Here is a 288,358-nt window from a genome sequence, read left to right as displayed (position 1 = left end):
CCTTGCTTAGAAGCAAAATCAAATAATCCATTGATGTTCAAATATACACACAGTTTCTATTGACGATAGAAACAAAAGATCACTTTAGAAGTTTTGGGCAAAAGCTGAAAAAAATCAATACAGCACACACTAAAAGGGAGGAAAACTGGCTAAACTAGACAATCTCAGAATTACAAGAATGATAATTAATGAAGTAAATTTGTACCAAGACTGCACAGGGATTGTCCCCATGCCATTACACATTTCTGTTATGCATTGAGTGGTGACACACTGGCACAGGTTGCCCACGGAAGCTGTAGATGCCCCATCCCTGGAAGTGTTTAAGGTCAGGTTGGCTGGGGCTTTGAGCGAACTGATCTATTGAAAGATGTCCCTCCCCATAGCAGTGGGACTGGAAGTAGGTGATGTTTAAAGGCTCATTCCAACCGAAACCATTCTATGATTCTGTCAATAGGAAAAAATAAATCAACTCCTCATGAAGTTATTATGTGCTACAAAAACTGAAGGGCTGGTTAACAGAAGGAAGACAGAGTGGTGATACTGAGCAAACATGATTGTACTGTTAGATGAACCTGGATGGAAAAGATGCCTTTTATCATGACTGAATACAAATGCTATATTTAGAGTCAGAGGCTGTAAGACATTCTTACAGGCCAGGGCACAATTCTCTAGAAAACTGACTTGGAAAAGCACTAGCAAGAAATAGTAGATATTCAGTTGGCCATGATGATGCAGTGATTAGAAAGGCTAAATGGGGCTGAATGTCTGTGTTGGATATTGATTGCCTTGTGGTCTTCCTGTCTTGGGATCCAGAAGCCAAGCAAGTGTCAACAAATTTGGGCAGGAATAGTTGACTGTAGCACAAGCCTGAAGGATTGGTAAAGATGCCTTGGAAAAACAGTCACAAGAGAAAACATCTGTGTGGCTTATGAAAATAATGGAAGGTGACTGAGTTGTTTGATTACTGTCTAACAGAAGTCTGACGCAGTGACACTGGAGAAGCTCAGTTTGGTGGACAAAGGTATAGAAGTCCAACCACAGGGAGCTGAGGTCAGATTACTTCAGAAGAGAAGCTGAGTGTGATCTTTCTACCAGTGATGGAAATTGGCAACTGGAAGAGTTTACAAAAAATGATGCTCTATTTTTCATTGATTTTTGTCATTAAAGTGTTTAAACCAAGACTAAGTTATTTTTTCAAGAAGATAGTCTTGTTGGAACAGAACTCTGGGAAGGCTCACATCCCACCTTTTGGGAAGGTGTTGAATTAGAGTACTAGGATCATGAAGTTCTGGCCATATCAGCTACAAATTTCGAGTCTGGATTGTAATCAAACACATCTTTGTATGTCCCTGGCTTGGAAACACCTTGGTATTATTCCCTCAAACGTTCTACGTAAAGAAATGTCTAAGAAGGAAAATTAGTTGCAAGTAAGCAGATATTAACTATTTTTGTTGTGGTTAATCTGAATTCCAAATCCATTCTCACTGGTTTCCCTGGGGTTTGAGAGATGGCAAGTGACCTTGCTCCATTGAGTCAGTTGCTCAGATCTAAACTGGGAGTGCAAAATTAGTGATCAGCCTGTGCTGTGCTGAGTGTCTTGTTGCAGTTTGTGCCATATGTGCATTCCATTTCAAGGGGGCCTGCAAGAACAATTTTGAGGACATCTGTTAGCAGTGCAGTCCCACAGGAATGCTCCCAAGTCGCTTGTGACACGGCCCATTTTAATTGTGAAAATCGTCTGCTTTGTCTGCAAGATAGGAGATTTTCTTCAGAATTTGTCGGGGTTGACTCTGCTGAATCCAACTGCACCAGCTTTGGCACACCATCCACAACTCAGCCTTTAGAAGGAAATAGTCCATCTTTACTAGTCAAGAGGTCCAATTTGCATTTCATTCATTCATTTTCCATTTGTGCTACCAGGTGTTCTAACGCCTGGTGATATCTGTAGTCTCCCACACTGAATATTTTTTAAAACAGGAAGTACCTGAAAGTCATCATTAAAAGGGCTTATCCACCTTTCACAAAACCCTTCTCAGCTTTACAAACCAAGTATTTTATAGCCCAGTTTTTAGAAAAGGGTCTTGAAAGGCTCGTGGAAAATTTCAGCTTCCTCATAGTTTGGAGACATTTTGAAATCAGACTATCTCAGATATCAGTCAAAATATTTCATGATTTAAAAAGAGATAATTACTTCTCCCCACAAACTTTGCCTCAAAGTAACTTTGCTATTGACAGCTCTTTAGTGCCCTCTCATGATGATTTGTGTTTGACAGTATAAGCAAGAATATGAGCTTTTGGTTTACTCAGTGGTGATATTTGACGTGCAACCTTTTGCAATTCTGCACTGTAGGTGACCCTTTGTAATGAGATAAACACATTTCAAAACTGTAGTCCTACCGTTCACCTACACCCCTGTTACAGGAACAGCACGCAATGCTCTTGTACAATACTGCTATTGGAAATGAGGACTAAAAAGAAAGCGGAGTACGGTCCTGTCATGTTAAATTTTCTCAAAAACAGATTAAAGGAGATGCTCTCTTCTAATTCTCTGTACGTAGTATTATTTCCACTGCCCAAAACTGTCTAGCTTTTTGCAGTAGGCTTAGAAAAGTAGGAGTGATACCCTAAGCGTATGGATGCTGATAACAATACTTCTGACTTCAGTGAGTTTAGGATTTTGCCAATGACTCAGTCTTAAAAAAGAAGAAGAAAGGTACTTCGCAAATTGTAAACGAAGAGTGGGGAATGAATGGGGAAGGACTACAACAGGAATTGACCTGGCTTTACTCAATTTAAACATGTATACTCCTAAGACTTGTAGATATGCTAGTGTGTGTGTGTTTGCGCATTAGGTAAATAAAAGAATATCTCTTCCTGAACCTACTTAATTTATACATTTGTGAGAAGTCAGCTGGTGAGTGTTGGTTAGCAGAGCTCACTGAAGATATTCAGGGAAAATAAAACTATCTTACAAATATTGAGCTCCTTTTCTGGCTAGTCTCAGTGCTGGTGCTGACGAGGTGCTAAGAATGCTCCCCATGCATTCATTTAAAAAACTTATCAGAAGCATTTTATAACCAACAATCCCCTCTTTTCCTCATCTTCATTCCTCCACTCTTCTGATATTGTATCAACCTATTGAGCTAAAATGGGTTCCCAGCACAAGGCCACCCATTGACCAAAAAACTGTTTGAACATTTCAAGCGCTGTTACTGCTCTACTAAGAATTTAGTAATTCTATTGATCACTGCTACATCTTTCACAAAGTTTTTATTAGCTCCCGTGCTGATACTATAGACAGCAGCTGACATGCCTGAGGAACAGGATGCCATCCAGAGCGACCTGAACAAGCTCAAGAAGTGGACCTGTGTGAACCTCATGAAGTTCAACAAGGCCACGTGCAAGGTCCTGCACATGGCTTCAGGTAATCCCAAGCACAAATACAGACTGGGAAGCAAATGGATTGACAGCATGTCTGAGGAGAAGAACTTGGGGGTACTGGTGAATGAGAAGATCAACATGAGCTGGCAATACGCACTTGCAGCCCAGCAGACTAACTGTACTCTGGGCTGCATCCCCAGCAGCGTGGCCAGCAGGTCGAGGGAGGGGATTCTGCCCCTCTGCTCTGCTCTGGTGAGACCCCACTGGGAGTCCTGTGTCCAGCTCTGGAGCCCTCAGCACAGGAGAGACATGGACCTGTTGGAGCAGGTCCAGAAGAGGTCACAAAAACGATCCAAGGGCTGGAATCTCTCTGCTGTGAGGAAAGGCTGAGGGAGTTGGGGTTGTTCAGCCTGGAGAAGGTAAGAACAAGGTTAATGGTTTTAAACGAAAAGAGGGTAGATTTAGACTGGATATAAGGAAAATTTTTTTCTGATGAGGGTGGTGAAACCCTGGCACACATTGCCCACAGAGGTGGTCGATGCCCCATCCCTGGAAACATTCAAGATCAGGTTGGACGGGACTCTGAGCAACCTGATCGAGTTGAAGATGTCCCTGCTCACTGCAGGGGGGTTGGACTAGCTGATCATTGGAAGTCCATTCAAACCCAAAGTATTCTATAATTCCATGATGCATCTGAATATACTGTTCATCAGTAAAGTTGTATTTTAGGCACGAAACCGGTCTTTTGGCATAAAGAACTTGGGCGGTTCCAGCATTAATATTTTTTGCAAAGAGAATACAAATTGACCTGTGAAACCTCACAAATAAGGAACTTCTTGGAAACTGGCTACTTTTGCACAAAGATATAATCTTCTCTTATGGTTGCTTCCTGGTTGGACCAGGAAGCTGAGATCACCTTCTCAGGAAAAGTTTCCAGAGCAGTTTAGCTGCTGAAGTAATGCATCTATAACCATGGTAAAAGTAGTCATCTCTTTCACTACTGGCACTTCTCTGTTGTTTTTGAGGTTTCCAGTATCTCTGGATGAGGAGCAGATAACACAGAGGGAATAATAAAGTATGGCTGAATAGCAGGAGACTGTAAGTACTGGCAAATTTAGCTGCTAACAGAAGCAGTACCTGAAAACCAATTACTGCGGCTGTTTCTGTACTATAAGCAAGATACTTTCTGGAAAAAGGCCTTTAAACACATAATGTGGTGTAGAGGAAAGTGTCTGGAAACAGGAAATAAGAAGTCTGCAAAATCCTTATCAAAAATTGAACTTGATACACAACTCAAGATGACTTGATGGGAAAATAAGAAATCTTGAATAAGAAGATACACATGTTGGATTATTCCAGTCCTTTTAACTTGTGACTTCTTTTCCTAAGCAACAGCTTCATTTACACTTGGTTCTCAAGATCTTCAAGAGAGAAGAAATACAAAAATCTTTAGATGAAGGACCACTGTGCTGAGCTGCTGCTGGGGAATCATGCAATGCCTAGCAAGATACAGCGGGCTTCAGAAATTGTAATGCTAGCTATGCTGCATAGTAGTTCAGAAGTGGTAAGAGCTGAATCACAGCTTGATCCTCCCATCCCGCTGGGTTGCAATCCTTTATGGAGTAATTGCACATATGCCGACGGGATTGCAAGAAAGGTGAATGTGGCATGGAGATATTAACAGAGCAGTGGTTCTGAGAAAGGGCTGCAAGATGGATTTATTTCTAGAAAAGTGGCAAAACTAATTTAAACCAGCTTCAAAACAAGCAAAAACAAGGATTCAAAAACTGCTGTGCTGGCATCTTGTCTCTGCAACACGCAGGTCACACAAACCTGCACGCAGCTGCTTAGCAGCACTATTTTGTGTGGAGCGTTTGAGAACCCTGCTAAGGCAGGAGACAGAGCACACCCCAGCTGCTGGAGCTTCCTCATGGCCTTCAGCACTTCCAACACATCTCACGGTTCTGTTAATTCTTTAATTTCTTAATAAAAATATTGAGCATCAGTCCTGGTAAGGAAATTTGGTTCTATAGGATATGGTAGGGCAAAGGTTCATGTTCATTCTTTGTACTGTTGCAACTTGTCCTTTATTTTGTTTTCTCTTTGCCAATTTCTAGTCCGTGACAATATTCAGTCTCGTATATTAGGGTGTTTGTTTCCCAGATTGCCTCCTGTGGAGGACTTTGTCCTATGCCTCTTGAAAGTCCAAGAAAGTCACATCCACTCTTCTGGCAATGTATTAAAAAAACTCTAGTAGATTAGAGAGACAATTTTCCTTCAGTGAATCCAGACCGAGTCGTCCCCATTCTGTCATGTTCATCCAACTGAACTTCTGGCTTTGATTAGTTTCAACCAATGCAGCTGGCACTGGAGAAGGGTTCGCCGGTCCCCCATCCTAGGATCAGCTCTTTCTGAAATACAGATATGACATAATGAGAGGCAGTGTATTTTTGTTAGCAGCTCAGCTTCTTTTTTCTCAAATTCCTCCAGTTCTCTTGGGATGTATACCTCTCATTCCTAGCAGCTTGTGGTTCTTTAGCTTGTTCAACACCTCATGTTTTAACATCTCACTGTCTACGATTCTAGCCTGAAAAAATACATCTGGGGCCAATATTTCCCAGCATTCTCTGTGGTGCAGACTGATATTAATAAATCCTTTAGCTCTGCTGTAAAGGTCTTTATGCTCCTAAATACTTGGTTGTCACCTTGGCGCTCTAGGGAGTCTCTCGGAGGCTTCCTGTTTCTGATGTGGTGAACCTTGACGTCGTTGGCTATCTGCTCCTCTGAAAGCACCGGTCCACATTGTATGTGCCTTTGTATACCTGCCTCTGCAGGACTACATTTGCATTTTCTGAACTTTGTCATTGAGGCACACTGCTCTCCTCGTTCACAGCATGCGGCTGAAATAGATACTCCTAAATTGCACAGTGCGCATGCAAAATTTTGAGTCCTTAAAAGGCTGGCCATGGCCAGGTTCTGCTCTAAGAGGAATAAAGAAATAATTCAGATCCCCAGTCACAGCTTCTTTTGAGTGCTTAGCTACCACAAAATGAAACGTCAGTCTCTCAGTGGTCACTTGCCAAGATGCCCGATTTGAGGAAGTACTTTTTCTGGAGAAGATATTTCCTTCGAGTCGATAACACTGAGCCAACAATTCCTTCCAGAACTGATCTCAAATAAGTGATGCCTTCTTCCACAGGCTTATATCAGTTATAGCTGACAGTGAAGCACACCCAAAGGAAACAGAACGCCAGTGGACTGAGCAAGCTTGACAGCATGACTAAGCTCTGGAGGAGAGCTGGAGCCCCTTACAGCCTGTTATTTCTCTAGAATGAGAAGGGGTATTTTCCCACCAAAAGCTCAGGATATTTACTTTGCTAAATGAAAGTAGATGCAAACCATCCTTGCCAACTTGCAAATGATTTGCTCCCTTCTTTATGGGTGCACTTTTCCCTGCCTGAACCAGCTAACACTGATTTCAGCAGGTGTTATGCAAAATGGAGAGGATGTAAGGTGTGGGTGTTTGTTCAGAAGAGCCGGTGTTTATCCCTGTAAGATGCTGAAGGCTTTATGCAGAGTAGCTAGCCTGGCCTCCCTCAGTGGGTGAAACAATAGATGTCTTCTGCTCCTTGGTCTGTCTCTTAGATAGGAATTTATCTACCTCTGCCGTATGTATGTCTTTGGAGCAGCTCTGCATGGTGTGGCTCTCCCTGAGCTATCACAACTTCAGAAGAAGCTCAGACCCATGAACCACGCACTCAGGAGAGATTAGATAACTTTTAATGACACTATTTACAAGGCCAAAATTGTGCAGACTTGGAAACAGAAGACCATGGACAACTCTTTTCTGAGAGGTACAGAGGCATCCATTTGCCAACCTGATGCACTCTCTCGAGAGGTGTGTTGCTTACCAGGGGCTCGTATCAGGGACATCACCAAGAGACTATCAAGCCTTGTACAGTCCACTATTATCCACTGCTGTTGTTTCCCATGGGCACCAGTGACAGGGCCAGAAGCAGTCTGAGGAGTAGAAGGACGACAGAGTCAAAGATATTGTCCTGACTCAGCATTCCTTTTCTAATTATTAAGATTATTTGTGTTTGTACTATTGGACCAACATGTCACTAAGCTTAACCCTTCCTCCAGGATGTTGCTAACCACTGGACAGGAACTGCTAATGAAGAGCTGCATCCTTGCTCAGACAGGGCAGGAACACATCAAGGGGGATGGTAACTTTAGGCTGATGTCAAAAGTTTTCTATGTTCATACACTGTCTGTGCTGGGCGGATGGGCACTGGGTCGGCGTTGGCTGAGGCATTAGACTGCCCCTACACCAAGGCAGCGGCTGCCATATCATTGCTTCAAAAATGCATCAAGAAGAGTGTGGCCAGCAGGACAAGGGAGGTTCTCCTTCCCCTCTACACTGCCCTGGTGAGGCCTCATCTGGAGTACTGTGTCCAGTTCTGGGCTCCCCAGTTCAAGAAGGATGAAGAGCTACTGGAGAGAGTCCAGCGGAGGGCTACAAGGATGGTGAGGGGACTGGAGCATCTCCCCTACGAGGAGAGGTTGAGGGAACTGGGCTTGTTCAGCCTGAAGAAGAGAAGGCTGCGAGGGGACCTTATAAATGCCTACAAATATCTGAAGGGTGGGTGTCAGGAGGATGGGGCCAAGCTCTTTTCAGCAGTGCCCAGTGACAGGACAAGGGGCAATGGGCACAAACTGAGGCACAGGAAGTTCCGTCTGAACATGAGGAGGAACTTCTTCCCTCTGAGGGTGACGGAGCACTGGAACAGGCTGCCCAGGGAGGTTGTGGAGTCTCCTTCTCTGGAGATATTCAAGACCCGCCTGGACAAGGTCCTGTGCAGCCTGCTGTAGGTGACCCTGCTTCGGCGGGGGGGTTGGACTAGATGACCCACAGAGGTCCCTTCCAACCCCTACTATTCTGTGATTCTGTGATTCTGTGATTCTGTGATTCTGTGAAATCCTCCTCAGGGGAAAAAATTCAACAGATCCTGGCATTTTCCACCCAAGGGTTTTCCCACAGTCTAGTTATCTGCAGTACTGAGATCCCACAGACCGGCCCCTAGCACCAAGGACCACACACTTCTCCATAACCTTTGTATTTTTCTCAGGAAAAAGCCTACTCTTGGATTACACTTTTCAGTCACTTTCTGCCCCCAACCAATCTGCAGGAGCCAGGGGCTGTGACATGGCTGCAATTGTCATGCTGGCCATGAAGAGCGTAGACCTACTGGGTCAGCCCCGTGTCAGGCTTATATTGCTCCACTTCATTTTCTGTGCCTTCAAATTGCTCGTCTTCACACTTGTCACTTGAGATTGCAGGTAGGAACGTGCACAAATGTTTTTATAAGCAAACACAGATCAGATTGAAATGTAATTGTTCAACCACTATGACTTGCCTCTATTTTTCAGTGTCTGTAAGATGTGATTTGTGACACTCGATTTAGATATAACCTTTTGCGTTGATTTAGCATGTCAGCCTTGTATTGATCCCACATTTAGGTGTTGTCATTTGCAGACAGTGCAGACTGTAAGCTTCTCTGCCTATTTGAGGGTTGACATCCAAAGCCTTGGTACATGCCATCGTCCTTCCCTGGTCATGCTCTTGTAATTGTTTTCCTAGCTTATATCCTGTCTCAAAATGTGATTGACCGAAAATGAATTTAGTTGATTTTCTGTATTTCCAGATTTTCTTTTCCTGTGTCTTAAATGCCTTTACCAATCTCATCCCTCCAGCTTCCATTGGCTTGTGAGAAGACCTGGAGGATCAGAAAATCAGCAGAATCACATCTTCCATCAGTCTCCTTGGGCTTGTCCAAGCAGTTCTGCATGAAGGCAAAATTTTTTGTTTCAGATGATAACAAAAGCAACAACTAGTAGGTAAGGTTTGTTGTCGTCTTGTACCATACACCACCCTTGGAAATAATCTGGGCACACCATCACTGCTCAGTCACAGTGCAGATGGGTTTTGAGCCCTTTGTATCAGACTGGAGCACTGTAGAGATACATGCTGTGAAGAGGGCACCTTCCTGTATATAATTCATGGCATCAGAATGAAATGAAATGAAATGAAATGAAATGAAATGAAATGAAATGAAACAGCATGTTGCTAATGCCATTTGGCATTATACTGGATTTAAGTAATCTTTCTGGGGAAAAGAACACATTTTTTACTTTATTTTAAAAGAACCAAGAAAGCTAGCTAATTCTTCACATTTTGAGGCACCTTTCTGCTTCACTGTTCTATTCAAATTGAGCTTTAAAATCTCATTATTTCTCTAGCTGCTCTGCCTATTAAACTTTCCCTTTGCCAGTCATGGTTTTGTGCAGCACAGTGGAGCTTACAAAATGTGATTTAATTACATTTCAGAAGAAGACCCTGATTGCAACCACAGAGCTGCTACCCTCACATAGCCCCCCCAGTCAACTCCCAGTCTGGGAATATCAGGTTTTACATCTGCAATGTAGCTCCATGTAGGAAAGGTGAAGCTGAAGCCCCTCTCTCCTGAATGTAACATTGTAGAGTCCCCTCAGTTGCTGCAATAATGCTAAAGTTGTATTTTGATGTAATTAGCAGCTCGATCCTCAGAACTGACCTTCAAAGATACACAAGGTTCCACCTCCATTGCCCAGATAATAAGTTGAAGAATAATAACACAAAATAAACATTTACTAATCATTTCTTTCTTTACTCACCAAACTACCTGACCTGGTGCTAATCCAAGGGGTGAGAGGGCACAACATTGTCTTCCACCTGACAAACGTAAGTAGCTTTACAGCAAGGGATAGCAAATTGATTACAACAGAGTTGCCAGCAGAGATAAGCTGAGATACGATCACTATCAGACTCTTCTTTCTAAAGCAGTTTGACAGTGTCAACACTTAAAAATGCTGTGGCCGGCCACTCTGGACCCTTGGGAAGAAGGCCACCCTGAAAACATAACTTTAATTTTAGTGGCAAGTGATATCCCAGAGAGCTGTCTTCTTCTGGGACGAGGAGGAGGGAGATGATGCTACTGAACATAGACCTTAGGGCAGCTGGGGACAAAGCCAAGCACACAGCAACCCTTGTGGGTAATGCAGCCCCTGTCCCATCCTCTGGTGCCAGCTGGCTGCCAAGGACCTGTTGTGCCGCTAGCTCCTGAGGACCAAGGCCCAGTGGGATGGGGGACAACTATGCCAGTGTCATTTCACCTCTCCCACTCAGGAGGCAGAAACACGATGGCACTGCAGGAGTCCAAACGCATCAGCCTTGTAATTTTAATGGAGATGTCTTCCTTATCTCGACGCGCATACCTTTTGTAACGAAAGAGCTATTGATGCAAGTGGAAAATGAAGAGCTGGCTCCTGGCACAAGACCTTTTACGCTCCTTCTATCATCCTTGGACCTAGCTCAGTTTCGCTCCACTCCTAAGTCTATGAAAAAGTGTACTTGCAAATGCGGCTGTGATTCAGATATCAGACATTTAACTGCGTTTTCTTGCTCCTGTGACAGAAAGCTCATATCTTTTCCAAAAGAAACAGTCTCCTGTTCTCCTTCCAGTGTCTACTGCTGAGTGCTTTGCTATTCAGAGTATAACAGCATTTATTCCTGTGCCCTGTCCGCACCCTCTCCTTGGAGTGGCGCCTGCCTAGCAGTGATATTTAGCAGGTGATTTATTTTTGCAGCTTCCAGTCTCAGCCTCCCACAGTCCTGCCCAGGTAGAACTGGCCAGCATTCGGGGAATTTCATTTTTTTTCTTGGGGAAAGAAAAGATTTGTAACACAAATGAAGTGTTATTTAGGTTGTCTTTTTTTTAATTTGTGGAAAAATAGATTTATTCAGCCACAAAATTTGTCTATTGACACATTAAGCATCTAGTAAATAGGACATTGCAGTAATTTTTTTGATAAAAGTATCCACAGAAACAGTTCAAAGCTGTTGCAAAGCTTGGTATGCTTCATATCTTCCCAAAAGGAAGACAAACATGAAATTTCAGTCTTGTCTCTGAAATATTAATTATTCTGGCAGCTCTGCCCTCCTGACAGCGTGTCTCCTGTGTTCCTGCTCAGTCCTGCTTTCTCTGCGGACAATCCAAAGAGCTTGCCTCCTTCTCCTATTGAGAGGGATCACAGTTGCCTTGTGTTTAATCCAGCAACTAATTACTTAAAAAATGGAGCTGTATAAGCACAGTCAATGGCAGCACGAGGTAGTTATGTGTCTAAGTAATCAGCTAAACAGCAAAGCCCACGCCCTTTCCACTCCTCATCGTCTCCTTAGCAGGGATTGTATCAGGAGCTTGTAGATATCATATGTCAAGACATTCACAATATGCCAGGATTTTACCCCTCAGTTCATTTTCCAATAGCTTCAGCCTGATCTAAACATTCGCAGCTTGTCTGAAAGTCTAATTGAGTGCTCACAGCCAGGATACGACTGGCCTTCACCCCCTGTCTTTTCCTAACTCCGGGATGCGCAAACCCCCTTCACCTGTGTGCCACCAGCACCATGGCCCTACAGCCAAAGCCATCCTGGGCTGAAAAGCCGTAGTTTTGCATGACTTTTTGTGAGAATAATAAGAGCTGGTGAGACCATGGTGGTTCCTGAGCCTGCTCTGCCCAGCCTCCCTGCCTGCCTTGTCCACAGCTGGGAGGAGGACTGCGATACCCCTGCCAGCCCCTTTGCGCTGTCGGTGGTGGCGTGAGCAGGCACTGCAGGACCCTTCCCACCTCCATCACCCTTGGGCCAAACTCAGAGCTGGTTGTGACAGGGAGCTTCAGTCTGGTTGCAGAATCAGTGCCCCTTCCACATCCATTCTGCCTTGCAGAGGACCTCCTGCTTTGCCAATTCTCTCTCAGCACCCGCAGGTGCATTTCAAAAATATGAGGTGCATTGCTTTCAGCTGTTGTCTCCTGTGGTTAGCATGCAAGCAAGGGCTGGATCAGGTGCTGTGCATCAGGGAGCAACAAAGCAACCCTGCAGCTCCAGCCTGGGCAGGCTCCATGCTTGTACTGAGCACACCAGGGCTCAGCAGCGCACAAGGGGCAGGCAGTAAAATCTACCTGACCTCGTAGAAAGACCCTTTGGTGCTTGTGGATGGGCAAACAACGTGCCAGAGAGTCTCTCCCAGGGCAAAACAAAGCCAGATCTGAAAGAAGCTCCCCTTGTTTTTACACTTGACCTTCAGCGTTGTCTGAAGATACACTTTGGGTTTTCTTATGTGTACACTGCAGATATATTTAAAGATTTTGCATGCTCCAGGGTTGCCCTGGATGAAGAGCATGGGGGTAGCGCTGTGTGCCTGGGCACAAAGTCAAGGGAGCAGCTCTGCAGAGTCCTGACAAAGCTTCTTTGTTCCAGCTACACATTTCTGTCTTGGGGTAATTGCTCTGCTCACAGACCATATTACAGTCTTTGAACACTGAGAAATTCTGCCCCTGGAGGTACAGAAAGGTTGAAAACCAGTGCTTGTGAAATGGAGGATTGGAGTAGGCAACCTCTCCTTGCGTGGCCCCAGCGCAGAGCCCAAAGGACATCATCTTCCTCACCCCTGGGAGCTGCAGCATCTGGCGAACATGCTCACCTGGGAGACAACACCATGGGCTGCACTGCTCCCCAGGGCTGAAATTAGTAAATCTATATTTTCCCCACGGTCATGACCCTTCTTAGGTAGTTTCAAGCAAAGAAGTGTTTGTGCAAGAGTGCAGACCTGTGCCTTAGCGTAGACATATTCTTAGACATGAATAGCATGGTACTTGAGTTACAGGTAGTTCTGACCATAGTTAAGAGGGAAACAGCAAGGTGCTGCTGACATTCAAGATGGGATTTATGTTCTGGGTTTTTGTGCACATCTCATACTACAAATGCTCAGGCACTGAGTGACAGTCTTTCTGCTTAATAGCAGAGGACAATCCCACTTAATAAATTACACACATACGCATGTACACAAATATGGTGATTCAGAAGGGCTAATTCCTCCAGACTAAGAAAATAATAAGCAAATTATAAGCAAACAGGAGGAAAGAAAAAGACAGAAAGCTAATGGAAATCAATGATTTTTTAAGCCAAAATAATCACAGTCCCAAAATCAATAAAGAAGATAACATTGGCTAAAATCCCTTCCAGACTCTGTGGCAAAGTGAAGGCTCCAATTAGAAATAAAAAAATGCCATATGACAAAAAGGGAGAGTGGAAGCAGAACAGAGCTGATAAAAAATGCAAAGTTCCAAAGTCTAGAAAATTTGTAACATATGACAAAAGTATCAGGGAAAACAAGGACTTTTAAAAAATATGTCAAGAATAAGGATCTTCTACTGGACCAGAGGATGGAGATCCCATGACGCAGAAGTAGACAATGACAGGAAGGTGATTCCTCCAGGCCCTCTTCCCCCACAGTGTCTGGGGGAGCTGAAAGGGAAGATGTGCCAGATTACCTCCACTCCCATCATGCTGCAACCCTGCTTAGGAGGTTTTCCATCCTCTGGCCCTGCTGCACACATGAAACGTGCAGACTTCCTTTGCTTTGGTCCCCGCTGAACTCTTCCTGCTGCTCTTCACCTTGGCCAGTAGAGAACAACAGATTTCCCCACAGAGAGGCACGCTCGATGCCCCAGAAGGATGGGAGTTTGCCATTTACATCCGCTACAAGAGACTTGTTCTCCTTTGAACACAGACAAGCGAAGGTCTTGATTCACTGTGTTTTTACAGCGTGGCATTTTCTGTGGTAGTCTGCCAAGCCCTTTGTCTACCAACCGCATCAACACAGGCAGGGGACAATAGCTGCAAGACATAAGCAGCATCGAGACATCCATCTGCATGGCTGCCTTTACAGTGTATATCCCACTCGTCCTCTCATGAAATGCTTTTGAGCACTGTCACGGGGTCTAGGCCTGCCAAAACATGGCTGGCTATTAAAGTTATTTATTTGAAATGCGGCTTTTTCTTCCTTTTTGCTCCCCATGTCATAGCATTGCACCAAACATGCCTAAATCAGCTTCTTTTCTCCATTATACGCTCCTAGTTTGACAGTGGGGTGAAGGACTCTGTTGTTCTCCCTGCATTAGTCCCATATCAACTGTTTGTGTGAAGAAACAGGGCACAGCAGGGCTATGGGCAGTTGTGCATTTACAATTCAGGCAGGTGTTTCCAAAACCTTCAGCTCCTGCAGGAGGTACTGCCCACTAAGAAGTTCTCAGCAGCTCTTCCCCAAGGTTTTGCAGACACTCGGTGACAGGCCCATGCCTGTAAAAATCACCTCCCCGAGTGAAGGATAAGGGCAGCCACAGGGGATTTCTTAGTTACAGGTTTGGTGCATGAATTATCACGGTAGCGACATTCCTTGAAGGCCTTCAGCGGTGAGCCAAAGTCAGCAGCCAGGTCTCCAGCACTCATTTGTGGCCAACGCATCTCCCTCTTCCCCAGAGGTGAGTCCCACAACAGCACCAGTCCCGGTGGCCTCGCACCTCCTCCCGCCCAGCAGGTTTCTGGTGCCTGGCCCCGTGCGGGTGGTTTGGTGGGACCTGGCCGGGTGCGACACAGGCACCCCGACAGACCCTGCACCACCATCCTTCGTGCTAACCCGCCAACCCCCACAAACATGGCCTTAAAGCCTGTTGTTGGTCGTGCTGGGAGTTTGATTTAACTTTGTAGTGACACGCGTTCCTCCCTGCACCACATCAAAGGACTCCTCGGTGAAAAGTCAAGCTTGGCTGTATTTTATTTTTTTCCTCTCTCCTGAAAGAGAGAGAAAGGGTATCAGAGACAGATTTCCACACCAGATGCATTGCTTCTCTGCTCTGTGTAACAGGCTGTTGGATATTGGATCAGCTCCTGATAACACATGAATAGATTTCCCATCCCACACCTGAAAGGTTCTTGGCATGACAGTTGAGTACACACCAACTCCTCGGGTGCTGTGAGTGCAGCTATAATATAAACCACCTGTGGCCCAGTTTGGAAAAATGTCCACCTATGTTGTCCAGGAGTGACTGCGACTGGAAATACCTTTAAATGACTGAAGTAATCCATCTTATTCATAGGCTGCAGCAACCTGTTCTTCCAGAAAGGGCTATACTTAGTGGGCACCATATTATCCTGTGAACAGGATTTATCACAATGGATATAAAACCAGTGAAGCTGTGCTTGAAACACCTTCCGCCAAGGCATGCCTCTGCCTAAAAGTACAGAAAATGCCGGAGGTGTTGGGCAGCACATTAGAAAGGTGCGAGGAAGGCAAAGCAAAGTAGGCTGAATCCAAGATGCTGTTAATTGCTTGTAAATCCCAGAGAAGGCACCTTTTCAGTCTCTTTCCATATGTGACAGGGAAAGCTGGAGCTACAAGCAGAGCTCTGTGTGCTCTTCAGTTTCTCCCCTGCATTTTCGAAAGCAGGAACTCCTCCATTTGTCCTTCTGTATCAGAAGGTGCCCAGATCCATCACCTCTGCCTCCTCTGGTCTGCTACACACCACGCAACTGAAACAAAGCTGTTGGCCAAAGCTCCTCAGAGAGGTAAAGCTATCCAGCTCTTTGTGTGTTAAAATGAAAGGGCCTGCTCATTGCTACTGAAGATCATATGATCCTTTTGATACCAGCTAAGCAGGTCTGGGCTCAGCCTACAATGCTTGACAGGAGAGCTCTCTCATGTGCAGGACCACAGGTGATCTGCCAGCGTTCCTTTTAAGTCAGCCAAAAGACTTCCAGTGATGTCAAGACTTGATTCAACTCTCTGCAAGTACCCTGTTGAATAAAAGGTTTCTCATATGGTCTGAAAAACCTGAAAAAGGTCCCTGTAGTGAAAGGTCAAGTAACATTATGAAACCTTGAAAGGACATAGTGAGTGCTGCTTTTTTTTCCTGCTGGCAGAAGTCATGTAAAGAGGGATATTTGCATCCCACATTCACAGGGCTGCTTCCACATTTGCTGAAGAGAAATTGGTGTGGGTTATTCCATCCTTAGCCCCAAAGCAGGAAACAGATATGCAGAGACAGAGATGGGAACTTAAACTACCTTTGCTGTATGTGTGTGTAACCACAGCCTCTGGGTTTACCTGTAGGAGACACTTCAGCAAAACCTGATCCAAAGAGGCTGCCATCAGCCAAGCTGACGAGGACTTTGTACAGCGTGTTTGAGCAGGCAGGCAAAAAATTATTGCAAGTTTTGAGCCCAGACTCTCTCCTCCACTCTCCCTCAGAGTTTGAATAGACAGTATTTCCTGCTAATTAATAGTATCTGTATAAATGAGTGAAGTCAGCATGATAAATGAAGTATTTCTCGAAGGAGAGAAGAATTAGTCAACAGCAAAGAAGTGATTTTTAATATAATCATCTTTAATTTACAGATCCTACATCCACCCTACAGAACGAGGCTTAAACACCGTGGACTCTAACGTGTAAAGCTGCACCACCACTGCTCGCCACTGACTGCTGGCAAAATTCAGTGCAGCATTTTCCAAGGAAGGAGACATGCCTGACCCCACTACCAACTCCCCCTTTGACCTGTGCCTAGGTCAGAAGAAAGACCAAAACTGAAAACAGACTTTGTTTTTGCCCTTTGTGTAGCTTAGGTCAGGGCTTGATGCTTTTTGGTAGTTCTGTAGTCATTTGTAAGAACAGCCCAGTGCACGTTTTACACTGGGAGTATGAAGTAAGTTAGGGTAGCTGTGGTTAAAGGTCTTCCTTACTGCTCCGATTCTCGGCTTAAAAGCACAGCAGAAAAGCAGGTAAAAAAGACTGGAGGTTTCCAGGACCTGAACTGCGCTTGGTGGAGGGACCATCCACTTTGCAGCCTTTGCTGGGATTGCTGTGCAAGGCAGCGGGAAGCACAGTGCCTTTCTCTGGATTACGAAGGGTCAGTTACAGACGAGAGGGCTTCTAACTTGTTAATCACCATCCGCTCAACTACCCCGCTGCAGGACCAGGTCTGTGCTAGCTCTCCTTACTTCTCACATGTTAGGCTCATGGCAGCAGGCCCTGCCCTTGTGTGCATTAATTTGCCAAGCCAAAAGCAGCTCCTGGAGCTAGGCACCATCCAGCTTTCCATCTGCTGGTCCCTGACCAGTTCACTAAAAAGGTCAGTACCTTTGTACGGAAGGGCAGCGGAGTCCCACAGGCTAGTAACTGACTTGTAACTGAGGTGTAAATGAAACTGGGGTATTCAAGCCTCATCCACTGCTCTTCACGTTATTCATCTTCACTCACACTGGTGCAAACCAGCAGACCTTGCAGCATTGGCAAGGCAAGGCAAATTGGCATCACAGCATCTCTTTCTAACCAAAACCATTGGAAACAAGATTTACTGCAGCTTTATTTGTTTGACCTATCATAGACTTAAAAATAACGAATTCTATTTGCCACAAAAGGAGTGTAGAGGACAAAGATTTTTCATTTACATGAACCTTTGGAGAGCAAATAAAGAAACCAGTTTCCTTCCAGCTTTTCAGCTACAAAAAAATCCCAAACCCAAAATGCGAGATAACAAGGGCTGACAACCAAATGGGAGGAATTACAGCAGTCCACAGTGCAAGCAGAACAAGAGGCAGTGACCACCTCATTGATACAGAAACAACAGACCAGGCTTGGGCTTGCACCCAAACTTGCACAGTTCCCACGCCACAGGGACAGGGGCTTGTGTTCTGCCACATTTTAGGTATTTAGAGAGGCTCCTGGGCAATGGCTGCTGCACGAATCCCATGCTCCCGCTAGGCAGCCTGCATGCACCAAAACAAAAGCATTTTCAGAGTGATTTGGCCTCATCAGTTTTCCCACCTGGTTCCATTTCTGACGATTTTGTGGCTTTCTCTACTCCTTTCTCTATTCCTTTTTTGGTACCTATGCTTATTTTTTTAAAGAGTCGGTTGTCTGGTGCATTGTTCTGAACTGTAGCCTCCTAGATGTCACATTCTCTTTTTCTAAATCTCCTGTCACTGCTTACTGCTCCTGTTTAAGCCTAATGCTGTGAGCTGCACAGTAATTACATCAGAAATGTGCTGGTTCCTTGAACACGTGTAGAAATCATGTCGTTCTGTGTGTGCCACTCACATAGTAATTAAAATTTTGCAGTTTTCCTCCAGCCAGATGATGCTACTCAGTTCTTTCTTGGACAAAACATCTTTTTATTCGTTGTTTTTGTAAGTGCCCCTTGCATATTAGGATCATTTTTGAACAACTGGATGAGAAGAGAAAATTGCCAAGCACCACAAAGAGAGGAAAAGGCAGACAGAAAAGTTGCAGAGATTACTACAGCTCTGGAAGGTTTCCAGAGCAAAGCTGGGAGTTTGATCACTCACAGAAGAGGTGACGAAGGTCAGCAGTGGAGAGGAAGGTTGTTTTTCCCGTAGGGCTGCCTTCCTGTGTTGACTTTCATATGCACACATGGGGTGCCTCTCCGCAACGCAGCAGCGTGCCAGCACTCTGCCGTGCTGCTCTGCCTGCCTGCCCGCAGGGCAGACCCTGGGGCTGCGACTCTGGTTCTGCACGCACTGAAGAGCTCTACGGCTGGCCGTAATATGGGTTAAGGCACCTCAGAGCCATGGGTGGCAGGAGGTGACAGTCCCTGGCCTCTGTTGTCTGCTGTTGCATTGTAGCCATCTGTAGCACCGCAAAGCGGCCTGGTCTCCCCAGGCAGCCCCCAGCGGGGTTGTTTGGAGTGGGAGAGAGGTGCCTGGGGGACCATGCTGCCGGTGGTGGAAAGCCTCTTGGCTTGCAAGCAAACCATGGGCCCTATACCGGTTGTAAACCATGATGCTGAAATCCTGCCCAGAACAAGCAGATTTCAGTAACAGAGGGAAACTGCAAAGCATCCTCAGAGAGAAACAACCTGGCCAGATGACAACCACAGATATGCCCTGTATCAAAAAATAAGTCAGAGTGATCTTGACTTTCTCTCTTGATTCAAATTGTTTCTAACGGACTGTTAACAAAGAAATTATTTAAGAGGCTCTGAGCCAATCACCACTGACTGACGTCCAGCATCATGGCTGAGGTCGTCATGAGGATGAAAGGCAAAGAGCACACCTTGCCCTGGTCCTTGCTTTAGGGCCTGAGCAGGGATGGGGTGAGATGACAGCATCTGCCCACTGGCCCACAAACCTCCTCAGGCTGCTTCCCGAGCCTCCTGTACCTCAGTGGATTGCCCTCTGACTGCCCTGCCCTGCCTTCCCTGGCTGCATGCAGGCTTCTCCTCCCCAGCTGTGTGTAGTGCCGTGGGAGGGGAAGAGAAGCAGAGAGTTAGTGTCTTCTGGGTTGGTGGCCGGTCTGAATTTCTCCACCCTGGGTGCTGGATACTGTCAACCAAGGCAGGAGGGAGACAGAGAAATAAGGGGAAACCTATTGCAGGGGAGAGGGATTGGAGCAGGAATGGTAATGGGGACCTTTGTATGGTGTCCACAGGCTTGACAGGCACCTTGGAGATGGCCACCCTGGAAGCCACCTCAAAGATTTTGTTAACCCTCCACCTCATTATACTCCAAGACATGTTCTAGTGGGAGCTAATAAATAGAGGGAAGCTACAGGAAGGACAGAAGCTGCAAAAATGAGTGCTGGGAAGGGAAGAGTGTTTTGTAGCATTTTGGGGAGGGAAAAAGAGTGCAGCAAAAAAAGGAACGGGAGGAACGAACCAGAGGGAGAAGCAAATTGGGAGAGATAGAGCAGCCACAGCAAAACTCTCTGCAATTGAGTGATGGTTCCTGCTTACCCTGCAATATCCCAAGGACCAGACCCACAAGGACTGGGGGCCAGTGCCTGGGAGTCCAGCAGCCAAGAGAGACACTGGAAATCCTGAGGATTTGCACCTTCTCCTAGTGACGTGCCAGGTGGTGCCAGTGCCAGAAACCTGGCATAACTCCTGAGAGGGAAATAATGACTGATGTCCCTGGGCAAAGGGAGAAGCAGTAACTATAAGTCATGTAGAGCAAATTCACCTTATCATCAGTTGTCATGGGAGAGTCCCCAGGCACTGCTGGAGCAAACATAGCTCTAGAGAGACAGCCTGTGTCAAAAAGCCCAGCGACAGCAAAAAAATGAGCTGAGAGGGACATGCTTGTGATGTGGTGGGCAGAAGATTGAAGGCTTTACTTATTTGAGGTGACTAGCTCGGCTGGTGGCTCTGCAGGCTGAGTGGAAATGCACTACAAAAGGCACAACCATGTCTAACCGGGACGAGTGTTTGACAAGTTTGTAGCACAAGGACACTAGTAACAGGCTGGCTCCTAATTTAATTTGTTCACTGGTGATGGGTACCTAGGTTTCCCCTGTATTTACTCGGGTTTGCATGCTTTCATAAGGAGATTTACAAGCTGTGAACATCTACAGTTTTGAATTACTTTTACAGCTACAGGAGGCTTTTGAGATTAGTGTTACCTGCAACTTGGAAGATTAAGGATTTTCTGCTCAGAAACCTTCCTGGGTACTAAGAAGGGAGGTGTGCAGTAGGGTGAAAGAGGTGCTCCTTTCCTGGACTGTCCTTCTCATTCCCACACATAGAAGTCTCAATCTTCAACAGTCCTGCTGACTTTGGAGGAGATTTTATGCTACCTGTGAAGCTGAGGGATCCCCAAAGCTTACTGAAGCCCAGATGTCTCCAAAGACTTTGTACCTCATGCTCTCTTAGTGATCTGAGGACAGCCCCATTTCAACTTAAGTCCACTCATCTGTCCCTGGAGTGAGTGACGTTGATTTTTCTCCAGACAGTATAACCACAAGAGTGGATGGCATCCATTGGGAAATATCCACAGGCCTACTGTGGAATGGGGAGATGGTGGCTAAGTTTGCCTTGGCCCAGAGCAGTAACGTTGGCCCATTTCTGGGTATATCCTCAGGAGTGGAGAGGCGGCCCCCGAGGCTGCTATCTTTTCTTTTTGTCATGGCTTTTAGTCTGCTGACATGAGTTAGCACTGAGACTTTGTGCTGGGAAAATTGATAACAATATTCTCTCTTCTCCTGAGCTGCTGCTGGAATTGTTTGGTGCTTGAAAGAAGTTCTTTCATTATTGTTTCCTATTGTTTGACGGCACTGGTTTGATAAGGTGTATTGAAGTCAGCGAAGTAAACCAATTCATAGCAACTAATGATGAGGCCTGCTATTGTTCTGGGATGATTTGCACTGTGATAATTTCCAAGGCATTTGGATGCAATGTTTAATTAATTTTGGTGAGTGATTTAAACTCCAGTCAACTGCTGCTAACCTGAGATAGGGCTATTTGTATAATTTCAGTATAATCATCTTCTCCCCTGCATTAATTAACACATGACAGCATTACACTGACAGCTTCTTAGCACTTTTTTAACATTTCTTCCAAATCTCTCTCCCCCACTTCCCTCTGGACAATATGTCAAAAAAAAAGTACTCTTTCTGAAAGCCCTTCATTTTTTACCATTGCATTTTGCTCTGTATGCAATGATACAGGCTCATCCAAGGCCAGTTGGTCCCTACCTTGCTAAAAGATTAATGAAGCAGCAATGAGGTCTCACCAGACTACAAATTCATCGTGAGATCCAGAAGCCACAAATACTGCTAATAATAACAGGACTTGGGAGATATGAAGAGCCTAGGGCAAGGCATCCATTTGGATGGGAAGTAACTGCACAGCACAATTAGGCAATTTACTTTTTTGAGCAGTATTCAAGTGGTCTGTGCTCTGCTGCTATAAGTATACTATGTGTGTGTTTCATAGTCTATCAAGAGTTAATACAGCTGTAATTGTTGGAAAATATCTTTCAGCCTGTGGGTTTGTTTCTCATAATTTTTGTTTCTGCCTCAGTATTTCAGGAATAACTTTCTCATGAATTATCAGAAGCATTACTGCACTTCCCAAACATCTCTGCAGCGGTTCATCTGAATTCTTATAGATATTTTCTCAACAATTTATAACAAAGACTTCTGTCTCCTGCATGACACTTCTGTTTCCTGCATGACACAGAGACCCACCTTCACCTCAGCAAGGAATGACAGTGAATCTTCTTGACCTCACATTACCCACCTCATGGCATGGGTCAGATACATCGCACCAAACCTTAGACACCCATGTTACATACTTACCCTGTCTATGTTCCCTCTGTAGTCATTGGAGCCTCCACATGGGTAGTTATTTCACCTGACTTGTCTCCTGCTAGTTTAGATGCTTGTTACCAGAAGTTACTCTAGGGAGAACCTGGTCCAAAACATCCACAGGTTTTACTACTTGGTCTTTTAGTTTGCTCTCCCCCACCTAATCATGAAGTCACTGCTGCAGCTTATACAAACAGCTCTCCAGAGATCACCTGGCTCATCCCCTGCTACAAAAACAGAAGCTGTCCTTAAATCATAACTCTGACACTATAAAAATCTCTGCAGTTTGATTTCAGAGACGTAGATGCAGGCTTTGGAAGAGACTGTTCACAATTTGCTGCTCAAAAATAACTCACAATCAGCTGATGTGGCTTTGAAACACAGCCCCGACTGCATGCTCGCGTCTGAAATGAACGTCAGCCTCCCAAGCCTGGGTTGTGCAGCCGTTGTTGCTCCAACACCCCTTCACCTCGCAGTCCTTTGGCTGGCACACAATCTTCTGAGTCACTGGCACTTGTGCTTCTTGCCCTTGCACAGTGATTATCATTTTTCAAATCATCAGTAGTCCTTCCTCTCCTGCTGCCTCTATGTCTTAAAATAGCCAGTAGGGCTTTGCACCCTGCAGAGAGGATGACTTTGCTCTTCAACTATCTCCATGGCATGCAGGTAAAGAGATACAGTAACGAGTGTCTAAATAGGAGTTCTCACAATAACCTTTTCAGCTTACTGTATTTTTTTTAGGGTTATTGTGGTGTTGAGGTAAGTGTGGTCCTCTCCGATACATATCGACTCACTCGGTTAAGAACAGCCATGGTGCTCTGGCCTTACCACCTCCTGTTCAATGGCCTGGACTGATGCCTTCATTGAGCTCAGCTCCCGAGTTGCCAGGTACTCAGAGTTTCTGTAAAAATTAAGTACCAGCTGAAACTAGCCATTTAGCCTTGCTTAAACTTGCACAGAAGAACACTGACAAGGAGAGTTAAATGATTTTATTCATTAGAAAATTTTACAGAGTAAAAACAAGAGTTACTTGTACCTGGAAGTATTGAGCATAAGTTGCACAAAGCAAAAAGGTTTGACTAGCTATTCCCCAAGCGTTACTCCATAGAACAGTATACATTCTGTATACATTCTGTATACTCTAACTCACCAGTATTTTTGAATGCAACATACTGTAGCATTTTGCCCCTTCTGATGTGGTTCCTAAAATGCTAATAGCTTTTAGACAAGCTGCAGGTCCCTTTGCATGGCATCTCACTCGTGAATGAAGTTCTCACCACATCATGCTCCTGCAGCCCAGCAAAAGTATTCGGAGCGCTTAAAAGTTAATCATCAAAAATATTTTCACAGGCCTTTACAAATAACATTAATTAAAATACCCTCAGTGTGTTGTGTAAAGAAATGGCATATACCAGAGATCCACCCTTGTAAAGTCATTGTGGGGGAAAAAAACATAGACATGCGTAAAGAATGTTTCTGATTGATAGAGGAAAAAATAACTAAGTAGATGAGTATCTGGGAAGTACAGCCTTGTTATTAAAACACGGGACTGGGAGATGGATGTCCACATTGTGTTTCCAGCCTGCCATAGATTTCCCATATGACTGCAGACAAATTGCTGCAGCATATTGTGAAAACTGGCCTCCGACTTTTGGAAGGCAGTTTCTGAAGACTGACACTTTCCGAAGACTGACACTTCCCCTTGGCTCCAGAGCTACCAATGCTGCCTTTAATCTTGAAAACCTGAGCCCAAGGCTATATTAGCTTTGCCTGTACCGCTCTGAAAGATCAATCTCCAGAGCGGGCTTCGGCACAGCGTGCCCAGCCTTCTGCCCACCGCATTCCACATGGCCGAGTCCAGGCTGCCTGCTGACAGCCTGCCCGGGCAGCTCTGCCGGGAGGGTTTAGACGTACTCCTGCTCTGTCTGGCTGGACCTGTCAAAACAGATCTGTTGGTTTCACTCCATGCTTAACTAGCCTGATCCACCTGACACTGCTGAGTGCCAAGGCTCAGAGCTCCGGCACAGTATCTCCCCAGCTCACACACGTGCAATAGCAAGGGGTCCAACATGGCTAGTTAGTAGGGAAAGGCCTGAACAGTGGTAATCCTAAACCGAGGTAATTCTGCTATAGGCTTTGATCACATCAAGTGGTTAAAAATTAAATAAATAGTCATTGGTATCATAAACTGGACATTCAAATTCAAAGTGGGTTTCCAACCTTGGTCTGTGTCTCAGTTCCCTCACTGATACAAGGGGGTTGGTCTCACTCATAAGCTCGCAGGCTGTGACAAAAAGCACTGATATTTGTGGAGTACCCAAACATCAAAGAGTTCCAGAGACATGCCCAGGAGAAAGTGAGTAATTCTGTATTCAGAGTAGGGTTTAAAGATGGGCAATAAATAAGACACAGGACACTTCCAATGACCAATAAGGACAGAAGACATTATTGACTAGCTGCTCACTAATTGAGCATCATCCTTTCTGAGTACTAAATGAGGCAGGGGACTAGAGGAAACAATGTGTGCAACTCTAGTCTGTCTTCAAATGCATACGCTTAGAGAGGCCTGAATTAATGTTGCACGAACAATATTAGTGCTGAAATTTCCTGGATGTTGAATGCTAAATTTCAAACTATTTTTCCAACACACTTTGGTAGACAGCAGTTTCTCTCTTCTAGTCTCGTACTATGCAGCATTATTTGGACCAAGGGAAATGGAAATAGAACAGTAGTAGCAAATGTTTCCTTCTATTCTCAAACAGCAATTCTCCTTCACTTTACACTGCCGGGAGACACAGCATCAGATACATGAGAATGGGACCCTTGGCATCAACACCGGGAAGGGAAGAGCTGGGGTCTCCCAGAATCACAGTTTGTAATTTGGGTCAGGACTTGACTGTGCTTTTGTTTTCCTAGTTACACAATAACAATTTCAGAACCAATTTCTCAAGGGATTTTCAAGGCCTCACTAATGGTTGGTGGCACCATTCATTAAGAACCTGGGAAGAACAGCTTTGCAGTTTGCAGCTGAAAACCTGATTTTCTAGTCCTCACTTAATCACAGTTACCACTGATTGACTGGCCGCATTACCCCCAGCGTACGCAGACCCGCACACACTTGCCAGAATATGAAAGGGCAGAACAAGTCATAGCGAAGGGATCTGGTTTTGCTATAAGTAGGAAAATCCCCATTACACAACACTTTTACATGCTGCCATTGACCACAGTCAAGGAAAAAAATTAATGCGCTCATGTCAGATATAAATATATTATATATTTCAGCTCAAAAATACCCTCCAGGAAGAGCAGGAGAGAAAAGAAATGAGAAGGCAACAACCTAAGAAAGGAGGAGATCATTTACAAGAGATGGGCAGTTCATACATCTGTAAGAATGAATAGACCCCGTCAGACGGCCCCCGTGACACAGCACAATAGTCTATTGTCTTGGTGCCTATAAATCAGCCTCTCGCAGCCTCTGCCTTGAGAGCCAGATGTTCATTATTAAACACTGTCCTGTGCTCCCTCTTGCGTTTCCTCACCAGCCCTGTTCCGCGCTGCGCGCAGGAGATCGCTGCCGGTCCCACCTGGATAAAGCCTTGGTGGTGACTGATCCTGGAAGGGCACTTCAGGAGCCACCTACCTGACAGTGGTTATTTCAGCCCCACACTGCATTCAATTCTGATTCCCACTGATGCCCATCGTGGTGCACCAAGCCTAAGCAGCGCTCGCACGTGCTGCCAGGACAGAGCATTTGCCTTGACAGACAAGTCTGCACAGTGAGAACACCCAGGTTCTTGCCTCAATTAATAGGATCGCCTCCTCCTAGATTGCAGTGAGATCATCTTGGCTTGCAGGTTTCTCTTTAATGTGTTGGGAACCTAACAAAGCTGACAGGGGAATCTCCAGCTGAGAGTGCCACACTCTGATGAGCACAGGAAGGTTATGATTTTCTTTACAAGAAGGCTTATGATTTTAAATCACTTTCCTGCTTGAGTGGTGTGCAGCATTGTAAAGATGTAAATGGTTTGACATGCTACCAAAAGTGCAGAATGATTTAAAGCCAGCAAGAACTTTTTTCCCCAAGTGTAGGCTGTGCTCCCCACTACCCACCTGCAATACAGCTGCAGCATAGAAGGCGGGTGAAGGTAGGTTTATCTACACCTGGGCTCAGCAGGCAGAGTTTGTCTGCTGAAGAAGACGTAGCGTGTTTGTATGTTTGTGAAGCTGGGCTGTCGATCATGGCCAGCTTTTAAAGCTTCCCTTCCCCTAAAGAGTGTTAAGTACCACGATCTTTCTCATTTCAAGGTGCCAAGGTTAAAAATGCCCCTAAAAATCCTTCACTTAACCAGAGTAACCTGGGATGTAAAAATGGTAGAGCAAAGCAGTTTTAAGCACATATGCTATTTGTTTACTTTCAGTCTTTTACTCAGCTTGGGCAATGAGCAGAGAACAATTTGTTTCTCTTGGCTCCAAGTCAGCCATTTCCTCTGCTGGCAGAGGGAGATGATGTTTGCATTACAAGACACAAGGTAAAACCTTGGCTAGAAGAGCCAGGGCTGGTAACCCAGAGGAGGGCAATAACTTTCTAAATAAGTATCTATCCCCAAAACTGGCTACCTGCCCTTAGAGAGAGTGAATTTTTTACCAATGGCTTCCATAGGAGAGATCCAGAGGGTGACATGATAGTACAAGTAACTCCTCAAAAGGTCCTGCAGTCATATATGTACACAGGCACTACCTTCAACTGTTCCTGATAGATGGCTTTTGCTCAAAAAATCCAGTGCTGGGGAGGTGACAGCCTCCCTGAGCAACCTGCTGTGGTGGTCCTCTAGCTGCCTGTTGGAAAGCCAGCTTAGGTTGTCAGACCTGCATTATCCTGTCCCCAGAGACTGGCTTTTCCTCCTCCCACGTGCAGCTCTCCCTCACATGGTTGAAGTTTGCTCACCAGGTTGCTGGACTTACAGGTTTCTTGTTCAGTGATCTATCTCTTGCATAGAAATAAATTACTCTTCTCCTCCAACCATTTGCTGTTTCCTTCTGCCCTGTACAGGGCAGCAGGGCTGGGTTCAGGTGGGATCGCTTGGGTGGGAGAAATCGTGTCTGTGCTCCCAGACACCCTCGAGCACATTGCAGTCCCGACAGGCTCTTATTCAATGGTGCTTTACAAAAAGATGCACAGAGGAAAAATTAAAGCCCCATGGGAAGTGGCATGAGCTGGTGGCAGGCATATGTCTCTCCCTGCTGAGTCCCCATCAAAAATAAAAGCCAAAAATCCTCACGCAGGCAGTTGTTGGCTGAAGGTGAACATTAATAGAATGAAGTCTGGCCACGCAGAGCGTCTGTAGCAGCATGTGAAAAAATGTGATTTACCAAGCAAGAGAAATAGAAAACAAATTTCATAGTGCAGATAAGGAGAGACTGAAACAAAAAGCTGTCTGGGTGCAGAGATCAGAAGCTTTGAAGATTTGATATCATTAAAGGAAGATGGTGCATTTGGGAGTAGCTGTCTCATTTAAGTGATTAATAATGAAGAAAGTATTGGTTATAATATATTGGAGGGACTACATCTATCCTTTTAATGATAACAAGACAGATGATTTTCCCAAAATTCATGCCACTTTTGGCTGTAACTGAGGAGGAACTGGGGATTGCTCCAGAGCATATGGACCAAGTGTGCGCTCCGATGCACATCCTCTTGCAAACGTGCCACAGGCTATGATTAAGTGTCAAAAAGCATTTGCGAACAGAAAAATGATATGTGTCTGACGTGGCTGTGTCCTACTGCTTCTGCTTTGAAAAAGGATTTGCAAAGTAATTCTGACACTGTGCAGCTTACCTGCATGGTTTCTAATGCTTCTCACTGCCTGAACGCAACACTCCACTTACATTTCCATATTTTTGGAGATCTTGTTTATTCAAAGGCAAACATATGGGTCTGGAGGGGGGGGTGTTCTTCCTTGCATTCAATGGCATTTTCCATGGTACAACATAACACCTTGAAAGCACCCACACAGAGACATTCCAGGCACTCCACAAAGAAAGGCCTCTATACCTAGAACAAACTGAAAAGCAACTTTCCCCAATCTAGGCCCCGCTCTTCTGCTGAGTGTACAGTCCTGGAAGTGAGAAGGAAGCAGAGCCACCACTGTAGGGCTGAGAAAGAAAACAGAGGATAAATGACAAATCAACCAAATGAAAGGAGAGAGGGAAAAAATTCTTCTAGGGGCAGCTCCCCAGAGCAAACACCAGCTCTGAACTAAACCCCTCGCTCCTCCCGGAGCCCAAAGCGGAGCAGCACAGCAGCCAGGCTACCACTCCTCTCTCCAGGGCACTGCCAGGCTGGCTTTAGACACCTCAAGCCCTCTCAGCACTTCCATTTTCCTTGGAGAGGCTGATCCTCCAGCTGCCCTAGTGCGGTGCTCAGAGCTCGCCTCCGTATTGTACAGCCTACACCTATCTCTAATTCTGCTTCTGATGCTGCTCTACATATTTCCACAGTCCGCTCTGACAGCCAGACCTCTCCAATTCCTACACCTGGCAGCATATTTCCATCCCTTCCCACCAAAGTTCATGAACTGCACTACACACATCTCAGTCTTTTGGCATTTCCTAGAGACCTCGGTCCCTTCAGCCCTGTTTTTGTTGGCACTCGCTTCTGTGTTTCTTGCCTGCTGCTGGGCGGAGGCACATGCTGCAGGCTTAGGAGCTGCAAAGCCCTGAGAAAGGAAGGACTGTCCGTGTCCCCAGCTGAGCTGCCGAATGCCCTGGGCTCGAGGTGGCAATGCCAGAAGGAAGAGGGGAGTTGGCTGCCCAGCCTGATGGGGTTTGCCGCAGCAAGGAGAATCCCTCCCTGATGGCATACCCAGCCCCATGCTCTTCCTTAGGGTTTGCCACAGCATCTGGGCTGGGACCGCTGACGGGTTTCAGCCCTGCTGTGTGAGGTTTTGCAGGAGGTGGAGGGGCTGGGGGAGGAGAGGCCAGTCCCGGCTGGGACAGGACGGGGTGAGTAGTTGGGATGGGCCCACCTGCCCCAGCAGTGCCAGGCATGGCACTGGGGAAATGTGCCTGAGTAGCTTGGTATTAACTGGAGAGGTGGATCTCCTGAGCGATGTGCCAACAGCCTCATGGCAGAGCCTGTAGACTCTCCTTGGCAGCATCGCAGGGAAAAAAGCAGAAGCTAAAGGTGAACCTGTCAGGAGCCAGGAAACACTGGTGTGTTTGTATCCAGGTAGCAAATGGTCAAAAAAAAGTCTCTGAGGAAAGCATTTGTTCCCTGCTTTCCTGTCTTTCACTTCCCCACCGACTGCCTCTGCCTCCTTCCTCTGCCTCCTTCCTCAGGGCTGAGAAGCCCGTTGGACTCTGTTCAGGGATATGAATGCTTCCCACTCTGAAAAGTGACTTTATTATCAATTATCACACAATTATTTTTAGACTTGTTCTTATCAGAGACAAACCCAGAGTCACCTCCCAGCACTGGGCAGAGCAGTCCCCTCCACTTCTTGAGGGCAGTGCCTCTCCAGGCAGTGGCAGGTCTCAGCATTGCTGTTTCAGAGCTGCCACCCTGGGACTCCGTGCGTGGCTGCGCGAAGCCTGTGAGACACAGCAAGAGAGGAATGGGACCAAGATTTGGGTGATGGGTGATTTGAGTTCCCTCCTGGCTCTGCCACTGACACAGTCCATGATCTGCTTGTATTACTTTGCCATTCCAGCTTTTCCAGTTGCCTTTTTATTCAGTAAATTTTTGGGGTTGAACATTGTCTCTGGCTGCGTCTGTACAACCAGCGGCACACTAGGACCTTGTTAGAGAGTCAGGACTCATGCTGCATGTTTACCCTTACAATAGCGTAGAAAAATTGGATCTCCGGAGATGGGTGCATGCAAACATGAGCTATATATGTGCAAATAAACACACACAGCAACCACAGGAATGAAGATGGAAGGGAAACACTCGTAAGTAGCTGAGCGTGGGTTTCTGGAAGTTCCCTCGCAGGCAGTGAAAAGCTGTTGGGAGTTCCCCATCAGGCAGCCTGGAGGTTTTCTTTCTTTGAAACTCCTTGCAGGATGCTACAAGAGGAGCTGCTTTGCTGGAATGAGGCATGCCAGAGCTATTTCACTTGAAAATGCCCGTTGTAAAATTAAGATCCCCGTTTTGCAAAGTTATTCACAACCAAGTGGTAAGGAACTTTTCGAGTGTCCTTGCAAATGTACTTCTGCCTTCCAGCTCTCTTCATAATCTTGGTGTCACATTGGCTGCAGACAAGAGGCAAATGCAGAACCTCAAAGCTCAGGCAAGGAATCTGGAGGCAGCCCTGGGTGTTTTGTAATGATACCTCTTTGCTGAATTAAATATGGAAACAGTATACACAATCTACGCTATAACCCGTGTGCACTGGTTGGCTGTTAGAGCACCAACACGAGCTGTCTGTGCTTGCGGCTTGAGACCATTCGAGAAGAGGAGTGTGCAAAGGAAGCACAGATCCAAGGGCAGAGTCTTGGGGCCCAGGGCCTCTGGGCAGAGCTCCAGGTACTGGCACAGAGCGGTTACCTGGGACAAATCAGGCTCTGCCATCTGCCACAGAGAGCTGCAGAGCTGAGCTGGAGGACGAGAGAGGAAGAGACCAGAAGGACTTTCTTCTCAGGCCCTGGGGACCTCACAGAAACCGTCTGAAGCTCATTTTGTTTGTGGGATGTCTGAAAAGGAGACAGAGTCTTTCAGGGTCACAGGAGGAACAGGAGAAGGCGTTGGAACAAGCCTGTTGGAGTTACACTCCTGAGAAACAGCTCAACGAGGGTATGATGTCTGCATTAGGGTCAGTGGCCCCTAGGAAAAGTACCACAGCACGCACTTGTGTCAGAACAAACATTTCAGGGCAGCCACAGATTCAGAGTTGGGCTCTCATGCAAAGATGTACTTTGCTCCTGCTCTACCACCCATCCTTTTCAGGGGAAACTCAGTTTCTACGGACATATTGATCCTTTTTTTACTGAAAGGTTAGAACAGTTCCCGAGCACAGTAAGCTCTGCCAGCAAGCTGACTTGTCTGCCACCCTAGGTATGTCTGCGTGAAGGCTTCTGTTATTGAAATGGAAAAGAAAAGCCCTACCAATTCTGTGATAGTGCCAGACATTTCTGGGGTTGTTCTGTTCTGATATGGGCATGGCAGCCTTGCTCTGAGTGAGGTTACAACCAGGTGTTGGGTTGGTACAATTGCTGTGCAAGCAGAGGCTCTGTGTGAGCGGCTGCATCGGGTGCAGGAACTGCATCACTTCTGCTAAACTAGGTTGTCCCTGATTGCCAGCCTGGGCCCAAACACCTCTCCTTGTGTGCTTTGTCCTCTATTAGGATAAAAGTGTCTGAGAGCTATGCCCATATGTTTCCCTGCCATATGGGATTAGCTACACCGGTATAAAACAACTTTATACCAGGCTAATTTCCTCCATTCCGCCTTTGAAAGTAGTTAAAGCAATAGACTTCTATGCATAGGCAAGACTTGACATTCTTTTCATGCTTGGAAGGTTTTATTCACAGCTATAAAGGACAGTAATTTTATCTTTTTTTTTCCTTTGTTTAATGAAAGTATGAGTCCCAGAGAAGAATCTCAGTGGCTTCAGAACTGTGTCGTGCATGGGGACCTGAGAAACAGAAGCATTTCATGTTATGGATCAGCTAGGAATTACATGAGAGGAATCTTTTTTTCATTAAAATCGGTTTGTCTTGTCCCCACAGCTCCCAGTGGCTGGCAGTTGATTGTGCATGGCATTTTTTTTATTCATGAACTAATACCAGAAACTGCCTCTGAGCAATATCTAACGTTGGGCACAGCCTCAAGGCACATCACAGTGTTCTTCCACCCACTCCAGTTTTCCCAGCGTAGCCATCACTCCCGCACCCAGCACTGCAACAGACACAGATCTGGTTGGAATAAACCTAGCTGAGGGCTAGACCCTCTGCTGCTGGGAGTGAAGTTGGCCAACTGCAGGTGGTGGGGTCATGGTATTTTTTTGCCACTGACAGTCATTATGCTCATCAGTTTGGATCAATTCCCTCCCCCTTCCTTTTGCTTTTTTGAGAATCTGCATCATCCGCACTGGCTGGTTTGCTCTGAAACCTTGTCACTGTGAAAGCATGAGGCGAGAAACAGCCTTTTTAATTGACTGGAATTCAACTACATTTCTAATTTTTTGTGATGAGAAAAATGAGTTCTCCTCTGGTGACATTTCAGAGAGCTGGGCTGTGTGAAACCAGAGCAGACCAGAAGAGCAGGTCTGAATATGTTTGGAATAAATAGCTGACACCATGAGGGAGATTTTGAATGGGGAGGACCAGAAGGAGCATTGCTGGAGCTGCCAGAGCAGGCGAGCACAGCAGAGAAGACATGGGCCCTCTGAGGTGGAGGGTGGAGTTGAAATCACTACATGATGACAAATAGGAGCAGCCCACAGCGGAAAGGGAAAACCAGAGGGAGCAGCAAGAAGAAAACGTCCGGTGGACTTGGCTACGGAAGGAGCAGCCACTGAGTCAGTGGCTCTGGGAAAGGCCAGTGGGACAGGCAGGGCATCTCTGTCCCACAGCCTACCCTGGGACTGGTGGTGAAGCCTGGAAAATCTCAGTGCTCTTGAGTCATCAAAGTCAATTCACTGCTCGTCCTCCCCAGTGAAGGGCTGCTGCGTTGCAGCAGCTCACAAAGAGGGCCTAGCTGTGGTAGCTCTTTCTCCTTCTCCCTCCCACACCCGCTTTGCCACCCTGTCTCCAACAAAACAGCATTTTGGCAGGTCCGTTTGTTCTGTTGTGAGGAGTGTGGATGAGCAGCTCATTGCCTGTCCCACTCACGTTCCCAGCAGCAATTTGGCGCAGTCTACATGGGGATGAGCATGGAGCCCTACGTGAGGGAGCCAGCCCAGCCACAGCCCAGGGGAAGGTCACACTTCGATGCTGAGGACACCTCTGAAGCCACAACACCTATTTCTACATCTTTGTCTGAGTGAAGGCAGCCTGGGAGGGGGAGTGGAGAATGTGCAGGCTGAAAGCAGCCCAGGTATTTTGAATCTGTTCTGCCATTTTCAAAGGGACCTTCCCTGCTGATTACCTCCGAATTTGGTGAGAGATCACATGGTGGACCCAGGATGCTGTGACCTGTTGAATGTATTTACAAGCTTTCGCCCTGTGAATGATGATATTTGTTTCCCCAAACAAACTAGCATTTAGTGATAAAAACCAGAAGATCAGCTATTTCAGAAACTGTTAGAACTCACTCTGTGTTTATGTGTGAAGTCAATGGAGCTGTTTATACTCAGGCCAGATTTGAACTGACTACCAAGTCTAAATTGGACAGTATAGCTAGAAATCTTGACAGCTCCTTAAGGAAATATAACCACACAATAGTACTATGAAATCACAGAAGTCCATTCAAATGGGATGACCACTGAAAAGCAGCAACTGGAACAATAAAGCACTAACTAAGAAAATGTGCCATCACAGTCTCCCACAGAGCTAGCTAGAAAAACCTTATAAAAGTCTGCTAATGTATCAGATGAAAGGAGACACAGAAGAAAGTTCAGACTACAGTGGACATACTAAATATAGAGGGAAGAAAAGATGAGATGTTCCTAGACCAAGCTAGGTAGCTAAGCAACTAACCTACAAAGTGTCAAGCACAATTCCCCTCAAATTCCTCCAAGAACTGAAATGAACTGCTATAGCCGATATAAACCCTGAGTCACTGAGCAAAATCTCTGATAAAAAGAAGAGGCAGAAAGAGAAAATGGCCACTAGAAAATCTTTTGTATAAGTACATCAAAACCATAGTATATAATGAATCAGGGAAGAAGAAAAATCCAGGATACATTCATGGAAAGAAATAATGGAGATGAACTCTCAAATGACTTGTGCAAAAGCCCAGGTGAATAAATTTTCAAATCATACAGCCATGCTCCAGAAAACACATGGAAAGGACTGTAAAAGCCCTTTTAGAAAACCAGATCAATCCATTACCTCAGAAGATTACTAAAAAGAGTCTGTTTATTTTGTTGTAGAAAGAGAGAAAAAGTTGTGAGAGATAATTGCAATTTTTCTTCATTTCTTCAGACTCTGAGGTATCTTCTTCAAAGACAGGCTCTAGCACATTTTATAGCATATGCTTCCCCTCCGGAGCTCCTCTTCCTCGAAGCACTGCCTGCAGTTCACTGTTTCTCTGCATGCCATGGTACACACAGATGTGTGAATCCACAGCCTGCCTGTTCGCCCCAAGAAGTGGGGAGAGCAGGACACGAGAGGAAGGCTGAGTTATCATCTTTCAAGGCTGAAATCTGGCAGTCTCAGCTAGAGCACTGACAGCATCTCCTGTGCTGACTAAATGTGACACTGGCTGCAATTTTTTTTTTTTTAAAGATGCTACTATAAGCAGGTTTAAGCTATTACTTGCCATGCTATTGCACAGCCCTGCAGGAAGTCTTTGCAGGCAAGGCAAGCTCATTTAAGGTGATGTGTGCATGTACGTTGTGCTACAGAGCGAGAGGAAAATCCTTGCGCCAACTTGCAGCAAGTAAAGCATTACATTCTTTGAAACTGGCAAAAGTTCAGTTACAGCCAAACAGGTATACAAAATGTGGCATTTTACCCAAAAGAACAGACCCAGTGAAGATGAATCTTCAAAAGCAACGTACAAAGCTCTGCATTTTCTCATATATGTGATGACAACTTTGTCTTTATTGAACATTTTACGAAAATGCCAAATTCCAGATGTATGAACGCTTCAGCCAAACCACAAAAGCACAAAGGAGGTCAAAGATATTTTGTTAGCTACATCAAATATTCTACGCATAAGCCCCTGAATTTAATATTTCACAAATAGTTAGCAATCTATTTTACAAAGATCTGTAAAACACCTTCACTTCTGTCCTGCTGCCAGAAGTGAATTTGTTAGCAAATTGCATCCATTAACTCTAGTTAATGTAAATAAGGACATATATATGCCTGAAGCCAGGAAAATAATAGGATCAGATTTATAGCTGCTGCCAACTGGTGTAGCTCTGATGGCTTTGCTTCAGCTCTGCTGCTGACATTCAGCTCACAGAATGAGACACCTACATTTAGGCATCTACAGGTGTGCATCAAAGCTTCTATTTCACTCCGTGGAGATGTAATCAGCACTGACGGACAGCTGAACAGTGCTTTGAACTCCACTCACCGTACAGAGTAGAGCTCCACTAATGTACCCCTGGATGCCCAGATCAAGTTATCTAACTTCACAGACAAATCTCCCCCCAGCTGAGGGTCTGATCCTCAGTGTGAGAAACATAAAAACAATCCCACTGGGACAGATGTGTACCCACTGCCCTCTCACCAGCATAGCCAGTGCCTCACCTTCAAAAGAAAAGTGCATAACTCCTATACGTACGAGAAGGTGTTTGTCCCTCTCTCTGGACCAGGAGCTTCCATCTTCCATCGTGTTCTCTTTTTCCAGATATTCATCTCAATTACTTAAACAGCCTCTCCTGTCAAGTGTTATAATCATCTGACTTTTTGGAATTATTTTTAACTCTTCTTTGCAGAGTTAACTGCATGCTGAGTGCCTGGGAAGATGCTTTTTCTAATGATTCTGTGAGCAAGGCAAATCAGACCTTTAGCTGGAGCCAGTAAAGTATTAAATAAAAACTCCCAGTTAATCTGACCTGTTACTTAAGACATGTTCAGTGATTACAATCATCTGCTGGGTTTATCAGTACCAAACTGCTGGCAGAGTGACTTTCTGCCTCTTCCTTGAAACCAGAAGAGAGATCTTTTCTGCTTCCAAGGATCTGCAGCACTTGCTAGAGGCTTATACTAGTCCCAGTTTCAGTTTTCTCATTTATTTATGTTCTTGCCCTCAGCTGGTCTGATGCTCGTTGAAGGTACCTGTCAGATTCATCCCTTTCTCTTATAGATTATTCCACTCATATAAGATATTTGAAGATGAGCCGTTTTCTCTAAATGAGTGGGGTTTTGTGCCACTGGTGTTTTTTTTCTTTTGATGGCACAGTAACAGCTTTGCTCCTAGGTGCCTGGTCTGTTCAGACTCCCTGCATGAGCAGTGGCAGTAGTGAGCAGGATTACTGCTACTTCTTCTCACTATCAAAGCTGCTTTTCCAACTGTAATGGGCCTGAACTTGGGTAAGCAATGGAGGGGACAGGTAAACAAAGATAGTTACTGGTGGGATGTCTGCTCTTTCAATTAAAGTCACCGTTCCTTCAAACTTCTGGGTCAGCAAGAGCAAAGAAGGCGAAGAACCTGTGTAAAGCAGCTTGGACTATCTGTAATCTCAGACCATAGAGTAGCTCTGCAGCAAAATATATGGGAACAGATTCTGGAAAAGAAAGACATAAGATCACCAAGCATTTCCATTTCTACCCTTATGATTGTAAACAGAAATAGGGTACAGGTATCCAAATACCTACTGTATCCTCAGGTACAGCTGCTGCTCAAACCCACATCATCTAAGGAGGTATCCAGATACTTGCTCAGGCTGTACAATTGCTGGAGAAAAAGATTCTTAGGAGCCTCTCATGTGAAATAACTGTCAGACTGGTGGCACTATTAAGAAGAAATTATTTGCATTGTAGCTAAGATTTGTGAAAATGCAGAAACAGGATCGAAGACCAAAATATTTTATTCAAGCAGAAAACAATCCCAATATTAGGATGCAGTGGTTCATTTTGGAGTACATATAATTGGAGGAGGAAAAAAATGGAAGGAACCAGTAAACCAGTAGTGCTAGTAAACAAGGAAATCCCTGAATAAATCTTTTGGGGAACGGGGCCTTAAACTGATAAAAGTTTGACTGAAAACATAGTATCTCATTTCCACTGAAGTATTCTGCATTTAAGACTTTTGGCTCATCCAAAGTCCACTGAAGCCAGCAAAAACACTTCCATCTTTTTCCGTGTGTTTTAGGTCAGGAACTTTCTGAGGAAGACGTGTAACAAATCTAGCACATTGAAAGCAACAGACACATTTCTGGCTTTGCAGAAAATCTGGCTAGCAAGGGAAAAGAGGCAGAAGAGTCGACAATTTTTGTGATTTTTTAGCAACAATAGCTGACTGTTTCTTTTTTATACTTAATAATACCGGCCCCTTATTCCCTTCCCATGCCACTGTTTGTAGTACTCATTTGCTGTCTCTTGTCTCACTTTCTGACTGTGAGCTCCTTTGGAGCAAGGACCGTCTTTTCATTCTGTTTTTGTATGTCCCCTGATGCCTGTGGCCTGAGGTTTCCCAGCCAAAATGCTACTGCAACATAAATAACCAATCAATAAATAACGACAATATCCCTTGTAAACACAGCAAGCAAAAGTGCTAGGCTTTGCACGGATTTTAGCTGGGTTGAACACTCCTCTTCTGAGCCCTTTTGGGCTGCACAGTGCCAAAGGACTCCACGACTTTGTCCCAGCCCTTGCTAAAATGCTGGTGGGAAGTGCTGAGCCTGCCTGTCTCCTCTTAGTGACAAGGCTATCGCCAAAGGCACTCAGCAGGCCTCAGAAGATACTCGGTCCCTTGCAGGATTTGGCCCTGATGCATTGTAACTGTCTCATGATCAAGAAGGATAAATCTTTTACCAAGTGGTGGATGCTGGTTTGTCCCTCTAGTGAGATGAAAGAAATTATACATACCATGCCACGAAGCAGCTCATTTTGAGAGGGCTTATTCTGAGAGATTGTATTTCTCCTGACTGCTTTGCACAGATTTTGTGGACAGTGAAAACAACTGTCTTTCTGGCATAACCTGGAGATAATTCATCAAAAAGTAGCAAGTTTTCCATCACTGGCTCCCTGTCCTCTTTCTGCACGCATGCTGCCATTCTAGTTGAGTATTCTGGCACCTCGCCCTGGAGCATCCAGCAAACCTCTTCCCAGGAGCTGTCCGCACGCGCCCTGCTCCTCGCTCTCATCCGACCGTTGCCTGGACAACATGTTACAGTTGTCTGCACAGGCATCAACACCCGCACATACAGACAAATGAGACTGTGCCACGGAGATCACCTTCCACGGCTGTGGCAGCAAAGGCCACCGACTGCTAATTAAAAATAGACCAGAGCAGAGAGGAGCCAGCAGGCTTCAAGCCTCTTCAGAAATGTATGAAGCAAAGACTTTGGATGACATCAGGAGGTGCTGACTAAGTGATCTAGTCCGCAAGACTGACTAATGTGACAACCACAGTCTGGAGACGAGACTGACCGTTAGGACTAATTAAGCCGAGTCGCTGCAAAATGGCCATGAGATTAAAAATTCACTGTGAGATTGGCAACTGAAGCCCGGCAGGTCTTTGTGGAAGGGATGCCACTGCGAAGGGATGAAATCGGGGGTGTGTTGAAGGCAAAATCCCCTTGGCAAGGGCGACCGGCGGGTGAACGCGCAGCCCGGCGCTGCCGGGTCCCAGCGCGCAGCCGAGGCGCGGCCCGGCCCTGGAGGAACCGGGTTCGAGTCCCGCGGCCGCCGGCGGCGCGGCGCCACCAGGTGGCGGTGCTGCGGGGCGGCGCCGCTCTGTCGTGAGCTGTCCCGAGCCGCGACTCAGCGGGCGGTCCCGCGGAAGGTGGCGGGCCGCCCCGCCGCCAAAGGGACCCTGCCAAGCCGCGCTGATCCCTACACCCGAGGCTCGGGGCCACTGTGAGCCACCGGCAGGTGTTCCCAGCCCGGAGCTGCCACAGCCCCGTTTAAACTTCCAAACACCACGGCGACGGCAGATGCTTACGTCCTCGACTGGGTTTTGATTCTTTTCTTTGCTTAGAGAACAAAAATCAACGAGTCAGGTTCATTTTTCATTCTAGCTCACCTCATTTTCGGATCCTCAACACCGCAACGCAGCAGCAGGGTGTTTGCTTGCAAACAGGTATTTCTCATTTTGCTGTTAATGGCGGAAAATCATTAGTGGTTTTGCAATCTCCTTGAAACGGAGGTGACGCTGCCCTTCTAGAGGCGAGCAGCAGTGCTGAGACACTGAGAATGGTCTCCCTTATCAAAGGGGCAACGAGCAGAGGGAAGCTGTGTGCAGTGATGGCAGGCTGACAGCGCCAAGTGGGTAAAACGCAGCGTGTCAGAAGAGTAGGTAGCTTAAAATGGATATTGATGCATAAACTACAAGGCATCCTTGAACTTCAGAGCTACAGGAGGCAATAGAAAGAGCAAAATCCCCCTTGGAAAATGCTTGGATTTAATTTTGTCTGTATTGGTATTGCACTTGTGCTGGGATCTGCAGAGACTGCGATACTGTCTCTGGGGCAGGCAGGGAATGGGAACCCTCATGGCCGGGGAGAAGGGATGCTCACGGGAGCAAGCGCTGCACTTGCTGTTGCTCCATATATGGCATATTTCTTTCATAACTACAGCTAAGGTACCCAGAGCTCCAACCACACACACACAAAAATCAATCATCTCAGTGACTTTGTGGATTTAGACTCTGAGGTCTTTGTGCTTTGGTTTTCTAACTGCAAAAAGAGAGAAAAACAACACGCCTTGCCCACTGGAAGCAGGAAAATGCTGACAGATAACACAGGGACAGGGGCCATACAGACACCTGCAAAGAACAGTCCACAGAATAGGTTTATCACCAGGGAGACGACTTGTCTGTCACCAGTCAGATAAGTAAAAGTGGTCTCACTCTGACAAAATCAACCCTGCGCAGAGAGCAAGGGCTAACAGACAGGCAGCTCTTTAGTTTTCTTGGATGGCACCAAAATCTCACGTTTTCCTTACTGAAAAGACCAAAATTCAATCTCTAAAAGCTGCTTGTCACCTACTACCAGACATGTCCCCCACAGCACTCTCAGCAACGAAAATGGCAATACCCCAGCACAATGATGGAAATGCAACCAAAGCCATGTCCCTGTAGTCAGAGCCGCTCTTTGTCTCAGGATAGTAGCAGCCACACCATCTCTCACCACCAACTCTCCGTTGTTTCTGCAAAACAACCAGAGAATATTTTGGACAAACTGTTGGGAATAACCATGGAAACAATCTGTCATATTTGCAACTCAGGAGCAAACTTCCTATGTAAAAGCCATGCAGGGTCAAAGGGTACCAACCTCTGCCACACAATGGGCACAGCAAGCCTTATCAAGTGTGAAACACTGGAAACAAATTTTTCTCCCTTGCCAGGGTGTCATAACCTTGCTGAAGCTCACTGATAGAATCATAGAACGGTTGGAGTTGGAAGGGACCTTTAAAGGCCACCTGTCCAACCCCCCTGCAGTGAGCAGGGACATCTTCAACTAGATCAGGTCCCTCAGAGCCCCATCCAACCTGGCCTTGAATGTTTCCAGGGATGGGTATTGACCGCCTCTCTAGGAAACCTGTGCCAGTGTTTCACCACCGTCATCATAAAAATTTTTTTCCTTATATCCAGCCTAAATCTACCCTCTTTTAGTTTAAAACCATTACCCCTTGTCCTATTGCAACAGGCGCTGCTAAAAAGCCTGTCCTCATCTTTCTTACAAGCCCTGTCTAAGTACTGAAAGGCCACAATAAGGTCTCCCCAGAGCCTTCTCTTCTCCAGGCTGAACAGCCCCAGCTCTCCCAGCCTTTCCTCACAGCAGAGGTGCTCCAGCCCTTGGATCATTGCTGTGGCCTCCTCTGGCCCCGCTCCAACAGGTCCAGGTCTGTGTTGTGCTGAGGGCTCCATAGCTGGACACAGGACTCCCGGTGGGGTCTCACCAGAGCAGAGCAGAGGGGCAGAATCCCCTCTCTCGACCTGCTGACCACGATACTGGGGATGGAGCCCAAGAGACGGTTGTCCTTCTGGGATGCAAGCACACATTGCAGGCTCATGTCCAGCTTTTAATCCACCAGTACCGCCAGGTCCTTCTCAGCAGGGCTGCTCTCAATCCCTTCATCTCCCAGCCTGTATTGATATCAGGGGTTGCCCTGGCTTGGGTGCAGGACCTTGCACTTGGCCTTGTTGAACCTCATGAGGTTCACACAGGCCCACCACTCTAGCTTGTCCAGGTCCCTCTGGATGGCATCCCATCCTGGTGTGTCAACTGCACCACTCAGCTTGGTGTCTTCTGCAGGCGTGCTGGTGGTGCACTTGATCCCACTGTTGATGTCATTGCTGAAGATATTAATCAGCACTGGTCCCAGTACAGACCCCTGAGGGACGCCACTTGTCCCTGAACTCTGTATGGACATTGAGTTGTTGACCACTGCCCTCTGGATGCAACCATCCAACCAATTCAGTGGTCAGGCATTGGAACAGGCCGCCCAGGGAGGTGGTTGAATCACCATCCCTGGAGGCCTTTAAAAAACTTATAGATATGGCACTTCAGGATACAGAATCATAGAATCATAGAATCATAGAAAGTTTTGGGTTGGAAGGGACCCCTAGAGGTCATCTAGTCCAACCCCCCCGCAGTGAGTAGGGACACCACTAACTAGATCAGGTTGCTCAGAGCCCTGTCCAACCTGGTCTTGAATGTTTCCAGGGATGGGGCCTCCACTGCCTCTCTGGGCAACCCATTTCATGATGTAGTAGGCATGGTGCTGTTTGGCGAATGGTTGGACTTCATGATCTTAGAGGTCTTTTCCAACCTATGATTCCATGATTCCATGAATTCCTTATCCCCTGAACAGTCCATCCATCAAATCCGCATCTCCCCAATTTAGACAGCAGGATTTTGTGGGTGACCATGTCAAAGGCCTTACAGAAGTGCAGATAGATGACATCTGTATCTGTTCTCACCATCATAGAAGGCCATTAGGTTGGTCAGGCAGGACTTGACTCATTCCTACGTCTTAGCAAGCTTAAATTTTGCACTGAAAAGCAACAGAGTGGCTTTGTGAAGGGAAAGGCCCTCAGCGTCGACTGAGAATATTCAACATTTACCCACACATGCAGCAGAGCAGGAGAGTCAGGAAGATCACCTCAGCTACATCCCACACATGGGAACGGAAAGTGTCAGTGGCTGCATGGGTATAAGCAGGGAGCCGAGTACGAGCAATTGGCAGCACATTGCAGGGTTACACAAGTCGAGTTGTTTAAGGAAATAAAAAAGCGGGATGTGCTAAAAGCCAGCCATTGTCTGCTCCTGGAGAGTCGCCCACTCTGCAGGCACTTACTGCTTGTCTCCGCTTTTAGGCTGAATTTAATATTTACACAGTCCTGGAGATGGCCCTATCCGGATTTGTGTGACACGTACTATAAATATAAAACCTTCCTTCTCTAGAGGCACCTGGTTGGATTTCTGTTTACTTGCCAAAACATCATCCCCTGCCTGATCTAAAAGAACTTGGCCTATCAATGCAGCCCGACATTCTTTGGAGCACCATCAGAGATTGTGAGACCTACATTAGCTGAGCAGCCAGCAAGCTTCCAGTCCTCCTAAATATTTTCTAAGCACTCAGCTCCCTGAGGGAAGAGAGTTAAGAAGAAACTGGCATGCGGTAAAACTACTTGTATTTGTGCTGCCACTATCAGAGAAATGGCTCTGGGCTTTTTTTGGAAAGCTGCAGGTCTCCACTAGCATTTTGACAATTGTGCCTTTTTGTTTGTAGCTGACAGTGCCTGAAATGATGAAAAATCAATTCATCTGGTCACCAGCTGGGTGCTGAAGAGAGTTAGCATCTTTGTACATCACTATTTTACCCTTGCCTCATGGAGGTCCCTGCCTTTGGGATTTGAAATCCCTGCCTGGTCCCTCCCTTCTTTTCCACAATGTATGGTAGCACTCTGCCCATCCCCATTGCAATGAAGATGAGCTTTTCTAGCATCCTCTCATCTGGTGTAGTAGGCTGGGAATTTGCAGAAGACTCCTAAATTGAACATACATCACCAGTAAAACTGCCTGGCTTTGCAGCAGATGTCCAGGTGGGGTTCCAGAGAGACTGTAGTGAAGATCCCATGGGGAGGGGAAGATGACCAGAAGGGCAAATGCGTGCAGGGCAAGTAGCCCCCAGATCTGGGATGGGGAATAGGTTGGTTTGCTCCTTTTTCCTGCCTTCTCTTTTGATTTGTGCTCACCACAACCTCTGCCAAGGAAGCTGAAGCACTACTGGAGATGCTGCAGTTCAGTGTCCTGTCCAGCACAGGGCACCTCTGGGTGAAAGGTAGAAACTGTGGTGACTCTTACACTGGATCTGCAGTTATGCAATTTTCCTATGTTTATTGGAGCAGTTGAAGCTAACTAACACCGTGGTGCAAACCCAGTCCATATGGTCCAAACAATTCCATTACCACAGCAGCCAGCTGCCCTCCCAGGGGTTCTCCTGACAGCTTTGGCAGTGCCATTGTAGGACATAAAGCCATAGGACTCATCTTGTCTCCAAGTGTTTCAGTCTCTCACTGGGGAAGGAATCATGGAATCATAGGTTGGAAAAGACCTCTTCGATCATCGAGTCCAACCATCCACCCAACACCACCATTCCTACCAAACCATATCCTGAAGTGTCACATCTACATATTTTTTAAACACCTCCAGGGATGAGGACTCAACCACATCCCTGGGCAGCCTGTTCCAATGCCTGACCACTCTTTCAGTAAAGAAATTTTTCCTAATATCCTATCTAAACCTCCCCTGACGCAACTTGAGGCCGTTGCTAGTTACCTGGGAGAAGAAATGGTCTTAGTGTAGTAGTTATGAGCAGAAAGCCCAGCTCCAGAGAAGTGCAGGTGCTCTTTAGACAAATCACCAGTATGGAGAAAAAATGTGGATTTGAATGCTGGTATCGTTGGGAATACTTGATGCAGATATTCGAGCCGGCAGACAGAAGTAAAACAAACACAGGCTGAATGCTTGTGAGGCTGTCTTGAAAAAGACTACTACAACTCCACATGGCATTATATCAGGGTATGTCTGCTCTGAGGTTAGTAGCACAAAGGCATGATACCAATAGCATCAATTCGGTCTAGGAATGCCTATGGAAAGTATTCGGACAAGAAAATCACAGAGGAAAAAAACTGAGTCGTGTTATTATGGCAGGATGATAAAATGCAGAATACCTAAAAAATAGGATTTTAAACGTCTGACATTTTCGGCCAAGCTTCCTAATGTCTGTACTGGTATAAGACAGGGAAACCTGCTGAGGCAGAAGTGAGTATCTCCTTCTGTACAGTTTTAACACAGAGAAGGCATAGATTTTTCCCAGGCTGTGCAAAAGTACTGCCCAAGTTCTGTGGTTAACAATCATTACAGGCTTGTATCACACAAGAAAATCATAGTATCATAGAATAGCTTGTCTTGGAGGGGACCTTTAAAGGTCATCTAGTCCAGCCCCCCACAATGAGCAGGGACATCTTCAACTTGACCAGGTTGCTCAGAGCCCCGTCCAACCTGACCTTGAATGTTTCCAGTGATGGGGCATTGACCACCTCTGTGGGCAACCTGTGCCAGGGTTTCACCACTCTCACTGCAAAAAATTTCTTACTTATGTCTAGTCTAAATCTACTTTCTTTTAGTTTAAAACCATTGTTCCTCATCCTATCGCAACAGGCCTTGCTAAAAAGCCTGTCCCCATCTTTCTTATAAGCCCCTTTAAAGGCTGCACTAAGGTCTCCAAAATGCGGAGGCCTCGTCAGGTACCTTGTCTTAGCATAGGCTTTTCCCAGGGGAATTTTTCTGAAAACACTTGGGATTGATTCTCTGATGCCCAGAGGAACAAATGCTGACCCTTCTCCTATGGGATGCAAAAGCTGTGCTTAGAACTGGGGCTATTAAGTTGAGTGCTGGGGCTCGGCTTTAGGAAGGCAAACAGGGAAAGCAAGCTCCTGCAAATATGCAGCTGTTCACCTCCCTGTACAAGGGCATGACTGGACAAAGCTGTCTGACCACTCTATTAGGCTCTGAATTATTAAACTCCATTTTGGTTTTATTTATTCAGCCTGAATCCATATTTTTAAACACTCTTATATATGCACTCTGTCTCTAACCTCATACTGAAGTATCATTGCTGCCACATCACGAGGCCGCAGCCTCCCTCCAAGCCCCAGGTCAGCTGCAGCAAGGGATTATTGGACAGGTAGTCTTCTGGAGCTTGGCCAGCCCCAGGGGTAGTCTAGATCCATGCACGCAAGGGAGAAACCATCAAGGGCAGCAGTGTGGCTATGAGGAGCTCCGGCTGCAGGGAACTACACTGTGAGCCTGTCCATGGACCTCTCTCCATCAGTCTGGCCATATACTCTTTTAATGAGATGACTACACCTGGGAATTCCCAATCTGCTGTCACAAAACATGAAAACCCCAAGTATCTCCATCACTTCTGAAAAAGAGTGAGGTTAAGAGAGTTACCAAGGTCATCTGGAAGCCTGGGCAGTAACACAAGCTTCCAGACTCTTATTCTCCTGCAAAATGACCGAATTCTTGTCTCTCAATGGGAGATTTAGGTTTAACACTCATTACAAGAAGGCAGAACCACAAACAGCCCTAAACTTTGTTCACTGACTGATAAAAAAAACGAAAAAAAAGAAATACTATGAGCAAAGCTTTTTCATGAAGCTTGTGTAACTTGTTTTGCAAAATTGTTTACTACGTTTCCATGCATGATCAAGATTTACACTGGCACAATTTGTCTACGTTAATCTTTAACTAACCTACACAGCACATGGGCTGATCAGACAGGCAGCTCTGGGAGGGAAGAGGACAGAAAATACAGCCATAAGGAAGGAAAAATGTGTAGGAGTTCAGTTTACAAACCAGTGAAACCAACCCATGGGCTATAAATCAAGATGAATTTAATGTGTCTTACTTCAAGAAGGCCTCAAGCATTGAAAAAATGAAGTCTGACTTAACTAATGGAGCTGATTTAAGCATAATGAAAGAGAAATTTAGTGTTGGTGTGACAGCAGAGCATCGCCAGGAGCGGCCTTTGTTAGATCTGTTTTATTGCAGACATGCTGCTTTGATGCTTGGCATCACTGAGTGAGGGATGTTCACAGTAGGAAGCTGATCCCAAATCATCTTACATTTCTGGAGCTGTCTGAAGCTGGATACTTGGAGCCACCTCTGAAGCAAAGCAGCTGCTTTTTGTTGTTACTTTGGATAACAGGAAGAAGAGAGAAGCTTCATGCTGCACTGAGCCCCATGCATGGGCATACCAGCTTGGCATCCATGGCAATTTTCAGCCACCAGCAGAAAGTGCTACCTAATGTTGCGGAGGCATGAGAGCTCAGAGAGGTTCTGGTGACCCTGCCTTGAGTGATCTGTGCCTCCAGCTACACAACAGCTTGGTGCTGTTAGCTGAAACAGAAGCACAAAGCTGAGATGTCTCAAATGCGTGGGCCAGTTGCAACTGAACTGATGATTCTGGTACCTCATTTATTTTGTAGCTGCCTGTCAGTGCCCTGATAAAGCTCTTGCTGCCACACATACACCAGACTTTTTTGCTGGACCTGTGTATTTGGCCTCAGACCTGAGCAAAGCCAAAGCGTTTAGCACTCCATTGTGTTCCTACCTGAACTCTCCACAGTGAATGTGTATCCTCTGTCTCTCTTACCTTGGGCCCTGAGACTACAACCACCTTGCCCAGCTCCCACAAGTGCTTACAAGCTCCCCTGTTGGCATTCTGGTTAAGATTTTACGCTTTCAAGGCAGATGACATGCAAAACCCTGTAATGCTCAGAGTGCTCAAAGATCACTGATTATTGTAGGAAGAATAAGGAACCAAAGGGGCAGACCTAAACATCCTTCCTTGCAGTGCTTCCCGGACAGACTGAATTACTCCTTGGGCTGGGGTTGGGTGGTTCCAGGTCTTCACTCTTCCAGCACCTCCACCGCTCCTTTGTCAGCAAACCCACTAGCAGACCCGTGAGCCAGCAAGAACTCAGGACCAGGCGATACACTGCTTAGTTACCAACCCGACTGCGCTGACTACGTTGCTTTCTCTGGCCTCTTTGCTGACCAAAGACTACTGCCATACAAACAGAAAATTGCCAAGATTCAGTGACTATCAAATCCTGGCACTATGTCATGCCCTCTGGACATTATTTTGTCCCAAAAATAGATTTAAAGAGACAAAAGATTAAGATCAGCCCTATATTCAAGAGAGAGCTTGTAATTCAAGCAAGATCCATGTATAGCAAGTCCTTGATATCAAACAGAATTTGTAAGTCATACAGATTTCACAGATCACTACCAAGCAGTTTTATTCATGTACCACAGCTGTCAATGATGATTTGCAGTTGCTGCTAAACAGCACACATAGTGCAGGAGAAGTTCCAGAATTGTGGGGCAGGAGGTTGCGAAGCCAACTCTCTGGGTCTTTTGCCCTGGCTTGGACAGTATGTACAGTGCTGAGGAGAACCTGGGGTAAATGGACTTTGTTTTTCATCTCTTCTTGCCCTTACTCAGACACTTATCTCTGAACATGACCTCCTTATCTTTGCAGAGGAGTAGCATGCTTTGCCTCTTACAGGGACTCCTGCCTGCTTCTATGCTTTTACCCCACCCTAGCTGGTGACACAGACTCCTAATAACCAGGAGCTTGCTCCAGGCTTGCTTAGCCATATCTCTGCTGCCTCATACATATTGGGAAGTATTCCACAGCCTGTTCAGGTCCTGTTCCCAAACTCTTCATAAATCCACCCTCCATCTAGAATCCCGAGGCACGATTCAGACCTAAAGCCTGGGGTCACATTCTCCTAAACATGCTCTCAGTGCTCCTTTAGACCCCAGAGTGAACATTTCCAGGAGCTTGGACAAAATGTTGCTACAAGGTATTGTCATATCAGGAACCACAGGATTCCAAGCATTCTGGAAAACCCAGACCTTTTTTTGGATCTTCCTGATCCAAAGCTGTTTTTACAATCTGCGCTTCTCTGGCTGCAGTATCATTCAAGATGATATATTTCAAGCAAGTATCTGCTTTCCATTCCAGAATTCAAAAGGGAATGCTAGTGACTCTGAACTCAGACTCTAAAATGCTGTGAGCTGGGATATTTTTCAGAGCCCTCATATCTTTACAAGTGAGGGTCGTTTTAAGGCTCTCCTGAACATAAAGATTTGGCAGGCATATATGGAAGTGGTCACTGCTTTTAGGTCATCATATGTGAAATAGCAGGGTGAAGTTGATTGAAACAAATACATATACAGCATTTGTATGCTGCAGATTTTTTCTAAATGTCTGCTTTTATATTACGTTATTATTAAGTAACTCTGCCAATTTTATCTAACTGTGATCCCTTATGTCACTAAGGCAAACTGATTTTAGGAATATATTGAATACATGAAGGAAGAGGAAAAGGTTTTATATAATGTTGTTTGTTTCTTTTTTTCTTTCTTAGTTCTGGGAAATTTCTCCCATCAAAAATACAGCGATATTCTGTCTGCCTTCCCGACTGAAATTATGAGGTGTTTAAGAACTGTTTATTCACTGAAGTTTTAATTTTTGAATAAAGAGTTTTTTAAAATGACATGCTTTTATGTGTAACTTTTTCCTCACTTGTAGATCTGGTGTTGAGATCTTGAAAGGACTTTGAATTAATAGGCTCAGCTTCTTATATAGTGAAAGCTAGAATAGAAGAAAATAAACACATGTGAAGATGTTTAGTATCTGATATTCTGAATTCTCTAAAGCTCTGAGTTTTCGAAACTCCCAGTGAATTCATCAGAAATCAAAAGTGCAAAAAATCAGATCATGAATGGCTAGGGATGAGTTTGTGGCTAATAAATACATTTGTTGGTGGCTGATGATTAATTTAATGATGTTGTTTGAGTGTATTCATGAAGATCTGAAAAACTTACTTGAAGGGATGTGTTTCACTATGCTATCTGTCACTATGATTCTGTTACTATATTCCTAGCTTGTCTTTGCCCTGTAAGGACTACAGACAAGTAAATATGGTAAAGGTGTTCCAGCTGGATTTTGAAGGCCTACAAAGGACCGACTTCATGCTGAAGACAGAAAGCTGGGACTGTGACAGCTTTTCAGTTCTGCTGCCAACCACCTTTGACGAATCTCCTCACATCACTACCGGTGCTTCCACCACTGTCCATGTTTTAGGAGGAAAAACAGCAAGCAGCTCTGAAACCCAGCAGAACTTAGGGAAAGGTTTCAGACTGAGTCCCAGTTTCACCAGGGTGCTTAACAGCAGCCTTGGGAAAAGCCTCCGAATCCAGGTGAGTGCCACAAAAGTTAAGATACATCCCTGGCACTGGCACACTGGCTGGTTTAGGAGTCATAGTAAATCCCAGGCTCAGCACTCAGCTCTTCCCTGATCTTGTAGATCTGACTCATCCTACACATCTCTGACCTGGAGCTGGAAGTCACAGTGCGCTTCACATTTCGTCCCTCACTTCTCTGAACCAGACAGCACCTCTGTGATGGCATAGCTGCTCTGCCCTGTCGCTCTGGGATGCTGCAAGTTTTATACTCAGAGAACTGCTTACTGGTGGGGATGACAAGGGCCATGTTGGTACTCGGATAAATAGCGAGAATCAGCGATTGATCAGCTTAATCTGCCTCTGAGAAGTTCCTTTGTCCAAATGGCACGGAAGGGTGGAAGGGGTCACATTTACTGCTTCTCAGGGAAGCAATGCTGCCTTTCCTTCTCAGGCTGCCACCTCTTCCCCTCTCACATGCATGGGGACAGTCACTCATTCTGGTGACAGTGCAGAGGTGGGACAACCCACTTCACCCTTGTGAGCTGTACTAGTCCTGCAGGCAGCTGGCTGCACAGGAAAGCTGCCTGACTGGACACCAACTTGCTCCAAGTAGTTTCACAGCTCCTGTGATCCATTGCGCTTCTCCTGGGGGGCTGAGATGCTGGTCTGAGGAGCCATGCAGAGAGTGGTAAAGAATCAATTTGGATGATAATGAACCACTGAGCATATCTGACACTGTTAGTTAGCGAGCGGTTGGAGCCCTGAGGTAGTACAATTCTACTTGTCTCCCTTAACATCAGCAGATCTGACATGAGCAGGGAGCAAAGCCACTGAATAAGAAAATGCAACACTGACAGCCCTTTTTTCAGGGTAAAACTGCCCTTTATCTCACCCAAACAAAAGCGTGTGTAATGTTCTTCACAGTCCCAGGACAAGCATAATAGTTGCTGGCAGCAGATCTACTTTCATCATTATCAAGGGCCTTGTGATTATGTGTGTTACTGGTTCCTGTTGAGATCGTTGCAGTGAAAACCATTTGTGGAAAATTAAAATTAATAAAAGCTTAAAAACACGGTATCATGTTTCACTGTTGTCTATTAAGCAGTGAAATTAAACTACCTATGTAGGGGAGAAAGCTAAGAGCTCTTGTAAACACGAACATTTATTTGCATGGAGTGTTTACATCTAACAAAAGTGTTTTATCTTTTGTCATTGGCCCTCTTTGGGTCCAGGAGAGCTCAGTCATCATTTAAGCATGGAACAAGGTACAAAAGCATCTAGCAAAGAAACACATGCTGGATTGAAACGTGTCCACGTGAGAAAAGCTTTCCTGCAGAGTGTACTGATCCTTTGGCAGGCTTTGGCAGAGATTAGAAAAGTACCAACTGAATTAAAAAAAAAAAATCATAGAGGTGTCATTAGACGTGGATCATCTGGACCAACTTTTCTGACTTTGGCCTTAACTGATCAAAAGCAATGTGAGTTTGTGTGGATAAAAATGAAATGAAGGACCAGCCTGGATCAGAGCAGGTCTTCTCCAGGAGAAGATCTAGCAGACACATCCTGTTACCATGAACAGAAGGTGCAATGCCACCGAAATTCATGTCAGTGATAAAAATCCACAAGGGTGCAGTGAAATCAAGAAGATCTTTCCATTTACTTGTTGCTCCAGATCAGTCAGCAAATGGCCTATAAGATGATGGGAAATTTTAGGAGGGACTTTCTCATTTCCAGTTTCAAAGGGATCAAACTACAGGAGGCCACGAAGTGACAGAGACATTATTTTTATTTCTTCTTATTTTTATATCACTGATGTCCCAGAGGATGATGCCACTTACATGTAATTTTTCCTTAAGCCCTTGCACTGGTGGTTGTAACAGTGTTAGAAGGTCCTCACCATGTTAAGCACACACCTGAGGCAAACTCATTTGGGAGGAGGCCTTTGTCACAGTGCCCCAACACACAGTTTCATCACTCCATTTTCTCTGGCCTCCCTGGCTTGGCTCATTGGGTTACTCAGGACCGCAGAGCCTGATCAGTAAGGGCAAAGTGGCTGAGGTGGCACCTGGTAAGACTAGAGGGATGCTGACCGGCTGGGGGAAGCCTCCAGAGGAGGCACTTGGGATGATTTTGAGCTCAGCCTTTTGTTGACATAGTTTGCCAACTGAGGGCACAGTTCAGCAGCCCAGATGATGCCAGCAGGACACCTGAGCCCCTGCTCTGCGTGGCGGATGTGCAATGGTGCGGTTACATACCACAGGGCTATCCAGTCTACGCCTAGCCTCTCCAGGAAGGGTTTAGCTGCTGTCTTCTTCAGTAACATTTGTCTACTTTGGTTATGCATCACAAGGTTTGCAAAGCTCATCATTCCTTCTTTTGTTCTACACCTTCTATTCCTCTCCCCACACCCTGACACTGGGGAGATTTTCTGTTTTATCTGCATTGTTGGGAAGTTAGCATTTTTGATATGTGGTGACTGACACATATGTTTATTTAGACATGTGCGGAGAAAAGATGTCATGGGCATAACTGTAGTGCAATACAAGGCCTGCTACATGAAAGGAGCTGTTTTCTAGTAAATCCAGTCCCTATTTGTCCCTATAGTTCACAGGCATTCTGCAGGGAAGTCTCAAGACAGAAGTTATCAGTACATAAAAGGCTTCTCTACAGATTTCATTGCAGTTAGGCAAGCATGGGTAAATAAGTATTTTACTGTAACATAAAACCCAGTTATTATCTAGGAGAGATACCTCCAGCAGGAAACAGCAGAAAATATGAAGAATGGTGCAACATCTGCTTTAGTCTACCAGAAGAACTGCCAGCAGCTGGCCAAAACGGAGAAAAATCAAGAAGAAAAGCAAAAAAAAACCATGGCTAAGAAGTCAGGTTAAAGACAGATGACTCTACAGAACTACAAGTCACAAGAAGGCAGCACAAATATGTACCATTAACATCCACTTTCTCGAGCAGGCAGGATGGCGCAGGACTCCACAACCGCAAGAGCTGCTGTTAATCCCTGCAGGTCCTGCAGAGCACCACACGTGATAGGATGGCTATTAATCCAAACCGCTTCCAGGTAAAACAGAGCAGGCACTTGGAAATGGGAATGTGACTTCCATTCAGCTGGAAAGTGGGGCACAAAGGAATTACAGGGGTTCCCAAAACTGCTCTGGAAGATGAGTTGTCTTCCGATGAGCCGTGAAGCTGTATTTATGAACCTTACCTTAGTGAAGAACATCAGGTGCTATTCCCCAGTGAATGATGATGGCTATTTTAATGCAGAGAGAAAATTTTGTTTCCTGACAATTGCTAGAGAGAGAATGTTTTTTTGGCCTTTCTCTCTTATGCAAGAACTTCACTTCAACTCTAATTTTTCCTTGAATATATTTTGTGAGGCTGCAGGCTGACCCAAAAGCCCTCAGCAAGCAGAAGAAAAATGTTCCTGCCAACAGCTCTGTGATAGCCTGCGGCAGCTCAGCAGTGCGCTGAGCAGCCAGAGCATCCGAGTGCCAGTTTGGGAGCCCATTGCTGCTCATCTCCACTGTCTAATTGGCAGAGAACTCCCTAATAGCTACAAGTCAACAACAGCAAGAGCTCAACACAGAAATCAAACAGGGGGCAAATTAAGTGGCTGTACATGGCAGGTACACGCTTCTAGCAAGAGAGCCAAAGGCAATGCACCGCTCAGCAAGGGAACTATAAAGCAAGTTCCTAACGCATGCGCATAACCTCCAGCATGCAAATGTATTGAGCTCAGTGAAAATACTGATGAGCAGGAAGTTTGTTCAGCAAGTATTAACTCACAGCATGGAAAGGGAGTTTTACACAGTTAGGTTAGGAAATGCAAAGCCTTCTTGTGTAAAGAATTTACTAGACACACCTAGACCTGTGAGGCCAGGCATAGCTCCTCACTACTCAAAAGAGGAAAGCAGGGTTCCAGCTCTGCTGTATGCCCATTTGCAGGGACTAGAAGGTTTCTAGCTAACCTTGTCTAAACCTTGAGAAACACCTCTCAGTGAAGTGCACCAGCTACATTCAAGGTTTATTTCTTTTGATCCACGTAACCCATCTAAATGGCCTTCTCCCTAGGCCCTCACACATTCCCTCTGCTGCATCATCTTGTCTCCCACTCCTCTGCAGACCCACAGTGGAGCAGCCAAAACAGGAGATCACAGTGATTTCAAAGCAGTAGTGCCAGCCTGCCCTATAAATAATGCATAGAGATCTTTTGTAGTGGTCAATTTTGCTTCTGAATCGTCAACAGTGTTATCTTTCCCATTCCTGCCTTCTGTTGCAGCCTTCCTGTAACTTGAAGCTTGTTTTTCTACGGGTTCAGCGACCCACCGAATGGCTTCTAGTGCTCACTGACTTCACAGATAACCAGATCTCCTTTTCCAGGGAACAGGCAGCTGTGGAGCTGGTGCTCAAAGACAGCAGTAGAGAAGAGGCCTTGAATTACAACAGTGCTGGAGTGCTCAGTGAGACAGGACATTAAATACAGTTTTTGTAAGTAAATAGAACTGCACCCAAGAAACGCCTGACCTTGACCATCCATTTTTCCACTTCAGGGAGGAAAAAACCCAAAGGCTTCAAATACTGGCAAGTCAGAAGTAGAAACTCGAAGATCAAATCAGACATTTTCCTATAAGCCAAAATCTAATTACCTCTGATTGCTGACTTAGAGATAGCATACTATACCAGTACAGTGGGGTGTGAATAATTGGCTGAGATATGTGTTCGTGCAGTACTCTTCCTTAAAACAAACACACAAGTGTAAGATTTGTAAATTTAAGAGCTATTAACCCATTAGTATGTTTGCTTTGCTCACTGAGACAGAAAGCCTGCTGAAAGTGTCATTCCAGCTAGAAAAAAATGATTACTTCAGGAGTTCAAATGTGGGGATGAATATTGCACTTCCATGTCTGAAAGGTCCCCAGAGTGAAAGAAATAAACAGCTCATCATAAAGTCTGAATTGTGGCTCAGTGCGTTTATAATTGTATCAAGCATGCTAATGGCCCTGAAGCAGAGACTAAGTGCATGAGAAAGTACCCATGCCTTTTGCAGAAAAACATAAACAGATACTAAAAGCAAACGAGATAATAGATTTAAACATAATGCCCTGCAAATCTCCACCAGCTGAGTGATATTTGTATAAAGATGCTTGCCAGATCCAAAAGCACCCGGAGGAGTACTTACTGTTACCTTCTTCTGTCCACCAGTTTGGTCTTGCTGGCTCTCTGAGGCTGAACACAGAGGCTGTCCAAGACACTTGGCTTCTCAGAAGTCCTCGGAGGTCATTGTTGACCACTGTTCTTTCCACCCCGTGTTCAATCTTGAGAGACTGAGCCTGATTGTTGACCGCCCTTGCCTCAGAGGAACTGAGATGCCAAGATCTGAATTGAGCCCTGCAGTTGTGCCTAATGCATCCATAAGGCCCCACATTTTTCGATGCCACTGTCATAAAAGTAGTTCAATTCTCAGACAGCAACAGATGGAGCAATTCTCAAATGATGTGCATTTTCTGCATTGGTAATAACCAGCAGGGAAGTACTCTAACAAACCAACTTTTCTGACTAATTGAGCATTGTATTTCCCCATAATGAGATGTACTATCACATAAGATACAGTCCCTCCCCACCATCGACAGGGACAGCTCCCCTTCCTAGAACTGTGGAAGGTGGTCCCTACTCTGTCTCAGGGTGTTGCAAACCAATGGCTTGGGGTAGAGATGCTCCGGTTTGCTGAGCTCTTCCTTTTCCTATCTTCTGCTTCTGTAGGGACAGTGTTGGCCATGGAGGGGCCTGGATGGAGAATCCAGAGTAGCATTGGCTGGCTGCTGTACACTGGTGGCAGCCCCATGGTTCTTGGGAGTGGCCCTCAGCATCCCCAACCTCCCTGTGCTGGAAGCACTGTCAGCGTGGGGACAGTGTGCTGTTGGTCTCTTTGTCAATTCTTGTCCACCTTCCTGCCCCTGGGTTTGTATGTGCCCCAGGGTGGCACTGTCCCCTGTGCAGTGGCTATCCTGCTTCAGCTGAGCCTCTACGATACCACGGTTACTTATACAATTGATGTGGTTAATAAATCATGCCTGTTTAACGTTATAAAGGACTGGACTTCCCTAGCCTCATTGCTGCTGTTCTGTTCCCCAGCAACAGCACACGCTCTTAGTAGTTTCTAGAACTTTCCCTACCTCTCAGTATTTTGTCCCACAAACACTGGGTTCTCCCAGTCTATCCCAGGAATAGACTGGCACCTGGGTCACTTGGATGTAATTGCTTCACATCGCAGCACACTCCTCCACTGAAACTTCTATCCCCCCTCCACCACATTGGATCATTAACGAGTCCGTTACTTAGATCATTATTATTTATGAAGAAACTCAGTGGAACACTGTCAGCTTGAAAAATCGTGTTGCTAGATGAAAACATAAATTGTTGCTAAAGCTGAAAACATGGACCAAGTTTTCTTTTTCAAGTTTTTGATGCACCTGCCAGTAAGCTGAGCAGACCTGTGCCACTTCCTTGCTGCACTTAAATTTGGACTGTCCAGCTCAGTCCTGACCACCACTGTTAGTCTTCTTAGGAAGAAATGGCCAAAACTAATAAAACCTAATTATTAGAACTGTGGAAAAAAAACTATTTCAGATAAGCTTCCCTTTCTAATGACATAATCTTTCATTATCCCATGTAGCTGTGCCTTCCTCAGGCATTATCTGGCAGTGACTCTTTCAGTCACAAAAGAATAAAGCTCCAAAGCACTGTGGCTGAAAGTGTGCCAAGCTTTATTGACAAGGAAGCACCAAGGCTCTGGAGGACTGCGAAGCAGAAGCCTACGGAGAGAGACATACATTATGTATAAGAACATATTCGAAAAAATACCCAAAGGGAAAAACTAGCTAGCCTTGAACAACTGTGACAGAGACTTCCACCCTCAGTGCTTATATTTCTGTTGAAATTTGGCGCGGAGAACTGATCAAGAAGCTGAAATCCATGAAAGACAACAATTCATGGGTTTCACACGGCGATGAGCCTCTGTAAATCAGTTGGATGGGAAAACAGAAAGACAGGTGAAAGATTTGGCTGCTTATTTTCTGTGAGAAATTAGTAGGAACTGAGTTTTCAAACTCCCTAAGAGAGAGGCAAATTCTAGCTTTATTGTCGTAAAGACTCATAGGGAAATGTGGAACTGCACAAAGTTAACAGATGCATGGAAATAAAATAGTTGTCAGAAAATGTGAAATTTCTGCCTGATTGTCTACACATATGTGGTAGGCAAAGAGCCAGCAGGTACTGGAAAGACTTAGAGGTCCAAATGTACTTAAGACATTGACAAAACAAATCATTGCCATACACCTATGGAGCTTACTCCCTTATAATTATCTTAAAAGCAAGATGAAGACATTGACTCACAGTACGGTTTAATCCATCCCAGAAGACCACTCCCCAAACAGAGCCCAAAATGGCAATAGCCTAGTCATGCTTTTTCAGGCAATAAAAAAAATAAATGGCTTAAATTCTAACAAAGCTACAAATGTCAGCATTTTAACTTGCAATAATATAAAAAGCACTTGTTTTCCAAGAAAATGCATCAGCTTAACACAGCTTAAATCCCCCTGTGATGTGATTGGACCCTTTTTTCCTCATCCACAACCTTTTCAGTGCCGTAGAAGTGGACCCTTTCAAGGAGTTCCTAAGGAATGTTCCTTCCATCTATGAAATCTGCAGGCTGAGACAGCTGTTGTCTCTTTCAGCTCCTCACCGTGACTTTCCCAGCCTCAGTTCCCAGCACCTCATGACGAGTTTGGCAGGGGTCAGCCTGAAGCCCTGCTTCTTCACACTGCCTCAGACAGTCCTGACGGATAAATCTAGGCTGCTGAGTGCAGTAGCATCTGCTTACCTCTTCACTTCTTAAATTTCATCTTTAAATGCTTCACCCTCAACTTTCTCCAAGTTAGAGATCCAACCCTGCTTTTCTAAATATTTTTTGAAAGAATTGTCCCTGTGGAAAGGGCTGGAACCTTTCTGTTTCCTTCATACTTTCCTAGCCAAAGCATTACCTTTTCCAGCAGGGCCTGGAGGACAGCTGCAGGGGCCCATCAACACAAATCCCTCTGACCTGCAAGTGGCAATTCCTAGAAGAGTCCGGCTGGGGTTCCCAGCTCACCGCACAGCAAGGCTGAGCTACCCTTTATGTTCTTCTGGATCTTGTCCTGTGGGACACCCCATGAAAGAGGACCTACTGGAGCTGTTCTCTGGCTTTAGCTGGCCTAACCCTGCAGCCCAGTGACAGTGTAAAATGAAGTGTCCCATGACACTGCCTTTAAGTGGGAAAAAGCTGCTGGAAGCCACATTCAAATCTCCTTCCCTCTTCTTGTTAGTGCTCATATTGTAAAGTCTCAAACAATTGTTCTTGAAATGCTGTTTGAAAAAATGGCATTTGGATAGTTCGCACGTTACATTTCCATCTGGAGTGGATCTTTTTTTCAGCAGTTCCAAACACACGGATATGTAATGGAAAAAACTGTCATGGCTTGAATAATGGCACCACCGAGCAGAGAGCAAAACTCACTAAGCGATGAATCCTAGAGAGTACTGAGCCCTCAGGTTCCAATTTTACAAAGCTGTTCAGCATGGATGTATGTTGTTTTAAGCAAGCTGCTATTGTAGCACCTTGTAAGATTTATTGTTCATACTCCAAAGGCACATATCGACTCCTGGGATGTGCAGAACGGTTCTTACAGAAAGCATATCTGGAGTATTAGATCTGGAACATTGTATCTTGGCTCACTGTTCCATCCAGTTCATCTATCCAATCTCTCTACATTTGTCCATCAGTACTCCATGCACAGCTATTCTGTCTTGCTTTTCAACCAAAATGTCTTAAAGCATCTCAAAATTGAACTGAATCTAAGACCACACCTAGCTCCACAATCACCCTGTCAGGAAACATTTGAGAAGCCATCTGTGTGTGCACACCCAGTATCTGCCTTTACTTTATGAGGCACAACAGAAGGCAATTCAGCAAGCTGCGTCCAAGTCTACGTCAAAATGTAATGAATGACGTGATGTGGAAGCAACCTCTGCCTGATTCACCAGACTGAGTTCATCAGTAGCTGAACTCTGAGAAAGTCAATGGATTTCTCTGACTACAGGCTGCAGCAGTCTTTGCAGTAGCATAGGACTCTTCATGCTCTATCTACAACAACCAATTGGATTTGGCAATGCAAATAATTTGGCAGATTCGGTGACTGACGGTGAGATTGTAACATGGTGGTTCCCGTATAATTTAATCACAGCCATACTACTGAGATAATATAGTAGCAAATTGCATTTTAGCTCTGCTCCTCCCTTGCATAGAAACAACACACCAGAATTACGTCAGAATCATCCCACATTCTGCAATATGGCTGTCTGAAGATGAAGGGAAGGCTTTGAGCAATGACTGTCATACACTACAAGGCTGGGGTTTTACCAAAGGCTGCTGGAAACCAGCTCAGGCCAGGGGAACACCCTTCCTAAGGGGCCAAACACAAGTGCCTCAGGCAAAAAGCAATTGATGGTCTCCATTCCCACCGAATGTGAAGCCTGCATACACTTTCCACCCACTAACACTCTGGTGTTGGCTCACAGAGCCAACAGAGGCAGGCAGAGTTGTAGGTTTCTTTCTGTATTTAAAGGTACCTACAACTGCCTGCCCTTCTGCTCGGGCTTTGCATTCACTTTGTGAAGGAAGGGCCCAAGGGTGGTTCTAGTTGCCAGGCACAGCCTGCTGAAAGCTTGGGGAGTTCACATGTCCAGGCAAATAGCTGCTGACAAACATCTGCCACTGTGCCCCCCTGCTCTCAGGTGTCCCTCACGGGTCACTGCTTCAGAGTGAGCATTTTCACGCCCATTTTCAGAAGAAATGGAGGCTCTCACCAGTGCCAGCAACCTCATTCTCTGGAGCAGAAGGCCAGGTCCTCAGTGTGGTGATAGGAGGGCTGTCCTCTGCCCTGGCACTCTGCCCGCCAGTGGCTATTTTGTCCACCCCTCTCGCAGATGCCATGCTAAGGGTGTACAAAATGGCGCCTGGTCTAGAGCACACAAAACGGTGCTGTAAGTTCTGGATATCCAAATACAGCACCTTGGAAGGCTGGTTCTCCTCACTGGCTATCCCTTTTCATCTTGTGCTTTAGGAAATTTCTGGGGCACGCCACATCTCGAGCATGTTTATGTGTATCAAAGAGGTGCAGAATGCAGTTGGTATCAAACACAAAACTGAGATTTTGGTTTCTGAGTTTTTCTTGACTTATTCATGTATACCTTGACATGCTTCTGTGTGCTACAGTGGCCACGGCACCTCTTGCAGCGTACAGCTTCCTGCTTTCCTTGCTCAGTGCTCAGCCAAGCCATGCTATTCAGCCTGGAGGACTCCTCCCCGGTGAGGATGACAAATGTCCATGCCATTGGGTTCACGGTGATGGCTGCTCCTCCTCCCAGGCTTTGCATGCACGACTGTTCTCCACAGAGCCAGTCTGTCACCAAGGCATATGTGGCTGGATGCCTCCTCCAGGTTGGCAGTGACTGGGGGGAGTATATGGGCATCCCAACAGCCAACTGTTTGCCAGAAAACCTCTCGCTTGCTAATTCCAGGCTATGAATTAGATGATAAAGTGCCTGGCCTGATGTACATGATGTACCTGGTGGCCTTCCATCAACAAACTGCAGGTCTAAATGGCAACTAATCTTGAGGAGACAATATAAAAAACTTGCTCGCGTGCCACGTACAATGAAAATTTTAAGTAGACATACCACAAATCAGACCTCATGTCAAATGGAACGCAGCTAAATGCATTTTTCCCGAGTTCACCGTGTTTGTCTTCCCAGCATTTAGCTACTAGTTTGGTTTTTTTCTCGAGTGTCGCCTGTTTCTACTTGTTCTTAGAGCTGGCCAAGGTCCAGTACCCATTAAAACAACTCAGGGCCTTCATTTACTTCCAGGTCCAGATCCTCTCAACAAATGTTTAAATGAGACTAATTCAAACTCCGTCACAATAAAATTGTTTGGTTTTGTTATACAACTGTACGTATGGGAAACAACTAATTATTTGCAATGAATGAGGAAGGTTTTAAATTTCACAACTACTTTTTATTTTTAACGATAATGAAGCATACAGGAGTCCCTACACTTCATTCTTCTGAATTAATTAACAAATTCAAAATCACCATTATTCAATGCCTTATTGGGCATGGAGTACTTGTTCTGTTGCAGGCAATATACAGCAGTCTATTTAGATACAGAAGGTCAGGCTATGATGGGTCTTGTAAGTCTCTGAACATAAATTCATACCCTTCTCCTTAGTCCTCCTTTGTGAACGTTCTTAGAACAACCTTGGTGTTTCCTTGCTGTTGCCCATCTTGCTCTTGAAACTAACTCGTGGTTGTTCAGAGAAAGGAAATACAACAAGCACAGTTCAGGAAGATGCATAGAAATGAGGACCAGAATTTGAAGTAAATTTTTTCTTTAGCTTCCAAGTAGGAAAATCAGTGATTTTTGTAAAATGAGTTCAAAGTATAAGACTCACCTCTTTATTTCCTGTATAAATTATCCAGATATTAGCTAAACAGGTAATAGTTAGACACTAGTTATTTGTATCTTTGACGCTAGAAGTCATCCAGAGCTATCATGCCTACAGTTTTCACCTTAAAACAATCGTAACTCAAGGATGTTGGTATTTTCATATTTGACATATTTGCTTTTGATACATCCACAAGTGAGACACAATGGACTGCATTCTGCTTATGAAAATAGTATTCCTCCATTGTCAAATCTGGAGGCCAGAGATGGGAAAGGAAACATGGCCTGTACCTCAACACAGCTGAGGGGCAAAGCTGTATCACAGCTCAAGAATTCTCGATTTCCAAATTCTTCTTCAGGCTCATACTATGCTTAACTGCTACCAATAAGCTTTATGTGCTTTACAGTCTGCTATACATTCAACTCCCACGTACACCTGAGTAGTGAGTTAAAGGCATGTTTTCTTAAGCAATTAAAAAGAAAAGGAATTAAATATCAGAGAAGATAGACTTGTTATAATATCATTATTGTGTTTCTGCAAAAAACAAGCATAGAGCCATAGTTTTACCTCACCATTTTCATTTATTTATATGAAATAAAATCTGACATAAAGAGAATCTATCCTCTTGAGAAGTGTCTTTCTGTCCCCATCTATACTGTACAGACCACTAAAAGCATGTTGGTGTATCAACAGTTAGAAAACAGACATATTCAGTAATTGGTGCTGCAGACACCATCTATCTTTAGTACCTTAATGCTTTTAAGACGATGAAATACCTTCTGCACCACTACAAAAAGGCTAGCCTTCTGTTTGTTATTTCACAAGGCCAGTACTTCAGCTATGGATAACATTAACCCTGAAGCCAGCTCATGATCAGCTTGAGAAACACAATTTATAGGATCAAATTTCTGTAGCCCTCAGTTCCCTGTTCTGTATTTCTAAGGATAGGGCACAGGGGCTTTGCTCTCCCCAGGGAGAACATTTTACAATACAGTAAGCGGACTGTAGGAAATCCAAAAGGCGGTTATTGTACACACACACAGAGTAAACAAAGCACTCTGTTTGTGCTAAACAGGCCTGAGTCACCTCCTGTGATTTCCAGTGAGTTCATGAAGAATCCCATGTGGGCGTATAAGGGTACAATTTGGGCCACAGTGTTGAGAAAAGAGCTCTGATAATGATCTCAGCATGAACAGAAACCTATGGAGTTCAAAGAATGCATTCAAACAAGCCAGGCTGAACAAAAGATCCATCATTTACTGGAGACTTTTCTGCAAAGAGTTGCTGTATGGAAAACATAATGATGGATGTAGTGAACTGAAGCTTTAATAATGGACATTAATGAACATCATCAATGTTAAGTCTTTTTTTTCTCTGCTAGGGACAAGGCTGTGTTTACACACAGACAGCAATTGTACACTTGGGGATCCTCACTGTTAAAAGCTCCATCGTGGACTGCTGCTTTGTGTTTCAGCTGGTCCTTTTGGTTTTGCTTTTCCTCTCCATCATCTTTGAGCTCAACGGCCAACCGGAAGTACGTGTTTCAGGGATCCAGCTGTCTCCCCTTTGCCACCCAGCTCAGGGGTGGAGCAGGTGAGACAGGTTTGAAGCAAGTGGGCTCTGGTAAAGTTTACCGTGTGCTTCAGTCTCCCCAGGAATGAGGAGAATGATGAAGTGGTTTTCATCGTTCAAGCCTCCTTGTGTTTTTCATTCCTCCCCTAAGGAGTTCAGGGAAGGAAGTTAATATCATGAACTTCTTTTCTAGCCATATACATAGAGAACGTAACATAAGGACATAAGCTTGTCCACACTGGGTTAGACCAAAAGCCCTCTAGTGTGAGATCCTTCTCCAGCAGTCAGTGAATTATCATGAGCATGTGGGGGGAAAAAGATTTTCCTTCCTTTCCCCATGTGGAGATGCAGAGATGCTGACTGCATGTTCTGAACAGACCTCCAAGGCCTGTTCAAGGCACAGCCAGAATTAGAAATTGGAAAATCACGGTGTCTTTTCAGAACTTTAGCAGACAGACCCATCCTGCTTCATCCATTGCTGTCAGAAATTATTTATTTAAAATGTTTACTGGAGCAAAAAGGAGGCTAAATTTTTTATACATATGTATATTATACATACAGAAATATATTTGCAATTGACATTAGTTTTCCACTTCTATTTAACTTTTGCCTCCAAGAACACTCTTTAAGTGAGTGCTGCCTTTCTCCTTTGCTAGTAAAAGCACCTGCAAATTAATTTCCCCTTAAATTTCAAATTGGCAAGTACCGGTTTGCAAAAGATGCGCCCAGCTCTTCCATGTTTATTTTGGGAACAAACACACCGCAAAGCCTCTCAGACTTTCTGTGTTCCACACAACTCCAGCTGAGCATGGGTTATTCACAGCCACCTCTTCAATCTGCATTTCATTGCACAGCTCACTAAAGCAGGCTCTGGAAAGCTTGGAAAATCCACATGCCATGCTTGATGACAGTGGGGAAAATAATGCCTCCTTCCACATCCGTGTGCACAACATCTCTGTGCTCCCCATTCCAAATCTTGTCTCTGCTGCCGCTGTGCTGGCTTTGTCTGCAGCACTGCCCTCGTTCAAAACGATTGCAGCCTCCTCTTACCGTGCACAGCACATAAATCTTGAGGAGGGTGCAGCTCTGTTTCCCGGTCAGGAGAGTTGATTTGCCAGGAACTCAGCCAGGCTGCAGAAGGCAGGTATCTCTTTTTCCCTTCATGTTTGATCCCCTTTTCTTTCACTCCATGGGTCCTGGCCAGGGAAGGACTAAGTAGAACGTTGATTTAGGCAAGGGGGTCTTCTCTCCTGTCTGCCAAGAGAGGCAGAGGCAAACTTTCTGCCTTGAGCCAGCTCCAAAGAAAAAACATCCTTTGTGCTTCTCTGCCTCGGGAAAGGCACAACAACCTCTGAGCCTTTCTTCGTTTAAATTACCTTTGAACTACACTGGAATTCCTGTTAGCCTCCTTCAGCACAGCAAGTGCTTTCTCTCAGCGGGGTGAGATCTGTCTTCTGGCAGCAAACAAACAGCCAGTACCAGTCCCCTCCACAAGCCCCACTGCCGCGGGAGGAGGTCTTGTCTCTGGGTATCAGCCTGGGGCAGGTGGAGGAGAGGGCATAGAAACCTCATGGCTACTCTTAAGAGAACTACCTACACACTTTATAACTATTGCTTAGAAAATCAGGAATGTATATGGGATGTTCAGATCACCCAGGAGTTACCTACAGACTAGTTCTGGGTACAAAGATATAACTGGTTTCTAAATATGAAATTTCCATCTGGAGAGGGTATTCCAGGGGCTTTTGGAGCATTCCACACAAAAATATAGGCAAGCAACACCAGCCCATACACTAGCTAGATTCAGCAAGCAATAATACTACTTAGCTTTGATGTTACCTAACAAGAATCTTCATTACAAGCAAGATAAATTGCGTTCCCATTTTTCAGAATGAAATCCAGAGACTTGTATTCAGTGAGTTGTCCTGAGACTCTGCCCAAAATTACTAATTTAGAATGCACATCGAATTACACCCAAAGAAGGCATTAACCCAGGCATGAGGAGCTCTGGCGATGTGGAGATCATTACCAGGATTTATTCATCACCTTGCCTACCCAGAGACAGCACCACACTAACATGATTACACCATTGCTCTGACAGGAGGACTTGGCTGCGCTTTTTTGCAGCCTACTGCTTGCATTCTACCTCGTGTACAAATGCCATATGCCCAGGGCTACCTGCAGCAGCACTGCACCAAAAGGAAAGAAGACAGCTTGGTTTCAAAAGGTCATGAGCACTGCCTTGGCCCCGCAGCAAAACATTGCTGGAAGTGTTGTGTGGGAAAACAGACTTTCTGCTTCAAGGCCTCCTGCAATTAAATCCTTTTGCAAAATATACAGTTTCTTCTAGGAAGTGGAGACTCAAGTGCATTCTGTATTTAAATTAACTTCAAGAGCAATAATAAAGTATTTAGGTATATTATTTTCTTCATGCCATCATAGCAATTATAAGCAGCTTTAACACAATCACTGAGTACAGAGTGTGGGGCCCTTAAAAAAGCTCACAAAAATCACTACTGTACTTTTAATTTCAAATCAGAGTGAGTTTGAATTTATACTTCAGCAAATAAGAATATATTCATAAATTTAACCCAAATACAATGTTTCTTTATTTCCGTATTCAAAATAGCATTTTTTTTCTCTGTGGATTTTCCACTTAATTAAAGACCAGATATTTATTAATGCATAAGCACTGTCGTTTTTCAAAGCAGTAACAAAGCACACCAAATACTATAATGCATCTTAACTTTTTATTACATTGTATTATAGACAAAGAGGACTACACACAGAATAATCACTGGCATCGCAATCGTAAAGTTGCAGTGTCACTCTGATCCCTTTGGGAGTCAGAGAACATCCACTTGTCATTCATTCCACCTTTTTGTCGTAACAAGCTGCGTACATCAAAACCCAACCCTGAGCAACCATTTTTCTATAACAGAAACACAGCCAAAAAACCAGTGCTTGCTAACAGAACTTTGCAAGGTACTTTAAGGTACCAGCAGAATAAGCATACACAATAGCAATACAGAACCATCGACATGCTGCCCCCGAAAAGGTGAGCTGTGCTGGAAAATTCACAGGTTCAGTGCTGGAACTCCACCTCCTGCAAACAGACAACTCAAAATCTGTGCATTACTCTGGCTCAAATCTAAGTGGGAGTAAAGTAACCTGAAGTTTGTATTTTGTAAAGGAGTTGTGTTCAACCTATTGTTTTACCTCTAAAATAAAATACGGTCTATGATAAGAACCTCTGTTTCTTCCCCTCAGTCAGTTACTGGTGCTACAGTGCTGCTGCTAGAAGCAATGTGTTGCTGTGTCATGCTGCTTCTTTTTTATACAAGCTGGGTCCTGACAACCTATAAAGGGTTTTTCTAGAATACTACAAAGGACGAAGCAAATATCCTCCTTGAAATTCAGGCTGAGAACCACATGCCTTGCAAACAAACGTGGCAGAGTATATGGTAATACACTCGTTTGTATTATTGAGTATGACTGCACACGAAATAATAAGTTGCCAGTTCCCTATTCCCCTGTGCTACTGTGGTAGATAAAATGGGAGAGAAGCGGTTTGGAAACAAACCGACAGCTACCATCATCAGTTACTGAGCACCCTGACAGCACAATATCAGCCTCTTCTGGGAAGACAGGCATATCAATAAAAATTGGTAAAATGACTTTGAAAACCACTGCTGTTGATACTGTTCCCATACTTTTTCTTGTATAAACATTTCTAGCCTGTACATAGATGCTCTAGCTGATATACAAATCTCTGTTAATTATACTTTGGGGATGATATTTTAAGCCCTATGAAAAAATCTATGATTATCTACAAGAACTTTCCACTGGGGCCATTTCTACTCTCTCCCCCCCAAAACAAAGGAAAAAGGAAAACAATGAGAAAGAATTTGCTATTCTTTTTCAAAGAGTAACAAGGCGCAATCTTGTCTATTTAATACTACTGCACTGCCTAAATTGTTTTGTTCTCTCGTCTCACTCTGACTGCAGCAGGAATATTCATAGTGCCAGCACCGTAAAAGTCCATGTAAAGTCCATGTAAGAGCTATGGACCATTTTGGTAGAGCTCAAATTTCTCAAAATACAGTTTGCAGGAGACTCCTGGGCACAGAGGCGTTTTGTAGGTGCTCTGCCAAAACTCTCTGTAGAGGCCAGTTTGAGTGATTCAATCCAGCATGTGATTTGCTTAATGAAAGACACTTCTCCAGAAGATTTTGGCAGACACAATCAGTTCAATTGCCAGGCAGCATTCATGTGATTACAAATGTTACTGATCACATTAGATACTTAATAAATCTCTCCAAAAAGATCACAGCTACTGTGTGGCTCTGAAGAAATTAAAATTGTGATGCAGATTACTGTGTTTGCTGTGCGCTGGACTATTGATACAATTGGGAACAAATACCTTCTTTGGACTGCCAAGCAGTCAGTGACAACTATCAATTTCTATATAAAGCCATGACTGCTTGTTTGCAAATGTTTAGCTATGCATCATTGCAAGCTAGTTTCCTTTTCATGTTAGGGACACATTTTGCCATAAATATAGAACAGAATTTGACTCCACTGACTCTCACAGATCCATGGCAACTCACATGTGCTGAGGGGTTGGTCTGAGAGTCCCAGGACAATTTTTGGCTTGAAATACCAGAAAAGTGAGATGCTATCCTTACCTAAAACGCATGAGTGAGACTTTGGCATGGTTTCTTCTGTTGATACTTCAGCAGATGCAATATCACATTCAGTAATGATAAAACCCATCAAAGCAAAAATGATCTAACTGAGCTGTACCTGTTTGGATAAAAATTGTTTTCCTTGTTGTGTGGCACAACTTGCATGCTGTATCTTCTTTTAATTTATTGAACAGCATTTTAAAAATGAATAAATGTCCATTGGCCAAATCCCAGTGCTCATTTCAGTGTATTGCACGAAAGCAATCACACAGGCCTCTCTTTTCCGCTCTCAGGAGGAGGGTTTCTGTCTGCAAAGAAACGTGAAATCAAAGAACTGAATATATCATTTTAGAAGAGTACATAATTGATCAGACCTAATCCCTCTGCTCAGCTGTAGTCAAGGTGCTTGGCTGAATGAAAAATCATAGTTATTAGTGCTGGTTTTCATCCAGAAAAAGTGATGAAATAAGTAAATTCAGAACCAAGATGCACGGAGAGTACGTCTATAGCTTAAATGTTTTCATTTTCACAGTTAACTTCTAGGGAGTAGGCTGTCAAAATTATTAACGTGTCCTTTATAAATGCTGAGAAAAATTCCACTTTCAACTGCACTGCTCTTAATTCCTTCCCAGTGATTGATGGCTTCCTGTTGACGATGTCTTCAGTACTGTATAATTTAATTGCGGCAGATAACATGTGCTGAGGAGCCAGTTGTGCTCTCAGTTACACTGCTGTTTCTCTAGAATAACCCCCAAGTTCAATCCAGCTGTCAGTCTAATCTTGTTGTCTGAAACTCATAATCTCTCAGGGCAGATCTAGACTTGAGTTTGTGGCTCCTATTTTAACCTGAGTTAATTTACTGACAGCTGCTTTATTATCAACTCCATTTGGAGCCATGCCCCCAGAACTCCATCAAAAGCTTAAACATCATTCTCTATACACATCATTTAAAATTACTTGCTCTTGTTTTTGGAGTGTCTTAGTGGAAAAACATTTCCAAGGTTTTTTTCTCTGTATCCTGGGGGAAAAAATATCTAACTTCATATCCTCAAAGATATTTATGTATCATTTATTTCATTGTGATCAAATAACTTAAACCATTTGTGGGTTCTGGTCTCACTCTTTGAGGAACAAAGGCTGAAATCTCAAATGGCACTATCATTTCAAAAGCTGAGTCTCTTGCAAGCCTCAAAATAAAATTGTCAGTGCAAGCAACTCACATTAGCAAGTCCAATTGTGACTGAAGAGAAACTGAGCATATCATGTGGTTTTCACCCTGTGGTCTGTGGTCCCTTAAGCAGTTTGCAGACTGACTTTGAAGAGTTTCTTGAGGGGGGAAAAAGTTACCAGGCTTAAATTCACAATGAATGGGTTTCCCATCTGCACTGGAAAAAAACATTACAGGTTGAAAACCACTTCTTAACAAATTATCTAAAAGCTCTGTGAAACAACAAGGTCTTCAGGATGCTGGTGTTCCTCTGATGTGATGCCTCCTGACAAATTAGAAACAGCAAAGTGCTAATTAACAAAGACACAGAGTTTCCAAAGGAGTAGCTGGGCACTTCTACCTGGGGACCTGCTCCACCAAGTTCTGCCTTGCTTGGCCAGCAGTGCCTCTGTCCCCCAGCAGCTCCCATGCTCTGCTACTCACTTCTTGTTCTCAGACTGCAAGCTTTTGAGGGGAGAAGCTGTTTCAGAACTGCTTTTCCCTCCTCTCCGCAGCCCTCTATCCTTTTGAAGTCAAACTTTTGACATGCACCTTTGCATTAAAGAGGGCTTGTTCACTTTCCTTGTCTGCTTTCACTTATCGGCTTAGTGCAATGGCAGCCACTATTAAACACTGCTCCTCGCTTGTACAATGCAGTCCTGGATGAGTGAATGCTCTCATTGTTGGGAGCCCAGTAGAAATCACAGAAATCATCTTAACATCAAACAGGCTTATTGGATTTCACCGTAATGCCAACAAGCTGTCACTGTTACCACAGACCCTGCCTAGGCGTCACTCATGACTATTTAGAGGCAGGAAGAGCAGCTCCAAGAGCACTCAGTTGTAAGCAGAAAGACGATGAAAGAGAAGCATCAATTACAAAACTTAATTGTGGCCCTGTTGGCATTGGCTTAGGAAGTCCCTGCTAGGAACAGTCCTGCATGGGGCTCGCCCTTGTAGCAACAACTTTCAAGACTCAGGAGCTGTTGAATGACATTATTTGTGTGTAAAACTTGAGAAATTACAGTTGGTCAGCATGAGCCAAGCACCAGCATCTAAGTAAGGATATGGAGGCTGTACCTTTCAGAGAACAGAAGGCCACAGTGTGCCATTTGTAGCGCCATGGCCACTGGATTTCACTTTAGTATCCCTGCATCATTCAATAATTTGTATTTAACTAAAGCATCTCTTCCAGAAAGGCCTTTTGAGACTCATTCCAAAGGCCAGAAAATATGGACAGTAATATCCAGTAATGGACAGTAAGTACCCTTTCTTTACTAGCAGTATTAAACTCTCTCAGTTGTCAAAGGGTGGGTGATGTTCCAGATAGCTGGTTATGTTTGTTTTGGTGATGCCTTGTTCCTGTGCTCCTTTCTCCTCTGTCCCTTGTAATACTGAGAGCTGCCTGAATCAGTGCCTTGGCATGTCAGGCCTGCCCAGGTCCTCACAGAAGCAGAAGCCTATCTTGCGGCGCTCTGGGACCAGCTTCTCCCTTTATACTCTGCCTCACTCACCTCTTACGAGGCAGCATTGCTCTCTGATGGGTTGTATTCTCACGCTACCCTCCAAACAGAATAGCCAACACAGCTATGTCTGAATATCTCTGTAAGTGGGATTAAGGAATTGTGCTGCCTTTATTGCCTTCAAAAAAGTCTTCCCAGTGCAGCTTAGGCAGAAATTTAGCACCTGATTTAACTTCCCATCTAAAGCCTGGTGACACAGCCACGATTGCCCACGGTCTTGCCGTGTTGTGCGCAGGCACAAAACATTTCAGCTGAAGCTCATTCAAACAGGTGAAACCCCAGGATGCACCGAACAGCCCTGCATGGCTGCTGGAGGTAAAGCCTCTCTATCTACAGTCTAACACGTAACAGTTCTTTAGTGTTACGCTAGCACATGGGAAACTTTTGCGATGCAACCCGCACTGCACTCTGAATTCTGCCCTAATCAGTTTGCTATCGATAGCTCAAGAAAGCTAAGGTCACTCCAATCTTATCGTGTGGGGCCCTACATGATTGCCCTAGGTCACAAGAAACCGAAGCAAAGCAACATAATTGCCCTTCTGTGTTACAGTTTCAGACACTTAATTGATTTACCTCTCTTTGGTTGACCCTGCTGTGAATAACCCTTTGAGCAGAGCCTGACTCGGAGGAACGAGGAGCCTTGCTCACCCACCGACAGAGACGGCACTGGCCAAAGGCACTGCGCGAGCACCCAGAGGAACCGGGAGATGGGGCTGCAAACTGGTTTCACTCACAACAAGCTGCTTTATTGTCGTGTTGCCAGTGTTAATGGAGCAGTTAGAGAAGGTGAGGTAGGACAAGACGTACATTGGGAGGGCTTTATTTGAGGTGAGAGACCTCCTGGCTCCTGCAAACTTCAGCCAGCATGGGAACCACCGTGGTAAGTCCTACCCCAGCCAGTGTTTGTACATATTTATGGACTCACCTATGTATGCATTGCTAAAACCAGGGCATTTATCGCACTTTCGGTTTTTCGTTCATCGGGACCTCTGCAGCACAAGACCAGCATGTGAAGCTGCAAAATGCCACGTGTGCTGTGATAACTACCTGAGCAAATGTGTTTCCCCCTTTTTCACAGAGCATCAATCCATGAGCAAGGAATATATGTGCTCTCTTCTCCTCTGACAGCTGTGCCTGCCACTTTCTTGCTCTCTCACTCACTTTCTGCTCCTGCTCACTGAACTGTCAGTTCACAGCTCGGAAGCAATGCTGTGAGATAAAGGGTAAATAATCTTTCTTGTTCTTCCCTCCTTCATACATCTTCTTTCCTTCTCTATTTGACACAGGGACTGTCTGGGGTAATTCCTTCGCCTGTTATGCAAGGCTGACTACATGATCCTTAATGAACTTCTCCAGCCTGCGAAAAACACTCTGTGCCTTGTACAATCCTGTTTGCTGAAATGGAAGTGAGTCAGCAGAGATGTCACCTCAGCTGCGCACAGACAGGCAGACCCGGCCGCTTGGAGATGAAGGCTAAGTAAAAGCATTTATACAGAAACACATACCCGCGTGTCTAGATTATACGCTGTCTTCTTTAAATCCTGCAACGCCCTCTGCATGAACTCAAACGCATGGCAGTCAACACAGGGACGACCTGGAAAAAGGTGCAGAAGACATCAGTGTCATAGCATGAAACCTGGAGTGTGGCAGTACAGAGAGGGGCTGCTCAGAGACCCTGCAATACCAGGAGAAACCCCGCTTTATCAGGCACCTGCGTCTGCACGTGTACGAAGTTCGGGTTGCCGGTGGCCAGGGCTGTATCTGTCCTTGGGCAAACGCGTGAGGACCAGCAAAACCACAGGAGCATTTTGCTGCGTGTGCTTTTCTGAACATAGCCCAGGCTTGATTCTGCCCGGTGCTGTGTGCCTTCAGCCCCCAGCCTCTCCCCTTACAACAGAAATCCTCAGCCCTCCTCAGACATGGGTTAATTCTCAACCGATGCACTGAAAATAGCAGTTTGCAGTGGCTCAGAAATCAGACAGGCAGGTCTGTTTTTACAGGAGCTCTTACAGAGCAGCTTGGCAAGGGACAGTGCCAGATCTGTATTTGCTTCCTCTCACCTGCTGCCGTATTTTCTCTCTGCCAGGAGAGCAAAGCATCCCACCGGCTCTGCAGCTGGTGCCAGCGTGTGTGCACAGAGGGGCAGGGCAGGGAAAAGGCAGAGAAGAGGAGGAGGAAGGGACCTGACAACAACTAAAATGGCTCACTTCTGGACCTGGGCATGTCCGCTCTGTCAGGATTATTCACCCAGCACTGATCTCAGGCCCTTTCATTCAGCCACAGAGTTACTGATGTGTGGGTTCTCGGAACAAGAAATAGCAGATGCTGGAGGAGATGCAGAGGGAATGGGGAGAGAGGACATTTTACACTGATCACAGAGCACCCACGCTGGAGGGGGGTTGTGTGCTGAAATCCGTGTCCACAGGCAGCCACTTGTCCTGCTCTGACAAAGCAAAGAGGATGCAAAGCTGCTGCTGAGATAGCTGGGGAGCTGCCAGGAGCCAGAGAGCCACCGTGCACCACTGCAGCACCCCGCGCCTGGCACCCTGCTGCCAGCACGCACTTCTGAGTGGGGTCTGATGGAAGGGAGCAGCCAGAGTGCTGCTCAGTCCCCAGCAAGCCACGGCTGTGTGGGGTCATTCACTGGTATCTATGGCAGCCAAACGCTTCCATGCGGACAGGGAGGTACTAGTGGAACACCATAACCATGCCAAATGGTTATTTCACTTCTGCCATCCTGCCAGCTTCTGCAGGAAAACGGCACTGAGGACATCTGCCTGTACAGCTCTGTGTGTCCTGGATCAGCACAGGCAAAGCTCCTCAGACAGCACAGCTCTTCAGAGTCACAGTACAGACACAGCCAGTTTCACCACATCATGGGATATTCACTCTCTAATACGGTTTCCTGGGCTGTCCTCCTCGGTGGAGGGGCCCTCTCCAGGCACAGCTGTCTCTTGGCCAGCTGAGCACCCCTGCCTGCTGGGAGCTGGCACCCCTGCAAGTGCTGGCAGCAGGAGAGCTCATGCGATTCCTCCAAGCAGCTACATCCCAGGATGGGAGGCATCAATTTGACTTCCAGCAGTGCAGAGAGGACTCACTGAAGCAGCACCACTGGCAGACGAGAGGACAGTGGTACCTGGGAGGAGGTGACAAGCAGCTGGGGAGGCGCTGGCTATAAGCTCTGCTCAGCACTTTGGGCACTGAACCAGGGCAGTGCTGATCTCTCCATCAAGTATCTTGCACTAGCACAGAGCAACGTAAATGCAGTTCCCCAGATAAAACAAGGGTGACATCCCACTACTTGGAGAGCCTATAGCTACAGTCAGAGTTTTACCAGCAGAGCTGCCCAAGTCCTGACTCTAGCCAGGCTTTTACTGTATTACACTAGCCAGACTCTCACAGTAGCCAATAGCAGATACTTACGGAAGATATAAGAATAAGCCTCTAGCAGTGTTCTTCTAGCCTGCCAAGAGGTTGGAGGATATCCTGAGGCTGGCTAGTGTTTCTACATCTGCTAAGCCCTCCAAGAATTTTTCTTACATTAATTTGCCCTGTTGCTTCCTGAATCCATGTAAACTTTTGTCATCTACAGCATCCTGTGGCAACGAGTTCCACAGCTCTGCTGTTCACTGTGTGAACAGAACACCATTCTTGCTTGCTCTGAAGTTAACATCTGCTGGTATCATTTCCTGCCTCTAATTTTTGCACTGGAAGAGACACTTTTTAAATATTCACCCTCTTTGTCCCACTTATGACACTGCTGCTCTCCATCGTTCCCTGCCTTGGTGTCTCCTTTCCAGACCAAAGAGCTGGGTGGGTAAACTGGCCTATCTAGCTGGGCTTAACCTCTCTTCCTGCTCACAGTATTTTCAGTAGGATGTCCATGGACATTTCCCCAAAGTAATGACGTCTAAGGGTCTGATTTAACAAAGGTTTTAAACAAATCTAGATATGTGCTGTTGCCAATAGCAGAAAGCCCACCCTGCTTTCTGTCCTTGGCTACGTGTTCCCACACCTTCTGTCACTCACAGCAGGAGTGACCATGCAGTTGCTTGGTCAGCTGGATCGCTGATTTTTTTTCTCCAGATCAGATCCTGAATGCCCAAGTTCTGCGGCCAGAACAAGAAATAGGGCAAGGACAGGAGGCTAGGTTATGGGGAGGAGAAGGGCAGAGGCAGCACAGGCTTATCTCAGCTTAAAGCAATCGTGAAACCAAACCTTAAGTCATATCACAGCAAAGTACAGCAGAGTGCTATTAATTCCTTGCTGACAGCTGGGAACAGACTATCATTCATAGGGAGACTTAACAGGTTTGTGGATTAACATAATGAGAATTATCAAGAGTCAGCTATAATTCTTTAAATGGGTCCTGTCAGCATGAAGACTGTATGTTTCTTTGTGTATTTGGGGAGAAGTGGGGGAGGAGAGCTTCAAATACGCTTCGTGGCTTCTTCTTGGTGAAAAACTGGAACTGAAAGCACTGTGGAAGTCTAATTTACTTTCCCTTGCAAGAACATGGCATTTACTGTTTGCATTTCATGCACCTTGGCTAATGAAAACAGACTGACCAGCTTCTGTTCTTCAAATCCCACATTTCAGCTTTCACAGTGGGTGATCTGGGCTATAAATGCAATGGGAGGTTGGAGAAACTGCTCAATTATTTTTAGTGGATTGCACTGAACTTTGAAGAAAATAATCTGCAAACATTAGTAACACCACTTCACACTTGAACAGTCTTTTGCACACACGAAGTGCTGTGTATAAAGTGTAAGGGCATGATTAATCGCTGTTAATTAGCAGTGATTAAAAGCTGGGCCTGTCTCTCTGACTTGCAGAAAGTATGCCAAGTGGAGGGCAGATGATGATACCCCAAGCCAGATACCGGTGCCACACACAGGGCAGGACCTCTCTGCAATGCTACGAACTCTGACTGGCTCTCACGTCGTGTGACCCCTGCACCTCCCACCGTCAGGACAGCCCTGCTGCCCCTCTCCTGCTCGTGGTACTGCAGGAGGGACACGTTTCTTCCACCAAGTGGGAGAGAGAGGCTGGAGTGCTGTGTGGTCTGTGCGGGATTGTTCCTGCTAAAGGCACGTTCCCAGTCCCACGTTGCACACCTGGGAACAGAGAAAAGCATCAAGCACCACACTGGTCTGCCCTGCAGAAGAACACTTGGTGTGGTCAATGTACATCAGGTATCCCTGTCAAGAACGTGTACTGGAGTCCCCTTTTTCTCCCTGGGTCATCCAGGACCACACAGCCACCGTTCTACCTGAGCTGACAGTACAGACTTCAGCTCCAGTAGCAGGGGAGGTGTGCCCATGTCCTGCAGTAGCACTGCCCCCCAAAATGGGTCAGTGCCCAGGAGGATCAACTCCTTGACGAGAAAGCCAGTGGAGCTGACATCAAGCAGGAAAAGATCCGGGAATGTCTGTACTAGATCACATCAAAGGCTGCCTGGCCCAGTGTTCTGTCTCCCATGAGCTACGTCTTGTGTGGTACATTAAATGTGTCCAGGAGCACTCCCAAGCTTTGAGAGCAGCTGACATGGGACAGCTCATCTCTGGAACAGTAACTTCTGTCTTCCAGACAGGCAAATGGCTTCCTGTCATGGACAAAAGTGTGCCAGGGACCATCCTAGCAGGTTAGTTGTACAGTCATGTCTCCGTGCCAGGGGATGTCCATGGGCACAGGTTATAGGTGTGGCTAGCAATGGATGCCCATGACAGAGCACCAGAAAAGGGCAAGTATGCAGGCATGTGTCCCCGAAGACCCTCCCAGGCCTCAGGAATATGCTGAGGCAGCTCCTGAGCCAGAAGAACTGCTACTGTATCTAACAGCCCTTTCTAAGAATATTTTCCTTGATTTCACCCAATCCGTTCTGCAATCCCACACAAACTTTTAGCATCCACGGTGTTCTAAGGGAGGAATTCCATGGGTTAACTATCAGAGAGAGCCCTGATGGGCAAAGGAAAGTACCTGGATCACCTGGCAGCTACGCATCACTCTCTCAACAAGTGGCTGATTAGAAGCATCCCGAGTTCCTTGTTGCTTTAAAACTGTCATTGCAGCAGCACAAAGCAATTTGCAATACATGATCAGCTGAGAGTCTTCCTCCCAGCCTGGCCTCAGACATAAATACCATTATGCACTCGTAGCAGCGCCGCCAGCCACCATTACTCGGGGCTGAGCAGCCTGTCTCTGCAGAAACACTGGCCACAGAAACACTCTGACCTGCCCTTCTTTCCTCACTCTCACATGCAGGAGTAAGACAAGACAAGGAATCTTTCTCAAGGGCTCTTCAGGGGACTCAGTAGCCTGGTCACAGGACATCAAAACCATGAGATAACTGCCTGAGACTGGGGTCCGAGACCCTGGCCAAGAGTTCTGTTCTACAGATAAAATGGGAGTTTCTGCTACAGAAGCAGGACAAGGAATCACATATGCTTTTCCCAAAGAAGTGTTGACTTGCCTCTGCTAACACAGACACACTAAGGGCACATGCAATTTATTTTTTGAGCATGATTTTCTCGTTGACACAAAATGGACAACTTGTCACAAAACTTATTAAAGTTAATTAATGCATGCCTAGAAAACAGGCATGCAAAATATAGATGAAGTCTGTTTCAGAACAGACCAAAACCTATAGCACTAACAAAAAAAGAAGAGAATGGAAAAAGAAAGGAATTCAGCATTAAGTCCTGTAGAGACAAATAACATAGATGTATTTAAAAACTAGTAATGGAATTGCAGGAGAGTAAAATGTAGTGACTGAATCAGGTCTTGCGTTCCATATTTTGGTAGTCATGTAAAAAGACAGCTGTGATACAATGTAAGTGTGACTAAGATCCAGACATCGGTTTGTATGCAATTGCCCTCCTTTTTTTTTCTCTCCCAGAGGATATTTTAAGTTTGTAACGAGTGGCTACCTCCCACTTGCTGCCACCGAAACCCCCAGAGGACATTGACTCCATCCCCTAGTATCTTTGAACTATCATGTCCTTTTGGGGCTAGACATTTGCTGAAAATGACAGAGGAAGCTAATATAGAGCTGTGATCCAAATTCAAAGGTTCCCAGCTCCGCGGTGTGCTCAAGCCACTCTGGCACATTTATTTATTAGGTTTGCAGAATAGCAGCAGGATTTCAGAAATCTGTATATGTTTTACACATACATTCTTTGGGTCAACTTCCCCTGTGTCAATCTATAGTAGTTACAAGCCAGTTGAACTTGACCTGTTGTTCCAATCAAATACTAAAATAAGCAAACTGTAACACCCTAACAGAAATAAACACAAATTTTCTTCTAAAAATATCCAGACTAGCCAGGACATCATATATATTGTGGCAAATCTAGAAACGAAACTCTCAAGAAGCAGACCTAAAAGACCTACAACCGAAGAGCTTTAAAACAAGCTCCAATGAAAACTATAGCATGTAGTTAGTATCTTTTCCTAAATAGCTACTAACCCTTTGCTTACTTGCTGGTTTTATAAGTGCTGAAATGCATTACAAATTCATCGTTCCTCCCTCGCTAATCAGGCAATGCAATGTTCCCTTGGAGCTGAAGATCTGTGCGACTGCTGTGGGTTAGGTGGAGGAACCAAGGCGGGACGCGGTGCAGCAGGGCAGGTACCTACTTTCTGCAGGAATGACGCTCCCAGTGTCCTGGCCAGCCCCCACGAGCCTCATGCTTAGCAGGCCAACCACCGAGACCAACAGGATCGCCGCACGCAGCACGCTCCAGACAGACGGCAACGCCATTACTCTCATCAATAATTCAAGCTTTCTTTCCTGCCTGAAACGAGGAGAAATAGTCAAAATCAGCAGTTTGCTCCCAGCACACTCCCTGCAAAGGAGGGGACGAATGTGACAAGCACAGACCCACACGTACACGCAAACCCACACGCACACATCACCGCAGTGACAGGCCACGGGCTTGCAATGCACCCCAAGGACCAGTTTGCCAAGTACCTGATCTTTCTCGTCGCCCGTGTGCCAGACCCGTGGAGCAGCTCTAGCAAGCAGGAGAGGCTCCAGCAGCCACTCTGAGCATGCGTTCCCCTTGCATTCCCCCTTCCCTGATTAGGGTCATTGCCATGGAGATTTGCTATAGCAACACTGAAAAATTGGAGCTGCCAAGTGAAGACGAAGATTTAAAGGGACCACAGTGTGGTGGATGGTTGCTGCTGTACTCTGCCTTCGCTCCTCGAAGGCCATGTCCTCTTCTTGGAGAACACCAGCTGCTGCCACTCACATGAGAGGGTCTTAGGCAATTTTTGTGTTTGTTGCTTTTATTCCCAAAGGGACTGTGTTGAAATATGCAGCTCTCATCCCTTGCTTTAGCTGCAAATCACTTCAAGTGAGATTTTGTCCTGGGAGGTTTCAAATGAGATGAAAAGTCAGAAGTTTACACAGAAAAATAAAGATCCAGGGCCTGTTGATGGCACCCTGGGCTCTGGGGCAGACTCCATCACGGGCTTCGTTTAACTGATCTGAAGATGAAGCCTTGCGGACAACAGCAACGTTGGCACATGAGCCAGCGAGGAATATGCATCCTGCACAGCATTGCAGTAGGTAATCATGGTAACGGCCCAGCCAAAACCTACGGACTGCAGAAGTTTAAGGATGCTCACTTCAGGCTCAAGTCTTGATCTGGGATTTTGCTAATAGGCTGTGTCCTGACAAAGCTTAAGCATGAGCCCTCCTGGGTAGGGGATCTCCATAAGGACCTGGCTGAAATCAAGCACTCAGAAAGTGGAGGTGACACCTTTTTGAAAAGAGAGGGAGAGGCTCTCAACATCTGTTTGCCCCACAGTGTGGTTAAAGACCTATCTTACGACCTATCTGTTCAATGCATGGCCTTGTTCTTCTCTCAGGGGAGAATGCTCCACCTCCTCTCACCGGGGAACAGGCTCCAGCCCTCTTGGTCTGCACAGAACAGCTAACTTGCCAGGCTGTGGGGGGATCAGCCTTCCCAGGCTGAGACACAATTTATCCCTGGCTTTCTTCAGCCCTAGGGACTGTCACCAGCAACGTACTCTGCTTCTGTTTTACCTGTCCCTGTGGCTTCCTCAGAACTAGCTCTCACATCCCTCATTTCAATGTTTATGCTTTTGGACCAAGTTAGTTTAAAAGCCAGCACAAAGGAATCCGGGCTCTTGACCATTTTCTGGCAAAGTGGAATTGCCCCGTGCATGCAAGAGAGGACTTTGCAGGGGGGCAGCCCAGAGCCGTGGGCACAATTCCTACAAGAATGACACACTGAGCAAACTTTTAGCCCAAAGTGCAACTGAAACTCAGCTTCCCTTGCGTGGAAGGTCCAAATGAAGGTCTTGGTCAATGGCGTCTTCATAAGGTGAGTCAAGGCACACACTTGCATCAAAATGGCTCCACTGACTTTATGAGAAGCCAAGACTCCTAATCCAAGCTCTGAAGTCTGATGTTCTAACATTTTTTCAAGGTATCAATATAGTATTTTCTAAAATTGTAACTATTTTGTAAAATATTTTTCATAATTGCTTGGTCTTTTCAGTAGGTCTTTTCTAAACAGTACAACCCACAATGTAAGGAAAGGAATTTGATGTCTCAGGGAGGAAGGGCAACCACAGAAGTAAGTGAGGTGTTACCTATCTTAAACAACTGCAGAAAGTATAGAAGGGAATCAGAGCAGAGAACTTGGGAAAATATGGTAAAGAGAAGATGAACGTCCTGAAATATGTCATTCCTAGGATGCCAAGACTCCAAGGATGCCTACACATGGTTTGGTGATATCTTTTTATTAGGGTCTATATACCCTAGCAGTTGTACATGCGTCCAATAAAGCTTCTCTGTGAGAGGATGGGTTGGCTTTGTCTTGGTTTCTAACTGCTCAGCCACCCACTATCCAGACCCAACACTGTGATAGCACCACAGGAGTCCTTGCTGAACTGGACTGCTGCCATCCAGACAGTACAACACCATTGAACCTGCTCCCGCTTGTGACAGTGGGGGGGATCTGCTGTAGTGCCCTCTCTATGCGCTGTTTATTGTGGTGGAAGTTGTTATTTCTGGGTTACAACACACTACTAAGCTTAAAATAATACCCTTTTTTAATTTGCTTGGTGCCAACATAAAGCAATCAGACATTGCACTTGCAGAGTCAGGCCAGTTTTTGTGTCGCATGTCGCGGTCTTTAAGAAGCATGAAAAAAGCTCCCAACTCCTCTTGCTAACAGAACCCTGTGGTCCAAGATGCAGTTCTCAATTCACAGGGAACAGGAACCAGTCTGCATGGAAAAGTTCCAGAAATCTGTGTTGTTCTATCACTTCCAGCAAAGCTGAAGAAGACAGAAGCATGACAGCACTTGCATGACTGGCTTTGTTGTTACATTCACTATTGCCTGTCACTATGACTAAGGGATACAAGTACTAAATTTACTTTGAAGGATTAGAAAATTTCAGGAGATTCATAGGGTCCATTTGCTGTCTGAAGAAAGCCATAGCGAACCCCAGAGGGCTATCAGAAATATTTATACTTAATTTTCTTTTTCTACAGAGAATCCATTTTCTAATTATCTTTTGCTAACAAAAGAAGAGTTTCCTCCAAAATAACCAGAAACATTCAGGCATTTATTGGGAAGATGATTAGTGAGGATAGACATCTGGTAGCTCACTCAGAAAATCTCTTCTTGATGCCTGAATGTTACAGGTATTGAAAGATAACATCTTTGCAGTGGAGGAAGAAAATGTATCTACTTAGTTAAAATCACTAACACTACAGGCCTGAGTTAAATATGTGTGCATAAAAGGAAGGTGCAGGCGAAGCTTCTAATTTTAGAACTCCATTAGTATTTATAGTCATGGGTACACATGGCAAAGATAGGGGTGGTTAATCCCAGTCTAATATGAAGTGTTAAACCATTGCCTGCTAACATGGCCATAAGCCCTTTGCTGAGCTCAAACAGAAGAAAGCACAGAGACAGAAGAATCTGCGTCTGGTTACTGTTACTGGAATGACAGAGTGGCAAGAGAATACAGGCACAACCCCAGAAAGGCCAAGCAGCAAAAGCAGATGCACATAGTGAGAAACATGAAGAATAGCAAGAATGTATTCTTTAAACACAAAGGGAGTAAGGAAGACAAAAAACAAGTGAAGAGTTTGTTCTCTGTTCAGAGGAAGGGGAAAGTTAATAAAGTTGATGCCTAGAAAGTGATACAGAGCTTAGCATCTGTTTTATCTGCCAACTAAAATAAGGTGAACTAGTGAGCAGGAAGCTAACACAACTAATACCAGTGAACGTGTTTTAGGTGAGAACATCTAGCAGAAATTTGCTTTGGTTACACATGCTTGTCGGTTCGTGCCAGGTCAGTTTTCTGGGTTTCAATCTGCCTAGAGCTGTCTTTTTACTCAGGGCTATCACTAGACCTACCTTGGGATACTTAAAGAACAAACTACAGCAATCACCATCAGCAATTATTGCTGATTGCTCAGGGAAGATGTGAGTTATACCACCCATGGAAAAGGGTAAATGCAGTGACTACCATGAAAAGGGGGAAGAGAAACTGGAAAATGACACGCAAACCAGTTTACAGTCAATCCCTGAGAATGCTTTAGAAGCAATAATCCCATCAAGAGTTTGTAAGCATTCCAAAAACAAGAAGTGGAGTTGCAAATAAGAGGTATTTGTCAAAAGTCAAGTCAAACCAGTTTAGTTTCCTTCTGCAACATGGCAACAGGCCTTGCCAAATTTGGGAAAGCCAAATTTAACCAACTTCAGGAAGATCTCTGATGTTGTGCCACACAGCATTGTCAGAAGAACACTAAGGAAACTGCTCTGAGGCCAGCAAAACTGGCTGGGTCACTGCTTGAAAGGTAGCAATGGGTCACTGTCACCATGGAAAGACGTATCACATGGGGTCTGCGGAGACTCACTTTGGTCAAGGGTTATTCAGCATTTCATTAGTCAGCTGGATAATGAATAAGCAAAGTGGTTATTTAAGATGTAACATCAGTCTGGGAGGTTATAAGCAATGCTGGGGGGGAGGACTAGAATTCTAAATCACACAGACAAGTTGAAAAAAAGGGTCTAAAAACAGAATAAAATTTTATAATAAGAATAAGGTGCTACACTTCATCAGGAATAATCAACAGCTCATATTTAGAATGGGGAACAGCAGGTTAAGTGGCACTTCTGTGGTGGAGCTAGGGAGTCACAAGCTGAAATCAGTCTACAATATTGTGTCATTGCCAAAAAAATGCAATTATATTAGGATATTAAAAAAAAAAGTGCCAGAGCTTAGGCTGCCTTCAGCAGAAGGTCTGAGCTGTAGCAGTGCATCTGGTTTGGTCACTGCAGTACTAGGAACTAACAGAGACACCAACAGCAGCAGAAATAGCCAGAGATGTAAATGGTCTCAAGGAGGCACCACCAAAACACCTGGAAAACTTTTTCATAGTAGGGATGGCACTGGGACGGATTGCCTGTGAAAGACAGGGGGATATTTAAGTCTGTAAGTATAAATCGGACATCATTTGGGAATGGCATTGGGATAGTTGGCCCTGAATAAAGACAAGGGACGGACCGGGTGGTTTCTTACGGATACCTTTCCCTTCCTGCTTTTCATGATTTTCTCATTACAAGAATCATTGTCATCAGGCTGTCACTTCCCAGCTCACTGTGTTGTAATTCCAGCATAAACACAGACACCCCTAGGAGAAATGCATTGCCCCTGTGCAGCATCTGAAATTCAGACTAGTTCTCTTTCCTCAGTTATCAGGGCAAAGGCAATATTCTTCTGGTCTAAGCAAGTATGATGGCTAGAGGACACTCCCATGTTGGGATGGGTCACTGATGAATTCAGAGACATACGGCTGCAGGGCAGCTGCCAGGGCTCACAGCTTCTTAATCCTCCTTTAAATAATTATTTCCCAGTCTTGCAAATTAATTGAGAGGTGAGAAGCTGGTGCACTGTAGATGTTTCAGCCCATAAACAGAAGAAATTTTATTGTCTTTTTTTCTGACAGCCATTCAGGCCCTGAGAAGGACAGAAGATTGAAGCACTCTACACTTATCTTGACCCTCATGCCATGAGATAACAATGCACCTTTGCCTGATGGCTCAGTATCTTCTTTAAGCACTAAGTCAGAGGTTTAGTGGGGAAAAAAGGCGCTCTCATGAAATGACAAATTTGTTCTTGGCATCATTGCTTGGCAAGTTCCTCATCTTAGAGCTTCCTGGAAAACCCTTCAAGAATCCAACCACAAGCTGAACCTTGGTCAGACTATGAGGCTTTGAGACACTGCAGCTGTCCCAATAAAGTCCACCTGACACTGAAAACAGTGATATGGCTGCAGGTGGGGAGTATGATAGAAACTCAGCACCAAGATATCCTCTAATGCAGGAACTAGTCAACTCCAAGAGGCCTCTTTCACCACAGTGTAAGATGTGGGAAAGCATCCAGACTTAACCAGTTCTCCAAAAATCAACTGAAGCCAAGCGTGACAAGCACCTCTAAACACCTTTTAAAGCCCAGAATGCTTTCTGCTACACAGGAGGGGCTGCTGTCCAGCTATTGCGAAATGAAGGTCAGTTCCGGCTTTTGGTTCCAAGAAAAAGTAAGAACCACTGGCAAAGCACCAGTTTTCCTACTTTATATTTTAGGTTTGCATTGGACTGCTGGAAATCCAGCAACTGACCACTGTGCTGGTCATGGGGTAAACTTACAGACTAGGCAATGGTTGTGTACTGTTTGTGTACACTCAGTCTGAACACCACCGACAGTGAAGCTGATTTGCCTTGCTACTGCCAAGGAAGATATGAGCACATCATTTTTTATTTGCTAGAGAATTCTGTGTAAAAATCCCTTCCGAATTCATGAGTTCTGAGAGCACCTAATACTCAGGAAGAACATCAGCTTGTTTTTTTTCTTTTCAAGTTCTGGGGTTTGGGCACGTCTTTCTGTGGCTACCAAAACCAGAGTGACAAGAGGCACAGGGAGTTCTCCTCTGCACAGCCTGTGTTTGCATACAGAAGGGGAGGTGGGGAGATCTCATGTTATTTTAGAGATGCAATTGACTTCTAGGACCTGCTTCAACCTTCCGTGGGTAAAATAGAGTTTGATTTTACATGGTATGTAAAACAAACTATACTTTAAATGTGCAATATACCAGCTGTCAAAAGGCATTTAAATGTTGTTCAGTTCCCACTTCAATGCAAGACTGAGTTGTGCATTAGTTATATTCAGTGCTGTTGGCTGAAACCAGATACTTTTCACAAGTTGGATGCTTTATTACAGTAGATATAGTCCAGGACAAATGCAAGAGCTGTTCAGGCAAGAAATCACGTGCATCAAATTTACTGCATGGCTGAAGTTCTGCCGTTTAACTGGGGAAGAGAAATCACCCACAACGCCCAGAGCTTTGAAAGCCAACTTCTAGCACTAAAGACAGCCTCCAATGAAAGCTTTGACTATAAGCATTCACAAATGCTGGTAACTTTGATTTTGGTCCCAAAGCTTCTGCCTCTCCCCAGCCCCTATATTAAACCGAAAGGTTTCCAAGTGAAACCACGGTCACCTTTTTAGGTTGTGACTGAGAGTTGAAAAGATATAACCTCATTAAACCTGGCATCACTGGGAACTTGCAAGTTTGTTGGTATTTATGCAAAGGAAAATGCAAAGTTTCATCAAGCTCAGTGCAGAAGCCACACAAAATGACAGATTTTGTCAATATTGTTTGCCTAAAGGAACATTGGTTGCTCAAATGTTAGTTCAGATTTGACATTAAAATATACTTTATGTTAGCAGATCTACCCATTAGTTTGGACTATACTCAATTCTGTTCTACAGACAAGCTCCTACACGTTCTGTTTGGCAGAAAAGCTCCTTAGATAAATATCCTTATGTACATCAAAATGTCATGCAATAAACATTCTTTGCACTTAAATAGAAGCTGTGTTTTGTCTCTACTTTCTCTAACAATTAACACAAGAGCCTAACCACTGTAATGCAACAACTGACACTTCACAGAGCAAAAATAATCCCAGTGATGTGATTCCTTCATTTGTCTGTCAGTGGTACCTACTGGCTTTTATATCCCAAATATTTTATGGAGTTTATGTGTAGTTTAGAAATAAAATATAGGTATAGGGTAAAAATAAAGTTCTAATCTCAAAAAAAAAGAAACACGCATCGATGCTTAGAAAACATCTAACTATTATATGTAGCTCAATTATATATGCCATTCTGTTTGCCTGAGCAGGAACATTTAAGCGCAACTGTTAATGCACACAAAGAGAATACTCAGATCCCCCCACCCCATAACAAGAACTTGAACACCAACCTCCCTTGAACCCTGCATCCTGCTTACCCTATGGAATGGTCTAACTCTCATCACCAGTCAGCAGTCTTTCCAGTTGCTTTGGACTCTCAGAGTGAAGCTATATAAAGAATAACGAGAGAGTTGCCAGTCCTGTTCCATTTTCAGTCTCTACTGACAAAGAGAACAAGCTATAGTTTTGTCACTTAAATGACCAGAAAAGTGCAGTGTCACTTACTTGGATTTAAACAGCAAAAGGTGCTCAAGATTAATGAAGACGAGCTGATGCATTAGTGGGTTTTCAGCAAGTGCAGAAACCAAATGATGACAGCCTTGACTATCAGGAAAGAACAGCGTAGGCAGACCAACATAAGAAATAGAATACATGCAGATATTTGCATTTCCTTTCTCATGGCACCCATGCCTGGAACTCTTTTTCTTATGTTTTAGGCCACTTTTTAAAATTCAGGAGCTTAGATGCCTTGAAAATACCATCTCTGTCAGCCCTCATCTCTACAAAGTTACAGTCGGAACAGCAAGCTGGAGCTAGAAGGCCAAGGAATATCTACACGGCGATTAAACTGCAAACTTCTGCATATTAACAAATACTGTGCTTGAAACTGCAAACTTCTGCATAATAACAAATACCGTGCTTGAAACTAGAGCAACTGGCCGGCATATTTTACACTGTGATTTTTATTTAACAAGTTCACGACACCTGAAGGCGTGATGGACACCTTCCAGTGCTATTGACATGACAACTTCTTTGCCCAAGACAGTTTTCAGTGCAGTCACAAAGGAAGAGACAACCACATAAGGTAGTACAGGGAATAAATCAGGACAAGGTGTACAGTAAGAAGGATGCATGCATGTTCTGATGGTCCTATCAAATACATACGAAACAGCAGTCTGGATTTAACAGGGACCTTTGCATTTTGAGGAGAAAGAATGCACTTCTTATAGAAGGCACAGCAGCAGCTTTAAGTATGATGGGAAGCGAAAGCCTGTTTGTACTAACGTTTTCCATTTTTCGTGTTAAAAACATCAGGCTTTCAGAGGGCAGAGAAAATACTGCATGTGTAGGTGAAGAGGGACGAGGCAAAACAGTGCCAGAGCCATCAGAGACATAGGACCATAAGTTTGAAAGAGATTTCCCAGCTCAGCAGCATGGCCACAGCAACACACCACTGCTTTCAGCCATTTTGCACATGCACAAGTGTTTGCTATTCACAAGTACATTGTTGCAAGATTTTTTTATGGCACAGGAGAGGTGATCTGCACATCCCACGGTCAGCACAAAGGGCAGCTAGGACAGCGGCTTGAGCAAAAAGCCAAGACAGAAACAGAGGAAAGGCCATAGGGCAAGGAGTGAAAGCTAGACAGGACTGGGCTTGTACACTGTGTAGAAGACGCTAATATCAGAGTAATTATATAGCTTCTTCTAGCTACGCCAATGTTTTGCAGTACTATTTCTTTCCATTCAAAAAGGAGCCTTTGCTCCTCCCTTTGGAGTGGTCTCTGCAGTGTACTGGGCTGCAGAAGCAGGGCCACCAGCCTACTTAATGGTGCCCTGTCCTCGGGCAATGGGGAAACCCAGAACTTCAAGACTTTCTAAAAGTGTTTGTTTCTAAGGGATAAAAAGGAGTGGCTCTCTGGAGCACACGGAGGTGTGCTTTACAGCTTTGGGAAGAGGCTCATTTCCACACACAAGAAAAACCACACCAGATCACACCAGAAGTCCTTCTGAGGCCAGTATCTCACCCTTGGCACTGACCATTAAGTAATGCATAGGGAAAAATATAAAACCAGGTCAACTACAATGTCTTCCTACAACACAGTTACCCTGCAACAACCTGTGGTTCAGGGACCTCCTGAATCAAAGTTGGTGTTTTCATATTTAGCAGTTTGCAATAGGATTTTCAGGCATGAGTCTGGACAGCTGCTTTTTAAACCCACGTAAATTTGTCGCACCGGCAACATTGCGCAACGAGGACTTTGCAACTGAAACATGCAGTAGGCCAAGATTATCATCCTCCTATTTGCTCTGACCCTGCCTCCAGCTGGTTTCATTCAGTGCACCACACTTCTCGTTTGGGAAGGAACAGCAAACAGTCATTCTCTGGTCACTCGTGGTTTCATAAACTTCCACCATCTCTTTCTTCCATCCTTTCTTGTCTAGACTGCAGACTCCTAGTCTGTACATTCCTTTGGATTATCCTAGCTGCTTTTGTCAGCAGTTTATCTGGTTTTGCTGTATACTTTTGCTCTGTAAAAATGGCCTTGACTCTTGTCACCGTGTCATATTAAACCTGAATTTACATATTCAAATCCTTCAAAAGTTTCTGTTCTCTTGCCCAGAACAGATATTCTGGTTGCTGGGTGCAATTCCTAGACCTCCCTGCCAATGCTTTTTTAGAACTGGTGGCATATTCGCTGTCTTCTGCTCTCCTGCTATTTTGGTGGTTTTGAACAAGAGGTAATACAGAACAGTCATTCAACTAAAACAAAACATGTAAGGTGAGCTTTAAAGGAGCACATAGCAATTTCCACTATGAAATTCCTCATTCTAATGGATCTTCTGCAGACTGAAAGAAATCTTTAATTTTTCAGATTCTCAGGAAGCCAATGAGAAAGTTATTCCCCTCTCTCCACCTACCTTGCTCCTAGCTGCTTTCTCTTGGGGCAACAGCTACTATGCCCTGTGTCTCACTACCCCAGTTCTGGTGATGGGAATCAGAAGGTAGTGGTGTAGCAGAATGACTGAAGGAAAATATTTCCACATAGTCAGATTTTCTTTTGCTCAACCTGGTGCCTGTGCAGACAACAAGGGAAAAATTCATCAAGATCTACAGGTGTTTCCAGTTGTGCCAGAACATGTGCAAAACCAGCAGCTGACCACAGCTGGGTTCCTGTCCACATGTGTAACAAGTTAGTGATTTTACACAATCCTGGTGGACAGTCCACAAATTAACTCAGCTTTGGGAGCAGAGTTTTCACCACCTGAACTGTTCTGAGACTTCCTCCAAGTTCTGCAGTGGGAATGCTGGCTTCCCAGGTGAGAAGAGCCCGTCCTCACAACGTCTTCACTGGACAGGGAATGAGATATCAGTGTTGCTCTGCAACATGTGCACTCACTCCACGGTAAATTGGAGTGCCACCCATTGCTCCCGCAGTGCTGCCAGTAGGATCTAAAGGGATGGCTGACCTGAGAAGCATCAGCCCCACCACCCACACTTGCAGTGACTACATGCAGAATCATTAGGACAGGGGGCCAGGGGTTCACTGAGATATCCCTGAGCCTAGAGAGAGGGCAATGCCAGACTAGCAGGGGGAACGGAGGTTACCTGTACAGGAGAGCCAAGGCAGGTCCAGAGAAAAGTTAGAACAAGATTGGGAAGACCCAGCTGCAGCAAAGGCCAAGAAGCTTTGAGAAGCCATTCTGCTACAGCCAGGATCAGCTGGAAGCCCTTCAAAGGAGGCCTGGCTTCAAGCAGTCCAGAAAATGCTGTGCCATGTATGAGTGAAAGACCTGTGGTCCCATGCAGGGTGAACAGACTTCATGAAAAACACACAGCACAGGCGCTGCTTAAGGGAATTTGAAAAAATAACAGCAGAATCCCCTCTTCAATTCACACAGAGCTTCTCTGCTGGCCTGTGTCCATGGCCCCATGCAGAAGGGCATGCTGCACTTCTCAGTGTGCAGGAATTGGTTTTCCAAGCCCTGGACAGGTTTGGCAAACCACTGAGGCAGTCTGTTGTGTTCCTCTACTCCCACAGCTGTTTGTTACCATATCTACAGCTGCACTGGCAGGGCAGTAGTTGTGTTTCACCTCTCATCCACTTCCAGCAAAGTCCCACCAGTTTAATTAGAGAAGTAAGGCCACAGGCAGGCACCTCCTTCCAAATTTAGCTGAAGAGGTATTGGCCTTCAGATGTCCACCTCTCATCCACTCCCCAAGTCAGGTTATCAACCCACAGCCCCACTGTTGGAGTGGTTTGAGACTGCTCTAAACCACATCAAACAAACTCAGAGCATCTGCTCAAACTGCTCAGCCTAATTCAGACTTGTGGGTGGACACGTATCTTAGAATAAAGTGGTAGAGTTGAGGACAAAAATCACCTCAGCTTGCAGGTGCACAAGTCTTTCTTCATGCCTGAAACAAAAAGAGCAGCTTTCAAAGGCAACTACAAGGAAAGACCAAAATGTTAAGCGTTCAATCCATCACAGAATGGACCAACTACGTGTGACCTAAGTGTTTCACCTTAAACATAATAAGGAACACTCCCACGAAGAAACTTCTTGGCACTGCACAGAGCTGGTAACTTTCCTTCAGTGTGATGCTGGGCAGTTGCTGGTGGTTGCATTTGGTGCAGCCAGAATGGGCAAGGCTGCCTAGTCATGCCCTACTCTCCTTTTTTCACTCTACCCATTTGACCTGCTAAGATAAATCTACCTAGAGATACAGTGGGCTAAGAGTGGAGTGTCCAGGGAAGGAGGGGAAGAAACTAAAGGTTTTAATTAAAGAAGCAGTACTCGTGCAGGATACCAGAAAACTCAGCATTAAGATATAAACTGTTTTGGTCCAAGTACAGCACACCTATACCTCCTCATGACACACACCTCATTACAGCTGACAAAACTACAACATGCCTGAATGTGGCCACAGTGCAGACAGTAAACAGAAAGGACTTCCATCATCTTTAATACACAGTCAAAGCCTACAGAGACCACAATTCCCTGTCTCAATATAACTGGGCAAGTTGCCACACAGATATGCTCATATTAGAGACAAAAAACAGCTGCAAGTGTCTCTAGACCACTGCTGGCCATATTTATCTTGTGGGTTACACTTGGCCAACTCTGATTTAAAAATCAAAGCAGGTAAATTTTTCCCCCACTTTGATACCAAGTAACAGATGTACGGAACTGAGCCCTTACTGGCAACCCAGTGATATGACAAGAGGGTACTATTAAAAAACAAACAAACAAACAAAAAATAGAACAGACATATACATAAGGTACAACCCCCCAATTTTCTCAGTACATTGGGGCATACATGCTTGCAACATGAACTCCGTAAAGCTGTATTTTATACAGCTGCCTTTTAAAAACTGCTGAACAGGTGACACTCCTTAGCAGGCCTCCAGGATTCAGTTCAGCAGATTTGCAGTTACACAGTCGCATAGATTTCTCTTTTCCACCTGAAGAAGCAGAGTTTCTGTCTATAAGAGGGGGGAACAAAAGCAACATCAAAAAACAAGCATCAGCACTATAAAATTAATTAGCTCCCAAAGAAAAGTGCATTTTACTTTTGTTCTAAGATTTGGAATTGGTTGTATAAGATGAGGCTCAAGGTAATAATCAGAGTTTTTCCTTACTGCTCTGAAAAATAATTTAGCTTTTGTGTGATTAACTGGCATGCCAACATGGCAATACTTCCTATGACATGGAGAAATTCACTGCAGTACACATTCATGTTTTTCACGTTAGTACATTCAGTATACTTCTGGGTGCTGTATTTTTGTTATTTGTCTTTCTTACAATCTTACTTCAACTGCACAAACTGGAGCATAAGCTCTCAAGTTCATGGGAGGCTTAAAAAAAACCCCAAAACCTGTCAGAAATTTTCTTTTTACTTAAAAACATACTCAAAAAATTAAATTTAGAGTACTACAGCCTGGACTCAACTTTGAAAGTTATACAGAGAAAGTGAGGCATAATTTAATGACAGAATATCTCAAGTTGGAAGGGACCCATAAGGATCATCAAATCCAACTCCCTGCTCCTCGCAGACCTACCTAAAACTAAACCATATGACTAAAAGCATCATCCAGATGCTCCTTGAACTCTGACAGGCTCTGACCACTTCCCAGGGAAGCCTGTTCCAGTGACCGAACACCCTCTCAGTGAAGAAATTTACTTCTGTTTTAACTTCTCCTGCTTCACTGTTGTTACCGTTAATACACTGTTGGAGCCCAAAGTAGATGATAGGTTCTGAGCTGGCATACAGCCATCACAGTTCAAATGTGTGATGAGATTGCTGGCTTCTTTAGGGTCGCAAAGTGGTGAAAGCAGAGGTCCCCCAGTTGAACTGGGGTTCATCAATATCAGATCATTGCTGCCCACAGGGATTTTCTGGAGCAGCAAGAGCAGATTGGGAACTTCTCAGAGCTGGAGCTGGGTATGATCAGAAAGGCCTGCATCCTCTCAACCTACCTCATGCAAGAAGTGACTGAGGACCAGGGAAGTGACAGCAGGCCTCCATAACTCCATAAGAGAAATTTGGGAATCCTTCCTCTCTAGCACACACACTCTTTGGTTTTCCTGGCTGTTTGGAGCACTTGTGGCTTCAGTAGAAGCATGACAGAGCACAGAGCTGTTTGACATAAACATCATATCTTCATGTCATTTTGTCTGTCCTGAGCTCAAGCTGTATCTGAGAATCAGTCTGATCCAAAAGAGGACTTCCTCCTTGTTATCATGGGACACTCTAGCTGTGGGAAGTCCACTCACCAAATGAATCCCCACTGGCATAACCAGCTAGACAAAAAAAGGGCATTATGAAGACTACCGGCTCTAAATGCCAGTGAAATCCCTCCTTAATCTGCCTGTTTTGTGATTTTCTTATTAGGTGGAATTGCCATGTGATTAAAGACTGTGTTTTAAAAGCTGGTGATCCACTGACCCACATCAGCTGAAGGCACTTAGAGCAGAACTGGGCTGAAGCATCCTGCTTACCACCTGCCTTCTTAGTACAGGAAAACCTATCTGTTGGTCAGGTTTTTATCCCAGATGATAAATCACCAGACACAGCCCTGTGGTTCTATAACAAATCACGCATCGCTTTTGATTGTTTCAGCTACCCTGCAAAACTGGAAAGATCTGATCAGACTTAGATAATCACCTTAAAGACACTCAATCATCGCCTTCTAACCATCTCCTTGACATCATCTGCAATGGTTTGAATAAGGGAGGTTGACAGCATGCCAACAGCTTCGGAGCTAAGCCTCAAGGCTGCTTACCATCTAATATATCTTTAATAACATTTTCAAGCCTTTGTTTTCACTTTCATGGGCACATCTAATTCAATGTGCTTTGAAAATTCCAAATAACTACTGACAGTTTAGAAAGGAATAAAGAACAAAATGAATGGCACTAACTACAGCTTTGATGACTGTTTTGTGAGCATGATCACAAAACCATTTGCACAGAGATTTGTTATTATCCCCTGGTGGGTTAAAGCACATTTCAATAAAAAAATCAAACCACCAAAAAAACCAGACAGGGCAGGGTCCAGATTCTGAACCTACAAAAAAGCTCATAAATTCCAGCTAAAAATGCAGTTCCTGAGCTCTTTAAAGTTGTAAAGCAATGTCCACTGGTTAACTCTGAAAAAATGTGTTGGAATTTTGAAAATAAGTGTCTATAGTGCAGACTTACAGTGAACTGTATAGCCCATGGACTGCATTTGTCTTACAGGATTTGTTTTACGGCTTGCTCCCTGCTGGCCTCTGTCTTGAGCAGCTTTTAGATGCACTAGAGAGCTGGCAGTGAACTGGCTGAACGGTTTTGATGGCAGCAGCTCCCTCCTGGCAGTACAAGAACCCTCTCCCTAGTTCATGATCAGAGCTGCACCTGCCATATACTGGGCTTTGGCTGAGCGGTGAATCACAGATATCCCCAGAAAAGATTGCCCAGAGCTGGTTACGGCTGTTAAAAAAACTAATCCAGCCTGCAGCCTGCTCCAAGGGCCCAGAAGCAACAAAAGGATGGCAAACAGTATGCAGGGGGGCAAACAGATCTGGTATGTGTGGGGTTAGTAGCCAGCTTTTCGGAGGTGGTCTGTGACCCTTCTCTTACAGCATGAGTAAAATGCAGCCAGCCTGTCAATCAGTAAGTGATCATCACATCACTGTAGGTTACAAGCATGTCTAGTCTTGTAAAAGGAAGGAGTTATAGACTATGCCCCCCACAAAAGATTATTTGACCTACCTAAAGTCAGTTTGCTTTGTAAGACACCATGCAGATCAACACAGGGCCAAATTAAGTGTGAAAACTCCTGAGTGGTGCAATAAAACTGTATGGTTTCCCCAGCACAAAACTGCAGGGCTAGATTTGCAGGAGGAATTAAATGGGAATTTCCTCTCTAAGCTTTTGGGAATCCCTCCCCCTCCAACACAGTTAGGAGCTGCTTAGTCATCATCTAAAAATCTTGCCTGCAAATGAAAGAGAGTTTTTCAAGGAAATTAGTGTCTCCAGTGGGAATATTCACAAAGGAAATTGTATTTTCAGGGACAGAAACATTTGCCCCACTAAGCAGCAAAACAGATTAAAATAGTCAAATATAAAATATACATGTGACTGAAAGGAATCATCTTAAAACTCCCAGTTTGCATCAAATTGGGCCACAGCTGAAAAATAAAACTAAGAATTGAAACACTGTAGAAGGCAGTTCCACCAAGTCCTCAGCTATTAAATATTTCCATGTCTTCTGAAGATGTAGGCAGAGTTCCTAGCTTAATGACTGGAATAGGCCTCTCCTGGTCCAGAGGCACTGAAGGATCCCAATATGGGTTAAACTATTTAGATTTTAAAGTGATACAGAAACAATAGCTTTGTTTGGGGGAGAATATATCATGAGGCCACATTTTCAGGCTTGCCGTCAAATCTACAGCTGTCAAAGTCAATAACAGGACATTCCTCTCAACCATATCTTTTTTTGTATCCTCACTTCTCCTTGGCTGTCTTTTAATTTTATTTTTTAAAAAGTATTAAAAAACAGTTGCTACCTTTGGAGCTCTTATTGCTACTCCTGCTTTGGATATCTGTATTAAGCTTCTCTGTTGGTCTGCAAGCTGTAGGTGTCATAAAGGTCACTGCCATAGCCAGACAGCCCGAGAAGATTTTACTAGTCGAGATATTTTTGAATCAAGATTCAGAAATTCTGATGAAAAGTTCAAAGGTTTGTAAAAAAAGGAAAAGGTGTGCTAGAACCAGTTTGCTGTATGCTCTGAACATCTTGTTTGGGCTGTATACAGGGCTCGGCACATGTATTCATTAACAAGATTTCATCATGAAGGAGCCTAAAATACATTTGACCTGTAATTATCGAACAGACTTTGTTTAACTGTAAATGTGCTACATACCAATCTGGTTCTGCTGGAATGTTTGTTTGCTTTTATGTAGTATGTCACAATTCAAGGGATCTTCATTCCTGCACCTGCATTTTAACCTAAACATCATGGACCCTGGTCAGAGTTACCTCAAACTGTTCTTCAAAGACGCCCTGTTTGCAGGCTTTGAACTGTGAACAGCCTTAACCACAGATTAGAATAGCAAAAAAGTCTGAGTGTTTTCTGTTGAAAAATCTGTGCAAGAGTGTAGCTATAGCACTTCAGCTAAAGAGTACACAGGAGGTGGGGAAAAAGCCACCCTCCTGAGACACTGCTATCTGAGAGCAGCTGGGATACAGCTAGTCACAGACTGCAGGTTGCAGTAGCAAGAGACAGATTCAACTCCCCTCACAGAAGGAAGACACCAACCTCGGCAAATTCTTCACAGTGACTCCAAGCCAAACAAGCTTCCTTCCTGAGACTGTTCTACTTTGTGGCATTTTTCATCACTATGGAATCAGAAGCATGTAAAAAGTATCTACAAGATGGTGTTTCCTCCCTTAGCCTCTCCCCAGGGGTAAGAGCATGGGCAGGTGAGCATTTTATTTTAGCAGGCTTTTTGTACGAGCTAGCTCTCTCCTTTTGTGCAACAAATATAAATGATGCTTTCACCTTACTTCCCCTAACATCAAAACAAAGATGTGCGCTCAGCATTTGGAATGAGAACAGTAGCAAGAGATGAACAGAGGGTTGAGGACTGTCAGTTCGCGCTTTCCTAAGCTTCCTAGCTTCCCTGATACCCCAAGGCAGAAGAATTCCATAGATCATTGCATAGAAAGGTGAAATGCAATTAACCAGCTTTACTTCTGCAGATAGGACAGTACAGTTGACTATTTTGCGCAAAATCCACCCACTTTATCTACCTTTACAGCATTTTCTTCCATATTAAAAAAAAAAAAAAGGAAATTGAATGTTTCCTTACCCGTGTGTCTAGATTATATGCTGTCTTCTTTAGATCCTGCAGAGCCCTCTGCATGAACTCAAATGCATGGCAATCAACACAGGGACGACCTAGGAGAGTATTTAGTAGAGAATCATGACTATATGGCATGAAGTATTAAGAAGGGATAAACAGTGATTATAAGTATGAGGAAGAGCTACAGAAAAGAGTCCACAGAGTGAGCGTTAATGTACGTACTCTTGAACAATCCAGGTTAGTGTAAATGGTCCTTTATGATGGTCCACCCAGTCTCTCAATGACAAAAGAATTATTTCAACTAATTTGCATTAAAAATTTTCAAACTCATCTTCAGATTTTTCAGACATTTCAGAAATTACCTCTGAGACCATGAACCTGTTCCCGGGAGAATATTGTCTCTAAATCTCACAAACTTCAGGTCTAAAGAGAAAGCTAATAGAATAAAATTGACTGCATTATCACAAAGACAGATCACTTCGCCTCTAACTTTTAATATGATACAGCTTTGACCAAAGCTAGTGAAGTAAGCAGCAGATAAACAATGCCCTATCATTCGTGGGCACTGCTGATAAGCAGAACTGCTGCATTCTGGACTAACTGCAGTGTCTAAGATAGTATTCCCATATCTAGGTATCCAGACTGAAGGTCCCAAGGCTTGCTTTGCCTTGATCATCATGTAACACAAAGCTGTGCCCTAACAGATAGCAGTGCTGACACAGAACAAATATAGGCGTGATGAAATGTCTTCGAGTCATCAAGCTCTACATATGCTCTTTTTTGATTCTCAGTGCCTGTGCCTCTGACAACTTCATAGGAAATATTGCGCAAGTGAGAAATTCTGAGCGCAGGTTTAGTTTGCTCTTTGAGGTCTGGTAAGGAAGAAAGGATGAAACCTAGAGTGATGTTGGAAAACCTGGCTGTGTCTGTCAGCCTATTTTGCAACCACTTGATATTTGACTGATGACTACAGGTCTCGGGTAAGCTGGAGTATGAGCTTCCAGCTCACGATCTGTGTGCTAACCAGCAGACAGAAACCCTGTCTGCTGGAGAAGTCTGCCAAATTCTTTAAATGGCTAGTAAAAAAACCCAAAAGAGATAAAAAAATAAACATTGGCCAGTATTACAGACCTCCTCTTTTATTACTGTACCACCACCCAACCTTTGTGTTATTATATATGCACCAGACGTAAGGAGAGGACAGCGTTTTCCACATCAACAACTCAATGCAAGGTCCTGCCATTATGTTTATGATGTAAATTAAACCCATCACAGATCAGCAAAGGAGAATTAGGTGGTTGAAGGCTGCAAGACTGTCGAGTGTGCTTTCTTGACACCTTCATTGTGATTTTTCTAAAATAAAAACAACTGACTTTAATATAGTAGACATTACCAGGAATGAAAGATGTAATGAACATTCAATGTCAGCTAAAAAAAGCTAGTCTCGTCTGTGTCTCTGAAAAGCAAAGAGGGCGATTCCTGGTATAGAAAGGGCTAAGACAATGAAAGGGCTGTTCAAAAGAAAAGGTACAGAACAGTGACAGATTTCAGGTACAAGCGAGACAGCAACAGGCAGGAGATCAGGGTAAAGAGAGTGGTGAGCCTTGGACGCAGGAGAAAAACAGCATTGGTATGCTATAAAGTTGTGATTTTAAAACATCATAAGCAAGACATCCAGAATAGGACAAGCTTCAGTGATATGAAGTCCTGCAACATTAAAACTACAGTACAAGCTGCATGAGAGGACTGTAGGGTGGTACTTACTTTCAGCTGGTATGGCTGTTCCCGCTTCCTGATCAGATCTAACCGGCTCTGCGAGAAGCAGTGCAATCACAAAAAATAAAGGAACTGTAAGGATCACTCTTCTCAGCAGGCAGGGTGCCAGCATCTTGGGAATGGGTGCTTCTCTGTTTATCAAGAGATAAAACAGGTTAGTGAGGAACATCACAGATACAAGGGGTTTGCTATGAAGAATTTAATGTTGCTGATGGCTAAAGCATTAGCAGTCTTCCTCTGAAAGAAAAAAAATGTATCATAAGATCTAGAACATGGACAGAAGTTCTCTGTACTTCTCCCGCAGTGCACGTAAAACCCAACTGGGAGAGAACATCCCTAGACATGAAGATCAGAAGTCCCTACACAGTTCTTGGTTTCATTTGCAAGCCAGGATGCCAGCAACTTTGCCTGCTCTGTGATTCCAATCTTTCTTTTTTCTAGACATTCCCAGACCAGCACATGAATCTGGACAGACGTTTCACTGTTAGGCTTCAAGATCCAAACAGCAGGGATTATGGAGCTGGCTGAAACAGACCTGAACCTGGAAAAGGAGTTTTTACCCACTCTCTTGCTTTACTGATGCACTGTCTTTTCACAAGTATAGTAACTAAAGCTAACCATTATTGTTAACTATGCACCACACTGATCATAAACTCCTTTATGAAAGTAGCTGAAAGAAAACACTCTTGTTAAACCTCCACAAATTCATAGGTAGAATTTCTAACAGTAAATGCATCAAAACTCTTTGACCTTCTGTTTCCCCTCCCAATCTGGGTTTCAGACCTTTATTTGCAGCCATCCATTTGTTCCTGAACATCACAGCCAGGCCACACCATGCCTTGAAGATAGGTACAGTCTGGTCCAGCAACACTTCCCCTTCACACAGAGGCAAAATTTTTGACAAGCACACAGGTTTCAAATGAAGAATTTTCTTGATCCAGCAGGTAAACTGTTCAGATCAAGAGGCAATATGGGAAACTTGGAATGGCTCACACTGCAACTGTCTATTACAGGTTTCAGTTCAAGCTTCAAGGATTCTGACAAACTGCTAGGGTGGTCCTTAGTTCAGCCAAGTTTACCTTCCATTCCTGTACATTCAAATGGAGGAAAGAAAGAATCAGATAAGGTTAAGTTGTAGAAACACATGAAAATTCTCTTTAGCTGAACCGAGGAAATCAGGATAACATTCTGTTTCTTCCTGATTTTTAAGTCGGTACAAAAGCAAAAGATGTTGCGTAAGAACATCAAATCTGCATGTGCTGAGTGCAAGAGCACAGCACTCCCCAAACCAGCTTGTATTTCACATTTGAAAGGGCAATAGAGGGAGGCAGGAAAGGAAGAGTTTTTCCCCATGTTGTCACAACCACAGGATGGAACAAGCTTGGTACATGCAATCCACTGTTTCAGACACAGGTAATGTGAAGCCGCAAATTCTTCATGAACACTTGCAGCACGTGCAAACCAGCAATTCATCCAGGAAAGGAGCAGCATTACACACATCCCCTTCCCGTGCACCTCAAACTAAACATCAGAGTAGGGGATGGTTCAGAAGCAAGAGACACACATGTACATAGTCTCAGGCATATTTGGGCCCACATCAAAAAATAGATCTGGTAATGCAATTCCTATAACCTCAGAACTGGGCTTCCCATCCCTTCCACTGTTTAGAAGTCATCTGATGTGATCTTTTTTCTTACTTCTGCAATCCTTAAAATAAAGGGATTAAAATAATAAGAAGTGGCTTGGGTTATTTGTTTTAATTAATGGTGATCTGCAATCAAAGCAAGTACAATCAAAGACACCAGGCTTTGAAACAGGATGCAGCAGAGTGCCTCCAAGTAACAGTAAATTAGGATAATACCAGCCCCCTTTGAAAGTATGTAAAGCAGAAACCTCCTGGTCAGTAGGAGCAGAGGATATTCGCATAGCTGACTATGAGTGCTGGAAAGGTTCAACAACACAAAGCAGATATGCTGTTAAACTTTTTCAGGGTACCTTACATATCACCCACCCCAGCACCAGTTCAGCTTCGTATGTGAGCCCTGTTGCAAAATAATTTCTCCCCAAGTGCAGCCATCACCTTAGGCCACATCTAACTACTTACTGCCTCTTAGTTATTCCGTGGGAATTTGCTATCTGCGAGGAATAATCATGACAAGCTTCAAGGGTGGTCTCTCTCTGCAGCGCAACTGGGAATGGAGACAGATCTGTGCATGGACTTCTGTGAAAGAGAAAATTCACCCCCTCTAACAAAGGAAAAAAAATCAGTACCTGATCTCCCTCTCGTCTTTGTGACGGTCTCTTTGAAATGGCCGCTGCAAACTGCTAACAGAACAAGTGCAGCATTTCTGAGCATGTGCACTGTCTCTTTTTAACCTTCTCTGAAAGAGGTTATTACTATGGGGAGATTTCTGCCATGGCAACAATGCAGTGCACTGCAGCACAGCGCAGATTTAAAGAGGAACAGGCTGTGTCTCCCAGGTCTGAGGAAGGATGTTTCTGCTTTGACATGTGAGTTCCAGCAGTAACTTACCTGCTCCAGGTAAGGGTTTTAAAGCCAAGCCATTTGATTCCTCTCTCTTGAAGTCCGCTGAATGGTTTTCCCGAAGTCTGCTCAGCTGGATGTGGTGCCTGATGCAAGCAACTTGCTTCCCTAGTGCCTGAAAATAACCATGACAAATTACACCTGCTTTATGGCAAACCAGGAGAAACCATGGGATCACACTCAGAAACAGCAGGACACGTCACAGGTGAGACTTTGGTGAAGGCCAGGATCTGTTCAGTGCATGGTCTGCGAACAGGGGGTCACAACCACCCAAGCCTGCTTTCCTGGGCATTCCTGTGATTCCAGACTCAGGGCTGCCAGGAACAGCTGCAGGAGTGCAGGCCCTTAAACTCTGAGCGGGAACCTGAGTCCAAACTCTGAGCACACTTCACCCCCGTGTTCCAGCTTGCACCCCTGCTCCCGTTTCAACTCCCCATGAGCTACTCTCCAGAACAACGCTGACGGCACTCGTGCTGAATGCAATGCAACAATGGAGCACAGATGATAAAAGTGCTTTCGTCCAAGCAAAGCTAAGTTCAGGGGTCGCATCTTCCCCCCAAAAGACATCTCCCATCACAAATTAGAAAGTAGCAGTTCTTGTTCCAGAGAGAATGAGCACAGCCAAGGGCAGGTGCAGTAGTGGGAAGCACGCACCGATCTTCAAAGGGACCGTGCTCCGTGTTTGCTTTTAGCCGGTTCAGTAGGGACTCCAACGCTTTCATGGTGAAAGTCAGGGGCACTCGGTGTCCAGGAAGGTCAGGCACACAACCTTTTTTTTCCCATGAGTAGAAACTCCTTCTCAGAATTCTGACTAAATTGCTAGCTAATATTTTTTTTCTGAACGTGCTTTATAACGTGTCTCTCCTGTATGGCCCTAGGGGAATGGTTTGCTCCCACTAATTCAACATTTTAAGTAAGATGCTAAAATTTCAGGTTGATCAGTGTGTGACTACGATGCTATATGAAGTTACAGCACCCACAGCAGAGTCAAGAGTGGATTAATTATAGTACTGCCATCCTTATACATCATAAAACAGAAAGAAGGGGAAAATAATTTTTAGAGACCGTTCATTTGGGCAAACAAGATTTAGCATTGTTCTTGCAGAGATAACCATACAGGATTTTGTCTGATTAATTATCTGCCTATACACAAATCACAAATGCAGAACTTTATTCATGATCATTCTCAGTCATCTATTACCACACCTTGGCCTCTCTTCCTGACAAATAACATAGATATTCACATTTATACACACACATATCTATAGATCTATATATTTATCTGTACATATCTACACCTTTTCTTAACCTGCACTCTTGATCATTCCCAGTAAATCTCACCCTGTTCTCCTGAATCCCATCCTTCCTTTATCACAACAGTAACACCAAGCAGCCAGCCCCAGTAGCTTGGGTGTTACCACTGATTCCTTGTTTCAGACCCACACAATGGGCTTCTGACTCCTTTAAATACACTTTTAATAAATCTGTTTCTGCTGTTCTCAGCTGCCAAATTCCTTGCTCTAAGCAGCTCATAACAGACACTGTGACCTCCCTTCTTTAGCCTTGTCCTAAATCTACTTGTCCTGCAAAGAACAACTTCCTTGTTAGTGGTTTAATCACATTTCCTCTTTATTCACTTCTCCCCTCTCTGTGCTGTGTTAAGCATCAGCTTTTCTCTTCACTGAAGCTAATATTTTCTCAGCTGGAAAATATCAGTTTACCAAGCAGGAGATTTTTGACAGAGACCCCAGTTTAGGACATTTTTGTTTGAAAAATGTTTTGAAAAAGATTATTTTGACAGTTTTCAAATTGATAATTTCTGGCTTTCTGCTTCAAAATTATTTCCTTTTTAAACCTATGCTTAACAGAGAAGAAAATACACTTCATGCTCAGTTCATGGAATTGCAGAGTGGGAGCACCTCTTACACTAAGGGTATTGGGGCACATCCCCACCAGAACATTACAACCCCAATAAAATCTTTCCCTCTTTTATTTCCCTCACACACAAAGCACGGGTGGCACAGATGCTAGACCAATGGCACCCCAAAACTGGAATTACAGAGCAGAACTGGGACTATACAGCACCTACACAACAGCCCTCAGTGGCAATTTCACTGGTGTGCCCAAAGTTGCAGTGGTGGTCATACAGCACCTTGGGCTGGGCGTGAAAAGTGACATCTAAGTGAAATCTGGAACGTCCTGACACCCCAGTTGCCCTGGGGGATCATTCCTGAGGTAAGCAGAGAGAATTTATAGTTTGTTTCTGTAATGAAGTTGAACACAATGGATTTTTTTTCAAGGTCCCCACCAGCTAAAAAGCATCAAAGCACTGTCTCTGAGATTTCAATTTTTCATCTTGATAGCACATGCTTTGATACTATAAATATTTCTGTAGGATTGGGAGAAAAGCTCAAGCCTTTACCTCTAAGCCCCTTCACCGCTTGGTCTCTCCTTCGCTCTTAAATCTAATACTCTGTCACAGAAGAAAACTTCCTTCCTTCACTGAAGATAACAGATTCTGTCACTTCTTCTCCAGACACTTTTATGCTTTCTCACAGCCTGCCCTGTAAATCACGGCAAAAATCTCCCCACAAGGTACCATCTTGTCTTCCATCAAATCCTCTTTCAAGCTTTACCTCTGCCACGCATCCCACAAAGCACTGCTGCCTGGCAGAGCCTGCGGAGGAAGCCGGCTGTGACTGCTGATGGGATGCAAATGTGCTCGTTATACCAATATCTCGCTGCCTCACACCTCTCGCTGATTCCCCCCCCTTGTCATCCCGCCGCAATCCCAGGCTGCGATCGCTCGAGGGCAGGGACTGTGTTTGCACTTGCTGGCGCCCGCACCACCAGGCTGGAGTGTTGATTGAGGACTTCAGGCAGATGTGATGAATAATAATGTCAAACTACCCAAAGCTGATCTCATTGTCCCGCACTCTGATGTATGAGCTATTCACAGAGCAAGCCTTTCCTACTCTTTTCCTTCCAATGTAAAGCTCTTGGGAAGTGTCAGACTGACCAGATTAAGCAATGAAGCCTTCCTTTGTTCCCTGGACAGGCCTCGCATATCTTGGTAGCAGCAAATAATTGAAAAGGTTCCTCCTTCTGTTTTTCCCACCTGTAATTTTAGGAATAATTTCCTTGTCCGTAACTCTGATTCCTGCAATCCCTATCTGTCAGAGCATGGCTCATCTGAAATCATTCTAGGTTCCAAAAGTCTGGAGTTTCAGTGCAACACTAAGGCTGGGCTCATGTCCAAGTCTGAATTCTCCACACAGCACTCCGGGAGGCCTGCACTGTCAGAACTACTTACTGCTCCTTGGATGAGATGCTAAACTGAGGTCAAATCTTCCAGCATCTCTCTGGGAGTTGCGAAGCATTTAAAAATCCCATGGCAATATTCAGGAAGGGTTAGCGTCAGCTGAGCTATCCTTGGCTTGCACTGTCCCTATCCACCCTCCCACACACACATCTTTGGGGTGATCAGCTGCGTTCCAAGCTGTGCTTGAGCTATTTCTAGTACATATAGTTGCAACTTTAACTAGTTTGCGAAGTCCACAGGGATGTCTTGAGTACTTTGCAGCAACTATACAAATACGCATGAATGGGTTTTGAACTGAAGGGGAACAAACTGCTATCCTTCCAAGCTTCCCATTCTAGGCCCAGACTACAGAGTCCAGGGGCCACTTCTACCATGGGTGGCCTATAAAGGGAAAGAGGAGATCTCTTAGCTGAGCAGCAGTGCACCATTAGCCAGTTTCCTTGCAAAGGCTGCCTTGAAAAACAGCAACTGAGAAAACTAAAGGACATGAGATTGCTAAAATTGGAAGCTTATCAATTACCTTTTTTTCCCCAATAGATGTTTATTACCCGAAGTCTGCATAAGGACTCTCCAATGTCAGAATCCAGAAGACCCACAGGCAGAGGGCTCCAGATCGACTCCCTGCTCTAGGAATCAACTCCTTCACAGCTAGTCACCTGAGATTGATCCAGGGTGAGTTTTACGACACCAATACTTTGACCTCTCTGATAATTAATAATTCTGACATTAAGATCACTATGATTTAATGGCCTAAAAATGGATGTACCTTCACACATTTATGTCTGAAAACAGCATCTTTAACCAGAGTTCATGTTTACAAGATATGTGCAAGCTGACAGATATAGCTTCTCATTTTTACAATTTTTTTTCTCCTTTCTACAATCACAGTGCTACAAATTTCAAGCTGGTTAGTACAATATTATCCTGATTTTACACTAACTGTGACTGCACAGTTTCCAGCTAAGACCTTACTCATATCTGCCTTCAAAATGTCTTGTGAATGAATTCCTCATTTGTCATCCAGGGATGCTTTTAGACAGTGGCCAGTGAAAAATAAGCAATTAATATTCCTTAAGCATCAGTATAGTGGTCACAGTCTTGGCTGAGATGCTGGAGGACAGACCAGAACGACACCTGCTAAAAGCACGGCTAGTTCTAGCATAAGCGACTGAGTCAGGAATCAGTGACCAGAGCTGGGACAGGCTCCCATTCCCAGGAGGTCTAGAACTAGATCTAGGCAGGGATCAAGTTCTAACACAGACTCTTAAACAGATTACGATCCCCGAATCCTCAGGATCACCTGGTTAACTTTCTAGCAGGGAGACACAGCAATCACCAGAGCAGAATGCGTTATTTGTTCGTCAGAGAACTTTTTCTAACTGTTGGCAAAAAAAGTGTAGCACTACAATCCTCAAACCAACAGATTGGGTTCTTCTTCTGAAGGAAAAAGCGTGAAGAATCCTGCATCAGTCTTCTCTTTTACTAAGTTACAGATAGTAGTAGCAACTAGCGTCAACCTCTGTTAGCAGCCCCAGTGCCAACCGTGCTGTCCAAATGCACTGCAGGGCGCTTCCTACACTGCCGGCGACGGCCTTCCTGAGCTCTGACATCCAGTCTCGGTTTCTAAGCAATGTATTCTTTCATTCCTAGCATCCTGGGAAATACCTTTGCTTTCTTCTGCACCTGTCCTCCTGGTGATGTCATTTTCTTTCACTGCACACTGTTGTAAACCACATGAACGTACGCAGAAAGACAGCATCCAGGCTCTAGCTAGCACAAGATCCCCACCCAGTTTTAGGCAGAAAAATGCATGGCAGCTCTGCTTTAAGACTGTTCGTTTTCTGTCCAACACTGGTCAGAATAGTCAAGGCAGTTATGTATCTCATGCCCCAGCAATATCAAACTCATCTTATGAGACACAATTGCAGTTTTGCAGCTCTGAGACTATGCAGAATGCACTTCAAGAGAGCTGCGAACAAATCAGTCTTGCTGAGGGCATTTGCCTGCACAAGTAGCTTCAGAAGAAATATGGTGAATCCAGAGTCTGACCAGAATTAGAAAATGCTGCTAAATCTTCCTCTCAATACAAGCCTTTCAATAACCAGCAACCTCACAGCAGGCTGAACGCTGAAACACTCCACTGAAATGCTTCTTTTTCTCCTCGACTCTTTCTAATCTTCACATCTACCCACTTAAAAAGCAATAAAAATTCCTACCATGGGCAAAAAAAGCATATTCTAAGGGGATGAGGAGGTAGAAGGGAAACAAGTAGGCCATGATGATCGGTGTATTAAAAAATTCTAAAACAGACAAATATATATTGTTTTAAGGTCAGGCTGGATCGGGCTTTGAGCAACCTGATCTAGGGAGAGATGTTTCTGCCCATGGCAGAGGAGCTGGACTAGATGATCTTTAAAGCTCCCTTCTAACCTAAACCATCCTACGGTTCTATGATTAGTAGATGGTAGAAAATCTTAGAAAGCTGAAAAGCCAGGAAAAGGAATGTTTTCCTCTTATGGACAAAAAATAATAAGCTGCCCATCCATACAAAGAAAACACTTTGTACTCCCATCCCTCTCCATGGAAGGGCAGAGATTCATCTATAACTCATTTACTGATACGAGGAGGAGATAATGATAAATATAATTTTGTCAAGTAGGTTGAAGGACATGTGGGCAGCAGCCCTACACACAGGTCGGATTGAAGGGAGATTTCCTTTTGTGGAGAAAAAAGCAAACACGGTCACGCAGGACGCAGACAAAAGTGGGGAGCTGAAGTTAACATAGCCACATGGCTAAAGCAGTAAGAAATAAGAAAGTAGGTTGGGTAGCGGAGAGAAAAAGAAGGGCTAGTTTAGCTGGAAAAGTGGAGGAAAGATCTATTTCCTTAAACCTTTCCACTCCTTAGATGAGACTGGTATAATTGTGATGTACAAGAATGCTTTACTTTTGGAGGTGAACAACAAATAATTATTTTCTAGGCCCTCTCAAAAATGTCAACGGTGATACACAGCACTCTGAGGAAGAAACAGATATCCTGACTCTGAAGGTTTAGAACTGATCCATGAATTACAAAGTGTTGCTCAAGGGATGTAGACATCGGGGTGACACATCATAAGGAATGGGATGCCATCATGCAACTCTATTGTATGGGGTACTCTCCAGATATGTCCCATTACCACAATGTCTGTGGATTACTGTTTTTAGAAATGTAAACCTCAGTAAATAAAGAAAAACAAGATTTTCACTGTTCTGCTGGAACCCAGAAGTGTCAGAAAGCTGTAAGCATGTCTGTCTGATTGGTGAATCTGCCTGCAGAAACAGCTGAACACTTCTTCCAAAACTCAGCACTGCATGAGTAGGAGTTGGAGAGGTGCTTATACAATTTTAATAGCTTGAAACAGTGCTTATGTTTAAAAGCAGGAGCAGGTTATTTACAGTGCAGCCAAATTTTCCAGGCGAGGAGGAAGAGAAAACACAGAAGATATTTTACTGGGTGCTTAGAAATGTGCACAGGGAGCTGAGAGAAAAGGCAAGAGGTGTCCGTCAACTAAGCTCTTCCATTTTTTGCTTTACCTATGCTCCTTTCATATATTCCTCATCTCTTATACAACTTCTGCTGTAATTATGCATTCTGTCTCTCTCTCTTTGTTCTTCGTTCCCTCATTTGGCGTCCTTTTTTCTCCCAGCCCCTGATACTCTCCTACAATCCGATGCTCAGCTGCCATGTGTAACGTCGACCCTTGGTTTGGGCCCTCAGCTGTCTGAGTGCAGTTTAGCGACCCTCCAAAAAACCAGTTGTTTGTGCACTCTCCACTGCCTTATCCCTCTGCCAAGATGCTACTGGTTTCTAGAAAGATGGCTGGAGCAAACTCATTGGCATCTCATCCCCTTCTAGCTGATAATCTGGCATACTCTGCCGGAACGGACGATAGAGTGCTTTGTCCAGGGCAATGTGGAGTGTCACTGAACGACTACATGCTTGTGCCATCTGCCAGAATTAGTGTCAGCTCAGCTGGCTTTCTGCTCCGAACACGGCTAGCTCCAAGCAGCGCAGACTGTAAACAAAGATGTGGGTGAATGTAAAACAGAATCCTGTTTTAAAAAGTCATGTAAGCACCCTGAGAACTTCAAACATGCATGGAAGTCTCTCAAAACACTGCAGAGATAGTCAGTGGCATAGGTGCCTCAAGATCAGTCAATAAATCAATATGGGTACTGGGACTGTGCCGTGTATATCAGCTATCTGGGGACAGTAAGACGCAAACATACCTTTTTTTAAAAAGGAATGTTCTAGACAGGGGAAGGCTGGGAGAAAAATCTGCACAATCCATCCCCCCAAAACCAACAGCTGGCTCCAAGTCCAACCTGCTGCCATTAGCGGGAGGCCCTAAGGTGCTGAAAAGGCCCTCATGAGAGGTTCTCCACCTTTGCCACACTGAGGCCCATTTTGCCTTTTCTAGGACTTCCTCCTTACTTTTAGGGGTATGAGAAACACAAGGCAGTAACCACCTGGTTGTTCCTCTTCATTCCTTCTGGATGAGGAGTTTGCAACAGGGAGGACTGCCCTGTCCCCAGGAATGTGGACAGCCCACAGCATCATCCCACATTATTCTAGATCCTATGTTTGAATCTCTGATAATGCACAAACTACTTCTCATCTCCACATCACAAGAAGGGAAGAAGAGAATAAGGCAGAGCTCTCAGTTGCATAAATGCTTTTTTCTTGCCAAGGAATCTTCTCTGGGCAAACATCCTGCATTTTTATCCCAGAGAGCAGCATCACCTCCTCACAAAGAGGGTATCTTTAACTTAGTTTCTCACTACATTCTGGAAATTGCATCAGGAAGGAGAAAACAGAGATTATGTGAGGGTTAAAAGATCCAGTTTTCCAAAGCATAAATTCCTGCAATGTCTATGCTAGTGGTGCACTTGTGATATGCTAATTTTGCTAATGTGAGCAGCCACCTCTCAGGAGTTACTGTCTAATCTAATGAGACCCTGAATTACTATGGGACAATGGGGTCACATATAGGTGATATGGTTGTCATATCAGGAGACTTTTAATAAGCAATTCAAAATAAATATTTTTCAAGATTTTAAAAAAAATACATACTAGTGGATTTATGTCAGCTTTACAATACAGCTGAGGCAAAGACAGGTTTTCAAGTAACATGGTGATGAAGTATCCTTTCGATAAAGAGGCACCAGGGGTCTCTACAGTATTTGAAAAAGCATGCACTGTATATGGCAAATAAACGTGGCTACAGTGTACTGGGTTGTTAAAGCTGAATTACAACTGTTATTGTGATCCTCACTTAACCTCTCCAATTGCTAATTTTTTCACACACTGTCCCAGAACAGAAGTTAATTTAGGGAAAGCACTTTAAACAGAATTGATGCACTGGGGTGAGAACAAAACAAGCCTACCATTCCTCATTGGTTCCAGTGGGCTTTTTGAGGCTGAAACACTCCCACTTGGTTCAGCTGTTTTTGTATTTAAACTTGAATGGTTTTGAGTCAAAACCAAAGAACATCTGTTCGGCAATTTTAAAGCTAGACATATTTAACATTTTTCCCTTGATGTGCACGATTTGATTCACTGCCCTGTTGTACTGATGTTACTGGAGGGGCTTTGTGCATGATTTAGAAGGCAGCTCAGCAGTGCAGGACACCCAAGTGGCAAGCAGGCAGAGAGCATGCTGTTGGGCTGGTGCAGGGCCAGGAGCCACAGCTTCTTCAGAGAGGCATTTGTGAGCGGCAGTAGCTGTCAGCTCCTGGTCCAAATGCAGTTCTGAGCTCAGCAAAAGCTGCTGCATTCCAGTGAGGCAAAGCACCTCCCACTAGCCAAGCAGCTGCAGGACCTTTTTTCCTTGAGAGGCAGGATTGCCAGATTCCAGCCAGGTTTCTGCAGGAATACGTACCCTCTTTCTGAGGAGAGAAAAATGAAGCACTTCCAGACCAGCAGTGTAGCCCTCATTATCCTGAACCTCAGGAGTGCCTCTCCTCATTATTATCTCTTAGACCTGCAAAGCTGCTTTTCTGCTCCAGGTTTGCTGGGGGAAAAAAAAAAAAAAAAAAAAAAGCACATATGCATATTCTGAGATTAAAAAGCTCTGAAAGAGAGGAAAATATTTGCTGGTTTACTATCAATTATTTTATTAGCTGGACTGTTTCTACTTAGTCAACTATTTTATTTATTGAAGAAAGTGTCAGATGTGCTTTTTTTAAAGGCTGTAATTAAACACAGTCAGGAGTCATTAGATTATTCAAAAAGCCTGCTGCTTCTCAGTAACTAATAGCAACTACCAAAACAAGGGGGGGGGGGGTGTTTAGGGACTAGGCCTAGCTCTGAGCGCAAATGCCTCTTGGAGAGCAAAGGCACATACTATACTTAGAGATTCCATCTTTACACTATAGAATGATGTACTTGGCAATTAGTTCCTTCCAAGCTGGATTTGAGAATTGCCTCTTTCCAAACACCAAAATTAACCAAGATTTAAACTGTCAACTTTTGCACAAAACTGGGCTTTGAAGATGATTATGCCATGAGTCACCTTCTGCCTTGAGATCAGCCATTTAAATCTGGTGCAGGTTGAGCTTTTTAGCTAGCACTTTTTATCCAGGTGGAAAAGAGACTGGATATTGTGGTGTGGGATGTTTCTGAATCAGTGAATTCTGGCTTTTCTATCTTCTAACCAGTGTTCAGTTGCAAATGTCATGGGAGAAAAAGAGGAGGGTATAAAGGCAGTAGAAATGGTAACTCTCCAGAATAAAGAAAATATCCCTTCTTAATATCCCATCTTTGTCTGAGACAGATAAATGTTAAAAAATACCTTTGTTGCACCAGCAAAATAAAGCCAGAAGAAAATGTCTGGGCACTGTTCATGTCTCACCACATTGTGTTGGCATTTCCATTTGACATGCAGGCTTGTCAGTTTTGAGCGTTGCTGTGAACTACAGATGCTTTTAGAATAAGTGATAGAGGAACATAGATTCCCATTCAAAATAGAACCTGTGCTGAATGTCTATTCCAGGTCTAAAAAGGTCTGAGATTTACTAGTCATACAGACAATTTTCCAGCTGCACTAACACTGAGGGAGGGAGAGAACATACTGAGGTGCTCTCTGTCTTTTATTTTTCAAGCTGGTTTTGAAATCTCCAAACATAAATATTTCCTCTGTTTCTAGAGACCAGCTGTTCAGTAAGAGGTGGGAAATGGAGGGAGCAAGAGACAAGCAGCTTTGAAATCTGCTCATATTGGCATGGCTGAATTGTATTAACTCATCCCTTGGCTGACAGCATGCAAAATATTAGACAATTCACAGAGGATTTTCCCACCTGTGCATTTGTTAGTACATAGAAGAAAATTATTTGTAGTCCCTTTTCGCTGTCTCTCCGATGCTAGACATTAAACCAAGTGTGACTGGCGAGGGGCATCCTTCATTCTGCGCATCAGAACTGCAGTGGCTGGGACTCGCCATGTGTGCCACTTTTTGTTGGTTATCATCTCCTTCAGGAGCCGACACCAATATTGCAGAAAGATGACTGAACTGAGGACAGATTAAATAGAAAGGCAAGCTGCAGGCACTGCCGGGCTAGGAGCAGCCACTCACACAATAAAAAGCAACAGAAATATCGCACAGCAAACCACCCACCCGGTGCTGTGCTGCTGAGGAGCATGTTGAGACAACCACCACATCAAAATACTCCAGCCTCCCTCATCTCTACTTTTTACAACAGACCCAGACTAAAGCCTGGAAATCCTCCTCCATGTGTGCTTTTACATGGCTTCACTGCTATGTATATTTTAGTACGTTGCATTCATGTGCTGGGCTAACATCACGTAAAATTTTTATATAAGCATTGTTGTTCCTCTTCTACTCTTATGAGGGAGAGTGTGATATTTGGAGAGGTTTTTCAGTTAAGTGTATGATGCTTCTGTGTGACAGACAGCAGGCCAAAAACTTGCTCTTCCCTTTGGAGGGATGAGTAATAATTTAAGATGATCCTTAATATCTAGAAGAGATGTGTTTTCAGTCTGTGAGCTACTTCCCAAAAATCCATCTACGCTGGCAGTTATGACTGAGAGGAAGGATCATATGCTCTCAGCCACCGAAGCAACCTTCCCTGCATCTGCATCTCACTTGTCAGCACCAGCTTCCACACTGTTCTCCTTACTTCTTCACCCGGCCCTGTCTATGGATTGTCTTTCTCCATCAAGTCTGACCGCTGGTTATGGACAGCAAAGACAGGAGGCACAGTGCCATGGGGGATTGCTGCTCACCACTACCCACACTCGCAAGCTGCAGCACCCAGATGAACGAAGCATATCTATATAACTTCAGAAAAGCTTCTGGACTCAGACTGGATGGCTGCTCAGGCTTGTACTTAGGGCATTTCTTTACAGGCTTCTACCGAGCCGGGGTTTGAAAATTATCCTAAAGTTTTCCATAATTATCAGACATATTCTCACCCTTTCTGTGCATCTATTCTCCAGCTGTCAAATGGGGATAACTGAAGTTCTCAACTCTCCCAAGTTGAAAAGCTTACCCTTGTGGCAAAAATCTTCACAGTGCCTCGGGAACAGTATTGTTTACTCCGGTCAGCACCTCAGAGCAGTGTCATTTACAGTTTCCAGGCCACAGAGCAGCTGGGAAATCACGACAGAGACCCAGAGTTTGAGCATGGGAAGCCAGCGCCGAGAGCAGGAATCAGTTTGATATGCATGTGGGTGTTTTGAGTTGTTAAGGACATACACTGCAGTGTTCTGTAGCAGCCGTGTTTCCTGAGGACTTGTGGCATCGCGCCAAGTAGACAGCACCCCTGCAGATCTGAGAGCAGGTTATGTTTCAGAATGTTTTCCTCCGCCTCCAGACCTCTTTAGCAGTCAAAATGGGAAGCGGGTGTCTCCAGGCATCTTTCCAGAAGCCTCTGAACAGATGCACTCATGCAGCAAAACTCAACTGGTACATTCATGTCCCCTTCACCTTGGTATTTGCAGTGCATAAAGTATGGGCCCTACCTTTGCTGCTCCTTTGGTTGGATGCCCGCTGGCCTTTTGTCTAGTTGCTAAAGTAGGAAGTATCTAAGTAGGAACAAAACTGAGTTAAAGTCTGACAGATCATTAGTATCTGCCAGATACTATTGGCTCAGGCTTCTTAATGGTCATCACTGTTGATAAAAGTGTTAAGCTCTATAGGTAGGTGTCCCTTCTGAAGTGACACCACTAAGCTGAAATTTAACCCTTCTACACATTTCCAGTCATTGTCAATCATTGCCAATCAATGTCATTGAAACAATGGGATAAATCACCAGTCCTTCATCTATTCCTGCTTCTATTTAAAGGTGATAAACAGTTGGTCTCACGTAAGATCTCACCAGCGCTCCTTAGTCAGCATGATTGTTCTGGACTTCCTGGCACTCTGACAAACTGAGCAAGTAAGGTTATTTAGGAGCCTGGAGCTAGGATGGATGGAAAGGGAAAGTAGACAATATGCTGCCACCTTTTGGTTATAGAAATGTGAACAGGTATTGTCTGGAAAGATCTATACAGTGGAAATTAAAAGACATCTACGCTTGTTTTCTGTAACAGAACAACCTGAAAGTCCATACAGACTGAGATGCATCCCTTCATGTTCTAAATTGTTGCTATGAAATCGGTTCATGTATTTCATATGTGTTCAGTCTTGTTTGGGCTAATTAATAATTGTCAATCAATAGTTAATAATTTCTCTCATTTAAAACATACAGGGTTGAGTTCACTCACCTAAAACTAATGCTTTGCATCACTAAGCTGGTTTGAGGAACACAGCTGCAGAAACAGAAGGTACAAGATCTCATGAACTAGTAGCTTGTAAAAGTAAGTTACTGCATGCCATAACTCCTGTTTGGCTGTCTACTCAGACACACACACTTACGGCAGCCCGACATGTTCTTTACTAGGTTCGTCATCAGTACGTTACAACTTTTAACCTTAACTGTTTGTCTGGGATTTTCTGTGCTGGCTGACTGCTGAGGACCTGAATGGTATTTTGTTTACTTGTTTATTAAAACGTTGGTTTAGCTGCCTGTGAGAATAAAAGATGGAGGGATGCTCATCTTAACAAAAGAAATGCAAGGTTCTGTTAAAAATTTTGTGCGCCTTCGTTTGATGCAGAGCCTTGAAATTTAACAGAGGAGCTATCTGTATCAGGGCTGTGCTTCTCTTTGCCCCTATGAGTCATTGCACAAATTTGGGCCAAGTGATAAGCCTTTGAAAACCTCAGTTGAAATATGTTCTTTAAAGACTTATGGGAGCTTGTGAGCTCAGGTCCATGAATGTCCTGTCACTCTCAGCTCCCATGTGCCAAAGGCTCTTTACATTTACTGTGCATACAGATTCACTGAGCGTGTCCCATCCTGAGACACAAAAATCCATCAAACACTTGATCTTCTGTTTCTCAGTGCTGGCACTGACTTCTCAATCTCTTCTGCCGGCGTATGCGTAATGTAAAGGGGGATCCTGTCTCTCTGTACTGCAGAAGGGACAGGAATTCTCCAAGCACCATCGAAGCAGTGTTGATAAGCCTGCAATGCTCTATACCAGTGACACACTGATCCTTGAGACAGTCTGCCTTTGATAGTCTGCAAGATTTAGCTGTGGGACTACTTGCTAGGGTGCTGAGGGTCCCTCAGGTGGAACACCTGAACAATACACTCTAAGGGTGTCTGGCCATGAGATCACCTTACAGGACACTGCTCGTGCAACCTGTGCAGGCTGCATTCGGTGCACGTCCCACCTGGAGTAGCCCCAGTCACCCAGCCATGAGCAAAGCTGTGCAGCAGACCTGAACTAGGCCATCATGCTGCATCACGCCGTTGTTACACCACACACGGGCACTTATGCAAAGTGTGTCGGTCTCAGGAAAGACTCGCAGACCTTTAATATACTAAAGGTGCCACCCTACAGCATCTGCTGCACCACACTCCAAAAGCTGGGAGTTAGAGAGCACCCTTGTACCTTCAGGAGTTGTGGGCTCTCCTGCCATTTGGAAGAGTATCCAGAAGACCACAGACATGAGAAAATCACTAGGAATTATCTTGTTTATGCACTGATCACTCACTGGCAGTCCCAGCAGAGGCACTCAGCACCTTCACAGGCACTGTCATATGAAGATCAAGAAGCTGAAGGAGACCTACAAGAAGGCTGTTGGTAGGAATTTTGAGGCAAAACAACCCCCATCTATGCGTTATCACTTTTTCAGGGGGTTTAGCTCCATCACCCATCAGGAAGAGGAAAAGGGGAACTGATTTTATCTCGCTCTCGTTAAGGAAGGAAGTGGTGTATTGATTTACAGTGCAGTGCTGGCCTTAACCTCTCGGGGCTGAGGGCATCCTGTTATCCTTCACAGGTCAGGATCACGCCATTAGTAACCTGAGTCAGAGCTGAGAAACAGCAAGACACATCCTTCCAGAGGTAAACAATGATTCCTTTTCCTACCAGTAAATCCCCCTAAGGCTCTTGGCAACCAGAATTCCCTCTCCCCATCTCAGCACTCATCTTCCACAGACCTCAAGAACTGGTTTGTATCCACCTTCAAAGCGCAGGGGTTTTTATCCATAGGCTCAGCACCAGCACAAGACACGCAGTTGCCCAAAGCAGTCACTGAAGCCACATCAGGTTAGAGAGGCAGGGAAATACCTGGACCATCAGGCCTGCTAGAAATACTTGCAGGGATGGGCTTTTTTCTTCCTTTTCTCTCCCTCTGCAACTTTTCCATCATTTTTAGGGAAGCATATCTAGCTTGTTGGTATAGAGCTGTATATAGCTGCTCACTGCACAGAATGGACCGTGGTATGGAGATGAGTCAGGATTGTGTAATGAATCAGATCTTGCCCAGAGGATCCTGGCTCTTTTTCTTGCAGAAAGTGAACACAATGACTGCAGAAAGAAAAAAAGTGGTTGCTGGCTAAGGCATTTGCTGCTCAGAAGGACCGGATTCTATTTTTGTCTTTCGCACAGACTACTAAATTAGCCACTTCAAACCCATTTTTCATGGGTGACCATGAACTGGGTGCAGGGTTTTGCTGAAAGCCTAAATTCTAACCTTGTGCTTTTAAGGCTAAAAATGTAGCTGCAATGTAATATAATTAGCTATAACACTATATCTTTTCCTTACTTTATGAGGATGTTATCAAAATACTTTGAACTCTGTGAAACTCTCCTACACTGTTGCATTCCACTGAAAAGTCCATAACAAAATTACTAACTCTGTCTTTGGAGCAGGATTTGAACAGTAAGTAGTAAGGCATGGAGTCCCACATCAAGCATCAGCGAGAGAACAAAATATTGAATGGCTGCTCATTAAGTGACTATCATCCTTTCTGTGCACTGAAGGGGCTCGCGTCATTAATGACCACCTCACAATCAAACACTAGGGGAGGCCAATCAAAGTTCTGCAAACAACATGAATTCTGGTATTTTCTAACTTCAGAATGCTTGACTTTGTAGCCTTAAAAGCTTCATATGATTTTTGTGTCAAATTTCAAAATACATTATGTAAAACAAAGCATTAAGAATCATAAAAGGAATCCCTGTAGATTAAAAGTGCATTAAGACTGACATGTCTGAGACTTTAACCCTGATTAGTGTGGATTAGTTTAAACCTACACATTTATCAAAGCAAGCTTTATCTTAATATTAGAATTGTAACAGGCTCCACAGAGTTTTGAATGAGTTGAACTAAGCCACTGTCAAACAGTAACAAGGCTGTGCAAATCTGTGTATAAACAGACTCAATGTAATAATATGAGAGACATTTAAAGAGATAGGGAAAGTGTAAATCAATAGACAGTATTTTGCTATTTTAGCTAATTATTCCCTTTGGAACAGTACACTGAGGAAATTATGCCTGTAGCTAACGTATTGGAGCATCTGAGTCCCATTCATGAGCGCATGAAGCTGACACATTTGGTCCTAGGTCTGTGGCACTGCAGTGGGTTGGTTTTTAAGCTCCTTCTCTGAATTCATCAGGATATGAGTTGCTTGAGCTGTCAGTAACAGATCCTGCCTCTTAAATTCGAGCTGTAGGAGGTAAAACACAATCCCAATACATCAGCCAAGAGGATGGGATCACACTTGTAAATCAGCTATTAGAACACTAAGGATTTTCATGTTTATGGTTTCACACAGCAGACCTCTCTCTATACCCACTTTCATCTGTCTTTGTACCTCGTATAGCTGCCAGAATTATGTTTTCCAAAGACCTTTAACTGAATTTACTCAAAGATGCAATAATGCTGTCATCTCTGCATGTGTGACTGAAATGCTCTCCTCTGAGCTTCCTCCCTGTATTCCTGCAAGCTCTTCTGAAAAGCTGATCCTGGAATCAATTTTGGAAAGGTTTGTATGTGATTCATCAGGACCTTTAGCATTTCATCTGTGAACATTTTAACAGTGAAAAAGCAAATAGTGAATGACACTAAAACAAAAAAAACTTAAATCCACCATTATTTTCATGTTCATCACCACTTCATGCTTGGCTGGGATCAGCTTTCCCTTTGCTTGCTCGTTCCCTGTTCTGCATTTTCCTGCCATGTTGTTAAATGTGCAAAGAACTGGTTTACCCCTGCTCTGTCAGCATCAGCATTTTACCATGTTATTCCCCCTAACCACTGTGGAAAGGTTCGGTGTAGCCTGCAGGTTAGGACTGTGATAATTCTATTTCAATTTCAAGGCTTGTATTTTAAGTGCTAGGTTTAAATGGAGATCTCTACACAAGGCATCCGGCAGCTTAGCATTTGGCAGTTTGCGAAGAAGCTGGGTACCTAATCCAATGGTGGAGTTACTTTCCTTGCTCCGTATCACTTCATATGTAATTAAGATACGGTTGTACTACAGGGCTTTGTGCATGTCGGTGTGCAATCTATTGAACGTAGTCACAGTAAATTACACACTCATCATTATCCCATGAAGCAGCATAGTACCAGTGAGTCAGTTGCACCTGATGGTCAGACTGCTCTGTGTTCAGTCTTCCTGTTATGCCTGATCTTCTTGCCATTAAACTCAATGATGGCCTGCTATTGATTTGAAAAACGGCAGGATTTGAAGAGATTTTAAGACTAATGTCAAAATTGCTATAATTAACTTCTTCCAAATCATTTACTGAAATCACAAATATTTTTTGTAATTATTGGGGGGTTTTAATTTCCTGCTTGTTTTTCTCTTCCCTCTTTTGCTCTTCTTACTCCCCTCCTCCATCATTTTGAAAACGTCAGTCCATAATGGCGCCTTTGAAAAGGGCTTTCAGAGCTGTAGATCAAAATCTCTTCTATGTAAGTGGCAATAAAATCCATTTCAAAACATCTTCCTTCATGCTAATTTATACCACCAACAGTAAAAAAGGGATTAACAGATTAAGCTGGATTTAAACATCTTCCGCATTAATACAACTGAAAATTGGGAAGAACACAACATTGTTTCTAACTCCAGCTTTCTCCTCCTTGGTTTCACCCTGTTACATTTCAGAAGAGGAAAAACATAGAGTAAAAATCACCAATCAGATGCTGGATAACTGAGTTAAAGACTTGCCTCATCTAGTTTTCTTACCTGGCCCTAAGCATATAATTAAATCTATCCCAGTCCTTATCTTCCTCTTTGTCAAACAGGGTAACACGTGTACAAATTTCATAAAACTGTGAGAATCCTTTTTATCAGGGATTGAGTCAATAAAATCCAATGGCAATTAGAACCATACCGACAGATACAAATAGTACATGTAAACCAAATTTATGCCTTCTGAACCTCACTGTAAATACGTCCAGCAGGACATCACCTCAGTTACAAATATACAACTGAAGTCTTGCTAAAGTGTAATAATAATTTTTTAAAAAGCAAGAAAATATGTAGCACATCAGAGTGAAGCAAATAATACTAATCCAAAATCCATGAAAAAGTAAATTTGTTTAAAAAGTTAATTTACTGGGTCTATAACGGACATGTAACATCAGTTTGTTCTGAGAGTAGCAAGGTCTCAACACTTTATAAGCAATCGCATACTAAATACTGCAAGTTTGCCTGCAAAAACTGCAACCTTGTAAGTTATTATTGCAGTTCTAGAGGCAAGCCAGCCATGCTGAGAAAAACCGTGCTGAAAAAGAAAGTTTGTAAGGAGAGGTAATATGTTTTATTAGATGAAATCAGATCAAATGAGCTGGACATGAGCCGTCAATGTGCACTGGCAGCCCAGAGGGCCAACCGTGTCCTGGGCTGCATCAAGAGAAGCGTGACCAGCAAATCGAGAGAGGTGATTCTGCCCCTCTACTCTGCTCTGGTGAGACCTCACCTGGAGTACTGCGTTCAGCTCTGGACCCCTCAGCACAAGAAGGACATGGAACTGTTGGAGCGGGTCCAAAGGAGGGCTACAAAAATGATCCGAGGGCTGGAGCACCTCTCCTATGAGGACAGGCTGAGAGAGTTGGGCTTGTTCAGCCTGGAGAAGAGAAGGCTGTGGGGAGACCTGATTGCAGCCTTTCAGTACTTAAAGGGAGCCTATAGGAAAGATGGGGACAATCTTTTTAGTAGAGACAGCAGTGACAGGACGAGGGGTAATGGTTTTAAACTAAAACAGGGTAGGTTTAGGCTGGATATAAGGAAGAAATTCTTTACAATGAGGGTGGTGAAACACTGGAACGAGTTGCCCAGAGAGGTAGTGGAGGTCCCATCCCTGGAAGCATTCAAGACCAGGTTGGACAGGGCTCTGAGCAACCTGATCTAGTTAGCAGTGTCCCTGCTCGCTGCAGGGGGGTTGGACTAGATGACCTCTAGGGGTCCCTTCCAACCCAAAACTTTCTATGATTCTAAACACAAGGACTGTAAGCATGAAAGCTTGTTTATTTTTCCACTTCTATATGATAAAATATAATGATGTCTTCCTACAAGCCTAACCTTTCCTATGGACTACAAAAACATTACTCTAAAAGTAAAGCATGTACAAGAAACACTTTACTATGGTTGATAAACATTAACAAGCAAATGGACATATGAAATGACATCATAAAGAACGTCAGTCTGGAACCCTTCCTTCACTCATAAAGCCTTAGATAACTTCTAACTGAAAAAGATTAGAAGATTTATAATCATCTTCACTGTTCTCTACATAGCTCTAAGATTCTGTAAAGCTAGTAATTTTTCTCTGCTTATTTGGATTTTTCTTACAGCAATGAGAAAAACAAAAATAAAAAAACTTTAAAGAGTCATTGTAAAAACATACAAATGGGTGGAGAAAATTCCCTGGCATGAAAGAAATTAAAAGGCTTTTAGCCCATTTTATCTTTAAGTGACTGTAGTTCAAGTTCCCTGTATCCCTTAAACTATGAGAGATGTTTTGATTTCAGACAGAATCCTCAGTTATGCATACTTTGTCATGCTCTTTGGAGGTCTCTGCATTTTTTTCCACTATAATCTGGATTTCTCAAAAAGGCTCCAGTTCTCCAAGCAGTATCTGCACTAACGCTAGGGATCTTCATTGTTAGGCACAAACAGGCATTTACTGTTCATTCAAACAAGCTGGAAGCTGGAAAGCATGTATGCATTTGAAATTTATGGTGGGTGAATTTCTGTAATTCTATGCTTCATGATTTGCATGAATTTTTTTTTTTTTGGTGAATTCTCTGACTTTATATGAACTACTATTACAATTTCTTTGGAACAAGTATTACTTAAACAATGCCTATTAGCCCAAGCATGTCTTACTGAAACACTATCCTGAAGCCACCGTTCTGCAACTGCTAAGTGGTTCCATTAATAAAAACCAATGATTTTGCTGGCTACCCAGACTGTCCTTTCTATCAAGCTCACCAATTGCCTCTACAGCCTGAACTACTGGCGTTTCAGCTTCTGACACATTCCCGTACCAGGAGACCTGTGTATGTACAGCCAAGCCTAGAGCATCAGTGTAGTCTGGTACTCAGCTCCTGATTGTCCTTGGAAAAGAAGTACATGCCGTCCCACTGGAATTCTGCCCAACAAGCTGCAAAAATACAGACACAAATACCAACAAATGAAGGAAACAATCAAAACATAAGCAAAAACTGCCATAAGGAATCTCTCTTTTAATTATAAGAGTAAGAAATACATCAGCAGTAAGTCTGGAAAGCTCACTGGGTCAGCAGCTACCATTAAAAGTAGGAAATCTTTTCTCTGTGGGAGTCATCAACTTGTAAATTCCAGTATTTCTATTTGTGTTACTACCAATGCTGATACTGACCAGGATCCAGAGCAAGCAGAGATGGACTGTGAAATCCAGGTTCTCCGTTGACTCATAAACACGGAAAGAGTTTCAGACCCAGATACCTACATCTCCTAAATCACACCTAGAACATCCAGCGGTATCACACATGGAGTCTCTCAAACAGTGGAATAAGGTATGTACAATACAATACAACTTAATGGCAAGTCCTAGATACCATAATTCCTGTCTAGATATTTTAGTGCGTCCTTTCTGTGCCTCTTGGGCTTTTAAACCTTCTCCAAGTGCTCAGTGTGGGATCTGTGCTAACAAAGTTTCAGTTCTTTTCTACTTTAATTTAAACAGTGACACAAAAATGGTCTTTTTTGATAAAGCACCGGCTGGGCTGCCAGTCTGTCAGATGGTTTGAAAATTGTTTGGACCACTAGGCTCAACTGGTAAAAATGAATGGTTGACCCGTAGCCTCGTGAAGAACACAGTGTTTAGTGTCTTGATCAGAGGCCCAGATGATGACACAGAACGCACCCTGAACAAATTTATGGACACCAAATTAAGGAGTGGCTGCCATGAGGACTGGCAGAACTTAATCCAGAGAGATCTCGATAAATTTGAGGATTAGGCCAACAGATACATCAAGATCAACAGAGCAGAATAACCTCAGGCATCAGGACAGGAAACTGGCTGAGCATCAGCCCACAAAAAGGACCAGCAGATGATGGCAACGTCAGGCTGAACATGAGCCCGTTCAAGCCAACAGTGCACTCTCACTGCAAATAAAGCAAACCGCACCGTGGACTCCATCGAGAGAGGTGTGGCAGGGAAGGTATTATCCCACAGTCATTAAAACAGAGAAATTAGGAGCAAGAATTTTCACAGAGGCTGACAAATTCTACTTTAACTAAATGTTTATCTGGTATGCATAGAAAGAAAAAGAGCACCTTTTCAAAAAAAGGGGCATAATCTAGCTGGCAAATTAGAAGGTAGCAATCCCCGCCAGAGCAGCGAGTTTCTGGAATAGCATTCTGCCTTCAGCAGCAGGGTAAAGCAATCAAACTAGTTGTAAAATGGAGTTTAATGACTTATAAAAAGACTGACGTAATAGTGTTGCATGTGACAACAAGTGGTGATGTAGGAGGTCTCATGCAGTCCTACATTCCTGAATTTTGCATGCATAGAGTGATAAAAAATGAAATAATATGGTTTCTGAAACACAATAAAGAAAGAGAGAAAATGAGAGCGAAACATACGGATGTTGGCAACAAAATATCAGGGGGCAATAAAGAGGGAAGCAATCTTCCCTGAAAACTTGGTGACTTTCTTGTCAGAAACCACAACGTTGTCTCAACACAGCCTGATGCCACCTGCCTTTAACATCCCTCATTTTGGGGCACAATGTCATTGTGATGAAGCAGTAATGTCTCTAGCAAAACAGCAATACCGCATTTTACACAGTGTACGCCATGGGATGTCAAGTAACAGATGATCCTGAATGATTCCCTTGAATCCCTTACCTACAAAACAGGCCCGTTCTGCCATTGGGTCCTATCATCATAAGCAGAGACGATTTGAGGCACCACACATGCACAAATATATGACTTTGAAAGAACAAGTTTATTTGTGTGCAGCACTTTGCATTTTAGGTCCCAGTGGTGCCACGATTGAGAGACGGGACACCGCTTGATGCAAGCAGAATGTACGTTTTATTGCCGCTGCACACATACATTTATACAGATCAGAAGACAGCATGTTTTAAACTGATTGGTTAAGTTTCAAACTAGGCACTCATTAATTGGTTAACACAAACGCTGGGCAGACACACATTTTTTAAGCTTATCTTAACAGACACATTCCTTAAGTTTATCTTAACTAGGGCAATACTTCCTCCTTCAAGATGGCTCGCACTATCTCGTTTCCCCCCAGGGCTTGTGACCGACAAGTTCCAGCACGTCCTCCTTTATCAATCGCGCCACACTGGGGGCCCTGCTGAGACCAGTCGAACTCTGACCTACATCTCCCCCTTACTGTTGCACGATAAGAACCCTTTTTATCGAGCGTGTTATTAGTTTTTGCAAACACTGCAACAGGTATGGAAGGAGCAATAACAGAAAAATAAAAACAGCCAAAGCATACACTGCTGTCTTTATAGCATTTACACAAAACCCATGGTTCACAAGTGTTACAGAAAAGACATGAAACCTTCGTGACTGGTGTCTCTGTACACTGGTTCATACAGTCCTTCTATGTTTATGATTCAACCGTCCTGATTGTCCCGATCCTCTTGAGGAGATTCACCGACTTGTTGATCAGAAGGTTGGTCCTGGGTGCGATCCGGTTCGTCCTCAGACGGTTGTGGAAACGATTCGCGGAAAGGCCGCACGCTTTTCGCTGGAATCCATCGGGGGCCTCTTTCTGTTTCGGGATCTCGAATCAATACAGGAGCCTTGATTGTTGCTTCAAATGAAGCGTTTGTATTAAAATGACGAACTATCGGAGGGTTGTTGTCTAACAGAGAACAATTCAAAAAATTAAAAACATATAAGGCTTTCTGTAGACGCTCCTCAGGGGTAGCAGTCCCTACTCCCCCTTTTTGTTGTTGTAATAAACGTTTCAGAGATTGATGAGAGCGTTCAATTAAAGATTGGCTTGTAGGGGAGTGAGGAATGCCAGTAATGTGAGTAATCCCCCAGGAGTTAAAAAAAGCTTTCGTTGCGGTGACAGGTAGGCAGGGCCGTTGTCCATCTTGATTTGAGAGGGTATACCTAAAGTGGCAAAGGCACGCATTAAATGTTTTTGAACATCACGTGTCTTTTCTCCTGTGTGGCAGGAGGCAAACAAGGCACCAGAAAAGGTATCAATGGAAGAGTGAATACATTTTAGATGACCAAATTCTGAAAAGTGGGTTACATCGGTTTGCCACAGTTGTAAGCTCTGCAGTCCCCTAGGATTAACCCCTCCCGTTATCGACGGAAAGGAGTGTTTTTGACAGTCAGGACACATGGCGATAATGTTAGTTGCTTGCTGGGTAGTGAGGTCAAATTGTCGTTTAAGACCTCCAGCGTTCTGGTGAAAGTAAGAATGGCTGAGTTTAGCCTGTGCTACGCGATCCGGTAATACTTGCACTGGTAACGTAAGCATATCAGCTCGTCGATTCCCTTCTGCAATAAAACCAGGTAAAACAGTATGTGCTCTGACGTGCATAACAAAATAGGGATGAGGGCGCGAGTCCAGGAGGAAAATAAGTTCCTGCAATAAAGCAAACAATTCAGAATGTGAGACATCACGTAACACAGGTGCTTCAGCTCGTTCAACAGTTCCTACAACATAAGCTGAGTCAGTAACTATGTTAAGCGGTGTGGACCATTTTCGAAAGACTCGAACAACTGTAGTCAGTTCTACTATCTGAGGAGAACCAGGTACAGTCTCTATATCTGAGGTCCATTGTCCACGCTGGTCATCCCACCATAGGATGACCGATTTATGCGACTTTCCAGAGGCATCCGTAAACACGGTGAGGGCCTGCAAGGGTTGGTTGCTTCTTTTTGGCCTGGACAGAAGATGAAAGTCAGCATTGAGTAGCTTATGAGATGGCGGGTGAGAGGTAAGTTGACCTGTATAGCCAGCTATCGCTATACTGAAGGCGTCGGATTGTTGGTGGAGCCACTGTAAATAAGTACTTGTCACAGGCAAACAGATGCAGGCAAAGTCCATCCCTGATAGTGTCAATAAACGTTGCCGGGCTCTAATGATTAAGGACGCAAACATCTTGTGCTGTGTTGAAATAGTCTTTGAAGACTGATTGGGTAAGAAAACCCATTCGATAATCAGCAGTGGGTCCGGTTTCTGAGAATCCCACTGAAATATTAGCGCATGAGGTTGTCGAGCGGGGTTTAAAATAATCAGAAAAAAGGGTAGCTCGGGAGCCCATCGATGTGCTTGTCGAAGACTAATTGCTGTAGCGACCTTTTGCAGGGAAGTAGTGGCTTCAGGGTCAAGACTGCGGGGGGAGCGCAAGTCAGTGTCCCCTTTTAGCAGTCTAAATAAAGGACCTAGGTCCGCATTAGAAATCCCCAACAGTGGTCGGACCCAATTGATTGTTCCTAACAATTTCTGTACATTGTGTAAATTTTGTATGTCTGTCTGTAGAGGTTGGAGAGTTATAGTTTGGGCCCTGATGCGCCAACCTAAGTATTTCCATGGAGATATTTTTTGAACCTTTTCCGGCGCAATACAGAGGCCTGCCGAGTTAACGGCAGCCATGACAAGGGCTACAGCTTCCTCCATGACCTCGTGAAGTTGTGCAGCCACTAGGATGTCATCCATATAGTGATACAACAAGACATTGGGCATCGTAGTTCTAACAGGGGTGAGTACTATAGTTACGTACCACTGACAAATCGTAGGACTATTCTTCATTCCCTGTGGCAGCACAACCCACTGGTATCTTTGCAATGGGACTTGCATGTTGACGCTTGGAACTGAAAAGGCAAATTTAGGAGCATCGTTTGGATGCAGTGGGATATTAAAAAAGCAGTCTTTGAGGTCAATAACAGTCAAGTGCCAATCTCGAGGGATCATAGTAGGGGACGGGAGTCCTGGCTGAAGGGCTCCCATGTCTTCCATAGCATCATTAATTTTCCTAAGGTCATGGAGTAAGCGCCACTTGACAGTTTGTTTTTTGATGACAAAGACGGGTGAATTCCAAGGGCTAGTGGAGGGCACAATGTGCCCTCTTGTTAACTGCTCCGTGACTAATTCCTGGAGGGCGCGAAGCTTTTCCAGAGGGAGGGGCCATTGATCTACCCAAATAGGGTCATCGGTTTTCCAAGTTAATTTCAGGGTGTCGCGCACTTCAATGGCCCCACCTAAAAATGGGTCTGAATGGACATTCCCCATTGAGACAGTACGTCGCGCCCCCACAGAACCATAGGAACAGGTAACACAAAAGGCTTAATAGAAGCCGTATGCCCTTCCGGACCTTGGATTTGGATTAATTCCACGCTTTGGTGACTTTTACCAGTTCCCCCAATTCCAGCCAATGTCTGGGAAACGTTAGCTAGAGGCCATTGTGGAGGCCACTTGGCCTGGGATATTACTGTAACATCAGCTCCAGTATCAATAATCCCATTTAGCATTACTTTCTGCCCCCCACGAATAAGGGTACATTGGTACACAGGTCGTTTCTGAGAAATAGACTGTACCCATAAAATTTGTGGGTTCCCCGTAGATCCAAACCCTCCCTGCCTTTGTTGAGGCTGGTTAGGAACTGGGGAGTCCGTTACTGTGGGAATCAATACCAATTGTGCTATACGGCTGCCTTTTGGCACTGTGCAGGGAGGAAACGGGGTCCATGCCATGATTTTAATTTCATCAGTACTGTCAGAATCAATAACCTCTGGTAGTACAAAAAATCCTGACAAGGTGGTAGATGATCTTCCTAACAAGAGCGCTTGAGTTTTTGGGGGTAGGGGCCCCGAAACGTTTGTTAACAATAAGTGAACCGAGGAATCGAGCAACGTTACTGTGTGGGAGGTTGCCAGGTCCAGTCCGGCGCTACCGGCTGTTGTTGGGTGGAGACTTGAGACACTGCTGGTTCCCTCCGTGGGGGCTGGAACGTCAGCTGCGGTACTTGTGTCTGCGCACATCGCTGCCCCGCGCTCCGTGATCGGTTTCCCTGTATCGGTTGACCTTGGAAATCATACTTAGACCGACATTGATTAGCATAATGACGCCCTTTTCGGCATCTAGGACAGACCCCAGGGGCCTGGGGCCTGGTACCAGCATTGGTAGCCAAACAGTTCTTTTTCAAATGACCAGGTTTGCCGCAACCATAACAATTCCCGGGCCTCCCAGAGCCGCGCATGGCCGCGAAAGCAGCAGCCATGGCTTCAAATTTATGATCCACAGTGCCAATTCTATTACAAGCCTCTACCATCTCCACCAGTGTGGGGTTTGGATTTGGGAGAGATTTCAGTAACTTTTTACAATCCACATTAGCATTTTCTACAGCCAATTTTAACAACAAAATCTCCCGCGCTTCCATATTGTCTATCTGACGCTTCAGAGCTTGCTTCAGCCTGTCAATAATCTTCATATAAGGTTCCCGGGGGTCCTGGGTAATCGTAGTGAAGGTTTTTTGCGGTTTTTGTGAGTCAGGGACCTTAAGAAGGGCTTTTTTAGCTTCTTCACGAATCGCCTCAAGAGCTTCCCGTGGGATATCCCGGGCTTGAGCCGCCGGATCAGAGTGTTGACCCGTGCCAGTAAGGTGCTCGATAGTCAGCGCAGCTATAGCTGCATTGCCGTGACCCACGTAAGTCATAAGAAGTGCCTGTAGTCCCCCCTTCCAGTGTGACTCCCACAGGGAGTACTGTGTCGGAGTCAGTAACAGTTGCGCTAAAGATTTTAAATCATGCGGAGTCATAATATAAGTGTCAAAAACAGAAGACAGCAAACTTGCAAAATACGGGGAAGAAAGCCCGTGCGCAGTAACAGTACGATGCAGTTCCTTAATTACCGGGAAGGATAAAGCCTCCCACTGTGCCCCCCGACCCTGATAAATCATGGGGGCTACAATTGTTTTAGCGATTTCTAACTTCCCCTCCTTCAAGGCTTGGCGTCTTATATTAGCCCACACATCGCGCGGGTTAGGAGGGTAGAGATCCGGTTCTTTTTCAGGATCCACCGGACCCGGGTCAAAAGGATCCCCCTCTGGGGTGTATCTCGCAGCACACACTCTTCAAGGTTTGTTCTCCGACAGCACCGGAGGCACTGTGGGAGAGTTGTTTCCCTCCCCTGCTTTGTCCTTATGATTTTTCTCTTGCGCTTTTAAGGTCTCAAAAACACTCCTCCACCAGGGGAGCATACGCTGCGCTTCAGCGTTCCCTGTTGTTGCCGCGTCCCATAGTTTCACCCCCACATCGTCCCAAAGTTCCCGCGTAAAGATAGTAGACGCAGTTACGGTGGGCATCTTCACTTGTACCCATTTAAGCATTAGTTTAAGATCATGCCCAGAAATATTCTTTCCATGTTTTTGAAGGAGAGCTTTCATAAGCTCATAAACGTCTCTCTCTGGGGAAGACGTCTGACTTCCCATGTTTCCCACAGCTCACCTCTCTGCTCCGGAGGGATTGTTTAGGCCGGCTCCTGCTTCCTTTCAGCAGCTCATTCAACGTCCTGTGGGACTCGCAGCATGCCACGCAGATAGGTGGTTCTCTCCGAATCACGTCGGGGTCACCAATTTGCCGCGATTGAGAGACGGGACACCGCTTGATGCAAGCAGAATGTACGTTTTATTGCCGCTGCACACATACATTTATACAGATCAGAAGACAGCATGTTTTAAACTGATTGGTTAAGTTTCAAACTAGGCACTCATTAATTGGTTAACACAAACGCTGGGCAGACACACATTTTTTAAGCTTATCTTAACAGACACATTCCTTAAGTTTATCTTAACTAGGGCAATACTTCCTCCTTCAAGATGGCTCGCACTATCTCGTTTCCCCCCAGGGCTTGTGACCGACAAGTTCCAGCACGTCCTCCTTTATCAATCGCGCCACACTGGGGGCCCTGCTGAGACCAGTCGAACTCTGACCTACACAGTGGTTTTTTTTAAAACCCCTAATAGCTTTTAATTTTACACATTTTTATGCCTGATTAATGATATCTGTACTGCTCACAGTGATTGTGTTCTTGTTTATTAAAAAGTAATTGAGAAGGTAATCGAGCTCTGCATTCATACACCTCCTTTTGTTACAACGGTACATTAAAAAACCTACTAAAATCAAGAGTGAAAGACAGCCAGCATAAGATGTGGCAAAGGCAAGTACTGCTGTATCACTGGAAGCAGCAGCAACAGCTGTAGGCAGAGATGTGCAGAAAAAGCTAAATGAGTAACTCTTCAGCCAGCCCGGAGAACACCCTTTTGATGACCTCTGAGGTCAAACCTGGGAAGCAAATAAGACCGCAGTGAAACCTGGAAGCCCCACTAATCACCCAACACACCCTGCCAGCCAGGAGGGCAGCACCTATCTCAGAGCAGTGCACACCAATGAAGCCAGGGCAACCCTAAGGACCATACACTACCACCACGCTGATTAGCTGCTGCCGAGCGACACGCGGGGATGGGGGAGAGTAGACAGGGAGTTTCCAAACAGGCAGCTGTGCTTCCTCAGGGATGGGACTGATCACATAGGTATGCCGGTCTGCAGAGAGCTCAAGGAAATTGTTTCATCACTGCCGATAACCTTCCATTTTCAGGCCCCACCAGCCACTACTAGACATCAGGGCCCGAGAGTGGCAGCGTATCAAATGAAACTGCTCTAGAGCAACACAGAAAGGAAATGACTATTTTGAGTTCTACCTCTTACTCTTCATGGGCGTTTACCATCTTAGCTCTGAAGTCACTACACTGTTTTCAAGTTTATTTACAGAAAAAAAAATAATCACAGAATCGTGTGACTGAAGTTGTAAGAGGTTATGATGGCAATGTAAGCATAATCTTGGACACAGGCAGTCAGATAGACCACCACTGCAATATTTACTGCCCATCACACCACACCAATTCACAATAGAAGATGTATCCAGGACACTTTTCATCGCTTTTATCTTTGCTTATTTCTGCCAGAATTGAGTTATACCAGTTTCAAGAGACTTTGCCTGCCAGGGAAGGTAGCTGGCTGTGTCCCAGCTGACACAAGAGGTTACCAAGAGCAAGCTTCTCATTCGACTTGAGGAAGTCAGATAATCCAGTTTTGTTTGAGTAAATTCTCAGACAGTGTTTCCTTTCAGATCCCATTGCTACAGCAAAGATTTAAGATGGGTCAAATAAACTCCCACACGAAATGACAGAGCCACGCAAAATGAAAATACATAAACTCATAATAAGCAGCATTTTATGAACTGAATCTGTATAAAAATTTACTGACAAGTATTAAATCTGACAGTAAATATCATTTTATAAAATCAACTACTGCTTCAGGATAATTTAATTGTATATGTAAAGGCAGTGAAATGGATTTTCCTAAAAATTATGTGCACCTTAGACCCACTGACAAACCTCTGTTGCCAGTTAACATAAAGGACATTAGGCTGTTAGTACTACCAGTGACTCCTTGAGTGCCTGTGACAGCTCTAAAGGTTTAACCACGCAGACAACTTCTGTGTCAGCCTGACACCACAGGGTGAAATTTGTCCTCTTATGCTTTGAAAACCTAGGAAACTGCACTTCAAAAACATATTGAAATATTGACTGTACTACAAAGTTGCAGTGTTTAGAACTCCAGTTACAAACAGAAAAATAAAAATAAAACTGCAGAAAAGCTTATTCAACCTTAATGGAAATGGGGGGGGGGGGAAGAGGGGTAAGAAGGGTGTATTATATGGTAATAGACAATCCACTGCTTTGTCTGCCTTCTTGGGCTGGCCCCTGTCGCCATGGCATGAATCACAGGCTGCAGCCTTGTTGGCTCAGGAACAGCCATTCTTGCCATTGCGGGATGGGATGCCAGCGGGAACTTCGTGCCACTGCTAAGACTAATGTTGTGTTTATTGCACATGCTTCAATGCTTGTTTTAGGAAGTACTGAATCTCCTTGTTCACTGAGAGCTCAATGCCAACACCAGACTGAAACCTCTGCCTACCAGTGTACCACTCCTCGACTTGGGTGCCCAGCTGAGATGCAGTGCTCTTCCCCCCGAACCAGGGAAACTCCAGGCTCCATCCCCATAACGCCCTTCTCAGTATCCAGAGTCACTCTAACAGGTAACACAGCACTCTGCCCTCAGCAGTGCAGGACTAACTCACCCCAGCATATATATATTATTCAACAGGTAGCAAGACAAACTGCAGGTTGGGAAATTCCTGGACCACTGGTTTCAGTGTGAGATTAAGTCGTGTCTCTCTTAAAACAGTTAGAAAGTGGATTCAAAGAGATGAATCTTTGCCTATGTCTGAGTTTTATTTGAATACTGTCACAACTGGGCAAGTGAATCTAGGGTGTTTTCCCCCCAGTCTATCTTGTAGCACGCTCCAGTTCTTCTCAAGATTTTTACATTCAACATCAACTTTGAAAAAGGGACTCACAGCTTAGAAGAAAAACCATCTGCATACAGTTAACTGTGGGATATAAAGCACTTCCAGAGAAATCAAGTGTACCCTCTCTAGCTCCAGGAATCCCTAAGGAACGAGCACTTTTGTATTTGCCACATTACTCTGAAAATCACTACTCCAGCTAAACAAAATTTAGGTAAAAAATAAAAGCTTTATTATATTCAGACAGAAAGTTAAGGTACTAGTAACTAGACAGGACAAAAACACGCTCTTCCAGCTAGCTGGCACTTTGTCTTCATCTCTACAGCATCTGCATGCCCATTCAGTTAACAGCTGATCGGGACAAATTTGCAGGCAATAGGACTGGAGCCAAATTGACTATGCAAAACCTTCCATTCCAGACACATGTCACAGAACAGGCTCCCTTTTCAAGTCGCACTTTGGATAGGAACATAGCAGTGATTACAGTAGCTCAGACTAGACAGCCACGCAGCTCAGTGCTTTAATACTTGACAGTGTCCAAAAACAGATGCTTTGAGGAAAGCATAGGAACAAAGAAAGTATGTAGTTATACTCCCTTAGCTTCCATCAGTGTGCAGCTGGGCATTGCCCGAGAAAGCCGGTACCTAACACCACACAAATTTTATCAGAACAAAGTTACCCTTTCAAAAAATGTTCAGCCCATGTGAACTGGTAGAGCGAGGCTGTACAACTGCACGCTTTGCACTTCAGAGCTGTAGAGTATTTATCAGCTCTGATGCTTAAAAACCATTTGTGCCACCTCATGGAACCAGGTTAACTCTCTGTGTTAGCTACTGCTTGAAGACAACCACCTGCACAAACCATTGCACGTTCTCTGATTTACTTCCTCCAACCCACTTTTAAAACGATTTGGTTACTTTCCTCCTCGCACTCGAAGGTGAGAACATTGCTAGCTTTCTTTGCTTAACTAGATTTTTCTGTAATAACACTATCTCATGGAATATACTCTTTCGAAAGAAGCTGGCAGCAAACAGAGAGAAGGGTGAGATGTTAAGCTGTGCCTCACCAACAGGTTTGGAGAATTTTATCACAATTGTGCCACTTTGCACTATATTTTCAGGATACTTTCTCACAGCAGAGTCCATGCTGTTAAATAAAATCGGACATAAATGTATGAGGGGCTATGCAAGGTAGAGGAACACATGCTCTCCACTCCAGCTAATCCCAAATTCACTCTCCTGCCATGAAACAAATAGCTCCAGTGAACTCGTTGGGCTTTTGCACTACAGTTAAGCATGTACCTAAGTCTCACCAATACCCATGCCTACTTTAAACAGCTGGGTATAATTAATGGAGGGTGAGCTTTACTAGTGATAGAGACATGTTAATTATATGTCTAAACTAATACCATTCCTTTACAACTGCTTTTTAAGCCTTTCGCTTTAATTAATTTCCCATTCTGTTTTCAATTTAAGAATTTATCCCAGTCTCTTATTTACATTTTTTTTTCTGTACAAACTAACAGATAAATAGTTACTCGTGGATAAATAATTGTCCCACAACCATGTACTGAACTAGCATACTGAGAGAGAGGTCAGCTGAAATTCTGGACAGAACAATTTATGTGCTAGACAAACTGTCTCAAAACTTCGATTTTACTGTTCTAAAATGTCAGCTGACTGCATACAAAAGCGTTGTCCTAAATCACGTTTGAGTATATATTGATAGTAGCAACAAAATGGCAGGAGTGCACTTACACACTCATTTTAAATGATTAGCTGTGGAAAAAAATTCCCAATGTACTAATATACAATTTATTCACATGGAAACTCTTTGCTCTAAAACACTTCCACACTGATAAAAGTCCGTGTTTTATAGCAACCAAGAGCTGCAAAAACTCAAGATGTTGGACTAGCAGAAGCTGGGAATAGGAACAAAATCTCCCAGCCCTGCTGAGGAAATACACAGCACCTCAGCAACCGCTGCTCTGCCCTCCTGGGGAAATCCGGTTGTAAACAACCTTCTTTAAAGGAGGAATGCTGTAAAAAAAAAAGTTTTCATTCCAAAACTGAGCGGTAAACTTGCCATGCACTCCTACAACTCCTGTGCTTTAATTTCAGTGAGAAAGACACTAAAACGAAGCCTTTATGCCGCACTTGAAAAACTCCTGGGATTCAGGCAATTAATTCTCCGTGTTCAAGTAACAATGAGCCGACACCCAAGGGAAGGCGAAAGGATGCATAACAACCCCCACGTTCTGAGCGCCCGCCGCCGCCGTTACAGACGCTGAGGTCACCTCCCACACCTCTACGGCACCCAGCGCAGAAACCTCTGGAGAAAACGACCAAAAAAACCCACTCGACACCTCTCAAACCCCTCGCACCCCCGAGGAGGGGGGGTTCGCCATCCAGCACCGCCTCGGCGAGCCGCTCCAGCCGGCCTAGGCGAGGGGCAAGACGAGGGCCGGCAGGACCTGAGGAAGCCGCGGAGGTGGGCGCGCTGTGAGGTGCTATTAGCGCTAATTGACTTCGGGGTGGCGGCTGGGGAACGCGGGCGGCCTTTTCAGAGCAGGGCGACCGGAGGGAGAGCAAAAGGGGCGCTGGGAGGGGCTGGCGTGGCCCGGGGCCATGGGGGCTGTGAGGGGAGCAGACGCGGTGCTCTGTCTGATACTGCGTCGGGAGGCGCGGGGCCGGGCCAGCCCTGGGGAGGAAGGGCGGGCTGGCAGCGAGGCCCTCAGCCCTTCTTCCCGCCGCTCACTGAGGCAGCTCCCGGGCAGGAAGGGAAAGGCGGGCGCTGCCGGCTGGGGGGGGGCCAGCGCCGTGGGAGAGGCGGGCTCCGGCCGGCCTGCCTCCGTCCGAGCTGTGCTGCCCGGCCCCGCGGTGGCTCGGCAGCCCACTCCGGGTTCTCGGCTCTTTTCGGATCAGGAGAGGCCCGGAGGAGTTGGGGCGGATTGTGAGGAACAACGAGTCGGGGCTGGCAGAGAAGCTTCCCTGCGGTGACGCGGCGCCATCTTGCAATACGGAAGAGAAGCTGTGGCGGGCGCCATTTTACATGCGCGCGAGAGATGCGAAGAGCCTCGCTAATTTTTGCCGTCTGGGCGCCGCCATTTTAGGTTACGGCAGAATCTCTGCCTTCCCTAGCGCAACCTCTCAGGGCGCCGCCATTTTGGCTTACGAACAAGACGGCGACCCGCAGGGGTCCTCACCCCTTCCCTCCCTCCCTTTAGGTGTCTTCATAAAATGCCCGTGGAGAATCCCCTCTTTTTTCGTCCCGCTCCCAAGATGGCGTCGATGCGGGAGAGCGACACTGGCCTGTGGCTGCACAACAAACTGGGCTCCACAGACGAGCTGTGGGCGCCGCCGAGCATTGCCTCTTTGCTCACGGCTTCGGTGATCGACAACATCCGCCTCTGTTTCCACGGCCTCTCCTCGGCCGTCAAGCTCAAGCTGCTCCTGGGGATGCTGCACCTGCCCCGCCGGGCGGTGGATGAGGTGAGAGCCGGCCGACAGCTTGCGCGGGAAGCTTCACCGCAGCGGGGTGCGTGTGTGTGAGGGGGAGAGGCCGCTCGGAGACGGCGTGAGGGGAGAAGGGGGGCAGGGAAGGCAGCTCCGGCACCACCTTCCCCACCCGCCCTTTTCGCCTGGAGGCTGTGGGGAGGGGAGACCCCCAGCCCGGCGAGTCTAGCCCCTCGGTTCTCCCTCGTAGCCTTCCTCGGGCGGGGAGGGGGAGGAAGGCGGTCCCGGCTGGCTGAGCGGTCCGCTGAGGCCCAGCTTGGAGGACTCGGTGTGGTGTGAGGAACAGCGCTCGGATTTCCCGTGATGAGGGAGTGAGTGGAGTGGAAGCTTTGCTGCTGCTCCTCCCGCTCTGCAGGGAATCTCTTGCTGGCACTAGGCTTCTGAAAGCAGTTATGACCTGAAGTCCATCTTATGCCTCCACATGGACTCATAGGGCTGTGTTTTGATACGGTTTATGTGCCTTTGGGGAGGATGGCTCTTCTGAGGCGATGGCTGTGCTAAGATTAGGACAGAGAGGCCTGACCACTTGGGAACAGCCGTGTGTGTTAGGCTTTCTTCACTCTCTGTCCTTAATACAGGCAGTTGTGTAGGTGTCCCATGTCCAGCATCTCAGCTTTAGGAAGGACAGCAGCAAGTGCTGAAACTTTGGGTTTTAAACATGTGCAGTCTGCACTGAACAGTGCTTTTTTCCCCACCTTCTTGCAGTCAGGTTTTACTTGAGGAAAATTGCTGTGGTTGGTTTTTTGTTGGGGTTTTTTTTTTTTAGCTTTGCTTTACCTTTCTGGGAACAGCTGGTGCTTTCCTTTACTGTCCTACACCAGCTAATAAGCTGGCTGGCTTGAGTCCAGGCTGGCTCTGCAAGCTTATTCACCTGGCTCAGGACCATACCTCATCTGCAGCTGGCTTATTCTTACCAGTAGGCAGCTGCTGGTGTTTGGGGCAGTAATTGGAGAATGAGTGGGAAACATTTAAGGTTCTTCAGCCAGGTTCGAGGAATTCCTCTCCTACTTCCAGCATGTATGGTGTTGGTTCCTGGTAACAACCATGGAGGTGGCGCGTAATTAAGCTTCACCTTCTTGTGTACAGTATCCTCAGCTCTGCTTGCACGAGTCACTTTCTTGGTTAGGACACAGCTACTCCTTAGGCTTAATACACATATATCCTAGGCAGGGTGTGGGGAGATGGTATGTAACTTGGATTATTGTAAGCTCAGCTTTGGTGTTGTAAGCTGAAAATGCACAAACATCACGTTTAAGCAATAGTTTAGTTTATGTCAGTGTCTGTCTTGCTGCATACATCTGTATGCTTGTTCACTATGTAATGTATAATTGTCACTTCAGGAAAAAAAAATCCTTGTTCAGCAGATTTTTAAAACTTGATATTCATGTTTAGTGCCTGTCCAGTGCACAAGCTGTCTTTCTTGTGTGTGCCAAATGCAGTTGTGTTCTGGACAAACAAAATAACCAAGCCAGAAAGGGGGATGGGGAGATATGCATAAGTTCAGGTGAACTCTTAGTATGCAAAATTCTTCTGAAGTAGTGTGAAAATCCAAGTAGCCTGGAAGAAACGAGTATTGCAATATTTAGAAAAACTAACAAATCAATCAAATTTTTAGATTGAAAAGGGCTTAAAAAAAGCGTAGGGGTCTTCATAAATAACACTCATGCTTACTCTTGAGGGGGCAACATTCAAGCAAACTGAAATTGTTGAAGTGCTGTGGAGTGTTCACTGAGTAGCTGAGAGAACTTTTTAGACTGATTCTGAGGAATATGGTAGCCAGCACCTTTACTTGATCTCTGCTTTTCTTAGCCATGGAGATGAAGTGTATGTAAAGAAGAGCAGGTCAGTTGATGTGCCTTTTAGTGTATTGTTAAAGTGATCGGTTGTGTGCCGATAGCTCTAGTTACTGTTGTAACAAAAATATTGTGAATTTTTTCACTTCTTTGGTGGAGTTTGTGAATTGTGAATTTAATCTTTCATTGTGAACAGAGCGCACTTGATCAAGATCTAGAGATTTAGCTTATTTTCAGTCCTCTGCAAAATATCTGTAATATCTTAATTCTTTCAGGGACGTGTGTTGTGGTGTTTTGTTTTTTTTTTCAACTGAGAGGAAGAGCTTAAAAAAAATTGTTAAATTAAAAACTCATGAGGCAGAAACCCCTAACACTGCTAGGTCTGCTGTTATCATTATAGACTTCCTTCTATAAATGGTAAAAATAGCTGGTGTAACCAAAATGCTGACAGAAAGGGATGTTGTCTTATCAGATACTCATCATTTGTGGTGAGTTTACTGGAATAGGTTGTATTTGTGAAGACTTGTTATATAACTGTCAAGATTTTTGATATTTTAACTTGCATTGGGTTTCTTAGATATGATACCCAGAACATACATATATAGTATATGTGACCGTGCTGTGTGTTTCTCTACAGTATTCTCTGCTCAGTGTGTTGTGGAGTGCTGAATATGGTGTCTTTTTGCTAGGAGGAGTACACCAGTACAGGATACCTATAGCTGCCTGGAAGTAGAATTCATCATTTGGAAATCACTCCCATATCTGAAAATGATTAAACTTAACTGTGAAAGTACTTCATTAGCCTCTTTAGGAAGTCATATGTTTTTTCCAATGCCATGCTCCAGTCTGTATCCATTATGCGAGAGAAGCATTGAGCTGGTATTTGGAAACTTACTAGTATTGGAAAATACATTGTGTCCACTTTCTAAAGTTTTGGGAATCTCAATAGTGGACGCAGGATACGTTACTGGCTTGTTACATAACATGTTAAATAATACTCCCCTCTCTAGATAGCAGATTGGACTTAGTGATTTTCTCTTCAAAAATCCTTTTCCCACCCCCCCCCCCATAACAGCATTTTCACTGAGGCATAGAATAGCATGGGAACCATTTTGGAGCAGACATCTGAGCAAAAAGTTATGTGGGAATCAAGAAGAGTGTGGTGGTATTTGGTTTAGAAGGGGTTTAACTGGCTACTGGTCCTTTCTAAATCTCTGTGAAAGCTTCAGTCTAGACAAATGAATCTTCAGTGAGCTCTCTTGAAAGCTCAGTCCTTTACTTAAGTGGGTTTTTTGTCTCAAATGTAATATCCTTCAATTTTCATAATGTTTTCATTCAACACTCCAGATATTGTATATCTATAAGTGACTTAATCCTCATAACACCCTGTGGGATAGGTAATAAACCTAATTTTTTATCATGCTGTGAACTTCATTACTGTTTGTTTGTTCCCACTGACCAATAGGAGTAATTTGCTCCCATTTTCATTTTAAGTTGTTTGTTTTTAGGCAGTTATCAAAAATATCCTTTCCTGCTGTAATTCTCTGGGCAGAACTTGCTAACTCTTGAATCTCCATGCCCCTCAGCCTTTCATCTGCTAAATAATAATCCTGCTTATTTGAAATTATGCTTGAAACTCAGTGTAGTGCTGACCAGAGTTTCAGTTGTCAGTTTGGCAGAACAGTTACTTCTGTTTATTTTGTATATTATATTCCTGGTAACCTGATTACCAATGGCAAGTGCAAGTTTTGTTTTTGTGCCAATGTTCAATTTATTTGTTCAGTGTTAGACTGTGATGTTACAATCAAGTCTGGAATGAGGACTGTGTGCTTCTGTGCTCTCTGAATTATCTTGAGAGGAAGATCCCTATCCTGGCAGTGGCCTGCCCTTTCGTTACAGTAGCTGCAAGAGAGTGAAAGTCAGGACTGTTTCTTCTCGCTTGCTTATGTGAATCTGGAGTCCTCTATTCATGCAAGTGGGAATTGTGGAGTACTGGTGCAAAGGAGTAAGAGGGCACATGACACTTGCCTTTCACTCTGTGTTCAGAACAGGCAGGCTGCTATGCATCTCTCTGGCCTGCATTTAGTGTTCTTAATTTTTCTGTGATGTAATATGGTATATTTTAATCTAATGTTAGTCTTAGCCACTTCTACTCTTTCTCATGATTAAAATAAAAACATAGACAGTGATGATATTTGAGCCATCCTAGTTTTGTGTTGCATAAATATTAATACTGTACTTACAGTCCAATGCTTTTAGCTTAGTGAAAATACTCTAAAATAATGCAGGTACCTATTAAATATCACCTTGTCTATGGCCCCTGAAAGATTAAAACTTGATTTGGTTTATTAGCCAGCTGTTGATGCAATTGTCTAAAGATGTAGCCATGTATATTAATTTAGGGATAATATAAAGCACATGAATGGGAAGTCTTTGCAAGAAGTCATCTTGGAGCTATCACTTTGCGTGTTTCTAACATTTCCTTTTTTACCTCTTCCCACGGTGCTGTCTGTGTATTCTTCCTGCACAGCCATTATTAATCTCCCTTTGTCTCTGTTCCCAGACATTTTCCATCCTGCTTGATCCTTTCTTGTGAGATGTTTCTAGTCATGCCCTATGCTTTTTTTTTTGTGTGTGCCAGCAGGCTGACAAAAATACTTAAGATGCTAAAGTTTTAGATGAGAGTGGTGCCAGAACAGGTTGCATCAGATCTTGACATTCATGCTTAATAAGATGCTGGCTGGAGCTGATGGGACTCTTACTGACCCAGTGTTGCAATCTTACACAATTAAGAGCTTGGGATTATGGCTATGCTCTGTAAAATAACAGAAAAACTGTACGTGGGATTTTCTGTCATTTTGAGTTGCATTTCATGCATTTTCAAACCACAAATGAAATTTTTTCTTCAGCTGCCAGTTCAACAGCAAACTGGGAACATATGTTTAAATTGCAATTTGAAGACAAACCTGAGTCAAAATTCAAATGCAGGCTTGTTAAATGCAAAGCCATATTCAGGCAAGGTCTCTGGTTAGCTTGCGGTATGTGTTAGTGTGCTGTGCTTCGCTGTGTGTGCTGTTCTTTTACCATGTTCTTTCTGCCATGAGGCCTTGTGATAATATTATTTGCCCAATGCTAGGCAAACAAGTTGTTTCTGGGCTCCTTTCTGGAAGGAACCAGTCATGTGAAGTGGTGGGTTGTGGCATGAGTAGGTTGCCTGAACTTCAGCTGCCCTGAGAGCAGCGTGGATATAGAGTACCCAGACAAGAGCTCTATAGGAACATACATAGTATAGGCATGTAGCTCTGAATTTTTTGGTACAAATAGCAATTTTGTGTAACAGATTTGAAGGATAAATTGGGAGGCTACAGGAGACATATTTTCTCCAACTATTGCCTGAGTTTGCTTTGGTGAAGGGAATTACATTCTATAGTGACCTGCATTAGTGGTGTCCAGATAAAAGCTTGTAAAAGAGCTGTAAGTAAACCATAGCTTCATCAGCTCTCATGGCATGTTTTAAATTCTCAGGTGGTTTGTGTAAATCAGTGTGGTAATTCCTGTGGGATAGATATGAGAATAAAGGGCTTTGTTTCGTTAGTATTCACACTCATTCACTGTAGTAGAAGTGACTTCTGATGAGCAGTTTAGGGTTAGAATGGAGAGACTGACAAGTCTGTGTGAAGTCTAGGTGAGTTTTTCATGTTTACCGAGAAAGAAGTGAGCAGTGGAGGCCAACAAAAACTAGAACCTTAGAAATTGATTGTCTCCATTGGACAAGCATTGCTTAAATTTGACAACATATGACAAACAGTTTGTGGTTAGTTTAATCCAAAGCAAATCGATAGTGCTGCTGAAGATGGTGACTGACTGTTGTAGTGTCTCCTTTCTGCTCCACTCTTTTTTGGTTCTGGTGTTTGTGTGACTGTAGTCGGCCACACCAAGGGGCTGATCGAGCTTGAAGCTGTAGACAGCTGCTAGTTTTTAGTCAGATGAACTAATCTGGTTCATTTCACAAGCACGTTACTATGACTGCTAAAACATGCAAGAGGTGAAGGACAAACTGCCCCTGTAGTGCTCTTGTAAACCTTTTTGAAGTGAGAGGGCAGTAACTGTGTGGGTGAAAGGAACTGAGAAATGTCGTTGTTTGTGAGCTTTAAAAGTGCTTGGGGGGTGGGGGTGGGAGGGAGAGCAGAAATTTTATTTCTTAGTTGCATGAGTAAGCTTATTTTAATTAAACTTTTCCATATGAGAGAAGGCTGGTTCTAAATAAAGGGAAAGAAATACAGCAGAAAGTTGAAGATGAGTCTCTTACTTGTCTCCCTGTGTTCAGAAACATGTAGACTGTAACTAAGCTGTATGTGCCATGATGGTTGTGAAAAGTCAAAATTCAAGTATTTCCTTATACTTGCTAAATTCTTCAATCTTGTTATCATATAATAGAGTATGTCTAAATACTTAATTTTACTGTTATGTTTTGTGGCTTGATAGTTGCACACTACATCTTAGTTCTGTGAAGCTAATGCTTTAATGCTTACATATAAGTTTACTTACTAAGGAAAAAAGCAACTGTTCAGTCTTTCTTTGGGGGGGTTTAAGCTTATGAACAAAGTGAAACAACCAATTTAAGAGATTCACTGTGTAAACCCCTGACTGTAGTCACTTTGATTTTTATTTCATTTCATAGTGCCAACAGACATGTTGATCAGTAATTAAAAGAATTGCTGTGACAGTGACATTTTTTTATTAGTCGTATGCATTATTTCTGCCTTTTCAAGATAGGTGCTTAAAGAAATATAACTTTTCTAATTATAGAAACTTTGGTTAGATGGAAAATCTTGTTACATGTGGTATATTATTACTTCCGTAATATGTAATTATTTTCAAGCAATACAGCTTGATTAGCATGAAACATGTTATTTTGGCCTAAACTTAAGTAGAATTTTGAGAACTTTGTTTATGTTTGTAAATGCAGATATGGTCTGTCTGCTATATTATTCTGTAGCCCAGAAAGGGGCACATCTTCATTTAAGTGCCTGTTCTAAATAACTTCTATTCTAGTTATGTATTCTTATCACAGAATATAAGGTGTGAGTACACTGGGAGTATAAGTATAGAATATAAGGAGACAGTAATGTAAGAATCTGGCCTGTTGCTTTTAGTAAAAATGTTCAGCACTAAACAATGCTTTGAGCTGCCAAAAGCTCCAAACAAACTTGGGTTAGATTGACCAAAAGCAGTATAAAAAAATCATCTTGGTTCATTTGTTACTTAGTTGTAGAGTTAGTGTGTAACTGTGTTGAGGCTGTCTCCCTCTTCCCTTCCCCAGTAGTAAAACATTGTATAAGTTTATGCTAGTGTCTTTAAAATAAAAAAATCCAACTCTAACCTGTTTAAAACTGTTTCCAATTGGCTGATTTTCTTTTTCTTTTTTTGTTAGATGAAAGGGGCACTGACTGAAATTATCCAGCTCGCTACCTTGGATTCAGACCCCTGGGTCTTAATGGTAGCTGATATTTTAAAATCCTTTCCAGATACTGGCTCCCTTAACCTTGATCTTGAAGAACAGAATCCCAATGTTCAAGATATTTTAGGAGAGCTTAGAGAAAAAGGTAAGCCTTTTCTGTCAGTGAAAACTACAGAAATATGATGCCTTTTTCAGAAATAACCTTTTGTTTCACTGGCAGTCTTGCTATCTTAACAGTATTGGTATCAGGACAAGCAGTGTGTCTGTCTCTTAACTGCCACAGTTCATGACCTGGCATGTTACTGGACTGGGAACTGTGATATTTGCGGAATGGTAACTTCTGATGATGTGTGAAAAGATAATTGAAGAACTTAAATGTCAGGTATTATCCTGAGTGTGTGAAAGGCAATACACAAGTTAATGTGGATTCATTAGTATCTTAGGCTGTATGTGCACAGATAGGTGATAACCGACTTACTGCAGCTTAGTTAGTTGAGGTTTTTCATATATTGCTCTGTCTCATACGTTGTAGTACCAAAGACAACAGGGAGGCTGTGTTTCCGCAGTGCTTGTACGGACAGCCTCCTGTGTGCGGAAGCACCGCCCTTGTATTGGGCAGGTGGGGTGCCTGTCTGCTGGAAGTCCTCCTCTAGCCAGCAAGTTATAGGTGCTGTCTGGAAGACTGATCACAAGAAGAGTTACACCGCTGGTGTCTGACTAGCTACGGATTGCCTAGCAGCTGAAAATAGTGACTCAGGCACTTGCACAGATGCTGCTTCGAACAATGTAGTAAATGATGATGCAAAGCTACTTCAGTGCATTTGATTTAGCACATTGCCTAGAAAAAGCCCTTGGGCATCAACAGGCAGACATGATTTTTGAGTTAGGATTGCAGCAGACCAATGATGAAATGACTAGGAGATGGAAGCATTTTGTTTTCTTGTTATAACAAATGATCATTTGTCTGTTCGCACTTTTGATTGGTCGTCTGTTTAGTAGTTTCCTTTTTATCTGTATTTTTTAAGGAATCTGAGAATTCAATCATTTTAACCTTCTGACAATAGTAGCATATTTAAGATTCTTATGATTTGGCTAGGTATAATTAAGATGGAAGCTCTTATGAAGCTAGTGTAAAAAACCAAACATCCTAATAACTGGTTATATACTGTGTATAATTAGATTACTTGTTTAAACACCGAGAGTAATTTAGTTCTAAAATTTAAAAACACCTGCACACTCTAGTTGTAAAATCTTTTGTAATTACCTGTCAAAGAGGTGCTAATACCCATGTGTACTGTGTTAACTCTTTATGCAGTAAGTGAATGTGAAACTTCAGCTATGTTGCCGTTGGAATGCCAATACTTAAACAAAAATGCCTTGACAACACTAGCTGGGCCACTTACTCCCCCAGTGAAACACTTCCAGTTGAAAAGGAAACCTAAAAGTGCCACTCTCAGAGCTGAACTCTTGCAAAAGTGTAAGTAGTATTACGGCTAGTTGGTAAGATTGAGTAATAAATTAAATGGTGAAAGGAAAATTTATATTCAATCTTGTTCTCCAGTATGGGGATACACATTAAAATACTCTGTTATAAGAGCTTTGCTGGCTGATTTTTTTTTTTTTATTTGATAGACTAGTACGTGTGGAAGAGCAGATGCAAGTCATTCTGGCTATGATTACATTAAAATACCAATTTTGATTTAAATGCTGTTCAAATTTCAAGGCATACAGAAAGCTGTAGCTTTTTAAAGCACCGATATATTCTCATGGGTGTGTTTAACAGTCAGTTGTGAAGACTTGTGAGGGACAGCTTTGGTTAAAGCTCCTGAAACAAAACTGAAATGAGAACCTAGTTTTATTTTGCTATATGTTTTTGCAACAGGGAGCAAGAGCTGCTAATTAATGTTTTCTTTTGCTCAGTATGGCTATATAGGGTGTGAAAGCCAAGAGTATTTTCAGTAACAAAAGGCAACATGTGTACATACATGTATCGGTAACTGCTTGAACTAAGTGTTTCAAAATAGTTTACTGTACCTGCTGTTCTGTTGCAGCAGCTTGCTTCTTTCTTGCATGGAACTTGAGTAGTTGGTCTGGTTAAAAAGTTACAAATCTTGTACTTATGATGTTATATAGAACTTTCTTTAATGATTCAGTAGCTATTGAGTAAATTCTCTACTCTGGTAATTTCTTTTAGCATAGACCATCTTACCAGTTGCATGGTCATATTAATTTTGCATTTTCTCCATATACTGTGTTTACCTCACATAAATGACCCGTTTTTTAATTAAAATATTTTTTTTGTTGCTATTCCCTTTTTTTATGTATTGGTTAAGAAAATTCTATATAAGAAGCAATGTATTCTATCTTTTCAGCACAGATTCTGTAATAACTAAAGCCTTTTTTATTTTCAGCAACAGAAACTGCACAACAGCTCAAGAAGACTGCAGGAGTACCTTTTCATGCCAAAGGCAGGGGACTGGTCAAAAAGATAGATACGACAAGTATGGCTCACTTTTATCACTTCCTGGGAAGAAAATCTTATAAAATAGCATTGCTGAAGAATAAAGCTACAGTCTAGTTTTTACAGAAACTTAATTCTTTTTGAAGCAAAGGATTTCTTCCTTTCTGCCTCCCTCTCTCCTGCTGTTTAAATGTTTGTGACATCTCTTGTCAGAAAGAACAAGATTGTGGGTTTTTTTTTTAAATGGCAAGTATATCTGCCATTCTTCTGAAATGTACACAGTTAGACCATGCCTGTAGACTCTAAGAATTTAATTTGCTTCACTCCAGGAATAACTCCTGACTAAGCCATGTTGCTCCAAAAAGGAACAGAGTAGATCACAGCTGCTGTGCTCTTTGAAGTGCTGTGAAGTAGACTGAAACTGTCTTGTCTTTGCATAATTTTGTGTGGAGAAAGAAGAGGGGACAGAGTGCTCTCTGCAGCCAAGGCTGTGTGCGGTGGCTTCTGTTTAATGGACGTGACAAAGATGTATGATTGTTGTTCAACTTTTCATTAATAGATCTCAACTGTTTGCTGAAGTTCCTGAACTGCTTGAGTTTTTCAAAGAAGTTTCTCACTAGGAGCAAGAGGAGGGTTCAAAATTAGTTACATACTTTAAATTACTACACAGCTGTAACTTTTCTGACCACTAATATGATGCTGAGGTGTAAAATGAGTGATTTCTTGGTGTGACAGCTAGAAGCTATGAAGTACTTTGTGTCGATGCTGTTCGAGATGTGGTTTTGAGACCAAAATTTAGCCACATGCTCACACAGGAAATGCGAAAAGTGTGAGTTGTAATTTGAAGTAAAAATTGTCCCAGTATAGAAACTGACAGTGAGTTCTCCTTGGCATTCTTTTTAGCCATTGAACTAATAAAGCTAGTTTTTAGACTTGGCCTTTACAGCCAGGTGGTCTCTAGAAACACAAGTTACAGGAGCAGCTGGGGTTTACTCACGTTGGTCAGGGGATTGTTCTATGGTGAAAATGTTTTCAATACAACATATAGAGGGATACAGAGTATCTAACCTCAAACTAAAATTCTGTGTTTATCTTGAAAGTGTAAGGTATGATGAGATTATTAGAAGGCTCAAAGACCTCATAGATACATATGTGTCCCTAATAGCAGTTGATGCAAGAACGCAGTCTTCAGCACTTGCATTAGATGTGAAGTAGAAGGGTAACAATGTAAAGCTGGGGGAAAACATCTGCTTATAGATGTAGTGTTTTCTACTCAGTGTTGAGACAGTAGGTTTTCTGTTTGCAATATAGACCCAAGTTGGATTCTCCTCCTTGTGCAAACAGTAACTCCAGAATTTCAGACACCTGCATGAAGCAGTTATTTACTTTTCCAGTAGATTATTAGCTTTTAGTCCTGCAGAAGCTTGGCTAAGAATCTTTGATTAAATAGTTTTTCCAAGTAACTAGATCTTAAAGTTTGAGGAGCAACTTTGGCAATAATTGGATTCAGAACATTCATGCCTAACATGAATGCCTAACACCTTTATATGTGTTGAAAATTTATTTGTTTTAAATAAGGAAAGCATCAGTGTGTGTAGGAAAAGTATATTTTGATAGCAGTGCACCTGTTTGATTGCTTCATGTAGAATGGGATTGCAAGCAGTAGCCTAGAGATTGGCTCTTAGTCCTTGTTTGAAGGGTAAAACATAATCTGACCTTTGAGGAACATTTAGTGTATTATAGACAGTTCCACAGTATAAACATTTGAAGTTAAAGGAGATGGGGTGTGTGCATTAAGAAGGGGAAGAGCCAAAGAACTCATTAATTAAATATATATTGCAATTGTTGCCTTTTTATCTTCCCTAAGCACCACTCAAAGGAATACCAAAACAAGCTCCGTTCAGGAGTACTTCAGCACCTAGTGTATTTAGTCCTTCTGGAAACAGAACTCCTATTCCTCCTTCAAGAACACCTTTGCGCAAAGAAAGAGGAGTAAAGGTAGGTGCACTGTTTCTTAGTCTCTTGCTTTCCTGTTCAGTTCTCCCTGGTCTAAGTGAATTTCTGATGCTGTTTTGAATCAGCTATCAATATAGTAAAAAAAAAATTAAGGACAATATTTAGAGATCAACTACATAAATTTAACAATTGTTGTTAAGTTCTCCATGATCTTTCCTTTTAGCTTCTAGATATCTCTGAGCTGGATATGGTAGGTGCTGGCCGTGAAGCAAAGAGAAGAAGGAAGACATTAGGTTGGTATAACATGCTACTTAGAAAGGCTATTAGTATACCTGCAGATAGGATCTAGATTTGTAGTACTGTTTTGTTCTTCATTTGTTAAAATTCATCTTCAGCTAAACTTTGAAAAAGGGGGGAAAAAAAAAAAAGAAATAAAAATTCAAACTAAAATAAGGGAGGATTTTCACCTTTTTTTAGCAATGCTCCTAATTGTATTGCCATGTGCCTAGGTAATAACGTGACTCAGTTGCATGAAAGGATTGGACTAGCCATTTGTGCTTTGGGCAGCACATAGGTGTGTGAGTGGCTTCAGTACTGGAATTGTTCTGAGATATTTTGGTATGCTTATTGCTACTGGCTGTGTGGCCAAGTAAATTAATTGAAAGTAATGTTGACAAACTATAGCGCACTCTCCAAAATTCTGTCTGAGAGGTCTTAACAAGTGAATATACTGCTCTTAGATCAAGTGACAGTGCAGTGCCTTACTTAACCATACGAGGAAGATACACTAGGCAGTGTATTTGCCCCAAAACAACCTTTTTGTGTTTTTCACTGAAATAATTTACTACTATCTCAGAACAAAATCATAATTTCAATTTAATTTTTGCTTGGGTTTTGATGCTTTCTAATATCACAAAATTAGCCAGTTCTGCCTAATTACTCAGTTACTGTATCTTGATGGGTATACATTGTGGCTGAGTTCATAATTGGATTGATCATAGAATTGTGTATGAAGATTACTGTATCTACCAACCTTTCAGCATATACCTCTTTTAAGCATGTTTTAGCAGACTTTGAGAAATGTGGTTTTATATCTTTGTTTAAAAAAGTACACCTAATTCAGTATTTCAGAAAGCTTCCTTGAACTGGCTTCTGTTTTTATGCAATAGATACAGAAGTTGTGGAAAAGCAAGCCAAAGAAGAAACAGTAGTAGAAAATGCTACCCCAGATTATGCTGCTGGCCTTGTGTCTACACAGGTAAAACCAAATGAAATCAAAACAAAAAAGAGGAAACCATGATGCATGTTATTCTAAAACACTTAAACACTGTAACGATATTGTACTAACTTGTTGAAACATGCCCCTTAATGTAAAGATTTTTACACAATTATTTCAAAATTCCATTATATTTTCACCTAACTAGGTAAAAAAATTCAAAGTAGGACAAAGGTAAAGTTTTTGACTGTTTTCTTGTTGCTGTTTTGCGTTTGTGATGGAGTATGGCATTTCTGTAACTGAGGCTTGTAGTCTTCTGTTGGAGGTGAAGGGAATAGGAGGACACTCTGACCTTACAGAGGTAGAATCATTTTCAGGAGTTCCTGCAGGTTTCACACGCTGCCTGGCATCCTTTGTGACCTTAGTGGAATACTGTCTGCAGAAGTCTCAGTGAGGAGCATTTGTCATTGGCTTATGTCCAGGAGGAATAGCTGAATATAAGCAGCCAAGTAAGAAGTCTTTACAGCTCAAAAGAATCTACACGCTAGTACTCATCTGTGATTCTTTTCTCCATTTTTAGCTTGTAATCTTTGAGAACTGATGCGTAATCCAGAAGGCAGCCTTTTCTGAGGTCTCCAAACCTGTCTGTAACTAGGCTTAGCCAGTCCTATTACTACTGAAAAGGGAGGAGAAATACAGTGGCCACATTACCTATGGGTTATAAATTTGTGCTTCTTAAAACCCGTAAAGTTCAGACGTGGCTGCTCCTTGCTTCTTCTCTTAACAGTATTTTTTTCTTTTAATCCAAAAGGTGTTTAGGATCTACTGAAAAAGCTAACCTGTTGCTAGAGGTAGTTCATTCAAGAGGTGGGAGGGGGATTTGTGTGTAGGGTTTCTTCCTACTCTTGCTGATATAGTGCATTGGAAAAATTCTGATGCAGGTTTGTTTTCTCAGTCAGGACATAGCTTTTACAAGAATGTTAGGTCTTGTGAGCCTGTGAGTTAGAAACTGTCTGGTCTATTCCAGCGAGCCTTGGCCTTGAATTAATTTGGACAACTGGATTCTTTACATACCAAAAGATAATTTGAGGCTGCTGCACCTAGTGTTTGCAGACTTCTTGGGGTGATAGAAATCCATCTGAAATCTTACGTGTGTTCACTTGTTCTAAATCTAAAGTGGTCATGATTACCTCTGCCTCTTGTCCATGTGTTGACATGCAACACTTGCCTGTGGAGAGCGCTCTGTTTAAAAAACCTGTGGTATGGTTGGTGAGCCAGGCGTTTTTTCCTCTGGAGCCTAATGGTAAGCACATGGAACATTGGTCCCATGCGTATGGGGGTAGCAGTCTGTGACACACGTCAAAACCAACATATAGGCAGCTATTGGTAGGCCTGTGTTGGGAGTGAAGGTCATCTCCTGTCTTTCTGCAGAATGCTAAGAGTATCTTTTTTTTTTTTTTGGCAAGCTCAACATTTTACAGAACATCCATCTTACTTTTGCCTACTAAGGCTACCTTAAATTGTTTATTTGCTAGACTTACTCCCACAGAATTTGTCCAATCCAACCTTATAAATATCAGGGGTTGACAGAGGACAAAAATGAGGATCTTCATACAGATACCATGCTGTTGTCTTTGTGCTGTGTGCACAACATGATGTAGAGTTAAGTACAAAATGTGTCATTTTCTTTGGCTTGATCCTTGCTGACATCCATCGTGTTGGTGTTGACTGCCTGTTTCTGTGGAAACAGGGTTTTACCTGTGCTTTTACTGCTGTCTTCTGCTTGCTTATGTCCCACAGGCCTTTGCATTCTGCTGGGTGATATTTTAGTAGGCCTTTTGCCAACCGATGAACACAGGTTTCTCCTTGCTAATGGTGAAGATCATGCTTACTCAGGCAGAAAATCACTTATTTCTACAGTGTAATTCTTCAGAGAGCACCATCTGCACAAATGTAATCATCTAGTCTCCACACGACCAGCTGAGGACTGGGACAGAGGAACAGCAGCTTGACTCTTTGCAGAAGTACATTCTCCGTAATAGTATTTTTTTCCTGGCTCAGATTCTGCCTTCAGAAGCAACTTCGGTCTGAACTAGGGGAATAAAAGCTGCTATTTCCTCTTCTAGGGTAATTCTAATGTCTGAAGTTTGTATAGAGTGTTAGGGTTGAAAGGGCAAACTTGCCCTAACGGAGGAGCCCATAATTAAGTTTCCAAAACTAATATTGTAGCAGAACTAATGTTGAACTTGTATTTAAAATGCAGAAATGGTGCATGAATGTATGCATTATAGCTATAACACTTTCTTTTCTGTTTCACAGAAACTCGGCTCGTTGAACAATGAGCCTGCACTACCGTCTACAAGTTACTTACCTGCTACCCCCAGTGTGGTGCCATCTTCCTCGTATATCCCAAGCTCTGAAACACAGCCAGGTAAAATATGCTTTTTTTGCTTTGGGGACCTAATACCTCTGACTCTATACAGTTCTACTTTCTAGCTGCTCTTTTATTTACAAGCCTACTATCCCTCAACTTTCGTGAAACTTAACGTTAGCAGTCTAAAAATCCGTTGCAGGAACCCAGCCTTTGGGTTTTGAGTAACCAGACATGTGATTTAACCTAAATAAAGAAAATGCTTGTTGTTTTTAAGTCTTAAAATGACTGCTAGTTAAACAAGCAAAGCAATTTACTGTTTGGGGTTTTTTTTTCTTACTCTGTAACAGAAAATCCAGCATTTTTTTTAATCCCTAAAGAGACACTAGTAATACACAGAAGTCTAGAGCATACACTCGATACACACATCCATATGCATACACTTACAAAACGGTTACTTTCAAGAGTCAGATAGATTTCTAGAGGCAAATACGTACTAGCTTTCACACAGGCTGGGATCAAGCCATCCATTTTCCTTTCACCTTTTTGTAACAGTCTGATAGATAGTAGCTGAGCTCCTGCATGTTTTGGAAAGTTCTACATTATTTTAAATTCTAGAAAATTACCTGTAGTAAAAAATAGTGTTTGTACAAATTCTTTATTTCTACACCTTTTATTTTAATACACTTTGCTTTACTTTTCCCTGCTGCATGTGAAGTCTTAAAGGAATGTATCAGTTTGCACTAACAGATGTGCATGACTGGGAATCGGTACCAGACCTTGCAGTTAACAGACAACCAATGTTTCAATTTAATGCATTATTTTTATGCTTACTTCTTGCAGTTTGGTACTGTAATGTTTGTCTTTATGTATGTGAGCTGTGGCATGTTGATCACTATAGAAAAAAGCATACGCAAAACCTGATCACTTGGCCCTGAAACAGTTCAGAACCTCTCTGAAGGTCCATGCAAATCTTTCTCTGGCAGAAAATTGGCATCTCCAAAAGGAGTGCAGCCAAGAGCATATCAGTGTTGTCAGCAGCTAGCAGTATGTTCCAGAGCCTTGGCATTGTATTCGATAGCAGATAAAGCTTAGTTTAAATTTCTCTATTGTCTTTGTTCTCTATTTTTTCCAACTTATTTTTTCCTTCTGGAATATGGGGTACCTAGCTTTTCTTTATGGATAAGGAATATAAAACTGTTTCCTTGATATAAAATGCACACAGAATATCCACAGATTTGGTCTCGTATAATCTGAAGTTGCATAATTAAGATATGTTACTTCATGCAAGTCAGTTATTCTGACAGGAGAGGAAGCCAGTAACAAAACTGAAGGGATCTGTACAAAAATACGGGGTAACTATTTGTTACAAATGTTTGTCCTCCCAAGTGGTCGCTGTCCTGTTTCATATCTTACTGGATAATAGCGATATTGTTAAGTGCTGTGTCTGTGCCTAGATGGACGGTGATAGACCTCTCACTCTCTAAAATCCGATCTGAAAGGCATCAGCGTAGCTGTGGTCAGTATCTGCCTTTTAGTCTACTGTAAACACAGTGTGAATAGGTTAGCTTAAACCTTGTGAGATTTATGAAAGGTGCTTAAGTAGCTGTGCCTGTGTGTAAGAACTGCAAAAGAATGTGACTGGCTAGAGTGTGCACTGGGTAATTACTGTTTGCTTGACAGATGGTAACTTAGGAAGTCACAGTAATTTGATGGTATGTGTGACCTCCACCTGCAGCCAGGTTTGGAATAGTAACTCCCGTAAGTGCAGGTGAATGGATCAGCTTTGAGAAATAACAGAGTTAGGACTTGTCAATAGTGTGGAGTTTTAACCCTCTTAGCAGTTAGCGTTTAAATAGTGAGTGATTTCTGAAGACTACATTTAATTCTGTCATCTGTTTAAGTATTTGTGTATTTCCAGTGTTTGTTACTGGCTAAGACTTAATTACCATTTCTTTTGGAAGCTGCTGCTACATTAGGTAAAAACTGATGAAATATTTTCATGATTTTGGCTTCTACGTAACAGTACAGCAATAATCCTGGTAAGGTGTCAGAGTACAGTTATTACAGCAGAATAAGCTAAAAAGTAAATAAAGCCATTTAAGTTTTATAAAACTGATATCCATTAAATGTAAAATTTGATGCTAAATGTAGTGTAATCCATATGGGACAGCTAGTCACTCAGTTGTGTAATTATTGCTGAAGATAATTGAGTGGAAAGAGCATTAGGTCTTCAATTTTTTGTATAGATACTAGATGGCATATCGAATCATGATGCTAAAATGGAATAATTGGAATTTTTAGTTTACTTTAAAAGCGATTGGTGATGCTAATCCCTGTTTGTGGATTATAATTTTTAATTAACATGATTGGGTTTTGCAGCTGGCTCTGCACGAGAGGCCTTGCAGACTAACAGACAGACCGAAGAGCCTGCAGCTTCAAATGCTACTACAACTCTTCCTGCACAGTTCAAACAAAGAACACCCATGTACAACAGTAACTCTAATCCACCTGCAGCTACACCTACCACTCCCCTAACACCTGCCACACCTCCTGCCATTTCCCCTGTGGCACAGGCACCGCAGGTGGCCCCCCAAACTCAGCAACAGCCACCACCGAAAAAAAGCCTCTCTCTCACAGTAAGTAAAGCAAAGTTCTTTTTGACTGTTGCTTTTGATGCAGGTTGGAAAATGTTAATTTTTATTATGGGTCTCAGTATCTTGGCTGTTCCTGGCCTTTGGGTCATGGAGTGGTTGAGGCTGCTTTTTAATAACCAAAGCTAATGCAAATATTTTGTGGCTTTGTTAGCATTACTGTCTGAAATGTTAATCACAACACTTCTAGTTGTGCAGTGTTAGTTACAGCAAGATATCTTTATTTGCTGCTGTTTATTATGTAAAATAATGTTGTGTTACTTGTTACAAAGAATTTTGGGAGAAAGGTGTATTTCCAGCAGAGCTGTTGCCCAGCCAGTTCCGTATAATGTAAGCTGCTAAAAATCGTCCTGTCATTGCAGTGATAAGAGAAAAGATGTCCATAGATTATTCTAGGGCAAAAGCTTTTATTTCTTGATTCCCTTGCCCCTCTCCGTCCCATTACGCATCTTTTAAAGCCTGAGAGTGAGGAGGAAACTAAATTGAACAGCAATCACTTATGTCCTGAAGCTTGTTATTGCTGGTATACTGGTATATAATACGTGCATGCTTGAAGTTAATCAGGTAACTAATTCAAGATGCAACTGATTTGAAGACTTTGCTGAGCACATCTGTAAGCCTGGCTTGAAAGATCTGAACTTTAAGAAACTGGGTGACTTTTTCAGTACCTCTACTTCATTTAAAGGGAAAAAAAAAATCCTCTGAAATTGTTGGAAGCCTGGATTTGTCCTGTAGAGGAAGTATTAGTTTTTTTCTCCTCTTTTCCTAATGTCATAAAGAACAAAGAATTGACAATGTAAACATTAAGTCTCTTAGCACATGTTTCTGTAACTATTTAAAGGTGAGATTTTTTTTTTTTCCCCAGTTTCAGAATTCAGTTGTCACTGCTGTAAGTGTTAGGTCTAAGCAATAAAGAGGGAAAGCCTTGAGGTTAAGGCTTTTTTTGTTTACTTTTTGTAGGTCTACAAACTCCCATGTTAGTCTTATGCTTGTCTGTGGGTATTGTACGTGTTGCTATTTTTTTTTCCACTGTAGTTCATACTTGTTGTATCTGTTGCAGAGGGAGCAAATGTATGCTGCACAGGAAATGTTCAAGACTGCAAACAAAGTTACAAGGCCAGAAAAGGCTCTCATACTTGGATTCATGGCAGGATCCAGAGGTATGTATTAAGACTAATTTAGCTTGCTTTTGAATACCCAAATCTGAAATGCAGCCTAGCATATCCAAGTGTGCATATATGAGCACAAGACACCTGCTTTAGCTTTACTCTGTTTGTATGGGACTCTCTGCTTTACTCTGGACTGTACGCAATTCTATGGATTACAGTTCCAACTACTTTAGTTCTGCTTGGAAACAGATCTTTAGGGTCTATTTCCAGTAGGTCAAACAGTCTGTCAGAGCAGCTACTAAACATGATGTATACATAACTGAACACATGTAATATCATGGCTTAGGGGTTGAGGAGAAACAAGGCAGCCCGTCAGGACAGTGAACAGACTGGTTAGGTCCTGGTAGTCTCTCTAGAAGATCAATGAATATAAGTTCTTTTGTGGCAAGTGGAGGTACAAGTTGGGTAGTACAGAGCCTCTTTGCTAATTCCTTGGCATTAGAAATGTAGCAGCTGTTGTCTCAGCTGGGTAACCACAGGTGCTGTGAATCACAGGGAGGTGAGCTGTCTCATAGCTAGATCCTGTCATACATTGATAGACCAAGGCTGTTTTACCCAGAAGGTTATCAGATGTAAGATGAGAAGAGGCTTAAGAGTCCTTAAGTGAACTCTATCATCTGCTCTAGCTCTGGTTTCTAATTTGGTGTTTAAGGGCTCTTATCACTGGAGTTCTGGAGCCTAAATGTGCCTCACGTATTTGGATTAATGCAGTACATTACTGAAGATGACCAGGGTAGAGTTACTGTGGTGATCCCTGAACTTTAAGAAAGTTCTGTGTAGCTTGCATTAATGATGGTGCTCTTAGTACTAGATGCTACTTCACATTGCAGTAGGAGGGTGTACTTTAGTATCTGCCTGGATGTTTTTTTGTGATGCAAGGTAAAATATTATTCTGGAAGTGTGCATGTGTGTGTGTTACATATGTATGCATATGTGAGTGTATAGATAGGTATGTAACAATATGAATTCCTTCAGTAATAATGTCAGCACCTTCTGAAGGTTGGGTCAATAACTGCCAACTATAATATTCTTGAGCCTCTTGGGTGTCAGTTCCAGCACCTTGAAATGTAATGTTCATTACTTCTACTGGAGTGGAACTGAGTCTTGGACGAGTGATTTCAGTGAAGCTGTTTGGGCTTCCAGAACAGCTGAAAATTGTTGAGGCTTTTAACTACAAAAGGTATCCCAAATAAACCAACTCTGGTAGTTCAAGTTTACCAACCCCCATGTAAATATAAGCTGCTGTTACGGTTCTTGAGGCAGACACAAATGAAATTGGCATGCTTTGCTCCACCTTTTGCTGTTGTTGTAGTTACTTTAGCCCTGGAGTTCATCTTTTGGGGTCTGGTTTTGTTATCCTTAAAACTCAGTCAATGATGTATGGAGGGAGGAAGATATTTGTGTAGCTATGTGCATTAGTGGCATTACTTGCTCAGTTTGGGGTTGGTTTGTTGGGGTTTGGGTTGGTGTTTTTCAGCATAAGGCGCAGAAACTCCATCAGGTGCTCTTTACCTTTTCTAATACAGCACTGAAGTGTGTAATTTGTTCCTGTTCTTGTTTTCACAGAGAATCCTTGCCAAGAGCAAGGTGACATCATCCAAATTAAACTTAGTGAGCATACAGAAGACTTACCAAAGGCAGATGGCACTGGCAGTACCACTATGTTGGTTGATACGGTCTTTGAAATGAACTATGCTACTGGTGAATGGACCAGATTCAAGAAGTACAAACCTATAACTAATGTTTCCTAAGAGATGCAGCAACTGCAGACTGGACCAAATCAAGCTTAGAGTCAACCAGCTCATAGAGTATGTCAACTGTACAAAATGGCATTCATGAATACATTTGTTATTACCCTCCAGAGTAGAAGTTGTGGCTCTTCAACCTAACTGGGCTCAGTGACCACAGAAGATGATGGTGTCCAACTTGCTTTTTTAAAATTTTTTTAAATCTTGGGAGAGGGAAGGGTGATGGGGGGGGGGGGGGGGGGGACACGACACACACGTTGTTGGTGTGTTTTTGTTTTCCTACAGTTCAAGATGCTGGAAAAGGAGATCACAGCGGAAAGATTACAAATGGGAGCAGCTTACTTCTGAGTACCAGAAGAGAAGACTACCGCGCGGTCATTCACGGTTTACCATTAAACAAGGGCATGGATCTTTATTGTAAAAATATTTTCTTTGACTACATGGGTTCTATTGTAAAAATGGACATTTAAAGCACCACAGGTCGGTGCTAGATTATTTTGTAATTCAGCCGCAGTACAACTAAATACTGCAGGTGGTAGATGTCCAGTGTCTAATGGTACCCACTATATGTTTAGCTTGCTTATGCTTGGGTCATAAGATGGGGTTGAGCAGCTTTGTTAACTTGCTATATTGTCAATGTTCATGCCCTGCATGAGTTATAGATATTTGGCATTATTTACGATCGAGAGAAACTGAGTTTCGTACCTTTCTGAAGGGAAAAAAAACCCCCATCAAAATTAACAAAGAAGTAGTGGTGGTTTTTTCACTGCCTGGAAATGATAACTCTTTACCATTTAAGTCTTAGGGTAGAAGTTGATCTATGGCTCTTGCATAGCAAGCCCTTTGAACAGCATAACTTACCTGGGAGGAAATGAAACTGTTGCATCTAAAGACCAATTGCAGCTTAATTTAAAAATGGCATTATGAATGGTTGAGTGACACATACCTGAATATAGGTGGTTGGGAAGATTTGTTGTCTTGAGGCAGTGTTAATTTATGTTTGTCGGAGCAGTCAAAATGTGTTTGATTGCCAAGCCCTGATCCAAGAAGCTTTGAATGACTGGTAGCTGTGGTTCTTACCAGTGTAGTTATATCAATATAATCACTAATGTGGCCACAATTATACTGGCATATGAATGTGCCTTATACTTGTCCCCTTCTAGTAGAAGCACATTTTTATCTTTATAACTGTGTTCACACTACTGGTATAATCTGGTTTAACAGTACAAATCAAGTTTACATTTATTGAGAGGGTGTATGTACTTAGCTCAGGATTCATCCTCTGGAGACCTGGTTTTATCACTTGAAGGAGACTTGGAATAAACGCCTGGTTTCTGCCAGTACTTGGTATATGGAGCTGTGCTTGGTTGGGAATGGTGCTTAGAAGGAAGAAATATGAAGATGGGTAACACAATGGTGGCTTAATGCTGAGGAGGTACCTTGGGCTGATGAAGAGGTTCATGTTAACGTGGAACTCATAGGACAAAATGAGGCATGCTTTTTCTGAAAAGAAAGCAGACCAAATCCCGTAAGTACACTTATGCTACAACGACATTTAGATGATTGGTTAGAGTCTTTTTGTATTGCGGAATTCTTACTGCATTTTATTTTTCAAACAAATTATGCAACAGGAATGGGCAAGTAGAAATAATAAGAAAAATCTGTATTCTACAATGTTTTAAGATGTGACCAAAAGTATAGATTTCTTAAGTTTATTTAAGCAAATGTACAGAATGTTCTAGCTCCTGTAGTGGGTGAGTTATTTGGTACCTGCTACTATTATGGAGTGTTGTGCATGTATTGGTGTGAAAGTTATTCACGTATAACTGTCACACTGGGGGCTCTCCTTCACATAATTACCCCATTTCAGAGGCAATGTAGATTATGATTCTGATTGCGATTTTTCTTTTAAACAAATAGAAACCAGCCTGACAAGTGAGGATGATTAGTGAGTTTTAGTTTTTAGAATGAGTTCAGTAGAAATGCGTTTTCATGGTTATAACTTACTTGATTATAGTACGTTACACATAAGGGCTAACAACAGAATATGAAAGTATTCATCTCTTAAAAGAAAGGTTTAAAGAAAAGTGACATTCCTTTTCTTGTCTGCATTCAGATTTTTAAAGTTTTCTTGTGACGACCAGTTTTCTGTAAGTATGTATGATCCTTCTGTCTTAGCTGTTCTTGCTTGCTAGATAAGCTGCAAGTACCAAATATAATTTTTAAGAAAGAACTTTTAGAAAATTGGCTGACTTAAGGGGCATGTACTGTCATTGTAAATTGTTGGTGCAAGACTCTTTGCAATTCAGTAGTGATCAGGTGCTGCTGTGTGGTGGCTCTTGTAGCGTAGTTGACATTAATGGGGTCCCTCACTGAACTTTCTTAGTCCGCAGAAGTCTGCATTTCAGACCCGTGCTGTGGGGAGGGAGACAGCTTCTCCTCTTCAGAAAGCCCTTCTAAAATGCAGTGGAGTCATTTGAGTGGAGTAGTGTGTAGAAAGCTTAACCATGCTGCTACCTATTTGTGTTTGTTGCATAACAAAGTTGGTCTCCAGTCATGTTTGTCTAAAGTCAGTCATATGCAATAAATTGAAGTTTCAAATAGAAGCATAATATATTTTTTAATTCCGTTAAGTCATTAGGATGAGACAATTTAACACTGCAAAAATGATTTTTTAATAAAGTGACTTTATGACCCTCAACGCGAGAGCATTACTTCAACTTGAGCTGTGAATCTAGAAAGTTTTTTTTAAATGCCCAAAGAAAGAGAAGTTTTTGCAACGTTGCTAAAATGATACAGTAAGAAGTAAAATTACATGGAGCTCTTTGTTTCAGAGAATGAAATCATTGAACCAGGGGCCTGAAAATAGGGATAATGCCAGACAATTCAGAAAGGGCAACATCAACATTTAAATTTCAGTATAATGGAATTGTTGCATACAGAAAAAAATCTGGCTCTGGAACTTAATATTTTTTGTCGTGAATATTCAGTCACTTGGATGTTAGCTGGATTCTATTCAGTGAGGCTCAGCGTGTGCTGTGAGATAAAACACAAACATTTGACTCCAGAATGACTTGCAGATATACTGACAAATTGACCAGAGTAGTAGTTTCGAGTTTTCTTAAGGCTTTGTTTGTGTCCTTTCCCTTTATCCAAGCGTGAAGTTTTAGGAAATGGCAAGCTCAAACTTCCAAAGTGCATTACTGCACCTCAGCAGGCAGGATGTCCCAGCTTCTCTTGCCCTTGCTTGTAAAGAAGCACCTGTCTGTGCAAGCCTAGACATGGATATGAATTAGCTAATTTAGAGTGTGGAATACTGGAGAAAGCAGCAGTGGAAGTGGCTTGTGGGTTTTTTTCCTGTCCAAACGTTTTATTCTTGGGAGAGAAAGAACACATACGGGCATACCCTGGCTTCTTTAACAACTTGCCCTGCAGCAAAGTTCTGGGTTTCTTTAGGCTCCATTTTCTTTCATGAGTGCCATGAGGACCCGAAAGAGTGAAATGAGTGTAATGAAGAAGGTGAGCCCAAGGAGGATGCTGAGCAAGGGTTCTGATGATGGATTCCATCTTCCTTTTAGACAGAACATTTTTGTTCCTACGCTAGTGCTCTGCAGTTATCTCCATACAAAACAGTCCAGGCTTGGTATGGTGAACACTCTAGGGTTGGGCCCATATTTTGTGGGTTAACTTGATTTTTCCACTGGTAGCTTTGCCGTTTAATCTTTGAGTTAAATCCCATAGGGTGCTGGGTGCAGTGGGGAGGAGCCTTTGGTAGTTGCTTGATACCTGCTTGTGAAATTGGTCACTTCTCTCACTAAGTTGTGTGAAAGTGCAGACCACTTGTCTAGATGAAAGAATCTTGAGGCTTTGACATTAAACAGTTTAGGAGTGAATCACATTTTCATAGTGAGATCCGAGTGGGAAAAAAAGACTAAAAAATGTTAAGCCAGAGCCCTCTGGGAATCTGGTGCCTTTAACAAGAACTGTCATTTTGTAAAACGTTACATCTATAGCATAGCCCATATGTTTTCTATTGTTTTTTGTACAGTTGTAAATTCAAAGTATTCTGTCTTTGGGTACGTATTTTCAGTGTAATACAGTATGTATAATAAAAATTTAGATTTTCTAAGGAAATGGACTGATACTCTTTCTAATAATCAAGTTGCATATTGTATTAACAGTTGAATTGATGATGAGGACCACTAACCTGAGACCAAACAGCCAAATTGCATGACAATATGTATCCATTTTAGATTTATGTCATATTGCTTCTGCAGATGCATTTCAAAGTTGACATACACTGATTTTGCTGGTTAGGATATTTGTGAGTAGGAGGTGCTACCAAAATACCTGCTCTTGCTTTCTGGGCGGATTCACTGAAAGCTGATTAACCTTGGGTGATGTCTCCCCACTATGTGTGGGTGTACATGTACTGAAGCGCTCGAGCCACAGCGTAGACCTGATGGTACGAGGAAGGTATGCCATCCGTGGGTTCTGTGGATGGCCCCCACGGCATGTAAGAAAGTGTGGAATAAACACTTTTTTTTTTTTAACACCTTCAGCTGAATTACAGCAATGGCTTCTCTCCATTTTGGAGTGCTGCAGAAGGTGGGCGTGTCTTGGTGTGTTTTGGTTTGGTTTTTGGTGGTGTTTTTTTTTTTTTTTCCCCCAGAAACTGTTTTCATGCTCAGAGATACCGTTTCTATGGTCTAGTTTATCCTGTGATAAGCATGAAGGCTTATCTTACAATGTTGAGCTATGTGGTGGTGTGTGGCTGGCCTCCTTCCAGTTTCCTGACGTACAGCCGTGTGACATGGCTCTGTTACGCCTGCCTGCACTGGTGTGGTGCCAGATGTAGTTGGAGGTTTTTCTCCTCTGTGTCGGATTGACCTTATCAAATAGCTGGGAAGAGAATTCTGTTCCAGATCAACTGCTCTGTTAGAATGCTGGGGACAAAGCTTTGAGAATAGGTTGAAATACACATTTTGCTTGTTATTTCATAGGGCATTTGCTCTGTCAAAGATTTCCTGGGGCCCAAATGAGTGACTCAAGTTTTGTATGACAGTTTGCCTGTCTACTGGGAATGGCCTATACAGAATCAGCCCCATCTATTTTTAGTGATCTCTGTGTCGCTAGACATTTTGGACAGGCTTAGCTGGTACAAGCACATAGGGTTTTTAGTGTTTAGGATGCTGCGCTAATGCTAACTCTTGTGACTGATGATTGACCAAACGTTGACCTCTAATACCTGGACAAACATCTGAGACTTCACTCTTCTCCCTGCCCCTGTGCATGCAAGTGTGCATGTGCAGGCTGTCCTGAGAACAGGAAAGCAAAAATAAGGCAAGAAGAAGAAAGAAAGAAAGAAAAAAAAAAAAAAAAAAAAAAAAGAGAGATGTAAAGTTGATGAGGTAACATTGTTTTCAGAACCCGTTGTGTCTCAAGAGACTTGTAGACCTCTTCCTGAAGAACTTGGGGAGATTGCTTTATCTGTCTCTTGGAACATGGTTCCTGTGTAGCGTTTGTGATTCGAATATACTTACTCTTTCCTGACAGAAATTTCATGAACAACAGAAAACAATCCATTTCTCTGAGTGGTTGATTCAACCTCTCGGTAGCATGTAAGTTTGGTTCTACTGTCTGATCCATTAAAGTCTATAGTCTCTCTTCTTTTTCCTCTTCATCTTTCATGAAAAATTATTTTATTATTGGTTGTTTCTTCATGTAGGGGAGTCGGAGACACAAGCTCTCCTGACTGATCTTGCTTGTGCTAAAACTTTGTGGTCATACTCTGCATTGATCCGGAGCTGTTGGCTAGATGGGACCCAGGTGGTACCTAAATGGAAGATCCATGTTTCCACCCTTCTTCCCCCAGATGCTACAGGCACTGACAGCAGAAGCAATGCTACCTGCACTGGATTTTAAATGTCTTTCTCCTTGTTTAGGTAGAACTTAGGTCTGTTGGAAAACACTTCAGTCGCTTTTCTGTGAAGACCTTGGTGATGTCTGTTAAAAGCTGTCCCACTGAGTTACAAACAGATTATGTTTCTATGATAACAGTGTCTGTGCAATCCCCTCCCTGAAGTATTTTGGCTTACTCTCTTACAGACCACCAGCTACCCTTTCAGCATTCCTGAAGTTTGAGGCCAGGGGATCTAGTAGTTGGAGTCGTAGACGTGCTGGGTGATCCATTGTACCTGAGCTGTCCAGGTGAGAAGCATTGCCAGAGGAGTTCTCCATGCCTTTTTAATGGCTGATGCTGCCCACAGAATCAACGTGTATATATGAGCAATGACTTGAAGGAAAATGCAAGGCACCTTACCTGGAGATTCTCTGAGCTGTGTGTTGACAAATGCATCTCCCCTTCTACAGAGTCCTTTGTTCTGGATCGTGGTTTGAATCCAGCAGAGCTGGAGCATTGTAGGAAGGCCCCATCCTTTTATACATGCTGGTTATTCATGAGGGAGGCACGTTGTGGGCGTTCCCTGGGAGCTGCTATGAGAAAACCTGACATCTGCTTGGATGTTCAGGGGTTTGAATGCCCCCAGGACCTACAAGAAGATGGGCAATGTGTTAGAGAGTCTCTGGCTGCTGCTGAGTGACCTTCCTGACATGGTAATGCTCCTAGTCTCAGCTGTGTCTGATCCTGGAGAGTTGCATTTCAGATAACCACACTTACTCCCTCTTACTTTTATTTCATTAAATCATGCTTTTCTCCTGTGCATTCTGCTCTAAGGCAGCTGACCAGTTTGTGTCATTTTTCAGCCTAGAGCACTAGATGGGTTTGACCTGCATCCTTAATGCTGACTACACCCAATGCACTGGTCCATTTTGGAGTCTTTCACATTTTAAGACCATCTTTTTTAAAAGATAGGGACTAATTAAGAATTAAATGTTCAGTGCTGCTTGTGAGAAGACACACTTCTGGACTTAGTTCATATAAGACCATGCCTTTGGTTGGATAAACCATTGGATATCTGCTGCAGTACCATACCTTTCCTTTGGCTATCTCTACACTTTTTTTTTTATTATTATTATTATTCTTTCTAAATTTGAGCACGTAAGAAACATGAAACAGTATTTTTAAAGAGAAGAGTTTTGAGTTATTTGTTCAAAGTGACTGTAAAAACTTTTTATTAGCTAAATTCCTTCAGCTCCTTTTTGTGGGTTTTGTTATTCCATCCACACAAGAGTGATGAGGGAGGTTTCTGCTGGTGCAGTTTGAGAAGAGCAGCACTACTACTTTATGGTTAAGAGGGTTTTAGCCTTGGCTCTGAAGTGTAGTGATGTGTCCTTGCTCTCCAAAGCTGTGGTGCCATCATGTGGCCATTTGGTCAGGTACAGGTTTTAACATCTGTTCAGAGCACAAAAATGTGTGCAGTCCTTCCGGAGCGCTGACAGCTTTGGCTTGCTTTTTTCTTTCTTACCTGTGCAGAAGTGTCTTGGCCCTCCTCTTGGGCGTAAAGCTGGTTTCAGTATCGTTCATGACCAGCACACTATGGCAGAACTTTGCTCTTTTCTCCTCTGCATTGAGGAGTCCAGTCATAATTCTGTAGCAAAGGCCCTCCTGATGGGGAGGCTCATCCATTGCATATGGTCATAATGGTTTTGCAGGAAAGCTACTGAAGAGCCTTCAGAGGACAAGCTGACTGTTGACAGGCTGTTGGACCTGTGTTCCTAAGCTCTGAGCTCCGGTGCAGTTTTATGAGAGTCAATTTATATACCAGGGACTTAGAAGAACCTTGCATCTGAGAGGGGGTTCTGGATTCCCAGTTGCTTCCCAGCCCATGGGGTGGTGCTTCCCATGGAGGTGAGGAATGCTCCAGTGCTGCTTTGTCTGCAGAAGAGAAAGTGGTACCAGCTGGCCGGTACATCTTCTGTATGCAGCTGGGTTTTGGTATGAATTGCAAGCTGTGTTGCTTGAAGTTGTTTTCCAAGCAAAGCACCTGTTGGAAGCCAGCAGTTTGTCAGAGTATCTTGCTCCTTCCCAGGCAATAGATGCAGCCCAGCCCTGCAGGCCCTCGCTCAGCAGTAGGGCACAAATCAGGAATGCGCTGCCACAGGACCATCACTGTCGTCTCGTCACGCAGCTGGATGCAGCACACCCAGGACCAGAACTTCCCCCAGCACAGTGGGAGCAGGATAGCGTTGCAGATCTTGCTCAGTTTGGAGCGAGGCAGTCCTTTGACACTGGAACAAGTCTCTGGTAAGCCTGGAAGCCCAGCAGTGACAGTGGAGCGGTGGATGATCACGGGAAGAGCTGAAGGATACAAGGGATACAAAGCGATCTTTCTGCTCTCATCTGCTGGCAGGTAACGGGGACTTTCTGACCTTCGCAGTTCACTCGGTGAGCGGTACCACTTTCAGGCTGATGGATACGTCTGTCCCCTCTCAGCTCATGCATTCCTCTTTTCGCCGTCCTCACTGTAGGAGGGACTTCACCTGGGGATTTTCACCCCCACAGTTAATAAGAGCTGGGGTGATGGCAGCTCACGCTGCTCATACCTGTAGCTCACACTTGACATTGTAGAGAGGGCTGGTGTTTATGAGGTACTCTCCTTGCTCAGGGTTCTTTACTAAATGAGTAAGCAGCTCTCCTCATAAACAGACAGGTCACTTGGCTGTCTAACACCCAGCAGCCAACTGATGCACGGTCCTGTGGTGGCCCTCAGGTTGGTAATGCCTGGGTAGCTCAGAAATCCAAGCCTGTCCTCAGCAGATAATTTCTAATGGCGCTTCCTTTACTTGCCCAGCTTCCACGGACGTGTGGTTCCAGGTAGCCTTGGACAACAGCTGTCCTCTCCAGGCTAGGCAACATGTGACAGTCGATACAAACTGCCGTGTTCTGGGGAGAAACATCGCCACTGCTGCCTCTGCCCTGCCAGGAGCCAGCCAAGTTTGGAGAGCCCCTGGGGTGAAGCGCAGTGGCTGGTTTATGTAGGGACACGAGGTTCACTGCCCACGGAAGAGCAACCAAACTGACAAGGAGGGCCCTGTGCCAGCCTAGAACATTGTTTCTGATGAGCCATGACACTGTTTTTTATTCTCTGTGAATCAACTAGCAAAAGCATTTAATCTCAGCAGAAACAAGCCAGGGCAGGTCAGGAGTTTATAAATAAACCTATTTGTGCTTCTCTGCCCTGAAGTAGCATCAGACTTTTCCTCTCGGAAGAGCATTTCCAACCTGCCCGGATGCTAAAGCAAGTGAGAGGGAAGCAACCTGCCTGGCCTCCCAGCTGAGGAGTCCCAAAATGGGGACTTCGAGGGCAGGGGAAGGGGTTTAGCATGCAATTTCCCTTCCTCTTCCATGTGCCAGGCTGAAACTGCCAAGTGAAGGTACCACAGAATCACAGAATGTTCGGGGCTGGAAGGCACCTCTGGGGGTCATCTAGTCCAACCCTCCTGTCAAAGCAGGGTCACCTACAGCAGGCTGCACAGGACCTCGTCCAGGTGGGTCTTGAATATCTCCAGAGAAGGAGACTCCACAACCTCCCTGGGCAGCCTGTTCCAGTGCTCCGTCACCCTCAGAGGGAAGAAGTTCTTCCTCGTGTTCAGACGGAACTTCCTCTGCTTCAGTTTGTGCCCATTGCCCCTTGTCCTGTCGCTGGGCACCACTGAAAAGAGTCTGGCGCCGTCCTCCTGACACCCACCCTTGAGATATTTGTAAGGTCCCCTCTCAGCCTTCTCCAGGCTGAAGTGCACTGTGCCGTTAGTGGTGAGTATCAACACCCAGTTCCCAGGGCTGTTCCAATGTGTGTGTGCATGCAGGTTCTGTAGCTGCTCAGGAAAGGTCTGACTTGCTCCCGGGGTGTGGGAGCATCGGGAAGGCTCCCCCCAGCCAAGGGGTGCAGCTCATGGTACGGAGGGGACCGATCTGCCCTCGGTTCCTCTAACAGAATAAATCTCCCTGGGAAGTTGCTGGTGGTGTTTTATCAGTGCACGGGGCTGCTTCACCCTGTGATGATGCTCACCAGAAGCTGCCCACCACCTCTTCCCACCTGCTGGCCTGCTGGATGGATGGCCCCACACGTGTCCAGGTGCACCAGGTCCTTGTGTTCTTCGCACAGACTGAGACCAAACGTCCTGCGCAGAGCCTTGTGAAACCTGCAAAGCCAAGGAGAGGAACGTCGTGTTGAGAGCTTGCTGGCCTCTACTGCTACTGTGCTCTGAGCTGCTGGGCAGCGTGGCCGCGAGGGGTGGCTGGGGCTGAGTGCTGGGGCTGCGTCCCGGGGTCTGGTGGTGTGCTTGCAGTAAGCAACTCGGGTGAAGGTTACATTTGACAGTGGGAAGCCAGCTGGCCACTGACGGACCTACAGCCACCCAAACTGGCGGTACCAGTGTCGAGGAGGCTGCCCTGCCTCCCTGCAGCTACCATGAGGCGCATTAGCATTGACAGGCTGGTGCAGCTGGAGGCAGGAGGACAAGCGCGTGTCCCTGGCAGAGCTGTGGGTACCAGAGAAGGTCCTCGTGCAGGGGACTGGTGGGTGCTCATGTCTCCCGGAGCAGGGGCTAGGTTCTCCATGCAGGAAGCGCTGGTGGGCTGTGCAGGCAGGGACTGTGTGAGGAACCCTCCCTTGCACAACCTCGGCGGCCGTGTGATGAGGGGCAGCAGCTACATGACATGGAGGAGCAACCCCCCGTGCAGCACGGTGCTGTCAGGGCACCGCGTGCGATGCCAAACCCCCCCTACCCGAGCCGCTGCGAGGGAAGCGTGAGGGTTTGGGTTGGAGCACACTAGCGGTTGGCCCACCACATCCAGCCCCGTGGAGGATGCTGGAGCACAAAAGACACAGGCGGCGCGTGACAGTGGCTGATCCGCTCCTTGAGCGTGAGGCTGGGGACACTCTGCATGTGCTGGGCATCCACAGGCCTATGTGAGGAGCCAGCTGTCACCTGAATTTGGGGGAAGATGTGACATACGCGAGATGTGGCATTCATCCGTATGCGAAAGGAACTGAAATATCCTCAAAGGGATATTTCAAAGCAGGGCTGCAAGGTGAGGAAACCATGGGGACATCTGCGTCCTTGGGCAGCATGGGCACAGGCAGGAGGAGATGGCCTGGCCTTGGGGCATGAACAGCAGGCAGGGTAGCCACTGGACAACATGGGCAAAATGGGATGGGGCCTCACTAAATTTCAAGCTCTCACCTCAAAATCATCGTTGAATGGAACAGGCTGCCCAGGGCAGTGGTGGAGTCACCATCCCTGGAGGCGTTCAAAAAACGTGTAGATGTGGCACTTCAGGACGTGGTTTAGCTGGCATGGTGGTGTTGGGTTGACGGTTGGACTTCATGATCTTGGAGGTCTTTTCCAACCTTAATGATTCTATGATCATCAGGATTGTTGAGTTTGATCCTGATCACAGCAATGGGATGCATCAAGTTTGACACCTTGGGGGCAATGAGGCGGGGGGGTTGAATGCTGATTGGGAAAGCTCTGCACTCCCCAGAGTGAATTTTGGTTACGGCATGGTTGATGTCAGTTAAAACAGGAGCCGCTTTGGATTGTGGGCTCTTCTGGGGTTGTTTTTCTTCTTGCAGGAAATCCTGGTTGTCTAAAAAATGAAATCCTTTCACTTGACGAGGTCACGGGGGGCTGGCCAGCAGCCAGGCTCTGCCCGTTCCTCTCTACGAGCCCACCGCTTCCTCCAGGACGCTTCTCTTGCCTGTGTTTCCCCACGCCGCGAGAAGAGGCTTAGATTTGCTCTTCTGCTCCGTATTCAGCGTGCGCTGTGCTTTGAGGAGGCCAGTAACGTCTGAGGGCCTGCTGCAGCCTCCGAATATAAAACCCCGCTTTGTTGGGGGGAGGTTGACTTGGCTGAGCCGCGTGATCAGAGTCAGGTGATGATATTGGGCACAAAACCGGAGGAGAATAAACAGTTGGGAGCAGGAGCTTAGCTGCTGGCCTCGCCTTTTGAGTTACTCCCCAGGGAAAAATGGGTGCTTGGCCCGCTCCTCTGCTTTGGAGCTTAACCACGGCGTGTTTAACAGGTGAGTCCTCCGAGAGCGGCGTTTCTCTGCGCTGGCTGAGCATGGAGATGGGCAAAGCCATAGCTGGGCTTCACCATCCTGGGGTGCTGCGGAAGGGCAGGGTGATGTGGCAGGGGGGAAGGCAGGAAGGGAAGAAAATGTTGAAAAAGGCGTGGGGTTGGAAGCGGGCTGAACACAGTAAATATAAAAGCTTGCTTTTACCAGAAAAAAAGAAAGGAGGAAAAATAGAGCCCTGTCACTCTGCGTATTGAGGATTTGCGGTGGCCTCTTTGTGGCTTTGTCTCACGCCCCAAGGAACAGATGCCTCAGGATGTCCACTCTCTTGGGGTGCTTTGGTAACTGGGTCTTTATAAGAAAGAGACCATGTATAAAAATGCCCTGATATTTTTGTAATCGTGCCTCCATCTGCTCCTCTCCTTGTTCTTCTCATCCTTTTGCACTACTTGCCTATGAAAAAAAAAAAATCTGAATTATTACAGTTAATATTTTTGCAATGTGGGATCTGCAAAACTTGTTGCACTTCGGATCATGGACCTTCCAGGGCAAGGCTGGCCACGCGCACCCAAAGGTGAACCTGGGGTCGGGGGCTGCCCTGCTCCCTTCTCGCCGCAGCCCACCTGCATTCGGGGGGCTGGAGGGTGCCGGCGGCCCTGCGGCCACCTCCTTTCTTGGGGTACGAACCTGCCAGCCCCACCAGAACAATCTGTGTTTCACAAGGTTCCTTGGCCAGGGGCAGAACCGCTCAGAGCCGTCACCGGCCGAGCTTCCTCGTCGCTGCGTGCATCCCGGGCAGCCTGAGCACGTACCACGGTACGAGCCGCAGTCCGGCACCCTCCTGCAGCTGAACGAGTTGGGGGAACTCTCTGTTTCAGGAGCCGCTTGTGCACCTCTTGAATTCACCAAAGTTTATTGGTATCTTCACCTGGATCTGTCAGTGTTGACTTGGTTGTGGGCTTTTTGGCTGGAAGGATTAGCTTCTCCAGAACAGCAGGCTGTGCAGCTGTGCAAGACGGAGGGAACTGAAAAACAAGGAGTCTCCACCCCATTTCTGCGTTTTGTGAGCTCCCAGCCAGCGTCCGTGTGCCTCGCCGCTCAGCGGGCTGCCTGCCCGCCCTGCGAGTCGGGAAGGATTGGGTCTGTAGCCCAGAGCCCAGTGACCTTCCCTGACATCCTCCAGGCTCTGGGAGTGAAACGTCGTGCCAGGGCGTCGCAGAAAGACCCGACCTTGAAGTGTCCCTGGAGATACTTTTGTTGGTTGATAGTGCCCCTAAAAATAATTTTTAAAAAAGTCTCTAGGAAGTGAACTCCCTGCTCCCAGGTGTAGGTCGTGCAAGTGCAGGAGAAATGGTCTGATGCCAGCTAAGGTGGTCTGAGTATTGTTTTTTCGCACCTGTGATTACACCTGGTGAAACACAGCAGCATCTGTTATCACTGGTTGGTCAAAACTATCTTTGCCAGCTCCACTTCTGTTTTTTCCTCCAGAAGTTGTTTAATTGAGTTTATAAAGTAGCAGTTACTGAAGGCTGTTGTTGGCTACTGAAGTTTTGCAAGCAGCTCTTCAATGGCTGCTTTAGTAACGTGTTATGAAAAGGTATTTTCAATTTCTTTTTAAAAAGTCCCTCTTAACGGTACCACCATTTAACACCAGAACCAACCACCCAAAGAAAGCTTATGAAGAGGCAATATTCCACTAAAAAAATCTCTTTCCAAAACCAACCAAACAACAACGTTCAGCCAGCTCTGCGCAGTCCGGAATCTTTAAATGCCTTGCGGTGCCTCTGGCTGCCGGAGCTGAGGGAATGTTGGGGAGAGGCTGCTCCGTGGCAGACCAGACTTTGGTCCCAGTGGTCCTTCTCAGAGCTTTTCTCAGGAGAACTTGATGGTGCCCTTGACTCGCTGATAGTGTTTACTTTGAGGTTAGTTTAATAAAAACCAGGACTGACTCGGCTTGGTGCCAGACGCGAGGAAGGAGAAGCAGATTGGCTTCAGCCCTTCAGGCAGCAGCGTCAGATGAGGGAAACTGGGCATCTCCACCCCGGGCTGAGGCATGGCCGAGGTACCGGTGTCCTCTGCAGAGCTGCTCTCCCTGCCTAGGGCCGGCCCTGGCGTCTCCAGGTCACTCAGGTTTGGACCTGGGGCAAACACATACGCTGCAAAACGACCGCGGTTAAATTCAGCATCTCTGTTTTGGGGGCTGCAGCAAGGAAACCTGGGCGGTGGCCCAGACGGCTGGGTGCTTATCTGCTGCCTTACTCCACAGTTACAAGAGGGTGGGGGGTTTGTGCTCTGTGGAGTACAAAGCAGGCAGTGTGCAATGGGAGGGAGAGCTCCCAGCGAGCTCTCTCCATGTGATCCCAACTTTGTAAGGACTCCTTTATTCGGTGTCTGGAGCTCACTGTAGACATTTAAGTAGAGCTGCTACTCAGCTTGGTCTCCATGTTGTTGTTGTTCGTGCCACGGTGCTGCTAAGTGCTGGTACCCATGGCGCCCGGTCTCCTGTGGCGTAGCCAAGGTGGTGAGATAAATCAAAGGCTGGGGGAGAAGCAGGCTTGGGAAGAAGCCTGCAGGGACCCGTGGGGTCTGCAGCCATGTGGTACTCATGCTGTCACCACTCGACGGTGCTGCCCCCACCTCCTCATCCAGCTCGGGTCACTCATCCACATCTCGCTGCTGGGTGTCGGATGTGCTCTTCAGGCTCCTTGAAGCCCCCAAAGCTTCTCTTAAAATAGTCCTTTTCCCCGCCGACGGCCACTTGATTTCGGCAGGCCCTCTTGCTGCGGTGGCTTAGCAGATGTGTCCTGGTTGCGAGCGTGGAAACACCACATTATCAGCCGCAGTCGCATACTGCTGCTGGGTGAAGTCAGATGCGTTCAGAAGCTGCTGTTATTTTAGAGTAAATCCCTGCCCCGAGTTTCTGACCCAGGCTGATGTGACATTTGCTGTGGCAGGAGCTGGCTGCTTTGGTTTTGCTTTGCTTCGTTTGCTTAGCACCACGCTGCTAAATTAAAACCAACTTGCTGCTTCTCATGTTTAGTTTTACGGGTCTCTCCTCCACTTGGGCACTGGAGGACATCCCCTGTGGTGGTACGCTGGGAGGTGGCTTTCACCAGCAGACAGCGTTTCAGTCCGCTGCGCATCACAGCAGAACAGCCTCGGCTCCAGTAACACCGCGATTCTCCGAAGGTCTCAGCTGTCCCCGCTCTGACGGCGGGATGTCAGAGTCAAAGCAGGTCTGGGCCTGGGGGTTCCCTGCTGGTTACTGGATGTAGCTCCAGAAGAGCTTAAAAAGAGAATTCCAAATCCATGACTTCTCTTTGCTGATCCCTTTAATGGAGATGGGATAAAACAGGCAGCTACTTGACAAACATCTTAGATCAGATTGTCGTGAGATTTCAGGGTAAACTGTCTCAAGGAGCTGTCACTAACAAAACTGAGTGTTTCTGGCAATTCTCACACCCTTTTATGTATGAGAGTCAGACCTCCTGGGCATCAGCATCTGCAAAGTTGTGGCCTCATGGACCCACTAATTTATTTCCTTGGTAAGTCTCTCGTGGGCGAGGGATGCTCAGATGCTGCCAGCGTTCGCCTCTGCGCTTCTGTACTGCTCTGTAGTGGAACACAGCAGGGACCTTCTGGACATCAGACAAGGACACACAGGTTAACCAGTTGATGGACACCTCATGGGAAGCCCCCACTAAAGGGAGAACAATAACTTGGCAACTGATGATATTTTTTCTTTTCTTAGGTATTACTTTAGGCCAGACAACCACCAACCAGATCCCTATTGCATCAACCCCAGCGCCTCCCAGTGCAACCACCATCCAGGTCCCCATTGCATCAACCCCAGTGCCTCCCAGTGCAGCCACCACCCAGGTCCCCATTGCATCAACCCCAGTGCCTCCCAGTGCAGCCACCACCCATGTCCCCGTTGCATCAACCCCAGTGCCTCCCAGTGCAACCACCACCCAGGTTCCCGTTGCATCAACCCCAGCACCTTCCAGTGCAACAACTACCGTGGCCTCTGCTCCCCCAGCTGCCACCACAACGCTCTTGGCTGGAGTGGAGTCAACTACTGCAAACCTTGTCGCATCCACAGCAGAGCCGTCTGCTGGTCCAAGCACAAAAAAGCCCACTCAGACTCTGCCCACCACCACGGATGTGACCGTCCTTGCCTCTGGCAGCACGGCCACCTCTGAAGCACCTACGGGACTGACAGCCACGTCCACCAGTGCCCCAGCATCCCCTCCAGGCGTGACCACATCTCCTGAGGTCTCATCAGCAGCTCTGCTCCTCACCACCACTGAGCCCTTGGACTGCAGCAGAGTGAACGTGACAGCCTGCGCCCGCTGCTCCCCCGGGACATTTCCCAGCGAAGGTGAGTCCCTGCTTGCCCTGGCTCTCGTGTCAGGTGGAGGAGTGACTTTTGAGGTGGAACTGGCACACGTTCTCGTGTTGGAGGCTTGGACAGGCAGCAGGTGCATTCGTTGCCCCTTTCTGAAGGCACAGACTTGGCCTTTGCTGGCCCTGTGCTGTGTATTGGTCTTCCTGAGGCTTCCCCAGGAGCACGAAGAAGCAGTAAGGTTGTGGCCACAAAGTGTAACAACACAAGTGCAACCTGATTTCTTGGCAGGAGGGTGTTGTTTTGAGCTGAGCGCCAAATATAAGGACAGTTTCCAGCTGTCCATCTTGAATGTTTGAAAGAGAATCTCTGCTAAGAAACAGCATTTTCACTTGGGCTTGAGAAACCACCCGGTCAACCTCTGTTGTGGTCAGGAGTGCGTAATATTACCTTTTTCATAAGTCAGTTATGTTGTAATGATGTGGTTGGTTTGGGGTTTTTTTTTAAACACTACCACCCCACCCCCAAAGAATTCCCTAAAATACAAGCTATGTAGTTCTTCCTTACTTCCCCCACTGCAGGGCGCTTACAAAGGGGAAGAAGCAGCTCTGATGCTTTAGAGTAAATCTGCAGAGGACGGCAGATAATTCCCACCACCCTTGTGTGCGGGGCCTTCATCCACAGCACCACCTTGTCTTGCCCGTCCTCAGTCGTGGCAGCACCAAGGACTGGTTCCAGCAAGGCGTGGGATGGCGGGGCTGGCGCCTGCAGCCCCAGCAAACCCCACACGATCGCTCGGCGCGGCTCCGATTCATTTTGTGGAGCAGAGAGGGCTGGAGCTCGTGTCTGGTGGGAATGTTGTGCTACCTGTGCTCAAAGAAAAGCTGTTGCTGCTTGAGGCAGATCCTCCACCCTGCGGTTTTACTCTTCAGTTCTGCTTCCCTCAAGCCCAACTTATCAGAAATCCAAAGGAGTATGTTGGGGTTTTTTTTTTCTCTTTTTCATTTGTCTGTTGGACGGAAAACAAGGAAAACCCTCCTGGCCCCTCAAATTCAGAGAAAAAAGCACTCAATTACCAGAAATCTATGCTGATAGACTTGAGACCTTAGATCACCTTCTAGCTGTTCCTCAGCTTGTTAATGATGCACAGCAGCATCATTAGCATTAGCATCACAGTTTTCTACCCCCTAGGACCGTCTTGCTGGAGGGCGGCTGGAACCCAACACTTCTCCCATCCTGACGAGCAAAGGGGTTTTACTCAAGTCTCGCAGTCCTGATCCTGACCTTCTTGTTCCTGTTTAGGCACCCTGAGCTGCTCGTGCTGTGCAGGGGGCTCGTGCACAGACCCCGGTGCCTGCACCTCCTGCCCGCCGGGCCACTACCAGCCCAAGAGCGGGCAACAGTCCTGCCTGCCTTGTCCGCAGGGGCATTACGCCAGGTAAGCAACTGATGCTCTCCCTCAAAACACTTCCCAGCCGGCAAAATTTCCTTCTTTGGGCTGTAGGAAAAGTGCTGCCAGGGTTGTTTCTCAGAGGGAAGCACAGGGTTCTGCATCCCTGAGAGCAAGAGCAGCTCAGGGCTCGTTGGGCCAGCACCCACCCATGGTGCAGAACACGCAGCAGCGAGAGGCTATGTGCTCCCAAACTTCTTGCAGGGCTTTGTGGCAAACTGGATCATTCACTGCAAAGCTGAAATGGCGGTGTGCCTGTGACTCCAGCCTACAGGCTGTCCAGCCGCTGGAGAAAGCCCTGGGATGCCTTCGCTCGGTGCTTCAAACGAGCTCCCTGTGGGGCAGGTGGAGGTGTGAAGGTGGGCACCTCTTCAGTGCTGCTGAACCGCTCTCACCGGGAAACCTCAACTACGAAGGCGATGAGGGGACTGGAGCATCTCTCCTATGAGGAGGGGCTGAGGGAGCTGGGCTTGTTCAGCCTGAAGAAGAGAAGGCTGAGAGGGGACCTTATAAATGCTTATAAATATCTCAAGGGTGGGTGTCAGGAGGATGGGACCAGACTCTTTTCAGTGGTGCCCAGTGACAGAACAAGGGGCAACGGGCACAAACTGAAGCAGAGGAAGCTCCACTTGAACACGAGGAAGAACTTCTTCCCTCTGAGGGTGACAGAGCCCTGGAACAGGCTGCCCAGAGGGGTTGTGGATTCTCCTTCTCTGGAGATATTCAAGACCCGCCTGGACAAGGTCCTCTGCAGCCTGCTGTAGGTGACCCTGCTTCGGCAGGGGGCTTGGACCAGATGACCCACAGAGGTCCCTTCCAACCCCAAACATTCTGTAATATCCCTGTGCTGAGGGTTTCCCAGCTGCGGCTCCAGCTCTCTGTGGGCTGCCCTTGTTTTGTTTCCCACGGTCTTTTGTATGTATTAGGAGGGAATATGTTTTTTTGTGATGGGAGGACACTTGGGAGTGAGGTGGGGTTCATCTCCTCAGCTTTTCTCTAGGATACCTCTGGCCAGCTGGCTTCACCTCCATGCTTTGCCCAATTACTTTCTCAATCCCTTTTTTGTTGCCTCCAAGGGATCTTGTTACATTAAAGTCGCTGGCATCTAAAGCAATAAACTTAGCTGATGGAGAAGCTAACAAGGCATCCCCGCCAGCAGCCCAGCCTCGCCGTTTCACCAGGCTGCCTCATCCCGGGGACGCTGTACACGTGTTCCCCGGCTGCTCTCACTGTTTCCCAGCGCTTTTTCCCTTGCTGTGTCCCACACCTGCTGTGAGCAACCGGTGGGGTTTGTCCCTCGCCCCGTGGGAAGAGCGACCTGACCGTGTGGTTTGTTTGCAGCAGCCGCTGAGTTTGAGGCCCCCAGGTCGCTCCTCCGTGTTCCTCCCTGTGCTCCCCCCATCCCCCCCTGCTGTTCGTGCTGTGGGGACCTGCCTTACCTTATTTACCCCCCCCAAGTGCTCCAAAAAAAAACCCAGGAGCAGTGTCCCAGGCATGACACAAACGCTGCTGGTGGGATGTCGGAGAGGGCACTGCAGAGCTGGGGACCAGCGAGCAGCGGCTGGGTTTACGCCTGCCGGAGGGGGGGCCGGGAGAAGCGGGGATGTGGGGAAGCGGCGTGGGCATGGCCATCGTCTCCACGGCGGCTGCCCGGGCCTCGGGGCTCCTATGGGATCGTTTGTTGTCAGGCTCCAGTGGGATCATTTAACATTTTTGTGGTGTTTGGAGAATCCAGGCTCCCCTGAGCTTTGAGCGGCTCTGGCTGGTGCGGGGCCTGTATTGGTTTGTTTTAAGCAAAGCATTTGCTATGTTTCCAAGGGATTCCTTTCCTCCCCCCCCCCCCAAATCTCACTCAGCCCTGGGGTTTCTGCAGGAGTTAAAGATCGTGTCCTTGTTTTCCTCCAAAGCATCCCCAAGGATGTCAGCATTCTCCTACCCACGTTCCTGTTGTTGGGGGACTGGGCTTTGGTGGTGATGAGCGCAACAGCTTTCCTCTTCCTCTGCCTTTCCCTGTTTTCCTCCTCTCTTCCCGGAGGCCGAACCTACGACGTCCCCTTTCCCGCAGTCCCTGTTATCTGAGGCCAGGACTCTCTCACACATCAGTGCTTGGGGTTTAGCTCCTTGTTTGACTCCGAAGTGACCTGGCTTTCAGACACGGAGCAGCTCCTTTTAAAATTGCTGATGGAGGCTGAGCATCAAGAACCCTTCCAATTCGATTCAATTGCCAGGTGTGGATTTAAAAGTCTGACTTTAAACCAAGGCTTTTAAGCCTGGCTACAACAGTTTTTCCAACACCCAGAATCCAGACTCAGGAGCCCACCCCTCTCCACGCATCCTGCAGGCGCCGGAGGTCTTTACCGTTGATCATAGAATCACTTAGGTTGGAAAAGGCTGTTAAGATCATCAAGTCCAACCATAAGCCTAACACTGCCAAGTCCACCAGACTTCTGTAATCATGCAGAGATTCTGTAATAATACAGAAAACTTTATTTTTTTTACTGGGCCTTTAACATTCAGGCAAGTTCAAATTGTTGTTTTTCTGCCTGGCCTCCCCCGTTCCAATGACCCTCTTTCTAGACCTGTTTGTGGAGCAGAGGGGTGTGCTCTGCCCTCTCCTCTCCCAGTGGGTGGGGGCTCGGGTGCCCCAAACCAGGGCTCAGCTCTGCTCCCTTCCCTCGCAGCACCCCAGGGAGCACCGCCTGCCTTCCCTGCCCGCCTGGCCGTTACGCGGACGAGCTGGGGGCCGCAGCCTGCGGAGCGTGTTGGAAAGGTAGGTAGGCTTGGATTTGTCTTCGGCCCAAAAGCGTTCTCGTCAGGCTGTGCCATGCTTTTTCCCATGGCCAGATGCAATTACCAGGTAACTTAAAAGCACCAGAGAGTAAACAGGTTATTTTGCTCAGGCTAAAAACAGAACAGCAGATCTCTTCTCATTCTGTTATTGACATTTTTATTAAAATGAAAAGAACAGCTCTGAGTCACACTTCTGTTTGCAACGAGCTAATACTGAAACTGTAATGAAAGCTTTTTCCAGAAAGCCAGGAAAGAAGCTTTATGAAATTCAGTTATAGCACAAGAGGGAGGAGGGTGTCAGGAAAAATAAGTATGCCCTTATTCTTAATGGCAAAAATGAGTCTAAACCATCTTTGTTTTCAGTTAGGCAATCTTCTGCGGTCTGGCTATGAAGCGTGATACTCTCCTTATTCCCCAGACATGAAAGCCGGGGTTTTCAGCGTTGGGGCAATGGGAGCCTGGCACGATGTGCTCGCAGCGTAACGCCACGTTCAAAACAGACCAGCATTTACTTATGCAAAAATGTAATTAACACACACAATGCAGAAGCTATTCTGTACACAAATTAAGTGCTCCTCGGACGTGCGCAACTGTTCTTTCGAAAATCCGCCCACCAAACTGTTTGGCTGGTACCTAAAGCTTGGCTGTCGCTCGCTGAGTTTGGGAGGGGAAAAAGCCTGACTGGTGACAGCACTTTGCCACAGCAACTCTGAACGCTGTGTCAGACCACAGAGCAGCCCGCGGGGGCAGCCCCTCAGTCAGGCAATTTCAATTTAAATTTTAAAAGTTCCTGTTCCCTCGCGGGGAGAGGGAGGCTGTTTTGTTCCTGCCCTGCTCTGCTGCAGCCTCTGCTGCTTGTTGCAAAGCCAGGGCTTCCAGCTCCCCTCTGAACGCAGAACACGGGCACCTCAACTCCATCCCCCGTGGGCCCGTGGCAGCGGGCAGCGCTGTGCATCACCGGGCACCTTCCCCAAGCCACCTGAGCTCCCAGGCTTTGCTCTCCAGCTTTCAGAGGTCCCCGCTGGCGTGGCAGGGCTCACAGGCTGGCTCCTGCCTGTCCCCTGCCCAGGCCACAGGGATCTCGTGGCATTTCACCCCTTGCTGTGCCGTGGGGAAGGGTCTGTGCGGCCTCCCGCCCCGGGGTGCAGGCAGGGAGGGCGAGCAGCAGGGTGCTGCGCCGAGCAGAGCCGTCCTGCTCCGTGGGGCTCACATCCCTCCCTTGGGGGGGGAAGGAGATGCACCCCAGACTTCCCGGGGTAGAGGAACCCCTCGAGGGGCTGGGGTCACCGGGGCAGGGGGTCCCCCTGGCCAGAGAGCTGCTCCAACTGAACAACCCAGGAGTCGACACTGGGATCACCTGCTTCAGCTTCATTCCAGCTCAGCCTGTCGTACTGGGAAGGTGGACAGGTCTCCGTCTGCCTGCTGGGGTTTTGGATGCTGGAGTGACACCAGGGACATCTGCCCGAGCCCCCCTGCTTCCCTCAGCACGGCAGAGGTCGTCGGGAAGCTTTTATTGCTCTTTTGGGGTTTTTGAGAAGTAGAAACCCAAGGAAGCCCGAGCCTCCTGAATTAGCCCGTGAAACGGCACTGGAAGTGTGTTGTGGGGTTGCTTTCAAAGAGTTGGTTGGGTTGCTTGTAAACTGGAGATGAGCAAATATACGGTGACGCGGGGGCAGCGGTGGTGGAGGAAGGACCCTGAAGCCTTGCACTTCTCTTTTTCAGGGTATTTCAGCTCCCAGCAAACTGCAGCTTTCTGTCTGCCTTGCCTGCCTGGATCATTTTGCAAGTGAGAAGCCTGCGTGTGATGCTGGCCATCAGGTGGACAGGGAGGGGTGGTTTTTCTCTCAGCCGCCGGAGCGAAAAGACCCAGGGTAGTGGCCCAAGGCACGTCACCTGCCCTGTCAGCTGTAGGGACACTGGTGCTGACCCTGGCGAGAGAGGGGTGGCACGATGGAGGGCAGGACCCTGGTTGGATGCGGAGGTACCCTGGGATGGGGTGGGAGAGCATCAGCTTGCAGCCCTCCTTGGCCGTCCCCGCTCTCCAGCGTCACTGTGTTGTGTGGGCATCGCACGCCGCTGATGCACAGACTGAGAGCAGCACAGGGGCCGAGCCGAGCAGCGCTCTGCGCTTTGCAGATCTAAGCTGAGCTGATGTTTATCCCGAGTTGGGATGTGCAGAAGGTGGCAGACAAATTACCTGGGCTGCGCTGTCACCCTCCGGGTGGGAGAGGGGCCCTGGGAGCGGTGCTGGCGGGGTGCCGCGGGGTGGGCTCTGCGCCCTGCTGTGTAGGGATGCCCGCAGGCAGCGTGCAGGGTTTACAGCCAAAGTGGGTGAACTGGCACACGAACGCTCACCTTCCTCCTGAGCTCACCCTGCCCCGTGTTGCAGAGCAGACCTCTGCGGGACCTCGACTGAGCTGCCACAAGCCCAGACCCAGGTCTTACCTGGCTGTATCGCAGGTCTCCCTCCCAACTCCCTTCAGCAGCACTTGACCAGTTCCAACCACGTTTGCTAAGGAATAGCAACGCCTGGGATAGCAAATTCCTACCAGCTTCGTGCAAGGAAGCAACCAGAGAGAGGACAGAAATGCCATCATGTACCCAGCCCTAATTAGACATGAGAGAAACCACGCTGGAGGGAGACATCACCAATGCCCACAAAATGGCAAAAGCTCAGTTCCTGGTAGATCCCGGAGAATCCAGTCTGTGCACACACAGGGCAAGAGGAAATGGCCTCGACTTGTGCCAGGGGAGGTTTAGATTGGATATTGGGAAAAATTTCTTCACCGAAAGAGTGATCAAGCACTGGAACAGGCTGCTCAGGGAAGTGGTGGAGTCACCATCCCCAGAGGTATTTAAAAGATGCGTAGATGTGGCGATCAGGGACGTGGTTTAGTAGGATGTGGCAGCGTTAGGTTAACGGTTGGACTCCATGATCTTCAGGGTCTTTTCCAACCAAAATGGTTCCACAATTCTGTACGAGAGGTGGCCTCGGTAGGCTAGGCTGGTCTGGGAAGCGCCCGTCCTGCAGCGCTGTCTGTCTCCTCTCCCCTCCCAGCACCACCAGCTGCACGGGCTGCCGGCCGTGCCCGGCTGGGCAGGAGGCTCTTCGGGAGGCGTCGGAGGAGTGCGTGCCTTGCCGGCCAGGTAAGGGCTGCAGCGCGGGGCGGGCAGGCTGAAGGGACGGCTCGTCCCCAGACCCGTCTCCCTCACCCCAGGGGACCTCGGGGACAGGGGGCTGCCCAAGGCTGGGCAGCAGCGGCAGCAGCACAGGGGACAGTTGGTGAGGGCAAGCGAGGACTCGGCTCCGCTCGCTCCATCGATGCCTTGCACAGCATGGAGCCGCAGCGGGCGAGCGAGCGGGAGGGCAGCGCGCTCCAGCCGCCCCACAGCCGCCCATGGCCAGCGTCCTCTCCCGAGACAGCACCGGGCGCTGCTTGGCCTCGAGCTGCGATTGAAATGCGCAGAAAAGCACTTACCACTTCCAGACCCGGGACTTCTGCGACCCATCATTTCCACAAAGCTTAGGGAACTGAGCCGTGCCTTAAACTTAGCCCAGCAAGTTTCAAGCAGCTGGAAAAGGTGTTTGAACCCAGAATTAGAGAGGATGAAACGCTGCTGACCTCCAGCTCCAACCTTCCCTCTGCTTTAAAGGCAGAGCTCACTGCTCAACCCATCTCCCACCGTGCTCCTACTCACACCCACTCTGCCAGCTCCAGCCCCAGCCATCCTTTAGTCCCCGTGTCCCTCTGTGTTCTCCATCCTGCCCCTTTGCCACCAAGCACAGACCAAAGTCCAGGCTCAGCTTTTGCATGCACATGAAGTATTTAATAGTATTTCTCCTTGGGGCTTTGAAAGCCAAATCATCCACATGCAATTGCAAAGGCCCCAGGGTCTTGCCCCAGATCTTCATTTTGTGCTTATTTGCGATTTCAGGTATGTTCAGAGGTCCCAGTGACAACAACTGTAAGATCTGCAGGACGGGAGAATACCAATTACAGCAGGGCAGGGAGAGCTGTGACCTGTGCCCAGCAGACCACTACTGTCCCGTGAGTCTCCACGAGCTGCTCTGACAGCCTGGGGTTAACAAATACCGCTGTCCAGGGACAAGCCAAACACACTTCAGTTAGCACCGTATTTTTCTGAGCCTGTTTTCTTGAAGGCAGACAGAGCCCTGACAGAGGGAGACGGTTAGAGGTACGATACGACCAGTCTGGCTTTGTGTTACCCGCGGAGCTGCCTGGTCTCACTGGGCCATCAGCGGGAGGTCAGGGGACGATGTCTCCATGAACGAGGGGGGCTGATGCATGGACGTGCTGTGTAACGACACCTTCTGCTCTTCAGCCTACTCCGAGTAACACCACAGGGGCCGAATTCAGTGATAGCAGGTTCATTTCTCGGTTATTTTGCTTCTGTTTTTCAATGCTGAAGTGTCACCTCCCTTCACACACGCCACCTTCTGCAGCCTTCCCCGCTTGCCGGTGCCAAGTGAGTTGCTTTTTCTCTTGGGCAGAGCCCAGATGTGAACCCGGTCAAGTGCCCTCCAGATGCCTTCTGCCCTGCGGGCAGCGCCGAGCCGGCGTTCTGCATGGAGGTCTTCCTCTACAAGGCCAGGGACTCCTGCCAGCTGACTCCCCTCACGGTCGTTCTCCTGGCCGTCTTCTCAGCAGGTAAGTGTGGGTCTTTTCTGTCCTCTGCTAAAACCGGACACCCTTCTGCGGCTGGGTGCCTTCGTGTTATGCCAGCAGTGTCCTCTGGATGGTGTATTTTATGTGTCTGGAAACGTGGATTTCCAGTAAAGGTCCTTCCGGGCGCTTTCAGTGCAAGTGATGATCCTTTCCCCGTTTGTAACGAGGGATATCGCTGCTGTTTGCTCCGCGGGCAGGCCAGCGTAACGCCGCAGGTTTGCTGTGTGTCCTCAGGAAGCAGGTGTGCGTAGGGACCCCAAACCAGGAATTTCCGGGCTGCCCAAAAGTAGGAAAAAGGCCAGTTTCCTTCTGGTATGAGATGTCAAGTTTGCCAAAAGCATTCCTCGCCCGGAACTCCTGCCGCAGCACCCAGCAGGACGGGGCGCTGCCAGCTTGGGCAGCGTTGGTTGTGTCGATGCTGTCGTGCACCTTGCAACCACAGAAAGGCAGACAACCAGCACCCACGGCGTACGCGGAGCACCCCTCAGCCCAGAGGGATCACTGCCCGCTGTAATTAGCTCGTTAGGGCATGCCAGTGGGTGGGTGAGCTTTTTCACCAGGAAGCTACACCGTGAATACTCATTCCAAAAGAAAGAGTATGCGTTTGTAGCCTTGGCAAAGGGAAGAATGAGTCCTGTAGCTTTTAATCAAAGTCTGGGGGAGGGTTAATCAGAGATAAGTTAGGATGCAAATGAGCAACCCTTACTGCTATGGATTGCAAAAAGGGCAGAAGAGCAAGGTGGGAAGAGGGACTCGTCTCCTGTGCAGATGAACAGAAACCCCTCTGTAACGGCTACTTCTGCTACCAGCAATCTTGCCCCAGAATTTTAATCTCTAAGACACAGAGATGACTAAGTCATCAGAAGACAAGGAATTAAAGCCTCATATCCATGGGCTTCTGTGTTTTAAACGCAACAGTTACACGCCTTCCAAAGACCCATTCTCCAGCCCAGCTCACTCCCGTTAAGAGCAGAGAGACACAAGAGACGCGTTATTCCCTGCAACGAGCGGGAGAGAGCAAGGCTGCTTCTCCAACAGCAAAGCAGGGCTAGCTGTCCTCACCAGACTCCTCTGCCAGCACCTGGGGAGAGGACTCGAAGGATGCATGGGCAGAGGAAGGGGCAGCAGGGGCTGGAGCAGCCACAGCACTGTCTGACTGCTTTTCTCCCCAGGGCTGGAATGTCCCAGCGTGAGCAGCCAAGGGTCGTTCTCACAAGCTGGGGCTTGGAGCCGTGCGAAAGCTCCTCCGCTGGCCCATAGCCCCTTGTGCCAGGCTGTGGTCCAAAAATCTGCCAAAACAGATGCCATCTGAAGCAAGTATTCATTAGAAAAAGTAGATTAAAGTGCAGGGTATGAAAAGGCTGCCCACAGAGGGATGATGGCCCATTAACCAGCTTTTCTGAGAAGCGAGTCGGAGGGTGGCGGAACAGCACTCCTCGGCGAAGTGCTGCCCCTCACAGAGCTCGCTCGGAGGAGGGGTGAGAGAAACAGCCCGCACAGGAACCCGCCCGCGCCCGATGGCTGCTGGAGCAGATCGGTTGCTCACCCTGAGACTGTCTGCTCACGCAACCTAGATTTGGACATATTTGTCTGGCCACATTGCACCACAGCAACAGATTTGTGCTCTTCTGGTAATAGCAGTTTTCCCTGATTATGCTTCTGCCAGAAACAAACAAGCGGAATGTCGCAGTACTTGGTATTTGCCAATTATTTCCATGTCTATGCCCACCCTAAAAGTAATTTTTCCTGACAGTCCTGATCTCAGTCTAGACTCAAAGTTAATCTAGGTCAGTTACTTCTTATGCTTCAGTGAAGTGCTGCAGAGAGCAAACCATTTCTCAGCAAGATCCTTCGGTGGGATCAGCAGTGGATAACACGCCAAGAGGAAAAGAATAGTTCCACAAAGTCAAGGGGAGCAGGAAAGCAAGTTACTGAATGATTTCACTAAAACCTGCCGTCATTCTCCACAGCTTACAGAGTAAAGCTGAAAGGCTGACGTTGAGTATTTATTATTAGAGCTAGCCAAACTTTTGTTTTTTTTTCCTCCTACGTAGGAGGAAAAACCCCTTAATTTACCAGAAGAGAATACTTGAGCTGGGAAGCCCTAGAGCAAACAACACCTGACACTTCACTTTCCTGTCTGAAAATAACTACTGTTCCTTGCCTTCCAGGTGCCATCCTTACTGTCTTTCTAATAATTCTCAGAAGGCAAGAACCTAGCAAGAAATCGTTAAAGTCTCTACTGCTACCCCGAGGCTCGGGACAACGCACCACGTACGGGGGGACCGAGCACACAGAACCAGTCTATGCTGGCTGGTAGCACAGGACACGCGGCCAGCAAGCACCCGTTCTCTTTTTCCCTGTGTGCGGATGGGGAAAATGTTTAACCATGGCCAACCCGTTTCTGTATAGCCAAAATAAGTGCTGAGAAATAAAACTCAATTTTTGACTTGTGGCTACTTGTGCTAACCAACCCAGCCACCTGCTGTACTAAAATGGATTGATGGGCACAGTCTCCCCCAGCAATTCCTGGCTTCGCTCGCAAATACGTACTTTTCTCCTTTCCTCAAAAAAAAACCCCAAAAACAAAACCAAAAAACAGCAATTATGTCTCTCTCTCCATTTCAGTCAGCTCAACAAACTGAGGATTGACTGCTCCAGTTACGAAGGTTCCTGTGATACAACAATCATTGCCACCTCAGAAGGAACTAACAGGAATGAGGAATGTGCTTCCTTTTAAGAATATGGAAATATTAAAAAAAATTATTTTCTTTTGCCATTCTCAAAACTTTACCATTACTTTAAGCAAGGGTAAGTCAGGGAAAGGGACCCCAAAGCCTTCCCCTTCCCCTCAGCTGTGGGAAAACACATGCAACTGAAACAATAGTCGATTCCTGGACAAGTACGTCCCTTTTGTTTGCTGCTGTAAGACGGCGCTTCACATTAGAGCTACAACAGCAACTCAAAACTTGCAGCAAACCTCATGGGAATTGTTTCTTTCTCCACCAAGTCGCACTGGTCAGACGTGAATCTGTGGCAATCCTTTGGAGCCAAACGGAGCAGCACGCTGCAGCCATGGGAGACACCTCGCACATTCCTGCAGGCCGAGGAGATGTGCCTCTACTGGACGCATTGCTTAAATGCTCCTGCAAAGTTCCTACCCTGATCCCCGACACCCGCTCCGTTCCCCAGCCACGAGAGCAGCACGCGTGATTTGTACCTGTTCTCCCCGCAGAGCTGCGGCACTCCAAGGTTTCTCCTGGGCACCCAGTTAAACTGATGGGATCTCTGTTTTACAGAGATAATTTCAAAACGTGTAGGTGTTGGTGCAGCTGGTTGACTCTTCTCTTTTTAAAACTGTTGTTTGCTTTATTTTCTCTATAATGTTCAGCTCTCTGCACCTCATCCTCGCGGCCACGCCAGCACGCCAGGCACTTGGAAATGGCCATCGACTGGAATGGAGCCAGCCTCAGCTGCTCCATGAAATCGGCACCTGGGGTCTCGTGGCCTTCCCACCTTCCTGCCTCCAACCTCCTCCGGCAAAATTCATACGCGGAGTAGGTGTGCTGGGAACCCCGGGCAGACCAGCCGGCTGCGACCCTTTGTCACAGCGCTGTGCCTCACCAGCTGGATGAGTGCTAGTGAAAACAGTATCTGCTATCAAAAGATCTATGCTTTTAAATGAACGTGCACTGAGGTGGAAGCAGGTGTTCCTTCTCACTTCCCTCTCTTCACTGGGGTCCTGCAGCAGCAGCCAGCTGCAGTAACCCAGCTGGTGGGGGGTTACGTGGTTACTGCCCTCAGCTGCTCATTCTTCTCTCCCCAGGGCAGGTGTTACTGTGTTCTAAAAAAAAATAATAAAAGGTATCAGTTCTCTGAACCCTCTCAGCTCCATCAGATGAATAAATGGGTGGGAAGAGAGGTATGTTGTCCTCTGTGGTCACACAGGTTGCCCAGGGAAGCTGTGGCTGCCCCTCCCTGGCAGTGTTCAAGGCCAGGTTGGACGGGGCTTTGAGAAACCTGGTCTGATGGAAGGTGTCCCTGCTCATGGCACGGGGTTGGAACTGGGTGATCTATAAGGTCTCTTCCAACTCAAACCATTCTATGATTCTAACCTGAATCAGCAGCAACGTGGATAGTACCTACACCCTTACCCCACACTCGACCACGCAGCACGGGCAGAGCTCCCCCCATCCTCCCCAACCGCCTCTCTCACGCTCTCAGTTCAGTGGACAGGCATTAAGTTTCTCAACTGGCAAAAAACTGCGGCAGCAAGGGGAACACAACCCTGAGGCACAGCACCAGATGATCCCAGCAGAGCAGTAACCCGTTAGTACCAAAGCAATTTTCTGAAACGCTCTTAAAAAAACATAGCGGCTGTCAGACACGGGAGAAGTCAAACCAGACCCAAACAAAAACCCGACCGAAAAAGCAAAACGCAGTCATGTTCAGACCTGACGGGGTCAGGACAGCACCAGTGACACCTAAACGAACCCAAGAGAACGGAACTGGTAGGACTGCATGACTCCAGCTCCAAGGCCTGAAAGCCTGTAAAATTATGAGCAACAGAAAACAGCACTGTAACAGGAACAACCGTGCTGCAAAAAAAGTATTTTTTATGATAAGCAACACTGTGAAAACAAGCCAAAGCACAACCATTATCACCTCCACTAAGCTTAAAGCATTATTTTCACAGAGTCTCTTAGGAAGTCCTCGAGCGTAAGTTTTCACTATGAAAGAACAACATCCAATCCCCTCACTGCCAAACCACGCTTCTGTAGTATGCATCACTACACACTTTTTTCTTTAAAGAAAAAAAACTTGGAGCAACAATAACTATATAGAGATGTTTTACAAAAAATAATTAGCAACTTCTTAAATAACTAGGAATAAATTTTAATATTTAATAAGACACTGAAGTTTCTCAGACAGACATGGAATAACGTGACTCAACAATATGGAAAAATCCCATTAATACGTCTTTCAAGATATTTTGTTTTCCAAATAATTAAAATTAAAAGAAAACCTAAAAACTGACCATGAACACAAAGCTATTGAACAAAACAGACATTTGATTATTCTTCCTAGATTGTATGAAAATATATCTAACATATTCAAATGAAAATTGCTTCCACACAAATTCTGAATGTGGCTATCACATACCAGCTTTGAAGAGCTTGCTGGAAAAGGAAAGACATTTTTCTACTTCAATGGGCAAGACACTAAGTACATAATTTAATGCCACATAATATGCCATACTTATATGTTCTTTAGGTGAGTTTATAACAGAAAATCTTTTAAGTGGATGAATGCTAAAAAGTAGTGATTGGCACCATGAGAAAGCTTAATTTTTCAAGATTGTTTTCCCTTGTATTTGAACAGTGGGAGAAGGAAAATAGTGAAACAACTTTTCTTTTGTCCTCTTTTTTTAACAAAACTTCAGCCTATTTTCCCAGTGCTGCAGAGTAAGGTACAGAAGCCTTCGTTAAAAGACACCTAAACCCCACCTTTCCTGATGCAGAAACTAAAATTCTACCAGATCACCACCTGAGTGACTTCGCTGAGCTCATGGGTTGTGTGGTCAGGACACATTAAGGGAGAACGCGGCCCACATTTCTTTTAAAGATCAGTCTCCGAAGTATGAGATCAGCAGAAGGAACAAGTTCCTAGCAACTCCAAAGCAAACTCCTCATTTGCAGTCTCAGCGACGCAAGCCTTCATGGGCCCACAGAGCTGAGTAGTAGAGAGCAGGGAAGAGGTAGAAGGAAGCAGAAAGTCAAACAGCCACTCGCTAAGGTCTGCGTGTGTGACTTTAACGTTACGAAAAGAGCGCCGAGAGGGATTGCTTTGAACGGCAAAGTCTTTATTTACCCACAAACAGATACGACATGGGTGGCTGTCCTGCATCCTGCCAAGCTAAACGTGCTGGTGAGCCCACCCGCCAGGCAGGCGGGAGTCGTAGGCTCCGCGACCGATCGCGAAATGGACGGCGTTACCGCAGCGGTGCCAAGCAGTGGCTACCTGAGACGGTGCCTTCTGGGAGTGGGCATCTGATCTGCCTCTTAGGACCTGGGGCATAACTGTTCCAGCATGCCAGAGCTGTTGCACCTATGTAAGAAGAGGAAAAAGCAACGGAACGACTAAAAAATTAACACATTATAAAAGCAATGGAATGTAAAGGTAAGATTTTATAATAACTTATTTAAGGTATTCTTATAAAGCCTTCCTTACACAGTATAGTATTCAAGGAATGGTCCCAACGACATCAAATTCCTTCATTTTGTTTAAAAGCGATGAGGAAAATCTTTCCCCCCCCTCAAAAACCAGTGTAAGAGAAACATACAAAATACCATTTTTTGGTTTTGATTTTAGGCACAGGCCTATGCCTCAGTCCTGGTATAACAGATATCAATAGCAGAGGGAAAGTTTCCCTCACAATCAATTAAGAAATCTTGATTTTTAGCTTGAGTGCAAGGCTTGGCATACCACTTTAAAAAATGCAAACAGGTAACACTTTCCCCTATGTTGAACTGTGCTATTTTTTCAAAATTATTTGAAAAAACTTAATGTTCCAACAGCATTTATAAAAACTGATTAGAAGAACAAAGCAGTCTGGTCACAAAATAAAAACCACAGAGTTCCGGATAGGGCAATGCTACAATTCACACCTCTTTCAGTTAGTATCTTCTAACAAACCAAAAGTTTTTATGTGTTGGGAACAAATGGGGATTTCGATAATTCCAAAACCTAAATCTGCAGTCAAATCCTGAAGAAATACTTTGGGGAAAAAATCATACACTTTATGATATAACAAGGCTTCATTTTCAAAAGGGCTACACAGACTTTCTGCACTAGTAAAGGCAAACTAAGCTAGAACATACACAAATTACTAAATGGACATGAAGGCGCACATTGTGTTTACACAGGGCTAGATAACAATGGCAGAAGTCAAAACTTACTTGTACCCCTGCCTAATCACACACCAATGACATGCACTGGGAAGAAAACTGGTAACGACATTTTTCTTTACCGTTTTTTCCTAGTTCTAATATTATTTCCATCAATACTAAATCTTGTACATTTATCTCACTGCAAGTGTGAAAACCTAATGGGAGCAAAAAATTCCAAACAGCTTTGCTGACACAGCACAGTGGCAATAAGACAGGCGAGAGCAGAGCTCCTAAAAAAGTAAGGAATGATTTCAAACAGTCTGCCAAGTCAAGTAGCCAGTTTTATGCAAACTTCATCAAAAGCAACAGTCAGGCTAAACTTCACGTTCAAATTCATTCTTCCTTACATGCTTCTTCAAAAATCGATTTAACTTTTAATCAGTTGTTCTGAATTTAGTTTTTGCACCTCAGTCAAGTTTCACCTTCTGTTTCATTCACAGGGGTTTCTTTTGTTCCTTGTTGGGCATTTTTTGCATTATCACAAAGTTGTGATGCTTGGGCTCCAAGCATTCCAAAGAAATGTTTGCCTCTGCGTTTTACTTGACATTAAGGGGAATTAAAAAAAAAAAAAAAAAAAAGGTAATTTTGTCAAATAATAGGTTTTGTAAGATTTATTTTTATTAAGACACAAAAATCCTAGAGTATTTGGCCTAGATTGCAAGACAATATCCCTTTAAATCCAGACTTGTACAGCTCTGCAAGATCAAGTCACTTCTATTTCACTGGAATGAAATACAGGAAAAAACAGTATAGAAAAACTCTCTTACAATGCAAGATTTCCCCTCTCCGGTACAGGGTGTGCCTTTCTCACCATGCGCTCTATTTCTTGGTGGAAGAATATTTTAAAGCATGTTTGTTCAGGAATCATTGGAGAGCTATTTTGTAAGAGCACAAACAAATTGTTATGTGTGTGGTTACAGCGAGATACGCACCTGGATCATGACGGGCATTCAAGCACTTGCTCAAAAACACACAAGGCAAGCAAACCTCATTGGGACCACAGACCAAGCCATTTCCTACTTCAAAGGACTTGAGAGCTAGTAACTTCGTTCAAGGATATACTATTTTTAACATCTGTTGGTTGACAAATACTACCTCAAAACCTATGTTTATGCCTACCTGGTTTGATTTCAACCTACCTCCAATCTGAAAGTATTTTGGAGGGAACCTTTTACATTCGTGACAATTCAAGTGTAACTGTAATGCTGAGTAGTAAGTTTGGTTTGTCCTGAAATTTTCTGAACTATGCAGTTCGTTATCAGTGCAGAAGCAGCAGAAGACTGCTGTGGTTGGCTCAGTGGATTTATAAAAACAAAACAAAACAAAAATTCCCCCCCCACGTAACCTTTACAGAATATATGCAAAATTGTGTCCTTCCCTGGTCATATTCACAACTTATCTACAAGATAGTGTTGGCAGCAGAAACTGCAGTCCATGACTATTTGCATTCAGCTCTCATCCATCTGTTCCTCTGCTTTCTCTTAGGCTTCAACTTGTTCAGTTTTTTGCGGGGTTTCTCAGTCTTCTGAGTTTCAACAGAATCCACCCCAAGAACATGTTCAGAGCAGCATAACTGTCCATTCAAGGTAGAATTTAGTACTGTCCCGTCCTGGTGTTCCTTGCAGAAAGAATTTGGGCAGAAGTGGCAGAAAGAAACAGAAGGTTTGCCACAAACATCACAGTGGTGCCAAGGACATTCCCACTTTCCTGCAATCAAATCCAAGGAGTGTGTTAGCAGGGAGCAAAACGTGTCATCACCTTTTAAAGAAGTTCTGTGTTTCAGCAGCTGAACAATGCATGACTTTCCTGACAAAACAAGGTGATACAGCAACTACTGTGGCTCATCTCAAAAACCAGAAAGCTATGTCATACTTCTAAAGCTCAACTGACAGCAGTAAGCAGCAGACTTGACATCCCCTCATTTAAACACAGCAGTCAGCTCCAACTAGAAGAAATTATTCAGGCTTTACTAAACAGCATGTTACAAAACTTGCAGGCTGGTAGAGCATCCAAACATCCAGTCAACTGCTGCCTACCGTTACAACGCTCTCCTGTCTGTTGCAAGTTTTGCTCAGGGACGGCTGGTGTGCTTTACCTACAGACGCTCTTTTGCCCCAGCATGTTTTACCAGTCACTGTTTCACTTGTTTCTGAGACAACAGCAGGCTTTGCCTGCTTCACTTCTTCATATCCTACCTGACGTGGCGGGCTGGAACCTGGTAACTCCTGTGGTATCTGGAACTGCAACCTGGTGTCTGCTGCCCTTAACATTTTCCTGCTCGCCTTGCTCCAGATGCTGCTGCCATTCTTTTGGCTTGAACTCAACTGGCTTCATGCATTTCTTAGATACAATCAACTTTCTTGTGACAGGGCCACAGTGCTCCTACCAAGTGATGTACTCATTTACCTACACTTGTAAAACAAATGGCTCATTTTGCTAGAGAGGCAGGAGGAAGGCCAACATTTTGCCTCCATACTCAAGAAGAGCTCCTACATGATGCATGGACAAAGTTCTCCCCAGAAGAAAACAATGATTTCAAGACAACACTCTTGACAAGGTTTCAGTGCAATGAATGAGGTACCTGCACAAGATGTTTATTTACATATGTTTAAGAGGCAAACCGACTCACCAAAAGGGCGTTTCACCAAACCAAGACAGGAGAGATGATAAGCTTTAGTACAAGATTTCCTGTCGCACAATACCAGCTGGCCTCCATCTCCACAACGGAAACAATCGTCTTCAGATTCTTTCTTCCCTTCATTTTTCGTTCTGCGTCTCCGTGTTCTCTTTTTGGTCTTTTTGCCTTTTTCTTCTGAGGCATTAGTGGAAGAATTCTGAAAGAGTAAGGTGCAAATCTGTAAATGCCAGTTTTCTAAAGGAAAAATATTACACAACCTAGCAGAACTGTTGGCATGTGCAGACTGTGCACACAGGCAAAAATTTGACTTGGCGCAGGCCTGTCCAGTGCCTCACTGTACCTATCTGTGTTGACAAAAAAAAGCACACTGACCCTCGTGAAAAGTCATCGTGAAACCAGATCTTGTCCGTACAATCCCTTCCTACTGCAAAGCTCTTCCGCTTTCTTATCACTGAAAAAAGCTCTTCCAGTTTCCAGTCTAATCTGCTTGAGACTTATTTACCCCCATTTTGTTCTTGCACCACCAATCACTTCAATATCCATTTTTCTCTTCCAACTGTGAATACTCAGGCTGGAATTATGAAAACTAGTCTCCACTTCTCTTTGGGGAACGGACAGCAGAATTTCAGGAATTGTAGCTGTGCCCATAATGTTAGAAATAATATATCAAACCTTATGCCTATTTCAGTCTGACATTCTGCTGCTTGTACTTCAACTCTTCTTCACCAAACCACATAAAACTCATTCTGGATGTTTTTTCAACATCCCTACCACCATTCCCCCCAACCCCAGTAATCATTACCTACTTTCTTCAAAATTAGCCCATTCTATCTACCAGTGCAGACAGCCCTGCACAAATGAATTATAACATTTCATTTCTTCGTGGCTGTCTGTGAAAATTGATCACAAACTCGCGTGAAACCTCACTTAAGCCTATCCCCTAACAAAAAACAGTTACGAAAATTCTGGAGATTTTAAGCCCACCGTCTGAAATGCCTGCTACTGAGCAGTGTGAAGGACCACGTGAAGGTTCAGCCTTTCTATATTCACAAGTGAGATTTATTTCTCTTGGGAATGTACTTGTGCCTTCACTCGCACTCCCACGCCAGCCCTTCAGGAAGCCCCATCAACTTCTGCTGGACTAAAGGTTTTAAATTAACCCGACAAAAATCATACAGGTCATTTCTTGATGTAAATTGGGATCTTTTTTCCATTATTCAAACCCCACATTTTTATTCTTCAGTTCAACTGAAATTTTTTAATAAATCTTAACAAAATAATCATATTTTATATTTCCCCCACCTAAACTTAAACTACAATGTCAGAATAATCTCACTGACTACAGTTAGGCTCGTTCTTAGTCAGTTCCTAGCTCCTACAACCCTTCCCCTCCCCATACTTCAAGTAGGACTGGGTAGGTTATTCCTTCTGCAACTCCCTTTTTTATATGCTTTTGATTGCAGAAGCTAGTGCCAGTAGCTAGCAGTATTTCTTATTCAGGACCAAAAGTAATTAATTTCTCATAGGATAAAGCGGAAGAAAATATTTTCGGGTGTTCCCAAAAGCAGCATCGCCTGCTGTACTATTATAGTACAAAAATGTATTTTTTAGCACCAAGGTTATGTTTGGCAACAGAATGTTTCAATCTTCCCAGCAAGTGAAACAGTAAGCTTTTTCCTCAGAAGACAGCCAGTATCTGCTCAAGCAGCAATAATCCTTATCATAACACAAAACTAGTCCACCAACGCATACCCCAAGAGAAAACAAGGCCAGTAGACAAGGCACCATCCCAATCTCTTGATATATTACTTGCCTTTGGTCTGTCCCCAAGAAATCCACTGCAGTTTGGGGCACCACATTTGCAGACTGTTTTTTCATTGCCCAGACAGTCAAGGTTGTAATTAAAAGTCAGCTCTGTCCCTGAGTGAGATAAGACATACCCTTTCATTATGAAGGACAAGGTAACGAAATCTGCCAAAATTATTACAAGCAAAACGTTTCATTATCTATCTTTTGGTTTTGTACTTGCTTGCTGACGTATTACCATAGGATTTCCCCCCCCCCCTTTACTGCTCGTAAGCACTGACGATGATTAACTAGATGCCGGTACAGCACGATGTCTTACGCAATGACATTTTAAAATAAATTGGTTTGACTTCACACAAAAATGTGCACGTGTCTGGTGTACACACACACACCTGTTACATACACCTATACAGCTAGATATAGCTACAGATATGTGTGTGTGCACGCAAACCGTAACATAGACACTTTGAAACAGCCTCATACATCCACTCCTTTGGCTTATTATCTTCACTTGAAAAGATGCAGTACTGTTCAAGATCTCCAAGCCAAAAACTACGCTCTGTAACACGATGTGAATGCAAGGATACTAACTGGGGCCTCTTTGGTGTTCCTTTAGAAGCAAGCAACAAAAACCAGCCGTGGGGACTCACTATTAAGAAACATTAAAGTAAAAGGCAGATCACAAAGCATCTCTCCCACATGCTGAGTTCTCTAAAAAAATATTTGTACTGCATCAGTTAAACCATGACCATCCCACTCGTAACTGCATGAAGTGTTTAACTTAGAGAATGAAACCAAAACCAACATAAGCTGATATACCTGCAGGAATATCGCACACAGCAAACAGGCCGACACGGGTGTCTCCATGTACCGTCCATTTTAGAGTTTCACAATTTGGTTGGCAGCTGTGATTCATAAAACGAGAATAGTTTCCTTTGGGGCCAGCATCAATAATACGGTCCTGGAGATCAAACCGGCAACAGCATTAATATTTTTTCTCCCCCCCCCTCAAAAATTCCATACATGATTTCAGTAGGTGCATTCAAAACAGACACGGTGTTGCCACCCAGAAGCACACAAGCAAATTGATGGTACGTGTTGTATTGAAAACTGTAGTGTCTCATGTGGCCTGGAATGTGACACTCCCAAAGCAATACTCGTGCTCTAGCTCACATTTTCCTAGAACTCATCTCAGCCACGTGGCAGGATAAGCGTTCTTGTGAGCACCATAGCAGTCTGTTAAGAACCCCCTCCCTCCAAAAAGCCTCAAAACTCAAACTCGGTCCATTTACCTTTCACTCTGCATTCACAAAGCTGTGACGCATTTACAAATACTGTGCTTTATGGTATTTACCAAGTCACTGCATGATTACTTGCAGAGATTATCAGTTTCTCACCAGCTTTCTTTCCCCAAATCAGCCTAGTTTAAACAAAAACAAGCTCTTGGTAAACTAAAAAAATCCCATCCTTACATACAATTGCCTTTTAATTTGTATCTCCACAAAACACACCAGACAGTAACAAAATAAAACAAAGTCTTGAAATAGCCAGAAGAATTTTGAAACATTCTTTGCAAAGCTGCTTAAGACAGTTTTGCTTATTTATGAACAAAACTACAGTCTGCTTCTAATTTATATTTATAATGCACCTGTATGATTGTCATGACTACGTGCACATGTACCCAGCCGCTCTAACTGCATGTGCAGCCCAGCCTCATAATGCCATGGGCATTTTTGAAAGACAGAACCACAATAATCATTTATTAACTTCAGCAAGAGTCAGATACATGTTCTGTTCAGATATTTATCACCCTGACATCGTGTGTCAGTTGAGTAGAGGGGTTAGAAACAGAAGTGTTCAGAGAAACATGGTTTTATCCTTCTTAGGTGGTAACTCCTGTGCAGGAACTCCTCAGGTACAGGACTACCGAAAACAGAAGCTGTGGAAATACAGAGTAGAACTGTCTCGGGCAAAAGAAAGGCAATTACAACTGAAAAAATATGTGTGACTGACAGCCAGCTCTTGTTTTTCTCCCAAGCAGCTGTGACCAATCTCATAGCTTTCTACGATGACATGACTGGCTGGGTAGATGAGGGGAGAGCTGTGGATGTTGTCTACCTAGACTTCAGCAAGGCTTTTGACACAGTCTCCCATAACATCCTCCTAGGGAAGCTCAGGAAGTGTGGGCTGAATGAGTGGTCGGTGAGGTGGGTAGAGAACTGGCTGAATGGCAGAACTCAGAGGGTTGTCGTCAGTGGCACTGACTCTAGTTGGAGGCTGGTAACTAGTGGTGTTCCCCGGGGGTCAGTACTGGGCCCAGTCTTGTTCAATTTCTTCATCAATGACCTCGATGAAGAGTTAGAGTGTACCCTCAGCAAGTTTGCTGATGATACTAAACTGGGAGGAGTGGTGGATACACCGGAAGGCTGTGCTGCCATTCAGCAAGACCTGGACAGGCTGGAAAGTTGGGCAGAAAGGAACCTCATGAGGTTCAACCAGGGCAAGTGCAGGGTCCTGCACCTGGGAAGGAACAACCCCATGCATCAGTACAGGCTTGGGGCGGACCTGCTGGAGAGCAGCTCTGCAGAGAGGGACTTGGGTGTCCTGGTGGACGACAGGTTGACCATGAGCCAGCAGTGTGCCCTGGTTGCCAATGGGATCCTGGGGTGCATCAAGAGGAGTGTGGCCAGTAGGTCGAGGGAGGTTCTCCTCCCCCACTACACTGCCCTGGTGAGGCCCCATCTGGAGTCCTGTGTCCAGTTCTGGGCTCCCCAGTTCAAGAAAGATGAAGAGGTACTGGAGAGAGTCCAGCAGAGGGCTACGAGGATGATGAGGGCACTGGAGCATCTCTCCTATGAGGAAAGGCTGAGGGAGCTGGGCTTGTTTAGCCTGAAGAAGAGAAGGCTAAGGGGGGCCTCATAAATGCTTATAAATATCTTTAGGGTGGGTGTCAGGAGGATGGGGCCAAGCTCTTTTCAGTGGTGCCCAGTGACAGGACAAGGGGGCAACGGGCACAGACTGAAGCAGAGGAAGTTCCAGCTGAACATGAGGAAGAACTTCTTCACTCTGAGGGTGACGGAGCACTGCAAAAGGCTGCCCAGGGAGGTTGTGGAGTCTCCTTCTCTGGAGATATTCAAGACCCACCTGGACAAGTTCATGTGCAGCCTGCTGTAGGTGACCCTGCTTCGGCAGGAGGGTTGGACTAGATGACCCACAGAGGTCCCTTCCAACCCCTACCATTCTATGATTCTGTGAAGCAATACAATATACATAATCAATATGCCCCACTGTCTGGGTTCTCCACTTTCTTTCCCTTCTCAGAACAAAATACTCAGAGGTGTGTACAGAGAACTACAGATTAATTTGCTGTGTTAGTATCATTATCATTTCAAGATCAGGTTGGACGGGGCTCTGAGTAACCTGATTCAGTTGAAGATGTCCCTGCTCATTGCACGGGGGTCAGACTAGATGCCTTTAAAGGTCCATTCCAGCCCAAACCATCCTATGATTTTATTTCCTTAAACATCATACTTCCTTTTAAGACAAGGCTGATAAATACTTTGCTGTACTTGATTTCAAGCAGAAAAGCACAATGTATAGAACTTAATATATACTTAATTACATGACATAGATGCATTATAATAATAATAAGATGCATTATATATATATGTAATGAAACAAGCAGGCACAGAAGAGACAAGATTGTGAATATCTGACACTATGGAACATCACAAGTAGCAGAGTGCACTACCAAGGTGATCAACAGAAGGAAAAGAGACCAACACAATGTTACAATTAAATAGCAGAAGAAAATGTAAAATACCTTATCAATAGTGAGCATATAGAAGTGGGTAATGTCATTTTCATGTGCATATTTGATTCTTGCCATACATTCCTCTTCATCAATCAGCTCACCGACATACTCATTCACAAACTCTCCCTGGAAGACACCAAGTATCACTAGTAAAGTATATACCAAGCCCACAGACAACATCCCAAGTCACCAATTCTTTGCTAGGCAAGAATGATTCATACCTTTTTAATGTCCCTCTTAGCAACCAGACCCCATCCTTTCCCATCGGTTTTGATGATCTTTGTCTCAGGGTATTGACGTTTCGTAAAGCACTGGTTTTGGCACTGTTCTCCTGCTGGACAAACTTGTGGATGGCATTCGTACATCAGCATTCGATTTAGGCACTCAGAATCAAAGCCACAAGGGTTTTCATCTGTGGGTTTGCAGTTGCACTTGGGAATCTCAGAAATGTCAGCAGTATATATCTGCACTTTACCACAAGGTTTATTCACCTGAACAATAGATTAAAATAGTTACACATCACTTTAAAACATTTGAATTCATTGTAAGAGTTATTACAGTGGCTACTAATTTGGGCTTGCAACACCAGATGTTCCAATGGAAGCAAAATTTCATCATCTCATCACTCTAAAAGCACAATTGCCAGCACATCATTGCACCCTCTCCTCCCCACCTCATCCTTCAGCTCTTCCACTCCAGGGCTGGCCTTTGAGTATCCAGTGTAATTTCCTCAAACTTTACCTTAATATGCTTGTATGGTGGAGGTTTACGCTCACTTTCTTGGGTTTCTTTGGCTTCTCGCTTTAGCTTTATTTCTCGAAATCGAGCTTCAGCTTCTTGCAAAGCTAAAAAAATATTGTTGTATCAACAGAAATGCTAGAAAGATGATTACCCCCCCCCAAGCTGACATGCTCATTCCCATGTGTATTAAACAAAGATTCATCTTCTACTTCTTAGTCCCATCACTCAGTTTTCTTGCAAATAATTCTTCTGGAGTGTTAATACCCTTAACAGATGTATCAATTCTATTTTTTCTGTCTCCCAGTTACACTCATCATGTCTCTCACAGAAAGCAAAAATCATCAGAAATAATTCCAATGAGATGCTAGTCTTTTACAAGCCATAAAAATAATGCCTTCATTCAAAGTTATTAACAGTGACTGCTGCCCAGGACACCAGAACAATTTTTTAAATTCAGTATTAGAAAACAAATGGGATAAAACAGATCCAATGCTACGTCTGAAGGAAGTAAAGCATGCATATCACAAGATTATTTTTGTTTACTTTTAGCTATGTACCATTTTTGAAGACTTTTCCAATTCCTTTGATCCCCTGGTATCTACTCCCTCTGTCTCCCTCCATATAAGGGAACACCCGTGCTTGGTGCGTCCAGTAGTAATCCTTAGAACCAAAGAAAAACACAGGAAATTCTCCGATTTCATGCTTCATTTTCTGGATGTTTGGGGGAACGTTTTTCGGATGGCAAACTTCTGCAGGCCACCATCTAGCACAGAAGTACAAATGAAAAAATACAATATTTTAGTCAAGCTCTTAAATCCTCAAAACCTTAAAATCCTTTCCTCCCCCCACTCACTACGTAACAAGAGAAGACAGGACTAGAAAACGAAAGCCGGACACTCAAATCTGTGGGACTTTTGCCTGCCCTCAAGATAAGCATGCACAATAAAGCTCCTTGCATCTGGTTAGCAAAAACATCATCTTTAACAAGGCTTGCAATCACTGCAATTGTCAAAGATCAAGAGACAGCTGATAATAGCTATTAACGCTTTCCAGGATAAACCCCACCCACCTCTATCTCACTCGAAATCTCAGTGAAGTGTAAAACACTGACAACTTGTCTCTAGCCTGCAAGGTAGTAATTTGGCCAATTACAAGATATACCAGCTTAATTATTTGAAGAGATCTCTGAAACAAAAGGGGCTGAAGGCTCATACACTGCAAGTGGATGTCAGAAGACTACAAGGAGTCCTGTATGGGTAATGCCTTGGCGAAGAGCAACAGTGAAGCTACCAGTCTTTGAACTTGGAGCTTGCAAGCGGATGGGGTCCCTAGTTCACAGAGGAACGAGAAATCTGTGTGCAGCAAGGCTGGCCTACAGAAGCTACCAATTCTATGATCCTTAATTAAACACGCCAGTACTGTACAGCAAAATAAATCCGTTCATCGGACCTGTAATTTCCCAGTTTAACCCAAATAATGTCCTGGAAATGGAGCTTCTTCCCCGCCCTGCAGTCATTGCAGTACCAGCTCCCATCTGGCATTTCGATGTTCAGGCAGTCTGGGTGAAAGGCTGCAGGACATGACTCGCAGCACAACAAGCTTCCTCCTTCGGAGAGGGGGGGAAACAAAAAAAAAAGGGTTGAAAAACATCCAGACAAAAAGAAAAGTTTTACATTCCAGGCCGGTTCAAAGTGGTGCGATACACATGTGGTCGGTTCAGCTAGAAAATAAATGGTTAAAACATGCTGGCCTGCAACAAACACATCTTGTTTAGCTGAGTACAAAAACCAAAAGATCCTAACTAATTTGAATGCCTGGCAGGCTCGGATTAGTAATACATACAAAATAACAAGCAAGTTGGTGATAAAAAAGCCAGAATAATGCACTGCAAATTATAATTAACTTGTTTTACTTTAATGACTACAATATATTTAACATAGTTTAATATATATTAATATTTTGCTGTATGCAAGATTTTAACAACAGATTTATCTTAGGTTTTTTTTCCTGGGGGGAGAGGGAATGAGGTGGTTAGTTTGTTTCATGAATTATCAAGTGGAAAGTTAGCTGCAGCTTAAAAGCTGCTATGCCGCATGTTAATTTGTTAACAAATCAGGTAAACTTTCACTGCTACAGTTTAATCAGCACTATGCATTTTGTGGTTCTCAGTAAGAAATAAATTTATTGCACAATATAAACCAAAACCACCCTTAATTAGCGGCACTCCCAGCAACAACTAATACCAATCCAATTTGCTCTCTGCTGCTAAAGTAAAAGCAGCTCTTAAAATATTTATGTTTTAATATCACTTATTAGCAATAAAGAAACACAAAAAGCTACAGTACATTGAACACAGGGGAAAGAACAGAGAAATACTTCTCATTACACGTCTTTGGTAAAGAATTAAATCAGGCTTCTGGTTGCTGGACAAAGGCCAAGTAAAAACATTCTGTAATAAATTACATCTGCAAGAAAAAGAGACTCAAAAACCTGAAGCAGCACAAGCCAACCTGAAAGTTATTTCAATAGCTAACAGAGCCTAACTTAACATGCCACATTTCTAATAATTTTCTATAAACAGACTAGTAAAATTTAAATTGAAGAAAAAAACGTTTTGATGCTGCACTTATGAAAGAGTTTTACGTCCGTTTACCTTTTGAACACACAAAGCACCAGCTCACATTGACATGCGCGTGATGACTTTTTCCTTTCATGGCAGTGAAATGATTCGTACAAACAATGCTGTTGGAAGCGATGACTGCACATCCCGCAGCAACGCAAACGTCTCCAGCATGGTATGCAACAGGACAGCGAACACAACGCATCATCTTTCCTAGCAAAGCAGAACACTGCCATATTATTTGTGAACAAAACTGGTTTCTTATTTGAGTTAAAAAACGGTACTACTGCCTGAGGTAGCCCATATACACAAAAAACCATACCAATTATGTTTTCAAAGTCTGCATATTTGCATTTAGCAACAATACTGAATTAACAAAGGTTTTTAAAGAATCCTCCACTGAGTTTAACACACTATAATATTTAAACGTCAAGGCTCTAACTAACTATGCATGCCAGAGTAGACAAGCTTTCCTCTGTCATGCAATTTTGTCTACAGATGTTGCCCAAAGCTAAAAATATGCAGGGCAGCAGCTGCCTCCCCGTTCGCGAGCCGTGCTGCAGTAGCTGCAGTCACAGGTCTCGCCCTCGCTCCGCTCAGCCTGTCTCATCTCACCACAGACGCATTCTAGATTTCATTCTCTCTTGAGAAGAAAACCTGGTTAATTACAGATAACTGAAAGCTAGTTCAAAAAAAAAAAAGAACACAAACAAGGTAAACACTGATGTTGACTAAAAACTATGCAATCATTTTTTTAAAAATTCTGAATCCATCATAGACCATGCATGCCTGAAAAATTGCAGCTAGCAGCTATTAAACGGCCAGATTCCTTACACTGACATCCATAAACAGACTTCATTCATCAGTCATAAAAACATAAAATTAAGCTACCTTTTGAAATTCGTGGATGCGAGGGGTTGCTAACATGACAACTCAGGCAGCTGTGGAGAGGACACCGAAACCCCCTGTTCTCAAACACAGTAAGATGAAATTTTTTCACACAAGCTTCATGGTAGAATTTCCCGCAGTGGGACACGACACAGCGTTTCACATCTGCCTTTCTCTCTTTACACACAAAACAGGTATGCACACCTAGTAGCAAAAGTAATAAAAATAAGGTAACTAATTTTTCATCCAAACACGTGAATTTAAAATGCTTCTGTTGCGAGTTTTTGTTATGCATGGGGGAGTTGCTTTTGTTGTGGTTTTTTTTAAACAAATTCAAATCAAATTCTGTTATTTGATGCAGCGATCTCTTTACTTTTAGTGTGAAACACTAATCTGCTCAGATAAAGTTACAGTGCAAACCCACTGCAGCTAAAGCGTACATAACAACACCCAAAGCCTCACCCATCTGCTTTGACGTTCTTATTTATAAGCCTCAGTACGCCAGGACGACTGTGGGGTTTTGCTTTTTTTTTTTTTTTTTTTTTTAAAAAAGCAATGAAATAGGATGATGGGTTGTCTGTGATCCTGTAAAATTTGAAATAGGTCCACAAACCAAAGACAAGCATCCTCTAATCTTCTCTCTGGACTGCTCGGAACAGCTTTACTTTGAAGCAGCCTTGTTCCAACACGGTTTACCATGTGTACTGAACTGAGCTTATGAGCAAGAACGCAAATCTTTTACGTAAAGTTTTAAGATTAGGAACTTCCAAGCAATTATTACAGGATTAAAAGCAAATGAAATTAATAGCAATAAGGTAGTCTTTTAATAGGAAAAGCAAAAGATTTATATAGACACACAAAGGACTGAAAAAGGACTTAAAATGTTTCACTTGCTGCTTTTTTCCTAGAATTTCATAATTCTTTGTGACAGACCTTAATTCTAATCGGTAATTGTACTCAGTGAGCAAATATTTTGCAATTATTAAGGCAATGGAATTCAGACTAAATCAGCCAAGTTGCAAGAGAGTTCTCATTGAAAACAGAGTGAGCTTTCTAAAACATGGCACACTTCACGGTACTATATGAACTCCCACCCTGTCAGGCACCAAAGGTCAAATGTGGTTTCTCCAGAGATACACAATCTCTCCACCATGATTTCCTAGAACAACGTATGGGAAAACTACAACTGTTTTTTTTTATTAACAGAAAGGGACAAACTTGCCTGATGTACATTCACTACAAATGAATTTTCCTGCTGGTCTTCCAGAGAGCCCAAGGCAGCTTACGTGAAAAGCTCGATAGCAAAGTCCTTCACACAGTAGGAGATCACCTGTTTTTTCACACAGCTTTTACAACACAAAGGCATTGAATGTTAAAGAAAAGTTCATATGTGGAAAAAACTGTTTTCTTTATTCCGAATATTTTCATATATTGCTCCTCAAAATATCTTTTCCCGTTGTTGAAATCAAATTTAATAAGTGAAAGATAATTTTACAAGCACCATCCCATGCCCTGGCTTCCAGTCGAAACAGATAATAGAGTCATTAACCTGCTAGAAATATCACTCATAGAACCACAGTTCATGAGTAAACACAATCTGACAGAAAAAAGGAAAAGAAACAAAGCTTTAAGAAATTTTCCCTGAGCACACTGATGCATCTGAGCAGGGTTAAAAAGCATCCTTATTTTCCTTTTCCTTGGCAAAAGGAAATTGATCTAGGTGACACAAAATGATACTTCTGTGTCTGAGTGGTTAGCAATGACACATGCATAACTAAAAATGAACCGAACAATAACGCTGGCAGAATTTAAGGGATTAGCCAACATTTAAAAATAGACATAACCTCATCATCACTATGTACAAGAAACAGCAATACAACTGCTTGCCCAGTCTCGTGGAAACAAATTTTATCTGTCCATTTGTATTGTGTTATCGTTTCATAATCTAAGAACTCTTTTAGAACAGTTTGAGAAGGCTTTCTGCTTTCAATTAGCATGCCACACGCATGCTGCGACTAATGCATCGCTGCAATCTCTGCTGCACGCAGAAGCACAAAACCCACTGGGTTTTCCTTTCTCCTCTTCGTTAACAGATAAGCGAGCAGCTCTTTTCAGCCATTTAACTAGTTACCTGGCAACAGTCATGCACTTATTCTGAGGTACAAATTATGCTTATCTTACAGATCTGGAAACTCAAGCAGAAACGCTAAGTCACTTAATGGAAAGCAAGAAAAAAAATAATCAGGAATGAAGAATTCCATTTGCTGGCATGGCACCCCCATCACTAATAGACTTCTCAGACACACACGATAAACCTGTTTCTGGCCTAATATTGTCATTTTCATATTTAAAAAGACCTTTTCTAGGAAAACTCAGGAAACACGGCTCGCTGCCCCAGCTAACATCTCTCACCTGACACACATATTCTTTTTTTGTTCCTGCTCCTCGCTCAGATTTTTTGGATGATATAGACACTTCAGTCTGAGTTTCATCAGCACTTTCATAGGGAGATTCTGACCGCTCATCTCCTTGGCCATCGGAGATCTGAAGATTAAACACACATGTTAGAGAAAGCAGTCATGTATCATCAATTCTGAACAGAACATCAGCTGAAGGAAGTGAACAGACTGCAATTCAGACTAGCGGATTTAGGCACACTCTTTTGGTTTTGTTTTCCCTGTCTTTAAAAAAGGCTTGGTTAAAACCAGAGTAAGCATTTGTGAAAGTCGCATCAAAAGTAACCATCATCTCACCAGCTCAACAGCAGCCAAAACAAAACACCAAAACTTTGTAATATGGTATTTTATTTATACTCAGCTCTGTCATACAGCTAGCTAGAAGTGCCCAGCCAGTAACACAGGGATATCTTCAAATCCCTTGATTAAAATTTGAATGTGTGTTTTATGAGAGAGTAACAGTTCATGTCAGAATGAAACATGGTAAACTTCAAGCTTCATATGAAAGTCTCCGACCTAAATATTCTCCAAAAAAGCAGGAAGAGTATATAGAAGAGCAGAAGAAAGAAAAAAGTAGCTCACTGAATACGTTCAAGGAATGTTATAGATGACAATGAGTTAAAAATACTACAAAAGATAATCCTGTTAACAACAAATTTTATATAACAGATCTAGAAGTAGTGAAGATGGAGAATTTTTCAAAATATTCATAATTTACTTAAAAAAACCCAACCCAAACCCAAGTAACATAATTAAAAGAAAATAAAGCGCCGTTTTCAGTTCAATAGAATTTAAGGAGGAAACAGACAACCAAGACATTTGTCTTATCTCACACTACACCAGAAGATGCAGAATTTCACCTTGTTGCGCTCACATGGTACTCAACGAGTTTTGTTTGGCTAAGCACGTTCTCTGGGAGAGCATCACTACTTGCAATTGAAAAAGAAACCCGTCACTTCTCTTCGAGCTTGTTCTAACGGTTATTCGCGCATACCATCAAAAATACTGCCTCACATCCCCTTTGAGTTGTCTAACTGCAACTCAGAGCTGAGGATAATTTCTCCAGGTATTTCAACTATATTAGAAGTCCTCTGGAACCAGACATTTTCCTCCTGTGGAAGCATACTGCAATTAACCCCGATTTCAATCCTTTTTGGTAAGCCAGAACATCCTCTAATTTTCTCCGTAAGGAATGTTTTCCAGCATCAAGAGAATTTTGGTGGATTTTCTATAAACCTTATCTGTACTTTAAAAAGGTGGTTGAAAAATCCAGCAAGAGAACTGGGGGCAATAGCCCATTACAAGTCTCCTAAGTACAATACCCAAAGCAAACCAACATGTTACTCTTCTTCACCGCTCCTGTTCTGCTGTGCAAGGATCTCCCCAAGCCTTTTCAACACAGCACTGAAAGTCACTGCAAATTGCCGCAGTGCTCAAAAGATCATTTTGCCCATAGCCATTTGTCAGGATATAGACACCTCGCTTTATATGAAGAATTTGCTTTCTGTTTTCAGACATACAATCTCATATTTATCTACAGTAAAACACATTTTACTAAAAATGGTGCAGCTTGCTTAGTAATGGAAACAGCTATGTGCAACCTCCCATGTCAGGCTATCTCGATGTAATGTGCAAATTTATTAGCAGTGATTTATTCTGAAATCACAGAGAAAAATGTAGAGCCAGACCAGGCCTAGCATTAGTCTTTATAAAATCCCTTTAGAAACACTGGTTTGAGCAATTACTTCGCACCGTTGCTGCCAGCTAACTTGCATTCCTCCACTTAACGTCGGCTTTCCTTGATCATGTCTAAAAATGTTCGGTAAATTGGATCAGATTGTTGGTTGCTGGTTGTTTTGGGGTTTGTGTTGTTTTCCTCCACATTACTTGCAAGGGTTTAAATGCGTTTCCCCTGCATACCCTCAAAGTGAGTCATACCTACACTTCACGTATGAATATTTCGACAGCTGGAGCAGTTTGGAGATTCTGCCCGAGCCTGTTTGAAGTGGTGAACAGACACTGCGTGTAAAGTCATTGCTTTGTTCAGGCACCCAGAAATCTCTGTCCCTGGAAGGAGCCGTGAAACAGTAAACCGCGAATGCAACCCGAGCGCGTGGCCAGGAGCAGGCAGCTCTCGCTGGGAAGGGGCGGATAAAGCAAGGTAGCGTGGGAGTTCGGCAGAAACACAACAACATTTTCCCTTACAGTTTAAGCAAACTTACACCCATGCGTATTTCTGTTTAAACTATTCCCACAGAAACGTTAATTAGTATAAGCAGTGCACTGCTCTAACATTTTTAGTACCTCATTATGCTCCTGTTTCAACTAGCCAAAATTAGTCATGCTTAGAAAAGAAAAAAAAGAAAAAAATTAGCTGGAAGGTCTTAGATCTGTATTTCTTTTCTACTTAGAAAAAGTACTCTGTATGTTCTAAACAAAACAAGCAGTCTGAAGTTACCTTGACACTATGGTTGCCCCCCACCTTCTCCCCACACCCCAGCGTGTACCTAAAACCCCGAGCAAACCCATTTGTGCAGCACACCTGCAGGGTGAAGCCAGGCTGCCTTCCAGCAGCGAAAGCTGTACAGTCCCGCCTGTGAGGAGAGCACTCTTCTTCCCACCTCACCGCTTGTGAAGGCAGAGCAGAGAAGCAGAACATCTCCAGCGACAGACATATTCAGTCACAAGGGAGTAAGGTTTGTTCCAAAGCAATGGTTTCCTAGCTTTTCGTTGGTTTATACACTTGTACAATGTTCACATGAAGGATGCAGACCTCTAGACGGAAAGGTAACCCTACTGGCAGATGAGAGTTTTTCAGAAACCCCCCAGATATAGGTCACAAAATCCCAGCCACTTGTGAACCACGGGTTGACAGCCATTTTCCTAAGGAACTGAGATTTTACTGCCTCAGAATTAATGCACCAGCCCTTCGCTTAACTGAAACGGTTACTGAGCCAAAAAGGAGCAGCACTGGCAAGAATCACACTCTACATCACAAATGCAACCACAAAATCCAAATCCTATCAGCCCGTTCAAGATAAAACTTGGCAATTGACACCCGCCTATAGAGTAATGCCGGATTTCAGGCACGAACACCAACACACACAACAGGAACAGAATACCTTTAGTTCATCAAGCGTATGGCTAGCAGACTGAGAGTATCTTTCAAGATCTCAGCTTTACAGCTGTCGGGAGCCTCATACACTTCACAAATCAAATGCTCTACCAATCACCAGGTTTTGCGCTCGGCAAACAAGCCTGGCTACCTGCTCACGGCTGCTGCAGCTCCCAGGAATCAATACATTCCTACGGAGCTCAGCGATGTACTCCTGCTGCCTGATGCCGTCTGCCATGCAGAACGCACCTCTTGATCCCTGCTACCACGAGCGAAGGTTTAGCCATCGCAACAGCCACATCATGCGTAACTCATGCATAGCTGGCATCCACTCCACCATCATCGTAACTGGCTAACTTTAGGGTGCTAAGACAGGGGCAGGCTAGCAGATTCCCGGTATCAGAGAAGGAAGTATTTCATCAGGATAATTGAGAGTTTGACCCTAATCTCATCTTATTTATATCTTGCAGAAAGTGAAACGCTCTCTACCAGCCATCCCCCTTTGCAAATAACCCTGGTTCAATATAAGTGTCTTTTGGGAAAGCTCCCTCCATGAAGAGAGCCAGAATTCAACAGCTCTGCTCCTGAAGTTATCCCGAAAAGGCCAAAGGGAATACCAGGGAAAGAAAACGAGTGCCCGTCCCGTTCAGGCCTGTAGAAGAGGCTGAGACAAACTTCATCTAATATTTCTCAGAGAGGATTTACAACCTCATGACAGGTAGAGCATCAGATGGTTGGGAAAACTGTATTTGTACCCCAAGCATGCTGCAGCCACACTAGCAGGTTCTGATTCACAAAGGGAACAGCTGAATTTCGCAATAAAAATACCTTTAGATTGAAACAGTCACACTAAAGATGATTTACAAGACGATTGCTGGAAATCAGTTCATGCTGACGTGAAACGCAGCCACCTCTAAAACGAAACATAACGTTTCTGTGGTTTGTTAACACAACTTTCCATGATGGAAGGTCTAATAGTTCACATAGAAGCACGTAAATCACAGCGTTCAATAAAAATCAGCACAGTTTTTTGAGGCTCTTGTTTCTTTAATTCTCAAGTTACAAACGTGAATCTTTTCCTTGTGATCATGCTAGAGCCTGTCTTGTCCTTACTTTTGTAATATAATCTCCTTAGCAAAGCAAACGGCATGTAATTAACTCTTCTGATATTCAGGCCAAGGTTCAAAGTAATCAACATTTAGATTAGCTGCAAAACCCGTTAACTAGCAATTTGCAGTGATTGCCAGTTTGCTATTTTATTCTGTTTCACATTTTGAGTAATTTCTTATTTCTCATAAAGGCAAAGTATTATTTTTAAGAGTGCAAATTTAGGGGAAAAAAGGCAAGGCTGTTCACTTCAGATTTATAGCAAGTGACAAGTTTCTGCAATGAAATCGTACCCAAACTCTGTAATAGCCTCCACTTTTCATTAGCAATTAACGATGCTGCAACACAGAAGATATGCTGCTTCTGCTGAAGTGAGTATCACCACAAGCACCATCAACTTTACATTTTGCGCATCAGTCGGGCTTTCCTTCCCATTTCCTTCAATTATTGAATGTCAACATTATTTTGCGAGTACTTGCTTGTAGAGGCTTTCACACCGTACTGCCTGCACACTGAGCAACCGGGTGCTATTTCAGAAATCATATCCAGCTCTTTCTACTGGAAACTGCACATCTGTGTACACACGTGAAAGGGAAAAAATGGCCTACAAACAAAATCACAGGGAACTTTGCTCTTCATTTGGGCTTAGCCAGAACTTACTTCAGGGATTACTGAGGTTCAGAACACAGTTGCTCGCAGAAGTGACAAATTTACGGTCAGATACCCAAGGCAATCTTTCCTCTCCCGTGTGTATCAGTTGTTACTCACTACTCACACACGCAAGACTTGAAGGGAACGTGTAAGGACACGTGACTGCATTTTTCCAAGTTCTCTATAGCTTTGTTATTGGATAAGATACTTGTTACTGAGTGAAACTGTGATGAAATTTTGGCATCTCTCTGAATTCTTTGGGCTTAAGATCATATTTTTACTTGTGAAAAGATACAAATTGTGGCAATGTGTCACGCGTTTAAGAATTTGGTCTACTCATCTCAAGGTATTTTGATCACGCATTTTATACTACTTGAACTTTTTTTTGGCAAGTTACTCAGACCCACAACGGTACAGAAATCAGCATAGCAAGTCCCTGTATCTCCAAAGTCTTTTTAATTTTCTTTTGAACCGAGTCTGTTGTATATGCTAAAATTCCCTGTTCACAATAACCAAAAGAAGTGTTTAATGGATTATTTCAGACAAATGTCAACCTACGTTTAGAAAGACTCTGTAAGAATGCTTACACAAGCAATCTTCAGCATTAGTTCTTAACTGATTGAAGATGCTTTGCATACTGCAATATTTGACATATAAAGGCAGATTAGACCAGCAATGGCCACTGAATACTAGGTAATTGTTTAATTACTATATAGAAGGATATGACTTGCTTTTTTTCACTGCTTCCTGGTCTACTTCTCCCCATTTTGTGCTAAAGGGGTATACAACGTGCACACAGATGCAAGGACTGTTTGTGGAATAACAGAATTCCCTCTTACGATTATGCTGAGTAAAGAATTCGTTTCTGATGGAGACTGCTGGGCAATCTAAGAAAAGAGGAGGAAATGTGTGCAACTCCGTACACTTAAAATAAGACTTAAGATACTAGAGTATTAAAAGGAATTATATTGAGTCAGCTATGTGCATTTTGTGAGTTTATGTTTATATTTTTGTTGTTTGATTAAAGCTCTCTAAAAAGATTAATGGGGGGCAGGAACATGACTTGACAGAAGCATTGTATACAAAACCACTTCTTAAATGTCTTTCCTATTGCAAAACTTTCTTCAGCTGCAATACTGCGTTTCAGTTAACCACACAGTTCACTGCACCATCAGTTAAAGCATTCAAAAGAGAAAGGAAAAGCACTAACACTGGGAAAAATTTCTCACACCATTCAGTACAGCTAAATGTTGAGTTCAATTCTACAACAAATTTTCAAGCATGTTTTGCAAACAGGTACCTGATTCCAGTCTCAGCCACACACCTCAGCAGAAAAGCGAGCCAATTCTTCATTCCCTCTGGTATGTACACTGAGCTTGCATATTTCTAGAATCACGTGGGTGAACTTTGCAAATGTACTGTTAGTTCCACATCTGGATGATTGAAATTTCACTTATTTAAAAAAAAAAAAAAAAAGAAAGGTACTGACATACTCTCAGCTGGCATCCAACCATACTGATGCACGGTACGAGAAAGGATAGCCTGAAATTTAAAAATGCAAAGATGTTGTGTTTCAAAGAAGCAGGTGAGGATGAAACGAAATACTTAGGTGGACATTTGCTCCATCCATTCACCCACTTGAAGAAAAGATTTTTTTTTCCCATTTAAAATTTTCTACTTCCTTTCAGACAGCTCCAAAATCAAATAGTAAATACCAGTGGAAACAAAATCATTACACTGTAATTGCAAGGAAAAAGAGGTTCAGAAATTCTAGATCTGAAAATAAATGGCTGTACTCATCCAATCTGCAGCCTGAGAATTTAAGAAGTTACCATAGCAAGAACATAAAATGCAATTTTTCTGCTTGTCAAGATTGGCCCTCAATCAGCTGTTGACCTGGCTATTAAAAGTGTTTTGTTTTAAGATTAGGATTAAGTCTTCATTTTTAAAAGATGATCTATACGAACATCTTTGCTGTCTCAGTGTTATCCTGGGGACGGGGAAGGGGCCTTGGTGGTGCCTTTTTTTCTTCCCTGTTAAATATCTCCTAGCTAAAGGATGTCCTAAAGGACTAGAGTGTCTGCATTTGTTAAAGGCAAAAAACTCATGCCTCACTGGAGCAGAAGCAAGTTGCAAACACTATTCACTGTGTGTTAGCAATTGCAAAGTGGACAACATTCACACTTTGGTGCTTATCCCCTTCACTAGGACTTCTCTCTCCTAGATCCAATTCACACAAGCTTTCCCTGCCCAGTGTTCGAAGGTTCAAAATGAATTTGGAAATTCTGAGTGAAAAAGTTGCTAACATTCGTGCATCTATGGTGCCCACGCTGGAATGGGCTCTGATAGCTACTACTCCACCAGTTGTACACCTTTTTGGACTTTTCTAGCTACCAAAGTGCAATTTTCATTAAAAAAAAAATCTTCCTCAGAAAATGCATTTTATTAACTCATTGTCATATAAAAACACTTCTTATATTACTCAGATATACTTGCTTAACAGCACTTCTTAAGCATTATGAATACAAGCTTTGGTCTCAGTCATATTCAAGACAACGGTGGTGTTCTGTCACGTTGTGTTTAGTCAGTCACAAAAGCAACTACAGGGCAAATTCTTGCAGAGCCAGAAAAGTTAACCCTCCCGCTTCCCCTTGTTTTACTCCAGCATCCCTTGTTTCATAATCCCGGCTGCAGAACATTCAATGGAAACAAAATCCACTATGTATACTTATTTTAAAGTTGGGGTATTTAAAATGAAAACAAAGCATGGCAGAAAATTATTTCCTTCTGCTTTGTTGTTTGGTAGGCAAGTCACCTCCACAGCAGGATCAGCAGGATCCATACAAGAAAGGGCCCACAAAGAGCGATCTACCACTCCTTCAGAGTTGTCTTAAGACACTCACTGGCTTAAGTGGCATCCTCTCAGGTCACCTGCTTTCTCTAACAGATACATTGCATCTTTTACAAGCATTTTAGAAGCATGTTTCCATGACTTCTAAATGCTGTTGGCTATTAAGGTTCACTTTGCTTAAAACCAAGGTCACTGCTCCAAGATCAGACTTCCCGACATGACTCGAGAGCCTGCGATCGCTACAGGGCAGTCATCCAGGAGGAAGGGCTCTGGTCTGGCTAACAGTTTTCTCTACAAAGCTTGGAGTACGCATAATAATGATAAGCAAACTCTTTAGTCTTTCCACAGGCAAACCCCAATGGCATTTTTTTTCTTATTAAAAAAATATCAGCGGCTAATAGGTTGGGTTTTTTTAATCTAAGCACAACGTATGTAAGAGTAAGTCAATAAGCAACATACAAACAACAGATCAGACTGTATTCAAAAGACAATCTATCGTGCACCCACACGGAGACAGAAAAACTGACAGAGCCAATTGAGTTACAGTTAACATTTCCTTTATTTCAGTATAAGAATTCCTGAACTGAATGAAGAATGATATTTTGGCCCATACTGCTAGACTAGATAAATTCTTTAAGTATGCGGTGCCACAAGTGTACACAGTACTATAATAGCAAAAAAGACGGCCTGGGACAAGTTTCATTTTTATTATTAGCAGGAGTTAGACGTTTCAGATAAGGATATTATGCATTTCTGAATTTGCCTGGAAAGTTCATTAAAACTCTGAGAACATTTTAAAACATTATAAAATTGCCTACAGATACTCGTGATACTTTGGTAGGGGATGTGGAATAAAAACCTACATCATGTAAACATTCAGTAAACAGATTCTCTGCACTCTGAAGCCTAAGTAATACACAAGATGAGAATAATTACATAAGAAACTTAATTTTCTACACAGAACGTGCTGCCAAAGAACAAGAGTCAAGCCTAGAACTTTTTTTCCATGTGAAAGTAGAAGCATCGTAACAAAGCGGTATGATCTGGTGGGCAATGCAGGTCATTTCAATTGTTAGAGGCTTTAGCAGAGGTTTAGCAAGAAACAAGTCCAATTACTTGCAGTGTTCCACAAAAATGTACCCCTGACTGCTTACTGGTGCTTTGAACCAAGGAAAAAAAAAAAACCAACCCTACAGGCATACAGAAATAAACACAGGAAACAACCGTCTGCTAAGTCAGAGGATTTAAAGTGGCACTATATATTAAATTCCCCTTAAGTATTGTTTTGAAGAGAAAATTATCTTCGAAGGAAGCTAGAACGAAACGCTAGAAGCACACTGATTTTGCTTAACAACCTGCAAGGTTAGCTTCAATTATTTTTTTTACAGCAGTAGTTAATTTAAAATAACACGAATTCCTTTCTTCCCTCCTGTTCTTAGGATCTCAAAGAAAGTTATTTTTACCTTCAGTATGCGTGCCTAGAATATTTTAGTTGTATACTGTAGCACAACTAGACCCCAGGGTCGATAAATGGAGCTGACGGACTGTTTTAGTCGCAAGTTGTACATGTCTCATGACTGCCCTCTCAATCAAATACCTTACCTTTTAAGAACTGTGTTTTCTCCATTATGTATACATGCTAATACCCATTAAAAAATGCAGATAAAATTAATCTGCCTCAAATCGGTAATGAGAAAAGAATATACTGTTTAATATGCAGAAAAAACAAAAGTTAAGGCTTGCATTATTATAACTTGTAAAATTAGGCCTTGGAAACGCGGTAAATTGTAGCTATAACCAACAACTGAGCTTGTTTTGACACTGGATGTTACAGAAAGAAGAAAGAGTTCCCTCCAGGGCAGATACAAGGAACTTAGGATAAAAGCAACACCTACACAATTTTTCACAGGCTTCTTTAAACTGCCATCTGCTGGTCAGCTCATACTTCATGAGGATGTAACAGATGACAGACTAGCTAAGAATTGAGAGCACGACATGTTCTTTATTTTGCCCTCTCTCAGACAAAAAAATTACAAATTCTTTGACAAAATTCAGAAGTAGTATCTAGACTCTGCAGGATACTATGACACTTCTCTGCTGTCAAGAAATTAATCCGATTTAATGAAGCCAGCCAGTAACTACAAAAATTGGTTGAAAAGCTAAAGCAGATACGTTTCATGCAAACACAAAGTGTGCCAATAATCCAACAGAAATGGTAATGTAAAGTCTTTTTTATTAAAAAAAAAAAAAATACTGATTATACTCTGCTGGCACCTACTACATTGCGAGTTGGAGGGCCAAGGTAAAAAAAGAAATGAGAATACACCACCTGTATCTCTTCTCACAAATACCATGAGCTTTTGGATGGTTACACCAGGTATCATACAGGCAGTAAGAAACGACTCCGAGCTTTTGCAGACTCCGAAGTGCTGAGTATTTTTCTCACATCTAGTCCTACCAGCTGCTCATTAAGAACTACATTTTAAACAAAATCATATTTCACATGAAGTACTGGAGGAAATGACTACTGATGTCAAGTGCCTAGAAGTAAAATTAAATATTTTGTTTCAAGATTAAATGCAGGCAATTTATTTATTCATGTATAAACACCTTACTGCTTCTGTTCATCCATCTTAAAACAACTTCAAAGCCCATTTTTTTGAAAGGAGTGAAAGCCTACCTTTTAATCTCTGATATGTCAGGTCTACAAATGTCTGTTCGTTCTTAAGGCAGAAGTCCGCACCCCCACCCCTGTCTCTCTCCCCTGTAAATTACATACCCAAAGTAACTTATGAACTGAAAATTTGGCCTCGACCAATTTTATAGTATTTTAAGTAAACCCCATTAAAAAAATACCCCCATAACAACAAAAAACATCCAAAACATTTTTTAAAAATGTCAAATAAAAGGCATTTGTCAAACAAGAAAAAAATGAGTACATACTTCCTACTGAACACACCTTTCCTAGAACTTAGTTGCAATGAACTGACATTAAAGAGGTGTGCAGCTAGCAACAGTCCTTGACAAATAATAGTCATATCCAGGTTCCATCCTGGAACCAGCTGTCCACAAATAGCGTAGGGAGGTAAGAAAGTAAGGAAAGGAAGGCCAGAATCCACTTAGCATTTCTTGTGGAGGTGTATGTGCTTGTGGAATATGCAGAATTTTTTCTATCTTTGTTAAGAGAACATCTAAGCCAACATTTAACAGTAGTATAGTGAACACAGAAATATTACAGTTAATCAGCAAACGTATTTAATGTTGAGAAGAATTACATCCTACTCAATTAGCTGTGCAAGGCTTTCATCATTGCATGATTGTGTTTATTCTTTAAACTCTTTCCCTTAACACTCTGGAGAAGGTTTCTTTCTGGATGAACGCTCTCAGGGCCAACACATATTTTAGCCATTTAGACAAGTGCTAAATAATAATACAAAAAGGAAAAAAGTTTTTAAAGCCACTCACACGATCCAAAATTTATCTTCACTTGGTTTGTAGAATAGATACCAATAGTAAGTTCAGAAACACATGCCTGACATTTTTATTTAAAGGCAAAATATATATACTATGATAGGAAACAAACTGGGTCCCAATCCTTAGTTGGTACAAGTTCAGGTCAGCGTAGCTTTAAACCATCTAAGGATCTAGCCCACTAATCTACTCCCCCCTGCACCCAGCCCTGAAAATCTCTGTTATTTGATAAGGTGTATTTTCTGTTATGTTGATTGGGATTTTTTTGATATTTTAAAACCTTTTACACCCTTGAAAACAACTAATTCACTTTCTAGTTTATGTATTTTGTGTTTGAGCAGTGTATGATGTTAATTTTTCTCACATATTTTGCTGTTTAGCAGTAGCTGAGTAAATTAAGAGCTAAGTTTTAAAATTTCCATGTCGGTCTATATAACCGTATTTATTTTTTTTTTTTCCACACATGAACTGTTCAGTCACAAAGCAAAATACTACAAAAGTGAGGCTTTTGTTGAGAAAGACTTCTGGAGATTTCATTTTATAAACACAGTATCAAGAAATAGAAGAATCTTTCTCCTTACACTACAATATTTAGAGATGCCTATTTAGAGCCTGAAAGACAGTGTGCTCCTTAAATTGGTCTGGCTGAATGGATGGTCCCAGACACCAACAGCCATTACACAGCAAGGCCCAGTTTAAAGCCAAAACAGCAGAAGCAGGTAAGCCAATAGATGGAAGTCTCTCAATCGAGGGACAAGTATTACTCTACTTGACTGCTGTTATGGACATTATTTCCTGTGGGATTTCCTTTGCTTGTTTTATTGGGGTACAGGAGGGAGAATTCATTGGGGTTGGGTTTTTTTGTGAAAATATTTTTCCAGTTACAGTAAGATACACAGCCATTAACATGCAAACTTTTTTCCCCACCCAAAGGTAACCCATTTACTGAACATCGTCTAGATATTTTAACTGCATTCATTACAGTGCCGAAGCACCTCATGCTTTATTAGGGGAGATGAAAGAGTCTCTGGGATAGCTAGAAGCCCTAACCCCTTGTTAGCAGGCAAGTAATTTCTTTACAGCTTTTGTAATACAAACTGCTTGAAGCTGTTTGTCTGGATATTTTACTACATCCTACCAACTACATTTCTGAATCCACCTGCAAAACAGCATGCATACTTCACCCTCATGCTGTCACTCTTTGGCTGATCGGTTTTAACAGTGTAGATCACGTGGGGAACGGTTTAGTGGATTGTATGAATACACTTCTGATACCTACATTTCCTTTATTGTCTTGCATCTGAGAAGAATAACAGTCCCAAATATGCAGAGCTAAGACTACAACTAGTAAGTATCAAAAAGATACATCCTTCACTGCCTGTTTAACTCTACTGGGGATGAAGCTATTTGCATCACAGAGAAATAGCACTTAAACAGCCTGAAAACTAAGTTGAGCTTAAAGGGGCTCTGCTCAGAAAACTGTCCAGTTCTAGATCAAACAGAGGATTAGGAAACTTGCTTCAATATAAAAGCTATGGCAACATGACAATATTGAGTTACATAATGTAACTAATGTAGTACACTTACATAAAGTCTGTAGAAGAAAATACAGAACACACTGGCATTTTACTTTGCCTCTAATAGAAGGTTACAATTCTAAAACTTTGTTGGTAAATACATTAAAAATCACAATAATATCTCGACGTCCCCAAATCAGACGTTTGTATTACAATAAATGAATTTGCAATGCACACATTAACAGGTTTCACAGAGGCCAAAACTGTAACTTGTCTAGAGCACCAACGTTAGAGAATTCGCCTTTGATTTTTGTTTTTAAACAAGATTCACACCTGAAAATTTCTGTAATTAAATGTCTGTGTGCAAACACCACTTTTTTTTTACCTCATTCTCAGTTAAGGAAGCTGAAGGAGATGAACTCTTGCTAAAAGCAAGAGTTGAAGATTCTGCTGCTGAAGCCCGATTTCGCTTCTTCAGAGGTTTACATGCATCAGACAGATTTTTCGTTGCTGTAAAATAATTTTGGTTTACAAAGTGAAGTTTGGAACGTTAAAACGTTATCTCCCTGAAGCCATTTAAAATATTCCTTCGGATAAAGGAAAGAATGATTTAGGTAGGTCTTCTGGGCACCTACGTAGGGCTGAGAGAACACGAAGTAAGTTTCTGAAACCATGTGTTTTGGCTTGATTTTAAAAATAAAGAGGTTTCTATTAATCAGATATGTACTACAAATGGCTAAGAAATGTTTTCCCAATTTTTTTCGGCTCATCTCTATTAAATCAAAGTATCTTGTGACTTAGGACCTCTTTAAAGCAGAGGTAACAGTTAATCTCCTCAGATAAACATTAGCAGGCCTATGCGATCTCATCACATTCTGAGTACCACTAACACTTTGTTCCGAGAAAGGTTAGATACAGGAGCCAGAGACCAGACATTTTCTATGGCACGTCATCACTTCTAAAATGTGCAGAACTTGCTGAAGCTTACTCATCTTTGGCATATCATTATAATACCTAGAGAATGCTCTTATAGAAATTACCTTAAACTTGAGCATCATTAACAAGTTTGACTTTTGGATTTTGGTCCAAGGTTATTTAAAATTCCCTCTCACGCTCCACACTGCCTCCCATCAAGCACCATTTTAAAGGACTAAAATCACATAGTAACTCCTTATATTGATGGTCACTGCACTTGCTTTATTGGGCTAATGCACAATGACAAATTGGAGCCGCAGGATTTGTATGACTGCTCGCCAAGATCACAGGGCAATAGCTTGAATTTGGTGCCATCAAATGGTGAACTTGGGCACTGCTGCTTTAAATCAGCAATACACAATTTCAGTCAAGCATAATGTTGCAAAATGGTGGTAGTGAAGGAAGAGGGCACGAACCCCCCCACATCTGTGGCATAGTGGCAGTAACTGGTTATTGCATCGGCAAAATTTAGCTGGCTGCCTCAGACAACCTGTTTATTTTAAAATTATTTAATTGAAAAAGTTACATTAAAACTTATTCTGACCACATTACCTGACTGGTTCTTTTGTGAAGAAGAGGTTTCTGTGACCTTAGAAGAGTTTGTTTTTGCTGTTTTGTCATTGCTTGTCTCCCTCTGTCACAAAAAAAAATATGAAAAAATAAAAAAACTCCTAATTTATGAGTGGTTGGATAAAACTGGCAATTACTTCTGGATTTATGTCATTAAAAAGAAAGTCTCTTCACAAATATCTGAATGGTAATGTAGTTAAGCTAGCCCCAAGTATGTGATTTTTAAAACTCATTTACAGCACAGGGTACAAACCTGTAAACAAATGAGAAAAACTAAAGAACACAGTTTTCAAGTATCCCACTTATCCATCCCAAACTCAGCATATCAAAAGAGGGACCTCTAAATGAACACAAAACATGTAAATTACCCTTACTATTCTTTGTCTAAACGGGTCAAATGAAAACCTTTAATTATTAAAGGTAAACTACAGAATTAGTATACAAATTTGGGAATAAACCCTGTGCAGAATTTTAAGTCTCAGAGAGGCTTCCTTTCAACTCCACGACTTACAGCAGTGCCACTTTTTAAATTACTATGGTTAAGATTGTTTCAGCATTTCCAAAATACAACCACTATTTTCAAGGGAGCATAAACAACACACAAATTTGCTCCAGACTGAGAATTTATCATTAAAAGTTTAGGCCAAAAACTGGGAAAGTTTTTGTCAAAGCTTTGTCAGAATGAGACACTGTTCCTTATGCATGCCGCTATTTCTTTTTTTTCTTTTTGTATGCTACAAACTCATTCAAGTCACTAAAATTGTAGCCAAGAATGCTTAACCCGGACAAAGGCTCACCTGACCAATAAGAATAATTCTACCGAACAGAAGGTTTCACATCCGTTTTCATATTCTTCATCTGACATTCAGTTTTACAAAAGATTTGCAGGTGAACACATCAAAGGCCAGGAAACTGCTTTCCTTTGTACAAATAAATACGAATGGCTACTGTAGTACAGATGTGCTACACTGCGCTTTTCTGACTTCTAAGCAGACTAAGATGCCCTACCACTGATGCCACCAGAGGCTCCCAGTATCAGTTTTGTAAGATCACTGTTACACTACTGTGTAAAAACGAAAGAAAGTGTACAATACAGTTCACTTCAAATTTAAAGCATGCTTTACAGACCCCCCATCTGGTTAATGTGCATTCTATATACATCGTCAAAGCACCGATGAACAAATTTGTTCTTCAAAACTTCCATATGGGTACATATTATGACTTAGTCACTGTGTGTGAAAACATTTAGATTTTTCAAGTAACAATTAAGGACAAAAAGGAGAGGATAACGCGCAACTCTCATGCAAGAAGTAAAGCATCATGAAAAAAAGTCATTCAAGCTCTTCCTATCCCAAATGATTGTACAAAAGCCTGCAGGTAAACTGGGAATAGTAGAAGGAAGGCATATGGTTAGTGTTTGCTTTTTTGATTCATTACATAAACATTTTCACTGTCATTCGCTATATGGTTTTTTTCTATGCAGCAGCACATACAGCTAGAAGTACCCAGGGCTGGTGAAGGCAGGAAAAATACAAAGAGAGAACTCATAAAAGAAACCGCAAAGCAACCATTCTATGATATCTGACCGTTCTGTGGACAGATACACAAACACTGCTAGATGCATTTAGAGTTTCCAAATTGCCTAATATTTACACACACCAGACTCCTTTGAACTAGTTCTGATAAATGGATCAGATAGAAGACACTTGTTAAATGCACATTACTAAGTCAGCGTTGTTAGTGGTATGTATCTTATGGGACCCATTAATCTCACTTATTTATTTATTTTCCTGTTAATATTCACATCTACATCACAGCATAAAAGATAGCAGCACCTCCTCTGCATGAACTATACTGCAACCCACCGTTCATTCTACTTGTGATAATGCAGGCTAATCGTAGCATATGAATGCTGGTGGGACAGTAAAGAAGTAACTTCAGGGACAGTCGAAACCAGGATTTCATAGCTGGAATAATTACAATACGTAAACTTAATTATTCCATGGATCTAGTGTATTATAGTGAATTCAAATCAACAAGACAAGTTTAAAGAGTCCAAAATCTTTTCCTAGAAAATAAGACGAATATTCAAGAACTAACCTGTTAGAGCAAAAAGTGCAAAACCCAGTTTTGGCCCTTTCTTCTGCAAAGGTAATGACATTTTTCTACAAATTATCTTTATCCCTTTGCTCATTAAACCTGGCTATCTGAAATTTTATATATTCTTCATATTGAACTCTACACAAGCTGTCTGGATATCCGCAATATCAAGTGAGGTATTAACATAACTAACCTATCAAACAAACTGACATCTACAAACGTGACCTCTGTAATTCATTTAAAAAAAAAATCCACTACATTTCCTTATAGTAGGTTGTTTCATTTAACTGCTGTACCACTAAATTCCTGAGATGAGGTCTGTGGTACTCACACTACAGTATGATGCTGTAATAACATATCTGAAAACACTTGTGAGCTAAGCTTGTCACCCAAGTAAAACCCATTAAGTTCACTGGTCTACATGCATGACTAAATAAACCTATGCTTGAGTCTCTACAAGCTTTGGGCTGTATCCATACACATAGTTTTAGTGACCCATGTAAAGAAAATTCTCATTCTCACAAGCAAGCTAAACTGAAAAGCAGCCTGCGATCTCTGCAATAAATACACTGCAGTAAATACTGCATTTTCCTGGCTTATGAAATAGGTCAGCACGCCACTCTAAAAAGTTCTATAGGCTTCCAGTTCTTGAAAAGTAGGTTTTCTGTTTCGCTTTACTTGCTTTCCTCTCTCCCCCCACTTTTGTCTAAATTAAGTACTAATGATTTTTTTTTTTTACATTCCTGTATACATCTCTGAATTCCGATTCATCAGGAAAGAAAAAGAACTACAAAGCATGACAACACAGAAAGGTCATGCCTCTACACACTCCTTCAGGAAACAGATTTTCTTAGCACGTATTTTCACCACAGTTTAAATAGCAAGTGCAACTTGTCATACCTCCATCCTCAAAAACCAAGGAAAAACAACCCACAGTGAGAAGCTCACGTGTATCTCTGAATATTTGCAACAGTTTGGTTTGACATACAGACATTACTTTTTTAATCCTGAAAACGGAAATGCTGACAAACTTAACTACAGCAATGTGATTGGTGCTGCTATAAATCAACCCAAACAAACCAACGACATAATTACCTTCCGATTATTCTGTTTATCCATCCTGAGTCTTTTCCTAGGTGCTTCCTGAACTTCAAAATCTTCTGTAGGTTCCTTTGTCCTCTTTTTTTGGTTTCTTTTATTTCCATGTAAGTTACCTTGGGATGGGGGATGGGGGAAACTTACATGAAAAATAATCTAAAACCCACTTTCAAATTATTTTGAACTGATCTAGTTATTTAAATTACTTTTCTTTCAGTTATTATTTTTAAAACATAGTTAAACATTAACACAGTTTAATGGCCTCTTAATGCTTAAGGTCTGGTTTCTGGTGCTGAAAACTAACTCTAGAACACATCCAAACCTACTGCTTCGTATTCCAGTTATTTTAGAAAGATGAGTCTACCTGTATAAGCACTAGTTTAAGATCTGAATATTCCTGCCCAACATTTGTTTCGTATCGTCACACTGCACATGATCGATCTATACAGTTTTTAACTCTTCTGCCACTTTGTAACAGTGTCTTATCACTGAAATGAATTTTTAAGTCTCCTCCTTAAGTCTCCTTTAAGTTCTCCAAATGATACACATGAAGACACTGGAGACGTCTATAAAGGGGCCTCTGGAAAAGACAAGATATCACTAACCGTACAGACTACTTCTCTGTTTCTGGTATGGCAGTTCCAGACTCTCTCTAACAAGGTTACTTAGATTTTACAGGACACTGTAAGATCCCTGTTCTTTGTGAACCAAAATCCTAAGAACAGAATCACGTTGGTCATTTTAAACCAACGGACTTATCCATGTATTTAGATGACTGTTCACTGTAAAGTTCAAGCAGCTGCTAAATTACAAAAGGTCAGCAACTAACCTACATACTCCTTCCACAGGTTCAGCTATTGTTTGCACTCGCTCTACCTCAAAAAGATAGATGAAGGTTTAGGAAGTGGTCTGTTTCATCAGGATGAAATGACAAAATTATTACACTCTCCAGTACTCTCTCATTTATGAAGCTACAGAGTATTATTAGTACGAAGATTGCAAGCTCTAGGGGCACAAATACGTTAACTGAAAATTGCCCTACAGCTACAAGCGTTCTATGCCAGTGGGAAGAAATAGCTGTTAATATTAAAAATATAGCAACTTGAAAATACGGATAATTTTCAAATTAATGTTCTGATCTAAACAATCTAGGACATATTCTATTATCAGACTCTGAATCCACAAAGCAGACTGAAATGGCTCCAGGAGAACCTGCTACTTACAAAAAGCCAGCAAAAGAAATCCCACAATATTCTTCCAAGTTTAAGGTAAGAGGATTTGGGTAGGGGAATGATTGAACTGACATGTTTTCATCTGTAGATAACTATAAATGTACACAATATATGTACTAGAAACACCTGGTACAGGTACAATTTCAATTACATTTCTTGCAATATGACACTGAGGAAGGTGAACAAAATTCAGCACTACAGTGTTTCGATATTTAATTTGGGATCCATTAAAATTCTAACGTCAAGGAAGACAACATCTGAGATAAAGAAATTATGATACGTGGGCGATTACATAAAAAAATACACTCAATATCTACTTATAATGATGAACTATTTGCACACAACACAAATTTCAATTACTTCTGGATCTTGATCTCCTTTTAGGTGAGTCTTGAAACACTTTACGTTTGGCCTCTCCAATATTCTTCAATGATGAACCTTGAGAGATACAGAATGTGGTTTTTTTTTAAACTGATATCCAAATATTTGACACTTATATTTTAAAGTTAAAAACTTTTCTATTTTCCACAAAATGATGTTATTTCACACACACACAGATAGTTAACAAAACTGACTGCCATTTTTATACAAGTTTTTCCAAGTCTCACAAACTTTCAAACACTCCCTCTCATTCTTGTCACTGCCCAAAGCAGCACCTGTTGGTTTCTAATACTTCCATAATAAGTCTTCTTACAGTGCTGTAAAGCTACTTAAATTTGAAAAATGGTAGCTAGTTAAATTTTATAAAGTTCATGCAAATGTCAAACTATCTCCCTCTTTCTTTCTGAAACAAATGACTCCAAAACCCCTCAAATATTTTGCAAAATAATTGAGACTGTTCATCAAAACCAAACGCTACACAACAGCAACAAAAAAGCAAAAGGAGAAAAAAAAAAGTATTTGCAGTCTTGTACAACATCCTAAAAAACTTTGAGTAGCACAACAAAATGCCAAATGGATGAAAGTTTCAGAATAAAGTTTGGAATACTTTTTCCTGAGTCGATGATGATATGAGGTAATATACTTTTGGTATATATGAAGAAAAGGTGTATCACGATTAAACTTTTAAAACCATTTCCTAATTATTCTATAAAAAAAACCAACTCAAATTTTACTAATAGTAACATTTTGTCTTCCCTTCCCACCATCCACTCGTAACAGGCAGTGGATGCAATGGCAGCTGCTTATGGGCAGAAGAAGAATGAGAAATCAGCAATCTCTAAACAGTAGAAGGTTTACATATAACAACTTTTCAGAACAATGAGCAAGAAAATGTAGACTTCATGGGTTGCGTTTATTGTAACCATTGGCATTCCTTTGCTATTGGCACAAACACCAAGAGTTAAAACTGGAAAACAGTGAAAGCTGTTTTCCCTACAGGTCTCAAATATGTGCTTAGTTTAACACCACTATGTATATCAAATTTAGTTAGAGTACACTAGCACAGTTTTACGTTTACCAGAGTCTTCTTCAGATTTGGGGGAGGTCACTATGGCAAACTTTGTGTTATAGCGAGCTTTCTGTTTTTCACTAAGCATGTTCCACTGTGATTCCAGTAATTCTTCAATCTCCTCACTTGAAGCATCTGGATGTTCAGCAACCACCTATACATGCAGAAATAGGGTTGTATTAAAAAAAGGTGACCACTGAAAAGAACAGCATACATATTTCTACTGTTTTGGAAAACTGGACACAAACAAGTTATCTAACATTTCTGTTGTAGACAGAACTAGATTACAACATTCTGTATCCAGTTTTTCTTTCGATAACCACGTCTCTCTCTCAAAAAAAAAAAAAATCTCTTCGCAGATTCAGAAGTATTAAAAATAATTTTGGAAGTGTCTATTTGCCTTTTAACATTCAAAAAACAGAGTAAGTGTAAATCTTGTCTTGTGGTCATTAAAAAAAATTTGTATTATTTCTTGATGAAGTTTAAATCTATACCACAAGAGAAAGACAAGCAATATTGGATATATGCTTGCCTACAAAGTCATCCATCAATTCACAGGAGAACTCGTTAAACACAGAACTATTACACCTATCTTAGCAGAGAGATTTACACAAGCTAGCATCTGATGCAACATTTTCCTATATTAATTAATCATTTTTTACTACGTATATGAACATCAGAAACTCAGAAAGCTGTGCATCTCTTCTTAATAATGTGAGCATGACACATAACAGCCATCAACACGGACTTTTAAGAGAGTTTCTAGAAGATTATTCAACATAAACAGAAAATTCAGTATTAAAAACAAAGGAAAAAATCCTCCCAAACTCCTTCATTATTCCATGCTACCACTTAAGAAAACTAGACTTGATTAATCATAGCAGTCAGAAAGCTCTAAGACTGTATGATCTACAGAAATGAAACAGCAGCTTTAAATACAACCCTGTCCATCTCATTACCCAGCATTCTCCAAAATCCTATTAGTGGAGTAATGCAACCAATACTCCAAAATCATGGACCAAAACAAAAACTAGGCCAACAAAGTCAAATGCAAATTCTCTGTGATAAGTGGAAATTATTAAACCTAATGTCTTAGAACTTAGTGTCTTAAAATTGCATTTCCTGATGTTAAATGAGATACAAGTGTGACTGAAGCTTCTCCAGGGGTTAGAACAGTCATAGTACCTTCCTTCCACTGCGATAATTCAGTGCCTAGTAGGGAAATTCATGCTGTAATTTTCCCCTAGTAGAGTACCAAGTTCTCTTGCTTCTATCTGGCATAATGCAATTGCATCGTGCTTGCAGAATACTACTACCTTTGGAGACCTTTAAATTTGATTAAAATCCAACAACGTCCAAAAAGTTGAGAGGGGAGACCATAGACAGACCCACAAGGTACCCCCCCCCCAAATCTCACTTCTTCATGAAAAGAAATTAGCATCAATTTTGACCATTGCTGCTAAGCATATAGTTCATTGTGCTCAACTAGGGCATGGAGTTACTTAATTCTCTAAGAAATAACTAGCTTTGTTTGCACAAATGGGTTTAACATCACCTCCAGGCCCAGCAAAATAGGAATAAATACAACTTTTAACTGATGATGAGTGCTGTGAAATGGCAAGCAAAAGACATCCGTGGTTCTTAATGGTTAAGGGATCTTTGCAAAGGTGGCTTCCAAGCAAACTGCCCACCAGTCTTCTCCAAAGTCTTCACACCATAATATTCAATCCCAGCATACATACTGGAAATGATGTATTTGGTATCTTGATGTACATGAAAATCATGCACTTCTCCCAGGTATTTATTCTAAGCCTAACCATGCTACAGAAAACACTGCAGATCTCTTCTCGGATCTGGGAATTAATGTCACTATAGGTGTGGAAAGCATGGTAATTAGACCAGGCATGTCCTAGCTCATTCAAGCAAAGTGTGTTACCTTCACTCTTATTTGTCTCGATGTTCAACAATTCCTTACATGTGCAGAAATCTTCAATTCTAAACCCTACTAGTGAAATTATTTTTTAATTTACCTCAAAAGAGACTCAAGACCCAAATCAAAGAGTTAATATAAACAGTACAGCTGTCTGCCTCTCACTGACCCATGCCTTTATTTCAATTCAGACACTCCCTTCTAACGATTACAATGGTTATATTTCACAGAGTAAGCGCATAAGAATGTCAATAGTACAAAACATATCTTTAGTCATTTGGTAACAGCACAAAACACTTAGAAGTGTCACTACAACCATGAAAGTGCTCCAAGCTTTCAACGCCTCCCTCACGGAAGCGTGCCTCTTAAATCACGAAAACCATTTTCCAGCAGTTCATCCAGTCTTCCCGCAGCCATCATTCCTTTCTAAAAATTTCAACTATTCCTCACTCTCTATCTCTAGAAAAAGTAACACAAAAAGTAGTAATTAATAAAACTAAACTAATATAGGAATCCTACGACCCTACAAATCCAGACTCCAAGCAAGACACAGCAGAAATGCCTCTATTTTTAAGAGCACTCGTAACTATTAAGAGGCCCCAAAAGAGAAGTCTTCAGTCATTCCTTTCCATTCACTTTCATCTATTTCGAAGTCTGGGGGCCTGAGAGACTCTTCCGGATCCACAGTTGTCTTTTATTCTAAGTTTCTACATGCAAATACTAAAGTAGCCTTACACTAAACTCTCAGATGCCACCAGCATAAGTAGCTCAAAAAGAGGTCTGCTTCTTAGCCAACATTATCACTCCTAAAGCATCAGAACATCTACAACAGCAACAAAACAAACTTGGATGGAAAGCAAATCATGTAAGTTGAACCAGATAAGCCTAATGGAAGGGGAAACAATGAATGTTACTTTGGATACACCCTCCATCTTCCACCAAAGGCACAAAACTGCCATTTTAAAAGCAACATGACAGGCTGCAAGTGTTAACTAAACTCAGGTAACTTAGGTTTTGTGCAAGGACCATGAATATCTGAGACGGTGTTTCCCCAGTACTTCCCCACTTTGCCAGCTAACTTCAAATGAAGAGCAAGGAAAGCCAGGCTCTACGGTCCTGATAGGTTAGAGGGACTGTTATCTCCAGTTTTTGTAACCTCTATTCTAGGCTCTGTGCTTCTGTACCTATTAGAATGGATCACATAATCAGGTGGATTTGGGTTTTCATGACTGATCTTAAAAGGCGCTCTAGGCAGAAACGGTAGGATGTTGTCTCTCTAAATATATGTAGTATTTTGAAAGTGACTTCCTTCTACTTACAACTCTGTGCAATACTAGCCACTGTCAACAGTGTGATTTTCAAGTTTATGTAAGTTTTTCAGTTTCCCAACATGACACTGAAGACAAAGCAATTCCTCAATGTCATATATTGTAATAGTCTTCATATTTTCCATCTACTAATTTGAAAATTACGGTATGACCACAGTAGGTAATGAAGCTTGATAACTGGCACAGAAAATAGAAATATAACATCAGAGACTCAGCATGTCTCTTCTGTGGTAAAATATGTTTGGCCGTAAAACCAGTCATAATAATTTCATTTCTTCCAGAGATGTAATTTCATGTCCCTCAATATTGCACAAGACTTCTTGCTACCCACCTTAAAGGCCATGGAAATTCCCCCTTGCCATTATACAAGGCACAAGGTTACTTACAGAAGAACTGAAAACAGAACTCAGGTCTCTGAAACATGAGACAGGTGATTTACCTATACAGCTTTTCATAACGAATATATCAAAAACTGTATTTAATAGACTGCCTACAAAACCCTTTCCCTTCTGGAGCCAACAAACTGAACTGCCAATGCTTTTCTCAATTTAACCAAAGCCACTAAACAGTATATGTAATGCTGTGTTCATTTTCATTCTCAACATTAGCTTAATTTGCAATGATTTAAAAAGATCCTAGTTGAACCACAACTAATTGACTTCCACACAACAGAATCCGTTTTTCAATTTTTCTTTATAAAGTTCATATCTATTAATGTTTTCTAACACAATTGACCTACAATGAAGTCACCCATTCAGTAGCTAAAGAGTGTGACAAAGCCAACACTAACTTTCTGTGGGTATTACGGAATCGTACAACTACAGAAAATATGAGAACTTATGCTTCTTTCAGTGCATGGAATTGTACTGCAAATAGAGCAGAGGGTTGTAAGGAAGAAAAACGATGGTTATCATTTTAAAGTAATGAGCCAGACCAGCATTACTGCTTTTATACTTGAAATGTTGCTATTAAGGTGTTTATTTATTCATTCTACCTGGTCTTGGAGAGTAATCCTCTCCAGAGGATCTAGTTTCTGTCCCAGCACATTGCACACTGACAGTGATTTTCACAAGTTTTGGTAACTAGCTTCTTTTGAAGCTCAGCAAAAGACTCTAGGTAGGCAAATGGAGTTTTTGAAGAGTTCAAAGACAAGGAAACACACTGAAGGAATTGAGCCACATCTTCAGAAAGCACGTACAAGCTAACTACAAGTAGATTGCCACAAACAGCATAACCTTCATTATATTTGCCTAAGCACATCTATGCGTATCTACAGTATTTCACATACATTTTTAAAAAATATGGCCAGAATATTATGGATTCTACAGTAACAACTAGTTTTTGTCAATTAAAGAAGTTACTTCAAGCACAGAAATAAGGATATGCAATCAACAATAATAACAGCTAAAAGCGACTAACCTCATCTCTGTGCTTCTGACAGAAGACCAAAAACTGAGATACTGCATCGCCTTTTCTGCTTCGTGGAGTAGATGCCGGAGTTTTCTTTCTATTGAGAGGGGAGCCTATCCCTCTTTTGGATTCTGCCTGTTCAGATGACTTTTGAGGAGTAGTATTCTTAGTCCCCAACTGACTGCTTTCTTCTGTATCATCAGTGGCAGACAATTTTGATGTCCTTCTCCTCCTCTTGCTAGGAATGCCAGACTCCTTCATTGATTTCAGATTTTGAGTGGTTTCTTCATTTGAGTAAGATGACTCATCTATCTCCTCTAACGGTTCCACAGCAACGCCGACTTCCCTTGCCACTTGAGGATTAAGATGAGGTTTGTCCCTAACATAGATGAAGGTGTACTTGGCCTTCCGTTCTTCCACTGTCATGCCTACTGCTTCACTTGCTTGCTTAACACCCATCTCCCACTGTGGCCGCAGCTTCCCTGAAACAGGCTTTAACATCTGCAAGGTAAGATGACAGTGTGAGAAACTTGCCTACTTTTGATTTGCAAATGCCAACATGAACACAAAGCAATTACAACAGACTAAGTGTAACATATAATTCAGACATTCAAATGGAATTGTATTTGATAGTACAGATACCATACATGAATCAATGACCAAGCAGAAGAGTACTGATTTTTAATAAGTAATGAACAGTGGTAAATCATCCCATTCTTTGCATCTGTAAGTGAAATGTAAGACTACAAGTCTCTGTACAACAAGCTGTCTTCAAAGCTTTCTAGAATATCTGTTTATATCTGTACATACCTGCAAAAGTAAAATAAAACCTGCAAATCTTGCGTGACTTGGTAGCCTCTTACCTTTATTTTCTCTGCTTTAGTGAGGGCTTGTTTTGCACTTTCCTGGCATAACTGTTCAAACTGGTCTTTTTCTTTGAAGGGCACAAGGCTCTTCTCAAATATCCAGGCTCGCTCTGGGGCATCTCCGAAAAACTGAACATGATATTGACGAAAACTCTTTTTCTGTCCTGAAAATCAAAAATGAATGTATTTAAGATACAACTTAGGTTGTTCTCCATACTTTCAGACTTGAAGTCTTTTGTAAGCTGCTATAATTACTATGACAAAAGCACAATGCAACTCGTCAACCTTTCAAAAACCCACTTTACCAGCCTGAAGGTCTCCGAGCTATAACCTATGAAGTTTGACACAAGTCCAACAGTTTAATTCCAAACAATAATATGCTTTGCTAAATTAAGTTAAGGTTACAAACATGTGTCAGTGCTTTCCATATATATCAACTTCCATGTTTCTGAAAATGTCATATTTAAAAGTTTCCAAAGCTTGGACAGCCTGTGCACTCAGCCTCATCTCTGATTTGCCTAAACTTTGTCTTTCAATAGTCTTGACTAGAAACACATACTTCAGCGAGTTTTAAACACTTGCAATCACAACCTCACCTCAACCAAGCTTTTAAAAGCAAGAAACGAAATGGACTTGGATGGTGGAAGGGAGAGAAGGAAGATAAGAGAACAATTCTGAAATCTAGACAAGAAACATTCATTCTTCTAAGGTTGTGAAGAGGAATACTGGCTCACGGTAGTAAGATTAAGGTGTACAACCTTCCCCTTCTAAAGATCTCAGTCATTCTGCTGTGAAGGGGGAAGACAATACCTTCTAAATTCATCAAAGAGTTTGCAGTTAACAACAAACTTCTAAAAGGCAGAGGTAAGAGAATCAGACTTACGACGTCCTCTTCATTTGAAAACAGAAAAGGTTTTAATTATGACGACCTACACTTCTGTGTTTGTAAATTCAGTCCTGCTAGAAAAGGATCCGCCACAGACCGTAAATGCCCCCCACCCCCAGTATCTACGGTTCTTCAAGGTGTCACCACATTGGTATGACTAACATGTAGTCTGGGAGGAAGAGGAAATCAGGTAAGGATGTCTACCCAGTAAGAACAAACAACAGTCACAGTTCTCCGTTTTAGGTATCTTCAAACCAAGTCTAGATTTTTCTAGGTTATTCATACACTGCATGTCGTCCACCTTAATCAGCACATACTTCTACTCGATTGCTTCACGTACTAATATTACTGGGTTTTCTAGACTTCGAAAGAACTCTACTTTTGTTATTACTCAGTCAATAGTTATTTTTAAATGGGCTTGATCTTGCCTAAAGATGTGGCATCTGGAACAGTAATATGAAATCAACTTAATTAATGGTATGTGCCCAGGTTTTATTAACCATTACAGATACATATATATATAAAAAACATACATGGGAGCAACCGGAACAATAATGACTCATTTGAGATGAGATATGAAAATCTAGAGGAATGGCAAAGGGAAAGGTCTCAGGACCGTATGCACCACACATCCAGATCTGCCTCTCAGCAGCCAACAGCCCATTTCCAAGCAGACACAGACACTCTATTCCTTTTACAACATTATGCCGGACAGCTGTAATTGCCTAATTAAGGATTCTCAATAACAGTGCCTGCCACTAGAATCATTGAACCTATTTTTGAATCTTCAAATATCTTCTGTGGGCTGAATTCATATCAATGCTCCTGGATAAAATAATGGAATTTATTAAATGGTTGTTATATACAAAGAAATAATTTTTGGCTCACAGAATCCTGGAACCACCAGTTCCTGAAGATTTGGGGGAGTGTTCTGGGGACCCACCACTGTTACTTGTCTTTTTCTGTATCCTAGCATCTGTGGTTGACTACCATCAGAGACAGGATATTGAATGAAATGGGAGCTTTAGTCTGACTCAGTATGGGCCTCCTTGCACGAAAGTCTACATCCTGCAAGTTGAAAGTTATAACTTTTCTCAAACCTAACCAGCTGGAATGATGAAATCGAGTATTACCATCCAGAAATTCAGATTGTTTATAAACACTGTTTATCCTAATCCTAGAAATGAGCAATACGGAGACCTAGCTGAGTATTTCTACAACTCCTGGATAAAAGAACTCTTCTGTTTGGAACAGGAAACTTTTGATAGTGGCTCAATAGTAAACGGTAGGTGGAAGAGAATAGAAGACTGGAAATATGTACTGACAGAAATACGCACTTCAGTGTGCATTTATCAGTTATGATGGCCGCCCAGAGCTAGCCAAACCTCCTGAAGGAAAAGGCAGGCCCCAAGCCAACTCCAGAGCGTAACACAAATGACCATCATCTATATTGGATCATCACCCATGCATCTGGGGTGCATTAAGAAGAGTGTGGCCAGCAGGTCAAGGGAGGTTCTCCTGCCCCTCTACTCTGTCGTAGTGAAGCCCCATCTGGAGTACTGTGTGCAGTTCTGGGCTCCCCACTTCAAGAAAGATGAGGAGCTACTGGAGAGAGTCCAGCGGAGGGCTAAGAGGATGATGAGGCGACAGGAGAATCTCTCCTACGAGGAAAGGCTGAGGGAGCTGGGCTTGTTTAGCCTGGAGAAGGCTGAGAGGGGACCTAATATGTGCTTATAAATATCTCAAGGGTGGGTGTCAGGAGGATGGGGCCAGACTCTTTTCAGTGGAGCCCAGCGACAAGACAAGGGGCAATGGGCACAAACTGAAGCACAGGAAGTTCCAGCTAAACACAAGGAAGAACTTCTTCACTCTGAGGGTGACGGAGCACTGGAACACGTTGTTCAGGGAGGTTGTGGATTCTCCTTCTCTATCTGAGACCCGCCTGGACGAGGTCTTGTGCAGCTTGCTCTAGGTGACCCTGCTTGGGCAGGGGAGTTGGACTAGACGACCCACATAGATCTCTTCCAACCCTGAACATTCTGTGATGCTGTGATATTACTTCAAAGAGATGGAAGTCAGAATCTCAAAGTACATGGGCCCTTATTTCTGTTAGTACACCACAGGTTGCATTCAGACATAGAACATTAGTTTTTGCTAATCTATTTCTATAGTTTCTTATAAAAAGCTACCAGAGATTCTTGATAATAAAGCATAAATCCTGCTCCTTTCAAGGAGCAGAGTATATCAGTTAGGAAGAAATAAACAGCTTGCTTTCTCTCAAATCCAGCTCTTTATGTCATAATAGACCTAATAATCCAAAGACTAAAATCAGAGGGACTGCTTGATCAAAACTCTGAAAGACTGCTACAAGAAAAATTTGTCTGAGGAGTCTATAATAACCATTTTAGCAATTGTATGAATGCTTGAAAGGGTTCTCAAGAAGCCATTTAGTTTACTACCAATCTTGAGTCTAGCTATAATCCTAGAGATGCTCATTCAATTTGTTCTTCAAAACCTCCTATGAATGAGATCATACCATTTCTCCAGGTAATCCACCCCAATGCTTCACCATCTTTATCCCTTCCAAGTTCTTCTTAATATGTACTCTATTCACGACTACTAAGCTCTCTTCTTCCCAGAACAAGCAGAGTTTATGCCTTTTCTTCTTTGCATGTAACTTAAATTATGTAAGGCCAGTTACTGGGTTCTCCCTTAGCTCCTCCTTGTCAGATTAAACAGCCCCAGTTCCTTCAGTCTGCACGTGCAGGTAGACTCCTTGATTTTCGTTCGTGCTGTCCTCACAACCTTCTCTGTTTGGTCCCTGTTTCTTGAAATGAGATGGCCCAAACAAAGTACTTGCCCTGAGGCCATGCTACCACTGGAAAAGCAAAGGATCTATTTCAGGCTTTTTATAAGCAGCACTACTAATTTATGTCAGTGTGACTTTGATCTTTCTGCAGAGAAAACTAAATGGATTATTATGACTTGCAGATTCTTTTCTGCAAAAATGCATCTTTCTGCTTATTTCCCAGCTTGATCACCTACCACCATAAAAAAACAATGCTAACTCCCACTGAACTGCATTTTTTTTCAGATCACAACTCCAAAGTGTCAAGATTATTCTGATTTCCAATCCTATATGTTTACAACCCCTCCCAAATCTGGATATTTGTAATTGCAATGCAAATTTTAGATATATATACTAGCCCATTTTCCAAGTTCTCAAAGCAACCCTTGAAAACGGCATAAAAACAAAACCACAAAAACACTCCTTTCCCAGACTTGGAAATACATAGTTCAAAGTTACTGAAATCTCTAATGACAAGTAAATGCCCTACTCTGTTCATAACAACGGAAGCCGATACTTTCACTCGATCTAATAAAATACTTGAAAGTATTTAGCAGCATAAATATCAAAACAAAGTTATGTGCTCCTACTTTAGTTTGATATTCCTACTAACTTCTTGCTTTTCTCCTTAATCTGCAAGTTTTCTGGATTCCGTTTTCAGGTTTTCCAAACTTTCGGTACAGTTTGGCATAAACATAGTAAAAAATAGTTTACAGTGCTCAGCTGGAGTCAAAACTAGTGAGGGATGCAATGTGCAGCAAGAAGATTTTCCGTAAATACAAGTAGCAAAAGGCAGGCTCAGGAATGCTCACCATTGGGGTTGACTGGAACAAGGCAAAAATTGCAAATATCAAACCTATCTTCAAGAAAAGCAAGAACAATCTGGGGAACTACAAGCTGGGCTGACTAGCTTGCTCTCAATGCCTACAAGATGATAGACATGTCCAAGCACATGCAAGACAAGAAAGTGTCTGGGATTAGATAGCACAGACTCACCAAGGGCAAATTGTGCCTAATCAATCCTATTCACACAGCGCTAATACAAAAGGCAATGGACACAGGTTGAAACAAAGGAAATTTAAAGTAGATAAAGGGAAAAGTCTTCTTGCCACAATGACTGCCAGTCACCGGAACAAGTTGCCCAGAAAGGCTGTAAAGTCTCCATTCTTGAAGATATTAAATATTTAAACTGGACAAGGCCCTGAGCAACCTGGGCTAACTTGGAGACCATATGTCTTGTAGAGGTCCCTTCCAACCTATATTACTTTATCATTCTACAACAAGCACCGGTAAGCCTCAAAAGTTTCACGTATCAGAACAGAGAACAAAGCTACAAGTGAGATTTAAGAAATTGTACAGATTCCTACTTAAAAATTTCATTAACACTTGGTAGTCCCTGCATTTAGAATCAATTAATGTTGTCTGTAGATATCAGTATCGATTCTATGAATCACAGAAAATTTAGCTGCCTGAATTATGGATTGCTTTTAGTAAAGCATAATCATCAGGAGTATTTAATTCCCATTGGCTTTCAATAAAATGTTTAGCCCATATCACTTCTTCAAGCATTTCATAAAAACAATGGAACGCACCATCAGATAACCTTTTTAATACTACTCCACACAGTTTCATAGATCACAATGTTGATATCTTTCAGAGAATGTTCAGAGTTAAAAAGATACAGTGTAAAAAAAGCTCTGTCTGCTACATGCTCAAGAATAGTGTTTACATGATTTTAACATTCCTTTTGACAACAAGGAGCTGACTTAGCTACTGATAAAACTGAAGAGGTAAAATGAAGAACAGAGTTTTTCCAAAACAACGGTTATGTATACCTGAAGAAATCCGGATGTTTGTAGCATCACTGACATACCTTTTAGTTTAGTGTAGGAATGGAGAACAGGATCAGCAGAAACCATACATGGCCACCACGGAAAACCAGACACTTTTGACCACACTAGATCTCCTATATTATACTTCAGCAGATGGACTTTGTCTTCTTTGACGGTGCTTTGAGTTGGATCTCTCTTAGCAGGAGCCTTAAAAGATAAAAAAAGAAAAAAAAGCCATCACCATATTTCTTCAGACATGCACTAGGATTACTAAATAGCACACCAAAGTAACCAACAAACTACAGTTTGTATTCTGTTTAAACATTGTCATTATATGTAAAAACCCAGAGCGGTAATGGAAGGAGGGAAATAAGAAACAGTTCACCAGAATAAAGAGCTATCTTGTTTGCTAACAAGCAGTAATTATATTTCACATGTAATAAAAAGCTGAAGTCATAATTTTTGTTCTCTCACAGCAAAAAAATTCCAAGTTCGATTTATGTTTCTTATTTCAGTTGGAGCCAACCTCCCTCTTCATTCAGTATTATTAATCAAGTTAAGCACTATGCACACAAATGTGTTCTTAAGATTTAAAAAAATAAAAACAAAAAGAATCCCGAACTAGAACAGACTGAAATACTGTCTTTATGTCTGAATAGAAGCTACATAAATAACGAGTTAAAAAACCCCAAACTCTGCATCTTTCAGCTGTCTTTTCACATATTGAGAATTTGTGGCATGAACCCTTCCCCACACCCTTTTACAAAATTTCTTTTCTGTTCCAGTTCTAGCAGTAAAAGTTTGTGAGTGCTCAGCTGGTGCTCTAAAGCTATTTTAGCTATTGGAAAACACAGAACTATTTCCACTTCCAGGGATAGATGTAACTACAAGGGAGTTTTGTGCTCCCCTATGATAGACACACATTTTTACCACATCATAACAAAGTTCAGCAACACAGACATTTATTCACCAACTAAAATAATTTAACTTAGTTACATTTTGGTTTTTTTGTTTCATCTGTTCTATCGGATATAAATAACAAACGCCTTTATCTAGGTAAGCACTAACTCTGAATGAAAGAAAGCATAGAACGTGTCTCATTACAGATATATGTTAAAAAAAGAGACATTTTTAATTTGCTTTCTCGTTTTTCTAGTACTAAATTTATGTGCAACATGTTCTATCATTCATCTTGCGTAGCAACAGCTCAATATACAGGAGGCGGACTGGAGCTTCAGCCTTTCAGTGGATTTAATGTCAGCGCTGGAGCAAAATTCTGTTTTAATTAATTAAAAGTGGCAAGAGGAAAGTAAGAACACTGTTAAGAAACCAGAAATCTACAATGCAGAAACAAGTATCTGGAGCACTACGTTGAATCAGAGCAGACCAGGTTGCCTTGTACAGATTTTTGAAGCCAGAGAATAGTACCATGACTAATTACACATTATTTTCCAAACACAAACAACAAAAATCTTTGACGTGCTGCAATAGCATCAAGATTTTTTTGCAACTCAAACATAGAGGTACATCCCATCAAAAAACTTAAAGCTTAAGAAACTCCTCTCCTCAAAGCTTTTAAAGCTATGCCTGGTAAACACACATGATGCTATGTCATCTGACTGTTACGGACAGTTACTCATCCAGTGATTCAGCTTTTCTGATGAATTCAGACTTGGTTCATGTGCCTCCAGCTAGAGCCATGTTCCCATGTCTCAAGGTTTTTGGCTCTCCTAAGGATTCTCTAAGACTGTCAGAAAACCCCTCCCGCTGAGCTTGCCTCAAGTCCAGCACTCTCAATAGACCTAAAAGATTCCAAGCAGATGTGAAAAATCAAATGCTCCTTCTAGCAGTTAAACATGACATGAAAAGTTATGCTTAAAAGCTAAAAATTAAGAAATACATATTCTGAGAACAGATCCGGAAAAACATTAATCCTAACACACACAAACTGACTTCAGCATTTAAACTAAATAGGTGGGATGAAAATATTTTTCAGCAAGTTAACTTCTCAGAAATGTAAAAGTTACTGAAGATTCTGAATCTCATTTTTCATTTATGAGTCCCCATATCTTTCAGAAAGCGCAACTAAGCTGCAAAGATTTACGACTACAGTCTGAGAGGGAGCTGGCTGCAATGAGAAGGCTCTAGCAGTGCTCCTTATTGCAGCATAATCTAAAAGGGGTGGCAGTAGAGGGGTGAATATCCTTTCAATATACCTAAAAGCACTTCACAAATCTCATAAATGCCCAGAACTCTTTTACTATACTGGATCATGATTAAAAACTTGAAAATGACAGGCTCTGATAAAACCCGCAAGGTTTATCTATACAATACTTGCTGTATTTATGTTTTCTTTTACTGATAAAATGTACACACCTTAAAAGAATGGAAAAATACAGCACAGAATTCTATATACCTGATTTTTTTAAGAGGTTTCATATGCGGTTACTTAAAAATCTACGGAAAATATCACCATAAACTCACTCACTTCCATCTTACTTTCCTGCATCACTCTGGTTTGGTCTGATTTTCTCATTCTGGGAAATACTTTGGTCTATTTAATCGGCATCTCAACAGCATACAGTGAGGTGAAATTCCTGGCATGCACTTCTGAGACAAGCAGCTGTAGGACATCAACAGTCTCATCGATACTTCCTCTCAAAAACACTTGCAAAACGCCAGCATGGCATTAAATGCTTAAGTATTTGAATTGTTTAAAAACATCAGAAAATGCTACATACTGGAAGGCAGTCACATGCATAGATTTTACTTCAGTATCCAGGTTGAATTTTTTTAATTAGAGACGGGATGGGATGGGAGGAAGACACCATTTCTAAGCAAATTTGCCACCCAGTCTCCTGATGGCATCTATGTTCTCATATGACGAGAGCTGGAGCTTCTCATATGATGAGAGCTGGAGCTTCTTTATGAGACACTCTGCAATTATTAAGAACAGAAAGTTACTATTCTAGTTACGAAGTGGTATAGAGAAAAGTAATCTGGCTTGCAGGTTTTTTGCCTCCAGAAGAAAACAGAAATTGTTGTTCAGGCAAATTTTGATTCCTAGCAATACGTCGTCAGACAGAACAGGGCATTCGGCTGCACCTGTGGAAGACAGAATCATAGAATGGTTTGGGTTGGAAGGGACCTTAAAGATCATCTGGTTCCAACCCCCTGCCACGAGCAGGGAAGATGGGGAGGCAGGAATGGAAGCTTGTGGTGGTCTGCGTGAATGCACCAGAAGACAGGGGAGACCTCCTCCTGCTACAGCTGATCAGTTCTTTCTGTGATGAGACTTAAGCAAGCAAATGAAGATGGGAGACTCCTCGTTCAGAGCACAACTGTAAAGTAAGGGAAGGTCACAGAAAATTTAACTATTCTCAAACACCCTCCCCTCAATTTTTGTCTCTTTAAATCTTTTTAATGACTTTTTATTTCTTGAAATTGTTCTCACTTCTAATTAGATCTCCTGCCCATAAATGTCAACAAAGTAAAGCCTGTCGGGCTTTCTGTGCTGCACAGGAGCACAGAACAGTCTTTGCTTGCCGTCACTGCTAAGCAAGTCCAGACTGCTCTGCGTATGGCCCATTCCGTTACCTTTCACCGCAATTCTGACAGAAGTAAACACACACACATTTAGTCGCAGAACTTCTGCTCCCTCTCCTTAATTATAGGCAAGCTCTGCAGCCTCTGAGATAGCTACCACCTCAATCACCTTAGCCCCAAACTTTAAACTGGTTATACTAAACAGAAGGAGGAAAACAGCTTGTGATCACACTTCTTTTCTACTTTGGGAAGGAATTCCAGGGTTTTTTGCCACTTTCAAACACTAAACTGCAGAAAAGTAACATAAACGGGCAATCAAAGGATGGGTGAACAGGTGACGACTCCCACACAGACCGGCCCTAACACTGAATACACAGGCCATTCGACAGGCTCGGCACTACTCAGTGTGGCAGACGTTGAAACTCCTGACTTTCTGAATTAGTACCCTAAGGAAAGACTTGCTCTGAAAGGTAGCTAGACGGATTTTGACTTTATGTTGTCTAGGGGGGTGTGCAGTGAGAAATGGAGCAATTCCCACGTTGCAACTGAGTTTTTCTGTGAGAAATTATGCCTTGAAGCATCCTTAAAAATACATCTGGGCCAGCAGCTGATATAGGCTGCGGAGGACCAGAAAAGGAAAGAAAATTTAACGTGCCTTTTCTCTTCCCGTCACATTTCACAGATTTGTTTGTCATCTCTCTCAGCACTTTCATAAGCAATGAGTGACAGGCAGATTGATGAAAATTTATGACACTGCTGTCAACATTCTACCAGCCCAAAGAAGTGGCTTGGCCATAAAAAAACGCTGCTGTTTAATTAACTTTGCCTACATCTGATCAAAAGAATCCAACCAGTTTCCATTCAGTTCTGGTCTGACTAATGAATATGATGAGACAAGAACACACCATGAGTGATGGGTAATTTCAAAGCTTAAAACTACCTTAAAACTGATGGAAGAAAAATGCTTTTAAAGGAAGCATCTTTACTGTACTGAAAGCTTTACAGGTTTGTTTGTAGACTCTGTTATGAGTGTTTAGGAAACAAAACAAACTTTTTTTTTTTTTAAAAAAACACCTAGAAGGCTTACTAGGTGGAGTCGGACTGAGATAATTTTATCTCTTCTAAAGTGATCAGTAGTAGAGATACTAATACTACCATTATCTATTTTGCGTATATATGCACATGTGCAAGAAACTCTAACCCCTCAAAATTATTGTAAATTACCTTAAGCATCAAAAAGTTACTATTTTACTATACAAACTTGGAAAGCTACAGAAATCATTATAAACCCCTTCACCTAACTGGAAATTGTCAAAAAAGGATTGGACAAAGAACAATGCTGAGAATTGGTGAAGAATACTCCACCAGAGTTTAATACCAGACCAAGAAAAAGAGAACAATTAAGACAGGTGAAGACAGTAAATGCCCTCCTCCGTGTGACACAATGGGAAGTACATACTGAGCAACTTGCAGGTATCCGGTAACTCTCTTTCTGTTTTCACTTTCAGTTTAGCTCCATCCTCTATCAAAGAGCATTGACCGGACTACACTGTAATAGAAGGCCATGCTACAAGCACAGACTGCTGGAGGTCCACTTCTCTCCATAATAAAAAACAATCTACTACCATTACAAAGAAACTAAAATAAAATAATCAAGGTCCTTAAACAGATTATATGCAATTATTTGTTTCATCCACTAATACTCCTGTTTTCAGTCATGGATTGGTGTAATAAAAATAAAAATGTTTTGTCTTTTCGTGCCTCTCTATCAGGAAAGATAGTGAACTAAAGAAGTGCTTGCAGAACAAACTTCATGCCTTTCAAAGGTTCAGGAGAGGTGGTATGTTTGTCTGGAGAAAAAGGGAGCCACAGAGCAAAAAAGATTATTTTTGCAATGTTGTTCTGTCACTTGACTTCATCAACGATTAAAGACGCTACAAGCAAGTAAACAAACAAACTACGTAATAGGACAATGATTCCAAATGTTTCCTCCTTGAAAAACCACCACCACAATTATGTTCTTAGGAAAGCTGTTGCTTCCTGAAAAATTCAGGAATTTCATTTGACAAGAGACAAATCATCACTCAGTCTCCAGGCAAAGGAACTGAGGATGCAGCTACTCTCCCAATGAGTGATGTCCTGTCATTTCGGACAGAGAAACGGCTTCTCCACACTGTGTGACTGAGGATGAAAATCTTGTGAAGTCAAATCACTTCACAACCAAAAATTACAACTACTGCTGAATAAAATCTATGCAAAAGCCTCAATATACACCACTGCTTCAAATTAAAAGGGTGGCAACTTCAGTTTGTTAATAAACGGCCAGTGCTTATTCTAAATCATTCTGCCTATAAAAAGACAGGATCCTCACAAACGTAACTGCCTTAGTGTTTTTGTTTTGTGTGGTTTTTTTTTAAGATTAGAATTCACATGTTATAGTAAATCTATTTATCCCATAAGGACAAGTCCTTAGAGGCCCTACGTTCAGCCAAATAGCTCCCACCTTCTGGGATGTAGGGGAGTATACTTAGATAGTAAACCATAAGTAACGGAACGTATTAAGAATAAAAATAAATTTTTCCACTTTGTCTTGTTATATTCTGTTTATTATCTAATGGAAGAATGCTGTGTAATTACATACTCAGCAAACCACTGCCTACAGAGAGAATGTTTCAGGCAGAAGACTAAAGCGTAAACCATGCCCTCACAAGAAGATGGAGAGACAACACTGAATTATTGGTACAAAATGGAGAAGGAGGAAGAAACATGAAGAAAGAAGCAATGAGTTGGCAAAGTTTTGTGTTCATCTTCAGTAAAACAAAAGGGGACACTCCAGTACAGCATTCAAAGACTTGCAGCCCTCAAAGGGCCATTGCATCAACGTCTGCACAATTAAATCTGCAACACTCTCATAAAACATGCATAACACTGTGCAGTGAGGTAATCACTGAAGGGTAAGAGGACACGGAAAGTCCAGCTGAAAAGAAAAAAATTAACAAACCATACCGGGGGTTGGCTTGTTAGTTTTTCAGATTTCTAATTGTTTTATACCAAGCCAGAGATCAAGTAAAACCTTGCAAATTCAGTTTCGAGAGCAATTATATTAAATGTAATTCTTCAAGTTATCTTTTCTTCTGTTACTAACCACTTCTTTTCTTCTGTTACAAACAGGAGGTTGAATCTGACCTTGTGAAGAATTACATTTGCAGAAGACACTAAGTTTGAATCTTCCTGCCACAAACAGGATTTATTTATTTTTCTTCAATGTGCTTAGACAGTAAAGCTAGAAAACAAAAGGGAAACAAAGGCTGAAGAAAATCGCTGCTCTACTTGCAGATTCCCTGAAAACTTCTCTGTGCTGGCTGAGGCTCTTTGAAACCAAATATAACATTTGTGACAACAGGTTTGTTTCTTTCGTCTCTTTCTACAAACTCACCTACAGCAGTTTGTGGGCAGCATGTTGAATATCACCACGGAGGACCCTCCCCTCCAAGAGGGAAAGTGAGCAGAAGACAATAAAAATCCACTTAAGTTTAGACAGCGATTCATAATGTAGATAATGCATTTTAAAACAAGATAAAAGCTCAAATTTGTATTTCAAATCAACAACTAAACTCCTGGTTACATTTCAATTCTTTTTTCTGGCTTTCATTCTCTCATTAGCAAGTCTCCAGCAGATGAGAAATTTTTTTTAAGATGCTTTTACATTTAAAAACAAATCTGTCTACCCAAAGCAGCAATATTCCTTTACACAAATACTATATGAGCAAGTATTTCAGAAATAAACTTAATATGGTATTTTAGTAACTAGGATACAACCCTTTTTGCAGAGTAAAGAGTTGAAGAGAAACAGATTCAATCATTCACAGATAGATCCAGTAAGATGCCAGTTCTGGAATACTTCCCAACCCTCGATGTTTCTTAAAAATGTGGAGAGCAGTTTCTTTCAGCTGCTCTGCTGTATTTCTGCATTTACATTTAGATGACCTCTTAAATTGTAAGTTACTAGCTTATTATTGAAAGGTTCCATGTTTCAGAAATATAGATTGTATAAGGCTTGATCAGAATGAATGAAACCTTCTTTTATACTGAGTATCAGAATATGATTTCTGCCTACACCCAACTTCTCCAACCTTCACCCACCCTGAGAAGTTTAATTTGGGTATATAAGACAGCGTGGATATGAGATGCTACAGAAGTATGGAAAAAGCATAACTGCAGAGCCATGAGGAACTTGGCACAGGAAACGGTTATTTCTGAATAATTTCCATATGAATTTCACATACGATAACAGAATGAAAGCTAAATCATCTCAGCACACCTATCGATTTTCAGAATGCCGTATCCATATGTATTTTGTTATCTGCATGTACAAGGCTTTCACTTACTTTCAAGATCATAATCTGTATCAGAGCCTTATCCTTAGCACTCTCCCATGCCCTTATAGAGTTCAGTAGGGTAGAGTTTCCCCAAAACACTTTCTCAACAGACATCCCACTCTTGGTAGCTCACACACAACCAAGGCAGCATTGGTAGATGTTCTGAATCCTGATATTCTTGGTAGAAAACAGAAAAACCCAACCCCACATAATACTGCCAACAGGCAACTAAATTTACAGAACATTGTTTTCTGGTGAAGGCAGATACATCTCTCTATACTTTTTTGCAACAAGAACACTTCTGAAAGAAGCTGTCTAGGCTTAAATAGAACAAATGCTGATTTGGCATAAACGGGCTCTGTTAGTTAACTAGTAATTTGACATATTCCAAGTACTACTTTGCCTTTGAGATCAGACCTTTAAAACGAATCCTCATCCGTAAAAGCAGGCATAAGAGGTTTCCATCCAGGTTACGTTGTTACGTATACCTAGCAGGTCTTCCTCTTCTAGCGATGAAATGCAAGAAACGGTATCTGTGGTTAATGAGCCCAGAGGCAAATGTGGGAGAAAAACCAAAAAAAACCTAAACAGACAGACATTACCTTGATTTGGCAATGATGAAGCATATTCCAGAAACATTCCTTACTTTCAGCAATGAAGATGTACAGAAAACCTGGGAACCCCCAACCAGGAATGTCCCAAACCCACACGAATATTAACATAGGGCAGTTGTTGCAGTAAAACATCATGAAGCACATGATCAAAGTGCTACCAATTCAACAAGAACTAAGATCCTAAATTATTTTACTTCATCACAAGCATCCTCAACATACACTTGAGTTGACATTTATTTACCCAAATAACAACAAAGAAACAAACCCAAGCTTTTCTACCATAATTTGCTGCTATGAGGCCACAGATTCACTTCCCTTCCTCGTACAAGTGCAGCAGGGCCTGTTCAACAATGGTCTGCGCAAGATCCAGTTTTCCCTCTTGCGCTAGGCTTCCAAAGTAAAGCATATTTATGAACTGTCTTTCTGAGAAGGGAATTATTTGCTTATTATTGACAACTGACACTTTTAGCTACCGCCCATTTTTTGGTGCACGAGAGAACAACTCCTACAGGTATTTTGGGTATTTGCAAAAACCAGAAATATAAATAGGTCAAATCAGGCTAACATTTATTTGTAATAGGAGCATAAGCAAGCATGGTATTAGACAAACATAAAATTAGTGTCTGTGAACAAAGACCTCTTTTAGAGGTCCTAAAATTCGTGAGCCCTACATGAAATCCACTCCAGAACAAGGAAACTTGTAAAGGAGGCCGATATCACTGTTCCAAGACAGATCAAAATATTTTGCTTTCACTACTTCGCCTAAGGGTTACTACAAAGCATCTTTCTTTCTTGACAAAAGGGGGCTTTAAGGGCCAGAAATGACATCTGGTACAGATCACTAAAATTTCCAAAAAATCTGCCTGTAAATCCATCCAAGTAACATAACCCTGAACTGCAGACATAACTCTCTGCTAGATACGAAAGTTAGACATGGATTATTTTGGTTAAGCAGAACACTGAGCAGAGCAACAGAAAGGCTTCACCATATTTCGGACAGAAAAGCAGTGAAAATAAGCAAATTCCTTGCCACACTAACCAGTAATGATCAATACAACGTGAAGAGGAGATGCTGAGATGACAGTATTCATTTAAACCACGACACTACCAGTGCAACGACTGAGAGTAAGTCTGGTCAACTCAAAAAAAACAAACCAAAAAAGTGTCATTAACCTCTCAACCGTGTTACGGCCCACAATCCGCTCTTGAGACCTAAAGGGAAGATAGTTCTTTCAGAAGATGGCCTGCTCACCACTTTATTTGATCTGTCACATCTACCATAGTGCTCAAAGACCAAAATAAAAAAAAAAAAAATCCTGGAATGCACAAACCAAAGATGAGTATGCAACAATGCAACAGCTGCTGACATTTTTCAAATTGGAGTTGGATTACATCTGGTCAGCTCTCTTCCTCAGAAATCTGGCTCAGTGTTTAGAAGCAGTCAAGAATCAATCAAATTCTAAGTACTACATTGAAAAATAATGAAATTGAGAACAATACAGAAAATCATTAATGTGCCACTGTATGCACCCACAAGACATCTGTATCTTGAACATCCTGTAATGTTCTGGATCCTCATTCTCAAAAAAAGACACAGAAGAACCCTAAGAGCATCACAGTTCAGAATAAGGATGCTAACAAGAAGTAACATTCTCAAATGGCTCCTACACGTGGAATAACGCGTTAGGACTCTTCATCCTGAAATTAAAAATCAAGCAGGTTTGTAAGAAATCTATAAAACTATCAGTAACAGAGAAGGTTGTCCATGATCCCTACTTCTAGTATTATGAGAGAATCAAGAAAAACAAGTAGGCGGAAAATTGAAAAAGAGCTGCTCTGTTGCTCTATTACTTGATGTCATGGATGCAAAAACTTCACACTGGCTCAAAAAGAAACTGAGGTCTTCCTCCATTAATTTAGCCATCTACAGCTATTAAATACCGTGTCACCAGCTCTAGAAACCTGAGTCACAAACTGATGGAGACTCAATGTATTCAAAGAGAGCATCACTCCATGATCTGCCACATCTATACCCTCCATTATGCATCCTCCGCTGAACCTCAACCCCGAGCTGAGGTGCTGAAATCTCCTTGATCCAGCCTGGTGGAGCTATTTTTACATAGCATTTTTGTCATCACTTTTGAGATATTATTTCATATTTGATTTGGATTCTTCCACCAATATGTTTATGAAGAGAGAGGAAAAAAATGTATTTACATATTGCATATTGAGATGACAGTTTTACACAAAAAGTGTACTTAATTCAGCCACAAGAACGGGAAGTCTGGTATGGAGAGCCTTGAACAAATACTTGAGCTTTCTGTAATTAATTTTGTAGCCACTCTGAGAATGCTCATAGCTTCTATTCCCCCCCCAAACCAGCACACTCTTGATGCTGTATGCTTTTTGGCGCTTCTTAACCTACAAGTAGTTCTTCAAGATACTTTTCCAATGAGGCATTACGAACAAACAATTTAAAGTTCCAAAGTAACAATTATTGCTGCACATTGTGAGCTGCCTAGCACAAACAAGTTTTCAATGCATAGCTAAACACAACATTTTACTAATCGCTAATGCAAAACAGTAGCTCAGGAACCCTTCCAAAAAGGATAAGAAGTTATATCTCTTGTTCCTGAAGCAATCACCCACAAGATATTTTTGGGGTTACTCCTACTCCTTTGGGATTCTGATGACATCAACCAGACAGCCTGTGTTATCATTTGCCTGAAGACAGGATCTGATACCTCGAGAACAGCCTATTAAAAAAAGTAATTGAGTTCATTTTACCCTACAACTACAGATCCTGACTCCCATGGTAGCTTAGCTGCACATTTTATGACAAGTTCAGTAATCATACTTGGCCAGGAACTTGACCAGGAATTCCTAATAACCAATGATGAAGAACAATCAAGCAAGTCCTCCTTCTCAAAAAGACACATCGATTTGTTTTTTCTTTACATTTCTTCTGAAAAAAAAAAAAAAAAAGTCACCTTAGCATCTGGCTGTAACAGGATAATCAAATATTTGAAGAGCACAGCTCTGCAATTTTACAGATGGAACTTGTTGGTTTCTGCTCATCTCTACCGATCAGATGCGAACATCAGAGCAACATCAACACCTTCAGTGGTCCCAAGCTTCCTGTCTTGAGTTAGCACAGAAACATAAAAAGCAGCAGATAACCCTCAGGCTGCTTCTGTTCTACCCTCACTGGGTTTCTAAGTCTTTGCCATTCACTGTGAAAGGCATTATAACATTATGTAGATACTGGATATAATGGAGTTGGCCAGAACTGTTCTTCTCTGTCAAGATGAAATAGCAACATAAACAAGTGATAAGGATTAGTGGAATTTCTCCAGTAACTTGCAATTGCCCCCATGCAGCTAATGCAAAGTCACTGAAGACTGTACCAAGCAGAAAGAGTAACAAATTGCCAAATTTCTGGTGTAATACTAAAAGAGGGCTACAAGAAAACTGCACAGGAAGCTACCTGGAAGGTACAGCTTTTGGATCATGTACATCTTACTCAGCTGGAATGCCTAAAAAAGCAAGTATAGCAGTGTGTGGACTTCCAGGTTTGATCTGGACACAGCATTGCTGCTTTTCTGAGCTACTGCATCCGTGCCAGGAAGTCATGCCAGGAAGGCCTGCCGAAAGGGCAAACTGCCACTTGTAGGCCCAAACCGGCTTATGCAGAGCAAGCTCAAATGTGCCAGTATCACATACTGAGCTGTTCCTAGGGTTAGAGAGCACAGACCTACTCTGGGACCACCAGCACGAGAGTTGCAGATACACATAGTCTCTCTATTTCCCGTACAGAAACTCTGGACTCCTCTAGGGATCAGACTTGGATTACTTCACGTTAGTATATGAAGTAAACCTCTGCCATTCTCCTCCAAACAGGAGGATTGTTTCACTGCTAACAAAAGCACGGAGCAGGAAAAACCTAGGAAAGTCCTCAGTCCTAACCAGTAGCATTGCAAGAACTGTCACAACCAACGCCTCACAACGCAGCCACTGCCAACTCTACTGCTGAAGTGTACGGCTGCTCTCACGAGCGGCACTATCAAGGGGGCAACTCCCGGAGTCCGCGGGTTTGGCATCGATTCAAACACCTAACACGTGATACCTGCCACCAGTAACACAGACCATTCGGAGGTGGTGTCAGACCACTATCGGTGTAGTGCCTCAGCACAAAAGTTGCTAAACCAGGCCTTATCAGCAGAGGCCTGGATTTTAAAGTACACTCCTCAGGTGGAGAGATACCGGGGGGTGGAGGGAAGTAGGGCAAAAGGCAGGAGGGGAGGGCAGAAAGAGCCAGGGCTTGTCCTACCGCCCCTCCTTTACCTTGGGAAAGTGAAAGCAGCACATCTCTTTCTCGGAGGCCTGGAAAAGGTGGTGGGTATCAACAGAAATCTAACTCACGTCAGAGCCGGGCAGATCACGTTTATTCCCGATTGAAAACCGACTTGTAGATAAAGCGTTAAACAGCCTTCCTTTATGTTAACAAAAAATGCCCAAACAACAACAAAATCCAACAACACTGGAACATTTGTTAAACGATATGCCTCTAACCTCAGCAAGATAGTAATCTACTATGTCCACCAAACAGAGATATAATTACCTTACACAAAAGGCAGTATTTGTACCATTGCAATTTTTGCTAAATCAAGAAACAGCTTGGACAACAAGAAATCGAGAGCGAGAAACCAGCCCAGAAATAAAACCAGACAAACAGGTTCTACATTAACTTGTAACCTACAATAAACGGATATCTACGTGCAAAATTAATCAGCTTTTACTCCAAGGATATTTCTCTAACTTCCACTTTGCAGCCACAATCAGCTACATAAAACCACAGTATGACGCACTAACATTAAGGCTTTGGATGTTGGCGATGAAATAATAGTTATTGCAGGGGCCTGAAACCAAAGAAAACTGATATTATGACAGTTATGTTCACAGAGAACATGTGTATCACTACTCTACATGTGGAAAAACATTTGAAAAATCTCTTTCAGCATGTTCCCTAGTATTATGTTTTTCCTCCTTTGTTTTAAACCTGCACAGTTGCAAACCCTCCCTGTGAGAGAAAGAAAAGCTCCAGATTTTTTATAATCAAGGAGTTGTATCATAAAACAACATCTTGTGACCTTCAAATGCTTCTCCTTTTGCCCTGTGCTTTAAAGTGCACTACACAAGAAAAAAAGCCAGAAGCATGACTCTCTGCTTCAAGTGCTCTGAAAATCTGAGATTTTCTGAGATCTTGATCTCTGAAATCAAGCAGGTGGCTGTCCCGATTTGGTAGTTTGGTAGCTCAAAGGTTTGGCACAGGAACAAATAACCCTAGTACTCTCCAGCCATCAAGTCTCAAACACTCTGGGAACAGTGTTGACATGGTTTTCTCCTGACCACTTCTGGCCCGAAGACAACTCAGAGAAGCCAGACCAACATTTCTTTTAATCTTAAACGAATCGCTCACCAGGAAAAATTAAAGGCCACTCTTAATTGACAACCGATGTGAAAGGCCTCAGAATAAAGTGTGTAGATGGGCATATTAAATATTGTCTCCTCTTTCTAAAAAAAAAAAAAAAATATGCTAGAGTTGTTGATGCTAATAAATATACCACCTTGTAGTCCAATTTATCCTCATTAACAAGGAACAGGACAAAGAATTACTCCAACTATTGACTGTGCCCATACTTTTTACCTCTGAGCACTGATTGGGAAAAGTCTGAACCAATCAGTGTTACAACATGCTCCTTAACAAAACTAAAGAAAACAAACTCTTTAATAAAATTCCTGAAAACATCTATATTGATCATTCTAGGATGAACAATATATTAAAATCATAAATAAATTATAAATATTTGACAATTAGAAGAATGTTTACACAGTTCTGTAAACTCATTAATTAAGTAGTTTTAAGGAAAATAAGGCTAAAAAAAAATCAGTAATACAGCAGCTATGTGTGTTTCTTCTCTGCATGTGTAGCCTTGGGAGAAAGTAAGAATCAACATTATTGACTAGTAAACTTGCAGTTGACAGAAAACTACAACATACATTTCACATTTAAGGTGTGTAGAAACAGGACCTGTTCACTAGTCAAAGTATTCACTAACATTTACCATTGTTATACAACACTCTTCTGAACTACTCACCAAAAAACTTAATATACACAGAAGTATCCCTGCTATGTAGGTTTCGTCCTCCAAGATACAATGATTGCAAACCATATTCCTTTAAATGGAGTCTAGCAACAAAAACTAAATAAAGAAGGAAAAGGGCTCCCAGCAGCATTCTTATTTACACCTCGGTAAAGTAAATTAAAAACGTGAAATTTCCATTTCTGCCCATGTTTAAAAGTAGCAAAAAGCAGATGAGCTTGACCATGACAGTTAATGATATTTAATATCAGTATCTAGACCTTTTCAACGAATAAAATACACCAGGTTACAGCAAGCAAAACCAGCTCTTTTCAGATGACAAGTAAGGGTAGGGACTACACTCCAATTGCCAAAATCTGAAGGTAAAGAGCCTAGCTTATCAGCCAACTGACAGCTGAGCACTTTTTTCTTTAATACAGAACCAGGAATACAGAAATAGTGTGGGTTTTTTTGAAACTTCTGTTTATTAGGAAACCAGAATACCTCATGTCCAATATTTAAAGCCCATCTCTAAATTTAGAGGCCTCCCCAGCTCCCTTGCCCAGATGCACATCCTGGCTAGGTCTTGGCTGCATCTCTGGATGAAGCTTCTGTTTCATATGTCCCATGCTACGACATGCCCTGATTTGCTCTGGAGACTTATTTTACTTCTATGGAAACAGAATTTATGGGGTACTGCTAGCCCAGGCAAGAAACATGGACCAGAACTAGAGTGCATCTGTCCTTCATTGAGACAGAGTATCACAGAAAGTGACCTGTTAGTGGGAAGCACCTGTTGAAACACCCAAAATAAAAATTAGCATATGAACAAATGAAATCTCAGTATGATTAACAAACCTATCAAAAGAAAAAATGTAACAAAAGTACTACCTTCTTTTCAGTGGGGCTTGAAGTCTTTGATACTAACGCTGCTTCAACAAGACCCTGCTCAAGTAAGGAGTCATATTTTATGCTTCTTTTTCTGTTTCTCCTCTCCTTGTTTGTTGGCTTTTGTTCATTTTCCTCTGACTGAGACACATCTGCACCATTGTCTCCACAAATGGAAGATTCAAACAGAGGCTTTCCATTCATGTAGGTTTTAGTGATTTTCAGCTTAATTTCTGGAGAGCCATTCTTGATAGGAGTAGTGTTGGGTGGTGTTCCAACTCCCTTTATTTCCTGGGGTTCAAAGCGCAGCTTGGCATCTTGGGCCCCAGACTCACCATTAAACACACGAGAGGTTAGATCTTTCAACTTATCAGCTGGAATAAATGGAAGAGCATCATGGCCATTATATTTTTGCATGACACCTTCTTGTAGAGTGGCAGAAAGTTGTGCTTTGCCCAGGTAGACAGAACACTCGCGATTCACTTCACAATTCTGACTTTTCCCATTGGTATTTCCAAGGATCTCTGGTACCTGCTTCATTTTGATGTAGTTAATTTTTCGAGTTAACAGTTGAGAACTTCTTTTGATGCTAAAGTCCATTCAGCCCAGATGTTTCCAGTCTTACACTGCTGCAGTAAGACACAAACACAGAGAATATTTTTAGTAATACAGAAATGTCAAAAGCTACCAAGTATTCATACAGATGTCCCCACTAATGTAGCACTCAATGTACCTTCGTTCAAGTTTTACTGAAGTGTTGCTTACAATCTTCATAACCAATATACTTCAATATCTGTCAATATGCACGATGAAAAAGACCACGAAAAATAATTCATAAATCATGAATTCTATTAAAACGAAAGCAGAGAGCAAAATCACAGCTTTCCTTTTAACAATCTGTTAACAATCTACAGCACGAGTCTTCTCCACACTAATTACTCAAAGGTATTGTACTGTTTAAAACAAGTAAGAGTTAGACCTGAGATAATATCATTAATAACAATGCAAAACAGATGAGTATATTTCTAAGAGGTCGTGCCAGCGTAAAAACCCCACAGGCTGCGTTACGGTAGCAGCTACACCATGGACAGCAGCATCACAAGCTTCTCCTCCCCACTCCACAGACAGGCCCTCCATCTTCCACCACAGCACACCGTCTGAGGAAACAACACAGCTCAGTTTTCAGACGTATCCCAAAGCGTTCTGACTACGAGAACGAACAAAAGGTGAGCATTTTGTATCACGAACACCAGCCCACTGGGAAACAGCTGAGCCTTCAGGCCAGTGGCCACACTGTGCAAAACTTAAATAGTCAAAACATCTGCTGGAGTTTCAGCTTTTTACTAACAACATCATCATCTAACACCCCTTTTTCATACATGTATTTGAACACACCCAACAAACTAAAACTGCACTATTATCTGCCCTAGGCAGGTTTTCTGAGGGTTCTAAAAGCTAACCCTCCCCACTTCAACATTAAACTATTGTAGTAAACAAATGAATCTGGCAGAATGACTCCTTTGTGTTCCTAGACCAAGCAAGATGATAATTTTCATTTTTAAAATTCATACGCGTAGACTCTTCATATTACCTGGTCCAGTATATACCTGACATAGAGAATTACACCATCATAAATATTATGAAAGCTCAGCACAATAATCACCATATCCACGCTCACAGTAACCAATTTCATCTATGATTAAGTCCAAGAACTGTCACACTGTATCAAAAATTCATCAAATCTAGTCTCACATGCTCCCAAAAAGTACAGTAAAAACCATGATGAATAACTATTGAATTGTCAGTTGGTATGGAAGAAACCTTTTCTGAATCTCACTACTTTTTTTTATTAATGTACACAGTTATAATGCTTATGACTGGAATATTCCTGAAACATACATATTTGCAACCCCTACAGCTAGGCCAGCAATGTACAAATGCTTACAAGTGAGCACTACTCTACCCTTGCAAAGCTTCTTAAGGGCATTAAGTCTGAATGCAAAGCAACTGGCCAATGTGAAACCTTTTCATGCACAAAGATGCAGAAAAACATTAAAAATCTAAAAATCCATCACTCCTTAGCAAATGCTCCCATCACCCTAACATGCCACTCTAACGTGCCTACAAGATAACAGGCTCTCTCTCCATACAAGCTGTATAGACTCATTTGAGAGACGAAAACCATTTTCCAGGGACAAACTGCAGCCTGAAAAGCTGGCATAAAATAAGAAGACCAAGTATACCTGAACTCCACGTAAGTCTGGAAAGGTTCTAATCTTTCTTTGGCCAGATTAAGTCTGAATTACCAATAAAATCTCTGATAAAATGAATGGAAATCAGTCAACTGCACTAACCCCTTTGAAGAGGCGTCAGAGGTAAAAGGAAACTCAAACCTCCACCAGAACAGAACAAAGAACTCACTAAACCGAACGAGAACTCGTGTACTTTCACAAGACCTTCTCTGAAAACATGGACACAAGACAGAGTCTAAACCCAATTAATAATATGACAATGTTTCAAGCTGTGATTCAGCAGATTTAACTGAAATCACATTTATTTCAAGAAACAACTGATGACAAATTGTATAAATCTCTAGGCAAAAGGCAAACACGTTACAGAACACGTGACACTTATGGTTTCGGAGATAACAGCAAATTTCCTTAGAACAAACCCAAAACACTGAAATGTTGCAAAATCTCCCTTACCACAAATTCTTAACAGAGTAAACCGGAATGCAAAACAGAGATTTGATTTGGGCATCTAAACTCCCTCTATCTGAAAAATAAGCCTACAAGTGAGCAGCTTTTCTGTGGCTGCAGATGCCCTCCAGTGGTTGCCTGAACCAGACAGAGCAGCAAACACTGCAGCTGCCCACTTTCCTGCCTGAAAGACCGCTGCTAATCACAGCTTCTCACAAGAGGACCAGCACCAAAAATGCTTGTGTGACTTCTTCCTGTCTGTCAACTACATGGTTAAGTTGAAAAAACATTTTTTAATATGGTTCCATTAGCTGCTTACCAGGGTCTGGATTTCTGGATCGAGACATCTGCCTTTTGTAACTGTTTGTTTACATCCATAATTCTACTAGTATTTTTTTCGTCCTGCTTAATAATAACTCTTACTGTCATCACTTATTTCTCGAAGCTAAAAAGCCATCAAGCTTGAGGTAGACCAAGATCATGCAAAAAAAGCAACAAACAATCAAATTAGACAACATTACTGGTGTACTCAATCTGAAAATACTGGATGCATTAAAAAAGTGGTATCTTAAGAGTTTCAGAACATAAAAATCATGGTAGAATCACAGAACAACAGGCTGGAAGGGACTTCCTCAGATCATCTGTTCCAACCCCCTGCTTAAATCAGGGCCAATGCAGATCAAGCTGCTCAGGGCCTTGTTTGGACAATGAAGAGTAAATAACTAAGTGAAAAGACATGGCTTAAGGAAATCAAGTTATTCTCTCTCTAGCTAATAAACCTACGGGTAGTAATTCCATATCACAAACATATAAAGACCAGTAAGACCATGTGGTGAAAGACCTTGAACTGTTAGGGGTTACCTTGATTTGCCTAACGTATCTGAAGATATACTGCATGCAGATTTTAGAACTTCAGTGACTAAAGGTTCAGCTAACGATTCTCACTAATACAGGCCACCAAAACCACCTGAAAGCATGAAAAATGCCCCTCAAATCAATGGAGCTTAGAGAAACAACAAACCCAGGAGTATAACTGGTAAAAGGAAGTCAGTGCACCCAGGTGTCCTGGGTTCGGCTGGAATTGACATAATTTTCACAAGAAGCTGGTGGGGCTGACCCAAACCAGACAATCAAATGGGTTTTTCTATACCATGTGACATCATGCTCAGTATTTAAGTGAGGATCTGGCTTCAGTAAGGTGATTTTGCTACTCAGGAGCAAGCTGAACATTGGGTGGTGAGAACACTGTATTTTTAATCAGTATTATTACTCTTATTTTCTTCTCCTTTTGTCATTCTGTTAAACTGTTTTTATTCCAACCCACCAGTTTTGCTTTTTCCTTCTGATTCTCCTCCCCATCCCACCAGGTGGGGGTGGAGTGAGAGAGCGACCGCGTGGGTCTTTGTTGCCAGCTGGGGCTAAACCACGACATCAGGCCAAGGGTAAACAGAGAGATGATGACAAATACAGTAATTTGAGACAGTAAGATTATCTGAACCAGTAGATACAGATTATAGAACATGGAAAATAGACCATGTGTGTACAAAGATTTAATGGAATCAAATGAGAAGCTTAAAGTAAGAGGCAGAATAATGGGTAAAGATAATAGATGTGAGTATCTAAATGAAATATAGTCCCAGTGAGGAGATGAGACTTACAGAGAGCAACTTGCAGGTTAGTCACCATCTCCAGGACAACCAATGGAGAGAAATTGTTGATATGCATCTCAGTCTTCCTCATAAAACATAAGCTATGTTGGGGGATCCGGTTAAATGGAAGAAGCCAGTAAATCTACACACAGGTATAACCAAAGGATTTCAAGAAAGAAGGCCAAAATTGAAGCTAGTTAAAAATCTAGCACAACCTTTGCTATCTAGACTTTATGGTAGTATAGTACCATACGAAAGAAAAAGGACTAGGCTTTTTGTGAGAAGAGGACAATAGAGCGGAAAAGAACAAAAGGAGTGAGGAAAGAAAACTATCAGCAACAAGACAAACAAGCAGTACTGTGAGCTTAGAATTAATGCAAGGAGATCTGGAAGACAGGACATGAAAGAATGAAGTGAGAGAGATCACAGACAAGATCTGGTTGATCAGAATTGTAGGAGTAAGGTCCTGAAGCAGCTAAGCATATGATTAGATTTGGTAGTTAAATTAAGTGCACTCATGCCGGACTACCATATCACATAGAAGCAAAAGCAATCCCTTATCTTTTTCTAGATGACTGTACCTATAGGCAAGGAAACTGGGGGGAGGGGAGGGAAAGGAAGGGGACAAAAGCACCACACACTAGTAGCAGCTAATGAGCTAAAGCTAGTATCATCCCATATTGACTGGTGACCCAAGGAGTACCATTTTCACTAACAAAGAGGAAAAAACATGACAGCCAAGGAGTCTGCTGAACAAACATCCTATTTTGGCTTGTGAACAAATAGCTTTTGTTAATCAAAAGAAGATTTGACTTAACCAGAGAAAAGTCTCTATGTATTTTAATTGGACAATGACAATCAGACAGCCTTGTAATGGCTTTGTACACATTTTCAAACTAAAAACCAGGTTCTACATAAGGCAAATTATTTTGCAGACATTTTAAATAATGTTATTAATTACTTGAAGATCCATCATCTGATAGGAGTCATGAGCCAAACAGAGTTAGCCTGCATGTCAGATTCCTCCTTCACTGTACAGGCCACTATCATTTATGTGATATTTATTATTCATTTCTTCCACATCTGCTACAACTTCAGAGCTGCTTTTCTTGTGTGTCAGAAATAATGGAGTAGTCCATTCCTTCCAATTCTGCCAAAGGGAGTGAACAGAGTAAATAATCAACAATAAGAGTAACTATTAAATACCACTTTCGTTTTGTCTAAGGTTTTTCTTGAAGCTGTTTCTCAGGTGAATTACTTGGTGGGAGGGGAGGAAGAGGGGGAAGATGGCACACCTAAATAGAAACTGACAATAAGAGAACTTTACCCACAAAAGCTATTTTTATTACCTACAGCACTGAAGAAAACTAATAGATGGCTGCTGTTTTATTTCTGTAAAGATAGCTTTCTGGTAAGTCTTCTCCATTCTCTCATCAATTTTAAGACCAAAGATTATTCCTATTTTCAGATCAGAATGAGACAAAAATACTTGGAGATTAGTAAAGTTACAACACGTTCTTGCTAATAAATTTGAAAACCTGAGTATGTTTATTCACATTATGTTGTAGAAAACAACCTAGAATATCAAATAGTAGAGACATTCACTATCACGCAGTACATTGTGACTGTTCTTCATTATATTAAAATAAAGAGAAATTATTACAGGATCGAAATAAAATTTACTTTTCAAAGAAAACGCATAACTGAAAATTGCACTGCAGGTTTGCCAAAAATTGTTACAAACCAGTTCTATCCAGCAAATTCAAAAACATTACCTCTCACGAAGAAAACCACTACTGTAGTAGCTTACAGAGAACTGAAAATAATTATACCAAAACTTTCTAACAACTTATCACTAGTCTTAAAAAAGACTTTGGAAAGGAAAAAAGCCAAGAAACTTTAGTCTAAAGGAGCCAATTTTAAGTTTAAAAGCACTTGAAGTGAAGACTTCATTAGTCTTGCAGTAGATATACAATGATTTCAGTTAACCAGTCAGCTGGCAAGGCTGACCTACAAAGTATTTTTAAATGAGTACATGAAAATTTCCTTACACTTATAGTACATGTTTATACAGAGACATAATATACACCTGCACAAAAAGATCAAACCTATTTTGAAAATTGTGTGAAAAAGGTTAGTGTACTTACAGTTGCACTTACACTTATTTGCCACCAAACATTTTTGAAAAAAATTAGTATCTATCTTTTCTTATTTGTTTTCAGTTCGCTTTTTTCCTAACAGATAAAACTTCAGAACTTAATTGTTACAGTCTTTTTTCATCAACCAAAACAAGCACTTACTGCCTTCTCATTAAGGCAGCAGGCAACACCAGCTTGTACAGTTAAGAACTGCAGAACGGCAAGCAAAGAACTTCTTCGCTTGAAAGGTTACTTGCTACTGCAGAAAGCAAGCATACAAAACTGATGGACTTGACTTTTTGTTCCTCCTCAGGAAAAGCTTTTGCAACCAACCCTTGCTGCTGAGGATAAGGCTAGAAGACTCTGTAACAGGACTCCTCCCCATCAATTAATTTTCTTCAAAGTCAGGAGAAATATTCTTTTTCCACTGCTGCAGAAACTGACTTTTGTCTGTTCCACTCCTGCTGCTGAAGGTGGGTGGTGAAGGAAGGAGACAATTTGAGTATATTCAAATTCTTGTAAAATGCTGTATTTCTGTCTGAAGAGAGAATACACATACTACTGTGGTGGGACCACAAATTAAATAGAAAAGCATTGCTTCTCCTCTGCAGATGTGCAGAGGAACACAGGTGTCTAAAATGGTAGGAACTACTGGATTTACCACCAGTATTTAATAAACACTAAAAGGTAGCCCTCAACAATTGCTTAACAAATGGCTAAAAGTAAAAAAGAAAAAAAAAATATATATATATATATATCTCTCATGCTTTCAAATGCAGACTTGAGACTTATCTGTCTCCTGGAGAGTTCCAAATGGTTCAGCTGAAGGGAATGGCCCCCCACAGCCAAACAGGACTCACAATTCAATACAGTCGAATACTCATTCAGTCTAGGTCTTTACTCGTCAATGAAATTACATCTCTATCTGTCTCTCAGGTGGGCCAGAGTTGTGCATCTGCCTGTTATTTAGCTTGGGAATGAAGAATCAAACGCAATCTCAAATACCTCAGTACTTAGGTGCTGAGTTCCTTCCTTACTTATGCTGCATTTTCACCTGGTCCAAGCCTGCTTTAATTTCCCACCCCTTCTTGAATCCAACTGCTTTTTCTTTTCAGCATCCTACCTCTGCTCCTTGCACCATACCTTCAGGGCCTGGATCCTCTGGTTCTACATCATGTTCACTGCAGCAGATAAACGTGCTATCATCTGTTTGTTTCCTCTTCGCTGTGGCCAATGTTTCTGCCCTTATTCCCATATGTAGTCATGACAGCATAGCAATTGCCTGAAGCTTCACTGCAAGTATCACAAAAATTTCTGAGCGTGCAAATTCTGAGAAAGGAAGATCAAATCTGGGATGACACCACAAAATAAGTTAGCAATGTAAGTAATGAACCAAATTGTTGTATTAACAAAATGTTATCTGTGACACCTTTACAGAAACAATGTTTCCCACATCAGACCAGACACCAACTTATTTTAGTACTGAGGATACAATAATTTTGTCTAGACCCTTAAAACTCTGCTCTCTTTGTCTATTATGGCATTAAAATCTGTTCACCCAAGTGGGTGGATTTAGATGCCAGAAGCACATTTGGTGCACTGGAGTACTTCTAAAAAGCAGCGTTGTGACACTGGTGATATATGAGGCCTTGTCAATAGTGCAAAAGCCTAGCTATATGTATATATAGGAGACTCTCAATCTTTATCATAGAGCAGTATTTGGCCATATCTTCTGTTTACAAAAACAGCAATATATCGCACTGATGATGTGCCTCTCTAATGTGGACAGGTAACATACAAAAATTTATATTATTTCTTTCATGCAGTGCATTCAATTTCACATCCCGTAACATTAAATGAAGAACTGGAAGGTAAAGTTCAGAGGTAGTTAATACTGGCTCAATGGCACTACGGAATTCTACTTACAGAAGTGCACCTTTCAATCAAGAACTGTATATATCCATATCTGATGAACGTAACTATGTCTATAATGTAATCCTGGCCATACTGTGCTAATTCTGGTCTACGTTACACATAGATTGGAACTATATACATGTGATTATGTTAATTATTCTATGAACATATTCCCTTTTAGCAAAAAAAAAAAAACCCACACAACTGGCAGATGTATGCCAGGAACACTCAAGCTCACAAGAGACTTTGAACACCAGATCCTCTCCAAACAAATCCAAATACTTGCTAATAAGTGGCCTTTCTGGTTTGGACACAATCTGAAATATCTCCCTGCAGTGGGGCTTTAACACGCTCTTGCCAAAATGCATTACTACCATTCACAGTGTTCTTAATTCCCTTTCTATTTCTTTCGCGACATCTATATCAAGAATCTCTCCAGAAGAGAGATTAGAATGACTGCTATAGGTAAAAGGTCTGGAATTTGAGGTAAGTTTTCCATTTCTGCAGATATAATGTAGCTTACCCATTTAACTTGGAGACAAAGATAAAAGACTTTCCTGTCCACCAAACCAAATCCTTCTTGTCCGCTTTCCGAAACTTTTGTGTTGAGGTTTGCAAAAGGTATCTCTTGTCATTTTTGCTGTCCTTTCTCTCAGCACAGCATTGGAGTACTCCATACTGTGGAGTACTTCACTGCCTTACCAAATCTAGTTCTTTAGACAAACTCTGTTGTACCTACTTCTTGCAGGAAAATCTGAAAAGGTTTGACTGTAGAAATAAGCTGCGTTAAGCAATTGTAGTTACTATTCTTACTTGCAGAGTTTTTGAAGACTCAACTATCACTACCACTTCCGAGCCAAGCATTCACCTGATGAATGGATATTGTACATGCGCTTTCTACTACACATTTTAAGCCTACTATTTGTTTTCTGCACTATTGCTGTATTTCAGTCATGTTCCACATTTAACCACAGCATTTGTTTGTGGTTTGTTCAGGCGTGCTATTATAAAACAGCTTCTGATGGTCTGCATTCTGCATCCACAGAAAAATCACAACATTGATTTCATTCTGAAGTATCCGACTGAAAGTCCTTGGCAACTACTCCATACAGCGAAATGATCCGTATTCGTATCTTTCATCCTACACTGCTCTCCAAGGTTCATGCTTTGGCTTAAATCTCACTGGCTTTATTATCAGACTAGAATCTGAGCATTCTTTACCACAGAGATAACTCCCCAGTTTAGATATTTCTGAGTGCCAGTGCAGTCCGATTCTTTGCTCCAATGGCACCCCACCAAGGCTGGCACGTTCCACAGCTGATTTATCTGATACACAATCTCGGGAACCTCAGCTCCACAGACTAACCCAGGCTACAGCAGGAACATTTACACTTCTACTTAGTATCACGAATAAATTAAATGGGTCCCAAACACTGTGACAGGAGGCTGCGTTACTGCATCTCCTTCCCATTGCTTCTTTTGTCAGTAGCTTTTCAAAATATTTTAAATGGCATGTAGATCACATTTCTAATAAAACCTTTCCTAACTTCCACCTTCTTTCTTGAAAATATTTCTGTCACAAAAAATTTCATCCTCTGCCTTAAAAATTAAGAGATACACCAAGGAACAGAACAGGACAACATTCACTCTCTATTATGTTTTGGACCATGGCAAAGACAACATGGAATTCTGATGTTAGCCCTCAAGGCCAAATACGTTTAAACATGATTACTACTGTAAACCACAAATTTTCTAATTTGTTATGTGTGTTTTAGCACAGATGTGAGATGTCAGTATTTTAGTATTTTGATATGAGGCACAGGCCAGAAGAGGTTTCACAAAGACAGTTAAATGGCCATCTCTGTCAGTCAACAGAACAAGACTGCCCTGTGCTTCTCCAAAGAGCCACACAGAAAACAGTATCCTTCACAGACAGCAGAAGAAAAATGTTAAAGCTTCTATCCAAGTCTATTTCAATAGCACATCATGTTACAGTTTAAGTCATTTGCCACATATGTATCCTTACCCCAAATATGGATGAATATAAAATAGCTCAAATTTGTGCTGGGGAGCTGAACACTGAAGTTCAAAACAAGATCAAATTGCTACCTTGAGCTAAGATAAAAATAGGACAAGTTAAAAGGATAGGGATAAAACTAGAAACTGAGACATCACCTGTTGAGTAGCCCTTGTAATTTAACATGTTTTAAGTCACATATATTTTATTATTAGTTTCAAATTACATCACATATGAGAACATACATCAGCAGTACCCCAGGGCAAAGTAATTTTGCCCAACATCAGAATACTCTGAAGTACGTATGGGCTAGCGCTTCACTTTTCCATACTCAGTCAATTTAATTTGATTGCTATGAAACTTTAAAAAAGATTTTCAAACATCTACTTTCCACATGTAGCTCATCACACCATTGTACTATCAGAACAACCTCCAAACAATGGTATTATTTCTTAACATGCAAGAAGGGTAGTAGAAACCTTGCTTTTGGTTCAACCACAATTAACATGTACTGCTTTATTGCATACAAAATGTGTTTCAAAAAATTCAGTTTATGGTAAAATCTTTTATATGCTTCGGACAGAAGCAGCTTTTCAAATGTGCCAGAGTCAACAGATTATCTGGGGCTAAAGTTTAGAGCTGCTTGCGAGCAAAGTAATACGTGATGGAGTATGCATTAACCTATCATCACCATACACAAGGTATTAGTATATATGATCTGTTCTCCAGGAATTTCGCTTATGTTTGTAGCTTGCTATTCACCAGAGTAGAGTATGGTCTAAGTTTCCCTCATAACACATTCCAAAAACTTCCCTTCCTGCTGATGCTAGAAAATATGAAATAACTATGCTGGACACCATCAACTTCATAAAAACAATACAAATAGCACTTGATGTATCACTTTTGTAATTTCTGTCAGTGTAAACTGAAAGGAAAAAAGTAAATACATTTCTACAGCTATCTTATTACCTCCAATGACTGCAGCTCATAGAGAAGCTAATTTGAAGGTACAGTGAAGGGTGAATTCAGGTAGTTTCTGTTCCTTCAAAAATGTTGTCAGAACCAAAGCCTTCCAAGTAACCATTACTTTTAAAAAATAGCTGACCCATTCAGTCAGCTACACAAATTTACAAGCTGCAAGGGGACTACGGGCACATCAACAAGGCTCTGCTCACCCACCTCTTTTCTCCCAAGCCCTCCACAATTCTGCACCAAATGAAACTTGGATTCCCATGCCAAGCTCTGACGGGAAATTATTTTCTCTCTCCACTTTACCACCTCACCGCTTATCCTGGTGCCATATTCCATCTCCACCTTCTCATTAACACCGCCGAGATTCCAGCACATCCTCAGTGAGCACATTTCTCAAAGCTTTCCAAAACTGGAAAGCAATGCTTCCTAGAAACATGGACCTACTCAGCCACTTAGATCCACTTCAGTATCTCCGTTCTTCCTTCATCCAAAGGCTAGATTCAAGAATTACACCAGATCTATCTTAATTACTCAACCACAAGGCCATTTCATTTGTCTTTGTAGAAAAGTAATGAAAGAGCTCAACTAGTATGGCTGCAAATATAGCATTAAAATACACAGTTGTCATCATCTACTGCATTATTATTAGCCCCACCAAGCATACCGTTATTGATGTTTGATTACTGAATGTTAGGGTCTCTGCTCTTTTCAGCAACACCACTTGGTGGATGCTTCCCATTGTGCAGCACAGCGCTCTCGAGGAGAGGTGAACACTTTTTTTCCCAGAAAAAGCTAGGTGCTTTACCTTGTTCTACACAGAAAATACTGGCAATTTTCACGCATTCAGCCATCTTCTATGCTTAAAATCTAAGAGATGTCTTGTAGTTATGTAAACGGAAGTGACCAGAGGTGACTGAAATGCTGCAAGAATTGCCTGTATCTTCTTCTCATCATACGCTACATCCTCGATCCAGTAATCTGACCAGAGCAGGTGAACCTTTAAATACACATGGAGTCCCAATGCAGTCAATAGGCTTTGATCAACCACAAGGAGAGACACGCATTTATCAGTCTGTAGAAATCAGGCCTCGCTCAGGAAACATGCCGACACCGATGGAACAAAACACAGGCTCAGTGCAAAAGTGAGAGGTGAACGGGCCACAAACAATAGCACGCTAAAAAACAATCCTTTCTTTCCATTCCTTTGCTATTTTGTTAGCACAATGTTTTGGACACAAACTCATATATATAAAAAAATATATATACAGACACAAATAGATATAGATGTATGTATACCCATAGGCATCAATTTCACCACCCAAACATTAGAAAGCAACCCCCTCAACAATCATTTTTGCTTCCAGTCTAAAACAAAGTGGGACTATTTTTGTTGTAATATCCAGTCTATTGCATGCAGGCAGTAATTTAAACGCAACAGTCTCATCTGCAAAACCACCACTGGCTTCAGAAAAAGCACGTAGCCCTACAGATACTAAACCACAATTTTTTTTTATTCTTACTAGCCATTTGTTGGGTGTGTATTGAGTTAAAAGGAAATATATTCTGCATTTAATTTCCATTTTCTAAACTACTTTAAATCTACCCCCTTAAAGTATAATGACCTAGTTTCTTCTGACATTTTCATATAATATTTGACAAATTAGTAGGTTTTACCTTACTTTTAATATCTGAATTTTTCCGAGTATGTATGAGGGTGGATACTCCTATAACCGTCACAAGAACTAGCCACACAGTCTCCAGGAATATCCAGAGCTTTTATATTCAAATACTAAAAAAAACTGTCTTATTTTCTGATGCTGCATATTAGATGAAAATCTCAGCATGCTTTAATATATGGGATATAGATGCTTACTGAAACAACCAAAAATTGCATAATTGCATATACTGTAAGTACTGAGCCCCGAGTAGTCCTGCAAAACAGCGGTTTTATTCAATGATTTCATCCAACAGTCAAATAATACTACACTGTGAAACTGAGGAGTTTATGAAGGTTGATATGCTGCATTTCCTGAGCAAAATTCCCACAGCAAAACAAGCAAATAATAGCTTCAGCAATAAATTTACAGAGATTCTACGACCATACCAACGTTTTGGTGAAGAACCAATTTATTCTTGCAGCTGAAGCCACACATTCCATGTTTAAGGAATTTTAGTATGCATATATATGTCCGCATAAACCACCAGCAAGGACTCTTTGCAAAATCTATTACAAACTTCACTGCCACCCTACAGTGTTTACAGTTACCTTCCTTAGATGTCTGAAAAGGCTAAACGCCAAATATCTTCCTTTTTTTTTTTTTTTAAAGCAGACCTCATTTAGCTTACTCAGCGCAGGCAGCACTAGCTCTTAAATTTAAGAATCATTATAAAGCAATTTTAATGCAAATGTCAATAAGGAAACTATTCACACACACAAAATACACGGGCAATGACTGATCCCAGACTCTCGCCTGTTTAATGCCTGTTAGCAAGAGGCTCATTTTCTCTGAAATCTGTTTAAGTACGGTGTTTACTGTCTCTGTACTTCTACTAGTATTTACTCCTCCTTTCAGCCGACATATTTAAAAAAAAACAAAACCAGAAAGCAAGCATAAATATGTTCAAGAAGTGTGGCAAATTCCCTTCTCCACCCCCAGAGCGGTAAAGCCACAGCGGATGAGCTGTAACTATGGCCTTGGGAATACAAGTTCCCCAGGCTCTTTTACCACACAAATATCAATCCAAGTTACAAGAGCCCTATCCTCTTATACTTAACGAAGACTGAGCCAGCGAGCCCCGTACACCTTCGCAGGAATGTTTTCTTTCCGTTTTCCTAACAAGGCTCTCCTCCCATACAGGTCCAGGATGGACTGCAGAAGGGTGTAAGTAGAAGAATCATCACACCAGTGTTTAGTGGAGGAATAAATCAAACATGGCTTCCCCCTCCATACATTTCCAGAGTTACATTCACTCCTGCTGCCGTACAATCCCAGTCCTACCCGGAGGGAAGGGACAGGAGCAACCTCCACCTCCCCACAACCTCACCGCCACGGGAAGGGGAGGGGGGGGACACATCTGCAGCCACCCCACCCCTTAAGGAGGCGGTTTAAACCCTGGAGGAGGCTTTTTTTTTTTTTTTTTTTAATTCCCACCGCCTCCCCCCCTCCCCTCCGATTTTCTTTCCGATTTGCACTGATTGATCCCTCCCCCCCCTCCCTGGGGAGGGAGGTGGGACGGGTGGGCATCTCTCCCTCACCCCTTTATGCTGCCCCCCGACCTCCCGCAGCGCCGGGGGGGGGGCGAAGGATGAAGCTGCAACAGCCGGGACTCCGGCTCGGCATCGCTCCTTTCCGCTCCTCCGCCACCCAAGAGTCAGGCCCAGCCAGCAGCAGAAATCCTGCGGCAGCCTCCGGGGAGGGGGTGGGGGGATATCGAGGGGCAGGCGGGGGGGGGAAAGGGGCCAAGGCCCCTCAGCGAGGGCCAGGTAGCGGGGAGGGGGGGGGCAAACAAAAAAACCCTCCTCCGGGGAAGGGGGAAACGGGAGCTGCGGGCTGCCCGGGCAGGGGCGGGCGATGGAGACGGCGGGGCGCCGGCGGTAAGTTTGAGGGGAGCGGAGCCCGGGCGGAGGGGGAGTCCCCGGGGGAAGGGAGGGGGGGGGAGGAGCGGATGCCCCGCACGGGACCCCTGGCCCCCCACGCCGCTTCCACAGCGCTCTGCCGGGCAGGGGGCCGCGGTCCCAGCCGGGGAGGGGGCTCCCGGCGGCGAGGCGCGGGGCCGGGCGGCAGCATCCCCGCCGCTGAGGGAACCTCGCCGCCGCTCCCGCCTCCCGCCCGGGGCCTGCGGGAACGTGCCCCGGGTGCCTCCTCCCTTCCCCGGGGAGGCGCGGGGGGTAGAGCCAGCCGCGCCGCCGGCCCACTGACCTGTGCCCTAGCGCATCCTTCTCCCCCGAGAGCCGGGCGGAGGCGGCGGCGGCGGCTCGGTGCCGGGGAGCGGCGGCGGCGGACGGGAGCTGAGGCGGCACGGCAACAGCGGCAAACGGCGGCGGCGGCTCCGGCGATCCCGCGCGGCGGCCCCGCCCCCTCCTCCGGCCAGAACCAGCGCGAAAAATCCGGGCCGCTGATTGGGCGCCGCCGCTGCGCTGCCCCCGGAGCGGCTGTTTCAAATCCCCCCGCACGGAGCCGCCCGCACGCGCGGCCCGGCGGCGGCCGGGAGCGGCGCCAGGCAGCGCGCGGGGACGGCGGGAGCAGGGGCCGGTGGCGGCGGGCGCGGGGCCGTCTGCCCTGAGAGGGAGGGGAGGGGAGGGGAGGGGAGGGGAGGGGAGGGGGGGCCGGGGGAGGGAAGGCAAGGCAGGCTGCGGGGCGAGGTGAGGCCCCATCTGGAGTCCTGGGTCCAGTTCTGGGCTCCCCAGCTCAAGAAAGATGAGGAGCTACTGGAGAGAGTCCAGCGCAGGGCTATGAGGATGATGAGGGGACTGGAGCATCTCTCCTATGAGGAGAGGCTGAGGGAGCTGGGCTTGTTTAGCCTGGAGAAGGCTGTGAGGGGACCTTATAAATGCCTACAAATATCTCAAGGGTGAGTGTCAGGACGATGGGGCCAGACTCTTTTCAGTGGTGCCCAGTGACAGGACAAGGGGCAATGGGCACAAACGGAAGCACAGGAAGTTCCATCTGAACATGAGGAATAACTTCTTCCCTCTGAGGGTGATGGAGCCCTGGAACAGGCTGCCCAGGGAAGTTGTGGAGTCTCCTTCTCTGGAGATATTCAAGACCCGCCTGGACAAGGTCCTGTGCAGCCTGCTGTAGGTGACCCTGCTTCGGCAGGGGGATTGGACCAGATGACCCACAGAGGTCCCTTTCAACCCCGGACATTCTGTGATTCTGTGAAGGCAGGAGCTGTGTGGGCCAGGGCCCAGCCCGCTCTGGGTGGGCGTCGAGGGCCTGTCAGCCCCGTGGAGGTCGGGGGAAAACACTTCACTTTTAAATACTTTTTGGTTTTTTTAAATTTGCATTATCATTTCTCTTCCCCTTGGGCGCAGGGATGCTTGCTGTGGGCCACCGGGTGAACGTGCCCCGCCTCACCCGCTGGCCTCGGCCACCGGGCACGTGCACTCCCCGAAAATCCTAATTTAAGCCAAATGTTTTGACTTTCCCTACAACTGCACGCAATTTGGAGGCGGTCGGGTGGCTGTAAGAACCCAAGAGCGCCTGGCTGCGAATTACCCGCGCCGTCTCTGCTGCAAGTATGGCCTGCTTCGGGTTTTTTTTTCTTAAAGCTTGCATCAAAATAAGTACATGTGCTTGCAATTTGCCAGTTGAAAGCACAGCTATTTTTTAGGCCAAATCGTTAAATAGCTGTCATGTTACGACAGGAACAAATACTCTCATGAACCGTCGCACCAGATAATGTGAAGCAGGCTTACATTATGGCCAACTCTTTCAGGCTTTCAAGGGTTTGATAAAAGATTCGTGGAGTACCGAGAACCCGTGTTGTCTGTGCGAGGCTGAGAACGCAGTTCCTCAGTGCCGTGGATACAACATTACCTGGTAGCCGAGGGCCTAATGCAGCTCTTGTGAAAGGTAAACAGGCAATAACAGAGGAGGGGAACACACCGGCATCATACTTTGTGGATAATAGTGAAATTACGCCATCTGTTACAGAAAGGCTCAGATTTTTATTTTTTTTACATAATCATTACTTTTAAACATTTAAGTTTGTCGATGTTTTTACATAGGTGTTTAATGGTGGGTGCACCTTTCTTAGCATGGCAGCTAAGAGTTGAACAGTGAACTACAAACTTAGTATAAATTACTTAGTAATGAGAAACTTAATCATCGGCTGATTAAAGCTTTAATCTCAAGGTGGCTGAAGGAAATCTGTAGTGATAAAGGTACCTTAATTTGTTTTACAGCCTTTCTGTAAAAAAACTACACTATCTGTAAGGTGTTAGACAAACAAGATTTAGCTTCCAAATGTCAGTATTTACAGCATGAAAGTGCCATCAGATTTTAAAATAGCTAATTTGAATTGAGTCACAACAATTTTATCTTCCAGCTTCCTTTCTAAAGTTCAGTTATATGCATTTACAGGAGGGGAAAAAAATGTTTTCTACTTAAAAATAGGCACCATTATCAATACAAATAAATAGAAGCAAAAATACCTGAATCCTGTTGTTTTGTTTTGCTACACAATGGCATATACAGGTGTGCCTTTCTTCCATAGTTGAACAATAATGCTAATATATTAAAAGTACAAAGCATGACACCTTTGCAGAGGTGCTTGCTGTTCCCCCCCCCCCAAAAAAAAAAAAACAAACCAACCCTTGTGTAAGAAACCATGTTAGTTTTCAGTAATTGGTACAGTACAAATGCATTATCTACGTTCTCTTGGGAATAAGGTCTGTGTTCAGGCTCAATGATAATAATCCGTCTCCATGTATGACTTATAAAAAAGAAACAGGTTTTTATTCTGTGCTTATTACTAATGCATAAGATCCTCCAGATAATGCAGTTCTCATGTTTGCTTTCTCAGTCAGTTGTTTAAGATTTAAGTGGAAGGATTTTGCTATCATGGTCAAGGTGACTACAAATCTTCCTTAGTCCTTTCAGCTTCTATAGATCAGTGGCCTTGTCTATGCTACTAAGATTTGCAACCACGTAATTACCTCCTGATAGACCCACCATGCAAATTTACGGGAAAGCTTATGCTGGGAGTTAACACCTTTAACTGGGATAGCACCAGTTTATACTGTACATTGGTGCAAACTTCTCCAATGTCATGGCCCACTGTTGTGGTTTAACCCCAGCTGGCAGCAAAGCCCCAGGCGGCTGCTCGCCCACTCGCCTCTGGTGGGATGGGGGAGAGAACTGGAAGGGTAAAAGTGAGAGAACTTGCGGGCTGAGATAAAGACAGTTTTATGGGTAAAGCAAAAGCTGTGCACAAACAAAGCAAAACAAGGAATTCATTCACTGCTTCCCATTGGCAGGAGGTGTTCAGCTATCTCCAGGAAAGCAGGGCTCCGTCATGCGTAACCCTTGCTTGGGAAGACAAACACCGTCACTCGGAACATCCTCCCCCCTTCCTCCTTCTTCCCCCAGCTTTATATACCTAGCACAATGTTGTATGGTATGGAATATCCCTTTGGCCAGCTGGGGTCAGGTGTCCTGGCTGTGTCCCCTCCTGGCTTCCCTCCTTGCTGGTGGGGTGGGGTGAGCAGCAGAAAAGGCCTTGACTGTGTGTAAACGCTGCTCAGCAGTAACGAAAACATCCCTGTGTTATCAGCACTGTGTTCAGCACAAATCCAAAACATACTAGCTACTATGAAATAAATTAACTCTAACCCAGCCAACACCAGCACACCCATTTAAACAGAAACTGTGCATGTAGTTTTTTTAATTTTGAAAGCAATTGTCTGTTTTGTTGAGCTCGTATTGTGATAATAAAAATCTCACAATTTTTCCACTGCGGTACACAAAGAGGCTGATTCTTTGAAAGTGGATATAGTTATATTACACTTCTGAAAACTGAGCTCAAAGAAGTTTTAACTTTTGATGGTGTAAATGCACATGCAGTGCAGAATGAGCTCGTGCTGACAAATAACAGGCACGCTGTGTGATACTTGAGTGATGGCTTCAAAATAGTTGAAGTGCATGTCCTCTAATCTGTTGCTAGTAGTTGCAAATTTCCAGACTGAGCCTCTTGGAGATTTTCGTAGAATCATAGAATGGTTGGGGTTGGAAGGGACCTTTAAAGGCCACCTAGTCCACCCCCCCCTGCAGTGAGAAGGGACAACTTCAACTGGATCAGGTTGCTCAGAGCCCCATCCAACCTGGCCTTGAATGTTTCCAGGGAGGGGGCAACCACAGCTTCTCTGGGCAGCCTGTGCCAGGGTTTACCCACTCTCACTGTAACAAAATTCTTCCTTATATCCAGCCTAAATCTACCCTCTTTTAGTTTAAAACCATTACCCCTTGCCCTATTGCAACAGGCCCTGCTAAAAAGCCTGTCCTCATCTTTCTTACAAGCCTCCTTTAAGTACTGAAAGGCGGCAATAAGGTCTCCCCGGAGCGTTCTCTTCTCCAGGCTGAGCAGCCCCAGCTCTCCCAGCCCTTCCTCCCAGCAGAGGGGTTCCAGCCCTCGGATCATTGCTGTGGCCTCCTCTGGCCCCGCTCCAACAGGTCCAGGTCTGTCCTGTGCTGAGGGCTCCAGAGCTGGACACAGGACTCCCAGGGGGATCTCAGCAGAGCGGAGCAGAGGGGCAGAGTCCTCTCCCTCACCCTGCTGGCCACACTGCTGCGGATGCAGCCCAGGATACGGTTGGCCTGCTGGGCTGCGAGTGCGCGTTATCGGGTCGTGTCCAGCTTTTCATCCACCAGTTTTATTCTCTTTCATTACATTTTTTTGTGATTTTGAATTAGCTGATTTTTTTTTAACAGTTTGATATTTTTTTTTCAGTTTGTTGTTTCTCAGATAGCTGAACAGGTCATTGAAACCAAAAGATGTACAACTGTAGCAGATGATAGTATTCATTTATTAATGACTTTCACTTGATATCTCAAATTTTATTGCTTCTTACTTTCAACTGTTAGGGATATATTGTTGTAAGAAGTAGTATCAAGATCAATATCCCCCTGTTCAACTCAGTAAAAGAATTTAAGTAAATGTAGCGGTTGCATATTGTTCTAGAAACGTTTAAATATTTTGGAGATTATTAATTAGTTACTTGGCAGAAAGTTAATTTACAATTTAAACACTTTTTCAAGGTCATTTATTCAGCAATAATGGTAGTTGGTGCCCTGACTTTAGGCATATGTTAGGATACGCTGAAGTTCTGAAGCTGAGGGAAGATTATTTTTGTTGCCACCACAGGGACAGACGGTGCCAGAAAGGCGAAGGACTACGTTGCTGGTGGCGTAGTTTCACTGCGTTAGGCAGAGCTCAGAAACAAATTCTACTATGTGTGTGGCACTACTCCATGTGACAGTGCAGAACTCTTTCCCCTGAGAGTTTGGTCAGCCCTGCTAACAAGGGAATGGGGCACATTTTGGGGTACTTCTTGCTATTAGAAATAATGGAGATCAGCAGTCCCTGTGCTAAAGCTTTGCCTTTCTCCTGGCAAAGGGCAATCGTAATGACGGTGCAGTTAGCAAGCACATTTAATCTCACTGTAGATCTTTGTGCAGGAGCTTCACGTTTACATATCTCTCGTGTATGGATCCTAAGGATTGAGTGCTTTCTGAACTCCCTTCTTGTATCCCTTTATATTTTTGTTCCAGGATTTTATATAATCATCTGTTTAGTAAATACTTTTCTGAATGCAGATCATCATGGTGGCAATGTAAACATCACTACAAGTAGAATTAAACTGAAGTTACGTGACTGCAGTCGATGAGTTAATCAGATACTCCAAAGTTAGTACAGCAGCACAGCATATCCACCGTGTTTGTCGTACTACAGGTGTTTACTGAGATAAGGACTACACTAGGCCATATAAAATCTACAAATGTAGGTTTTCCTTGTTTCACAGACTTTTCCCCCTATTAGGGCTAAACACTGAAGACATTGTAGTTTTTCAAAATGTGAATACATGGGAAAAGTTAATGCCGCTCATTGTCCTGTTTTGTTGTAGCACTGATACAGAGATATCTTCCCAGCGTTGTCCCTCGTATCACCATTACTGCTCACTCTTTCACGCTGGCAGCTGGCAGCCCATCACCTGAGTGCTGACTCTGGCCAGCCGTCCATGTTTTTCCTTTGGATTAACAGTGAGTAATCGTCGTTTCCAACCTGCCTGAACGCTGTCTGAACCTATCCTTAGCTATGTGAGGTATAGCTAGACAGAGCCACTGATCCTTCGGTATGTCAGTCTGTGTGTCATCACCACTGTTCAGAAAAATCTTTATCTGTGTGTATGCATTTATGTATTTGGCCATGCAACATATTGCATGCTGTTTCATATGGAGACAGCAAGCTCCCGATGTAGAACTAAGAAAGAATGGAGTATAAAACTTAAATCAGCATTTCAAAAGATTTCATATTAAACATAGCATAGTCATCCTAAAATTATAGTACTAAATGCACTCTTGAGAACTTATGCATACATTTGCTAATTGATTTGAATGAAAGTTCATTGAAAAAGGTTATTTAAAAATTTAGCATTGTGAATTAGAGTTGTTTTTACTTTTAAATTAACTTGAAAGTTAGAAGGTACAGGCTTTTCAGACTTTTCGTACATATTGTGTAATCTCATACAATAACGGAGCAATCGTATTTTTTAAATGAAAGCTGATTCTTTGGGAAAAAGAATCTGCTCAGAGAATTTCAAACAGAATTAGTTTCTGTCCAAGTGAGAGACATCTTAAGTGCAACTATAGCTTATAGCTTAAATACTGTTCAGAGTAAGAAATTATAACCTTGATGAAAATATACAGTTAAATGTGACTCTTCTTCATACTATGAGTTATGCACCAGTCTGTTTACCAGATACATTTTCAGTTAGGAAAAGAATGGTGTAAATGTCACTTTTCTCACAAATACCTATTTCTGTTTACATCATTTGTGCTGAGAAGAAGGAAGGGAAGTGTCACTGAGGGAGCAAAAGGAAGAGGAAAATTGAAGACATTAGGGAGTGGGATACATCTTCTGGGGAACGCAGAGGCCAGGAGAAAGGAAAACTGAGGAGCGTGTCCCTGCTGTTTTCCAGTGTCGGGATGATAAAAACCAGCTGTATACCAGTTCCTAAGCAGCTAACATGCTCCAGTCTGGCATAAGTAACTTGAGCGCACTAATAAATTTATCTATAGAAGTTATATGTCTCTAGTTATCCTCAACATCATTATGACTTAATTTAAACATTGCAGACATTCAGAACAAAATAAATCTAATCTATGTAGAAACACACAGCTTGAGGATTCCAAACACATTAACTCCTCTATCCATTGATAGCATAGGATGTTACTGTGTTTATAAACATAAATTTAATCTCATTTAGAAGTATAAATACTGAAATACATTTATAATCAGAATTAATGTTTAGCAATACAGAGCAAAACTACAGTTTTTTTGCGATATGTTTGGTATGCATTTCTAGTTCTTAGCTTGTTAAGGCTAAAGCTTAACTCTACAACTCTCAGCTTCTGAGGAGCCATAATGTAGGTTTGAATGTTAATTCTACTGCATTTCACATTACTGACTTATGCTTAATCTTTATGTAATTATCGTTCAGCGATAAACACAATGTGGTAAGTTACATAGCAATGGAAGTCTTGAAGTGGGTTTTTTTTTTCACTTTGGCAGAGAAGTGACTATTGATATTTCCACTCTGTGCCAGTGCCAAAGAATAAAGTTTGTTAAGGGTTGAATAGGCCAGATAGATAATGCTACTTCTGTTTCAGCAGACGCTAATGCAGTGTTTTATTTTGCACATATATTAATCTTTGCTGCCTCAGTACAGAATGGTGAGGGTAACTATGTCGGTCCTAAAGGTTAATTTCATTCTTTTTTAAGGCATGCCATTATTCTGTTAACAGTAATTGCTCTTTTTTGAATGATTAATTTGATCATATGAACTGTTTCTAATTATATTGGTGGCTGGCAATTTCCTGTACTGAGAAACTGTAGCTGTGATCGTATCCCATTTACTCAGTACATATGCCTTGAGAAAAATGCCCATTGACAGACGTTTTCAGAAATAGCCACTAATTTTGAGAACTGTTCAGAGACTTTATATAGTATGCCTAGCACTTGTTTTATATTGTTGAGTACGTGGAAACATGCTTGACAAATGAGGGCTGAAACAACTGGATTTGAGGCATAGGATAAACAGGTTTGCAAATGCAGGCCTAACTGCTAAATTATCACCTGTGCTGGTTTTGCTGCGAAAACTGAAAGGAGCAGGATGTGTTTCTTGCACATTTTACCATGTTCTTTCACTCTTCTTGAGCCTGATATGCTCGCTCCTCTAAGGTATATTTGTTCGCTTCAGTTATTGTTAATGAGCCAGAGCTTACACTTTGCAAATCAGCGCAGGCATTTTGTGAGACACCCTTGCTCGGTGAACGAGCCCTAGCAGGGAGTGGAAGGTGGCTGCTGAGCTGCCTGCAGGAGTTACGCTGCGGTTCACTCTCAGCAGCTCAACCCGATGTGCAAGAGTGATCCCACTGCGGCAGTGCTGGCTCCAGCGCCAAATCTGCATCCAGTTTACATACCGCAGAAAAACATTAAGACTGTCTCAGCTGCCTTTACAGCAGCTGAACTAAACTGTTTCAAATGAAGAATGCACTCAGTAGAGAAGAGGTGTTGGCCTTGGCCAGCGTGTAGGAGACAGCCTACATGAAGATTCACCCACTCTACGTTGTCTCACTGAAGCTGGGCACAGTTGTAGTATCATTGCACTAATAATAGCATCATTCCCATGGACACGAGCCATCACGTGTTGGACACTCCTCCTTCTGCAATTGCTACAGCAACTGGGCAAGCAGTATTTGCTGAAGGGCTGAGGTCACATGCATCTTCTGGTTTTAAGCTGGTTCTTCGAGGCAGGAATAAACTGTGTGCACTGGTCCAAAAGAGGAGACAGGCACTTAAATGGCCTCAGAATTCAGGAGTCTAATCCGTGATTCAAAGCCCCAGCTTCTGTCTCACCCAGAAGTCCTTAACAGGGGTTAGAAGAGGTACTTTTGCCTCCGACTAAAAGTATACCACTCCCAGCATGCAGCTCACCTAAAATACCAGGATCCTAAAGCCCAGCATTCCCTCCAGTGATCTGACATAGAGGCCTTCAAAGTGAAACTAAACACTTTGCCAAGAATAGCGTCCTAAATGCACATTCTACACGTGTTTCTTGTTTCACGTACGCTTGTAAAACTGTTACATTTGACTTCTATTTGGGGTCAGTCTGGCAAATATGCATACTCAGTGTTACGTATGCGAGTTGTGTCTTTGCAGCCCCAATCCTCTATGTTTGCATACAGCTGCAATCCTCAGTGAGTGCAGGGAGGCTGGTCTAGCCCACTCTGCAGGAAGGAATAGCTGCGTGCCTTTCTACGTGCTCCCTGATTTGCCTGTAAACTGTCCCCACGGATTTTTACAGGCAGGCAGCAGACAGCTCGCAGGCCTGCTATGAACATCTCCCTCATGATACATTAAAGAACTTCATCAGACTTTCACTGGCTAGTTAAAATTGGACTTGTGGTCCCTGCCCCCTATACACGCACCGCCGCTCCAGCCATGTATCTCCCTTCCAGATTTACCATTGCCACCTCTGAGGCTGGACATACGATCTGTCTGTGACTCAGCTCGGGCACTGCTGCAGTTCTCAGCCTGGCATGCAAAGGTAAACTGACTCCCTCCATGAATGGATCACAAGTTCCTGCTTCAGAGTCTGGGGCCAGGGAGCTCCTGCTGCCCAGCTGCCACCCACTGCTGCACGGCTGCCTGCCGTCGTCTGCCTGATGCCATCCTAAAAGTGTAACAAGTTAGGAGGCATGCTCTCGGAATTTACCAGTTTGCAGACTGTGCGAACAGCAAATAGAATCCGAAGGACACTTCTTAGGATACAATATAAACATAGTGACTAGGCCTCTTGAAAGGTCTATGGATATGCCCACTCTGGGACAGTTGCTGGGCTCAGCTGATTCAGGAAAGAACATGAACAAGTCCTTGATTCAGTGGGAGTCATTTACCCTAGAGTAGTGTTTGAACAGCTCAGGTCTTGGAGCAGAATTCTGCTTTGATAGTGGTCGATATTCATTTGAAAATGCACTGTGGCTTGTGAGAATTAATTTCTAGGTCAGCTTAAATAACCAGTAATTCTGTTCTTCCATTTCTCTTTCATGGCATTGTAGGCAAATTAATTGTATGTTAAGTCTTAAATAATTCTAAAGATTTGATTTATGACCCAACTATACCTGCCTTTTAAAAACTCTCAAGGGCAGAGACTTCAAAGTCTTACATGTTTGTATGGCACCAGTACAGGAGCCCTTGGCATGTAGGGCGTCCTGTAAGCAATATTGAAATGTAAATGTTAAATAACGGTGTCTTCTGAAGGTAAGAACCATGTTTTTTGCAAGCTTTTCACACACTCATTAGTATGTGCCAGGTAGACGTGCACTCTGGAGTTTGAAGGATGAGCCCCTTTTGAACTATAAGTATCCCATCTCAGTATGACTCCTAGGGAGAAAATCTTCTCTTGTCCAAGCGTTTTGGATTTATGTAGGCCCCGTGGAGTTCACTGGTGGGTTTCTTTGGCAAGTGGGCCTTACTAACGTGCCAGCAAGGGACTATTTGACCTGCTAAGGTTTGTACAGCTTGTAAATAAAGATTCTGTCAGGGAAGAGAGATTCTCTTGTGCTTCGGACTATTTATATCTCTTATAACTGTGGCTTTTAAAGCTTATAAAGAAACAGAAGGTCTGGGATGTGAGACAGAAAGCCCCGAGGGAGTCTTACGTGTTGTATTTGGATTGCTGTGTTAATATCCTAAAATAAACACAGCATGCCAGAAAGTGGGGAATACTTTTATTGTAATTATTATTAACTCAGAGACCTAAATTATTGGTTATCGAATGGAGTATGGCTGAGCTTGTCTGCAAAGGACAACAAAATAACCTCTTAATTTAACGCTAGCAGCTATTGGCAATCAATGGGAGACAGGCATTTAATCAGCTTCATTTCCCTTCTTTTTTTCTTTATCATTTTTTTTTGCATTGTTCTTGAGTTTAATAATTGCTAGCATTAATATATTTATAGCTCAGGTTAATAATGAATACAATAAGTTTACAATAAAATGTAATCATAATCAACTATGACCGGTAGACTCTCCATCAATGGAATTACTTTAATCAGGCAGAAATATTGTGTTGACAAGTATGCTATATTTCAGATTTAAAAAAAAATCCCTCAAAAAGTCTTTCAATCTGTCTAGTGCAGGTCTGACGATAGAGTCCTCTGTAACTCTATAACACGTAATTTTTAATTGGTGTATCTGAATCAGTGAAAAGACTTTGTATTATTTTATTTCTATTTCTTATAATGTAAGAAAATGTTTTTCTCTTATTTGGAAGCCACCAGTTTGGACTAGTTGAGCAAGAGCAATAATAATAATTTTTGAGAAAGGTGTCCCTTCTGCTTCAGCTGACCTACTCAGACACCCAAGTGCTACTGAAGATCAAATGACAGTGGGTTCAGCGTCTGCCAGGGCTGAGATTTTGAGTCTGTATTCCTTGTTCATTCATTTGAAAGTCAATTTTGCAATATTTCTGCCTTCCCTCCTGAAAGGGCTCAATAAATGTTCTTAGACCTTAGTCAGGTTAGATGGATCTGCTACTTATGCATTCTAGCGATATTTTTAAATATTAACAGTGGCCAGTTTATAAAGAATCTGTTGACTTTACAATTACAAGCATACTGGCTGCAAAAGTACTTCACCCAGGAGTTGCTGCTGTGGCCCAGGAGAGCTTGGTATTGGGGCAGGATGGGTCGGGTATTACCACTGACGTGCACTGAGGGAAGAAAGGCTTCCGAACTGTGCTGGGCACCAAAACTTCACCAGCAGAAGCCACAGAATCACAGAGTGTTAGGGGTTGGAAGGGACCTCTGTGGGTCATCTAGTCCAACCTCCCTGCCGAAGCAGGGTCACCTACAGCAGGCTGCACAGGACCTTGTCCAGGCGGGTCTTGAATATCTCCAGAGAAGGAGACTCCACAACTTCCCTGGGCAGCCTGTTCCAGGGCTCCATCACCCTCAGAGGGAAGAAGTTCTTCCTCATGTTCAGATGGAACTTCCTCTGCTTCCGTTTGTGCCCATTGCCCCTTGTCCTGTCACTAGGCACCACTGAAAAGAGTCTGGCCCCATCCTCCTGACACCCACCCTTGAGATTTTTATAAGCATTTATCAGGTCCCCTCTCAGCCTTCTCTTCTTCAGGCTAAACAAGCCCAGCTCCCTCAGCCTTTCCTCGTAGGAGAGATGCTCCAGTCCCCTCATGATCCTCATAGCCCTCTGCTGGACTCTCTCCAGTAGCTCCTCAAGCCACTCAGGAGGGATGCCAAGACAGGCAGTGACCGCTCTTGTTTCCACCTCTTTTCCAAATGGGCATCTCTTCCACGAGCTGGATCCCCTGGCTCCCAGCCCTGCTCCGACATGGGACTGGCAGACTGCTGCGCACCTGTTCCAGGGGGATTAGCCACCGGTGACAGCCCATACCCGGAATTTCCTCCACATGTGCTGGTACCCTTCAACAAATGAGTCAGAACCATTTGACTTCAGAGCTTGTTATAGTTGTTGTTGTTAAGGGTAATGATAATCTTCCTAATACAGTCTAGTTCTTAATCCCTCATACTTCATGGTTTGCCGTTGGTTGAAGAAGAAGAAACCACGCTGCTCTTCACTCCAATCCCTGTCTGCTTTGCCAGCATAGCAAAACGTGGGTAAGCTTTTACAATCATCTGTCATTGCATTGGAAAGCAAGTGTTGTCTGGTGGATAAGATGCCAGGCTGAGTCCAGAATTGACTCTGCTAATGAATTCACCATTGGGAAATCTAGGACTCTATTACTTCCTCTGCTGCTTTGATTTGCCTACCGACAAATACATTCATTTGAGAATTCAGTAAACAGCTCATGCTGAAAATCAAGCATGCCAGGATTGGTTTGCAGAACTGGGCTTTACATTAAGTTTTCTAGTCCAAAGAATCAAATATTGTCTGGATTGTATTCACATATGTTGATATGCACCATATACGATTATGGTGCTAATTGATTATAAAAATAATACACGCTTTTTTTTTCTCTTTTGTCCACTGCTTACAGGCCTTTATGCCATTGCAGTAGAAAACAGTTTTTGATATAAATAATTTACTTTATTATTCTTGAAAACTGTGTCCATATAGCTGAGGGAATAAATGTCCTAACTTTGATTCCACCTAAGTTCTTTTTTTGTTTTGTTTTTTTTCCTCTTTTCTTTTTCCTTTCTACAAATATGTAAAAAGAATCTGGCACTTCCTGCTATGCCCTAAGCACAAATTTAGTTCCTGGTATATCCACCCTAACATATTCAGGAAGGAAGGAATGAGCTCTCTCAGGCTGTGGTGCTTTTACAGTGGCTGCAGTAGCTGTAGCTCAAACTGTCCGTAAGTGAAAAATACTCGATGAATTGTGTAATGTTTGATCTCTGGGAGTAATAAGGAAGAGGCCCATTCATAGGTGAGAATAATACGCTTGGACTAGCATTGTGCAATACAGTGAAGCAGAGAAACCTTCCTGCATAGAGGAGACTACCATCTGCTAGAATTAAACAAAGTATTCATACCAGCCACAAAATGCACTGAATAAAAAGATTTTTTTTTTTTCTAAAATAAACCCCGCTGTTTTCTGGCTAGGATAAAGTGAGATTGATTACATATCACTTGTAAAAGGTGGATTTTGTGAATGAGGAGGATGTTCAGTGCTCTAGAGAAGAAGGATTTTCAAGGGAAGGGTGATAAGATAAAGATTTGTCCGAAACAGGACTGGGAAGCGGCTAAGTGGGAACCACGAGCTGAGTGTGTGGGTGGGAAGCAGGCAAGAGTTCATTTCACCCAACATTAAGAACACAAAAAAGGCGCGGGTGTGGGGCAGATTTCTGTATCTTAGTCTGCTTAAAATTAAATGACCTGTTGATTTAAATTCTGGAAGGTATTAAAACTGTGTTCATTGGGCTTTTAATGTACATTTGTCAACAAGTTTGTTGTGAGTAGTTTGTATCTGTCCTTTCTTGTAATTGCTTTCTTTACCTCACCAAAAAAATCCAAGAAGTAACACAACCAACCTGATTCATCCCTCAATTCAGTAAGATTCTGCTCGATTTAGATCCAGCTACTTTGCTTTAAAGACACCACCTATTAGTTTTAAGCAGCACACTGTAGGGCTGCGCTGGCTTTCACCTGCCAGCAGAGACAGGTCCAACATACCCTCCCACCACAGATAAGGCTTCTCCCAGCCCCTGCGACAAGCGGATGTTAGGACAGAATAGTACAGAACAGATTACACTGCTGGTGCGGGAGGAAAACAGAGCTGCCTGGTAAAACAGCCTTTTGTGTAGCGTATCGGAATCGAGCTCTGGCCCTGTTTTGCCATACATGAGCTGTTTAAATAAACATTTCCTGAAACTTTTAGTAAGCAGTTCAGTTTATGCTTTAACTTATTAACATGCTGTTCTCTTTGCTATAAAAATGTCTGTAATCAAGAGAGATTTCTGAGTGACAGAGTGGATTTGTGAAAACATCCGCATAATGTTTTTCCACTTGCTTTCAGCCCCGCTCTTGGATTTGCTGGCTGAGACAATGTTTGGAGTAAAGTCACGTGATCAATCTGCATTTTCTTGCAGTCTTCCTGAGCTGTTGCACCACTCTTTTTCATGCTAGGTATTCTGTTGATCTATAGATCTAAGCTGCTTCTTTTAAGGGTAATAAATCAAAATTATACAGTGTTTAGGATTTCAGTCAGGGAGATTATGTCAGAATTAGAACATTCCTGAGTGAAGGTCATATAAATCAATCCTTCCGTTATTCCATTTTCAGTTTCATTGTAATGAACAGTACCCTGCTTGCAGTGAGAAAGCTTATGGCGCTAGAATACTGATAAGATGATATTGCATTCAGAGTACATTTTCCGCTATTGGATGAAATCTGCAATGCGATATGTGACATATATGCAAGGGTCTGTGTTGAAAAGCCTTGAAATTGTCAAGTTATAACATTCTAGGGATGAGGTTCGTTTGCAACATCATTGAATCATCTTTATTGCAGAAAGAATTTTAATGAACAAAGTAGTAACAAAGGTCTTGCAATAAAAATGTAAAAGGAAAACATATCCGTCTTTCAAAGCTATCATATTCAATAAGTTAATGGTATATTATTGTGCATTACACTGGGGTGTGATTTTTACCTGGTAGTAATGCCTAACAATTAATATCACTTTTCACACTTTAAATACTTGACAAGTGATCTTGCTCATAATTACATAACGTAGCTAAGTAGCCATTTTAATTGCTTGTGAAATTGCAACACTGAGAAGTAAGGAACTTGGGACTGGGATCAGACTGATGGGATTTGGTGTATGCTGCTGATTATTCAGGTTGTTGTCTAAATTCACTGATCATTCACACATACAACCTATAAATACTTCCTAATGTAGATATTGAACCTGTGCTCGCAGTACAGTATAAAGCAAATTATTACCCTTTGAACACACTCCTACTCACTTTACCCTGGGGCAACAGCTAAAGCATGTGTACCTGGATTTATTTATTTACTATACACAGCCCTCCACTGCCATGCCAATACACCAGGGCCAGTATATTTCAGCCTGTTTGCTGGCTTTTACTCCTCTTTCACTGCCTCTGCCTTTCCCACCAGCTTCCCCCTGGGTTAGGCATATTTGGGTACCACCCAGCCCTGACCTGCATGTGGCTTACTCCAGTTTCTGTGCACTGCTGCCCTGTGCAGAGGTGCAGCTGGAGGCTGCCGGGTGGGGGAGACGAGGAAGAGGAGGAGGAGGAGGAGGAGGAGGAGGAGGAGGAGGAGGAGGAGGAGCTCTCCAGGGTTCTGCTCAACCTCAGGTGCAGGGATTTGGGGAGAAATACCTCAAATCTGCCCTTGGATCCCACCAGCTTGAATCAGCTTGCAGAAATGAGGACACGCCCAATGGCTGTAGAGGGCAAGCAATGCACCAAACTGGTAAAGGCTCTCCATTGCAAGGTTAAAGATGGAAATGGGACTTCTGGCAATTCCTCATCTACCTGCCTGCATTGTGATGTTCTGAGTAGCGCCCTGAGTGTGGAGCTTGCAGTCCACCACATCGGGTTTCTGGAAGGACAGTAGACCAATGGAGGTGCGCACAATGGCTGCACTGGAGGAGACGGTTGAGGAGGAGGTGGCAGAGTTTCAGGAGCGATGGTGAAGCGGTGAGCTCACCAGAAGTGGGCCTGCAGCTGATGGGTTCATCTTCTGAGGCTCCATTCAGGAGTGATCTCATGGTGCTGGGAATTGCAGGATAGTCCTGAAGCAAGGTGGAACATATTTTTTAAACAAAATGTTTAACAGGAATTTTTAAGGAGGTGGCTTAAACATTATCTTTCTTGTTGTACTGGAAATCGAACAGCCTCACCTTTTTATCGGCAGCTTCAGCTGGGACATCTGAAAGTGTCAGCCTCTCCACGCTACCTGATAGATTGATTGATTTGACTCGGGCTGCGCAGTCAGGGAAAACATTTGCAGAGTTTTTACACTGCACTGAGCCTGCTGTTCTGGAGTGTAAGAACTGAGGGATGACAAGCTTAAGACAAAGCACAAGGACCACAAAGATCGGTGATGATAACCATGTGAAAAATAGAACCAGAAGGAATGGGGGAAAGATAAAGGGGCACAATAAGAAGTGCACCGGGATATTATGCAGCTCTTCAGGAAACAATCACAGATGTTAAGTAGCTCATTAGGGAGGAACAAATCTCTCCAAACCCTAATACTAGACCTGGCCAACTCCAGCGTGAATGCAAGCGTGGGTACATGAGCGCGGGTTGTGTGTGCCTCTGCAGTGCGGAGGCTCAAAGGCAGGTTTGCCACACGCACACATGCACATGAGCTGGGACACAGCAATATTACAAGTAACCTTGGTGACAGAGGCAAGACTGAAACACGCAGATTCATAGCTCCCAGCTCTGTGCTCAGACCACTAGACTACCTTCTGTGTTTCTGTATCAGCAGCGATGAAATACAACAGTCGCTGCTGCAGGCAGAGTAGGCTAATGGCAGCATCACTCCACGCTTGCCCTATTTCTCATACTCTTTCCCTAACCACTCGTTTCTGACTATGACCAGAGGCTGGATAAAGGGACTCAAAGACCTTTGGTTTAGCCCAGTGCAGTTGTTCTAGTTTCCGTGATGCCAAATGAAGCCCTCATCCAACCTAAATAAAGAACAGGATGTGGCACTGTAAGTTTCTTTGTTTACAGCGTCTTAATAAATTCTAGAACAAATGTACTCAATTTGGAAGCAAAAGAACATTTTCTTACTGTCAGCTCTACAAGCTGGTCTTGAAAGCTGATAGTCACTGGATTCTTTTTTTCCTGTACATCAATGCAAGTAAAGCTCTGGAGACAAAATCCGTAAATTTCTTCTGCAGTACCTGCCTTCACATCCTGGCTCAGCGCTGTCTGCAATTCTTACCTTCAGCAGGTCTATGAAATGTCTCAGCTGAATAAAAATGTTGTTACTGATATAGGAGAAGGATTGGAATTCATTTCGTCTTTATTACAGTGAAATGAAATTAGTTATGCTGACATCTCAGTTATAAAAAGAACAAAAGCTACAATATTTTTTTACCCACGTAAGTAAAATGACTCTGTTGATAATCCTGATATGCTATATAGCAAAATTATTTTTGTATGATGCTCTTTCACAAAATAATGTAAATATATGGATTGCATAGGTGTCAGTAGGAGCAGAATTTGCTCAGAACATGATCTTATTTTGTTTTAGTTAAATTCCAGTTTATCTTAATTTCATTCATTCTCCTTGTGATACTTCAGTTTGCCATAATACAGACTCTGTTGGAATTCTAATTAGTGAATTTTGAGGAACACCATTACCACAGTGAATTGAGAAAAAGGTGAGTGCCTCCAGAAATCTGGAAAATACTTGAACTGGAGCAAAATGTCTTTTCTGTTGGTTTATTTAGATAATTCAAAGTTTTAAACAGAAAGATAACAGACAATGATTAATACAAAGCCTACTATCGCTCAAGAAATGTATTATTATCAAAGCCTGACCTAAGAATTTCTTTCAACCAGATCTGTCATTTTTCATTTGGACAATATTGGCTTGTTCATCTTCTTTTTGAAATGTGCTTAACCAGACAAAAAATCAGAGTACTCAGAGAAAGGAAACACCTTTGAGATTCATCCCTAATATATTTCCATTAATCTCAATGGAGTAACAGCAATAGTATCTAGCCTATACGCTCTGCAAAGGAGAGAAATGCACTTCCATAGACAAAAGGCATGGTCTGGTTAAATCAATTTCTATAGCATCTTGTCTCGACATATTTGAGAGCACTATCTTTCTCAATTAACGTCAGCTCTGCTCTGGGAGTACTCTTTGGTAGTTAACTGTTGCTGTTAGAGAGCTAACTTCAGATACAACACAGCTGGCTTATGTATTTTGCTGTTAATATTTCTGGTAATGGAACAACAAATGCAAAGTGAACAAACTACTAAGCAGAATGCAGAAGATTTTCCACCCAAATAAATCAACTTCAAAGATAAGAAAACCCAACTGTAAATTTCTTTTGACAGACTCCACATAGAAAAAGCCAATTAAAAACCTCAGGAACCCATTTAAGGTAGGTCTTATGGTTTTCTTTTTTTCAGATTTCTCAGTCTCCAGTGTACTGGGGGTTGTGCACGTGCCTCTGTTCAAACACCACCAATCTCTAGAATATTTAATTTTAAATTAATTCTTGGGCAGCTTCTTTACTTTCATTTCCACTTACATCAAAGTCAAATAGAAAACCCTCAAACAGCCCAACTCCTCGCATAGCACAACCATGGAGGAGGAGCGGACAGAGGGTATCAAGAAAATGCTGACTGGATTTGTGAGAAAGATCATGGAGCAGAGAAGAAGAAAGCAAACTGAGGAAAGAAGGGCACAGAAAGTAAGTGCGAGGTGAATTTTGAATGCACGCCTCTTCATGCCTTGCCTTTCATAGTTAATTACCCACTAGAGGGAGATAAATTGTAACTTGTTGCCAGGTGGATTGTGGCAGAAGGTGGACTTTGTGAAGTCCAAAGAGGAAACGCTGTGGTAAGAAAGCCAGGGAAGACGCGACTTCCCTGCTTTCGTGGAGTTTCGTGCTGCAGAGTTCTGTGTAAGTTACCAACTGGACTGAAATCCCTTCCCTTTCTGACCTGGTTTTCGTTACACTTTTCCTCAAAAAATTCCCATCTCTATTAACCTGTTTGTTCTTTTGCTGGTGACAGAACACCTGGAGTTGTAAGGATGGCAGAAACAGTGTTGTGCTTATCTAGGACGACCTGAACTGCCGCAGACCCCCAGCATGGGGCGAGCCATCCACGCTTCAAGTCAAGTGCCTTGAGACCCCCCAACGGTGACGCTTCAGTCCACCTCAGGCACCTCCTTGGTTCCAATTTAGGACTCGCATCCTACGGTTTTCATTAGCTGCCCACGGATAATCATTTATGGTCTCTTATTCTCATGTCTATTTCGGCAGAATGGAGAAGGCTTTTAAAATTCAAAGCAGGCTCAGGTATGTCCTTTCCTCAGGGGAAACCAAGAAGGGAAGTAGTAATGGATGCTTGGAATTGGAAATCGGGCATAGGAAAAGTAGCTCTTACCCACTTGTGTCATTCCTGCTTTTGAATATCGGTGGTTTAGGGACTTCCTAACTTCCGAACCAGACATTGCATCTAGAAGAGCATGTGTCAGAGACTTCATTAAGCCTGTCTCCCTTGAATTTGTCTATTTTCTTTTTGAACATACTTATTTATATTTTGGAGTTTTAGAACATCCTGTGGCAATGAGTTCAAATGAAAACGTATTTCCTTCTGTTCTTTTTTGAACCCTGCTCCCTGATAAACTGATTGAATTAATATGGTATTATGAGCAGTGATAATAACCATTTTCTATTCACTTTCCTCCCACCTTCATTATTTTCCAGACCTCTATGCATCCCCTTCCTGTTGCAGTACAGAATGCAAGCCCCAGTCTGGCTCCTGTTTATATTAGGATTTTCGAATGATATGAGGGGCTTTTCAGAGTCAAGCTATTAGCAGTGACAACAGTCTTCTCTTAACTCTAACCTTGCCTCTCTGCATAAGAACTGTTGGATAAATAAGTACATAATGCAAACTCGGAAAAGATGCATAATTATTTCCACACAGGAAGTTTGCACTTGATAGTTCGGTGTCACAGATAGAAATGACTAGTCTATGCTGTGAACTATGTCGGAGCCAAAGCAATTATCTAATGCCTGTGAATGCACAGGGTCAACTGTACTCTCTGCTACCATGCTTAATGCCAGAAAAGTTCACCAGCCATCAAAAACACTTCTTCCTCCCAAACTCCATGTCACTAGTTTCCAAAGTGGCCTGTGGTTATATCCTGCTCACCTTCAAACTCCCTCAAAAATAGTACAGGGGTTCTGGGCACTACTGGTTCAACAACCCCGGTTTAAGGATTACTGAAAATATGGCACAGCGCTGTTTCTCAGTACCCCGATCTGATCCTTAACACAAAGCAGGTCCATTAAATAGTGTATTTGCAAAAATCCAAATATAAGCAACACATTTGCATTGATCACCCACAGCGATACACAGAAATGAAAATAAATAGGGTGCGCAGGACATTTGCAGACCTGGGAGAGCAGCTGGCCGCGCTCTGTAAGAAAACTGGGCACAGGTGCTGGGACTGAGCCCAGGGCCCTGACTCCCAGCTGGCACGCTGAAAGAGGCTTCTCGCTCGGGGAGAGTTAGATGTCTGCTCCTTGGGAGGAGAGGCCTCGCAAAGGGGAAGAGGTTGTTCCCTTGGCACGACAGGAAAGCGCTGCTGGCTGAGCCAAAGGGGGACGGAGCCTTTTTTTTGATAGCTGTTGGGTGTATTTCCCCTTTCAGCTGTTGGATTAGTGATTAAAAAAGAAAATGATTGATTTATGTCATATTGGAATGAGCGTGGGGCTTGTCACCCCGACTGGTGAGCGGCCTCGCTCTAGCCAGCTGACGAACTGCTAGGTATTTGTGACCCCCAGCTAAGGCTTCAGTTCGTACACCAGGTTCCCTCCTGAAGTTGCTTTTGGAGGAGAGCGCCGGGTCTGGGGGACTTTACTTCCCCTGGATACTGATCAAATCCAACGCTCTTTTGCGTCAACTTTTTATTTTCTTACACGTACATATAACTTGCTAACCACACTTCACACAATCACATAACCAGGATTAAAGCACGTAATGCGTTACTGAGAAAACAACTAATCGCTTTAAGGTACCAGGACGTTTGGGGGTGAATGCCTCCCAAGTCTGTCTCTAGGGAATACTATAACAGTAATAAAGTGAATAGAGGCCTAAGAGAGGCAGGAGAGAGGTTGCTGATTACATGGGAAAGCCTAGACAAAGCGTCTTCTGTTTCTGATGCCTGAAATTCAGCCGTGTAAGAAAAAGGCAGGATACTGGCAAAGCACCACTGGGATGTACTTGTGCTGATGGCTCTTTGTTATTTTTCTATAGCTTCACATCACATTTTACCAGGTATTTCCCCTCAAGATTCTCATATACTACAAATCAGTCCAAACCAAGTGTTGTCAACAGAGCTTCTACTTCACTTGCCTTGGAGGTTGCCATTCTTTCTGTGTCACAAGAACAAAGATAAAAATGTTAATTTTTTGGCCTTTCCAACACTTTTATGATATTATCTGGCAAGCACCAGGATTTGATTTTACAAATACATAACTGCACTTGCTCCTTTACCACTCCGTGTCTGTGAATGTCACTGATAGCAAAGGGACGTGGCATGCATATGCATGTGTAGGATTGGGGCCCAACAGCTTAGGTCCCACTGAGGTCAAGGCAGAGACATCCAGACAAACACTGATTTAGAAAATTTACAGTATAGAGGATGGTTGTAGAAAGGGAAAGCGCACTGACCATTCCAAAGGAACCAACTCCTTTTTAAAATCTCTTAATCTGCTTTTCATTATCTCTGTGGGGAGGCCTCTTGAGAAAAGCAGCTCTTTGACTTGAATAAAGGAGGGGCTGTGGGCTTGCATGCTGGAATGGGGAGGTCATTGTACAGCAGCACAGAAGATGGGAGTGTTAGTCAGGTCAAGAACAGGATAAAAAAGTGTGAGATCTGTGTTACAGGCTTGGTCTGGATTATGTAAGGTAGAAAGTTTAAATCTGAAAGGTAAACAAGAGCACGATTCACAGGTTGGAAAGACATATTCTGGTAGGGTCATTCAGGCTGATTGTTGGGGAAAAATATGGGCCAGGACTGATAAGATCAGCAGCAAAACCAGCAAGAAAGAGGCAACAACAGCTGAGGCCCAAGAGGGCTAAATTCTGCACCGGAATTTTAAGCATCAGGCTACAGCAAATCAATTTACCTATCTTCAATATCTTTCTTATTTATTCTTTTAACAAAAATGCTTAGTTCTGCTTCCCTCCTTAGAGGCATACAAAGCCAAATATGCCTGGGGGACAATGGGACTACACTGCACTTTGCCTGCTGCCAGGTCGTACAGCGGTGTGCATGCGCTGGTTGTGATCCTCTCCCCTCTAAACCAGTGCTTATCACAAGCAGCCTCAGCCTTGCCAAATCGCTAAAGAAAATTATATTATTGCCACTAAACTGGCCCTTAGAAGTAGCCCGTTGTTCTCCTGTTTACAATACAAAGGTAAAAATTCTCCTAAAATGGTGTGCTGACCTTCTGCTGTTTCTTTAATGGACACAAACTGAATGAAAGGTATCTCTGGTTTGCAGGGACCTCCTGTTTTTCCAGCGCTCCCGTAATACTGGCTGACTTCACCCGGAATCTGGAGTGGCGTAAGGAGTGCACGATCAGGTCTACAGAGTCCGGGATGGGGTGGGGGGAGGGCTTCCCTGGCCGCATGAGCTTCTCGGCTTGCTTTTTGGTGGGTTTATGAAAGCAGAGGTGGCAGCTTTAGGGCTTTTATTGACAGAAACACAACAGTTGGTCTTTTCTTAAAGACCTGACTCCGAGAGGCAGATGATGGCGTAAGATTGTTGGTTTTCTGTGTTTCTAATTGCAGACAGGAACTTGGAAACCTTACAGACTCAAAAAACCTGGAGGGAAAGAATAACTCATACTTTTAAAGCATGTCATTCATAAAATCAAATTGAGGGATTCGGAGGCATACAGGTTATCTTTAATACAAGACTGGTAATTTTGCAGCAAAATCTCAGACCTTCTCGTATCAGCTGGAACTAACAGGTGCATTTTTAACCCTAGAGACTCCTTTTGTCCTGTTTTTTCCCCTCTGCATTTCTCAATGTCTAAACCAGTTTGCTCGTTACAGCTACGCTCTTCCCTTTTCGCTATGTGTATAGCCTGAACGCTGCCTGCCCTCCCTCCTCTGCTTGATCCTGCCTTGGCCAGAACCTTCTAGCTTTTTCCCCCCATGTCCTCCTCCCGTCCTGCAGGCAGCAGCGCCCCAAAAACGCTGCTCTGTGCCATGATTCTGCATCTTTTCCGCCTGTTTGTTTCACGTAAGCTCCATCTGCTGGTTAAAACTAGAATCTGGGTGATTTTCACTTGGAACTGCAAATGTTACTTCTTCCTCAATTTGGGAAGATTTTCAAAATTATCTGTTTGTACTCCCCCAGCTGCGTTCTCCTCGTCTGCCTGCATGTCAAAGTTAATTCATGACAACCTAATATGTTATTTCGTATTGCTAATTTGGGCCAAGCCTATGCAGTCTTTTAAAATACCCCTTTTTGACTAGGATTTGAGCAGGTAATTATCCTTGGATCTGGAATGACTGTTTACAGCACGTTATTACTGTCAAGGAAATCTCTTTGCAGCTTTTCACCGCATTGTTTGAAAAGGCACCCAAGGCAGATTGTTTCTGCCGAGCCACTGCCGCTTGTTTTTGGCACGTTACAGACAGGAGTGAACTTGTGACCGGGACGTACATACAGAGCAAGTCTGGAATCCAGTGGCCACTTGAACTTCTACCTTCGGCTTGAACATTTACGGAGCAACAGGCTTCAGTATCCTGGGATCTTCTCCTAAAAATCTGTGATGATGAATGGCAGTATTTTTCAAAGAACTACTAATAATCTGTTGGTTTTCTCCCTCGAGTTGAAACTGACTGCAACTTGCTACACAGTAATGTCTTTTTTTTCCCCATTTCTTCAGATTTACACTGAACAGTGGTGAATAAAGATGAGGTTAATCCCATATTGTTAAATCTATTCAAGGAGACAACCTGGGGATTGCCATGGAAACAGATTCTACAGACTAAAAGCGTAATCCTGCTTTTAAATACTGTATATGGACCTGTACCACTACGTAGCTTTATAGGATCACGCTGTGTACACAGAGATGATGTTTCAGCAGAGAAATGGCAAACCTGTCTCCCGTCTCATCAAATGATAATTATGCTCCCACTCCTCCCGCTTACCGCCTGGAGCATGAAGCATTGCACCTCCTTCCCTTCCACCCACTGAATTTTATGTCCCCAGTCCCTTGGTGCCGCTGCTGCCAGCTCGGCTTGTCACCTGGGTCCAACGAGGAGCCGAGGCCGTGCCTGTGGAATGAACGGGGTGGTGCTGGCAGGA

At 43.3% G+C, this 288,358-nt stretch overlaps 6 protein-coding genes and 1 non-coding gene across 12 annotated transcripts; 2 read left to right on the top strand and 5 right to left on the bottom strand.

Moving 5' to 3' along the window:
• Positions 1-65,050: 65,050 nt before the first annotated feature.
• LOC104329624 (NELL2-interacting cell ontogeny regulator 1) lies at positions 65,051-78,115 on the bottom strand. Its single transcript, XM_009934765.2, has 4 exons — positions 77,999-78,115; positions 77,665-77,822; positions 71,532-71,620; positions 65,051-67,604 (listed from the first exon to the last, which is right to left on the bottom strand). The coding sequence occupies exons 2-4, from the start codon at positions 77,795-77,797 to the stop codon at positions 67,539-67,541; spliced, it is 288 nt and encodes a 95-aa protein (XP_009933067.1). The 5' UTR covers positions 77,798-77,822; positions 77,999-78,115; the 3' UTR covers positions 65,051-67,538.
• An 11,885-nt stretch (positions 78,116-90,000) lies between these two features.
• LOC104329623 (NELL2-interacting cell ontogeny regulator 1) lies at positions 90,001-127,875 on the bottom strand. Of its 4 annotated transcripts, none has more exons than XM_075420377.1 (7): positions 127,391-127,875; positions 99,721-99,847; positions 99,292-99,408; positions 97,971-98,275; positions 97,176-97,318; positions 95,418-95,506; positions 90,001-90,544 (listed from the first exon to the last, which is right to left on the bottom strand). In XM_075420377.1, exons 5-7 carry the CDS (start codon positions 97,297-97,299, stop codon positions 90,473-90,475), a joined length of 285 nt encoding a protein of 94 aa, XP_075276492.1. In that variant the 5' UTR covers positions 97,300-97,318; positions 97,971-98,275; positions 99,292-99,408; positions 99,721-99,847; positions 127,391-127,875; the 3' UTR covers positions 90,001-90,472. The 4 variants fall into 4 exon arrangements, with proteins under 4 accessions (XP_075276492.1, XP_075276491.1, XP_075276494.1 ...); XM_075420376.1 differs by lacking the exon at positions 127,391-127,875 and adding an exon at positions 108,978-109,061; XM_075420379.1 differs by lacking the exons at positions 97,971-98,275; positions 127,391-127,875 and adding an exon at positions 108,978-109,061.
• On the bottom strand, positions 120,681-127,392 carry LOC142361491 (endogenous retrovirus group K member 7 Gag polyprotein-like). The gene is made up of 3 exons (XM_075422080.1): positions 125,804-127,392; positions 123,399-123,527; positions 120,681-120,810 (listed from the first exon to the last, which is right to left on the bottom strand). The coding sequence occupies exons 1-3, from the start codon at positions 126,841-126,843 to the stop codon at positions 120,681-120,683; spliced, it is 1,299 nt and encodes a 432-aa protein (XP_075278195.1). The 5' UTR covers positions 126,844-127,392.
• Positions 127,876-132,607: 4,732 nt separating the features above from the next.
• Positions 132,608-158,804, top strand: NELFA (negative elongation factor complex member A). Of its 3 annotated transcripts, XR_012763962.1 has the most exons (13): positions 132,608-132,803; positions 133,540-133,804; positions 141,056-141,227; positions 142,398-142,559; positions 143,494-143,583; positions 145,411-145,541; positions 145,723-145,792; positions 146,669-146,757; positions 149,035-149,146; positions 151,469-151,725; positions 152,801-152,900; positions 154,476-154,717; positions 154,943-158,804. XR_012763962.1 is itself a non-coding variant. In XM_075420374.1 (12 exons), exons 2-12 carry the CDS (start codon positions 133,553-133,555, stop codon positions 154,658-154,660), a joined length of 1,620 nt encoding a protein of 539 aa, XP_075276489.1. In that variant the 5' UTR covers positions 132,608-132,819; positions 133,540-133,552; the 3' UTR covers positions 154,661-154,878. The 3 variants fall into 3 exon arrangements, 2 of the variants coding, with proteins under 2 accessions (XP_075276489.1, XP_075276490.1); XM_075420374.1 differs by lacking the exon at positions 154,943-158,804 and having other exon boundaries at positions 132,608-132,819; positions 154,476-154,878; XM_075420375.1 differs by lacking the exon at positions 154,943-158,804 and having other exon boundaries at positions 132,616-132,803; positions 154,476-154,878.
• Positions 158,805-166,336: 7,532 nt separating this feature from the next.
• Positions 166,337-182,632, top strand: LOC142361533 (uncharacterized). Its single transcript, XM_075422144.1, has 9 exons — positions 166,337-166,647; positions 170,393-171,022; positions 172,289-172,424; positions 175,118-175,206; positions 176,949-177,012; positions 178,285-178,373; positions 179,163-179,275; positions 179,740-179,896; positions 182,086-182,632. Exons 1-9 carry the CDS (start codon positions 166,593-166,595, stop codon positions 182,232-182,234), a joined length of 1,482 nt encoding a protein of 493 aa, XP_075278259.1. The 5' UTR covers positions 166,337-166,592; the 3' UTR covers positions 182,235-182,632.
• Positions 182,633-184,897: 2,265 nt separating this feature from the next.
• Positions 184,898-264,071, bottom strand: NSD2 (nuclear receptor binding SET domain protein 2). Its single transcript, XM_075420373.1, has 23 exons — positions 263,944-264,071; positions 248,638-249,263; positions 233,106-233,271; positions 227,496-227,662; positions 226,642-227,133; positions 221,974-222,118; positions 220,875-220,952; positions 219,280-219,398; positions 216,067-216,148; positions 214,925-215,049; positions 201,784-201,915; positions 200,594-200,717; positions 199,375-199,575; positions 198,517-198,696; positions 197,313-197,469; positions 196,421-196,626; positions 195,864-195,967; positions 195,344-195,613; positions 195,132-195,248; positions 192,128-192,269; positions 191,316-191,422; positions 189,494-189,698; positions 184,898-188,571 (listed from the first exon to the last, which is right to left on the bottom strand). The coding sequence occupies exons 2-23, from the start codon at positions 249,232-249,234 to the stop codon at positions 188,303-188,305; spliced, it is 4,185 nt and encodes a 1,394-aa protein (XP_075276488.1). The 5' UTR covers positions 249,235-249,263; positions 263,944-264,071; the 3' UTR covers positions 184,898-188,302.
• On the bottom strand, positions 192,405-192,535 carry LOC142361556 (small Cajal body-specific RNA 23). Its single transcript, XR_012764169.1, has one exon.
• Positions 264,072-288,358: the final 24,287 nt, after the last annotated feature.

The sequence above is a fragment of the Opisthocomus hoazin genome, chromosome 5 (genome assembly GCF_030867145.1).
Source record: "Opisthocomus hoazin isolate bOpiHoa1 chromosome 5, bOpiHoa1.hap1, whole genome shotgun sequence".
NCBI lineage: Eukaryota > Metazoa > Chordata > Aves > Opisthocomiformes > Opisthocomidae > Opisthocomus > Opisthocomus hoazin.
Note: the sequence above shows the minus strand (reverse complement) of the source record. Positions and strands in the feature narration are given on the sequence as shown.

Coding starts and splice junctions, on each gene's coding strand:
- NSD2 (XM_075420373.1), bottom strand. CDS start 249,234: ATGGACTTTAGCATCAAAAGAAGTTCTCAACTGTTAACTCGAAAAATT. Junction 220,953..221,973: donor CAAATCTGAAGAAGACTCTG/GTAAACGTAAAA, acceptor GTATCTCTCAAG/GTTCATCATTGAAGAATATT. Junction 192,270..195,131: donor ATATGCTCACTATTGATAAG/GTATTTTACATT, acceptor TTTGATCTCCAG/GACCGTATTATTGATGCTGG.
- LOC142361491 (XM_075422080.1), bottom strand. CDS start 126,843: ATGATTTATCAGGGTCGGGGGGCACAGTGGGAGGCTTTATCCTTCCCG. Junction 123,528..125,803: donor ACCTGGCAACCTCCCACACA/GTAACGTTGCTC, acceptor GCTTTATTGCAG/GAACTTATTTTCCTCCTGGA. Junction 120,811..123,398: donor TGCTTACGTTACCAGTGCAA/GTATTACCGGAT, acceptor AAATTTGTTCAG/GGTGCGTTCTGTGTCATCAT.
- NELFA (XM_075420374.1), top strand. CDS start 133,553: ATGCCCGTGGAGAATCCCCTCTTTTTTCGTCCCGCTCCCAAGATGGCG. Junction 145,793..146,668: donor GAGAAGAAGGAAGACATTAG/GTTGGTATAACA, acceptor TTTATGCAATAG/ATACAGAAGTTGTGGAAAAG. Junction 146,758..149,034: donor CTGGCCTTGTGTCTACACAG/GTAAAACCAAAT, acceptor TCTGTTTCACAG/AAACTCGGCTCGTTGAACAA.
- LOC104329624 (XM_009934765.2), bottom strand. CDS start 77,797: ATGAGAGTAATGGCGTTGCCGTCTGTCTGGAGCGTGCTGCGTGCGGCG. Junction 71,621..77,664: donor GAGCGTCATTCCTGCAGAAA/GTAGGTACCTGC, acceptor ACCTTTTTCCAG/GTCGTCCCTGTGTTGACTGC. Junction 67,605..71,531: donor CGTATAATCTAGACACGCGG/GTATGTGTTTCT, acceptor GTTTCTTTGCAG/ACAGAAACCCTCCTCCTGAG.
- LOC142361533 (XM_075422144.1), top strand. CDS start 166,593: ATGGGTGCTTGGCCCGCTCCTCTGCTTTGGAGCTTAACCACGGCGTGT. Junction 171,023..172,288: donor CGGGACATTTCCCAGCGAAG/GTGAGTCCCTGC, acceptor GTTCCTGTTTAG/GCACCCTGAGCTGCTCGTGC. Junction 179,897..182,085: donor CCTGGCCGTCTTCTCAGCAG/GTAAGTGTGGGT, acceptor CTTGCCTTCCAG/GTGCCATCCTTACTGTCTTT.
- LOC104329623 (XM_075420377.1), bottom strand. CDS start 97,299: ATGCTGGCACCCTGCCTGCTGAGAAGAGTGATCCTTACAGTTCCTTTA. Junction 95,507..97,175: donor AACAGCCATACCAGCTGAAA/GTAAGTACCACC, acceptor ATACTCTCCTAG/GTCGTCCCTGTGTTGATTGC. Junction 90,545..95,417: donor CATATAATCTAGACACACGG/GTAAGGAAACAT, acceptor CCCCTCTTATAG/ACAGAAACTCTGCTTCTTCA.